Source organism: Bacillus rossius, chromosome 6 (genome assembly GCF_032445375.1).
Source record: "Bacillus rossius redtenbacheri isolate Brsri chromosome 6, Brsri_v3, whole genome shotgun sequence".
Taxonomy (NCBI): Eukaryota; Metazoa; Arthropoda; class Insecta; order Phasmatodea; family Bacillidae; genus Bacillus; species Bacillus rossius.
In genome coordinates, this window is record NC_086334.1 from 28,649,426 (window position 1) to 28,937,783 (window position 288,358).

General features: G+C 38.5%; 11 protein-coding genes and 1 long non-coding RNA gene across 19 annotated transcripts in view; 7 read left to right on the forward strand and 5 right to left on the reverse strand.

Annotated features, from left to right (window-relative positions):
- The window catches only part of LOC134532939 (sodium- and chloride-dependent GABA transporter ine), a 71,572-nt gene extending 21,605 nt beyond the window's left edge, over window positions 1-49,967 (forward strand). Inside the window, exons 3-12 of the mRNA XM_063370012.1 lie at window positions 19,188-19,384; window positions 22,918-23,052; window positions 24,625-24,841; window positions 27,036-27,303; window positions 28,424-28,652; window positions 37,285-37,397; window positions 44,439-44,579; window positions 45,193-45,393; window positions 45,556-45,732; window positions 48,042-49,967. Coding sequence (XP_063226082.1) covers window positions 19,188-19,384; window positions 22,918-23,052; window positions 24,625-24,841; window positions 27,036-27,303; window positions 28,424-28,652; window positions 37,285-37,397; window positions 44,439-44,579; window positions 45,193-45,393; window positions 45,556-45,732; window positions 48,042-48,191 — 1,828 coding nt within the window. The 3' untranslated portion in view covers window positions 48,192-49,967. The remainder of the gene's footprint in view (window positions 1-19,187; window positions 19,385-22,917; window positions 23,053-24,624; window positions 24,842-27,035; window positions 27,304-28,423; window positions 28,653-37,284; window positions 37,398-44,438; window positions 44,580-45,192; window positions 45,394-45,555; window positions 45,733-48,041) is intronic.
- LOC134532941 (uncharacterized) lies at window positions 46,474-61,404 on the reverse strand. Of its 2 annotated transcripts, none has more exons than XR_010075220.1 (2): window positions 60,920-61,404; window positions 46,474-46,856 (listed from the first exon to the last, which is right to left on the reverse strand). It is a non-coding gene; the product is annotated as an uncharacterized LOC134532941 (long non-coding RNA). The 2 variants fall into 2 exon arrangements; XR_010075219.1 differs by lacking the exon at window positions 60,920-61,404 and adding an exon at window positions 58,664-58,887.
- A 17,244-nt stretch (window positions 61,405-78,648) lies between these two features.
- LOC134532942 (RNA-splicing ligase RtcB homolog) lies at window positions 78,649-106,453 on the forward strand. The gene is made up of 9 exons (XM_063370013.1): window positions 78,649-79,032; window positions 80,692-80,887; window positions 81,773-81,903; window positions 90,168-90,294; window positions 91,112-91,378; window positions 91,932-92,107; window positions 96,065-96,199; window positions 96,498-96,662; window positions 105,883-106,453. The coding sequence occupies exons 1-9, from the start codon at window positions 78,937-78,939 to the stop codon at window positions 106,108-106,110; spliced, it is 1,521 nt and encodes a 506-aa protein (XP_063226083.1). The 5' UTR covers window positions 78,649-78,936; the 3' UTR covers window positions 106,111-106,453.
- A 5,372-nt stretch (window positions 106,454-111,825) lies between these two features.
- On the forward strand, window positions 111,826-130,643 carry LOC134533412 (peptidoglycan-recognition protein 2-like). The gene is made up of 4 exons (XM_063370934.1): window positions 111,826-111,910; window positions 115,264-115,477; window positions 121,967-122,085; window positions 124,047-130,643. Exons 1-4 carry the CDS (start codon window positions 111,826-111,828, stop codon window positions 124,244-124,246), a joined length of 618 nt encoding a protein of 205 aa, XP_063227004.1. The 3' UTR covers window positions 124,247-130,643.
- On the reverse strand, window positions 128,393-159,252 carry LOC134533413 (zinc metalloproteinase-disintegrin-like 8). The gene is made up of 16 exons (XM_063370935.1): window positions 158,991-159,252; window positions 156,719-156,825; window positions 156,045-156,124; window positions 154,498-154,573; window positions 152,210-152,289; window positions 150,977-151,125; window positions 150,149-150,207; window positions 148,819-148,986; window positions 148,183-148,352; window positions 145,675-145,885; window positions 142,838-142,987; window positions 142,230-142,370; window positions 139,312-139,442; window positions 136,007-136,205; window positions 134,023-134,206; window positions 128,393-130,604 (listed from the first exon to the last, which is right to left on the reverse strand). Exons 1-16 carry the CDS (start codon window positions 159,250-159,252, stop codon window positions 129,991-129,993), a joined length of 2,781 nt encoding a protein of 926 aa, XP_063227005.1. The 3' UTR covers window positions 128,393-129,990.
- A 9,220-nt stretch (window positions 159,253-168,472) lies between these two features.
- Window positions 168,473-190,411, reverse strand: LOC134533526 (SANT and BTB domain regulator of class switch recombination-like). Its single transcript, XM_063371052.1, has 14 exons — window positions 190,234-190,411; window positions 188,332-188,424; window positions 187,227-187,336; window positions 184,419-184,532; window positions 182,796-182,949; window positions 181,167-181,433; window positions 179,752-180,010; window positions 176,798-176,951; window positions 175,941-176,039; window positions 173,872-173,916; window positions 172,839-172,898; window positions 172,406-172,601; window positions 170,692-170,888; window positions 168,473-169,025 (listed from the first exon to the last, which is right to left on the reverse strand). Exons 2-14 carry the CDS (start codon window positions 188,373-188,375, stop codon window positions 168,940-168,942), a joined length of 1,785 nt encoding a protein of 594 aa, XP_063227122.1. The 5' UTR covers window positions 188,376-188,424; window positions 190,234-190,411; the 3' UTR covers window positions 168,473-168,939.
- Window positions 190,412-191,423: 1,012 nt separating this feature from the next.
- On the forward strand, window positions 191,424-198,199 carry LOC134532943 (alpha-ketoglutarate-dependent dioxygenase alkB homolog 4). Its single transcript, XM_063370014.1, has 4 exons — window positions 191,424-191,566; window positions 194,229-194,351; window positions 196,103-196,195; window positions 197,482-198,199. Exons 1-4 carry the CDS (start codon window positions 191,459-191,461, stop codon window positions 198,112-198,114), a joined length of 957 nt encoding a protein of 318 aa, XP_063226084.1. The 5' UTR covers window positions 191,424-191,458; the 3' UTR covers window positions 198,115-198,199.
- An 8,510-nt stretch (window positions 198,200-206,709) lies between these two features.
- Window positions 206,710-216,310, forward strand: LOC134532945 (osteoclast-stimulating factor 1-like). The gene is made up of 5 exons (XM_063370019.1): window positions 206,710-207,030; window positions 209,206-209,252; window positions 211,678-211,795; window positions 212,313-212,524; window positions 214,544-216,310. The coding sequence occupies exons 1-5, from the start codon at window positions 206,973-206,975 to the stop codon at window positions 214,781-214,783; spliced, it is 675 nt and encodes a 224-aa protein (XP_063226089.1). The 5' UTR covers window positions 206,710-206,972; the 3' UTR covers window positions 214,784-216,310.
- Window positions 216,311-216,783: 473 nt separating this feature from the next.
- LOC134532944 (vesicle transport protein USE1) lies at window positions 216,784-231,266 on the reverse strand. 3 transcript variants are annotated; one of them, XM_063370016.1, is made up of 8 exons: window positions 231,203-231,266; window positions 229,455-229,581; window positions 225,761-225,810; window positions 225,594-225,672; window positions 224,865-225,012; window positions 224,471-224,652; window positions 222,269-222,410; window positions 216,784-218,318 (listed from the first exon to the last, which is right to left on the reverse strand). In XM_063370016.1, the coding sequence occupies exons 2-8, from the start codon at window positions 229,551-229,553 to the stop codon at window positions 218,278-218,280; spliced, it is 741 nt and encodes a 246-aa protein (XP_063226086.1). In that variant the 5' UTR covers window positions 229,554-229,581; window positions 231,203-231,266; the 3' UTR covers window positions 216,784-218,277. The 3 variants fall into 3 exon arrangements, with proteins under 3 accessions (XP_063226086.1, XP_063226087.1, XP_063226088.1); XM_063370017.1 differs by lacking the exon at window positions 231,203-231,266 and adding an exon at window positions 231,053-231,124; XM_063370018.1 differs by lacking the exon at window positions 231,203-231,266 and adding an exon at window positions 229,748-229,767.
- A 19,204-nt stretch (window positions 231,267-250,470) lies between these two features.
- LOC134532946 (acetylcholine receptor subunit alpha-like) lies at window positions 250,471-263,909 on the forward strand. Its single transcript, XM_063370020.1, has 10 exons — window positions 250,471-250,581; window positions 252,724-253,203; window positions 253,681-253,844; window positions 255,155-255,199; window positions 256,804-256,910; window positions 258,186-258,399; window positions 261,012-261,213; window positions 262,815-262,967; window positions 263,061-263,233; window positions 263,594-263,909. The coding sequence occupies exons 1-10, from the start codon at window positions 250,509-250,511 to the stop codon at window positions 263,759-263,761; spliced, it is 1,779 nt and encodes a 592-aa protein (XP_063226090.1). The 5' UTR covers window positions 250,471-250,508; the 3' UTR covers window positions 263,762-263,909.
- Window positions 263,910-278,122: 14,213 nt separating this feature from the next.
- Window positions 278,123-286,086, forward strand: LOC134532954 (protein C1orf43 homolog). Its single transcript, XM_063370035.1, has 4 exons — window positions 278,123-278,511; window positions 281,900-282,062; window positions 283,066-283,285; window positions 284,265-286,086. Exons 1-4 carry the CDS (start codon window positions 278,308-278,310, stop codon window positions 284,482-284,484), a joined length of 807 nt encoding a protein of 268 aa, XP_063226105.1. The 5' UTR covers window positions 278,123-278,307; the 3' UTR covers window positions 284,485-286,086.
- Window positions 286,087-287,605: 1,519 nt separating this feature from the next.
- The window catches only part of LOC134532951 (focadhesin), a 62,342-nt gene continuing 61,589 nt past the window's right edge, over window positions 287,606-288,358 (reverse strand). For all 5 annotated transcript variants that reach the window (XM_063370027.1, XM_063370031.1, XM_063370028.1 and 2 more), the window contains one exon: window positions 287,606-288,358. This exon is cut by the window's right edge and continues 653 nt beyond it. The gene's annotated coding sequence lies outside the window, so the exon portion shown is untranslated.

Sequence of the window (288,358 nt, forward strand, 5' to 3'; positions counted from 1 at the left end):
GGATTACAGGGGTCGTCGCTACCCCCCGTCCCCCCCGTCCCCCCTCCTCTCCCCGCGCTGTTATCTATCGCTGAGCGGCCTTGAGAATTCCGCGGGCCGCCGCGCGGAGCAGCGTGAATTGACGCCGCCCTTCTGGACTGTTAGGGACGAACACCTGTTGAGCCTAGCTCCAGTGAGGAGTGCGGACTGCGGAACTTGGACAGACAGTGAGCGACTTCAGAATAAACATTTTTACGTGCTAGTGACTTGTGATCGGACATTTATAAGTACAATTATTATTAATGAAAATATTAGTTATCAATAAAATTGTAATAAAACTTAATTGGGCTATCCCTTACGAACCCAGTTCTCCCCACATTATAAATCGTAACAATACTCTCGCCTGGGAGGGGAATGTATGGTACGGGATATTCAAAATATCTCTATATTGGTATCAAACAACGGTACAGCTAGGCCAAAGCTCAATGTGCTAATAACTAATTTATTTAAATTCTTTAAAAATAAGTTCTGTTTTCTTGGTGCAAATTACATATAATATAAAAGAAGCAATTAGAAATATTGCTGGGTTTAGTTATGCCTTAAGATAAATTCAGAGTACTGTTTTATTCGCATGTACTGAACTGTTTGTTGAAATGTTTATTACAGAATGGCACATTGGTAAGGCAGAAAAAGCTCGATAATGTTACAAGTGCCATGATAATGGCTCTGTGGAGGTGACGAGTGCGAGTGTAGCTGTCGCCACGTGCCTCGCATGTGCGTCCCGTGATAGCATTGCCCGCTGCCATCTGCTGTCCGTTGTGAACCATCACTGCTGCTCCGATACGAGTACTTCTCGAGCCGCCTGCGCCTCATGCCTGGTGATGCTTAGGACGTACAGTGGCTCAAGAGTACAAGTCACGCTTCGACCTCTGATGATTCCGATATTTAGTACAAAGCCAGAAGCTATTTTTAATTTATTTTTCTCTCGTTTCCTTCAATCCTGCCCTCCTTATTTTACTGTAAATTGAAAAAAGTCTCGCCGCTTGGAGAAAAAAAATAAGGCTCGGTCTCTCTCTCACGCCATGTTTTTTTTTTTCGTTATTCGTCATTACTTTTGTTTAAATAATATTTTTCTTTTAAATTTTAGCTCTTGTTGTTCTGCCACAAATATTTTCAACACACACACATACTTAGCGTAATATTATGGGTATAAATAGACACGCAAATCTTCATAATTATTATCAATTGCGCGACATGTTACTCCCGTTACATAACACAAAATTAATATTTGTTAAAAATATTTGTGGCAGTACAAAAAATGCAAGAAAGGCATCGAGTAAAAAATTAAGAAATGTTCCTTAAAAATCAATGACAAAAAAACTAAGAAAATCAACATGGCATGTGAGACCGAATCTTAATTAGGTTAATTAGAAATAAAATAATAAACATTGGGTCATTATGTTAGGAAACCATAATAGAACACATGCGTGTATGAATTTTTCTCCTTGCCGCATTGTTTAAATGAAAGTTTGAGTAATTTGATCGTAGCGGCCACTTAAACTTTTAACCATAACATTTGTGTTCGAACTCTTTTAATAGGTACTTGATTTTCATATAGACATTACGGAATACCAAACCAGATTGTGGCAGAATAGACCCCTGCGAAGAGTACTAGTAATACCCCTTTCAGACGAGGTACTTGTTGATTTTACTGCTTAACGGACGCTTGTGAAGGAGTGTAGCAATGCAGCAAATGAATAGGAACCACCCGAACCCCTTCACACGCAGTCAACTTATCCTCTCTGACTGGTGGCCAGTAGGCACCTGTACCTTCTCATCCCCGCTAGTAGACTCAACACTTAGACACTATTCGGCATTCGTCCTCTTCGCCAGTCACTTAGTTGAGGCCACCCAGGGTGTTCCACCTGTCGGTTTCAGTGTGGAGCAGTTTATAGAAGATATTCGTAGTAGTCTCGCGATATGGTACATGAAGTGTGAGGAATACAGCGATAAAATCGAAAAGAGTGAAACTTGGCGGGAAGTGGCAAGGAAATGCTATGCCGATTGTAACAGCATGAAGCCTGCCAAACAAACCAAACTAACTTTTTTTGCTTCTCGTCTTGCAGGAGAGCAAGCACAAGAAGTGATCCTGCTTCCTAGGATTCTAACACCTTGCTGACCTTCCGTTGGGAAGAGAAGTTGATCCCAAAAACTGCCTGATGTGAAACCAGCCCAAAAAGAGTCTTCACACGGCAATCAACTAGTTAGGAGTCAACCAGGCAACTTAATTGAATCAACCAAACCGCCTCGTCTGAAAGAGGCCTTACCATCTGGTTTGTTTAAGAAAACTTGAAGATAACGTTCGAAGTTAACAGGAGGGCTTAACGCGTCACGCAGCGTTGACGTGCCGAGATTAACACTTGACGGGAAGAGTGGCGGGTGATGCACTCGTATTGCAGAGGCCAGTGTGCGCGGTCTTATCTTAGACACGTTTGCTACACGGAGCAAGTTCTGGCACCTCCTCTGCCTCATTCGCGCTCGGAACACGACCGAAGTTTGATGAGTAAATCTTGATTTACTGTAGTCCGATGTCCGTCCGTCCGTCCGTCCGTCCGTCACACGTAAGCCCGTTAGCGCCATGCAGCCAGCCAAGCGATTTACAACACGACTACATCCTTCCGTCAAATAATTTTCCAAACACCAGTGCAACCAAAAACCCATGTTATCCCTCGCACAGATTTGTCTCGATGCTATTTGCTATTTGTGTCGCGTTCCCGTGCCTAATGTAGTAGCACATCCTCGGAAGAATTCTGAGTTATAATTTAATTGTTTGAACATGAGTTTTGTCAGGCAAAATTTAAACACCGAACAACTGAACGAATAAAAATAAACTCCACTTGATTTTATTTTGAGGATGATTGATGCAACCAACCATACATACACATATGTTACATCCATTCGTTCGTCAAAAGTATGAGTTTGTCAAACATTTTGATGGATGGCCGGAAGAATGGGTGGAATTTTTCGGGTCATCTGATTGGCTGCAAGTCACGTTATCGACGTTTGACGGATACGATGGGTTATTATAATTCCGGACTTCCCATCCTATCTTGGTCGTGCTGCGAGCGTGAATGAGGTACAGATGATGCCAGTAAAGTGCAGTGTAGCCGGCGAGATGGGAGAGACATGCTAGAAAACTCGTCACTATTTCAGGCCAAGCTCTACAGTGGCCTTGCACACTGAGGCAATTTGTGCCTGCGCTCGTTTGTCTAGTGGGCCGTGACGGGTCACGGCACAAGTGGTTCGAAATGCCTCGAGACTGGCCAGGAAGAATGTTACTCACACACCCACTGGCAAAAGGGGTCGGTACAAAATGTTCCATGCTATTGCATGAAAATTATTAAATGGTTGGTCGCACAATGGAAAATATTTTTGGCCAAAAAACTGATTTCCTAAGACGCCTAAATACGACGTTACATTGCGTTCCATCTAATACGGACACTTCTGAACTCCTATTTGGTGTGTTCTTTCAGTCTGGAAGAAGGGAACTGCGAGTATTATAAATACTCAATATTCGTGACTAATTTAATATTCGATATTCATGAATAATTTTATATTTGATTCATCTCAAATTGAATATTTTTTCTTCAAATTATTTGTTACCAATACATAGGCCTAGAACATATCACTCATCTACAAAAAAAATTGAAAAAAGAAAGAGTTTTAGGAGATATATTGGGAGACAATTGATTCAGGAATAGTTAACTAACAGTTTTATTGCGCTGCAAATGATATGGACTATTGTTTGAGTAAAATAAAGTATCATAGCGCTGGATAAATAGTAGAAATTGTTATTTATATTAAGTATCACATTGATACTTGCTGCATAATAAAATAAATATTCTGAGATAGTTAAAAGTATGGAGACAAATAGCTTTTTACGGGTAAATTACTGTACATTCATGTTAACATTATTTTACCTTCATAACCCATGTGTTCTTCGCCATTTTACAGATTCGCTGAAACGTACACTTTAACCATTTACGTTTTCATTTTAGAACGAGTCCTATATACAAAATACTCGATGTAAATTGCAAGATATTCAACTTGTGGAACAAACATAACCTAGTAGGTGACGTCCTCTAACATCATTTGACCAGCGTCGTTGCGAAGTGTTTTAAGCGGATGCTAGTCAGCGTGGCAGGGTGTTCAGAGATAAGCAGGCGGCAGGCGGCCGACGCGAGACAGACGTGACCGGCGCGCTGATGCCGACGTCAACACGGCCCGTTATCCCGCGAGACAACAGTTCTCGCGCTGGCCACCGGCATTCCTCGGCGCTGGCGGCTGCGTGATGTGCGTTCTGCACCCTCCTCACCGCCAACTCCGCGGGCCTTTCAGATGCTCCACGCTAAAGAAGCGTTTACTGTTTGTCTGTTAGGGAGGGGTACGCCATGGAATAATCCAAAATTTTAAACTTAATTTTTTTTTGTTTGAAGATAGTTGTCAATACAACCATAAAAAATATTTGGTCTGTAAATTTACTAAGTAATGAGGCAAATTCTTGTTTCAACTGGTCAGAAATGTTCTGATGTCACCCTATTATCATGTCAGTCAGTATCTATAAGCTTCTTTTAACTGTTAATTCCACTGCCCTAGCCAGTAGGTATAAATATTTGGATAAGGAAACATATGCCACAGGAAATGTATGTATATAATGTTTCCAGGTTAAAGTTGAAACTTATTTTACTAACAGAGCAAAAATATGAAGAAAAAAAAATAATGTGTTTTATGTAGAAAAATTTTTTTATTTATGACTCATATGAAATATAAAATTGTTACCAATCGTTTTCAAGAGTTATTTCAGAGTCACGAAAGGGAAGAGGTTGATATTGTGGTCTTCCTGAGCTGAAGGCATATCCATCTCAAAATGTGAAAAAAGGAAGGGGGGGGGGGTGGAATTTTTTGGTTCATATGTGGTGCTATTTAATAGTAAATTATTACAATAGGAAGACATGAATCATTATAATTTTTTTGAGCGATATTTTGTGAGGATTTGTTAAAAATTATTGTCTTCAACTACAGCTTCTTGCTCCTTGTTTCATTTATTTTACTCTTCAGAAAAAAAAAAGGGGGGGGGGGGCGATGTTACCCATCCTCCCACTACGCCCACTCCTGGCTACGCCCTTGGCTGAGTTGAATAAATATTTTTCTCGCGGCAACCCAAAAATTTCATTCAAGTGAACTTGGAAAAGTGATGCTGATAAAAGAGTCCCGAGTGAGTGATTATCGGGCGAGGATTATCGATAACACTGAGGTGCGGGTCGGCGACGCTGTGCGCTGACACACGACTGGCGAATTGCCATTGTCTCGCCACGGCCGCGGGTCTCCTGCTTCTCTCTCCCGATCAGCCGCCACGCACCTCTTACCTGAGCCGTGAATAGGGACTGGAAAAATTCGCGGTTTCAATGACCCTTAGGATAGACTCCACGATTCCCTATGTACTCGGGCAACTATCACCTGGTCATTGGCTAACGACTCGGGACACCTGTTTACTGCGATTCTAATGATTCGATACTTCTTTTGTTGAGTGATTGCCATTGGCTCAGAGTCCTTCAGGTAAATTGCGGTCCAATCACTGACGCAGCATTAAGCTAAACGAGTTTGGATTCCAGCCTGTCTCGAAAGGAATCCGCGAATTTTTCCGGTCTCTAGCTGTGAATTATCCTCCGCCAAGTCACTGATCCGTGCCTGATTTTAATGCATTCCAGCTGCGATGAAAGTTTCATCGCACACTTTCCGAACAAATGCTCCATTCTTGTAGCATTCGTTTACACTCCAGCGAAATTCTCGGTACTATTGAAGTAAGTATCCAAGATGCTAGTCTTAAGAAAAACTGCCTGCCTCAAGTTAACAACTAAATGTTATTAAGTGTTTTCATTCATATTACTTAAAATGGCCTTTAAGTGTAATTAGTTCTTTTTTTCTTATTTCTGTGAATAAATTTTAATTTTTTATTTTAATTTACATTTATTGTGATTTTTTAAAACTTATTACTAACCATGAAACTGTTAGTATAATTCCTTAATTTTTTTTATTTAACTAATGCTTATAACCCAAAATTAAATTTAATGCTGACAGAATATAACAACAAATTACTTTCCTTAAAGTCAAAACCCTGGAATCGTTTCCCGGAGAAATCCTGACGAGAATAAAGATCCACCCATCCTGGTTTCAATTTTCCTTATTTCGCAAAAGAAGACATGGTTCCGTACAATAGACCACGACCTATATCTCCCCCGATGTTCCTGATTACTGTTTCCGTGTGTTTCCGTCTCTGGTGATCTGGCCTTCGACTAGACTTGTGGAGCTGGCAAGCGCCGCCCACCATGGAGGAGAGAAACGTCGTGAGACAACGTGCTGTGACTTAGTTGAAGTCACTTCCCACCTAGCCATCATCATATTGCAACACCCAAAACATTGCTGAAATGGAGCTTGACCACGACTGATGATGGTTACTAAATACAAGTTAGAATTGGTGTCTTTAAACACATTGTCTTCCATAAAACACAGTTCTTTAAAACTGTTTCTACTATGCAAACAGGACCCTTAATCCAATGTTTCGGGTGTCCCTCAAACATGCCTCAGATCATCAGCAGTCAGCGGTACACAGAGGCGGATAGCCTACAGGAATTTATTTCGTGAAGAGGATTAAGAAAAAAAACTTTTGTTTTAAAAAAATACCTTTGTAATAACAAGGGCTTTGGAATTTTGCATTATCATTCTCAACATGCATCATTTCCTGTGGGGTTTGTATTCTTAGGTGTTCTAACAGCTCACTTTGCGAGAACTGCATCTGACACTGGCTCTACAAAGCTTACGCTTCGCTGATTTATCACACCTGCTCTCTAATCCTTGAGGGCCGGCATATACTCCCTGGAGTGACCTGAATCCGACGGGAAATGGCGTGGCCCCATATGGCAGTTCCATCGCAGTCCGGAGGGGTCGGAGAAGAGCTGTGTCGACAGGTTGAGGCCTCCCATCCCAGCCCCTAGCACCAATCGCTTCCCTGCGGGCTGGCGCCTCCGGATCTGGTTGTACAAAAAGTGTCTTCACGCCGTATCCATGCAGTAATGCACGCATAGCCACACTCTGCCACAGTTGGGCGCACGAGGTGGAGAATATATTGTGACAATTCTACGCAGTATACAAAGAAAAAAAATCTGTACTTTTACAAAAGATCCCTCTGGAAACCAGTTGCCAAGAAATAGTTTGTAATACTACAAGAAAGTTATTGTAACCTTTTACAAACCATGGCTATGGTTATTTCTGCATATATGAAATACTGTTTTTTCGAGTTAATACTGAGTATTTCTTACGAAAATTGCAGCATAATTTTATATTTGATTGATTTTTTTCATCCTAGCATATGTTTTTAAACAATGGAAAATATAATCGAATATTCATTCATTTCACTTTAGTTCGTTTGTTTCATGATTATTATGTGCACAGTTAATACTGGAAAGCGATTCGAGAAACGGTTTACAAATAACTTTTAACTATTGGCAGTTTTGGGACAACGCAAAGCATAAATGCGTGGTTAAGAATCCGAACCCAGTAATAATGCTAACGCTGTTTTGTAGTGATATATAGTTGTTTTCATGTACATAAATGTACATACTTACACATGTATGTGTAGTTTTACATTGATATTTCTGGTCCATTTCCAAAAAAAAAAAAAATTATCTGTCGAGATAAACTGCTGTTAATACTGCTGGTCACACGGCGACGGCTCGACCGAATGCTGTGCATATAACATGCCACCGACTCCCGCAGATTTGCTGAGCCACCACGTGCGAACATAACATCAAGTGCTTTCGTCACTTCTTCTTCGGGGGTCGATCACTCGCCGTGCACAGGGCGATCTCAGTTCGACTCCACAGACGTGACAAGCGGGGGACTTTGCCGCGATTTCCTCACTCGTGCTCCAGCTCTTAGTTACACATCTCGTCCGTTCCTGATGGCCTTGATGTTCGTGCGTCCAGTCACGCGCCCCAGTATGTAATGTGGCCGACAAGTTTCCACGATGCAGTAACAGGGAAGGCCCATCTGAGGGAGGATCACCGTGACATGGTGCCTCGTCTCGTCCTTGGACTGCATTGTGCGTTCAAACGGGCATTTCCTTTCTCTTTCCAACGCACAATTCCTGCCATTAGCTCTGTCCTTGTTTCGTTGTGCTCTGTTGCCAGGTGTGCGCCATAGAGCGTATCAGACACAACTTAGAAATGTAATGAAAATTGTTTTAATGTCTCGGAAAAATGGCCTTTTGTAAGGTAAAATTCGGATTGATAATTGTGGAAATACATTTTCCTGGTGTTATTTCATCAAGAGCATCATCTGATTATTTCCATTTTTTTTCCCCTTAAGGGTTGTAATTGAAAGACACCATCTTGGTTTCAACCGTTTTTTTAACATTTTACTTATGTCATTTAATTTTAAGAAGTTTGGCTCTTTTCAGCTTTGCACATACTTTCATGGAATGCCTATTTATTAATGGTTACTGACTTACAAATATTTTGTCCTTGTGAAATAATAATTGATGTGTAGCGTTTAATAATTTTTTTTCCTGTCAGAATGACTACAACTGTAATAAAACTCCCAGTAGACACTATTTTATGGTCTTAGAGTAATAAAGAAATAGTATGGTTAGAAAACGTATTAAAACTTATGATTAACGCTGACATGCAAAAATAAGACTTTTAGTTTGAACAACCCGGATAGTATCAATCTGGCAGCAGTGTACGCCATTTACGCTGCGTGAGGCGGACGATGGAGACGACCTCGCCCAACGAGGTGTCGATGGAGTCGCCAATTGGAGCCCTTCTGTCCTCGGGGCGCGGGGCGATCGGGGATTGGTGGGGCACTCCAGATCCAGGCCTAGGTTGCGGCAATTGCGGGGGAGCTGGGCGGGCGCGAAGTGGGTCGCGCTGATTGGTCCGCGGGGAAAGAGGATGTTGAGACATGCTCCGTGAGAACCACGTATGTACTTCGTGCCGGCCACACTGACCGTCCACTCACGGTCAGATTCGCACTTGAGGCGCTCATTGCCGTCGATGACCTCGTGTTCCTGCGTGCGTGTATGGTCCTTTGTCCTGCTTTCATTATCGGATATTCTATCATTTTCAGGTTTTTCCATTTTTATTTTTGAATTCATTAATATTTTTTTAATTCCTGTATGGAAATATATTATATGAAATTGTATTATTATAATATTCCATGTTATAGTTTAGTAATGAAATTAAAAAAATTAAGCTTTAAATTATTGTTTTATTAGGACATAGTTACTAACATCATTTATTAACTAATTTTCTTTACAAACTTAGATGCTAATTACTATAAAGTGGTTTAAGAGACCATTGCTTGCTTTCATTGATTGGATGATTTATTTATTCATTTAATATAATCATTAATAGGAACTCTTTGTACAAAGATAGTCATAAATCCATGAATTATTCCACACATTTCTGAACATTGACCAATGATTACTCCTCTTGTATTTAATATTATGTTTGCTTGATTTAATATTACACCAATTTTTGCACCACTAGACGGTAATGTTCAAGACAAGGGTTGCGGGTTCGATTCCAACGGCCCTGCGTGACTCAAGTTCACGAGCATCGCTTCAGTATCCACTTAAACCGTGGAGGTTCCGTCACTTCAGGCCTCTGTGCGAGATATTACGACGTAAAACCACGCATTTGCCGATGGGTACCTTGAGCCTTTTTTTTATCCGTGACCAAACGTTATTTGCATTGTGGAAACAGTTTTAAACGACTAATTTTATCAAGTTGGCTGCTTTTAATGACGGAGATTCTTAATCCATACTTACTAACCATCATCAGACGTTGTCAAGCACCATCTCCGCAATTTTTTTGGGCGGGACAGCATGGCGACGGCGAGGTTGAAAAGTGACTTCAACCACGTCACAGAATGTCGTCTCCATGATCGTAGGCCACTAAGTATTACGAATTATTCTAAAATAATCTCTCTGTAACCTCGTGTAGCTAAGTTACTGTAATTGTCTTATTCTGTCTTCTGGAAGGGAGGGGTTGGGACCCCGCATACCTCCCCCCTTGCACACACGACTCGCGTATGACGCCTCATGCGCTCAAGGCACTGCCCTGGCGAGCAGCCTTTTCATCGGCAACGCGCTTTCTTCACAGCCAAGGACGTTACTAGACTAGTTTCCACCCGGGGCAAGCAATCACCTTCCTCCCTCCCCCTTTTTTTTAAACCAACCAAATATTTCCCGACAAAACCTCTATCGCAACCACAATTAATTCCACTATTACAAATTTTTTTTTTATTCAACATAGATGGTAAAAAAAACATCGCAAGTTGGATGGTACGCGAAAAATACCGGTATTTAAATATTTTAATATATATATGTAAATTTAGGTATATTTCAATACAAATAATTTAGTTGATCTGCCCTCCCACAATTTTTTTTTGTATTCTAACAAAACCATAGGCTATTCAAGTAAATATCCAGTAAAAATTACTCTGCCAGTTAAGCGTCCTCCTCCCCCAATAGCGGCGCCCGGGGCACAAGCCCCGTCACCCCCCTCTAGTTACGTTCCTGTTCACAGCCTGTGGGCGATGACACATCAGATCGTAGCTCACGAGTGGGGTGATCGATGATTGGATTGAGGGATGGGCCGGGAGGGGGGATATCGAACACAGTATGACTCTGCCGGTAAACATCCAGTGTATACCGCCATCGTGTTCTTACTTGTTTAATATTATCATTCATGTGAATTTATATGTACATATTTTGTTTTTTTCGTTCAAGTGGAATGTTTGAAGTGCGAAGTTTCGCCTCTGACGCACGTGACAATCACGCGCCCATTTTATTTTGGGGACTTAAAAGCGCCGACTCTATTCATTTATGACGTAATAGAGGAAAAGTTATACCCCGTATCCCTGTAAAATGTTGCACATTCTGTACCTGAATATTCATACCTAGAAATGATTTTTAAAACTTATGTAAGCCATTGTCAGAAAACATATTCCGCTTTAGAAATTAAAAGGTAAAACAATACGATTATACGGCTTTAGCAATTTATTTAATACTTGTAACACAATAAGCCCCACTTTCAAGAAATTTCAAGCTGTTTTTTTTAGACTTTATAATGTTCTACTGAAACTGAATGTATTGTTTGGCGGCCATTTGCAAAGCACCTGAAGGGACGATTATATCGATTGACAGATAAGACTCTAGGATCGGGAGTGTCGAAATATCGTGAATGTATTGTGGTTGTTGTAACTTACCGTTGCATACGTTGAAATAACGGAGAGCAAAATTATCTTTGTATTTAAGAAAATTTATTTAAAAAAAAACATAAACGTCTTTAAAAAAAATGGGCTCGTGTCCGGCGCACGCACTGGGATTTAAACTTCACACTGCAATAACTCAGTTGAACGGTAAAACACAATACCCTACTAAATACCATCATTTCTAATAGATGTGCCTCTGGGGGACGTCCTAAGTGTTGTTATCGCAGTGTTTCCCAGCGAGGAACAGCAGTCAGCAGGACGAGTCTGTCTCCGTGTGTCCGCTGCGTAACGAAAAAAAATGGCAGCAGCAACGCTTGCCCCGTGGTTGAGGAGCGCAGCGCAGCGCTCAGTAAATATTCCCCCATCGAATGCCCCACTCCTGAGCGTTGCGCTTTCCGTTACTCTCCGGATGATTCGTGCTCCGCCGGCCGCGAAAGAGTTCCACGTGAGAACTCCCGGGCTGGCTGCGAGTGCTCGCCACCTTGCTGAGGCCTACATCGGCGCGCGGTGACGGCGACGCGGAGTATCGCCTGATCCGGGCCGCCTCGCCGCTGTTTCGCAACACCTGGAAATCGCCCTGGAAGGAGAGTGTTCGTTGCTCATGCCGGGCACGCACCCGACGCGCGCCTCGCCCGGACAAAGGCGCGCGCGCGTCTGGACTGCGCCTGGCGAAGCGAGCACCCACGCTCCAGGAACCAAACTGTGGAAACTACCACGAATCAGTCACGATTTTCTGAAGAGCTCTCTCAGGATTCAGCGTAGCTCACGCAGCAAAACATTTAAAAACTGAGAAAGATAGAAACTCTTGCCATTGTTATACCCGTACATTTTAAACTTCATCGTAATTGAATCATCTCTGACTCTTTAAATTATAACTCTAAAAAGTGTTTCAAGTTTTCTCCGCGCTAAATAGTTACCTATATAATTTCCTGATCAAGTATAACAATCATCTCCTTCGGTCTAAACTAAAATTTTGTATTACCGTGTATAAAATTGGTCTGGTAGATGAACCAGAGTGCAGTCTAGCTAAACCGAACATTATTTAATCCGACTTCTGACAGCTATTCCTGCCAACAGATGCACCTGCACCGATTGACGTGTTGAACCGAGCAGTTTCATAATATTTCAACACGTAATCGACTGACAAAAAAAACACTCAGCAAAGATCCAAAAGTGTTGGGATTATTTGGAAGTTAGTGGAGCTGAATATTTAAGGGCGCACCGACAAATGGAAAGCACTTGAAAGCAAACCAAACAGCGGGAAAAGTTGTTCATCCCGTCCCCCCTTGCCCAGGGAGATGGAATTCCGCGTGCGCTCCTGCTGGAGTGTGCGTGTCAACTGACCGCGCGCGCGACAGCGGGGAAGACAACATGGCGGCCGGCGAACTCGCGTCGCCCACGCCTCGTGCCCTCACGCGACCTCTCGCCGCTCGGTTACGTCATCTAAAACTATAACTACATACTAGTGCGAATATCGCACGGTGTTTTTTTGATTGACTTGAATACGTCTTTAAAATTGCTTCCATAGTGGGACGCAATTAAAAAAAAAAGAATGATAACAAATCGGGGGATACAGTTTGGTGTTGCAGCTAGATATCTATCGTCTCCATCCAAAATTTAATTACACCACTGGATAGCTAAAGGATCAAATAATTCGTTACGCTAAGTGAGCACTGTGACGCATTGCGCGCGGTGTAGGGGAAATCGCCGCCATTTTGAGGTCATTTTTTTGCGTTTCAAGATTTCCATTTACTATAATTTTTTATTCGGAGAAGCTACGACGTTCGTTTAAAGTTTCAATCGTCAGCTTTCGTCAAAATCTATCGATTGCGTACATAAAACATTAGTGTAAAATAGTTACAGTGAATATATATACATAAGTATATATGGTGTTAAAATAATATATATATATATATATATATATATATAGGCTATATATAATGTCGGCCTATACGCGTCAAAAAGTGTATTCACGTACAACACACGGCCGTGTCCATGACACAGCCACGCCCTATTTTTTCTTTAATTATCACATGTAATTAAAACGTCAACATAAATTGTGAAATAGTTATTGATTGTGATAGAATGGATTAATTAGAGTACGTATGTGGAGCATACAGCATAGTAGTACTGGTAAAAGTGGGTGTTAACAGCTAATGTGAACGGCACAACGACGACAGCATGGACGAACGCATCAATTGCGACGTTTCGGGAACTGGCATCTGTTCCCGTCATCATCAGACACAAACTAACATTGCAAGAATAATTCTTCAGAAAAGTAAAAATGTTTTGTACAGTTTACAATGACATGTTTTGCTTATACAACTGAAATCGGTTTGTTACTACTTTTTAGAAACAATCCTTAAAACTTACTGAGCTGATTCAAAATTTAACAGTAAAAATTTAACCACGAAATTAATTTACTGTTTAATGGCGTGGAATATATGTAGGCTAATAATTTGTTGTGTCTTTACAGTATGATGAACGCTTCTATCTCTACATTTCAATGTTAAATAAGAGTTGTCAGAATTGTAATGCTAGGATTACAACTTATTTATTAAGTTGTCATTATAACTATAAATTATAACAGGAATTATTGAAGTATAGCCGTGCTATTTTTAAGTTTAATATTTTTAATACTTATGCGCGGTGTAAATTCTGCGGTGCTCACGGAAGCGATATATACGGATGAGTCACACGTGGGTCCGCCATATTTTCGAGATATCTGAGGCTTCCGCAGATGGCAGCGCCGTGGTTGCAGATTTCCGTTCCAGTCGACTTCCGTGCCGTCCGCGCAGGGCCGGCGCGTCCATATAGGCGAACTAGGCAACCTCCTAGGGCGCCAAGTAGCTGGGGGCGGCGCAGCACGACACATAACAGCTGATATAATATGTTTAACGATTATTGAAACTAGATGAAAATGGATTTTTGTAACAGTTTTGAATGTTTATATTGATATAAGTAATCATTTAAAGTCCACGGTGACCTGTTTATGATTTGTAATAAGTAAAAAAGTAAAAAAAAAAAAACACAAGCCTGCTTACATTTGATTGTTGACAAAATTTTAGGCTTACGTGATGTATTTTGAGGCAAGGAAATTTTTTTTTGGGGTGTCCGGCGGGGAAGGGGGGAGGGTGCATTAAGGTTTTTTCGCTTTAGGGCGCCAATTTACCTTGCACCGGCCCTGCGTCCGCGGAGTGACTGCCGAGAGAGCAGAGACGTTGCACGTGGGGGAGGGGGGAGCGAGGCAGGACGCCGCCGAAGGTAGCCCGAGAGCAGCGCCGGCGCGCACGTCTGTGCGCACGGCGGTGTCGGTTAAGCGCGGTCCGGCCCGACCTCGCGCGTCCCCAAGGTCGACCGACACGATCCATCAGCAGCCGCGCGTCTACCGGGTTAATGGGGCTCGTTGCGCCAGCTCGTTTGCGTGGCCGAGGACACGGCGGGCGGGAGCGAGCGCGCGGCATGACAAGTGCTCGTCCAATTACCTACGCGCGTTAGAGTTCATACTTACGTGCCGTGATAAAAAAAAAAAAAAAAAGTGCGTGGAGTCCCTCCGCGCGGAAAAATTGAAACTTCGTAATGTGGAAATGAAAATACGAAGGGGTAGAAATTGATTTTTAGTGAAATCATATTGTATCAAATCAAACTAAAATAAATCATGAAATCATTCAACGATAAAAGCTGTTTATTTGATTAAGCGGACGGGTTCGCCCCAAGGAGAAAATTGATTCGGCGAGACCTCGTGGACATAGAGAAATGACACACACTCGCTCTGTCTCTTTCTATTCCCCCTCCCCAGGAGCGTTAAACGTTTAAAGCAACCTTGTTGGAAGTCGCATTAGAAGTTTCACTTCAAAAAAACTAACTTTAATTTTGAATGCAAATAATTAATATAAATATAATACCAAAACGCTTGGATTGATATTATAAATACTGTTGGTGAAATATAAATTTAATCAAATAAATAAATACTGCGATTTCATATTTATATAAACACGTGTATAAAATTAATTGTTTAATTTAGTAAAATAATCGCGATTAATTAAAATTAATAATGAAAATTAATAAATATGCTGATTTTTTATTTTTAATTTATTAATTTTAATAATTTAGTAAATAATAATGTAATCAATAACAATTAAAATAAATTATACATACCTCAGTTATTAAAATACACTTGAATACGTTTTTAAACACTAACATTCACAACAAATAAATGTTTATAATTATATGGTATGAATCACTAAAATACATGGTTTAAAAGCACACATATAATTATTCTTTGAATGTAGCTCTTTTTTTTCTTTTTTTTTTATTCTGTGAAATTTTCATTGCATGATGCGCGCGCATCGTAACAATTCACTCTTATCATTTTTTTATAAGGTGCCTAAAGAAGTATAACTTCAATAATAATAATAATAATAATGGATACGAAGGAGAAAACTTAACGTGCCTCTTTACATCTTTGCCGGCGATGAAAATACGAAAGTAAAATTATACTATGAAATGTTTCTCACACTTAAAAAAATTGAGCTGCAACGTAGTGTGTCCCCCACCAGCGCATCTTCCGTGTAGTCGCGCTTCACACTGATACGTGGACACTGCCCATATTTTCGCAAGCATTTTAGGGACCAAGATATTTGCGAACATACTGTAGTTCTATCGCACTCCCCTGGTGGATAGAACAGTCTTCAACACGGGGCGCAGCTATTTCCGATTGAATCTCGACCGTATTTTCTGGGGCCTAGTCACTAGCAGTGTTGCCCTCTCCGATCTTGACATGTCAAGAAACATTGTTGCAAACTGACCACAACATTTTGAAAGATTCCAGACAGTTAAATAGTTCCGCCAATGCGCCCGGGTGAGTAAACGGAACGGCCTCGGTGTCCTGTGAGGAAGAAATCAGGCGAGCGCGACCAAACAGCGTCGCGCGTCTCCGGCTCGTGTGTGAGCGCTAACACGTGCAGTAAGGAGGTGCTACTGAGCCCGCAAGTAGATGCATGTGTGTGTGTGCGGAGCAAACACGAGCGGTCCGTGTGGACAAGACCGCGCCTTTTCCAGCCCTTTATCGCCTTCCATCGCGAAGTGAGGACGTACACACATCCCGTATTGCTCTTCTCCACGCGGGACAGTCGTTGGACCGCTAGTTGTTCATTCATCTTTGGGTCGGGGGGGGGGGGGGAGGGGATGCAAACAGTGACACGTGTGTTTATTTACAAATGGGACAAGTTGGTACATGGTGATGGTGGGAACGGATAGTTTGAGGTTTCCTTCGCGTAGTTTACCTTGTGTAGACCTAAGCACTGCCTTATGTCCTTAGTTTATAAGTTCGTATTAATTATATCATACTTGTTTATAGTTCATACTATATATATTATATTAATTGGAACTACGTCACCAGACTGGAAAATTTCGATTCGGCCCATAGTATAAACACAAATAATTACACGCGTTTCTGACAATTGTAGAGATACGCATAGATTTTCCTGTGATATGATATGTATTGGCGTTGGAAGGAAAGGTATAATAATAACTAATGAAGGTTTGATGTATTTGCGTCGTGGGAATGAGATCATACGGTGACGTCCGCCATGTTTCATGCTTGCGACAATCCGACGAGGATCACCGTGCTGTGAAGCGAGTGGCTCAACCACTAACTACCGACGTCTTGTGGTTATTGTTATTATTATTATTATTCGTTTAAAAAAACTCTTCTTTGGCAGTCTAACCCCAAATGGGCGTGTCCTGTGGTCGAAACAATTTGGCTACTGTACAGATTATATTTTCTTTCGTGCGCCTTGCCCACGAAAGTGCTTTTGCATTGGAACCCCATAACATCTGGTTAAATGAACAGATAGTACAAAGCTGCGTGCGCTACGGCGAACAGAGTGTATGTTTTGTAGACATTCATCTTACGTGTAGAAAAGGACAAAGCTGTTCCCGTTTAAGCTTCTGAGTGACGTAACGAAGTGACAACTCTAATTCCTGTCTGTATCTTGAAGCAGTGTAATTATTGCGAAAGTACTTAACATCTCTCCTGCGTACTGTCTTTTTCGCCTCTTTTTTTTAATTTATTTTATTTTTGAACATGGGCATAAACTGTGCACAATTTGGTGACTCCTCATATGTATGTTGCTATCCTGTAAAACGTTCTGCTATTGGAGAACCATCTCTATAGTTCGGGATTGTGCGTAGAGACCCGTCATCACAATTTATTGCTCGAAATAGATAATTAAAATTTTAATTTAAGTTTTTACACTATTCATAAAATTGTGAGCAATTATTTGATTGCGTGCGGTCATACATTCTTTGCAGAATTTGTTTATTGTGTTGAAATATCAATGTAGGCCTATGTATAGTGCATATAGGACTAATTTTTTTTTTTAATACAACGTGACTATAAATTAAAATCACGCTTCTTCCCTCGTTACTTCACACTGTCAACCATTACTGCTGTGTTCATTACATTGGTTTTCTCTAAATGGCCCTTAACTTTCTCATTTACTACTTAAGGAAAAGTCGGTGTCAATAGACATGACAGTATTTGTCTTTTGATCGATGCGTGGAGGATCCAGAATTCATGTTGGACTGCTGTCGCCTGTTGTACCTGCATTTGGCCATAACGATTCCATGCGAAATTTTTCAGTACCTACTTTCTAATTGTAAGTCTACTCCGTCTTCTGGGTGCTTGGTAAATGGGTAATATGTACCAATGCCTTAAAATGTTGCCACCTTTGTTAATTATGTTGAAGTGGTGAGAGAATGCCTCCCTGCGCTTGGTTGTAGTGAAGGTTACAGCTTAAAACCATTTAAAAAAAAAAAAAAAAAAAAAATTGTTTCGTTCTTATACCTATATAACGACCCGATTAAAAGCAAAAAAAGGTTGTAAAGTATACAGTGTGAAAGCTAATTGTTTCATCATATTGTCAAGTAAGTGGTATATTGTAGTGGTTAATCGCATGGTCTGACAATCTGCCGGCCCGGGTTCGATACCAACTAGGATCAATCTTTTTTTACATTTTCATTTTCTTTTATTCCTCACGATATTAAATAATTAATTACAGAAATTAAATATATTTAAACAGTTTAGTTACCTAATTGGTTGATGTTTTGAACAAAATAAACATTTACCAAAATTTTTCCAATTGCTTTTTATTTATTGTCAGAAGAAACTTTTTTTTCCCCATTTTCACTAAAATATGGTTTTATGACAAATCACTGCAGACACGTGGCCAGACGCTGTTCACAACTGTAGAGACTGTTATAAACTGTGGAGAGAAAAAAAAAAAAAGAATGGTAATGGCCGACTATAGGGGATTTGAAACAGCTGCCAGAGCTATGTGCTCTGAAGGCACGAAATACATTAAAAAAAAAAAAAAAAGAAGTAAGTCACACTCGACGGTAAATACAATTCAAAAATTGTATCTCATTTTAAATATATACATTTAACCAGGGGCGCAACAACTAAATTTCCAAAGGGGGGGCAATATACCTTTTTATAAAGAATAATCGATCCCCCCTATTGAAGCGGGGGGGTTCGGGAGGTCCTCCCCCGGGAAAATTTGTATTTCAAGGTGGAAAATGGTGCTATTTAAGCAGTTTTATTATCTAAAAGTTGATTACACAGCACTTTCTTTGCCCCCGTTTGCCCCCACTTCAAGGTTTCAGAAGGGGGGGGGGGCAAAATACCCTTGCCCCCCCCCCCTTGTTGTTGCGCCCCTGCATTTAACTGTTTAAATATGTGTGATTCCTGTCATTAACGCGCGTCCAAAGGTCAGTGGCCGTTACCTGAAGCTGGCCTGGGAAGGGATGTTGGGGTAAGGGGTTGTTGCGGGGGTGTTCGGCGTGACCCCGGGGGCCGGACCTGCCCGCAGACCCACGGAGCTGGAGCTGAGCTCGGCGAGCAGCGGCAGCACCTACTACGACCCGCTGGACGAGTTCACAGACTACCGCCCGCCGCGCCGCCAGCACTGGGCCAACAAGGCGCAGTTCGTGCTCGCCTGCGTCGGCTACTGCGTGGGGCTCGGCAACGTCTGGCGGTTCCCCTACCTCTGCTACAAGAGCGGCGGAGGCGAGTGTTCCCGCGTCTCACTGGGGCACGCTGCTTACAACTTACCGTTATCTTCGTCGGCTTGCGGGTGTTGAGTTCACTTACTTTGGGCGTGAATCCACAAGAAGTGTCTTGGTATATCAGTAAAACCTCAAAAAACGTGTAAAGACTACTTGCAAGAACACTCTAATGTCTTATACGTGTGTGTTTACCCGGTCTCTAAGGAAAAAAACAGAGCTGAAAAGTTTAAATACGGCGTAGGTTATGTGAAGATCTGGTTATCTTAAATTGCGGAGAACTCTTCGTTTATTTTAGGCGAATTATTCGTTGAAATGTCTGCAAGTTTACTGTAATTTCTGTGTGCAGCTGTAGTCCGACTGGTGTCCCAGTGGCGGGCCCCTGATGTCTTGGAGGATGGCCTTACTGTTGGGCCTCAGGGTGGGGGTATGGAATAGTCCCCAGAGTAAAGGTCGGTTTGTAGACCCTCCCCCAGAATATTTGAAGGATAAAACTCTTTTAAACCACGTTTTTGAGTCAACCTGGAACTGAAATTTCGTCGATGGTTTTGCTAATTTATCTTAATAAATTTTTATATTCTTATAAATATTCGAATGAATTACGTGTGCGTTTTAAAAAAAAATAGGGGCCAGTAGGGGTGTATAGCTAAATAGAAAACATCTTTCGTCTCGTGTGAGTTGGTAATAAAAGGCGCGGTGGCGTCGATCAGCATTCGGGCGAGGTTACTGGGTTCGAGTCCAGCGCGAGAATGCCTGGGCGTCAATTTGTGAAATCTGAAATAGACACAATTCTCACCACAAAATCTCACTCATGAGAAGCTACCGAAGATATGAAAAAAATAATTTATTTTCCCCTTAATGGCTGATGAACCAAATGTTCCGGGTTCGATCTCCGCCTGGCTCGGGGATTTTTCACTTGTGGAAGATTTTCTTCCTCGGTTCAGCCTTGAAGTATGCCCTTGTCACACCGTGGTGATCTCCCAGTGATAGTGTCTGGGGATCCAAACACAGCCTCCCGGCTTATCACACCGGCATCATGGCTGTCGAGAGGAACCAAGGTCCCGGGGGCCAATAATTTTGTGCAGCGTTTCAAAACCCACAGTTTGGAAACTGTTTAAAGACTTTTAAACTGTTAAGGTTACTGTGGCTTTAACCACTGTAAATATAACCTGCGCGTACACTGTTGGAAATTGCAGTAAATTTGCGTACTTTTAAACTCAAATAAACAAAGCTTTCTTTGTAATTTCATATAAATGAATCTTCGTGGAAACTAAGCCGTATTTCGACTTCCGAGTTATATGTTCCTTTCTAAACAAAGGTAAGTGTAAGCACATACTTGAACAAAAGAAGAGTGTTCTTACTGTAGTTTTAACTATTTATGTAATGTTTTGTTAATAAACCGAGAATATTCTTTGGGATTCATGTCCAAAGTAAGTGAACTCGGTGTCCGTAAATTTACGAAGATCCTTGGATAATAATTTTTAACCAGCATTCTTCGTAAATTGAAGGTGAAAAATGTTTGAAGTGTATCGCATCCATTAATTCTGTTATCAATAGACTTGTATGATTAGCAATTGTCGTCTTACCATGAAGATAAAATCACACATTAAAAAATATGAAAACTCAGCCGGATCCCCCTTGTGTTCGGGCCGAGGGGATTTTGAACCCCCCCCCCCCCCCCCAATTCTTCTCAATGGCCCTGCACACCTTCATTTATTTGTGTACATGTCATCTGCTATCCAAACCAAGCTATGCATCACAGAAGTGATGTATGTAATATTGCATACATTACAATTCTGCAGTAAGTTAATCCCACACAACACTCCCTGTATGAGATTAATTAAAGAAGTGTAAAATGATCTTATTGAAAAGTTGTTATTAGCATATCCGAAAATGTTGTTCTGTGTGGGGTGATGGATTCATCAAACGTATTTGCAACATTTTGTGCCATGTGGGGAAACTGTTAAGTGGCAAAGCCCCACTATTTTACGCGCTCATTTGTCCTTGCAACGGCATGGACTACCCACCGTCCAGCCAACATTCGTATCGGTCCGACTGTACACAAACTTTTACTATGTATGTTCACTGAGGGTCGCGTCAAAAAATTTCCTACGGCGGCATATTTCCTGCGTTTCGGATTTTTACCAACTAAGGAGAAGGGGGAAGGCACCCAATAATGACATACAACATGTATGCATTCCGATGTTATGAATATCCGATGTCTTCTTATCGACAAATAAGACCTCGTGAACAAAAAAAAATCCTTAATGTTGCAACTCCCTAGGGTGCGCAGTTTCTGTTGCAAAAGTCTCAGCCGTGAAGATAAAGCGCCTGGGACGTAGGCAACCATTACAAGCACTACTACGACTAAAACGCAGAATTACATTTGGTATTCGCTGGACTTACATGTGTGTTCTGCAGCATGGCGAGCATGTCAGTGTTCATTTGAACTAGTGCATTGTTTGACAGTTCGCCAAGTGTGGGTCCTCAGCAGAGGTACCGCAACCACGCATGTGGGGAGGGAGGGAGGTGCTTGCATTAACACGGTCGGATAATGGATCGATGGAGAAGGTAGTGTGAAGCCAAGAGCGGAGGTCACAGCTGTCTGCGCTATATTCATAACACTTGTATTTTTGTTTTGTTCATAGGAAAGCATTGAGTGGATATATGACCAACATATAGGTGTGACAAAGGTTCGTTTTCTAGTTTTCATTAGCACACACCCCATCTGAACTCATCCAGTATATTTGACCAAAACTGCATGATTCTTCACATACTTAAAAGAGCTAAATGTTGTCTGTTTGTACCTGCCGACAATCAGTCTGTGTGTGATTCCCTGGCAAAGATATTGTAATAGTCCATATGGAGCATATCCTAGTGAAAGTAAAGCCAGACAAATCGAACCATTGCTAGATACCTACAGGCCGGACATTATATCCTCTCAATGCTTTGTGGTAAAACAAAAAAAATGACAATATGGCACAACAGCTTCTTGGCCTCTTGGCTTCACCCCTCCCTTAGTCTAATATCAGGTTTTATGCTGCCTTTGTGTTCCCTGCTGTAACCTCTGCATGCAGGAAGTATTGTCTTTATCCAATACATTGTGTCATTGCTGCTTGGACCTCAGCAACCGTTTTGCCTCGAAACTGAGTCACTTAGGGAGTTGCAACAACAAAGATATTTTGTTCACTAATGGTTAGCCATTTGCCGCATTATATTTCAGGAGTTTTATTGTTTGATAAATTGGTTTGATCATGGTTCAACCACATTTCCCGTTGCACAATTGTGTTTTGAGCGCCTAACAAAGATCATTGGTAACTTTGAGATGAACCAACTGACCTGGCTGTTCATAATGTGATGATTTTTGATTGACATAGCATGAGCAGACATGCCTAGAATCTTTACTGACTTAATGGAGGAATTTGTTATCAGACATGTCTGTTAGATAAAATTTTACAAAATTTCAGGGTGTTTATTTGTAGTATTCATGGAGTATGTCATTCTTGGTTAATTTATATATTTTTTGTTCTTTTATAGGTGTTTTCTTGGTGCCATATTTTCTAATTCTGGTGATATGTGGAATCCCTTTGCTGTATATGGAACTGGCAGTGGGCCAATACACAAGAAGAGGTCCCATTGGTGCTCTGGGTCAGATTTGCCCTTTATTTAAAGGTATGACTGTTCGTTAAGACAGAGAGGCAATGTTAAGTTTTCAGCGAATGGGCTGGTGGTGCTATAGATGTGTCCTGAAGAGGAATGGTGTAGTACACCACTTGTATTTAGAACAAACCACATATTTAAAACCTATCACAGTAGTCTCGGGACATATCTCTCAAGGAAAATTTTATTGGATTTGCACATTGTAAAATTGGTAGGTATTGATCCGTTATACCCCAGTACAATGGCATGCATATTAGTGTGGCTTTTAATAAGGCTCTTAGCAGAAATACTTGTGATGCAATGACTATTTTACTGAACAGACAAAAAACAGGGGCCTTCTGTACATAGTATAATCAACTCTATGCAATTTAGAAAACATATGAATCACTGTGAACTAATGTTCTTAAAGAAACCATTTATTAACAGACAGGTTTACAGAAACAAGTTTTGATGCATAGGGTCTACATTTAAAACCCCCTGGGCGATGTAATTTTACATACTTTCTAACATCACTGATGCCAAAAGAGATACGTAACTACACGCAACATAAAAAAGGGCTCTTGAACGCTGAACTGGGGATAAATTACATCTGCTCACCCATAAATTAATACTCCACATATTTGGTGCTAAGAACAGTTCATGAATTTGCATCCACATTTCCTTTCACCGACACAGACTAAACCATGAAACCACAGGGCATTTTGCAGTTATATGTACAGGTTCTGGGAGTGGGATTCTTTGCATATTGCATATAGTGAAGTAACTTTTTTCCAAATGTAACCACGTTTTAAAAGATTTTTGTTTTAAACTTTTCATAAAAATATTTGCCATAGCAGGCCACAAAAAATATTTTGCAAAATTTTTTTATACTGTTGCGATACAATATTAACTAGTAAGCTCAGGCTTATAACCACCAGAGGAAATTACTGAATATTTTGACTTCTGCAAGTGTCCATAACTATATCCTGTGCTCGGTGGCTCCATAAAAGATAATACAAGCTCTGTACCAACTGCAAGCTGTGGTTAACTATTTGAAAAAATTAAGAAAATTGGGATTTCTTTACCACAAATATGCCATTAAATACACTGGTAAACCATTTTGTTTGAAAACACTTGTTGAGAATTTTTGCATAGGAGTTTTATTGCTTCATGAAGTGAGTTAGCCAAACCTGATGTTGGTTTGCACCAAACATTCACAATGACTAATCATACAAACAGAATTTCCAGTGATTTAGAAATTTAGATCATACTCTAACTATTTTCTGGAAATTTTATCATAAGATCTTCTGTGCACCGAACTATGTGACTAAAAATCTTCATTGTAACTTTTGATCTTTATAGTTACCATAATTTAAAGAATTTTCTTTTAATCTGTGCTGAAGTCAAAGTATTTACTTTTGTGATGTTATAGATCACTCTAGTCCCACATTTGTTTGCTCTATCTCAGCTAGACTAGCTTGTTCACTCTACTTGGTTAACTGACTGACACTCGTGAAGCAGTGCTCTGTAAATATGTGTTATCAAGCTGTAGCTGTTTCTGCTTGGTACATTTTCTTATCCCGGAGGTGATTGAATGTTGTGCAGGTGCTGGCCTTGCAAGTGTCGTCATCTCTTTCCTCATGTCGACGTACTACAACGTGATCATAGCGTACACGCTGTACTACTTCTTCACTGCGTTCCGCTCAGACGCCCCGTGGAGCCGCTGCAACAACATCTGGAACACCGAAAACTGCTGGCAGCCCAAGGTGCTCAACATAACCAAGCCAAACAAGTCCAAGACCCCCAGCGAGGAGTTCTACGAGTATGGCTCCTTTTCGTTTATGGCATTTATATGTGCTCATTACAGTGTTTTGTGAGGTTCCTTGCAGGAAACTCCAAAGTATTCGGACGTCTGATGCAACACCACTTGGAACATCACTTATAAAAGTCTTACGTTACATATTTCACAGCCTCGACTCATAACACAACAGCGGTTGAATGTCGCAGAATAATTTCTCCCTTAGCCTGGGCCTGTGGAATCCACTGATCAGGTGCTGGGTCCACCCCCTGGGGTGCGTGTGCCTGACCACAAACCCCGGGCACTTTGACTCACGCACAGCACTCACCGAAACTGCTCGCTGGCACCAAACATTTAGGCTTTCTTGCAGCATTTCAATAATTATTTTCATTTTAGTGGTACGGTACATTTGTCAAAATTTATATATATCAATCCAGTTACAAGAAATTTTCATACACTTAACATGTACCTACAAAATATTTACATAACTGAATACAAACACATCACTCAGGGAGTTACATCATTTGATAGCATCCCTGTCTTCATTTCGGTACAAATATATTAGTTATTTGTAGTTAATAATATTTACAGGTACACCTAAAATTGGTAATACATATCTGTCTTATATTATTTATCTTTATTAATTACAATGTAATGTGTTGAATTTTAGCATTAATTTTACTAGTTAAATTTTAATCTGGTGCAGCTAAATAACAGCTGTGAAAATTACTACAAAAATCCATTGGTTATTTAAGAAAAACTGTGATTTTTAACAATTTAATCATGGTATTCTTTAACCTGGTAATATCAGACTTTCTAGACATAAAAAGATTAACAAAACAGATTATATAAAAATACACTTTTGTTGATATTTTTCTTGTTCTTCAGGTCACAAATCTGCAAAATAGGTTTGATGTGTCTCTCCATACCTGTCACATCCTACATCCAGTATAATATATTCAATAATTTAAAACAAAAGCTTAGCATTTTTTTCTGAACTGAGGTAGTACTCGTATTTAAACAATTTTTTTTTTGTTTCATGCTTTCAGTTTTGGATAGATAACTAAATTTTCTGGTAAGTATAATTTAAAATGGTCCAAGTACTATGTAGAGAGAGAGAGAGAGAGAGAGAGAGAGAGAGAGAGAGAGAGAGAGAGAGAGAGAGAGAGAGAGAGAGAGAGAGAGAGAGAGTTAAGAGGATACTAAAGGCGAGGCAACGAGGCAGACTGGCCGGTCCAGCACTCAGGCCAGCGCAGTGGGGGTCCAGGGGAGGCCCCACCTCCCGGACAAGTAGCACTTGTCCATTTGCGGTAATCCGATTAGTTGCAGCACTCTTCTCCCTGTCTCTCGAATGTTCAGCATGTTCCCAGAACCCCATCTGCATAAAATTGGCGTAACTAGAACGCCATTTTTCTTGGAGCTTTGAGTGTTGTCAGAAATTCTGATGATGCAACAGTGCAGAGGGCCACGAGACGTTTCCAGTTCAGGACTTGGCAAGTGTTTAAGATGGAGGCCAGCCTGTGGTAAGCTGAGTGAGAGTGAAGTGACATCAGTCTTAATTAATAGAATGCTGTTACAAAGCAGTTTACAAAAATATACACAATACCATCAATGACAAATTAAGCATCATTGAAACAGTCTTTCGCCTGGCCACAAGCTATTAGCTTGCAGTAAATTTTCTTTGCAATTATCCAAACACTGTAAAACTGGAAATCTCAATGCCATTATGAGATAAAAATTACCTTTAAGTCAAAAATTAATAGGAAGGGAGGATAAAACACAATTTAGAAACAAGTTAAATTTCACAAACTTAATTTTCTCATACTTACATAAATGCGCGGCCTATTTTCACAAGAACCCTGATGGTTTGTCAACAGATGAGTTCTCAGATTACATGCTAACAATTAAAAAGCTACCTGAAGAAGAAGGACAAAGCAAGCTGGCAGCCAGTAGTAAAACAAATCAAGTTTACCTGCGCATGCATGGAGGGGAATTCATCGTTAGGCAACACAAGGAGGAGAAAGTACACAAATACCAAGGGAAGAGGAAAGTCTCGAATTGTCTAGGCCCAGCGGACGATTCAAAATTTCACAGACCACCCATTACTGCCAGCTCATAACAGATAGTACCTGTACATGCAGGTATAATCTGATGGCTCTGAAATGTTTTGGAAGTATTTCCTAGTTCAGTGTTCTGCAGATTTACTGTTGAATTCCAGGCGTAAGGTTCTGCACATCAGCGACGGTATCGACAACTTTGGTGTGATCCGGTGGGAGCTGGCGGCATGTCTGATAGTGGCGTGGGTCCTCGTCTACTTCTCCATGTGGAAGAGCGTGAAGTCGTCTGGCAAAGTCCTCTACTTCACAGCCACGTTCCCCTACGTGCTCATTGTGGCGTTTCTCATACGCGCGCTCACGCTTGAAGGTGCTCAGAGAGGTCTGCAGTACTTCTTCCAGCCCAAGTGGTCTCTTCTTGGCGACTCTAAAGTAAGTTCAGTATTGGTACTTGGTGTTCAACTGTTCAACATCTACTTTACTTTTAAATGATTGTTTTCTTGTTTATTTGAGCAATTATTGGCATACTGTTTCTAATACTTACCGTTCCAATTTAGAAAACAACTTTTAAGCTCAGAAAATTGATTTTTTTTTTTGTAATGCTTCAATTACTTGCTTAAAATGTGTCTGGCATAGCTGGCTACAACAAAAATTAATGATGTTAAACATACCAATCAATAAATTGCAAAGGAAATAAGAAATATTCAAGGAAATAAGAAATATTGTATAACACAATTTTGTAAAATTTTGTCTGCTACATGTTTCATTTAGTTTTTTGTTGCTAATTTTTTAGCTATACTGTAAATTATATTCGGTCCATTTAAGTTTATTTAGCCATGGTTTTGGAAGTGCCTTTAAATTTAGATATATATTAAATAAGTTTGTATAAGTATTTGTGGTTTAAACAATGAATTATAACCGTTATTTTCAATTACCAGTCACCATTATGAAATTAAACATAACAATGACAAAAACATGATTACTCGAGGGACATAAGACCGTTTGTACTGACTCCCGAGTTACGACGTTGCTGCTAGTGTACAATTGACTCAAGCGTGATGTTTAGCCCAGCCTTGCCGTGGGAGGGAAAGGCTATTGATGTACAGATTGGAATCCGAGAAGGTTATTTTGCTTTGTGTTGCGTTATAAGTTATGTATTACTGATATTTACAAGAAGTTATTATATTTGAAGTATATTGATGTGCAGGAGGGTACACAGAATGTAATTTTGGTTAAGGGGGAAGGTTATAAAACCACTTTGACTGCTGTTTGCTTTCAAATTTTTTCCATTTATTGGTAGGAATAATAGATTTTTTAGGATTTTGGTTTAGGGGGGGAAGACATCCCCGTAATATCCCCTCCTGGTTAGAACCAATTCTGTTAGCTCATAAATGAGACAGCTTGGCAGCAAATTTGCTGAATTTAGAAACAGAAATTTAAATTATGATAGATTTGTTCAGACAGAAGCCACCATGTTTCTGAATTTGTATCTGAATTTCCTTGCCACCATTTTCTCAATGAATGATTATTCTTAGTGATGTCCATGTTTCAGGTATGGGTGCATGCAACAGCTCAGAACTTTAATTCCATTGGCATTGCATTTGGTTCTGTAATCTCATTCGCGAGTTACAACCGTTTTGACAACCAGATACTCATAGATACGCTGGCCGTATCATCAATAAATGCAGTGACCAGCCTGCTGGTGGGGATATTTGCTTTTGCAGTTATCGGCAACATAGCAACAGAACAGGGAACATCCATCGAAGATGTTATCTCAGATGGTAAGCACACACTACTATTTTTTTCTTCATGATAATACATATATGTCTTATTTAATCACAAATAAACAGAGACATTTCACACCAGTGGACACAGGTGCATGTGACATCCCTATTAAAATTTAATATACTACAGGCAAAAAAAATCTTCAAAAAATGTTTTTTCTTAATTTTTTTTGTAAAATAACCTATTATGCAAAAATGAATTTTCTTAGAAGTGATTTTTACATAAAGTTTACTACTAGTCAAAACTTACTATTTGAGTTGGTAATGTAGGTTCTTTTCAAGGAGAATGATATCTAATGACTGTGCAGTTTGAATGTAGTCAAAAACGAGAGTGTGTCCAAATTGTGGGAGGAAACAGAAGATAGAAGGACAACACTGTGATGACAGGATTGAACAGGAGAAAATAATCAATGTTTGCTAAAACATTTTTATTTAACAAAAACAAACAAATTATGCTACCAAACATAACTTATCCCCAGAGATGGAGAGGGATTTTTTTGAAATGGGTATGGCCAATTCATAAAATTGGGTCTCCATTAAACCAGAGGTTTCTTTACCAGAAAATTTTTTGAAAACAGTACGCTGTAAATCTTAAAAAACTAATAATTATTCACATACTGTTCCTGTGCTTATGGTTTATACGTACCATTTTATCTACTTCATGATTTACCATGAAGAGACTTTTCATTTTACAAAAAATGTTTTGCAAGTCTCTTTATACATGAAATTTTGATTTTCCTGTTGCTGATTACTGCTTATGTTTAATGCTGGAGGATCAACTAGGGGACAGCTCATGTTAATCATATTGTTATCAGGTAACTGTGACAGAAGAGTTTTACACTGCTTCTCTCTCTTGGCACAGAGATCGCATTTATCTAAAGCCTTATTTTGTAATAAATTTGTAATTTCATAATTTTGGATTTGTCAAGTTTGTTTGGTCACAATATGCTTTCTTTTGTTTATCTATATATTCACTAGAAATATATTCATAAATTAAAACAATATCAACTGTTACAAATTGGTATTAAATTATTATAAATATGCCTTAATTACATTTAAAGTTATCAGTTATCCAGTATTAATCCAGTACGTAACTTACCAATTTAAAATGATAAAATTACATTATTTGTATAAAATATTTCAGTCTATTACAGCTTAAAATTTTTATCCCAGTAACCACATATACTGTTTTTATTTTGTATACATAATAACATTTTTTCCTTGAAAATATAGTCCTTATTGTACAAAAAATAGTCATGGTAGGTACCGTTTTATCAACCAATCTGGTAAATTTAATCATTACCGGACTACCAACCAAGCTGATGTCAATAACTTGAATATTTTAGAGCGGTCAATAAAACACTACCAATTTGTGAGAAAGATAGAGAGATAGCTCTCCAAGGGCTGAAGTAATAAAGTGTTTTTCCTTTTAAACTCCTTGGTGTAACATCTGTAACATCAGATGCTCATCAGAACACCACGAAGAAAACAGCAGTTTGTGCACCAAACCATACGCCTGCTGAGGCTGGCAAATGGCACGGTGTATGCTGGGGCAAGAATAACAGAACAACAAGCGAATAAACTCTCGGTTGCCAGCTTAAGTTGTGCGCTTGATTGATTGATTTTACAAGACAACACCAGTGCACCTAATTATGTTTTACATAAAATGAAGGATAATAAGTGATATTTATGTGGGAATACACACATGCAAAACTTGTGGAGGATGTTCAAATAGTCACTTAACCATTATGAATGCATCATACATGTTCATATGTAATACTGAGGCCTTACTTAAGGCGCTCGAGTTTAAAGTCGGGAGCCGCAGAAGGGTGTACCAACTAAATGCAGTGAGAAGTACAGTCCCTAGGCAAAAAAGAATGACCTGGATAATAATTGAAAACATCACTGCCTGTTTACTATTTAATATTCCTGCTTGGCATCGGCTTGGTACATTAAAATACAGAACCATTTACACAAATCTACAGAAGATCTAGATCTCGCATTAAAGAAAAGGACATCTAATGTAATCACATATTATAAACACTATATTACGGGTAATTTTACAAACATTTAGAAAGGTTAAGTTTTTCCCTAACAGGTCCGTTGATTACACTGCTGGATGACGTAATTGTCTATAAATGTTATTTAGGCACAATTCCCAATATTTTGGTCTAACCGGACTCTCGTTTCGACGTAATTTTGCGAGTCTCACATCCCGCACCACAGCAACGTGATAAGTCTGGCTTGCAGTTTACGTAAATTCTCACGTAGCGTAAAAAGGAGAAGTCGAGTTTATTTCGCCACATTACGATTCAAGAAACTAGCAAGATAATGAATTTGAGTTTATGATCAGTCAAGTCTCTCTGCTCATAGCTTTTCCTTAAAAAACCAACCCGGTGCCCGGTTGTTAATAGCGGTTGCGTCGAGGCTTACTTGTAGTTGCGCAGCATGGTGGACGATAACCCGGGCTGGGCACTGGTCGATGCGTAGGTGAATGGAACAGCCTTTCCATTTTAGCAGCGGCGCAACACGCCTGCACCCGACGAGCCGAAGTCGACTCCACCAGCCGCCAGCACCGTCTCCCAGCTCGCCAGCCGCAGACCGTCGCAGGTTAACGCGTCACCATGACGTCATAAGGCTTCGCGCGCCGCGCGGTGTTGGCTCGCGGAAACACACACAAGCGCAGCGCCGTGAATGTCCGTAATGCTTATGTTTTAATCAATCTTCAGGACGAAAATGAACCAAGTGCCAAACAATCTATCATAACATATGATATAATTAATAACCAAATTAAAAGGATGCGTGGCAAACGCCTCAATATCCCCCCCTTAAAAAAAATTCTAAATTAACACCAAAAACCAAAGAAATTTAGGTAGCTTCGAGCCACTATAAGGCGAGAAAACGGGGAAGCACTCAAAACACGCCATTCAAACAAACGACCTCAAAGAAAAGCAAGAAGAAAAAAGCACACAGTGAGAAAAAACACGCGAAGAAAAACACATGAGAGAGAGAAAAAAAAAACAATGATTAAGACCAAACAATGCTTTGTGCCACTTTCCCGTTTACTCGTTAACAAACAGCAACATAATTCAAAAAAAATCTCTATTCACATGACTAAAAAGGGCAAAAACAATCATTTACTTTGATCGGGTGTGAACCTCTTAAGATGACTAATATGCGCCTTACGTGTCTCAAAACTTTTGTCCACACGCTGCAAAAGAACGGTTACTCCCCCTAAATGCCTTATCACCTTGTAAGGCCCCTGGTAAGAAAACTCTAATTTAGCGGTTTTGTGCAGCGCTTTGTTACTGATGGGAAAACTTTTGCAGAGCACCCAGTCTCCCACCTTAAAAGGATTTTCCAAGCGCCCCTTATTATATTGTTTCGCAACCTTATTCTGAGCGTTCTGGAGATTTTTTATAGCTTCTACCCATTTACCTTCTAATAAACGTGGACTACTGATCGCCCATAATTCCTCTCCTATACCCCAAACATTTAAAAGAGGGTGTGGTATTTTCCGCCCCAGAAATAATTCGGCGGGAGTGAAATGAGTGGCGTCATGTTTAGCCATGTTAAATCCTAAACTCAGCATATCCAAATTTTCATCCCACTGGCGATGGTCTTGATGATGATAAATAGTAAGTGCAATCTTGATATTTTTATTCACTCTTTCTACCAGGTTTGGGCAAGGATAATGCGGGCTGGTGTTGATGTGGCAAATTCCCCAACGAAAACACATGTTCCCAAATATTTGACTATTGAAATAGGCCGCATTGTCAGAAACCACATTCTCAGGTGCTCCAAAAATTTGCCATATTCTTTGCGTAAGAGCCTTGACAATTCTCGCCGCTTTCATGTCAGATAAAGGTAAAAAAAAATTAAATTTAGTGAAACCATCCACAATAATCAAAAGACAATTATTTCCCTCTCGAGATCGAGGCAAAGGACCAAAAATATCTATGAAAACCTTCTCCCAGGGACGCGTGGGCAGAGAAACGGAGTATTTACCCAATTTCGAATTTACGGTTTGTTTACTTAACAGGCAACTTTCACACGTGTTAACATGATTTTGCACATCTCTTTTCATATCCGCCCAATAGACTTCATCTCTCAATTTATGATATGTCTTGTCCACTCCTCCATGACCCCCAAACGCACTATCGTGATAATATTTTAGCACCATAGGCCGTAAGAGCTTAGGAATATAAAGTCTTTTCTCTTTCCCACTTTGTTGATAATATAATCTATGCTTCACTAACACGAAATTCTTATTTTTGCCCTGCAGTAAATCCCGCATTATATTTTGCCCTTCCAAATCTTGTTCTAACACCTCCTCTACTTTGTTGAATAGTTCTGGCTCCACAGTAAAACGCCCACACCTGATTACTTCACTCTCGTCTTCCAAATCCTGTTCACCGCCTTCCTCCTCAAACATCCGCGAAAGGGCATCCGCGACCACATTGTCCTTTCCCTTTACATGAATTATTTTGAACCTAAACCTAGTGAGCCTCATTACCCACCGCCCTATTTTCCCTAGTTGTCTCGGATGCGAAAACAACCAGGTCAAAGCCTGATTATCCGTGTAAAGGTCAAATTCGTCATGCTCTAGATAAGTGTCAAAACGTTCCAAAGCATACACGCAAGCAAGGGCTTCCTTTTCATATGTGCTATAACCTTTTTCATGTCTATTAAGTGTTCTTCCAGCAAACATAATGGGTTGTAGACCCTTGCCAAAATCTTGCAAGAGAACCGCGCCTAACGCGACACTCGAAGCGTCAACCTGCACTACAAATCGCCTCTGGAAATCTGGTAACGCTAACACCGGTGGGTGGGAAATGGCTTTTTTCAAACCGAGAAAAGCGGCCTCCTCTACCTCACCCCAATTAAAAATGACCCCTTTTTTTCTTAAATTATTTAAAGGGTAGCACAAATCCGCATAGTTCTCAATAAAGCGGCTAAAATAGCCCATCATGCCCAAAAATCTCATGATGCCTTTTACATTACGAGGTCTCGCGAAATTTACAATGGCCTCAATTTTGTCAGGGTCCATTACAATTTTTCCTTCCCCAACAATGAAACCCAGGAACCGAATTTTCTTTCTGGCCCAACAAACTTTTTCAGGATTGACTGTTAACCCTGCACCTCGTAATTTTTGCAAAACCCCTTCCACATGTTCCAAGTGTTCCTCGAAAGAATTAGAAAATATACAAATGTCATCCAGAAAACTAATGACATTTTTAAATTGATATTCTTTCAGAATGTAAGATAAGATACGCGATAAGCATTGTGAGCCAAAATTTACCCCGAAAGGCACTCTTTTCCATTGGTACTGTCCCCACGGGGTAACAAAAGCCGTGAACTTCTTGCTACTCTCCTCCAACATGCATTGGTGAAAAGCAGCATTAAGGTCTAACACCGTAAAATATTTCGCTTGCCCCAAATATTGCAGCACCGTTTCCACCTTGGGCAGCGGGAAACCATCTAGTTTTATGCGATCATTCAAGATTCGGTAGTCCAAGACTAAGCGATACTTCCCCGGTGTTTTTTTTTTTACTAAAAAGGCGGGTGAAGCGTACTCTGAACTCGCTTCTTCTATAACATTTTGCTTAAGTAAATCATCTATGATTTCCCGAAAAACTAGCATTTTGGGAGGAGCACATTGATAGGGCACACACCTCACCGGACGTTGATCCATTAATTCAATCCGGTACGGCATCAATTCACATTTTCCCACCTTTTCCGTAATTACATCGGGATAACGAAAACAAATATCCCTGATTTCGTCCTTCTGTTTTTCTGTTAAGTGTTCCTCCACCCCCTTTAAACCTCCGCAACAAACTTCAAATTTATTCTTAGGTGCCTCAAGACTAATTTTGACTTTTTTATCAAACGCGAAGCATAACCTCCTATTCTTACAATCCACTATAGCTCCCGTGCCCTTTAAGAAATCCCATCCTAAAATCAATTCTTCGAGCAGTCCAGGCATTACCCAAAAATCACGTGTCCAGGCAAAATTTCCTATTTTAAAGTGCAAACGTACTTTCAAGGAGATTTTCCGGCTTTTCCCGTCAGCCAAATGTACCTCAAACCCTGGCTCCGTTTTTAAATTTTTTTTTAGTTCAGGATGTCTCGTTATTAACCTACTCAAAAACGCCTGCTGTACAAATGAATTGCTAGCCCCGGTATCAATTAAACCCGAGACTATCTCCTCATAAAAACTTACCCTGACACACATATTACTTCTAGCTTTCAATACCGCCAGACGATGCTTATTTTCAAAACGAAACCAGCTAACCCTTTTTTTTTGTAAACAATTGCGAGACAAATGCCCCCACTTGCCACAAAACCCACACACTCGTCTAACGTTATTCCCCTGACCTTTACTCTGCTTCTTCTCTGCGCATTTAGCGATGAGATGGCTCTCACTGCCACATGCATAGCACTTCTTTCTAATTTTATATTTATTACTTTGATCATATGCTGAAATTTCGGACTTTACACCCACCTTATCAACTTCACTGCACCTATCCACTCTCGTGACATTCAAGTCCGCTTCCCCATTTATCCCCACGCTACTTTCACCCTCTTTTAAAATGTTTGATTTTTCCTCCTCTTCGCATAAATCGGAAACCCAACACACATTATCCACCTCCACCGCCCAATTACTAATATCGAACAAGTTGGTGGGCCTCTCCACAAAGCTACACTCCCTCCTAATGTGGGGATGCAAGTTTTCTAAGACTAACCGTATCCACTCCATTTCCCTCATTTGGACATTAAGGGCCGAACCATGGTCCAAAATGTCATGTACATAACTCAAAGTTTTTTCCCCTTTTCTTTGAAAACGACGGGTTTTCTCTATTATAAGTTCCTCTCTAACTCTACAAGGACATAAATTTTCCCATAACGCCTCCTTGCAATCAACCCAGGACATATGACTCTTATAACGCGCAATGAGTATATCGTAAGCTAAGCCTGTGCAACGCGAAGCAACAGCTAAAATTAAATCGCTCTCCTTGGAAAAATAATTTGCGTTAGCTAGCTTGTCTACGGCCATGCAAAACTCTAATATATCCTCTACATTTGCTGACTGCAGTTTCGGAACGTTTTCTAGTGATCGCAAAGCAAACTTATTTTTTAGAAAATTTGTACTAAGCGAGCCACACCCACTCGCTTCTGCCTGTTCCGTTTGCCACGAAACTCTTTCTCCTTTCAAATGCGCCACAAACTTTTGTCTTAAAACATCTATGCTTTCGTCCGCACTGTGCTCGACTGACGCAGCTTTTAAATTAGTCATTATCTCCTCTTTATGTAATTTATATATCCAAGCCAATGCCATACTGGTGATATAAAAAATCAATAAGTATCTTAAACACCGAAAACTACCGCGTCTGCGACTCTGACTAGCAGAGTGGCGCAGTTTTGAGGCCTTACTTAAGGCGCTCGAGTTTAAAGTCGGGAGCCGCAGAAGGGTGTACCAACTAAATGCAGTGAGAAGTACGGTCCCTAGGCAAAAAAGAATGACCTGGATAATAATTGAAAACATCACTGCCTGTTTACTATTTAATATTCCTGCTTGGCATCGGCTTGGTACATTAAAATACAGAACCATTTACACAAATCTACAGAAGATCTAGATCTCGCATTAAAGAAAAGGACATCTAATGTAATCACATATTATAAACACTATATTACGGGTAATTTTACAAACATTTAGAAAGGTTAAGTTTTTCCCTAACAGGTCCGTTGATTACACTGCTGGATGACGTAATTGTCTATAAATGTTATTTAGGCACAATTCCCAATATTTTGGTCTAACCGGACTCTCGTTTCGACGTAATTTTGCGAGTCTCACATCCCGCACCACAGCAACGTGATAAGTCTGGCTTGCAGTTTACGTAAATTCTCACGTAGCGTAAAAAGGAGAAGTCGAGTTTATTTCGCCACATTACGATTCAAGAAACTAGCAAGATAATGAATTTGAGTTTATGATCAGTCAAGTCTCTCTGCTCATAGCTTTTCCTTAAAAAACCAACCCGGTGCCCGGTTGTTAATAGCGGTTGCGTCGAGGCTTACTTGTAGTTGCGCAGCATGGTGGACGATAACCCGGGCTGGGCACTGGTCGATGCGTAGGTGAATGGAACAGCCTTTCCATTTTAGCAGCGGCGCAACACGCCTGCACCCGACGAGCCGAAGTCGACTCCACCAGCCGCCAGCACCGTCTCCCAGCTCGCCAGCCGCAGACCGTCGCAGGTTAACGCGTCACCATGACGTCATAAGGCTTCGCGCGCCGCGCGGTGTTGGCTCGCGGAAACACACACAAGCGCAGCGCCGTGAATGTCCGTAATGCTTATGTTTTAATCAATCTTCAGGACGAAAATGAACCAAGTGCCAAACAATCTATCATAACATATGATATAATTAATAACCAAATTAAAAGGAGGCGTGGCAAACGCCTCAATACACGCACTGTATTTTCATGCTAGCTCATACATTTCTCAACCTCGCTTGAGCAAAGTTAGCTGCTCTTCATTACATTACTATGTGTTTTTAAATACAATGCTGATATTTAATAAATACTTACTGACTTGTCTTCATAATAAGTGTGTTTGAATTGTTTACTGTGCAGGACCAGGTTTGGTGTTTGTGGTCTACCCACAAGCGATGGCTAAGATGCCAGCATCTCAACTGTGGAGCGTCCTTTTCTTCTTCATGTTGTTGTGTCTGGGAATGAACAGCCAGGCAAGTACTCGCTGATAATCAACTTGTTGCAATTCACACACAGGAAAGTAACTAGACTAGTTTCCACTCAGGAAAAAACTCATTCTGGTGCCCCTTTTCTCTTTTTTTTTTTCAAACCGAACCGAAACCTTTTCTGACAATACCTCATATCACCACCCTATATTAATTTCTTTTTCCAAATATTTTTGATTCAAATTAGATGGTGAAAAAATATATTTGCAGTCTTTTCAGTTTTAATACATCGCAAGTTGGATACTACGCGAAATTCACCAGGTTTTAAGTAGGTACCCTCCATTAAAAAAAAGTTTTTTTTTTATGTATCATGTACTGTATTTCAGTTAAAATATTAATTTGTGGTCATTTTGCACCTCTTCCACTTGGCACCCACTGCATGGCCACTGACCATGCTACCCAGCATCCGAAATAGAGCTGTATTCTCTATCCCCAGCAGGACTGTTGCAACACTCCTGTTCAATGCTCTCTGGCCAAACCTTTGTCCCAAAGATGCCCTCATTTATGATATGGTGCACAACCAAAATACCTGATTTGTACCTTCTGGTAAGTTTGCCTAGTATTTCATCTCATATCTTGGCATTCTCCTGTTCTAGATGACATGACCCCATTATACCTGCTAACATTGTGTCAGTAGCTATTGAGAATTTCATTTACTTGAACTGTATTTATAAATCTTGTTATGTCTGTTCATTGTGCTTCGCCCGATGGGCTGCGATTCGGTTTGCCCGTCCTAACACACATCGTCCATTCAGTCCTGCACCAACAACAACAACCTAATCTATATCACTTCCGGCCTCCACACTTCTTGGCATGGCTGCCAACCTAGAACTATTGCACACATACACTACACTCCTTCCCTCCAAGAATCATTCACCCTACTACATTAACATTTCGGTTCCTTCTGTAGACACAGAGCATAGTCATTGAATTTCTTTGGCTTTCTGACACGGGATGACCTCTGCTTCGCTGCCACTGGTGCCGTTCCCAGCCCCGGGTTCTGTTCCCTTGAGACAGGAACATCCTGTAGGGTGAACTGCAGACTCCTGTGCAGTTCGTCTGCTGGAGGCCCCCACCGCCCCTGGTCCTGTTCACGGGGTGTAGAAGCCCCCTGTATGACGGCTTGGGAATGGCTCTGCCGCTCCCTTGCCCACGGCCTGCTGGGAAAAACTCCCTCTCTTGAATGCTTTTGATCATCCAATGCAAAACCCAAAAAAGGCTCCGCACTGTCTCCTTGCGAGACCAGCTGGGCTTCTTGTTGTAAGGACGGCATTATCGCCAACCCTAGGGTTCCTTCTTGGCCAGGCCTGCTACCTCTGCTACTTCTGGATGCACCCCTGACTGAAGTGCGCCGCAGTAACTGGTCAATATGTCGTCTGGTGATCAGCCCTCTGTCCTCTTGAACCTGGTAAGTCACTGGGCCTTCCCTCCGCAACACAACCCCTGGGACCCACTTAGGGCCGGTAACATAGCTGCGAATTAGTACTGAGTCACCTTCTCGGAAGTAGCGTCCAACGTTAACCCACTTCTCCCTGGCTCCCCCATCCATCTCTTGACCTAATGAATGGGGAGACAACTTGTCGAAACATGTACGCAGTGTACGGCCCATTAAGAGCTCTGCTGGTGTTTTCCCTGTCACTGTACTGGGAGTTGTGCGCACCGCAAATAACATTCTCTGTAGTCTAGTACTCCAATCCCCTGACTTTATATTCCTCAGCTTATCCTTGACCGTCTGGACCCTCCGTTCTGCTAGCCCATTACTTGCTGGATGATATGGAGGTGCGTAACGGAAGGTGATGCCGTTCCTTTGCAAGAATGCCTTCATTTCACCCGATGTAAAGGCAGTTCCATTATCTGACACCACCATGTCCAGGATTCCATGGGTGCTAAAGATGCCTCGCAGCTCCCGTACCACAGCTGCTGATGATACTGTTGGCACCAGCTTCACCTCCGGCCATTTCGAAAACGCGTCCATCAAAATAAGGAATGTTTTCCCTTGAAACGGGCCAGCAAAATCCACGTGCAGACGAGACCGTGATTTCTGAGGGACACTCCAAGCTGCATGTGTCTTTGCCGGGGCTCTACGTTCTGACTGACAGATCTGGCAGATACTGACAACATGCTCTATTTCACTGTCAATTTTCGGCCACCAGAAGTAACTCCGTGCTACAGCCTTAGATCGCACTACACCATCATGTGATGCATGTAACCTTAGTAGCAGATCTGCTCATAATTTGTGTGGAATCACCACCCGTCTTCCCCACAGCAAACAGTCTCGATAAACTGTGATTTCCACCCTTCTATTCCAATACGGTCGAAACTGCTCCTGTGGTAACTCCTGAGGCCAGTCCTGTAACACAAACTGTTTGACCTGTTTGAGGACTGGATCTTCCATTGTGGCCTGTGCGACTGCATGAGCGTCTAAGGGTGCTTCTGGCATTTCCTCCAACATAAGTACTTCTGCCACTCTTGGAATGGGCCGGTGTTGTCGAGATTGAGTAACCGTACTTAAGGCATCTGCATGTCCAATCTGCCCCCCGGCCGGTATGTGATTGTATAGTCGTACATGCCTAACAGCAAGCTCCAGCATAGCATATGCGGTGACAAAATATCTGGAGTCGGGCGCCGTGGATCTAACAATCGCAGTAATGGTTTGTGGTCTGTTATAACTGTAAATGACCTGCCTGCCAAATACTGCTGAAATTTCGTCACCCCAAATATCACGGCCAAAGCTTCTTTATCGATTTGAGCATAGTTACGTTCACATTTCTGTAATGTGCGAGACCCAAATGCTACTGGCCGTTCCTCTCCATTGTCCATGACATGTGCCAAAACCGCACCAACTCCATATTGTGATGCATCGCAGGTTAGCACCAAGGCCGTGAAGGATCGTAATGCACCAATACACTGTCTGCCTGTAAGAGCTCCTTGGCCTTGGTAAATGCACTAACATGTTGTTCTCCCCACTCCCACGCAGCATTCTTTTCGAGGAGCCGGTGTAGTGGCTCCAGTACATTTGCCTTGTTTCCCAAAAATCTCTCATAAAAATTCAGTAACCCTAAAAATGCCTTTTACATTACAGGGCTCTGGCACATTGGAAATAGCTTTCACTTTGTCTTGCGTAGGGTGAATACCATCAGCATCTATCTTGTATCCCAAAAAGTTTACTACTGTTGATGCAATGCCTTGTTTCCCAAAAATCTCTCATAAAAATTCAGTAACCCTAAGTAGTTCTTTTACATTACAGGGCTCTGGCACATTGGAAATAGCTTTCACTTTGTCTTGCGTAGGGTGAATACCATCAGCATCTATCTTGTATCCCAAAAAGTTTACTACTGTTGATGCAAACACACATTTAGCTTTCTTTAATCGCAATCAAGCTTTTTCAATTCGAGAGACCACCTCTGTTACTCTAGCCCAATGTTTCTCTTCATTTGGACCCGCTATCAACACATCATCCAGTAGTACCACAACACCACTTACCCCGGCTAATAGGGTTTCCATCAATCTTTGAAATACTGCTGGGCCACTACTCACTCCAAACTACAACCTATGAACCCTAAACAGGCCCTTAATCGTGTTGACCGTTAGCAAATCCGCTGTTGAGTCGTCAACTCATACCTGAAGATAGGCCTCCTCCAAATCTAATTTTCTGAAGTATTTTCCTCCTGCCAATGATGCCAGTGCTTCGTTGATAGTCGGTATGGGATAACTCTCTGTCCTGCATACAGTGTTTACTGTACCCTTGTAGTATGCAGAGTAAGGGACAGGCTCATAAACTCCTCTTGTCACGAGTTTGTCAATTGACACTCCTACCTTTTCTCTGATCGCAAATGGCACTGATCGACTTTTCCTAAAAATAGGCTTGGCTTCGTCTTGAAGGGTGATAGTTACTGGTGGACCATTGTACTGTCCCAGATCACCATTGTCGAACACACTAGGATATCGTAATAGTAGTTCCCGGACCCATCTGTTTTCACCTTGCACTGACTTTGACCCATTTACATCGACCTCATTCATGTTCCCTCTGCCCTCTGCCACTGTGAATATACCTTCAACTGAAATACCCAAGGGCAGAAACCAATTTCTCCCCAATAAACTGGGCCCATTACCTGCAGCTACCAACAAGGGAAGCGTCACATTTCTGTCACTGCTCACTCTCACCTCAACATTCTTAGTCCCTTTTACCGTCAACTGTTCTTGTGACCACATGCGCAAAGCAATGTTACATCTTTCCAAGACTGGCCGATCCGGCCACACCAACTTGTATGTTTCCCAGCTGATGACTGAAAAACTGGCCCCCATATCAACTTCCAGGCTGTGATTATGGCCATCAAGCCACAGGTTTACAACCATTGGTGCTCTAGTCTTCAACTCCTGGAGGTTGTACAAACTATACATTGCCAACATGCCATCTTGCTCTTGCTCCTGTAGGCCCATTGCCGTATCAGAAAGCACATGCGTCGTACTATTGTGAACTGTTCCTCGTGTCTTTTTTTGTATGTTCCTGTCTGTGTTTATCTTCTTTTTCTTTATGCATGCTCTTTCTAAGTGACCCCGTCGTGAACAGTAACGGCATACTGTTGTTACATGCCTACACGATTCTGCTGAATGGGGCCCTGAACATCGCCAACATGGCTGCTTCAGGGGAAATTCTGGAAATTGTGTCTTTGGCACTACATGCTCCATGCGCTTACTCCGGTCTGTACCTCTTTCCCCTGCCACGACATGCACCGCATTGTGGTCACCATCAAGTGGACTTACCTCTGTGCTTGCATCACTTCTTACTTGCGAGACATTCCTCCCTGCTGCCTCTGCCGCCATGGCAATGTCGACTGCCTCCTTGAAACTGAGCTTATCCTTCGCCAACAAAGTATGCTGTACCGCCCTGTCACGCACCCCACACACCAGCCGGTCCCGTAAATTTCTTTCCAAATTCGGGAAGTTACAATGTGCACTGAAACGTCTCAACTCTGTTACATACACTGCTATACTTTCCCCCTCATTTTGATCTCGTTTGAGAAACTTGTAGGTCTCCACGATCTCACTGGGCTTCGGCTCAAAGTGCGCAGTGAGCTTCGTAAACACTTCACTCAGTTGCACCGCATCAGTTCCGTTAGGCGCGATTAAACACGTGACCAAGACATAAAGCTCCGAACCACAAACTGTAAAAAACACCGCACGCTTTGCGTCGTCAGTCTCAATTTTATTTGCAATGAAATAAAACTGAATTTGTTCTCGATATGAGCTCCACGTGTCCCGACCCGCCACGAATTCCCCAATCGCTCCGATGGTAGCCATACTTGCTACAGCGCCAGTATTATTATTCTCACCCGCACACCTACAAAATATCCTCGTCGCCACTGTTATGTCTGTTCATTGTGCTTCGCCTGATGGGCTGCGATTCGGTTTGCCCGTCCTAACACACATCGGCCATTCGGTCCTGCACCAACAACAACCTAATTTATATCACTTCCGGCCTCCACACTTCTTGGCATGGCTGCCAACCTAGAACTATTGCACACATACACTACAAATCTATAATAGCTTTAACTTAAAAATGTATCTTGTTTTTTTCCCTCACTGCAAATTATCGCTCTACAATATTAAACTAAAGGCCTGTGCAAATACTAGTTTATTGATGCAAAGCGAATTTCAAATAAAATGTTTAAAATATTTTCTTAGTCATTTAAATTGTGGATTTTGTTCTATGTATTACACATATTTTACAAACTACAGGATTGAATTAAAAAATAATTATCATTTAACATTTTTAATGTTTGAACTGATTAAGTAAATAACCAATTGGGCCTTATATATAAAATAATTTAATAAAAAATTATAAAATAACCATAATATAGTATTACTATTGAGCATTCATAAAAGCAAACAGAGTGCCTTTTTTTTTAAGTAACCAACTTTATTCAAGCAAACCATATACAACATAAAAAATATATATATTTTCATGAGCGAATCATAGGCTTGCAATATTTTAAAGCTTTGCAACAAACGCGAAGCTTCACATCAGACACGAAGCTTTGCATCACAACCGAAGCTTCAAATAAAATGATTAGGAAATTTCCTGGTAAAGTCAAATAAAATATTTTAAGAGCTTTGATTAATTCGCTTATTTGAAGCTTGGCACAGGCCTAGGAATCTATAATTCGATGTGTGAGCAAAAAATACTACTTGTTTTCTGCTTTGTGCATCAAAAATACTACTTGTTTTCTGCTTTGTGCATCTTCCCTTCCACAGGCTTATCAGCAAGATGGAGGGCAGAGTCCAGATGGGAACTGTCCACATTTATACATGAATTCAAAACAATGTGAAAATACTCACGAGTTCTGCCAGCCTAGCATAACAATGTTCACTCTTTATTAAGCCAGAAATACTTTTTTTTTAAAGTGTCACGCTTCTGTTTTTGATGCAAACTTTTGTCATTTTCCCAGATTATTTTAAATATTTGTTTGTATGTAAACTGTTTTAAGTTGAACCCAAGTTAGCATATATATTTTGTTAAGTCTTTTTTATTTTTGTGTGGTTTAAATTCTTCATGTTTGTAAGATCTAACATCCTTTACATTTTGAAGCCTGCCTTACCTTCTGCCAAAACTTAAGCGACGATTTGGAAACATCCTTAATACTTTGGCCTAGTACTTTAGCAACAGGACAACATTTTTAACATAGGGTAGAATTAGAACTTTTTTTATGGCTACTTACAAGTCGCCTTTTTTCTTCAAAAATATTAAACATACTCCATACCCCCAGGTTGGGTTTCTCCCCCTCCCCCCCCCCCCCCAATTCTCTTTACAAAACTATCATTTGGCGCCCTTACTTGACCCGTGACCGAAACAGACCAGTTATTTTTTATTGCATGTCATATCATACTCTTTTCATCCAAGTGAGTTATGTAAAGGGAGATTGCAATATGATATCTATTTCCTATGTATGAAAATTTAACTCTGTTTATAATTGGGTCTATTACTTGTATAAAAGTACCTACTGATTGTGGTATTAATGTGTTTTCTAGTTTGCAATTGTGGAGGTGGTTGTCACATCCATTCAAGATGGCTTCCCAAACTGGATAAAGAAGAAGCTAATGTGTCACGAGATGCTGGTGTTAATTGTATGTGTTGTATCATTTCTGTTTGGACTTCCGCATATTACAGAGGTGAGATGGTAATGGAAAAAGTATTTAACAATAATAGGTTAATTATGGTGATAATTTATCAAGTTATTTGCAGCAAATATCCTTCATGAAAATATAAAGTTGATGCTTAGTAGAGTATGACTTTATGAATTTAAGTTAAACTTTTACTTTAGCAAGCATAGAAATGAGAATTTAATTTTTAGCTCTTTCTTCTGCATTGATTGTAGAAGAATCATAATTATCTCATATAGTTTCATGCATACGTAACACCACAAAAATTTTTGAGTTTTATAAGTTTAGATACAATCATTATTGTTGTTAGATAGGTAGCTTACAAACAGTTGAGTAATATGTTATTGCATTGGGTTAGGAGTTAATGACCTCAAAATTACCAAATCCTTCAGGTATAAACTGTAGAATATAGGGGGATGGAAACACAAAGTGTCAATTATCCAAAAATTAAATTAAATTAAAAAATTTTTTACAATCTAAATATTTTTTTTTTGTTTTAGCATGCAACATAAAATATTATATCCAGCATTTCATGAAAGGAAGAGTTTTATGATAAAATAGTTTTATGAACACCACAATTAATTACATACTAAATTCACAGACTTGTTTTCCACAAATATAGGGAGGAATATACTTCTTTCAACTGGTAGACCATTTTGCAGCATCAATTTCCATCATGTACCTTGCATTTTTTGAAATAATTGCCATCTCCTGGTTTTACGGAGTGCACCGCCTTGCGAAAAACGTGCAAGAGATGACGGGACGTCAACCATCCTTGTACTTCCGATTCTGTTGGTGGTTTGCAGCACCCGTTTTGATCATGGTGAGTTTTTTCAAATTGGCCAGTAGCAATATGCTTGTTATTAATGCCACATGTTGTACAATATTTGTTTGTTACTGCAGATTATTTAAATTCTCAGTACAGGTGACATGAAGTGGTTCTGATAGCAAGTGCCCTTGTAACTGTGGGTGGTTCCTACTGCAGGCTGTGTGGGTGTTCAGCCTCATCGACTACGAGCCTCCGCAGTACGACAATGGAGTCTACAAGTACCCTCTCTGGGCTGAGGCGCTTGGCTGGTTCATCGCATCATTGTCTCTGATGTGCATTCCAGCGTTTGCAGTCATTGTTTTTGTCAGGAGCGAAGGAAACACATTCATGGAGGTACATAATTACTATAAAATAATTAGACAAGATTTTATGGTTTGAATTTTGGTCCAACCAAAATAGTGATAAAATTTATATGCTGAATTTTTACAATATAATAATTTGTAATAAATTGGTCTAAAACAGAACAATAAAAAAAATTATTTGAGCATGTGTGGTTTAAACGTGATTCAATAAGAGATGCACAATAAAATAAATAAAATAATTCTGATCCATGCACTTTGGTACAATCTTTTGTCCAGAAATGTAATTCCTTGAGTTTCAAACATTCAAAGATTGCTTTTTTTTAAGATTTGAATTAGATTTTGGTTAAATTCTTCTTAACTTCATGATATAATTTTTTTCAGTACTATACTTGCGTTTCAGTGTTACGCACTGTTTTGACATGCTTTTCTGTGTTTTTTATTTTATTTTATTGCAAATCATTATATAATCTTGTGTCTAAATATTACATTGATACGGGGCCATGGCCTCCGATCTTTAATAAAGCGGGGGTTTTCGTTGAATGCTCGGAATTTAAGGGCGCCACCGTACAACGGGCACGGACCTATGAGAGACTCTTCGCCAGGGTCGTGACGTTGCCCAAGTGGGACGTGATTTTAACCCCCCTGAAGCCAGCCTAGTATTAATATCTGCCCTCTCTCTGCGTCGGGCATGCTATTTCCCTACGCCGTGGGCTCTTAGGCGTCCCACACGCCGTCACACTCGAAATGGTCACACACATTTAAAAATAGTATATACATTTAAATTTACACGCCCTTATTTATTTAGCCAACTTTGATTACACACGCACACAATTTAAACTGTAACAAACGCCCGCAGCACGAATCGGTTTAGGTGAAGTGACCAACCACGTGGTCACACATCGACTTACGTAGAATACTTAGGAAAAAAGACCAGTAATGGTCGCAACGTAATTATTAATGCAGTCCCCCGACCGAGAGGAGCTCCAAGGACTAAACGAAAAAAGATTTAAACAGAATTAACGACGAACAGAATTACTATGCAGAGATGAACAAGCAGTGAGGTCCCCGGAGTGCTGAAGCGTCTACTCTCGGTCGGTGATGGCGGAAGACTGGTGCGAGCTCTCAGCTACAAAGATCCACAATGGTGTCCTCCCGCTGAAACAAATGCAGTTAATGGTATTTGCGATTCCGTGCCACGGGGAACTAAAGTAACATGAAAAACACTCTTAAAAAATTACGTGACATTTACTGAATACTAAAAAAGGATAGTAAAAATTACAATTATTAAGGGATATATTTAAATAGTGTCTGGCTTCGGTTTCCTTCGGTGTGCTTCGTGAATGTCCGGAAGCGTTCTTATAATTAAATACACAACTCTAAATAAAAGTACATAAAAACCCTCCCAGCCGATCTGCCGTCACGTCACCCTCGGGAAAAATAAAAACTATTTACAATGATGCATTTAATTATATTTAGGGGTGCGGCGCACTGGCTCTACAGCGCCCTCTTGCCGGGCGACCAATTCACACACACACGCACGCATTCGTTAGCGGGAGGTTTGAATAGAGGGTGGTGGTTTTTGGGCCGTGGCATATCGGACTCAAAAGGGGCCACAGGCCCGAACGATGTCAACATATAAACTTATTTCACTAGAACTTTAAATTTATTTTATAAACATGTGCTTTTTTTTTGCTGTGTGACATACATCATGATACATCATGATCATTTTGCATACAGATGCAAAAACCCTGGTGCTGGTAAGGAATTGAACATAGACTATCCCACGAGATTGACATTTGGGGTGGTTGGCACTGACTAACTCTTCATCAAGTATTTATTTTATGTAAAGCATAGCTCTGCTAGTTGGATTTTAAATTTGCAGAAGTTTAATGAATTCAAAAAATATTATTTTGCTTAAGTTTTCATATTAAAAATTAGCTGTAATTTTCTTTTATAGTATGTACCTAACAGAACTTTATGGATTACAGAATTTAAACTCAAAGGTTAAAAATCAATGCTGTTGGATCTATCATATAAATATTTTTTCCAAGATAGATTCATATGCCTTTATTTTCATGTTGACCGGTAAAAGAGCCTAATTCCTAGAACTTTTCTCTGAATTTTCTTACGGAGTTCAAAAATTTTATTTTGAGTATGCAAAAATTTGTATATTATGGTGTGCAGTAAAGTCAAGTTATTATTATTATTAGCATATTTTAAGTTTATGTCCAAGCAAAAAAGTACAATTTTTTTTTTTCCAACAGCCTTGTAACAACTTTATAATTGGCTAGAGTTGCCAGGAAGGCGAGTTGTAAGGGGAGCGGGTGCCCTGTGTTGCAGAAGCTGTACAATTCAGTGAGGTCGCAGATCTTTGAGTGCGAGCAGTGCGAGACGGACAAGTGCATCCACACGGGCGCACACCCCGAGGAACTGAGGGACATGCTGGAGACGAAGCTGCCAGCATCGGTGCTGCCCTCCGGCCTGCCTTGACCCTTGACCCCTGGCGCGACCGCCCGGCATGCACGGCCGTCAACCAACCCCTTTGTGCAAGCTGCGCACCACGCATCAGACATTCATTCTTTAAACGATTTGTGCAATGGGGAATTTTGATTTAATACAATTTCTTGGACATATGCCATTGCAGTTTCGCACTCTTCGTCATGGGAAAAATTCGTAAAAGCTAAATGATATATAAAAATTTCAAACATAAACCCACAGAAAACAAGCCTAAATCAGCTTATGTCAAACAAATAAACCCGAAAGTATCATGTACAACACAATGACAACAGCACAAACGAACACATTTAAACTAAAATGTCAGACAACTTAAATATTTGTGGAAAAAAAAAATGTAGTCAATAAATAAATAATAACAGCACAGACAAGCACAGTGGGCTAACAATGATCAGACAGTGTCAACAATAATAGTAAATGCAGACAGACAGCAAAAACCTGGACAACGCAGCAAATACGAACACAACAATTGAGATGAACAAATATTATAGAATACATGACAATGACACAGTTGGTTTCCTATGACAAAACACTTGCGACATTTCAGGAACTGGCATCTGTTCCCGTCGTCAGGTACAAACAGACTGATGTTTCTTATTTTGCATCTATGAATTTTTACCATGACAAACAACACAAAACTGCAATGGCGTATGTCAAAAAAATTGTATTAAATCACATCAGAGACCCGTTCTGTTACCTCTCTCTCGCTCAGGGTCTCGGCTCAAGCTTTAGTGCCAACTTGACGGTACCGTATTAGTTTCGTGTTGGATTTCATGCCAACCAACTGGCAGTATGTGATCTGTATGTATTGCAAGTAGAAGTTATTGTATTAAGAAAGAAGATGAGTATTCAAAGTCCTGTGTGGGAAAATTTCTTAGCCACATACTTCTGTTTGAAAGCATCGTATGTAGAAAGTTTCTTCGTTGGCTACTAGAGCAGACTGTTATCTGGATGCTGCCTGTTATTGGCACATGCCTGTCTGTAGATAATGCTATTTTGTGTACCTATCTTCACCACATTCCTTTAAGGTTGAAAAAGAAATTGTCAACCAGTTTATTTTATCACGTAAGTTTTAGTCACATTTTCCCTACAAACTTTGGCAAACTTTTGTTACAGTAATGCTGGAATTGGAATCACAATACCCCGACAATCACAACATAACAGCCCAACACAATGGCCAGTTAGAAGCAGGTAACCGTGATGTCAGCCTGACGAAAACTCAACCCAACAGAAATAAGTTCAAATAAATTATCAAAAAAATAAATGTTTTTAACCCAGCCATTGTGTAACACACAAAACTAGCAATAATTACATGTTAAACATGTAGGTATGTTATTTTATAGTATATGTACTATAAAATTTGAATGAAATTATTCCTCAGGAAACTTACATTTCTTATAATAGGCCATTAATTGACCCATGTATATTTCATGTCCATCGGTAGATACAGAAGCTCATGAAGGAAGGAACCATGTGGTTCAGAAACCAACAACTTTTTCTTTTTCTATTTTTTGAACAAAACTTAATTTTATCAGTGTCACAATCAGCCCATCAAGGTTCAACACTTTGTGCAGTGAAGAGGAAAGTTTCTGAATGTATCAATTTATTTAATTTTAATAACTGTACACACAATAAAATAAATTATTTTACATCAGCTCAAGAGTGTCTTCAAGAATCTATAAATGAAAAACAATGTGATTACGTCATAAATGTTAATTCATAAGAAAATGTGAATAAAGCAATAATACCTTATGTGTTAATTTCACTTTTGACACATTTTTTTAAGTAATCTTTTTTATTTCAATTTTTTTCATAGGTTTCCTCACCTTTTGTGTATTCTGAGAGCCCAATAAATAGTTTCATGACAATTATTATATTCAATTTTGGGTGAAACATGACAGGCTTTATAGTGTATAAAGTTATAAGAGTAGTGTACAATCAGTGGCATGATAACTGGTGAGTACAGGTAACCCCTTAATGTTTTGGTGAGGGGTACAACATATAATTTGTACCACACCAAAACTGTTTTGTCACAATAATAAAAACCACATTAAATTCAACTCCAGTGGGGTTATTGATCTCGTAAATGGAAACATTTCTAATAATGATGATTGAAAAACTTGATTTGTAAACTTTTGAATATAACAATATAAGAAATAATACAGTAAGTTTTCACTTCACTTAAATCAATCCCTCATAGTTAAACTTTATAATTTTACCCTTCAGCATAGATACTGCCTGTTAAGGGGATTGGTGCAGGACAAAAAACAGTCATTCGTCAGAATTTGTTGGAAATGAGCTTAAGTGTTTCATAAATGCTTGTTTATTACTACTGTATGGCCAGCCAGCACGTATATAAGCTAGCGGGTGAGATTTGGCAAGTTAGTGGCGAGAGAGCTTCTGTGAGGGGAGGTTGTCGAATATTGCAGCTCTGAGGCCTGCCATCTAGCGGGAATCTTTCGAAGGTCTTCCACAATATCGCCTTTCTCTCTTTCTCTCTCTCTCTCTCTCTCTCTCCAACACGGACACCCAACCAGCTCTTATCTTCGCTTCCCATCTCGCCCTATCCTTCATTCTCGGATCAGGTAGCCGCCCTTCCCCGCGTAGACTTTCATGTTACTCCAGGAAACCACGACAACCTGTGAAAAATTTGTCCAAAGCTGAATTTTTGTACTGTGGTAGAGTTGACTATGCTTAATAACATACCGAAAGTTTACCGCTGTAGACCTTGTGCGTTATCACCGAAAATTTGCATTTAAGTCCTAGGTGACAGCAACTTGCATCAGTCCATTAAAATGCTACCCATTTATACAGTTTTTAATTTAGACTGTCCATAAACTTACCAAAATAATCTAGAAACTTTAATACACCCATTAATGTTAGAAAAAATTTAAATTTTTAATATATATGATATAAAGCGATTAATTCAAGACATATTTTTTTTTTATCTTTGCCACCCAGATAAAAATACGATTTACACCGATTTGAAGAGCCCAATGCGAAAAAATGTCTAAATAAATGTTTTTAATTATACTTTTAGCTTTAATATAGTATATTTATAAAGAGTCTAGCATAATTAGTTGCCTCATTAAAGCTGCCCGAGCGTTGCAGTGTACTGCGGCCGTACTGATCTTTCACGGCCGGCGGGCTTTGAAACACGCTGCGTACTGCGACACTCAATAAACTTGGTCTTATTTATGGATTACTTAAAATATATTTAATGAATATGATAGGGTGTATTCATGTTACATCTATTGAGATATACATATTATTTTTTTATATATGAATCATTTTTGATACAATAAAATTAACAATAAACAATTTCTGCTTGGAACTTGTAAATCAAAATTCTAGAGGACCTCTGGTTTTATATATGTGTGTTCGTATTTTGTTACAAAAATTTTATTATTAAAAATTATTTTAATACCAAAAAATATAATTATTTTTTATTTCTAATACATTATATTATTTTAGATCAGAACTGTGCAAAATTTTAATGTAGCCTATATTATAAAATATATATATATATTTAATTGTATGAAATTATTTTACTATATAACAATTGAAGAAAACGATACACCGTTAATGTGCTTATTGAGTTTTGTCACTTTTATAACATAATTCGGATGATAATATTATTTTTTTCCAGAAAATAAATAATACATAAGTTGTGTTGTAAAATGTATTGATAGAATTAAATATTTAGTAATTTTTTTTCTAAGTTAATTCATTGGAGTGCTGCGCCTAGCTTACTTCGTTGAATTGCTAGTGGCAAAGAGCGGTGGTGGATGTTTTTGCAAGAGTTTGACCGTATTTTATGACCCCAGCTGTGAGAGGGTGTTCGTCCCAGAAATCCTAACGGTCAAGGAAAATAGCCTCTCTCTGTAGTCACGTACGGGTCTGCTACTCGCGCAATATCGTCAGTTTATCACAACTTTCCGGGAAGTTCTATTGTTATTTATTTATAATTTAGAAATTAAAGAGTCGATCATACTAACATTTTTATCTATGCAAATTGCATCCTGGAAGATTTTTATCTACGTTTGCAGCAAAAATCACTTGCAGTTAGGAAACTTTTATTCTTTCAGAGTAAAATTCAGTCTGGAATTACCATACATTAAAAACCTTAGTTTTCTGGAGCAAAAAACGTCCCAGCACGAGCGACTTTAACACTGCTGCACACACACTACGCAGCTTGAAATACATCAGTGGTCAGACTATTGTACCAGACACTCAAAATATACACATTTAAACCTTAAAAAAAAAAAGAAACACAGACAATATTTATGAAGTGATTTTGACGTTACGCTCAAAATATTTATGTAACATGTAGTCAAATTTCTATAAAAAAATATTTTTTTTTCTTACCTTTTATGATTAAAATTACCAATTTAATAATAGGACGTTTTAACTTTGAGGTGTTTATCACAGTTACCATGTAGGACATTATTTTATATTACTTTGGTGCCATAATGAGAACCGACTTAAAAAAGTATTAAAGTTATTAAATTTACGAAACATTTTTGTGGATCATTGTAGAAATTATCATTAAGGACTCAACTGCTCATTTATTGGTGTGATCACAAAGTTTCATCGGTAAACTTCTGACGTGTTACTAAGAAATGTTCATTCTACTACTGTACAAAATTTTTCCTTTGGGATAATTTTCCATGTATTAAAAATGTTTGTTTCTTAACAGCGAAATTCGTCTCGATCCGAACCTACTTCGACAACCTCGCAGTAGTATACACTACGCGGCTCGGATCGCTTTAGTAGTCAGACTAATTGTATGAGACACTTAAAAAATATACCAATTGAAAGATGAATAAATATGCAACAACGATTACTTTAAGCGATTTCCACGTTGGGCTCTTTAAGTTTATGTAAGATGTATTTATATTTCCTTAAAATTGAATGAAAGTGAATTCGTTAACTTTAATGATTTAAAAGGTCTATTTTATAGAAACATGTTAAACTTTGTGCTTTTTATCACTATCCTCAGATAGGGCAATGTTTCTAGATTATTTTGGGTTCCATACTGAGGTCTACTCCATAAACTGCATTTGCAATATCCATTATTGTGGATCGTTGCAAAAAAATTTAATTTTGGACTTAACTACTCGTTTTCGGTGTGACACACAAGGTTTGCGGCAGTACTTACACTTTTGACGTGTTACTAATAAATGTTCATTCTACTACTGTACAAATTTCGGCTTTGGGATAATTTTCTATGTATTAAAAACCTTTGTTTCTTCACAGCGAAATTCGTCCCGACCCGAGCCTACTTCTGCAACCTCGCAGTAGTATACACTACGCGGCTCGGATCGCTTTAGTGGTCAGATACATTGTACCAGGCTCTCAACAAATAAACTAATTTAAAATTTAAGAACTAAATCGTGATCGTAAATTGGCCGCCATGGTGATTTGCGAATTTATGGAGAAATAAAAGCAGTTAAAATCTTATGTAGTTTCCAAGAGACATTATTACATCACCAATCATCTTAAGTAACAGGTTTACAAAATTTCAACATATTCATTAACTAGTCAGTTTTTTTTCAAATGTGTTAGTATTAACAATCTGGACCATATCTAGTCGGTGAGGTCTGTATTGTTACAGACTATATGTATTCTGGTATTTGGATTTTGAAGCTACTTAATGATTCGCTTTCAATGTCTATTAAAATATACCTAATGCTAATTGCAGAAATATTTCTACTCGATTTCAAAATTATAATTCCTGAACATTTGTAGCGGACACATTTCAATGTAACACTCACTGATTTTCGAGTTGTGTTGAGGTTTCGCATGCCACTTCGTGTACACGAGATGGCCCCTGCTCTGGTAACAATGAGTAGGGACACCTGTATTTCGCGAATACATTTCGTGTCAAGGTATTTCACAAAATACTGTAGCTTTTTATAAGAGGAAAGGCAAATTGTGAGGGTGCAGCAGTACTGTGACCACATTCTCATTGGCCTCGTCAAGAGCGGGACGACACCTCTCACCGCTCTCAGCCAATAACCACAGGAGAAAAACTACAGCATTTTGTGAAATACCTTGACACGAAATGTATTCTCGAAATACAGGTGTCCCTAACAATGAATCATCACAACCGGTGCCGTCTGTACGAGCGTCTTCACAAGTTATCCTGAAATATGTTCTTAAATATTAATTCAAGTGAATTCTTAAAATCCTACACACCTTATCTTAAGTGTCGTAAATGAATCGTTATATTTTGTAAATCCATATAATATAGGAACCACCATGGCGCGAAGCGATGGACGCGATACGAATAATATTTTTTTTTACCAACCACTACATCAGTAAATATTTGTGGTTTCCATTCGCTATGAATTCAAGCATGTAACATTTGTACTGCTTCTTCAATTCGGCCACAGTTAAATGGGAGGCTCTGAATCCCTGAAAACTCCTTAACAAAATCAACGATGAATCACAGGCATTATAACAAACAGTTGTCACAAGTCAAGTAGCCAATGAGCAGGTGACATTTTTCGAGTCCGTAAAGGATTGACTATCGTACAGGTCATTGGCAACACGCCCTTACGCGCATGGTTAATACCCGCATGAGTAGAGTGTAAAGGCGTAAGCATGAGACACATCTTCCTCATCTAACCGCGCACACTTAGATTTAACTCAGGATAGGGTGAAAAATGTTTACTAATTTTGCAGTCCTAACAGTCACCAACGAAACGCCAGCAAAATAAATAAATAAGGCCACGAATATTGTTCGTGAATGAAGGCGAAGCTGATACTTTGGAAACGTTACCAGCATATATTAAATAATGTTTAACTATTATTTACGTAGCTTACTTCTTAAAACTGCATTCATGTAAACTGATTTTGTGTGAGACTATGTTGAGTGTTTTCTGCTACACTTATTTTTCTGAAAAAAAGTATATTGTGGCTTAATAAACTTGTTAACATTGATGCCTGTCATAAAAAAAATTCAAACGTAATCATACGGATACATGTTGAGTATAGTTTATGAATGGTTCACGCATTGCTGGAAAAAAAAAAGCATGTTTACAATTTTACACATCTTTATGTTGTCGCATCGCGTCCATCGCGTTGTACATACGCAACTCTGAAAAATAAATGTATGGTAAAAAAGCTATAATAAAATAATCTCTTATCTTTCTTTATTCTTTTTTCTAAGCGCTCTAATGGCTTTCGATAGTTTTGTTCTTTTGTGTACTATGCTTGGTGGAGGTTTCTTCGGCATTTTATTCCTGAATAAATCTCACGCTTACAACAAAAAACATCTAGCTAAATCACTGTGTTAAATAATAACAGAGAATAACCATTCAATTATACGCCGAGCTAGACCAAACACGTTCTCTTATCTACTGAAAATGAGTACGTTGACCTTCATATCAGTTTCGCGCGAAATCCCGTCTCCCCTTCGTAAACAGCAGACAGCTGAGGCAGGGTGGGAACGAGAGAAAACACTGGCTGCAAACAGTTCGGGAAACTGTCGCAAGGTGTCACTACTGTCCAGCGCGCTCCATAATTTCTCGTATCCGAGCTTGCACGCTGCTCAAACTTCTACAGCTACGTTTTTACTTTAGGTCCGACTGCAATAAGCTAAAGACTAAAATAAAGTCAATCATTCAGCCGACAGATATATTGGCGTTTGAATTACAAATGAAAACGCGAATGTTATTAAATTCGCAAATGAATATCACGCAATTTCGTAGCAGCTCATTTATTAAAATTCAAATTGTAAATACGTTAAATTAATAATGATTACAGATAAAATAATGGTCACAGTCATATCTCCCGTGTCTGAAAATTTATCTGCGAAAGTTTTACCACTGAATTCTTTATAGTTTATTAATAAAGCTTGAATTTAAAAAATTCCCGAAAATCAGCAATAACTTAATTAAAATAAAAAAATTAAAAAAATAATTTTACACCAGAATGGTTCAAATCTTCTCTAGTAGCTGAATCATTAACAAATATATTGTTTTTTTTTAATACGATGCTGGTGCACCAATCCCCTTAAGTGATTCACGCAATGAAACTTGTTTTGTTTAATACGGGCCACAGTTTCGCGAACTCTTAGAGTTCTTTCTCACGGGCAACTGAGTTGCGATCGCTCACAAGTTGCCAAGACCTGGCAACTGCAGTTGCTGTGCTCGAAAATCTTCAATGATAGTCGCTCGATTGCCGAGGAGATCCCAGTCAATATTATCCAGTGTCCACCTGTTGTAATAATATGACCACCATGCTCTTGTGATATGGATGTTGAATCCATTTGAATTGCATTGATAGTGGGTGAATGTATCTGTAGGAAGAAAAATAAATATAAAAAAAGGGAACTTTGGATGTATCCTATCAATGTTGCCAGACTGAAGGAAAGAGCCTCCTCTTTCTTATTTCCTCAACTTTTAACTGACGATTAAATTTTTGAACTACTGTAAAATGGCATTAGCAATGTTCTATGAACTGTGCCAGATTTTGAAGACTGATATTGAAGTGAAAGATATGTGTTGATGTACAAGGAACAAGTTGCAGTTACAATCTGGTATTAATTGTATAAATGGCATGAGACAATAAAATGATTCGACAAATGTGCAAAATTGAATGAGAAATAGTTAAGAAAAATATATTATCATGAGCTAAAAATATCAAGCATAATTTATGATTATTATAGCTCTATAATAACTATTTAATAGTAAATTGTTAAATTTTGTACCTCCCTTTTTTTACAAGTTTATTAGCGAAACCTACATTAGAGATTTCCCACATAGCACACATGTTTTATAGTAAAAAATTAAAAAGTTGATAAGATGCAGTTGCCCATGTCAACACACTCACTTAACTGAATTGGTTACTAGTTGATGGCAGTGGCAGGCGATTTCTGGGTGACTCAAGGGGAGAGCAACTGCAAGCAGCTATTGCTTGAGAGTTCTCCGACAGTTGCCCGTGTGAACACTCACTAAAAATTCTTATCAGGATAATGATTTAGCAATTGATAGGGACTCGCACGCAGGGGCGTAGCCAGGGGGGGTGTTTAGGGGTTCAAACACCCCCCCCCCCCCTTATCACCAAATTTTTTAATTAATTGCTTATTCATCACTCAAACAAATTTCATATTAAAATTAATAACATTTTTACCATTACAATATTTAAATTTAAGCACCGAAAACTGCTAAAATAGCACTATTTTACACCTTAAAATCCTCATTTTCCCGGGGGAGGACCCCCGAATCCCCCACTTTAATATGGGGGGCCCATGTTTCTTAACACCCCCCCATACACAAATCCTGGCTACGCCACTGCTCGCACGACACCCAGTTACCGCGATTGAGTTGCCTGGGTGAAAGGGCTTTTACGATCCTTTCAGTGTAACTTTGCATAGTGTGATAAATGGCATGCATAATGGTGTGCTCCATCTGTGTGTAGACCATGTCACCAATAAATAAACTCTTACTAGGAACCACTGTGCCTATTTCAATAGTGTTAGTAGCATCTTGGGAGTAGGGCCATCAAGATTTTATTTTACTGCATGAATTTACTTTTATAGGACAAATTACAAGTCTCTTGCTAATACAATTGATTGGATACCTTAAAAGTTATGCACAGATTATGCTTACAGTAATGGTAACATCATTTACAACCTTTATTTTTTTTTTAATGTAGGGCTTGAAATGGTAATAGGAAGGAGGCCTATCAAAATTATTTGCCTCTGGGTCCTTGGTTTCTCTCGACGGCCGTGTCTGTAGGGCTTACAACCCCGGGATACCTTTACTGCTGCATCCAAGAGAACTTACGTCATGAAGACCTAAGGTCATAAGTGTCTCGTAGCCTGTGAGTGAAGCCTGAAAGTAAACAATAAGTACCAAGAATAAAACAGATTCGTTTACTTGCATAGGCACCTGCAAACTCCATTTACATTTACTTCCAGGGACATTTTCACACTTAATTTCATACTCCAAGTGAATTTGTACTCTATAAAAATCATGGAGTTAAGAATTTTGTGAGTGGGTGTATATAATCCGGAGCCTGTTAACATGTGAAGTCAAAACGAGAATGACCACGCACCTGATGTGTTGCAAAACATTATCGAATACAATTTAGGTAAATGCAGAATGCTCAAATTTTTTGACTGGTATTCGCTGGAAAGAATTCATTTGAGCAAGTTTATCCTGCTAATGGACAGTTGCACCATTCTGCTCTTCAATCAAGGATCTAATTATATCCGCCAACAAATGAAATACAGACCATTCCTCCAAATGTTGCGCCAACACATACTAGAGCTACACAACATTCGCTCTTGTGAACTGAACACATTTTGATTTTATTTTTTTTTGCTTGCGGTTAACGGCTTTCGCCCACAACTAGAACTATATATTTATTCGAAGCTTTCTTTATCACGTTGTATCAATCAAATCTCTGCATGTAAATTAACACCCATGCCTTACCCGGGACTCGAACCCCGCAAGCCGGTGTGCATCCGACTGTGCTACGGAGGTAGGCTGATACATTTTTAATCTGCAACAATATTTTTGTTGAAATGTTAGGTACAGTTTGTTTTATTAACCTCTTGAGGCCCAACAACATTTGTCATCAAAATTACTCTAACAGTAAAGTTTGCACGAAAGAGACAACTTTTTAGTAGCAGGGAAAAATAGTGCAAAAATTCTCAACCCTACCAATATTGTAGAAAACATTTTCCTGATGTCCTCAAATGTGGACATTAGGTCATAGATGATAAAAAAACTAGATGTAAACATTGTATTTAATAATTCACATGGTTATGCTATTTCAACAAATTATGAATGCTTACAATACAAATTTATACTAAACATTGTAGAGAATGACTAAAAAATATATAGTTTACTCTGCAGCATTTCATAAATATCCGTGAAATTCTGCGAAGCAGTTTTTGTCCTTAGTGAGACACAAGAAAATTTTGCATTTCAAGCATCTTGTCCTGCTCTTTCCTTTGCAGCCTTCTCGCCTACAACGGTTTGAATTGTTTGTACCAACAACTTCGGAAAGGTGCAAAGCACCTTTTCGCCTTGATTTTTTACAGGCTAGTCCAACTACTTTCCTGCTGGCGGTTGTCTGTTCTTCTTAATCAGATTCTAAAGAGCTCTCTTCACGCTCTAAAAACTTTCCACTTATTAACTCCTCAGCCAAGAGCATTCTCAAGTCCAGAAATTGCAGGATCTTCTTTCTGCTGACACCTCGAAGCATCATGTCTTGGCGGTACAGTAGCTATGCATTGACACTAGCTAGATCAAAAAAATGAACCATTACCTTGAGAGTCCACCTTTTTGTGCGGTAGTTGTTGTGGTAATACGCTATCATTCGATTATGTAAATTGACCCCTCTCATGAAATCATTGTAACATTTTACCACATTGGGTCGACTGATTTCAATTCTCGCATGCTGTTTTTTGTCCCACCTTTTGCAGGTACCCAGAGGCTCAGCACCATGCACAGAAGACTACATCAAAATCGCTTTGCTGTCATACCACTTGGTGATTGCAATTTTGCCATCTTCTCTGGCAAAGCTGTCACAGCTCCCTCTAGGCATTTTTGCCATTTCCTTGTCAGGGATAAATGGCACTTTCGGAATTCGGTTAGTCATTATGGTTCCAGTAACAAACATTAACTTATCTAATAAATAATCCACGAGCTTGTGGGTGGTAAAAAAAAAGTCGGTATAAATGCACGATTTTGGCGGCACAGCTTGAACTAGTTGTACCACTGCACATTCACCAATGCTGAAATAACTTTCATTTGGCAAGTCCGTGAATGTGTGTCCTTTGCCCTGGTACATGCTAAAATCCAACACGAATCCTGATGGAGATGCCAATACAAAATTCTTAAAACCAACAAGATGTGGTTTTCCTTTCACAAACTGTTTCAACTGAGTCCAGCCTGTGAATTGAATCATCTGCACATCCACAGCCATGTGGACATGTCTGGGCATTTTCAAACCACTCTTTACTGAATCTAAAAGTGGTCGTACTTTCCAGTATCTGTCTTTCTTCCGGGCATCTTCTGTTAATCTGTTGTCATCAATGCATTTGATGTTCTTTCGGAACTGAAAAAATCTCTTACGTGCCATATTGTCAGCAATCATTGGTACCCTAGTACTTCTTTTCCAGAACATCTCGGCCTGTGGATATCCAAGGCATGCCATCGGGATTCCCACTCCAATTAATTTTTTAACTTCTGCACCATTAGCATTCATACTTTTTCCTGTTGCCTCAACTGAACGGATGTTTGAACATTCAGCCATTTGTGTACAAAAAATCAGCATCTATGTACTGGCTAAAACAATCACTTGGTTTCCCGTTTTGTCTGTCAGTCCCACACTTATCTTTAGAGCTCTACTGCTGAGCGAGGCCCAACTACATCCTGAGTCTGCTGTACTTCATCTTCTATTTGCATGCTAACATCTGATTCATTTTCTGAGTTCTCTGCTTCCTCCATTTACACCACTCATCCTCATCGCCAAAATAAGATATGTTTCCATTATCGATCAAGTTGAATATCTGCTCTGAAGTAAGGGGCTGTGATGCCATGATGAAAAAACACAAAATATAAAATATTAAAAAAAGTCACCATACTAAAATAACAAATATCCACTGTTTAGGCTACAAAAGCAAATACTACAACGAAACCCAATGTCCTTATATGAGGACATTTTAAAAATGAGCTTACCTTTTGTTCCAGAGTGTTGTTACAGTTAATAATCGATCTATAAAGAACAAATCACCATAGAGAATAAGTTTTGTAACAGAAAACTGCAAAATATTCAGTAAAGTTCAATAATAAAAGCGATTGAGATATCTGTTCGTAACAGAAAAAGACCACTTTTACCGGGGAAACCATCTTTTCACAGACGAGAGAGCCAAACTCCCGATCGTGCATCTTCGGGGTGTTTTTTTTTTTTTTTTTTTGGTTCATTGTAAATGTGTTGATAAAATGATACTAATGTTCAATTAGGTTAGGTTAGCTACATTATAAATACTTTAAAACATTGTGGACGGTTGATTTGGTTAGGACGTAGGCTACGGTTAGGATAACTACATTAAAATAAGGATAAGGGGGGGGGGAGAAAAAAGCGAGCATGAACTTCGGGCAACTTCATGTTTTTGGCTCTCTCGTCTGTGAAATTAAGGCTTCCTACTTGTACCGGGAACCATAGAAATTTTACATAAATATAGGTCAACCTTTTACTACCAAAATATTTTCCATAGTCTTCAATCGAGGAAACTACTTCGGAAAGCAGAAAGATAAAATTTTATTTTTTTTTGGTGGCTAAAAACAAATATCATACGAGGACAAAAATGACTTTGGGCCTCAAGAGGTTAATGAGCTGGAACAATATAAAGTCACAACCAATTGTGACACAGCAAGAAAATGGTTGCTGAACTTGCCACAAGATAGCTCATGCAGTTGCTGCCTCATCTGTGTTGATTTGTCGCGGCCTCGTCTCTGGTGAAGCTGTGGAGACGGGGTGGACGTCGCTCGGTCGTTCAGTTGTGTTGTTTGCCCGGCGCCAGCTCTTGGGTAGAGCAGCCTCACACTCTGAGGCGGGAGTGGACCGTTCGGCCCAGTGCAGCTGACCGAGGACGTGCGGACAAGGAGTAGCTAGCAGGAGGATTGGGTGTAGAAGAGAGGATGCCCGCGGTCTCACAAAGAGTCGCTAGCGGAAAGGATGGAAGTTGGAGAGAGGGATGCCCGCGGTCTCACTAAGAGTCGCTAACAGAAGATTGCCCGCGGTCTCACGAAGAGTCGCTAGCGGATGGGTGGGCAGAGAGAGGTAGAATGAGAGAGAGAGAGAAGGAAGCCCGCGGTCTCACTAAGAGTCGCTAGCAGAGGATTGCCCGCGGTCTCACAAGGAGTCGCTAGCGGATAGGTGCGAGAGAATGAGAGAGAGAAGGAAAGAGAGAAGGAAAGAGAGAAGGAAAGCCCGCGGTCTCACGAAGAGTCGCTAGCTGAGGAAAGGAAGATGAGGAATTCAAGCTAATGATACCACTTTTGACTGAGGTAATATTTATTCTCCCAGATTGGCTGGGAGAGAGGAAAGCTCACAATGATAACTATTCTCCCAGATTAGCTGGGAGATTACGCTGTCTAGGCTTGTTAGCCCGCACAATTTATACAAGTTTCTTCTAGAACCATCTGTGTTAAAGTTTTACATATTTCTATCTCTTTTGCCTGATGATGATCTTTTGCATTTTACAATATTATTTCCACATCTACTAAACATACTTCCAGCATACACTTAATAATCTACCTAAATATTTACAATAATAACATCTATAAAATAACTATGATACATTGTCTCTTTATATTTACACTGCCATCTGGTGGCGAGTGGTGGCACTACCAGGGCCATGGCTTCAGTGTTGCGCCGCGGACAGGACTGTGACCCGGGTTTTTTATTTAATAAAGAGGAGGTACGACGTCAGACGCCCCCCCCTGGAAAAGCCCGGGTCTAGGCCGTCCGCGCGCCCTCCAGCAGGCGCATGATGCCTTCTCTCCTCGTAGTTGCGAGCGTCAGGGCGGGCCCGCCGGTTCCGGACTCCCTGGGTCGCCATTCACCAGTGTGGCCAGTTCGCAGCCGGTGACATAATCTGCCAGGAACAGTGGGGGCCGGCGGCGTCGTCGGCGGTGTCTCTGGTTGTCCTCAGCTGGTTCCTCCACGTTGACCCGGAATTCGGCATCGGCTAGGGAGGCTCCATGCCCCCACCCACCTCGGGTAGGGGAGGGTGGTTCTGTTGTCTCAATGTCTTCCGGTTCTGTCACCAGGGGCTGCTCCTCTGTGGTGTTTACGCCCGCCTCTGGTGTCCCCGTGACATCAAGGATCTGAATTCGTGCTGGGTGCCTCCGGTGCTGTCGCCTCGGGGTCGTGGCAGGGGCTTCTGCAGGCCTCTCCATTCTTGTCCTTGGGCTCGGTGTTCCCTGGAACAGATGCTGCATTCCTTGGGGTGAGACAGATTGGTGGTTGTCCGGCATTGTTCCTGCCACATCTGGCGTAGGATCCCCCACGGCATTGCCCCCTTCTGGGAGTGCTGTTTTCCGGATGTGGTCCCGGTGTACTTTTCGCCTTTGCCTACCCCGGCGCACCAAATACGTACTTTGGCTTAGCTGCTTCATGATGCGGTGTGGCCCCGACCACTTGGGGCTCAGTCCAGCACAGTAGTTCCTAATTGCATTGGACAGGGGATGTGTGCGGACATACACGTGGTCACCGGGCTGTAGCTCCGGTGGTTGTCGTGTGGTCTGCGGGGTTATCTGCTGAGTGTAGGCCCTCTGGGGTTCTCGCGCTGTTGTCAGCTCAATCGCTTGCCGCCAACAGTGATCCTCGGGGTCTTCCACTTCATCTGTCACTCCGTGGGCCGTCCATTCGCCGGGCATGGTCCGTATCTCATCCAGTCCTTCTGCTTGCTTTGCTCGTCGATGCTCAGCATCTGAGGAGGTACGTTGGGCGTCGAGAACTCGTTGTTTGAGTTCGATCAGGTCCGCTGGGGGTGGGTCATCATCTTCCACAGTGAGCAGGCGACAGGTCATGTCTCTTGGCCTGTGGTCGTGTGCTCTGTGAGAAGGTGGTATGCTTCCTAGTGTATATACTGCCAGGCACTCACATTTACCTAAATTTACCAGGCCTGATGCTGGTGAAATCAAGGCCCCCTGCTCTACCAACCATGGCTGTCCGAGTACCAAATCTTCTCTGAGTCCTTCTACCACGACTGCTGAAGTTTGGGTCACCATCTCCCGTATACCCACAGTGATGATGGCATCTCCAATGGCTGTTCCGGTTCCAGTGTTCGTAGCAAGGCGCAGGGCAGAGCGTCTGGGTGTGATACCTGTGGGTGGTACACAGTGCTGGGCGACGAATACATGGCTCGCCCCTGTGTCTATAAGTGCGGCAGTCTGTCTCCCGTTCAGGGTAATGGGGATCCGCATCAGTCGGTTTTCTATCGTGGTGAGCTGCCCCAGTTGTTCAATGTTGTTCTCTGTGGCTTGCGGCAGGGGATTGGCTGGTACGGGGGTTAAGTCTGTAGGTCCTACACCCCCTACTGCCCATTTTCCCGCTGGTTGTTGTTGCTGTTGGTGTCTCTGGCAGTCCTGATGCCAGTGATACGTGCCCTGTGGGCATCCAAGACGGCACTGTGGTGGTCGGCCTCCATCGCGCCGATTGCCTGCATTTCGCCATTCTGGAGATATGTTCTGGCTTGTCCCACCAGGTGGGCCCTCGATCGCCTGTGTTGCTGTCCGCCATGGGCGTTCCTGCGGTATGGCCCTGCTTGTCCCTTCAGGTGCTCCAACCTGATGTCTGGGTCCTCGTTCGGGGATAGTTGTCCCGGTCCGACGTCCCAGGAGGTGTCGTAGGTTGCCTTCTGTAGCTGTTGCCTGTCGTACGTAGTCCTCTACCGTCCCATTGCAGTATGGCCTGAGGAATGGTTGCAATTCTTCTCGTATTAATGCAGTAACTTCTGGCAAAGCTTGCTCGGGGTCTTCTCCTGGGGCTATGCGCCGGTACAGCCGCAGCTTGTTTGCCACGAACTGCTCCACTGACTCTGAGTCCTTTTGGGTCTCGCTGTAGAAGCGAGCCTTACAGCTCATGACTGCCATGCGGTCGTCAAAGTGCCGTGTTAAGCGGGTAGCGAACTCCTGCCACTGCATGTCATAGCGTCCCCACAGGTTCCACCACTCACGAGCTTGCCCGCGCAATTGTTCACTTGTGCGTTGTGTCCATTCTTCTATCTGCACCCCGCATTGTGTCAACCGTCCCTGACACCACTGCACAAACTCGCATGGGTCCTCATGTGCTAGCCCACTGAACTCCGGTAGCACTACGCGTCCTGTTGCGGTAGCTGTCCGCCCCATATGCACATTTGGTTGCACTGCTGGTCTTGCAAGTACCTCCCAGTCTATGAGGTTTGCCCCTGCCTTCTGTGTTGGTGCCTGTGTGGGCCTTGGTGTTGCTATTGAATCCCAAACCAATGTACCAGTTGGTAACTCTGATCTCACTAGTTTGCCCTCAGATGTGTTGTGCCACGGTCCCTCTCCTGTCATTAGGTCAAAGTCCCTTGGTGGTTGACCTGTTTCGCGTGTGGTAGCATTGTTTACGAATTTCTACACTGTCTGTCCTGCACCCATTCTTCTACACTTGTTTAGTAAATATACAGTTCGAGTCGCCGAATGCTGCTGGCTGTTCGTGAACTCTGGTAGTCTCGATGATGAAGTGCCCCACGTTGGGCGCCAAATGTCGCGGCCTCGTCTCTGGTGAAGCTGTGGAGACGGGGTGGACGTCGCTCGGTCGTCCAGTTGTGTTGTTTGCTCGGCGCCAGCTCTTGGGTAGAGCAGCCTCACACTCTGAGGCGGGAGTGGACCGTTCGGCCCAGTGCAGCTGACCGAGGACGTGCGGACAAGGAGTAGCTAGCAGGAGGATTGGGTGTAGAAGAGAGGATGCCCGCGGTCTCACTAAGAGTCGCTAGCAGAGGATTGCCCGCGGGCTCACGAAGAGTCGCTAGCGGATGGGTGGGCAGAGAGAGGTAGAATGAGAGAGAGAGAGAAGGAAGCCCACGGTCTCACTAAGAGTTAGAGGTGGGTCGAAAAGTATCAATCTGATACTTTGTCACTGATACGCGCCTGTATCAGGATCGGCAAACGAGTACACTTGAAAAGTATCAGAGACTTTAGTATCAGTTCAGAATTCACCTGGAACAACACCACGGCCAATGTGCGCGTGCGCAGAACCCGATCGCAGAATATGACGGTCACTTGGGCGGAGCTTGTGAAAGGGGAGGGAGCAGGAACGACGAATAAGGGATAAAGAAGGGAAAGAATGTAGGGGAGGAAGCGCAGGGGAAGGCGTTGAAGGAGAGGCGCAAAGCGAAATTGTTACGAGTCGTTTGATTATTTTCCCACATCAAAGTACGCTCAGTGCGCAGTGCGTGCACAGTCTCGTTCAATAATAAAACTAATGAAATTTTAATGTTAAAAAGTACATTAATACAAGATATAATATTTATATTTGTGCACCTAACAGCTATGAAAATGCAAATAAATTCTCAGTTGACACTAATAACAGATGTAATCAACATATGGACTTTTTTTTCCGAAAACAATTATTAACTAGTGTTTTCATACATTAAAAGATTACGATTTTATAAAAAATTAAAAATTAAAATAAAAAACAGATACGTACATTAGTGAGCATACTATATCAATGTTTACGTTTCAAATGTTTCTTCAGATTAGTCGATGATTTAATACTCAGTTTTTGTTTACACAAATTACAATTAGCAAACTCATTATTTTCCGTGAAAAAATTCCACACAAATGAAGTCTTTTTCGTGCACTTATCCATTCCTTATTTCACTGTAAAGATACTAACTAAAAAGCATGACAGCCCGCAACATGGTGGGTGATACACGGCCAGGACGAACTGCAGTGAATGTTGAACTGATTGATACTGGCTGTATCAGGCGGGCATGAGAGTAACAGAGGTAGAGAATTACCGGGCGTGATAAATAATGTATCAGATTCTCCTTCCGGTCGCACGGTCTGCGTACGCGGAGCTTTGTTGCCTCCTGGGACCGTCTGATACAGAAGTATCAGAGACTTGTACCTAGGTACATTACTGTATCAGTATCAGGTTGGGACTGATACCGAAAATTGCTGTCCCAACCCACCTCTACTAAGAGTCGCCAGCAGAGGATTGCCCGCGGTCTCACAAGGAGTCGCTAGCGGATAGGTGCGAGAGAATGAGAGAGAGAAGGAAAGCCCGCGGTCTCACGAAGAGTCGCTAGCTGAGGAAAGGAAGATGAGGATTTCAAGCCAATGATACCACTTTTGACTGAGGTAATATTTATTCTCCCAGATTGGCTGGGAGAGAGGAAAGCTCACAATGATAACTATTCTCCCAGATTAGCTGGGAGATGAGAGCTGTCTAGGCTTGTTAGCCCGCACAATTTATAAAAGTTTCTTCTAGAACCATCTGTGTTAAAGTTTTACATATTTCTATCTCTTTTGCCTGATGATGATCTTTTGCATTTTACAATATTATTTCCACATTTACAAAACATACTTCCAGCATACACTTAATAATCTACCTAAATATTTACAATAATAACATCTATAAAATAACTATGATACATTGTCTCTTTATATTTACACTGCCATCTGGTGGGGAGTGGTGGCACTACCAGGGCCATGGCTGCAGTGTTGCGCCGCGGACAGGACTGTGACCCGGGTTTTTTATTTAATAAAGAGGAGGTACGACGTCAGATTTCTAAAGATGACTGGATATACAAGCTGGTATTTCAAAGTTATTTTATTATGAAGCAGTCTGAAATATGATTATATTTTGTTAAAGTAAGCCTATCTTTTATACGGAAAATAATTTTGATAAAATAAAAATACTAATTAAAGAATTAAAATGAAGAACATTACAGCTGGTATTCCAAGACAAAAAAAAACTGTTAAATTTTGAATATGCTACACCTGTACCCTAGGTAATCTAAACATATTTCTAGTGCACAATAGGATACATCCGGTCCCGTATTTTAAGGCAACGAATTTTGGTGTCCTATCCGCTGCCGTTCTGCCACTCAAATTACGCACATGCATAAAGCTCTATTCTTTCGTTGAGTTCATCCAGATGGCTGAACAATACCTGTCGCCATAAACTCGTATATAGTCTTTTTTGTAATAATCGGGGGGATGTATCAAACATGTTGGTGTCCAAATGTATAATCACAAAAATATCCTGGAATACATTGTATACACTGTAATGGAAACAAAAACAATTAATTGCAACTTTAAAAGTAATACGTGATAAAATTAAAATACACCATTTAATTCGCGCGATAGTTTTGCTATCTGTAGGATTTTTGGCGTAGAAAATGTATCGATGGTTGCCAAACGTCCACTAGAATTCATTAAAACAGTTTCTAACCTCGTGCAGGACACAGTTCATTACCTAACAGGGAGGTTTTGGACACATTATGGAATATAGTCTGCTAGTTAGTTTAAGGTTGTATTCCAACAACGTAGTGCTTATTCGCTACCTTACCAGAATGTCTTGGAATACCGTCCTTAAAATGTAACCATAGGTTAAAAACAAACACTAGACTCATTTAAACCCCATAGAAAAATGTTTCAGTCCTTTGTACTGTCTTTATGTAAGTTTAAAAATACGAGGTTTACGGGAATCAGCCATTTTCTACACTGTGATCTGAACAACAATTTTCTCGAGACATGTCTCTAGCTCTCTTGGCGAAAATGATATTCGCTGTCTTAAGTAAGGTCTCAGCAAATATCATACAAGTTTACATGATAGTGTTCTCAAACAACGTCTATGAAACAAGAAAACGACCTCTCAGAAATAAGAAATATGAGACTATCATAATGACGCCACTCCTGCTGCCTGTTTAAGTTTTTAATTAAGTATTAGCGTTGGAAAGGATCTCAGGGGTTTTAACGGGGGTTCGGCCTCCTGGCTGCAGGCAGGAGCGCGTCGTGGTTCGAAACCTAACTGGGCTGTTCAGGCCACCCAGGACGCCTTGTAAATGATTAGTAAACGAGTTACAGGACACTGCACTTTATTCAGTATTGATACACTGACGTCGACCCAAGTGTCTCCTCGGCTCCTTCAGGCCGTTATGCCTCGTCAACGTCCTCCCTTGTTTCCCCAGTGCATCATCAGTGTAGTGCATCGGCCAGGGACGCACCCGCGTGCGCCCTAGCATGCCAGTGGGCTCTGTTAGTGTGTAAATAATGTAACTGTAATGTATTAACTGTTGTATAAATAATTTGGTAACTTTTTCTGAAGGGTTTCGCCATGTTAATATGTAACCACAGCCTGGCGCGCCGCGGGACGGGACCTCTCCCACGCCGGCCGATTTCCCCTCCCCTCCCCGCGGCCCGCGGGCGGTCGGGGAGAGTCAGTGGTGTCCTGGTTTCGAGCAAAGACCGACGTGTACGCCGCTCCGCGAGGCGCGTACCTTGCGCTCGTGGCTAGTCGTTCGTTCAGTTCACAGATTGCCGCGGCAGCAGAGCTGCCTCCGCGAACCATCAACGTGCTTGATTTACGAGTTTTCGGGAGACGTGTCCAGCTGAGAGTTTCTGGAGCGCGAACGTGTTAATAAAGGTCTCCGAACCTTCGCCGCCTTAAGGGACATTACGTAACGGGCCGCGTACGTACAGCACTTCGTCACTGTGTCATCTCTAACGGGGTCAGTTTTACATTGAGAACTTTTCGATTCGTGTTGAAACGCATTCGCGAACAGTAGGGTCTTCAGGGAGTCCGGGTCGCCGCGGATGGGGCGCTTGTTCCGCGACTGTTCCACCAGGCTGCGGCAGGCTTGAAGACGTTAATAAAAATAGGTTCGTGAATTCGTCAATGCCGTGTTCTCCTTGCGACAGCACACCAACATTCCTCTCCACCTCACACTCCCTCCAGGTCCCGCATTTCCCGGTCCCGGCCACGTCGGCCTGGACCCACACCTCTCCGACGAGAGCAGTACGGGCATAACTGGACAATTACATGAACGGGAAATCGGGGGCATAAAGCTGAGGGACGTCAACACTTATTGGTACCTGTACTGGCCGCGTCCGTTGTCGGACCACTGTGACACGCGTATCTCTGAACGTAAATGACACGCGCGACCAGGATAGGTTGCAAAGTAATATCGACAAGCTGAAACGGTGGGTACACGTCCCTATGAAGGATTTGGCGGATAGTCGCGGAACTTATGTTGCTACGACTTAGGCTGACACGGAAACACGAAGAGAAATCCCTATGTTCAGGATTGTTTGCAATCTAGCCTGCGACGAAATATTAATGTCTCTAAAATTACTTAGATACGCCAGCTGGAGACGTACACGTTAACGTCTCTTGAAGTTGAAAGTTATTCAGTGAAATCACACATTACAAATTACACATTAATATAGTGAAATTTAAAAGGCGAAAGTTAGTCAGTAGCATTCAACACTCGTTACAAAGAGCCTACGGTAATAACAATTAACTGGCTGTGAAGCCGAAACTGCGTACCACTATACGCTGTCCTTAAACTGGACATGGAATTACGTAAAAAATGAGAAAACTCCCTGTCGGGATAAAAATTAATAAGTTACAAGTCGCACGAAATATCGTGCGACTGGGGTGGGGTCGGCGCCGAGCTAGTTAAAGGATTTAAAAGACTTACACTATTGCTGATATGGAGATGAAGCGCGAAAGTTGATGGCCCGACGTTCGCGGAGCGCCCGACCCCTTCGATCTCCCGACGGTAACTGAGTTCGAGACCGCCCTGCGGCCTCGCGCCTAAACGCGTGGAGCGCGGGAAAACCGACCCGGCCAGTTTTGGACTTAAAGACAAGTTACACAATATATGCTTATAAGACAATTAGACATAATTTCCCTTACATGAATCCTCTTTTAAATTGTTATTAATTTAGTTGTTTTAATTTAACAGAATAATTATATAATTAGTTAGGCGTATTGCCACACCCGGCCGGGCGCTGACGTCGTTTTGGTGTTCGTCGCGGCGCACTTTCACACACTCCGCGGTCATCACGCTCGGGCATGTTCGATGCACTTAGTAGCAAGTGTTGTTGTGGCATAACGACCTTTGCGGACCAGAGGGAGCACCGGCGGTTGGCGTCAATAAGATAGTATTCTATAAGAACACCTTGTTTGCGATTACTTGGGACAATCTCAAACAATGTCTACGAAACTCAAACATTTAATAAGAATGCAAATAAGAGTTTAATGAAGTAGTTTATGTTCAGAAGATAATTATGAACACCACCCAAAAGAAAGCAGAAAAATATGACAAAGTACTGTTTTTTTAAAGGCTAGCTTGTTTGAGAGCTTTAGTAGCAGGAATTTGTAATTTTTTTGGTGCCAAAAAAATTTAATTAAACATAGCATAGATGACTGGTAAATAAAAAAATTATAATGTTAATCTTTGTGTAACCTACCTGTGGATAATCAGTATGGTATTTACAGACATACGGGTAAGATAACGAATAAACACTACCTTGTTGGGATATAAGCATATGCCGTCGCCCGGGTTCTCGCGTTCGAGACTCGACGGTGTTCCTAGCGGAAAGGCTGTTCTGTTGCGGGGAAACGTGTCCGGGAGGGCGCCAGGCTAACGCGGTGGTTAGCCACGAGGTGGGGCGTGAGGTTCGAAAGCCCCTGCGTGGCCCGCTAGGAACGGCGGCGGTTGTGATGATGCTAGGGATCCCTAATGCCTGTTGCCCCACTGGCCCTACTCAGCATAGGACGCTGATCCCTAACTGGATTGATGAGGGTTAGAAATAATGTACACGGTTTGCACCGTCATTCACACGTCGCGCACGGAGTGTGCGGAGTGGATTTTTAATTATGTTGGCAAATTACACGGCACTTACAATCACACGAATTCCCTAACATGAAGTACATTGTCAATTACACACGAGGCGCTCTGACGCGCCGTCACTAACATTATGCCCTCACACCAGTTGCAGTTGAGGGAGAGTGTTTGATTAGAGTCGGCTAATCCCGTAATTGGTAATCGGTGACGCGCGGGCCCACCTGTGTGGACCGCAGGTCGCTATTAATTTAAGAACACGTCTACTATTGGATGTAGCCAGTGCCTGTGCACTTGGTGTTTAAGCAAAAGTCTGTGGTGGCGGGAGTCGGCCCGTGCCGTATATTGCACGGCCCCATGTAATGCGTTGTGTGGGGCGTGTTAAATTGACGCGGGTGGGTTAGGCTAGAGGTGGGTAGAAAAGTATCAACCTGATACTTTGTCAATGATACGCGCCAGTATCAGGTATGGCAAACGAGTATACTTGAAAAAAATCAAGTACTTTAGTATCAGTTCAGAATTCGCCTGGAACAACACCACGGCCAATGTGCGCAGAACCCGATCGCAGATGATGGTCACTTGGGCGGAGCTTGTGAAAGGGGAGGGAGCAGGAACGACGAATAAGGGATAAAGAAGGGAAATAATGTAGGGGAGGAAGCGTAGGGGAAGGCGTTGAAGGAGAGGCGCAAAGCGAAATTGTTACGAGTCGTTTGGTTATTGTCCCACATCAAAATACGCTCAGTGCGCAGTGCGTGCACAGTCTCGTTCAATAATAAAACTAATGAAATTTTAATATTAAAAAGTACATTAATACAAGATATAATATTTATATTTGTGCACCTAACAGCTATGAAAATGCAAATAAATTCTCAGTTGACACTAATAACAGATGTAATCAACATTGCCGTCGTCCGGGGTCTCGGGCTCGAGTCCCGGTGTGGCTCCTAGTGGGAAAAGGCGGTTCTTGATCTGTGTTGTCCGGGTGGGCGCCAGACTAGCTCGTTTCTAGTCGTGAATTTGGGGTCGTGGATGTATGTGCCCCTGCGTGGCCCACTAGGGCCGGCGGCGGTGTTGCGTGAGATGATTTTAAATAAGAGGCGTGGAGTTGAGGTGGTGGTGTCGTACCTTTTATTCATAGGAACGAGTCGTACACAATGCAACACTCTACAAAGGTCCCCGGGGGGGGGGGGGTGTTTATTCGTTATTCCGTGGCACCGTATTGTTTGCGTTCCGCGTTACGTGGCCTCGGACGCTGTTACGTCTCAGACGTCTCACTGGGTACGCAGGTAACGTAATTTCGTAACACAAGGGCGGGACACAAAATACACTGAATTAAGGGGGCGCGCACAGGTTACGTGGCACTCGTTACTCGGGTAACGTAAGTTAGCAATACAAAATACGGGATACACGTTGCGGGAGACGGCCCGTGCCGTATGCTGAAGAGCAGCCCCGCTGACCAAGTGTGGTGCGGGGTGTCTTTAAATTGATGCGGCCGGATTAGGTCCTGGACCGAAAAAATGGACCGGGTACTCACGGAGAGGTTAAGTAATAAAAGGGGTTTGGTTAATTAGTGACTATATTTACCGGACGTTACTTTCAATGTAGACAAAGGATGTTGCCTCTCCGTGGGACGTAGGTCCGCCCCGGTCCATGAGCTGCGCTGAACTGCCGAACTGGCATGGCGTCCGAGGGAGGCTCGGCCTCTCTCGCGCCAGGCGTGACCTCATTACGCTAGACTCCAAACGGGTGTGTCTGGAAGAGATTTTATTGTCGCTAAAATCCTAATTTAATGTTTCAGGAGGAATGGGTACGGTTCTTCTCTTGTCTACTCAGGTTTCCGCGGCTTTGTCTTTAATTGCTGTTCGGGTCGCCTGACTCGGGCGGGCCATGGCCAGGGGTGTGTTCCGTTAGCGGGAGCGTATACTGGCGGGTGCAGGTCGGGCTCTGGGGTGGTCGTCGGCCAGACGACGTCAAAATATAGACTTTTTTTTCCGAAAACAATTAGTAACTAGTGTTTTCATACATTAAAAGATTACGATTTTATCAAAAATTAAAAATTAAAAAAAAAACAGATACGTACATTAGTGAGCATACTATATCAATGTTTACATTTCAAATGTTTCTTCAGATTAGTCGATGATGATTATAACTCAGTTTTTGTTTACACAAATTACAATTAGCAAACTCATTATTTTCCGTAAAAAAATTCCACACAAATGAAGTCTTTTTTTTGCACTTATCCATTCCTTATTTCACTATAAAGTTACTAACTTCAAAGCATGACAGCCCGCAACAATGTACATGGTGGTAATTAATACACGGCCAGGACGAACTGCAGTGAATGTTGAACTGATTGATACTGGCTGTATCAGGAGGGCATGAGAGTAACAGAGGTAGAGAATTACCGGGCGTGATAAATAATGTATCAGAGACACCGATACCTTTTTACGCTGGTGATGACGGCACGGAGGATGTGTACCCTAAAACGAGAATGCTGATACCTTGTCGCTTCCTGGGACCGCTAATGCTCTGATACAAAAATATCAGATACTTGTAACTAGGTACATTACTGTATCAGTATCAGGTTGGAACAGAAACCGAAAATTGCTGTAACAACCCACCTCTAGGTTAGGCCCTACACCGGAAAAGGACCGGGCGCACACTGGGAGTATTTAAAAAAGGTTTCGGTTGTGACTATAATTACCAGATTGAAGTTCGATGAATACAAAGAGATGATGGCTCCCCGTGGGACGTGCGTCCGTCCCGGTCCGCGAGTCGCGCTGTACTGGTGTCTGGCCCTGGCGCGAGGGGAGGGGTGAGCTCCCTGTCGCGCCAGAGTTTCTAAAGTTACGTTATTCGTAAAAAATTACATTAATAATAAAAAGCAAGTGGCTTTAAATTCATACAATAAAACTTAATGATTAACTTAATATCTATATATGTTTTAGAAATGACATTTAATAAGTTTGTCTAAAATAAGTTTGAATATTAGTGTCATACTGGAGACTGTCTGTTTCTTGATAACTAGGTACTCCAGTGGCGAATGATAATGCTAATTTGGGGCTGTTTGAGTTACGTCACATATTTCACTATTGAATTTAGCCTGAAGGCCGCAAGGGTTGCACTCACAGCTGTTTTAGTAGAAAGCTACAGGTGGGTGACCCGGGCACTCCTACGTCGCACTTGTGTTGCACGGTGTTATTAATTCAATGTGGCGGGTTCTTTAAAGTTTAGTGAATTTACTGTGTACATGCCTTGGTTTGTCTTGCCAATTAATGAAGGGCGTTGAAATACCTAAGTTCCGCGGCGCTCGCCTGACTCGGGTGGGCCATGGCTAGGGGCGCGTTACGTTAGCGGGGTCGGATACTGGCGGTTGCAGGTCGGGCTTTAGGGTGGCCTTCGGTCGGACGACGTCACATATGCAGACTGTTTTCCAGAATGTGTCCAAACTCAGTTCCTGTTAGGTAACGAAAAAGCAACCGTTTTAATAAACTGTGCCCTGTACGAGGCTAGAAACCGATTTCACTGCATTCTAGCGGACGTTTGGCAACCATCGATACATTTGTAATGCAAAAAATCCTACAGATAACAAAACAATCGTGCGAATTAAATGGTGTAATTTTAATTTTCTCAATTAGTACTTTTAAAGTTCCGATTATTTATTTTTATGACCGTTAAAGTGTTCATAATGTTTTCCAGATATTTTCGCTTCCATAAGGTTTCATTTGGTAAACCAACATTCTTGGTACAGTTAATGGCATCAGATGTGGTTCAGCCATCTGGACGAAATCAACAAAAAATTGAGCTTTGCGCATGCCCGGAATTGGGACAACAGAACAGCAATGGATAGGACACGAAGGCTGGTATTCCAAGACACAAAAATAAGGATTTATGTGTTGTATATGCTACGCCTGTACCCTACCAGTATTCCGAGTGCAATACTTTTCAGGGTACGGATTTTGATTTCCTGTCCATTGCCAATCTGCTGCCCGAATTCAATGCATGTGCAGAGCTCGCTTTTTCATTGGTTTGGTTCAGATGGCATACCCACATCTGGCTTCATTAACTCGTAGGTATATATTCAATTTCATAAATATCGAGGGATGTACCGAATGTACTGATATACCAAATAAAACTTTATGGTAGCGAAACTATTCTGGAATACATCTAGTACACTTTAGTGGTCATAACAATAAATAATAACAACTTAAAAAGTATTTGAGAAAATAAGAATAACACCTTTTAATTCGAGTGACGATGCTGCCTCCAGAATTTTTGCCATAACAAGTGTATCTTTCGATAGTTGTCAAACATTTCTAGCCTCGCACAAGTCACCATTTGTCAAAACAGTTGATTTTCTGTTCCCTTACTGGGATTATGTTTGGACACATTCTGGAATATAGTCTGCAAGATCGGTTATGGTTGTATCCCAACAAGGCATTGCTTGTTCACTATCTTACCTCGATGTCTTGAAATACCACCCCAATATACATTGCCTGGCCATGTCATATTGTGGACTAGGAATTTAGATATGGTACAGGTGTAGCATATTCAACACATAAACCCTTATTTTTGTTACTTGGAATACTGTCCCCAATTTCTTATTTGTCCATTGCACTTCCACGAAGGCGAGTACTGATAGAGGTTGCGTTATGTGTCAACGAGCTGGATTTGTGTGTATTATCATCGCGTTCAATAAATTTTTAGTACTCCTATTTGCCTTATATCTATTTGGTGGATAATAATCCTAAAGGCCCTGTCACACTGTCAAATTTTAGCTTCCAACACCTTCCAATATGTTGGATCCAATATCTTTGAGGGTTGTGACGTCACGTTAAACGTCACTATCGCAGCCATGTTTATTTGAGAGATTGAATGTCTAGAGTTTCCTTCAAATATTTTACGTATAGGACTGGTTCTAAAATATGTTGGATGTTGGATGGGATCAGCCAATCAGAGTTATCTAAAATAAAGCGGCCGCGTTTGTTTCCGTTTCCGAAGTGTAATAGTTTAAATATCAGCAATGGCGAATACTACTTGGGAAAGAAATGCAGTAATTGAACTAATACTATTTTATTTCCTGCTGTAATATGTAATTGTTATTGTATATTATCCTCCAATTGAATCTGTATGTACGGAAGTGCAGGTTAATATATTTGACTAAAATAAGTTACTGTAGTTTTGGAATATTATGGTCCTTAAACCAGAAAACATCTTCTATTCAACTTACGATCATTATTTGACTGCTATACCAGTTTTGCTTATGTTCAGGTATTGTTGATACACTAAATTAAAACAGCAAGCATTGCGTACAAAATGTGCCATCAGGAATGAGGTATCAAAACTAGGATATGCATTTCGGAACTTTTACCTACAAATCCAAATTAATAACACCTAAAATAAATTTTAAAATATTTCAATTCAGAGACTTAATGTAACTAAAATTATTTTGGCTTACCCAATCAATCTTTCTTATAAGTCATTGTTCTCCTTATTTCACAATAGCTGCTACTCTGTAAGTATTGTCTGGAATTTTCTGGAATATAGACTCAATTTCCTGACAATAGATGGTACTGACTTATGTTAAAGCAGCATCTCTGAGTAAGCAAGTAGCTCTGGTGATTTGCAAGAAAGGCCTAGAAATATTAAAATTCTGCCTACGTGTTCAATTATTATTATTTAAGTTTTGAAAGTAATACCATTTTTCATGAATGTAAATATTTGTGTAGCAGATCCTTGTCAGTAAGCCTATACTTTCCAGGCTGTACGAAACAAGCATACCTGGTCAAATATCTCGTTAAAAAATTATTTTAAAGAGATAATGTGACTGAGGTGAAGTTAGCTTAAAGGCTCAGGTTGAGGTTTGTAACAGTAAATACACTTAATTCAAAATAAAACAAAATTGCCAATTTCTAAACACAGCAAAAATTAACACATTCACTTTAAAGTATAGGAACAATTTTGATGAAATACAAGTGAAAGTGTCCATACAACAGCAGCTAGTTGGGTGAGAAAATAAGCGGGAATGAGAAGGGATATGCCTACTTGCAGATTTACATTTAATTATATGTTTTATTCTTACTAAACATACCTTTAAATATTGTTTTTGAAGAGCACTATAAATTGCACTACAAATTTCAGGTAAAAATTTTGAGATGGTGTTGTGTGGAATACTTGTAGAGAACATAAGGGACTTAAATGATTCCCCTGTCGCCAAAAATCTTAATGTAACTGCCAGCCTCTGCTTTGCTGGTATAGACTGGCACAAATGAGTATCCTTCTTTGCAATGCGAGACTCCACAATTGAAAGAAGAAGATCAAAACTTTCAGAATCCATTATTACATAGTTCGGAAATGAATCGGCATCTTCGTATCGAAGTTCATGACAAAAAGGGGTAATACACCATTTGTTTTCCGGGAAAGTATCCACTGTCTCGTCCACCATCTGCGTTTCCTTTTCTTAGATTTCTCTTCTAGTTTACTGAGACTTGCTACAATTGCAATTACAGCTACAGCTTTTGAAACACTTTGATGCTCTTAATGCAGGCATTGCAAACACCTGGAAAACATAAATTTTAAACTGTGTATGATCACAATATACCTAAATTGGAATATAACCTACTTAAAAAAGCCCGCGTTCCTTGACCCAAAATTTGTTTTTGATTCTAAATACTGTCATTTACAGTTCTCTACAGAATGTTTGGTAAAACGAGCTCACTCAAAGAAAATTGATAGTGTGAAATGACTTCAAATATATTTTACATTGCTCGTCAAATAATATTGAATACAATATATTTGAAGACGTATTTCATCCAAAATCACCCTTCAAATTTTGTTGTCCAATTTATTGGATACAATATATTTGACAGTGTGACAGGGCCTTAACACACTCCTAAACTTCTTAAATCATTGAAAAAATATTGTCTCTGAGAAGTTAGATGATAATAACTAAAAGATTGAAATTTACTATCGTTAAAATCACTCTTTACAATGTTGGGACCCAGTTTTGACACCCTTAAAATTTGGGTGCATTTTATGGTTTGCTATGTTTCCTCTAATAAATTATTTTTCGTTCTATAATATTGTATTTTGATCGTGTGTAAGTTTCTGTAAATGGTAGTCTACGTTATATCGTGTGAATCTTTCTTTTACTATCACCAATTTTGCGATTTGTTGGGCAAGTAGTTTGTGGCCGGCACTTTGCATTACATGAAAATGCGAAAACTGATTTCTTACTCATCTACATTTTTATGAGTTTGTAGCATTGTGTGATTGACCGTCAGTGTTGTCTAAAACATTCGTAGAGGAATAATATTCGTATTTTTCCCGTTTTCGTTCATTGAAGAATACAGTATCTGAAAAATGGTTGTACGTCAGTTCAACGATGAAATGAAGTATTTGGAGAAAATAAATCCATATAGCTGGCGGATAAAAATTGGATTTCAGCCAAATATGAACGTAAGCATTTTTGGGTGATTTATTGATTATGTGGTACCCGTAAAAATTACTACAACTATAAAAAAGATATTTTTTTAAGCTTAGCATAGTAGGATCCATGCTACTGTAAAACTGCATTCAAGAAATGGAAGCAGTTCATTTCCGAATTTATAGTAGGTAGTTTGTACCTAAGTGTTTTATTTTTTTAATATCTAATATTGCTTTCTATTTATTTTGTAACACACAATTTTTAGGAGAGCCTTGTATGTAAAAAAAATAAAATTTAATTTTTTTTTTTTTAAATTTTTATTTCCTGGCAGGTTTTACGAATGTTTCTAAAAGGGTGTTTGGAAAAATCTTTTGAGTCTCGGCTTTTTTGGAAATAAATAATATAATTCCAAAAATACTTATTTTGAACACTAAAGACACTTCTGTATTTACCCTGAAAAAGCATTGATAAATTCGTACTGGTTTCTTAGAAATCACTGTTTATAGCTTACATTACGATACATTTGTATTGATGGAGCCTTTACCATTTTATTGCTTTCCAGTGTGGGTCTGTCTGTTTTATGTTTTGGAGAACTTTATTTAAATCGTGAAAATGGTCCATAGGTTATGTTTTCTATCTTCAAATATACTTCAAAACATTGTGGACAGTTGTTTAGGTTAGTATAGCTACATTAAAAATGCTGTAAAATATTTATGTTATTTAAATCTAAACACTTGATAAGACTGTAAACTAATGGTACACTTCAAGTATCACCAGCTCTCTTAAAGAGTTATTGAAAAACAAGCCAGGAAGAAAAAAAAAATTCAGGTTTCTTATCTTTCATAGATACCTATTTTGTTTCTTCTAAAAAATATAGGAAATTATAACTAAACTAAGGGTTGTTTGAGTACACGTAAGAGAGATTTAAAATATGGCAGAATCGTTACACTTTATAGAAAGCATAATTCTGAAGTTAATGTTTGTTAGTACATGGACCATGTGCCTTCTGCATCTCTTGTGTTGTCAATATTAATAGGCTATTTTGTGGTGCAATTGTTTTAAATATACAAGGCAATCATCACTTAGAAAATAAGTCAGCATATTTTTATGTTTTCCGGCCTGTCAATCATGAGTCGTGAACAGTGCCCAATTTCAGGCAACTAGCGCTCCGGGCAAATAATCTATAGCCACTCCTTCCTGTTCTAGTTCCGCCAAACATAACATTTTACAAATTCAAGCTTATTTACTATCAGTTTTAAAACAGCAAATTAAGCATTGTTCGTCTTTTTTCTTTTTTAAATTTAATAAATGGTCATTGCAGTTTTATACAACTGTTTTTTTGTTTGTATTCTGTAAATTCAAGGAATTTACTGGAGAAGTCCTGGAAATTTTTGTGTAGTAATGTGTGAGGAAAATGTCATGTTTCAGTCTGCTATTACCCAGACAAACTGTTTATTTTCAGCCATTTATTTTCAGATTGTGTTTTAGGGCATAGTCATACACATCATAAAATGTTTTGGTTGAATAGTCTAGCTATGGGAATTGTGGAGGCTAGGTTTTCTTTATTTCTTTCAGAAGATCACAATAAAGATATATTATTTGAAATTTTAGTCATTGAAAGACGTGTAAATTTTATAGGTAACAGATTTGTGTGGACACCCTGAAATGTTTAAATTATTGTAATGTTGCAGGTTGAAGGTGTCTTCTATGTGAACAACCAACTGGAGAAGCTGATGTTGGACGAGCTGCGCAATGCCTGTCGCCCGGGAATGGTGGGGGGCTTCCTGCCCGGGGTAAAGCAAATAGCCAATGTTGCAGCCTTGCCTGGTATTGTGGGTCGGTCTGTTGGCCTTCCTGACGTCCACTCTGGCTACGGATTTGCAATTGGTAAAAACACTTGACCTTGTTTGTTATAAGTTTCATGCTGTACGTTCTCTCGGTGCATTTTCAGAAAATTTGCTGCTTCTATTAAAGTTCTTGTTAGTAGAATAATTGTTCTCTAGTAATGAATTTGGATATGTTCTAATCCACTATTGCTTCTTGGCTGAGTTTTTTTTCCAATTAGTGGGGTGAAACAATATATTTGGCATTTACAGTCTCTTTAGGAAACTGTCCAAATGTCACTGTAGTTAAAAGTTTTATTTCATTACAATTGAATGCACAAAGTTTTTGATTCCATAGTGATTCAGGCATAGTCTAAACAGTAAGCAACTTAATTTTATACATTCATAGGAAATTCCTTAGAGGGGGAATCAGCATTACGTGTATAAAATCCTTCTTTGGACAAGAGAGGTCTGTGCTTGTGCAAGAACTCCGGAAGACCCCGAGGAAAAGTGGTAACAGTTTATTAGTTACATCCAATGCTTCATGTTGATCTCAAGGACTTACAGAGGTTTATATATGTATGCATGCATGCTTGCAAACAAGCAAGCACATGCATTTGTAATTGTTATCACTTGTGCAACGTTTTAGAGATATTATATTACTTAGAAAATATATCTTGAAAATATTAGTGACAGAACAACAAATGCAAATAGTGTTAAATTTAGAGAAATAACTTTTAACTAATAGTAATGACGGGGAAAGGAAAAAAAATCCTGGCATGTGACAAATATAAATAAATGTGCAAATTAACTTTTTGTCATTTCATGTAAGTTAAGTCACTTAGAAATTTTATACTTTAAACAGTGTGTGTTGTTAATATCTAATAAAAATGTAACAGGTAATATACACTGTTAACATAACGTTTGAGAAATTTATTTTTCTGTGCAGGTAACATGGCTGCTTTTGACATGGGTAATCCCAAGTCTGTGGTATCTCCAGGAGGAGTAGGATTTGACATAAATTGTGGAGTTAGACTTCTGAGGACAAATCTGCACGAGAAGGATGTTCTGCCAGTTAAAGTAAGAATAAACATGGTTTAGCAATGAAAGAATATAAGCACTACATTTGGTTAAGTTATATTAGTTATGAATTACAACTACAGTTGACTCAACGATAATGTGATGTTTGACAATCTGACACGCTCTGTAGTACGACGCCGCGTTGAATGAAGTTACTGCTGCAGACACACATGCACACACTTGTTGGATAGAGAGGCACCTCCCGCTTTTTCCATGACTCACGATAGTTTCAATAATATTGAGTATTAGTGATGGGTCGAATCCCATTTTTCCCGAATCCGAATCTCGAATTTGAATCCCAAACAGTACCTCGAATCCACCCCTCGAATCCGAATCCAGATCTCAAGGGTTAATTATAAAATAATTTATAAGTTAAGAGAAAAAATTAAACATTATGCAAAATTATTTAACCCTTTAAATTTTTATTTGAAAAAAAAAAAAACAAGGATTTTGACACGGTCTGGATCAAGACTATTCCGTTTTTGGTCACATATGTTTCCTGCAGTGCTGAACAAACGTTCAGAGAACACTGTTGCAGGTGGTGAACACAAATCTTTTTGGGACAGTTTATGTAGCCTGGGTGAACATGCAAACTGGGTTAATTGTAGGATCACGTAAGAATCTGGTCACTTCATCAATTGCTGTAGAATCCGACTTGGTGGATTTAAGGCATTCAGGCATTACCTGTGAGTACAGTGATTCATGTATCCACGGAAATCGGAAAACGAAATTCAACATCCGATGGAACAATATTTTGTAGTTACCAACTTGACATTTGTTTAAAGTCCCAAATCAAGATAAACGCTTTCCTGAAATATTTAATGGAAACTGAAAGGCGCCATCTTGGCTTCAATGGTTTTAAGCCATAAGAAATATTGTTGTGCGTCTTTTAAATTTAAGCCTCACTAAAGCATAGTGATTAATATGCCCGAAGTTAAAAGTGACGGGGTGTTTTCTCTAGTTTACCCATTAAAATTCTTTATACTAATATTAGTTATTTTTTGTGTTGCTCAAAATGATTGGCTAACAAATTCATTGGTTGGCCATCGTGGAATTCTCATTTAATACATATTATAACGTTGGTACTCTACACAAACCAAACTTAGTCCTAAAAAAATTCTTAAATAGAACGTGTATCAGAATATTTAAAATTGAATCGCGATTAAAATAATAATTGTATAATGTATTAATTTTTGTCATTCATTATTTCATTGTTATTACTACATGTGTGACCGTAACTTGTGATGAAAGTTGGCATTATTGCTGATTACTAAGTAACAGATTTCTCGGTAAAGTTATTAAAAAAAACAAGATTCATATTACTAGTCTATATCCTAAATGTGCTTTATTTTATTTTTTAGCATATTCTGAGAATACATCTGTGATTTATGCCTTATTTAATGCCAATGTAGCGACAATGCATCCATGTTCATGAATATAAAGTAAGTTTCCCAATCAGTACATGCTTCATAATTTTTTAATATATAAACGAATTAAAAGCACAGTACAGTAGAACCTCGTTAATCCGTGACGTGCTAATTCGGGAATCGGATAATCCGGGACGATTTAAAAGAGCAGAAAAAAAAGAGAAGTAAAAATTGTCAGCCCTTAAAATTAACGTCACGCGGTGGCCGGCAAACACTGCAAGCCATCTGGGCCCCAAACTCTGCCGCTGTTTGTACCGACCCTTTGTGTCGCCCCCCTTTCAGCTGTCAAATTTGTCACTCTTTAAACTTAAGGGGGATGTCCTGACTTCTGCTTCCCGTCTCCCTTTGTTTGTTTCCACCCGCCAACGCACTGCAGGCGCCTGGCGAGTGACGTGTCTGTCTGGCATTCGGGTGTACGAAGGGGACGGGGGAGGGGGGGTGTGTGTGCAAGGTCAGCACGATCTTATCTTTCTCTCTTCGGCTGTTGTAAATGACCGTGAACTAATGGCTAGGCAGTGCTGTATTTTTTTTAAGCCGAGACACTAATTCGAAGACGGCCAGCCCTTACCGTGAACGGATTATCCGTTTTTTTTTTTCTTTACAGGATTTCAATTGTCCGGGCATCGGCGGGTCCAAATTAACACGAATAATGGGGAGTTTACTATTTTTTATCCATCTGCTGCCAAGGCGCAGTAAGCCTCGGGAGATGATACGTCACATGACCTTGGCCTTAAGAGGCCGTGTCACAAATTTGCGCTCCTATCTATATCAATGTTATTTTAAAAGGCAGTTTTTCTCAAAGTCTATAAGAGGTAGGGGCCGGAAATTTTGCCTACTGAAAGTATACAATACATTTAACATAACCGCTTTTTTCAAATTTATTTATCATATCATATATTATTTCTGTGATGAAAATAATATTATCAATATTTTGATTTGTCCAGATACATTGAAATTTTGCTTATATTTATAATTATTTAGCAAAAACTGAAAACGCCATTGAAATGTATTGCATATTACCTTCCGATCAGTGTCTTCATGATCATGATGGGTTTATAAACCTGGGTGTAATCAAGTCTTTAACTATTACATGACAACATTTATACTTAATAATTTGGAGATATGCCTTTTCTATCCTCAGCCCCTGAGCTTTTACTATCTGGTCTGGCGACCGACCTGACACTCTTCAACCACCCCAGGGGTCTCCGATTACACATCTTATCAAAAAAAAAAAGCTGTTCGTTCATTTGTTTTTGTGTTCGAGCGAAGGTTTACTTCTCCATTAGTGCCACAGAATTCACACATTTATGCCAAGGGAATATTCCGCTGATGTGACGCCATACGAATGTATTATTCGCGACCATACAACTTTTTTGTTTGTCATCGGGAAAATGACGCCGCAGTTTGATTTTTTGTGGTGATATAAAATAAATTTTCTTGGAATGTTCATTTTAAATTGAGCATTTTTAAATGTCAGCGTAGAATATGCTTATCTGCCCATTTTGTTTCTTTCCATAATAATGAGTAAAGTTAACATTGTCATAGACATTTTATTATATTCGTTTGCCGTCCAAGTACAAATGTCACACTATATCACACGTAATTAGATTTTTTTTACTAATTTGTTAGTTGTCATTTTATTTAAGTTATAAATAACATTAATAAAAATTATTACTTAATAGTCCAGAATAGAGATTGAGTTATTATTCATTTAATAGGGGTTTAAAATATGGGACTACATACATATTTATATTATCTTGTTGTCTTCTTTGTAACTTTACTGGAAGAATGGCATTTGGTATGTATGTTAACTCACAATGAAAATACTTCAGAAGTACTCAATTAACAGTGAACAACCTAGGGCCTATACTAATTTCATTATGTTCATGAAATATAATTGATATTACTAATAATGAACTGTATGTGTTTTGCGTAGAGATATCGTACGAACTGTATGTGGTACAGACCAACATTAGCTAAGACTCTGTAAATAAGTAATTTCAGTTAATGTGTAGAGAATATTAAAAGTTAGAAATAATGATATATATAAAACAATGCAGAGTTATCAGCATAAAAATAGAAGTTGTTTTTACGTAGCGCCTACTGGAATGTATATTTTGTGTTGAATTATGTGGTATGATTAGTATTCTCTTATTGTAAGTGTGTTTTGTTAAAATCTTATAAAACATCACTTACTGTTGAAGGATTTTCATTTTTTTTTGTGATGATCTTACTTAAACAAGTTTTAATTATATTACACATGCATATTTTAAAAGCATTTTAATGTATACTTATAGAATTGTAATAGGCTTTATACGGACTCTCACGATGCATGTGAGCATCTATAATTAATAGAGACCGGAAAAATTCGCGGATTCATTCGGCGATAGGCTAGAAGTCAAATACATATACCTTTTAGATGATTTTGCTATTGGCTTACTGTTCATCTGGACGAATCTCAACCAATTATAAAACACCAACCAAAGAAGGATCGAATCACAGACAAACAAGCTGAGACGACTAACAAGTCAGCAGCAAATGAACTGCCGTTATTTGCCCGAGTGTACAGGGGAATGTGCAGTCTATCCTGAAGGCCGTCGAAACCGCGAATTTTTCCGGTCCCTAATCTACATCAATATTATGGCTGTTTCACAAGATCAAATATTTATTGAATTCAATCTGTTGCATTCATTGTACATGATTTTCGATATGTACATTGAATTCAATACAAATTGAAGATGTTACTCAACTAAGCTTATTCTTATTAACTTATAAGTATTTTGTTTGTTCAGTACATAAAAGTAAAAGATTCGTTATTATTTAAATAATGAGCATCTTTAAGCAATAACGTTTTCAAAATATTTACATAAACATAATGGAATATATTTTTTAAATACTTTATATCTACGATCACATCAACGGCAGTATTATGTAATGAATGAGGTAATGAAATATCTTGAAAGGATATTTTCTTCTCTGTAAAGTAAATTTGTAATGCAGCCCTCTTAATGTTAGTCTTGTGAGTTATTTCGTCTTCTAATATGCTACAGCAATGTATAAAATTAAGTTTTGTTAGTGTTTTAGTCTTGTGTAAATGTTAAAGTGTAATGTGATAAATTCAATAATTTTTTTGTAAGTTCGTATTCATAAAGGTAGGCTACATATCGTATTAAGATAAATAGTATAATATTTGTAAATTTAAATTCTTTGAAACAACGTCGATAAGAGGTTCACCTACCTCTGTTAAACTGTATGATGGTGCATTGTAAAAAATTAGGTAGTCTGACTTAAGTGAGATTGTATTTAGATTGTGTGTGATGCATATGCAATATCTAAGCATATGCATTTATGTTATTATCCTTTTAAAACGTTACATGATGAATTTCGTATACTTTTTAATGTCAACTAACATTATTTATCACGGACTATTACATCCATATAAAGAATAATTACCACATGTTTGAAGATTAATTGTATTCCGATACGTTTAAAGTATTAAAATTTTTAGATTCGACTCATACCATAGTTGTATAAGTGAGGTTTCTTGATTCTGAATCCCTGCATCCGCAATTTCCTAGTGAGCCGCCGGTCAGATTGTCATCCTCTCAGATTGTCGAGGAACGAGATACATTTTTCGTCGAGTAAACTCGAGCTGTCAACCTTCCCACTAATCCTGTGATAAGGGTATAGTAGCTTTATCACGCGCTGCGGCTACAGTTCCTTCGGTTGAAAAAGCCACTAAATCTCACTGTTAAAAGAGAGAACTTCTAGAGCAGAATATTGGAAATAAAATTTTACTGACACGGCCTCTTAACCCAGCTGCACGCCGGTGTCTGAGAAGCTTGACAAGACCTTCCGGGCTTTTAATCGCTAGTCCGTGAAATTCGGTAATCCTTGATTATCTCTGTCCCGACCATCACGTATTAACGAGGTTCTACTGTACCTCAATAGGATGTGTTCCAAGGAAAACTTGAACAGGCCAAGTAAATTGTAAGCATTTAAGTTTTTAAATATTTTTCCTCGAATCCCGAATCTTTTCCCTCGAATTTCGAATCTTTCGAATACTGAGATTCGGTGGGATTCGAGGATTCGAGGATTCGACCGGCCCATCCCTATTGAGTATGCTTAGTGTTGTTATGTATTTGAATGAGGCTACTTTAATTGTTCAGTTTTATTTTTTGTGTTGTAAAGTGTTGTGTGATGGCGTGCACAAGTAAGCATAAAAGTTTAACTCGTACTGATAAATGCAAAATTACTAAAAGGTATTACCGTGGTGATACTCCAACTGCCATTTATAAAGTTTTTGACATCAGGCGACCTACCGTTTAGGACATAGTAAAAAGTAGGGGTATAGTAGAACAATTTATATAAACTCTAGAAGACTCTTAAGAGAAAAACAGTTGGCATGAGCGAATACCCTCAAGTTGAGGAAGTTTTGTATGCTTGGTTTAAGCAACAAAGAAGCAGACATGCTCCTATTTCAGAAGATATTTTAAAAAAGAAAGCCCAGTTTTTTTTTATCGTGAAATAACCAACAAAGGTGATTTTAATGCTAGCGATGGTAGGTTCGAAAACTTAAGAAGCGGCATAGCATTTGTGGCATTTGTTTCTTGCAGATGAGCAGAGAAAAACTATTAGCCGACAAGACTAAATTTTCTCAATTTATTCAAGATTTAAATGCCAAATCGCCAACCTAAACCTTGTGCCCGAGCAACTTATAATGCCTATGACACCGGCGACAACTCGCAATAAAAACTTTTGTAACGGAGGAAGGAAAAAAGTTTCAGGAAAGAAACTTCAAAAAGAGTGTATCACGTTAATGGTGTGCGCCAATGCGGCTGGAAGCCATATGTTAAAACTCTTAGCTGCCCCCACGTACATTTAAAAACATAAAAGTCGAATCTCTTTCAGTGATGTACAAAAACCAAAGCAAGCGTGGGTCATTAAAGAAGTTTTTTTTTTTGACTGGTTTTCCAACCATTTTGTACTAGAAGTCAAAGAACACTTGAAGGAAGGAAAAAAAAAAGCCATCAAAAGCCCTTTTGTGTTGTATGCTCCAGGACATCCAGACAAGGAAGAATTGAGTGTGTAGAAGCTTTGTATTTGCCAAAAAAAAGCTGGACTGCACTGATACAGCAGATGGATCAAAATGTTATTAAGATTTTGAAAGCACATTACAAGAAGTGCCTACTGATTGATATTGTCAGCCAACGTGACACAGATATCACATCAGTGTTGAAAAGATTTAACAAGGATGCCATTTGTGTGGCATCAAGCCAAGTCTTTAACTCTGATAAAATCTTGTAAAAAAATTTTTGGCCAGACAACCCACTGCTTCTAAAGAAAGACAACACAAATAAATCTGAAGTAAACAATGATGTTTTCGAGGCTGCGCCTACACTCTTTGATGAAATTAACATTCTGCAAGAATCTGCATAAGACTTGCTTCTGATCTGACAGAAGGAGATAATCCAGGAAGTACGGCTCATGTTGTAGATGACCCTTTTGAGGAAGCCACGAAGGTGAAATTCACAATCACTTGCGATGAAGTTATGTCAGCTGCAAACACTTTGATAGGTTGGTGTGAGGAGATGGAACTTGACTATGAGAACATTTTAATGTTGAAAGATATTCGAGAAAAAGCCATGACAGACTCTACGTAAGAAAAAAGTTACAAATTTTTTTCTAGCTGTAAATATGTCCTGTAGGTACATAGGTAATTGCTGCAATCTGTATTTTTTTATGTTATAAGAATTACTGTACGAATTTCTAAGTACGGTATTTGTATATTTCTGTATATGCAACTAGTAGACATAAATAATAAATTTGTATTATTCTGTTGTGTAAAACTATCCCTAATTTAGCTTTTTTTTTTTAAATATCTTCAATGGCCGTAAAATATGTACTCAATATTGTAACAATATATACCTAACTTAAATTTTCTTGCCTTAGAGAAGTCAAAATTCAGTTTTAAAAAATCAACCTCTTCCAAAATCAACGTTTTTGATAATCCAACACCCCCTAGGTCCCGTAACTATCAGATTATCGCAAGTCAACTGTAGTTTGATTAATTTTAAAATCTACTTTTTCAGTAATAATTTCTTTAACAAAATTCTGTATTTACTTGTCACCTAAACCAAGTAATTGCATAATGTTCACACCCTTATTTTTAAATCTATAACTGGATATTTGGATTCAGTCATTATTCACTGCTTTTGTGCAAAGCTTTTCGAGTGAACAGTAGAACGACAAAGACTCTGTGACTTGCAACTGCAGCAAGAAGTTCCAGGTGCCGAAAGACCTCTTATCCCCCTTACACTATCAAGCTCATTCTTCTTTTTGAGTTATTTTACCTGTCCAGCTGGCTGTAGGCAAGGACAGTGCAGTTAAGTGTACCTCTGTGTTTTGCCTTTAATTTAATGATAAATTAAAAGAAAAATTAAATTCTTGCTTTAAAAGAATCTTTATTTTTATCAATATTAATGTATTGATCACCTATGCATTATTTCCATTACGATTTCTTTACCTTAAGCTCAAATATATTTTTTTTAAACTAATATTTATAACTTAAAAATTCAGTAGTACACTTAAAAAATTTTTATTTTGTATTAATGCTTAGCACATATTGTTGTTTATGAGGTTCGTTGTTAAGTTGTAATTGATCATAGTGAGTAAATTATGGATGTGAAACCATAAATATTAAAAAAAAACTTGCCAGAAAAGTTTTGATTTGTAGTCTTTTCGAATCTAGGTACAGTTTGTGTGTCATAATAGAATATCTTGCATGTTAAAAGCAGCACAGTGTTCCATACATTTCTGTTACTTTTGCCAATGCAGGAGCAGCTGGCTCAGAGTATGTTTGACCACATACCTGTTGGTGTTGGCTCCAAAGGTATCATCCCAATGAATGCCAAAGATTTGGAGGAAGCACTAGAGATGGGAATGGACTGGTCATTACGTGAAGGTACGTTCTTAGTTCATTTATATTTTATTAGAGCTACAGTAAAATATATAATTCTGTGCAGAAAACACACAAAGCTATTAAACATGTAATGAATGACTGTTATGTGGAATGCCATATCAGCAATGTTCACAACTTGCCATTCTAATCTAGTGCGTGGGTGGATGGGCGGGGAGGTAGGTGTTGCATGTGTGTATGTGTGTGTGTGTGTTTTTTTTTAAATTGGTTATTGGGGTAACTTTTACCACATCAGGTTCTCTAATAGATCAGCAAGCTTTTCTAATAGTTGGTTAGGATATATTTGACAGTATCAGTTCCTTTATAGTTGTTGAGGTTGTTTGCAGTCTAAGGTTTTAGTCTAAATAGATTGTCTTAAGTTTTAAGTAGACCTACCATTTTTAGCCAAACAGTTCTTGATTGGGTGCAATCAGTGATGGCTGTGTTCAGAGTTAATTTATGAGAAGTGCTTTGTGTAGGCTTTTGTTTACATGCTATTGACTTGAGCACACTTTGCAAGTATGTATTACATCTACTAGTAATATTGTATGTACGTATATATATATATATATATATATATATATATATATATATATATATATATATAATAATGAATTCTCGTTACTCTGAATACCTTACGTCAACTGAAAACTGTCGGGTTTCACGACTGCACCAAAATCATCTCTTGCATTGTAATAATAATTCATCTCTCATGCTAAATGTAAGTGAACATTAAAGGTCTATATTGAGTGCAGTCAGTCAGTGTGCATTTGTTTGGGGAGATGATGTTAGGTGTGTAAAAGCACACTGATGCTGCTGCCAGGCTACATCTGGGCAGAAGACAAGGAGCACTGTGAAGAGTACGGCCGCATGCTGAATGCAGACCCCTCCAAAGTGAGCATGCGGGCGAAGAAGCGGGGCCTGCCACAGCTCGGGACGCTGGGGGCCGGCAACCACTACGCGGAGATCCAGGTGGTCGACGAGATCTACGACAAGTGGGCAGCAAGCAAGATGGGCATTGAGCATCAAGGGCAGATATGTGTCATGATCCACTCTGGGAGCAGGGGGTTCGGTCACCAAGTTGCTACAGGTAGGCTCTTGCTTCTTAATACCTGATTCCATCATGCACATTTATGACACATTGCACTTTTGTAAATTTTTAAATTTTATGTACAGCTAGTAGGTTGCTTTGGTGAAAGTATACAATTTTTTTCTATGACTGTTCTGAGAAAATATCTTTAGCTCCTAAGATTTCATGTCTACTAATATCTAGTATTTAATTGTAAGGAATTTATAAGAGAATAATTCTGTTGGCTGAGTGGCCCAACCAGAAAATAAACTGGTAAGTGTTGCATTCTGTAGAGGTGTGTGGTGAAATCTGAGAAAATTCACAGTTCAACAATGAAAGGGAAGTACGTATGTATTTAATTAAGACCATTGTTAAGTCTTTTTGTTCTCTATAGTTTGGTAATTACCAGATAACTCACTTTGCGTAAATGAAGGAATTAAAATTATTTCAATTTTTAAAACTTGTCTACTAATCATGTATTCCCAGTCTTTGTAATGTGTTAATCTGAGGCAACATATTAAGCCATTGAGTGAAGCAGCAAAGCTGGTACTGACGAGAGTTGCAATTTGGCCAGATGCTCTGGTGCAGATGGAGAAGGCCATGAAGCGCGACAACATCGAGACCAATGACAGGCAGCTGGCGTGTGCACGCATCAACTCCCCCGAGGGCCAGGACTACCTCAAGTCCATGGCTGCAGCTGCCAACTTTGCCTGGGTCAACCGCAGTTCCATGACATTCCTCAGCCGGCAGGTATGCTAGCCATCGTACCTGTAGTCCGTCCTTATTTCAGAGCTTTGCATATACGAATCTGCAGAAGCCGATTAGGCTGATATTTAGTTGAATCAGCGTTTTTTTCCAATTCACAATATGCTCGTTTTTTTTTTTTTGGCAGATATTACGGAAAAATAAAAGTGTCTGCCGTAACCTAAAAATCTGAGTACTCTTTTCACTTTTTGTAGTACTACATACATACTTGCATCATTTCTTAGCTATGTGTGCCAGCTGTATATATAAAACTGTAACATCCTGTGTTTTAATAACGTTATTGAATTTAATACATAGTAAATAAATATATCAACAACTCAGTAAAGTTAGATAGGAACAAAAATATTATAACTACAAACAATGGGAAATACCAACTGGACTGCAAAGAAATTTTCATAATATTGTAACGCAGACATTTTTACAAGTTTTAAAAATGGTATTTAAATAAAATAACGCAATTGTATAAAGCTTCATATAATGTAAATTACTTTTACTGTTTATCACATGGAACAGATTTCTGTATAAATGTTTGGTACCGTGAATTTTCCCACCCCACGTGTTAAGTTGGTATGGGAATTCCCGTTCTTGAATTGTACACATGTACAAAGTCTCACAATCTTGCACATTTTAAATTCTTTTTATGTAATTACATATTAAATAATTAAATTTTCCAGCCTTTATTAGTAAATTTGTGTTTCATTAAGCAACTAACGGGTCATAAAAGAACAATGAAAACAAGCTAAAAATAAGAGTTTAAAAAATAGGTAATTTTCCATTTACAAACTGAAAATGGAGATGTTTGTTTTGTGACTAGACTAAACACAATTATGCAGTTGATAATTCAGTTTCAGAGAAGTTATTGCAATAAATTTTTTCTGTACAACAGAAACTATGTCTTTCTGCTGCTAAGTACCTGTGTGTACCTGCTTCTAGTGTTCCATCCGATAGATTTTCAAAAATGTGGAATTTTTTATGGCACTAACAGACATTCTTTAAAAAATTAAGAATGTTTTCTTAATCAAAATCTAAGAATGGTTCAAGTTTAAAAAATAAATCCCATTCAATTCATCTTAGGTTATCTTTCATTTTAATTAACTTCTGTTTACTGTAACGAAAATACAGTGTATGATTTTCTAAGAAGACATTTCGAGTAATTGAGTAAATTTATAAAATATGTTTTAACCAAAATGTGTTTTCCCTCGTATCGGTTTGGATCGGTGCATTGGCATAGTGGCAAAATTTTGTGAATCGGTACAGCTCTACCGAGTTTCACTAATTGTTTTGTACTGAAGCTCTCATCTGTGTCTCTGAGGCGAACAGTTATTGTGAAGTGCGTACATCTACCTCAGAAAAAAAGTTTTTATTGAATGTTCCTGAAACTTATTGTTTGTTTTAAAAGTAATATCATAGTCCCAACTGACAAACTTACTTCCCAAGTACCTAGTTACATAATACAATAAGTTATATGTTCTGTGTGTTAAAATGCTTATACAGTCATAGGAAAACTATCAAGTTTATTGTCTGATCTGAAATGCAGCACTGTTCTGTCTGAAAGTGTAGTCTTTATACTATAAATATTTCTACTGCTGTATTTACCAGAAAATAATGCAACTCCATATTTTTTGATTATGAGTTTATGAAAAAGACGTATGGTGGGAATCACAATCCAACGTACATTGATCTTGAAAGTTATTTTAATTTGTAAATTTATTCTGTACATATTTACTAGAGCTTTGATGGTGGCACTTTCCCAGTAACACCAAGCTGCAGTAAAGAAATTTTTTTTTGTGTTTTTTGTGTTTTATGGCTGTAGCTCAAAAGCAATCATTCAGAAAGCAAAGAATGTGAGGATATACTGATATGTCTGGAGGGGGTGGCTTAGCTAGCAGCCACAGTGAAGAGAAGCATAAGGAAATGGAAGGAACTTTAAGACAAAATCCATTTGCACTCTCTCCTACTCCCTAATCCCTCACTCTCCCCTTATCCTTAACCTGCCCAAATTAAGACCTTTCACTCTATTTAAAGTTGGAGAAATTACTACAATTAGCTACTCTTAAGGGCCCGCCCAGTCATGGGTGTATCTGTGTTAGTGAGGCGGGATAAGTGTGATGCTCTCTGAAACTTCTAGCACAGTATCGCCTCTAAGTGCAAGGCTTTTAAACGGCCCAGTCTTCTTGTCGTGCATAAAGCAGCTGTGAAATTTTAGCAGTAACCATAACATTTGATGGAGGAGAAATTATGATAAAGGTGTTATGCAAGATCCTTGGGTGCTTTCAGTAATCCTTACCAGGTGTTTCATGTCTAAAAATTACTCTAAAAACATTTTTTTTTAGCCATTTTCATTCACTCTTCTGAAAATACAGTTGAAAAATTAAATACAGAAACATTACTACTCATCCGCTCTCAGCACATTTTAAAATACTTTTTGTAAACAGACACCACTAGAAAATGATTAAAAGGTTTCAAACTGCATGGTTTCTTCTGAAGCTCTGCACACCATATGTGTATCCAGGTGGGCGGGCCCCTTAAGAAAAAAGTCAAGTCATTTTTTGTTGATTGCTTAGGGTGGAATAGATGTAATTTTTAAAACACTTAATATTACTATTAAACTTTACTATTTTTACACATTGCACTGTCAGTTATATTTTTATTTATTTTGCATTTTCATTTTTTTTTTTAAATACATATCTAATGTGTAATAATATCCATCCCTAAACTCATTTTCAAAGTTTAATCCAACTTGCAGTAAAACATAGGTATTCATCATGCCCTAGATGAGATTTTAGTTTCAGAGAAAATGTTTACATGGTGGACAGAGGAAAAGAGTTTAATGGTACCCTCTTTTATCGCATAATTGTCACAAGCGCGTAATTGTTGCACCTATATTTTTGGCAGTCAAAATTGGGATAAGAAAACTTCTCGCTTAAACGTCAAATGATGTTTTTGGTCCCGCTATTAGATGCCGAGCGGTTTGTGTAGATATATTTTCCGTATAAAACAATGTATTTTAAAGTAGAAATCTAATATTTTTTCGAAAATTACCACTTATTTAATTAACGGAAATACAAAGTTGTCTGCCGTGTAAATTTTCTTTTAAAGACGTTTATAAACGTTATTATCTTTATCTGATCATCTGCGTCGCCGCGGTGTACCGATGTAGATATCTTTTCCGTATAAAACGATGTATTTTAAAGTAGAAATCTAATATTTATTCGGACATTACCACTTACTTATTTGATTAACGGAAATACGAAGTTGTCTGACGTGTAAATTTTCCTTTAAAGACGTTTTTAAACGTTATTTCCTTTATCCGATCGTCAGCGTCGCCGCAGTGTACCGCTTATGAATATGTAGCCAGCGCTAGTTGGCATCATTCATGTTTGGTTATGTTGTTTCCCATATAGAGTGCGCGCGATATCTCGCCGATTGCATGCAGCGCGCGCTCTCTGTCGAGTGCCGAGTTAACTACATTTGATGGCCCACATTTTTTTGTGGTAAATGTGTACTACGGCAATAGTTACGCGTTAGATCACGTCGGAGATTCAAGTGGCCTGCGTTCGCGTTATAGTTTGGGTTTTCTATCTAAAGTTGAAGAAAAGTTTTTGTTTAATGAATTATTAATATAAATTGTTTGGCGTGCTCTTGTATACTCCACCTTTTTTTTTTTTTTTTTTTTTTTTTTTTTTTTTTTTTTAAATAAACATACAATCCATGAACAGTTTTTTTTATGAATAACTTTACCTAACAATTTTTTTTTCCGCATAATCGTCGTACCCCTACTTTTCAAACTTTATTTTAGAATAAAATGTGTGATGATTATGCAGAAAACACTGTATTTTTTTGTAAATTTTGTGTTATTATTTTACATCTTTTTATTTAAAGTGTACTACTTCAAAATATTTGGTGGCAGATATTGAAAAATATGAATGTGTTTGTTACCAGGCGTTTGCAAAGCAGTTCCACCTGACTCCGGATGACTTGGACATGCACGTTATCTACGATGTGTCCCACAACATTGCCAAGGTAGAGGAGCACATTGTCGATGGGAAGCAGAAGACTCTGTTAGTTCACAGGAAGGTGAGTCCAAGTGTTGAGCGCTGTGTGCTGGGTAATGTTAGTATGTGATTTTTATTGTCTTTCGAAATTTTGTGGAAGAGAATGGGAAAATACAGACTTTATCATCCTGATTGATGTTTGTTGTTGTTGTTGTTAAAAAGGATCGGTTGAGAGAACCATGTACGGAGGACTCAATGGCTTCTTAAAATTCTTACATTTGTTTTATGTAACGACAAGGAGAGCAGTTTCAACGCCTAGAATGATGTTTGTTTGAATGCGTGACTTGAGAGGCTGAGTGAAGACGGCCAATCTGTGGCAGGGCTCAACCCGAGCGTTCCCGCCCCACCACCCGCTGATCCCCGTGGACTACCAGCTGACGGGCCAGCCCGTCCTGATCGGGGGGACCATGGGCACCTGCAGCTACGTCCTCACCGGCACCGAGCAGGGCATGCAGGAGACCTTCGGCTCGACGTGCCACGGGGCGGTGAGTCCAGAGCTCGTGTGCGTCTTGGCTGCACAGCGGCAAGGCAGAGAACACAAATTAAGAGATTTTCTTGAGATTATGTTTGAGTATGCACCAATATCAATATGGTTACCTATTGCAAAAATAACCAGTGAAATCAGTTCAATTTCAGCTTAAGACAACATGTTTTCAACAAGTGAATACAAAGCAGGTACCGCAGCAGTAAATGATTTTGACATATTGCGATAATTAATTTCCTAAAAAAATATCAGTTTCAATCCCAACTTCAACTAAATCAGTTTATATATATATATATATATATTAGGGATGGGATTTTCGAATCTTGGATTCGTCGAATATACCGAATCCTATGGATTCGAGGATTCGTAGGATCCGAGGTGGGATTCGAGGTGGGTTTTTAAGTGTTGTGGGTAGTAATTGAAAATTGTAGTTCTGGGCAAAGTTAGAAAATTTCGAACCGAACCGAACCAAACCCTTACGTTCGGTTCGGTTCGAAACCTCTTAAAATATATTCGAAAAACCGAACGTTCGTTTAAAAAAAATTACGTTTTTCTAATTTTCTAACCCCCATTTGAGACCATTCACAACACAACACAACAAAATTCCATTACTTGTAATATTCCGACTTTTATCGCATAATTTCGCCTCAACAGTTTCAAGCGCAGACAAAATAATATAAAAAATTATTAATTGTCGCATAACTCCCATAGCATTTTTTCATATAGGCGCGCTTTGTTTTTTGTTTACTTTAGAGAATTTTGTATGCATTTCTCGTACTACGTAATATAAACTATCGTACAAATGCCAAAGGTATTGTATATTATACCTAGTGTTGGGCCGATTCCTAAAATATACCGATTCCGATTCCATTTTCGATTCTTAAATTAAAGGGTCGATTCTTCGAATCCGATTCCGATTCCTTAATTTTTATCTGACAATGTTCAACAGAGTAATATACTAAGAAAAAAAAGGTTGTTTATGATTTTAAAAATGTAATTATGTTGTGTTTCATTTTCTGTGCAGAAATTAACATTATATACAGCTTATATAATGTTAAAAAGTATGTTCATTACCATCAAGTTACGCTACCTTGTATTTATAGCACAATTTGGCCTTTTAACCTTGCATATAGTTAGACGAAACACGTAAACACTGCCAATAATCAAAGATGTCTAATGACTTAAATTGTAAATAATGTTATAACTTAACAAACTTTAGATACCTTACATTATCAACTCAATTACAGTAGAACCCGTTTATAGTGAACCCGCCTATAATGAATTCCCGTTTATAGTGAATTTCCGTCTCGGTCCCGGCAAAATGATGTGAGGTTATGTATTAATTTATTGGATATAGCGCACAACTTTTGTCAATGTTGATACGTTTTCCCGTGTACCACGAACAAATTTTGCCGACATAATGCACATTTATCTCAAATATTTTCATATAATTACAAGTATTTTCACAAAACGTCTATTCTGGATCACATTAACGTTTTTCTCCCCAATATGCTACTCCATTGTCCACTGTTCATAATATAAACAAGTCGTAATCGAGTGGCCTCGGTAGGCTACGTGTAGCCAGAAATGGTGCTCAGTTTGGTGAAAATAAAAAATAGTTTTCCCTGCATAGTTAAAGAATGGGCGAACGCGTGTACATTTAATAAGTTATCAAAATTAAACATAAATTACAGCCACACAAATACGTATGTACATTATAGCAGCAAATTCAATATTTTTACGTCTCATTTTTATCGTTCACGTTTCGGACATTTTGATCGAGTAAGGTTTTTAAGACTACCACTAGATAGAACTCTGTGGGCTAAATTTTTCCATAGAAAGTAAGAAATTTTCGTTCCAGCTTTAGCAACTGCGATACTAAATAGGGATGGGAAATATAGTTCTTTGGAAAGAACTAGTTCGTTCGGAACTAGTCACTTCAAAGACTAGTTCTTTAGGAACCGTTCTATTGAACTACATCGGTCGCGGACTGTATCGCGGTTTCCAAAATATTCCATACCTACATGACACCAACACAATCGTTACAGACTTTTTGTTTTATGGGCATTTCTTTTTCTATAAATAAAAGAGGCACACAGTAATCCGATGCTTGTAAACAATATCTCCCATTACAAATGAACGACTATCATATTGTTTTTCTTTCACACAATTCTTACATTTTTGAATGTGTATTAATTTATTTTCTGCAAGTAATGTGCTTATTTTCACTTGTGTACAAAACAAAATAATGGTATAGTGTTTTCTCATCTGTGACAACCTAAGCAGATTTTTTTCGTATTGGGTAAGTTTTATTATGTTTCTTTAAATTTTAGTGTAGTTTTTTAATGTGTGGTCTATGTGTAATTAAAGTTTAATTTCAGATTGTATAGGCTATCTGAAATTTTCACGTAATTACACTTATTTACGTGACACGTTTTTTAATGCCAAAATGTAATGTAAATGTCTAAAGAATATTAGATAAAAATTAAGAGTTCACGATCGTCAAACGATACATCATTGCGCAAGAAAGAACGAAACAAAAATAATGACCGACAGCCTAACTACGCAATTAAATAAACTTACTGTGTGAACTATCTATGTCTTTGAACTATCTAGTTCAGTGTGTATATGTACTCCCTTTCTCTTCGGTCTTCGTAGTTCAGATCAGTACTTGGAACTGACGAACGACGAAGCGATGGGGAAATATAGAAAAAGGGGGGGGGGGGGGGAAAGAGACCAAATAAAGAACAAACGTAAGAGAGGGAAGAAAGCAAGAAAGAAAGACGTGGCATATTGTTTGACAATGTTTTTTTTTGGGGGGGGGGGGGGGGGATCTTTCGCGCATGCGCAGTAAGGACCAAGCAGAGTAGGAGACGAGAAACACGCAAAGAACGAAAGAACGATTGTTTTTGGTAATAGCGAACTAGTCACCTAGGGATCTTTCGCGCATGCGCAGTAAGGACCAAACAGAGTAGAAGAGGAGAAACACGCAAAGAACGAAAGAACGATTGTTTTTGGTAACAGCGAACTAGTCACCTAGTTCGCTCGTCAGAACAGTTCAAAATGAACTGGTAGTTCGCGAACTACCCATCCCTAATACTAAATGATATGTAGTGATCTTTGATGCGCCAGACTCGTTATTTTTCGTTTATTTACTTTTGACGGTAAAAAGAATTTCGTGTTATTAAGCTGCAAATGTGCTTCAATAAGAAATACGAACATAAAAAAGGGTGAAAAACGCGTTAAAAAACGTAAGGCATTATCTGTGCGAGATAAAGTGGACATTATTAAAAAGGTAGACTCCAACCCCACTGTCCCGCACGTGTTAATATCAAAGGAACTGGGAATTGCAACATCTACATTAAATACAATATTAAACAAGCTGAACAATCTTCTTTCTCAAGCTGCGAATACGTCACAGAGTATTAAACCCCTGAAAAAAGGAAAATACGCCGATGTCGAAGAACCATTAATAGAAAGTTTGTACATGTGTAGTGTATTAAAAATAATATCTGCATTTGCTCATAAAACTGTTGCTTTGAGTATTTTCATTCGTTCTTTTCTTGGCTTAGGCCTATGTGTAGTTAAGATTATGCTTTTGAGTATGTATTGCCAATATAAAAGTTTTCCCAGATATAAAGTTTCCCCTCTATAGTGAACATATAAACTAGTCCCTTCAGATTCATTATAACAGGGTTCTACTGTAATTAATTGTAAAAAAAGAGGGTTTGTACGGTTAGGTTAAGAATTTTATTTTCAAGCACAACTAAATAATGATCCAAATAAAATGTCAATATAACCTCGTTTATACATATTTCAAGGGACCATGGCGAAAAAAAATAAAAAAGGGAAATGTAAAAATAAAACTTTATTATCTCATTATGATGGAAATGACAAACAAATATGCACCACACTAAAATAAAATGTCAGAGATGCTTACGTTTTAATATATTACCTAGAACTTAATTATCTCACTTGGTGAAAAGAATAAATCCATCCAGTCTTGCAGTTCCTCACAATCGTAAAGAGAAAATAAATTTTCGGTTCTTGAGTAAGAAAGTTCTGTGCAATTTTTAGCATCTCAAAATTTTCACATTTTATGGTGAGATTTTCTTACACAAAATATTTAAACTCTTCAAATAATCGCGTGTTAACATTTAATTCATTTCAGAAATTTATCGGAAACAATTCTGTTAAACTAACACAACTACTTTCAAAAGATTGTTTATGTTTGCCGTTTGGTAATAAAAATTTACGAACGTTTCCGCAGCAATGTTTGGAAATTCAGACTTGCCAACTGCCTTTCCAAAATATATCTAACGTAAAACGAGCATCGCTGAACACGCACAAGAACGCCGATTTAAAGCAATTTGGTTATGTTGCTTTTAAACTTATTTTAATATGGTTGCAATAATCCACTGTGAATTTGGGTAAAATTTCATTCAAAAATTATTTCATTTTAATTCTTTAAAGTTTAATGTGTAGAGATGTTCACGTTCACGTCACCAAAGATTTTGTTCATGGCCGTATGGTTTACCATGGCAGGTAGCACAAAAAAAAATTAGGTTGTTTACAATGGCAAATGTAGCTGCCATGATCAAATAGTTAACGTTTACATTATTTGCCGTTTACATTTACATAATTTTCTTTAAACATTTATGGTTTTGTCTAATTATTTTTGAAGGTTTGCTATTAAATGCAGTGCTGCTGCAACGTAATTTCCTAAAAATGCTTTCGCTTAAAGTGGGAAAGTAGATACTGCATTTGTACAGTAGGGAAAATGGCGGTGCAAGTAAATAAATACGTTAATCACCGTAATTCGTAAATCAGTTCCGTAAAAAAAGATTGTATTATGTAGTTTTAAAAATTATATTTGCATGCATTTTAATATTTTCTTACGTTGCGTAGATTATGTATTTTGCAAACTTAAAAACAATGCAGGAATCGGTCATGGTCGATTCCAAAACCATTGTATTCTGAATCCCACGATTCCAGTGGAATCGGTGGAACCGACCGATTCCGGAATCAGAATCGACCCATCACTAATTATACCTTTAACTATAGTGCGTGTACGAGAAGTGTTGTAAAATCACCAAAGATTGCGTACCCAATACGTTAAACTAAAGCGCATGTACGAGAACTCTCGTATTTCGGTAAAACTAACGTGATCAAGTTAATACAAGACAAATGCGGTAGGAAATGATTACGTAAATTACGTATTTTAAATTACTGGGATATATTTATTTTCTTTGGCCTTTTTAGTTATAACAGTCAGGTACTGAAAATATTAATTTAATCTTGTGTATTAAAAGTACTGGTCCAGTAAATTTTACAGTACGGTACTAAGTTGAGTAGCGTAGTCGCGGCAGCCATCATTATTTCTTGTGTTTTCTTTTTTCGTATGCAAATTTCTATAACCACAATTCTACGTTACGTTTACAATATTATTGTTCTTGAGGTGATTTGCGATGAGCAGGCTTACGCCGTTTAAGTTTCCAAATGGAGAAAAGATAATGATGACCCAAAACCACCCCAAAAAAATGTCTAAAGTTTCTTCTGACGAGCAGCATTCTTCCAAGAAAACAGCAACTGCAGTCAGCGGGTTTTGTAATGTAGATAGGTAACTTAATTCACATTCGACTTTTTTTTAAATGTCCTATTAAAAAGTTTTACTTATTAAAAATGTTAGGTTATGTCTACCACAAAAATATGTTATGTGGCCTTATGCTGAATGTTCATCATCTTTATAATATTATATTTTTTAAAATGGTTTGTGTACATTGAAAAAGGAAGATAGTCTTTTTGAAATTTAGATGGAACTTCTTCATGAATTAAAAGTATATACCTTATGTACCTATATAAAGAAATTAAATGCAAAATGATTTTCTCTCAACTGTTTTCTTTCCTTCATTATTTATTGCATAAACTTTACTTATAAAATGTTTAGCAATGTTTTAATAAAGCTAAGCTATATAATGTTTTAATTTTACATATGGCTGGAGAACCTTTCTTTCTCACCATTCAGTTAAAGACCAAAATGCTGGTGGTCAGTTCATTTTAATTCAAAACAATTATTTCTGTATGAGGTTCGGTTCGGATGGTTTCGAAATTTTTTTGCTATGGTTCGATACCAGAGAACTGAGGTTCGTCCAGCTCTAGAAAATTGTATACCTTAACTATATTATAAAGGTAACGGAAATAGCACAAACATAAGATAAACTACACTGCATTTTGTCAATTAGTATAACTACTCTATCATTTGCAACTAGGGATGGGGCGACCGAATCCAATATTCGCCGAATCCGCCGAATCCTAGGGATTCGAAGGTTCGGCGGGTCTGATATAGGATTCGTCAAAGGATTCGGTTTTTACTATTTACGGGAAAAAAATACAGTAAAAAATACAGTAAAACTCGCTTACGAGGTCCCGCATGGTAGGTTTTTCCGTATAAAGCGTTTAATTTGCCCGAGGTCTCGTCATTTACGCCATTAAATGTGTGATATAATGTCCGTTAAAATGTTTTCTGAAACTTCTTGTCTCAAATAATGGCACACGTAAATATGAAGAAAAGACAAATGAACAACAACATACGAAGAAATATGGATGATGTACCATAACTACAGTACAAACCCAATAGTTATTTTAAGATAATTACCATAAAAAGAACTAAAGATTCTTTGTAGAATACCATAATTACTACAGAAGCATGATAGCTACCATATTTGCACTATAGTTACCGCAACAACTGAGATGTATATTTACCGTGATAGTAATGTATTATTTATTTATGACATATTAAATTAAAGAACATTGTTTAAAAAAAAGATGATGTTAAACTTTGATATGTACGGTTGGCACATGTTGCTAAGAAATAATGCGATCTGAAAGAATGCAGTACTACTACGAAAAGTGAAAATGGTACTCGTGGATTTTTAGGTTATGGCAGTCTCTTTCATTTTTCAGTAATATCGGCCGAAAATTAACGAGCGTACTGTATCGGAAGTCGGCAGAAATGCCGATTCAACTAAATATTGGCAAAATCGGCTTCTTCAATACAGCTCTACATTAAATGACATGAGTAAACATACTTCAGACTTCAGGATATTGAAAAAGACTTTAATTTCCATGTAGGTTTATTGTGTGTATGTTTTTTTTGCAAGTGTAAATTGAATGAAGTAAAATGTTTTTATTTTTATTACTTTCAATTGATTAAACTTTAATGACCAGTTACAGATATGTATTTATGACACTAATTTTGAGGTTAAGCAATTTTACTAAAGCATTCCAGCCACGCAGGTTGCCAGCGAGAGACGCTTCTCTTCTGCTGGAAACACTATCTCCAATCGTAGAGCTAATTTAACTCATGAACGTGCAGAACAAATTATTGTTCTGAATGATAGATTAAAGAACAGAATTTAATACTGTGTGACAATCTCTCTCAGAATTATTGTGCTGAAAAGTGGAAATGTTGAAACAATGTGAATGTACTTTTCAAACAACATGATTTTTGGTGCTAAGTTTGTTGAAGCTCAGTAAGGACTCCAGAAAAATTGACAAGGGTGAAATTTTTCCAAAGATATGTTACATTTACACAAACATATACTTGGTTATGTTAGTTGGATGATATCAGTTACTAATGAACCAATGGAAACAGGTAAGATTCAATGAAAAAAAATGTTATTTTTTTTCTAGCAGTGCAAAATGTAAACACACTCTGTAAATAGTTACCCAAAATTAATAAGCCCACTTCATTTTAATACTTTATTCAAACATGATATTAAGTTTAAGATAAAAATAATTTCCCAAAAGTGTAACTGTACCACAAAAGCTCGAGCTCGGCTCGAAGTAAAATTCTTAGGCTCGCAGACCTCTAGCTTATTTATAGAAAAAATCCTAACCGCTAATCTGTACTAAAACTGAAATTTCTCAAGAAAAAATTGTTGTCTTTATATACACTTATACCAGAAATGTACCAATCTACATGTGATAAAGTCAAGGGACTTTTAGTGCAATCAGAATACATCTCACTTACATTAGATATGTGGACATCATCTATTAAAAGATTCGGGTTTGGGTTCGAGATTCGGCAATTCCAGTCGAGGATTCGAGTTAGGATTCGGATTCGAGGAAATCAGGATTTGCCCCATCCCTATTTGCAACCTTCAATAATATAACATTGTAGAAAAAAACGTAACTTTTTTTAAATGGTGTCTGTTACACAAACATATTTTATTGAAAACATAGGAAGGATTAATTTAACAGAGAATTAGACAGATGAAAACTTACGTGTGTGGTTTTTGAGGTTATTTGTCTCTATTTTATATCAGGTGTATACACTATGCACTTATTTTATAATTTTATAAATACACATGTGATTTTTTTAATACATAGGCCTATGTAATTTATTAAAATAAATGTGTGATTATTTTAATAACATGTGGTGAAGTTTAGTGTGGGACTGGGATTCGAGATTCGATGACAAACACTGAGGATTCGAACAAGGATTCGGATTCGACCAAAATGTGGATTCGTCCCATCCCTAATATATATATATATATATATATATATATATATATATACACTAGTGTAGATATTTTACTTTTTTTAGTAATAGTAAATAGCATTATTGGTATGTTGTAATGAGATTTCACTGTACCATTTGATGGTAACAATTTTATCTCTAGTGTGGCCTCAAAACCAGGATAAAAGGAAATGTGTTTTTTATGGAATTAAAAACTTGACATTGTGCATAAAATAGATTCCACTCTGGAATAGTTGTTAGTTTTTTGACTAAAAAATATTCTTGTCAAGTGTGTTAAAAATTAATTTCAAATATATACTGAAACCAGGAATTTTTTTTACTGATTTGCAAGTTTCTTGGCTAAAACATTCTTGGTAAAAAAATTACTCTATTCAAGTGACTTCAGTATTTAACTGGTCCTAAACTAATATTTTTTTAAAAAGAAAATGATTAAGATGAGATTTACATGAGCGGTAAATATACCCTAATAAAAATGATAGGCCTGGGTAGGAAATATTTTAAAAGGGTTTCTTCTATTTTGTGTCAAAAGATCAAGTGCAAAATTATTTACCCTATTGTTATTATAAAGCAAAACTTCTGGAATACGAGCAATGTTCATGGAGCTTTGCTGTAGTCTCTAATAAATGATTAATTTCATTTCAGATGTGTTAAGAATTTTATTTCCACTTTTTTTTTATAGGGTAGGGCTCTGTCTAGAGCAAAATCTCGCAGAAATCTGGACTACCAAGATGTGTTGAACAAGCTGGAGGAAATGGGTATTTCTATAAGGGTAGCGTCACCGAAACTTGTGATGGAGGAAGCTCCAGAGTCGTACAAGAATGTCACTGATGTGGTTGACACTTGCCATGCTGCAGGCATAAGCAAGAAGTGCATCAAACTGAGACCTATCGCTGTCATTAAAGGTTGAAGTCACTGCAAAGTCATGATGAAGTGGACAGTATTGGAGGTAGCTACAGTAAATGTGGTTCTCTCTCCCAACAAGCTACGTAAATTCTGAAGCGTCAAATGTAAATTTCTATACCGTACTACTGTGAATGAACTTTACATAATGATTTTTTTAAGCTTAACTTATAGATGAAAATTATGTACTTTTGTTATGAGTATTCATAATATCATATGATAATTATATTATCATGATCTTAAATTATAACGAAAATTTCCATGTTAATTTATCTAATTATTCTGTATTTTCTTGATTTTTTTAGTGTTCATTCATGTTTAATTATAATAAATTGTCCTAATATCCTGAATGCATTTATTTTCTATTTGTTTGATTGTTTGGTGATTTATTCATGTTGAAAATTTTTTAGGTTAGTTTAATTAATGTTAAATGTCGATTCAATGAAAAGACTAAATAAATAATCCTGCATGTATTAATGGTGTAATGTATATCGTTAAGTGTATTAAGTAATTGTCTCTTGTCTGCCCTGGTGGACATTACTGTGGTCAGTGTTTGCACTGTCAGTACAGGTGAGTGAGATTTTAAATTCCATTCTACAACCCCATTATGACACTATTTCAGATTATAGTACAACTAGGATATCATGGAGTGCATTTATGTACGTACTACTTTATTGGAAAGAGTTTCTTACTGACAGCAGCTGAGTTTGCTGACAAGCATTCCATTATGTCCCAAGGCTGCAGAGGGGCAGCTGCCTTGATTGATGCTTTGGTTGTCTATATTGGAGGTTATTCTTCCTCATGAAGCTACTGACCTCAGCAGTACCAGAAGATGGTATAAAATGACATGTTAACATTAACTAAATATATAAAATATATAATTCTAATTATTTTAAAAATGAAATTTTTGTAAGTGCAATTTAAATATTTGCTTAATTTAAAAACTGTCCATTTTTGGAATGATAAACAATTTAAACAACTTCTGTCAGTCAGAGCAAATACTTTTATACTGCTGTAGTGTGTTCTACAACCAAGGTTGCCAACTGGCTAATGGCATTCCCAAATGATTTTCTGCTGACAAGTAACCTCAGTGCAGCCAGTGAGAATAGGAAAAAGTAGCCTTTGACATGGCCAATTAAAAGTATAGATGATATAAGTTACAAGCAGTTTACTAATGACCTGGCATGTTTAGGGCTGGGTTTGGCAGATGATACGTAAAGTATTGGGGTGTGCTATGGATTGCATGCACTCCAGAAGTTAAACTTCTTGCTTTTTAGGTATAGATAGAGATAAATTATTTTCAATTTTTGATCAAACTGTCCACGTAAAAATGAATTATATAAATGCAATTGCACAAATAACTCTTATCCACACGAATAAATAAATTGTAGATTTTTAAAAATAAAATAAATATGGCAGCATCAATTGTCAACCATTACGAAAACTGAGGAGTAGAGAAACACAAGTAGCGTTATGAGAATTCTTGAGCATCGCTGCTGCATCATTTCTACCTCTCCCCTGCCATCTCCCCTTCTGGCCGTTACAACTAGCATATAGCATGCTCCGCTACTTACCTATCCCCCCCCCTTTATGCCATCTTCCCATTTCACCGCTTGCGCATGCGTCTGCTCTCAGTGTGTACTAAAATGTTTTTCATAAACAAAACACCACTATGATATTGTGAGTAGTTTTCAAATAATGTTGTTTTATCTGAATCTCTGCAGACTGGATGTTACCCAGGTAGACTTAGGTAATTGAGCATTTTAAGGAACATGCTTATGATCTACTTTTGGTGTCCTTGCACCACATGTTGAAACTGCATTGCAATGACCCTAGTGACATAAGCATTCTCAGAGCAATTGAGAAAAACTTTCAGAGGCTATAAATTAAAAATACATATATTAATTTAATAAATTATATTACTTACTCAAATTTAAGACTAGCAATTCTAAATAAACTCATTTAAACCTTGAGAAACCTCAATTCAAGCAATATATGATGCAAATTTCTTATGCGTTTGTTCTCTTAAATAGTTTATAAACTCCACAAATTTGCATAGCAGGAACAATTTTGTATTGATAACAATGAATTTACCTTTTCATCAGCCAAAACCTTAAAAGAGAGTAAGTTGTATTTGACATGTTAAGTCATGATACTTTATTTTAATGTAATCTTTATCTTAGTGTTCTTTATAAAACACTGAACCACCCCATCCTAAATAACTTGATGAGTTATTTCTATTTTTGCTGAAGATTCATCTGAACGTGTAAGATGTAACTGATTTTCTTAACCCCAATTTCAGAGCTTCAAAATCACAAATGTTCATTTTATATTGAACTAGCTGCCTGACCCGGCTTCGCACGGCTATACTAATGGAAAAAAATTAAGCCACATCTCCCATTTACAGTAATGGTAAATAAAAAAAATTCAGTGAAAATTTATTATAATGCTGTATAATGTACCGGAGAGGAAATGAATAGCACCGATGGTTTCCCGACTCGTGCACGCAACGTACAACTGATGTACCCGTACTTTGCTACGGCAGTCTACAGGCAGATCACTCTTGCGCCGCTCATTATACATGCCCCTCCTTGTGGGTACGCCACTGCCGCGCGATGCCCGTTGCCATGGAGACGCAGAAGGCATGAACAATGCAAAATCATGTTCTCATGCAGACAAAGTACCCACTGTTGCCTGGTTTTAACCACCCACGGGATCTAAATTTCGGAAAATGTCATCCTGCGTAACATAAGGAACATTACTGTGAAGTTTCAAGTCTGTAAAATATATATACTTGAAAAAAAAGGGCAATGAAAAAACAAATTAAACACAGAGAGAGGAAAAAAACAATAGTTTAGGTTTGCGATTTAAAGTGATAAAAAGTATTTAAATACTAATTGAACTCTTATAAGGGTACTGATTGCTTCTTTGTTAATATCACACGGGTGTTTTTTACTTGTATGGGAAAATTAAGAATGATAAGGCATCTAGTGCTTGGCAACAATGTTAATAGGCAATAGGAAATAAACTTCTAGCGCCTGCTGCATTGTCAACACACACTTCGTACGTGTACTGCATGTTGTATCTAACCCCCTCCAACGCATTTGATTCTAAATTGGACTCTTAGTAAGGATCCCTAATGTTATTGATAATATAATATAGCCTATAGCCTTCCTCGATAAATGTACTATCCAACACTGAAAGAATTTTTCAAATCGGACCAGTGGTTCCTGAGATTAGCGTGTTCAAACAAACAAACAAACTCTTCAGCTTTATAATATTAGTATAGAGTATAGATAAATTGGTCAAATGGATTATGCCATCAATTTTAAGTTGCACCCTATTTTGCGACTACAGTATGTCAAAAAAACGTTTTCGCTATAACAGAGTAAATTTTTTCCCCCTCATCTGTTGCCATGCTGAGTATATTAGACAAAGAATGTGCTTGTTTATTCTCAGTTGATGGGCAGTGATTCTTTTGGCACCATTAATGTATTCCAGAAGTGATGTGACATAGAAAGAATGAATTAATTAATGAATGAATGTTAAGCACAGGGGGTGAATTTAATTAGAATGTTTAAATACGTAAAATTTAATTTCTGGATTTATTTTAACATTGGAGATTTTTCAAGATGATTTCCATCAGTTGGCGAATGACTAAATAAAAAATAAGTTTTTTCAATTGTCATTGCCAAGAATATGGCTTAAAAGGTCAAGATCAATAATTAATTATCTTTTTCCTATTTATTTATGGATTTAGATTAATCTTACAACCAGAATTGTTATGGAATTTGTTTATACCTTTGGTTTAGTTGCCTTGATGTCCATTTCGAGCCCCAAATATTAGCCCCCCCCCCCCCTTTTTTTTTTTTGACAAGGCAGAGGGGAAAACAGCTCCCCGGCGCACAGAGGGCGGACGTTTACGATTTTTTTTCCTAACCTAACCAAAAACTAAGTGTATCTGGGAGGGGTCAAAACTAGATAAGTTTGGCCCGGGTAAAACCTTCATAGACATGGGAAACCCTAAGCACTTACATGCGGGATGCAAAAATTCATGCATTAATTACAAATATATTGGTTACGGGAAACCGTGGGATGGTTCAGGAAGAAGAGTTGCGACAAAATAGAAAGAATCTACTATGCAGGGGTTGGGTGCTTGGGCTTTATATCCGCCTTCTTGGGTTTGGGGGACGCTTGTTTTATCGAAGGCCTTTTTGTGTCGTTTCCCGCCAGGCTGCCAGCCAGCCTATACTAAATTAGAAGGGGGACGTTTACTGCGGCGTGCCCGGGAGTTTACAGAGAAAATCGAGCAAACCGGGACTCGCGGAAGTGCGTGAACGATTGGTTGTTCGTAAACACGTCCGCGGAGGCGGACGAGCCACGCCGGAAGAACGTTTACACTTAAGCCCACCGCACACGGTACAATATTTTCTACTAGTTTGCTTACTAGAATGCTTACTGGTTTCTGTACTGTGTAGGCTACAAGCTGAAACAGTAGGTGCGCTACAAGTTTCTGCTGCACACGATTCTAGCTGCCTTACTATTTTTGTTAAGATAATATTTTCCACAGCAAATTTTTATTATGATAATTCACATTTTTTACTACATACAAACAAGGCTCTTCTTTGTATGCATTTATTAAAACGAGGAGTTGGTCACTATTCCACTTCTTTCCGTCCATGTTTATCACGACATGCGCGTTTAAAAGTGTAAACAACCCCTCATGCTGTTTTCGTGAGTTCTGATTGGCCACTCCTTAAATATTGGAACACACCAAGCAACGAAAATAGGACGCAGTCTATTACGCAAAACCAGTAGCCCAGCTAGTACAGCTACTAGTATCCAGTTTGAATTCGAGTGAAGAAACTAGTAGTAGAGCCAGTACAACTCCTAGCTTATAATATTGTAAGGAATATTGTACCGTGTGTGGCGGGCTTTAGTTTCGGATGTTCGGAGTTTTTACTTAATTATTTTTGCATATAATTAACTCATGATTAAGTTGTGAGTCCGAAATGTTGAATAATAACAGTCCCCTTTAAAATACTATTTTAACGCATATCTGACTTCTGCAAGTCCGGTTCTACAATGGCACGGTAACGGAGACGGATTTCCCGGAACATTTTACTATTGCGTCTGCTGCTTCCACAATGCAAGGAACCTAACAAATGTCAACATACGAGATTACATTTCAGGTATACGAAGTATTAATTTAATTTAAAAACAAAAAAATTATGCTTCTAGATCACAGCACGGGCAGACTTCACATATATAACAAAACTAAACGACAAAGCAAACACGAAATTTTCTGATCTTTCAAAGGGAATAATGCTTTATTACAAAAGTGTTGTGATATATGTTATGGTGATGCATCTTAATTGTAATAACCAATACAATAATAACTTTGCATTAGTATGACAAGCAGAAAGGAAACATCCATGACTGAGATACTCTGACGTCATAGTTTCCCGCTGACCCGCAAAGAGCGACCAGTATCGGTCGTTTCATGTCAAGGTCGAGAGCAGTATCTTCCATAGCTAAACCGCTACCAACTGAACTGCGCGGTTACATTGACTGTCAGTGCTGGTTTTAAATCAGGTCATATGAGTCTGGGCTGTTTGTTCTGCAGCTCGGTACAGTTCAATCCTAAACATGATCTGGAAAAGTATAATTTTTCTCATCTGGACGTGTCGGATGGCTGAAAGCAATGTTGGTGAGTTATGAGATGTTTATTTTCTGTACACCGTCCACAGTTACACTGAACAGTTATCTGTGCACCGTGCCGTGCAGTTTGGCAGTGGACGTTAACCGTAAGTGAATAAATAATAGGTATTTGTGTAGAGTGCGCACATTAGCTGCGAAGTAAAATTTTAGTGGATTCAAAATCAAATAGTATATTTACCAATAAAACTATATAACACAGTTATTGAAGTGAAATGTCTTAGCACGTGTAGTCATAGCTCTTTATATGGTCCTGACACTATTGTTTGAGGTTAAAATTTAACATCTGAGAGTATCATTTCTTCTTGAATTTTTTCAGTAGATCTATTGAGATATGATTAAAAATTGTGTTTTCAATTGCAGAAAAATGCCAAACATCAAAATTTAACTGTATGTTATGGCTCCAAGAAAACGATTTATAAAGCTGTTTGAGGTACTTCAATAAATGTTTTTCTGTGCTCTTGTTCGTAAATAAATTCCGTTGAAGAAATATTAGTCATTTGAACATATATTTTACTAGGAAGATGTTTAACCTATTTTACTGTTGGTTTTTAAGTACTGTGTTAAAAACTAGTGAACATATGTTAGTATAAAAATTATTTATTCTTGTTCCGTGGATTCCACACGGAGTCGAACACTCCTATACATATAATTGTCTAAAATGACACAACGTAGGCCTACGTAAACACACGTACATTACTTTTTACTAATTGATTAAACTTTTTTTGTTTTTGTTTCGCAGCATAGAGCATACACTACTAAACATTAGTAGCAAACGCCGATGATTTAATGTATAGGTGTACATATAAAAATAATAGGTACTGTGTGAATTCAGCATATACGATTCTTTAACATATAAATAACATTGTCACTTCGTTTTGGTCTTTATCGTTGTGTTAATTTTTTTTGCTATTATCCACTTCAATAAATAGGTATCCTTTTTCAGTTCTGGTAACTACTTTTTTTTCTCACCAAACTGAATTATTTCTATGCTAATGAATGTTAATATTTTGTACGTTTGTTATAAACATAATTTAGTTTAATTTCATATGTACGTTTTCTGTTAATTAACGATTAAGTTACTTAATTACGTATTCTGACTCACTATGGATAAGAAAACCCTTCTGTGTCACAGAGAAGGTTTGTATGCATGTAGGTGTTCTTATTAACGCAATTTTGTCGAATAAATTGATACACGAAACAAAATATAGGAAAATTATTCATGTGATATTAGAATATATAGAGTGAGTCTGAAAACGTCCGACAAACTCCGGCTCTGGTTTATCACGTAAAAATAAGTTGAAAACATGTATACATGTGGTATAAAGTGTTTCCCAAGACTGGTATGCCTTTGAAGTTGCAACTGAACCGGTAGTTTTTTCTTTAATAAACTATTACGATGAAACGCCAAGATTAACAAAGTTATACAAAGACTGCAAATCTTGTCGCTGAAGTAAAATGATTTTAATGGAAATAATTTAGGTTAACACACTTATTTTCCATAAATGTTGGTGACGCAAAGGAATAAAGGCTGATTATTTATTCACATGACAAAAGTAAAGAAAAGAGTCGCCTTGTTGTACTACCCTACATTTTAACGTTTTCGTGAGAAGTTAAAATAAAATTTAGAACGAAATACTTTGATGTCTGGCGGATGTGCAACACTCACATCACTCAGTTTGTAACAATTTCCTTAAATCAGGGGCACTGATTGTTAAGTATGTACACGCAAATGAAGGTATTTCGAAGAAAACATTGAACTAATTAAACTAAAATATCTGCAGACGTAACTTAAAGCACATAAACGTGAATGCTGTACAAGCCATAATGTCATCAAACACCAAAAGAGGAAAAAAAAGTGGTAATAAAATATAACGGTTACCATTATTTAAAGGTTGTTTTACCTTAGGTACAAAAAATTTTAGCTCTTAAAATCTGACGATTGAGTTTTAAATATGGAAGTGTTAAATAACTGCCTGCATTTACATCAACATAAACATAACTACTTAGTGCTAGATGCGTTAGTGCGTTGATGCTATGAAACATATAAAAATTCCGGCGGTAAATAGGACATCCTGGTTCCAGCGATGGTTTTTTGAGGCTAGTGACGTTCAGAATTGGAATACATTCATCACATACTGCATATTCAAACCTACAAGTTTCAAGACACCTCAAATGTAGCTAGAAAAAAATTGCCTTAATATGAAGATCGTAGTTTTATTGGTTATATGATTGTCTTAAAATAATCGTGGTTTTCTACATTTTTACATTCAAAAGTTCCGGGTTCCTTCGCATGCACAAGCACAACATATGAAGCTTAGGTCTACCCTACGCTGACTGGGTAATGTTAGAAAAACCAAATGATTGAATACCTAACCAAATGATTGAATACTTCAGTTTAATTTAATGAATTTAACGACCGTCAAAACATTGATACCTTAACTAAACATACCTATTTAAAGTATTTCGAATGAGAAAATTCTTAAGGAAATGTAATCAAAATTATAATTATGACAATAGTTCACAAAATGGCACTTTCACAAAATAGTACTTACGTTATTAATAACAAAGGAATTGTTATTTATTTGAGTAAGACAAACTGCCGTGACAGTTCGAATTGCCAAATTTGCCTTGCATTTACAATTTACACTTATTTTATAGCCTTGACCTCCTGAACGCGATTGTTAGTTTGCAGGTTGTCGTAGGTTTTTTTTTGTGCGATACATTTTCAATATTAATCAGTTTATCCTGACACATAGAAATCTGGTTCCTTGAGAACATGTTCTCGATAGTTCCATGTTCGTTAATGTTAATTGCAAATACTGTTCGTTGTTAAAGCAAAAACAATTTGATCCCTTCATAGATATTAACTCTTGAAACGATCACGGAACCTCGTAAGTGCATTTTTTTCGGCTGCCATTCTGTCACTGAGCGGCGTGGGGATGTCGGCGTCCTCACGTTTTGTGCCACGTGCCCACGTGCTTAAATATGAAGCAACACTTAACATTACTCGGTCAGCGTTAGGTAGACCTAGGTGTACACGGCTAAATGCCGAATTCAAATTTATTTAAGTGATTATTCGGACTTTACAAAAAAATATAAACTTGGATAATGTTAAGCCAACCCAGGTAAACCTAGGTTTACTTCCTCTAGCATTACCCGTAAACACAAACACACATACACACGCACAAAAAAATTTCCATCGAAAACGCCTACACCGAATTTCATGAGTTGAATTGACTTCAGTTACAATTTTCTGTTAAACACGCTATATGTACCTATTATTAATATTAGCTATATTTTGAAACATACTTTGTGCCGATTTAAAGTGGGAAAAGTTTCCATTTAAAACAGCTAAGCCAAGTTTGGCTGGCACGGAGAGTATCGCGATTGCATGCAGCTAAGATGACCCTGTAATGTAAGACCACGGCGTGGTTGACAGGCGAGGAAGAGAGCTGCCCACGCATCATCAGCCGCGACGGTTGGGCGGCCCGGGCGCCCCTGTCGGTGGAGTACATGATCGTCCCAGTCAAGAACGTCATAGTGCAGCACTCGTTCACCCTCAAGTGCACGTCGCTCACTCTGTGTTCCCAGAGGGTGTCGCTCATACAGGATTTCTACATGGACGAACGGCACGAGGATGATATTGCTGAATCGTGAGTAGCCTACCTCGCCGTCAGGGCCGATGAGAGAATATAAGACCTGAGCATCCTCCCTATTACCCAAAGAACAATTTTGTAAACACCACAATGCATATCTCATAACTTGTAAGGCTATCTATGAATTCTAATAACAGACTTTTTTTTTTGTTTAGTGATGGTTAACCCAAGTATTAAATTTAAATAAATTTTGAAAATAAACCGGGCCCACCTCCTAGTGCCCGGGCGCCGGGAATTTTGTCCGTTTTGAAATAAGGAAATGGCTATAGATTAGTCGGTAGTCCAAATTCAATATGTAGCTTAGTGCAAAGACCATATCTGTTGAAAAGGAGTTATAAGTGTTTTTGTCATTCAAGCACTTTTTTTTTACTTGAAATATACCTTAAAGTTATCTTGTACTTTTAGTCCATTGAAATGTTACATTTTTTAGGCCTTACCTTGCGTTTTTTAGAGGACGCAATTTTATTTTTTTGATGTGTAGGGGGGGTCAGTGTAAAGCTAAAACCAAGTTTGTGGGGTCGCCACCCTTGTCCCACGGCCGCCATCTTGAAAATAGGGGTTGAAATGGTTTTTACGATATATCTCAAACTATTTATTTGATAAAACAAATTTGTTAACATTTTTTGTTGCAAATTAAATTCTCTACAACTTTGGTCCAGTAACGTTTTGTCGTAGAACTATAAATAAAAAAGTTATAAGCGAAAATCTTCAGAAATTCGAGAAAAAAATTAATATTTTACGATATAACTTTTTTTTTATCATTTTACGAAAAAATGATATCTGACCATTTTTGTAGATCGTTTTTTGAGGAACAACTTTTATTAGCATCATTTTTTCATTAAGTCAATAGCTAAGGTTTTACAGCGCTCCGAAGTGAGTACTATTTTTCAGTACTCTTAACTATACCTATATTATACGTGTATACTAATAATATGTCATCAGTTATTGTTTTTTTATTTTGTTATTATGACTTTTTTAATTACAAATTTTGCAATATTATTAATAATTTATTATTGACTCTTTTTTACTCCATAACAGGATTTAACAATTACTGATTTTTAAAATAATTTTAAATCTGATGGCCGTTACCGAGAATACTGTTCAAGAGAAACAGTCGGTGATGTCAAAGAATACTTAAGGTATGAATTAGCACCTTTCCCATTGTCATTATTCGCGGAGGATGGCATGAGAAAAGGTACTAAGTCAACTTTGTTTAATGCTTTTACACCGGTGGAACGATCCTCTAACATCAGCGCCAGGAGTCATTTTGTTATTGACGGTGGTTTTCTTTTACATAAAGTAATTTGGGATCGAAATTCATCGTTCAAGGATATAACTACAAAATAAGTCAAATATGTACAAGAACACTTCGGGCTCTCTGCAAGCATTGTGTTTGACGGTTACTCAGACGACCCTGATGTCGCAGGAACAAAGTCTTGGGAACGTTTGCGCCGCACGAAAGACAGAAGTAAAATTTGACAAGAACACCATACCGACATTATCACAAGAGAAATTTCTTGGTAATGAGAAGAACAAATCTAACTTTATTATACTTCTTAAAACTGTATTCTCGGAAATGGGTTTCACTGTTGACCAAGCAGAATCAGACGCAGACGCTCTTATCGTTCGCACTGCTCTTGCTGCATCTCCACTATTTAATACCGTTACTATTGTAGCTGAAGATATTGACATACTGATATTGCTCACAGAACTTGGCAGAGAAGAAGCAAATGTATTTTTTTTAAAACCATCAAAAGGACGAACAGCAGAACAATTATATTGTGCGTCAGGTTTTATGTACGGAAATGTCATTGCGGATAACTTGCTGTTTCTTCATGCTTTTTCCGGATGTGACACAACTTCAGCTCCTTACACTATCGGTAAAATGAAATTTGTGAAAAACCTGGAAAAACATTTAGAGTTTGCAAGTGGAACGGCTTTGTTTCTCAACAAGAGAGTTGACCCTGCTTTGCTCACTGTAATTGGTGAACGTTTTTTTATCTCTTTATATGGTGGTAATAAAGATGATAATTCTCTTGACAGGCTAAGATACAAACAATTCGCCAAGGCAGTGACAAAAAGTACATTTAACTTATCTTCACTTCCTCCAACACAAGACACAGCTCGCTTTCATACTTTCCGAGTCTACCATCAGGTCCAGTCGTGGCTTGGTAATTATAATGATCCTGAAGACTGGGGCTGGAAAAAATGTGGAAAATTATTGATGCCAGTGCAGAACTCTAAACCTCCAGCACCCCCTGAGCTTCTAAAATTGATCTTTTGCAAATGCAAAGGAAACTGTGGAGCGATGTGTGTATGTCGAAAAGCAGGGCTGAAATGTTATGCAGTGTGCTTCCATTGTTCTGGAGAGACTTGCAGCAATTAATGGAACTCTCAGAATTAATAAATGAAAATGACTTTGATGATGAACCGCCGACATTAACACCCTTTCCTTCTCCAGTTCTCCCACTGGTATTTAATTCAGAAAGCTGATCAGATGCTGAGCCGCAGCCTGGTCCATCGAAACGACTGAGGACGGAGTAGTTCTAATTTAGAAAATCACCGTGGATTATGCCTATTGGGGATACCACGTAAAAAAAACGCCCCTCTAGACTCTACCTCGTGGGTGGTGGGGAAAAGAGTCAATAAATAATGATTAATAATATTGCAAAATTTGTAATTAAAAAAGTTATAACAACAAAATAAAAAAAACAATAACTGATGACATATTATTAGTACACACGTATAATATAGGTATAGTTAAGAGTACTGAAAAATATTACTCACTTCGGAGCGCTGTAAAACCTTAGCTATTGACTTAATGAAAAAATGATGCTAATAAAAGTTGTTCCTCAAAAAACGATCTACAAAAATTGTCAGATATCATTTTTTAGTAAAATGATAAAAAAAAAGTTAAATCGAAAAATATAATTTTTTTTCTCGAATTTCTGAAGATTTTCGCTTATAACTTTTTTATTTATAGTTCTACGACAAAAAGTTAGTGGACCAAAGTTGTAGAGAATTTAATTTGCAACAAAAAATAATAATAATGTTTTTTTATCAAATTAATAGTTTAAGAGATATATCGTAAAAACCATTTCAACCCCTATTTTCAAGATGGCGGCCGTGGGACAAGGGTGGCGACCCCACAAACTTGGTTTTAGCTTTACACTGACCCCCCCTCCTACACATCAAAAAAATAAAATTGCGTCCTCTAAAAACGCAACCCCAAAAGTAACTTTTCAATGGACTATTTACGCAGCAAATAACAACTACAAAAAAAAAGTTTTAGCTAGGTGTATTCCCAAAACAATAAGTTGTCTGTAAAGTCGGTTTACGGACTATAGTTTAACGTGACGTCAGAACAAAACATTGATGAAATGATTGCAAACTTTTATGAATAAAATTGAATCATTTTTATTGAATTATCACTATTTTGTATGGATACAAAGAAGGAGTGAATTGAAATCTACCATTTAATTGATAAATTTACTTTTATTTGCACTCATTAATTCAAATATGTTTATTACTTTAACGAAGAGATTATTTTAACTTTAACTTTTATACATGATTGCTATTTAACTTCAAGATCGTCGAGAATGTTTTACGCATCTCCAACCCAGATGCTCGTGGTGCGCTGAGGAAGAGATTAAAATTCGTCGAGAATATTTTACGTTGTTATGTCTTCCAGTGCTCAAAATTATATGCAATTGTGGCCCCGGGCACAAAATTTTATTTATAATTCATTAATAATAACGCCCCTCGCGATAAACAAAGGAAAATATGTATTAACGGGTTCCTGGTTGCCACGGAAGCGGATAGATAAGCGCGATTCTTTCGGTTCGCGCCCGTCACCGTAGATTACAGCACCTTAGGGGAATAATATTATTTCGTTTTTATAATACGATTTTATAACAAATGCACATCCCAAATACACCAAACTTATTTATAATGTGTTACAATATTTTATAAAACATTTTGCAAAATATCCCGGGTGTAATTTGAATTATTATGTGTAACTGTAAAACACCATTGTTCGTACAAAAACGTATTTGAAAATTCAACATTACTTTTAAATAACCGTACCGATTGTGCAGAAAATCGGTGGACTATCGTTAAATGACATAATATTAATAATTCAAACGACAAAAACATGATTGAAAAGTCAAATCGATGGTTGTTCCCAGGGCCGCAACTAGAGTCTCTGGCACCTGGGGCATTAATGGATTCATGTGCCCCCCCCCCCCCTTCTGTTTTTGCACATACCACACCAATAAAGTGGGGGGTCCGGGAGCCCTCCCACGGAAAAATGGTTTATGTTGAGACGTTATATTGTAAATCAGATTAGAAATTCCTGGCATGCAAGTTAAAAAACTTTTTATCAGTTACCAGTTGTAGTAGGAAGGAATACAATGCAAGCGATTTCAGCGCCCCCACAGCTTTGCGCCCGGGGCGTATGCCCCGCTTGCCCCCCCCTAGTTGCGGCCCTGGTTGTTCCAATCGAGTGGAAGAGAGATAGATGCGGCGCAAGCGTACAATGAGCGTAACGGGACACATCGTAGTGGGACAATGTGTGTTACGGGACACTTTTTCGTGCGTGCAGCCAGCGTTCATCGATTTATTAGACGTCACGTAAAAAAAAATCAAGGTTTCCAACATTTACTTTTGAAACATTAACGACTTTTAGGTTGTAGATTGCCTGTAAATACCGCACAGTAAGTTGATTTTCAAAAATATAAGAGTGTTAGTTATAACATTAAGTTGCGACTCTTTATCTTCCTTGCTTTGTTGGTGAATAGAAATGGGTAAGAGGAGGGGGGGAGGACATTACTCCTGCTGTCGAAAACCTGAAAAGGTGTCAGGCTCGTTAAAATGAATCAACAATTCCCACAGTCCGAGTATTTCAGGACTTTTAGGACTTTCAGTGGCATAACACTTCCTCTGGAATATGAAAGTCAAAAACCAAAGTCACCCACGCCGACAGAATAAATGTGATAGACATAAAACGTTTATTTCTCGTAGCTGATACACCATACAAAAACCACTGAACTTCTACTCGCTAAGATTAGGGTTAGAATCTTGGCCTGGTGCTATATTATGGTTTTTCGTGGTTTATTTAATTTATTCCAGCAAATACTTGGACAGTAACTTAAACTAAACCATAGCAGATTATTTTTTCAGTATTCCTCAGTTGTGTTGTGTGTTACAATCTTTAACGACTTCATTGCATGTTATGTCTTAAACGACCTCATTGTGCTTTACAGTAGTCTTTAACGAACTCATTGTGTCTTGCCGTCTTAAACGACCTCGTCATTGTCACAGTTTTTAACGATTCTGTTGTTGGCAGACTTGTACTGTGAAGCTGTTTCATAATTACATTTAGTAACCGGGTCTGAGAAACACGTTAACTGAACACAGACCTGTGTGTGCAGTAGCGATTACATGATGGAGCTCGGCAATGCCCACTGTTTCACCTAGAGATGACCGCCCGCTACCCCTCGCTATCACAATAATAGTGAGGGTGGCTCTCTGCTCCACTAGTGGGCTGAGCAGAAAAAACTTCCCCTCCTGCTGCCATGACTTAGAAGCCCTACCAACGGGGTTACCTTCTGATTAGTACTCATCATCATGATGGTGGAATTGAAAACCGGACGTTTAAGGGCCCCGCCTAGTCAGGGATGTGTCTGTGTTCATGACGCGGAATGATAAGCATGACGCTTGCTGGTGTTTTTAGCACGGTATGTTTCTAAGCGCAAGGCTCTGACTTCGCAGACTTCGCTCAGTCTTCTCGTCGTGCATAGGACAACTATAAAATCCGAGCGGTGACCGTAACATTATATGGCAAATAAATGAAAATAAAGGTGCACAGCAAGTCCCTCAAGTGCTTTCAAGAATCTGTACCAGTTGTTATATGATTAAAAATTACTCTGATAAACACCCGTTTTAGTCATTTTAACTCTTTTAAAAATACAGTTTAAAATCTTAATCCAGAAACTAAACTACTTATATGCCCTCAATGAATTCTTAAATGTGTTTTGTAAACCGATCCCATTAGAATATCTTGAGTTTTGAAATAGCGTTGTTTTATCTGAAGCTCTGCACTCCGTAAGTGTGCCCAGGTAACACCGAAAATGGCAAAATTCTATGAACTTTTATACAATGTTCTTTTGGAAGCATGGGGGAGTTAGGGATGGCCCAACTGTTTTGTATACTGCCTGTTGCCTCCAATTTGAGGGAAGTCACCCATCGCTTAATTTAAGACTACTGAGTAATTGACCCCGGCATAGAGGTTTGGACCTGCAGTCCAAATTCTGTGTGAGGCAACTACTCCACAGTTGCTTTGTTTGCTCATAGAAATTTCCAGTCCACTTCAACTTTAGTTTAGTTTCTCCTCGCTCTGCACATTTCACTTCTCCATTGCTGCATGTTTTAAAAGCGCAATAACTATGTACATTTTAGTTCAGTACAATTTTTGCGTGCTGATAGGTTTCTTATTGGTGGAGATGGCAACGTATACGAGGGCACAGGATGGCACAGAGTCGGCAACCACACCGAAGGCTACAACTCGAAAGCAATTGGCATCTCCATGATCGGTGACTTCAGGGGTGAGTACCGTGCAACAGTAGTGATTACCTTTTGTTTCATATGTCATAAGTTGAATTGTTTAAACGAAGAACTACATCCATACATGAAAAACATATTTTTTTCTTATGTTTATCAGTTCTGATAATCAACATGGTTATTTAATAGAACAGAAAAAAATTTAAATAAAGATGTAGATACATTTTTGATTCTGGTACTATTATTTCAAGATCTTAACTTTCCTATCTATAGTAAAACTTGAAAATCAATTTATTATTGCTTTCACCCACGTTATTTAATCAGAAATCATAATAGAAGAAAAATGAGATGTCAGGATAAGAGATTCAGGAATGAAGGCCAGGCATGAAGTTCAAGGCCTTGGTTGCTAGCAGAGTATTTTCTTAAGAATAAAAATTTCTGTGGAGCCATGCTAACATAATTTTAAAGCCATGATGATTAAGACAGATGGTAGCAAATTTGTCTGCCGTAATTGCCATTTCACACACACATGTATATATATGTATAAGGTTTCTTGGGTGCTATTTAAAGCCAGAACCTAAACCATATAATTATTTTCCTAGATTAGATGGATTCATTTAGCCCTGCACACTGCTCAGTAAATACCCAGGCTGCTGGCTACACTGCAGCATCATTCTATATTTCCCACCCGCGGCTCGACTGGTATCCACCATGGCCCTGTAACACCATGACTTCACATTGGCTGGCCATGCAGTTAAAGCTATGGAAATTAAATAGTGGGCCTTCTGTTTATGGACTTAACTAGCTGCGCCCTACAGTTTCACCCACTGTTTCAACAGTTAAAATTAACTTAAACGTAAAGTGCGAGTCGTGCCACCACACTATGCAACGCTTAGCTTGAGTCCGACTCGCACTTGGCCAAATTTTATCATTTGTTATACTTTAGAGTTTTAGACTATAATTACTACGTTTGACTATTGCATGTAATACCGTTTTTAAGATAGATTGAAAACAAAAAAAAAAGTAATAGTTTCATGGTGTTTTAAGAGCCAAATATTTACTGCAATACATCTCTGTAAACAATTTTTGAAGACTTACATTGTTTTCTGCATATGTATATGTAAAGATTTTTGGCTCTCGATACGCGTGCACCCATCATACAGCTATCCGTGCGAAAAACATGGGGTGCCCTAATGTATTCCTGCCACTTATAATGTTTCTCCATGACTTTTTGTTAACAGTAAATGAAAATGCCACTTTCAAAGGTAACTGTAAGTGTTTGAACTGGAAAGGTAAATTTGTAGGGCTAATGGGAATTGGTGGTACCAATACCGTTACTTCTTTGGCTCCTCTGGTGATAATAGTGGCTCGCACAATATGCATTTTCAGCTCTCTGAAGCATAACCTAGTGCTGTTACACAACCTTAGTGCATCAAGGTTATGCATCTGTATGACAGGCACACGGACCAGCTCCAACTTACAGGTCAGCACCCCTGATAACTCTAAATCAGTTTAAAAACTCAACAGGGTATGTAGTTGCATTATCATTTGTGTCAATAGATGTGTAGATGGTCACCTCACCAGTTAGCCTACTTAATCAATAATTTATTGATCGATACTTCAAACCGACTCATTCTTAGTCGCCATGATTGTTCTTTCACACTGCCAGAACTCGTTGCTTTTGTTGTAAGCTCGGGAAAACCCTTAGCAATTTGTTTACCTTCCGAGCTTACAAACTTTGCAGAAATTGTCTTCAAAATCAATCATGCCTACTAAATCCATTGTCATGCGACCTTCGCTGATTTCAAGAAGTTTCTGAGCGAAAAGTATAGACTCCTGGTCGTTGTAGAGATGGACGCTCATGTTCATTGTGAGATGCAACCTTTCCACCCTAGCCCACTATGGCGAAGCCTTAAGACACGCGCTAATCTAAATGTTCCTCGGTTCATATGAAGATGCACATTAAAATATGGTCAGCACACAATGATGGGAATGACTGTTGCAGACATGCTGCCCCCTGCGCGTCAACTGGAGGCACTGAGACACCTGCTGCGGTGCGGCGTGGCCTCGGGAGAGCTGGACCCGGACTACAAGCTGTTGGCACGGCGCCAGCTGTCCCGGGGCGAGGCCCGCGGTGTGGGCGTGGCCTTATTCCTCGAGCTGCAGACGTGGCCGCAGTGGGCCGGTCAGCCGTCCCTCGGCTGAGACCCACCTCCCCCCGCCCTCTAGTGCATGGCTTTCCCGTGGGCTAGCACTCACAAGCTGCTCTAACTCCAAACAGGACTGTGAATCATGCAGCTTGTCGAGGTTACTAAATACACATCAGTTGCCTGTTCAGCAATATAACACAACACATACTACATGCATTTTGAGAGTAGTTCAACTTGCCATCTAGGTAAATTTTAAATAATCAGTTAATGTTACTAACACAGTGAATTGAGAATGATTTAAATACAGACATGCCAACAGTCATTGATCAGCCATTATAGCTAAGAAATTTCCTTCAAATTACACTTTGGTACTTCAGTAATTACGACTTAAGATTAGATCTGGCAAATCAGAAATGAGGTTTATTTATTTACTATTTTATTTACCAAATTTTGAAGATCACATCAGGAAGATGGTGGCCATCAGCAGCGATACATTGATGAAGGTGGTTTCGGATATTTTCGACAACTTTTTGCCACATTCCTGAATTCGCTTCTTCGGTTCTTCCAAGGTGTGAGGGCTATGTTTGAAAACCTTTTCTGCGAGGTAACCCCAAAGGAAAAAATCACAAATACTAAAATCCTGTCATAATGGGCCCCAGATTTAAGCCTTTGTAACTTCTTCCCGTGTAGTTATCTAAAGGAAAAAGTTTTCAAACATCATCCTGAAGAACTGAAGATACAAATTTGGGAGTAAATCACCGCTGTACCCCTCAAAATGTGCCAAAAAGCGGTCAAAGAGTTCTGAAATCGCCTTCATCAATGCAATGCTGCTAATAGCCACCATCTTCCTGATTTAATCTTCAGAACTTAATAAAAAAAAATGGGAATGTATTGTTACAATTTACCGCGGGTTCGTAAAGGATAGCACAATTAAAGATTTTTATCACACACACAGTTTTATTTATTACCACTACTTATGTCACTTACAAATATCTTCTAAAATGGCAAATAATTAATTACACTTAAAGAAAGGTCTATTCCCCAGTCACTCGTTCCAAACAAACCGCTGGGCCGCACCTCTGGCACAACTCTCGCCGCAGCACCCCTCGAAGGTCTCCGCCGCGGGACTCCGTCGCCGCACTCCGCCGCCGCTGTCACACCCTTTGCCGAGATACCACTCGACTCCTCGCTCGCAACTTCGTTCGGGACTCCGTCGTGCCCGGAAACTCCGCCGCGGGAAAACTCCCGACTCCACTGAACTCACTCACTCCCTGCCCTGGAACCTTCGTCCAAGGACTTCGCCACTCTGCTGCACCCGCGGCACTATCGCCTGGATCTCCGCCGCGGGAGAACTCCCGACTGAACACTCCGAACTCACTCAGCCTCCACTGACTCGAAGGTCGGCCCCACCTCTTTATATAGCCCTTGGGTTCCTGTCCAGAACAATCGGGAATGTCTCAGAGATATTGCGCGACCTTCGCCGTCGAAATGCCCAGAAACGCGTCTTGAGTCCTGTCGAAGGACGCGGCGGCTGCTCAAAGAACGCCGATAAATGCAACACGCATCGGGTTCCCACAAAACGCGCCGATAAACATGTCCGAGTCCTTTTATGCCGCAGTGCGGCCTCTTATAAGTAACTCGATCTGAGGCAGGTGCGCGCTGCGAAGGCCAGGATGTCGCGAGATACCAGGGAGAGGATGCGGGTGGAAGGGAACGCAGACAGGCCGAACAAGCACTGTAGCCAAGCGCAATCGTAACATTGCCCCCTCCTTAAACCTGTTCGTCCCGAATAGGTAATGCATCTCCTCCTGGAGGTCCCCATGCTACTCGAAGTTTAGGCTTCCTGCCTTTCCTCCATCGCGGGTTGTACAGTCTCACCAGATAACCCTCTCTCGCAGTAGATGTAGCTTCTCGTCACCCGGCGACACTTCTGCGTCGCAGATGCCCCATGTTGTTCAGCCAGCTGCTCAAGAAGGGCCAACCGTGCCCTTGGACGGACCCAATACTCTTGAGTGCATTGCTTATTGCCTTCCAACAGTTTCCTTGTTTCTTCCCTTTTTCTCTCCATTTCTTCTCTCGCAGCTACTTGTTCGTACAGCATTTCTTCCCGGCACTTTTTCGTCTCTTCTCGGTTACTCATGCCCTCTTGGTTCTTCTTAGTCTTGCCTGGACTGCACTTAGTTTCTCCATGTACCCTCTTCATGACTCCTTGTGTTCTCATTTTCTCTTCTTGGTCTTTCTTCCCCTGTTCTTGGTCCTTCTTCACCTTTTCTTGGTCTTCCTGTGTCTCTTCTTGGTCTTTATTCGTTTCTTTGCGCTTCTCTATCTCTTCTTGACCCATCTCTTCTAGGCTTTTCTTCAGCTCTTCTTGGCATTTTCCCCTCTCTCTTTGGTTTATCTTCATTTCTTCTTGTTCAATATTCCTTAGTTTGTAACTCATCTTCAATACTTCTGTGCTTTTCTTCAGCTCTTCTTTCATCTTCATTTCCTGGCTGTTCTCCTCTCCTTGGCTAATGTCCTCTTCGCTGTGTTCTTCGCTGTGCTCTTCAATGTTCTCTTCAATGTTCTCTTGACTGTTTTCCTCTTCGCTGTTCTTCGCTGTTCTCTTCACTGTTCTCTTGACTGTTTTCTTTTTCGCTGGTCTTCTCTTTGCTGTTCTTCTCTTCGCTGTTATTCTCTTGGCTGGTCTTCATTTCGCTGGTCTTCATTTCGCTGTTCTTCTCTTCTAGGCTTATCTTCACTTCGGTCTTCATTTCATTCTTCATTTCATTCTTCATTTCCTCTAGGCTATTATTTGACCCGCTCTTCGTTTTTTCATGATGGTCCTTACTCTCATTATTTTCACTCTTCACTTCTTTCACACAGTTCTTCATACTGGTTCTCCATGCCCTCATGTCATTCACCATTTCTTCCAGGAGAACCCTTATCTTCCCGATATCTTCTACACTTAACTCTTCAGCAGCCATCTCTTTCTAAAGCATTTACTAATTAATCAACGTAAATAATTTTTTTTTTCTAATACTGTTCTTAATTTTAATTGGTCTAGCCAAACCTTCTAATTAAACTAACAATAACTCTATTACATTCAAAACTAACACTGACTACAGTATACTCAAACTAACTCTAATAAATTCCAAATTCACTAAAGTTCTAAACACTAACTTTATTCTCGAAAAACTAAATCCTATTTCTTAACTTTTATTCTAATAATAAAACTGAATCCTATATCTATTAATTAGGTCTATCCCACTTCTGACACCAAAATGTTACGATTTACCGCGGGTTCATAAAGGATAGCCCAATTAAAGATTTTTATCACACACACAGTTTTATTTATTACCACTACTTATGTCACTTACAAAAATCTTCTAAAATGGCAATTAATTACACTTAAAGAAAGGTCTATTCCCCAGTCGCTCGTTCCACACACCTCGCTGGGCCGCACCTCTGGCGCAACTCTCGCCGCAGCACCCCTCGTGGGTCTCCGCCGCGGGGCTCCGTCGCCGCACTCCGCCGCCGCTGTCACACCCTTCGCCGAGATCCCACTCAACTCCTCGCTCGCAACTTCGTTCGGGACTCCGCCGCGCCCGCGACTCCATCGCCCGGAAACTCCGCCGCGGAAAAACTCCCGACTCCACTGAACTCACTCACTCCCTGCCCTGGAACCTTCGTCCAAGGACTTCGCCACTCTGCCGCACCCGCGGCACTATCGCCCGGATCTCCGCCGCGGGAGAACTCCCGACTGAACACTCCGAACTCACTCAGCCTCCACTGACTCGAAGGTCGGCCCCACCGCTTTATATAGCCCTTGGGTTCCCGTCCAGAACAATCGGCAATGTCTCCGAGATATTGCGCGACCTTCGCCGTCGAAATGCCCAGAAACGTGTCTTGAGTCCTGTCGAAGGACGCGGCGGCTGCTCAAAGGACGCCGATAAATGCAACACGCATCGGGTTCCCACAAAACGCGCCGATAAACATGTCCGAGTCCTTTTATGCCGCAGTGCGGCCTCTTTTAAGTAACTCGATCTGAGGCAGGTGCGCGCTGCGAAGGCCAGGATGTCGCGAGATAGTATGACACGAGATACCAGTGAGAGGATGCGGGTGGAATGGGGCGCAGACATGCCGAACGAGCGCGGCGACGCCAAGCACTGTAGCCAAGCGCGATCGTAACAGTATATTGAGTACAATAAAATAAACATAATTTCTGTAAGTAGATCTGATTTTTTTAATAGCCCTTCAAAACCAATACACATATTTTGCCCTATCCTGTATTATCTTCAATGGACTATAGTAGCTTGGGGTTTGGAGAGAGTGGAGATATAGTGTCCCAAATTATGATAAATAAATGAAATTATTACAAATTATTCAAAAATGACATATTATTGAAAAATAAATTATGGCGGAGCCAAATACTCATTAATCAGGATGGCTAGCAAACCTGTGATAAAAATTTTCTGACTTTTCCAGGCTTGCAAAAAATATTCCCTGACCAATAAATTAGCACGGTAGAGCATCCCCCCAACCGGAATCATTGGGGGGAGGTTTATTCCGGTTATGGGAAAATTCCAGGTAAGGGGAGTTGCAGTAGGGCCGGCCTCCAGGCCGGTTGAATGACCTTCATTCAAGCAAGCTGGCAGGCACGTGTTTCTTATCTCTATTGGTGGGTGCATGCGTGAGCGAAGAGGACAAGAAGAAGGTTCGGGGGAGGTAGTAGGGCTACAGCTGCAGTGTTGTGTTACTTCTGTGTTGACATGCTAGTGATTCACACTTCCTGGAGAGTGTATAGTCACTGCCACGCACAGTTTACATTTCACATACACAAGAATAACACTTCAAGCATCTCGTTTAAAAACACAGAGATCGAGAAATACAGGTAACTGTAGACTGTTTAACCATATATTAAATATGTACATAATAAATATTTGTACACTAAATTATTGTCTACAAACTGAAAGCATCACACGTTGTAAGTAAATGTTACTCGCTATCACTTGTGTCAGCGTGTGTAGTGGGAGTTGGTGTACATACTCTCGGGCCGGCAAGAATTTTCAGTTTACTTGACGTAGTGAAACAATAAAACTACTTATAGCATAAACATCTATATAGTAATTCACGTCCGATGCGAAAACCAGCGGTGTATTTACGCAATGCGAGGGAAAGACTGGCTATAATTAGCTCTCTGACAGACGTGTGCGCGCACGCCTACAAGACATGTACAGTCAGGCAAAAGCAAAAACTCCTCGTTCCAGTCCGGAAATGTTTTGGAGATGTTTTGCAATGTTTTAATATTGTTTGGAAAATTAGTTCTGGATATCGGGAGTTCCGTTTGTGGGAATTACGGTTGAGGGGTGCTCTACTGTATTTAGAAAATAAACATCAAACATTCAAATTCATAATCGCTACTATAGAAACAGGCGAGCATAAATTATTTTATTCTCTACTTCGAAACACTGAAGTCAATGCATGTAGTCAAAGTGCTGATATATTTATAACAAAAAAGGAATGTGAAGAAATCTTTTTTAACATTTAGTTACAGGTTTGAAAGGAAGAATAATTTATGTGTACATGGAACCGGTACATAACCAAATAAATCTCTGCTATAACTTACAACTTTTCAATTACCTCATAATTAATTACAAACATTACCGGACTACCTTCGAAATTCACGGAACTTTTCCTGCAGCTGTACAATCCCCTGCTCTTCCTGATTTTCCTGTTATTCCCTGTTGCTAGCCATCCTATTAATGTGCTGAGATCAAATGGCATGCACGCCAGTTAGAGGAGTCTCTGTGACAGTTTCTACACCTGCGGGAGCCGAGGCTTTCTAGACTGTGAGGGGGGTCGTGGTCGCATGGTTGGGGTCTTCACCACCGCATCTTCGTCGTCATGAAACCTGGCGACCAGTCGGGCCACAGACAGCCCGCCGGGCTCGGCAGGTCTCAGCACTGGCGGTGTGTCCGGGGTGGATGCACCTGATGAGTCGGAGGGCTCCAGCAGGCCACGCATCGGTGCCAGCCGGAGGGCCCGCCCTTTGGACAGCGACAACTTGCGGATCCTCACAGAGAATCTGGAGCCACGGGTGAGAGGAGGCTGTGGAGAGTTCTCATCTCTGTCCTTTCGTAGCACAGCCATGACTGCTGGGTTCGTAGTGGACACAAGCTCTTGCTTGGTTATGTCTGGCCTCTGGGAAGAGTCCTGCCGCCCACACGACTTCACACCTCCCGATTTAGCTCCCGCCCGCAGTCTGAAGAATGATGGCTTGTACATTGGTCGACCTGACTCCTCCGTGGTTGCTATTCTCCCACCGCTGACTCGCTTGTGGCGATAGAAGTGTACTGCCCCTGCCACCAGCACCATTAGAGGGACCACGCCCAGGAAGATTGAATACAGCGAGATGGCGAGCTGTATGTTACCTGAAATTAAAGCCATTAGCACTTCGCTGTGTATCTAAACTCTTTACTTTTGTTTAAAGCAACTAATTTTAACTGAAATTCAACATCATTTTCTTGATTTAAGAAGCCTTGTTTCAAGGCTTAACTGTTGAATCTGATATACATCAATTACATTTTTTTGTGTAGTCAGTCTTTACACTGTAACTGTAGAAAGTGTTCTAAGAATTCAATTTATGTACTTTAAATTGTTTCTATTTAAATATTTTATTTCTATTTTATAGAGATGGACGAGTTGAGGTTTTTTGGCTTCGAGTCGAGTCGAGCCGAGTTTAGCAATTCATATTTCGAGTCGAGTCGAGTTCGAGTCACAACATTTTTGAAGAGGTCGAGTCAGTTCGAGTTTCATAATTTTATAATTTTTTGCGTCGAATATGATAAATAAAATATTACTACACCCATTGATATAAAAATTGTGTATCCAAGATGCATCTGCATTATTTAAATATTTTAAATGATTAATTAGCAAATCATTATGTTATTTTTATTTAAATATTTTAAATGATTAATTCAAATTATTATGTTATTTAAATATAAAAAACTAAGCTTTATTTCAACATGATTTCACAGTATCTTTAATGTAGCTATCCTAACCAAATCAACCGTCCACAATGTTTTAAAGTATTTTTAATGTAGCTAACCTAACCTAATTGACCATAGTTATCATGAGTTGTCCAAAATAAACATTCACGGACACACTGCAAACGAAAAATATGGCGGCGTACAAATAAATACTGTTGCCTTGTTTATAGTATTTCCTTTTATCAACACCGCCATATTTATTTACATTGAACAAAAAAAAAACGAAGATGTACGATCGGGAGTTTGGCTCTTTCGTCTGTGAAAAGAAGGCTTCCCGAGTTACGTAACTTTTTTTTTTCCGATCCACCGGCAGATCCCCACATGAACATACAGCTCAAGGAATATAGGCCTTGTCACATTGTCACATTCTCAATGTAAATACACTTTCCGCGGCAAGATTATTCGCCCGGAACTTGTTACAACTACAAGAATATGAATATGTTTTTAAATAAATATTTCATGCATTTTATTTGGCAATCAGTTACTGATTGCCAAATAAAATGCATGAGCGTTGTTATTATTATATTTTATTCAAACAAAAAGAAAGTAATTTTATCCTAAACGTTATTGACACGCAGCGCTGCGTAGCGGATCACAGCTAAATTTAGTTCCAAAATGCAAGGCTGGTTGGCCTAACACGCAGCCATTTTCACGCATCACGGCTTGGTGTTATTTACTAAATATTACAATATAATTATTTTATGTTTTTATGTTTAGGTTACGGAAATCTCTTGTTTATACGAGTTATTATAAACGGGGCACGATAAACGTGATGATTATTAATATATGTGCGTTTTGCAACAAATTTTTCTTCAGTGAAAATCCATTGACGTATTTTGTAAACAAATGCGGTACCGTATTTGAAGTAAGCACAGGATGAAAAACAAAATGAAAACAGTGCACGCTGTTTTCCAAGTATTTTCTTTATATAAAATGGTCATGTGACATAATTTTGTCCTATAAACTGTCGCCACTATCGACAAAATCACGTTACGACGTCACGTTCATAAATGAAGGTAGGCCTAGGTTTGGTTGCACTTGTACCTATTATAGCGCCGTAGCACGGTAGCGGGCAAGGTTAGGTTTGCACGGGATTTGTTTTTTTAAAGGTCATTATCATTTCTTGCTGTATTAATGATTTGGCGAAAACGTTAAGACAACCTATAATAAAGTGCTATAATGTCACGATGCTGGTACTTAACTCGAAACGTGTTTCGAGTCTCGAACTTGATAAAATATGTGACTCGGTTTTCGAGTCGAGTCAATCTGACCCAACTCGGCTCGGCTCGACTCGATAAACCAAGACTCGACCCATCTCTACTATTTTATATTTTCTTTTCTTAACTCTTCTCCCTGCCAAGCCTTTTTCTTCCGTTCCTGATTTTATTGTAGAGTTTCTATCAAATATTTTCAGTTGTACACTATTATTACTTATAGCTAGAGATGGTGATTTATAGCATTTAAAATAATAACATTTAGCATTTTTAATTTGAAATTTAGCATTTTGTAGCATTTTTAAAAACAAGATTTAGCCAATTCTCTTATTTTACATTACTGAAGAAAAGTATATTTTTAAAAAGCATTAAATAATACACATATTAATTACTAACAACCACAGAAATAAAGATCTAGCACAACTACAACGATAGCCTATCTTGGCAGGTTTCCAAACAACTTTTTAGCACTTATGAGTGCAATAAATTGAATACTTAAAATTACAATAAATATTTTTTAGCCGTGTTCATGGCCATAGTTGATGTAGAGTGCACAAATAATGTTATCGGAACTCGTTTATTCAATTTTTTCTCTTTCGTTTTTTTCAATTTTCGTCTTCTTTTGGTTTTAGGTCATGCCAGAAACCGTTGCTTGCCATTCTACCGACTTTTTTTCTTCATCCAATTTCTTGGTGAATCTTTTTTTTGCAGCCTGACATCCCTCAGATTTAATGTGCTTTTCAAGTACATCTTTTTTTTTCCACTCCAGACGGTGATTACATAAATTGCACATTAAAATATTGGTATCACTTTCGTAGAACTGTTCACTTTTGTATTCATTTATGTGATCGCGAATGGAAATTACGTTTCGTCCCATTTTTACCACGAGAAATAACAGTATACAACACATTCACAAGTATGCACGTATTTGTAAAAACACCACCTTCCACAGACAACACAAGAACGCGGCTTTCGCGTGAAACACAGCCAGAAAATGGGACTTACAATTGTTAGCACGGCGAAGCAGAGATGTCGCAATATGTCGCCTGAAAACTTGTACTCTGCAAGATGACAGACACTCTTCCAACTAGTTGTGCTTTGCTTTGTTTACAATCGCGAGGCACAGATGGCCATTCTTCATTCAATATTTACGAACAATAGTGTTGTGAATAACGTGACGATAAGATACTTGTGCTGAATACGCCATAAAATGATGGTTTCTTTTGATACTGAACTGAAACGAAATACAATCAGTAAATAAATTGTGTAGAGTGAAGACGAATCTACGTTTTTTACCTTGATTTCACATTTATCTCAGAATAGTCTAGATTTCGCATTTTATAGCGGAAAAAATATAATTTAGCATATTTTCGCATCTATTTCGCGAAAACGAAAAATCACCATCCCTACTTATAGCCAATCGGAAATTGGACGCAGATTTGTTTTAAGAAACTTATCAGAGACTAAAATGAATAGTCAAGACTCCAACATTAGCTTTAATAAAGAAAAAAATTCATCCTATCCTCATTTGGTACTAGAGATGCCAATATGTAGGTAAAGGTATCTATGATATAGGTACTATTTACCTTCAGGATGTGTAGCAGGTCCACTATCCAGACTACCTCCAGGACCAATAATGTCACATTCTGGAGGATTAAATCCAAGTGCGCAGTGGCAGTGGCCCAAGTTGTTGCAGACTCCGTTACCAGAGCAGTTGGAAGCGCAGTGCCTGACACGGTACACAGGCGTGCACGTCTGGTTCACACACATCTGAAACACATTCAGCTAGAAAACCATCTTCAGGCAGGATGCATGCTTACTTTAATTTGAGTCTGTAAACACGCAATTTGTGTTTATTCATTATATGTAGGTATATGTATTTTTATTTTTACTTTTTTTCATTAAACAAAGACATCATTGGAATATGTGAAAAAATTGATTATGGAGTTTGGTAACAAATCATCTCTATTGTCTTGGTGATTTTAAAAATCATAGAAAGCACATTACAAAATGGTTAGACCACGATTCTTACTCATATCCTCTGAAACCCAGAGTCCAGCTTCTTGCCACTGTGCTATGCTAACTTGCACTATCATGTTTGTTAAAAAAAAATTAACCTAAAGAATAAAATCAAATTATACAGAATTCCTGGAAAAATAAATAAATACTATCTAATTATGTTCCACACATTAATATTTTTTATTTCACTCTAAATTATGACAAATTTATCCTTCCCCCTCTCCACAATATCTTCAACTAGTGAGGCACTGATCATATATAAAATAGCAACTGAAGTGTTTTTGAAGATAACCTAGCCATAGTCGAGTGAGTATGTTATGCTGTGTGTGCACAACTATTGAAATTACGGCATTGACTGTTGGTTTGTAGAAGTCTCTTATTTAATGTTAAGCTGTAGCTTCTGTAATTTGTCTACTAAATATTTTCTAATATGTTTCAATATGCAAGGTTTGTGTTTTTTGGCAATGACACAGCATGCCACATTCGTCATCATCGGACTTGTTGGTCCGTGTGACGTAATAAGGGCAGATGCACATTCCCCCTGTGGTCAACTGGAGCTACGGGAGCTAAAGAAATGAGGCATCCTAATTTTAACTTCAGGGTGAGCTTGCCGAGCGAATTGGCGAGTGTCGGCCGTGAGCACGAGGCAGCACCAAAATGGAACTCGGGATAGGGTGATAGCATGCTGGAATGGCGGCAAGATGATCAATTCGGGCCGTATGTGGACAGAAGTGGGTTGATTCCTTGGCTAAGCAAGTAAGTTATGAAAAGGAATTATAGTAGTCAAGGAGTCACTGGCCCATTTGCTGAGTACTCAGTAAAGTCAAGTCCTCCCATCTAAACACACCTAATTAAGTCTTAATTTATGCGTAGTAAATTCTAAGACTTGTGCACATACTGCTAAATTTATAAGTTCATACACAGAAGAATAAAAAAATGGGTGCGCGTACGAAGTTATACTTCTTTGGCATCATTAAAAAATAGTTTTTAATTGCATGCAAATAATTCTCCATGGTAGCGTTATTCTCCATGGTGGCATTAAATGTTTAACGCAACCTTGTTGGAAGTCACATTAGAAGTACGTATAACTTCAATAAAATATGAAGTGACTTTTAAAACTCAGTTTGAAACTGTTAAATGTGTCATCGCCCAGACCATGACCTAGTTTTCCATTATTTACAAATTTAGAAGAGAACTGATTGATAAAAGCTTTGCCCCCCTCCCTAAAGAGTTATGTAAAAATATTTCATCACATCATTTAATTATGTTGATAATTGGTAAGTAAAATGTGCATTATAGTAATTAATTTTATTCATTATAATTTATCCTCAACCCATCACAACTCATTTTCATATAAATCATGAAACCAGTGTACACTAAGCCTCCTTACAGGGTCGGAGGAGGGGGAAAGTGGGGTAGCATGACTGGGTGCTGTCTTCTCCTCCAGGAGCAGGTAGCGAATACAGCGTCTCAAAGTAATTGCTGAGCAGGCTCAGAACCCGTGATAATAAATAACTTGAAGAGCAAGAGATGAGAGTCGCCATAGCTGACCTGTCCTTCTCCACACTTGGCGCCGTTAGGAACTTCACCAGCGTCCTTTTCCCCCTCAGTCACTTGCGTGACATGCACACAGGAGACAGACTTATGTCCGACCGCTATGTCTTGCTTTGTTGTGATGGCTCTGTGAATGTTGCCAAACTGCAGGCCACCTTCTGCGTGCGTGCATTGCAGAAGTCCACAGGTAGCATCCCTGCATGTAACACACGTTCAAACATGAAGCTTTCATTTAAGAACATATTATCGATAAGTAGGGCCTGGAATTTTTCGCGATCGCGAATTTTGCGAAAATTCGTGCGAATTTCGCATGAAAACACGAAAAGTAAGTACATTCGCGAAAACCACAACATTTCTACATTACACTGCGAATATATCCCCGAAAAGTACCATTACAGTAGAATCCCGCCGATGCGAGCCTCCTCTGATGCGTCCATTCCGTTTATATGACCGTTTTTTGAGAAAACAGGAAAAATTTAAGCAGAGAAAGTCGAAAATTTGAGTAAAATCGCCTGAAAAACAAGTCTGTTACACTTTGTTGGGCTCTATGCGTTCACGTTTATCTTGGCGAGAGCTGTACTGTAAGCAGCCAGGCATACAAAAGACGTCTAAAAATAGATACCACCCCTCTAGACTGGCCACGCGGCAGTGTCTAGACGAGCTCGGCGCCTCCACTATCGCACGAAAAGCCGTCTCAGCTGTCATGTTATCTTACCCGCCCGACGGCTTGACGTCATACGTGATGTGACGCGACTCTTACCTCTCCCATCCCCTGCTAATTCTTCAAGGCTCATCCCTCCCAGAGCCACAAACCATGTAAAAACAAAAAACAATTCCCCCCCCCCCCTATCCAACTAACATTTCAACACATTCCCTCCCTTATTTCAACCTTCTGCGTGAGAAACTGTCAGCGTGTTTTTTTTCCTCTTTTTTTTTACGCTGCGAAGGGACGTGGAAACGATAATTGCTTGAGCTGTCAAAATAAACATCGCTGACGGCAAGGGCGGGAGCGCATCCTGTCGGTCTGTCGCTGTGATTATCTACTCCAAAAACATGTCACAGCATTTCAGGATAGCATTGTTCTTATTTCTTTCGTTTATAGCCGAATGTTTTCTACTTGATCCACACAAGGTTAAAGTATCCTTTAACCCAAGTCTTGTGTTTCAGCATAATTACCTTATTTTTACATAAGCCGTGTTCGTGTATGGTTTTGATGCTCAAAATTGATCTGGGGTATAGTTCACACTAAGTTTCTTCTCATTTGTGTGCTGGGGTTTGTTCAAGTGGCAACCCCGTGTTCCTCCACTCCATTAAATACGAGCATATCAGTATCAGAAACATGGGTTTTATTGTACTGACAATAGCACAGTGATGTGCAAATTTTGCAACTGTAAAGTTTCATGGGATAGAAAATATTTCATTGACAAACACCTAAAGTCAGCTAAGCATGTGGCATTGGCAGCAAAAAAAAAAAAAAAAAAAAAAAAAAAAAAAAAGTAGTTGCAAACATCTATAGCAACGTGTCTGTTTTGTGTAACTGTTTTGGATTTAATTGGCTGTTATTATGCATATTAGCCTATTCCTAGTATACATGGATTGTTTATTAAATATGTAAACTATTATATTCAATAACTGCACAATTTAGTCAACATTTAAAATACCGGTAAAATTTCCATTGCATAACGAAAATACTGACTTTAAACCACCGCTTTTCTAATTTGAAAGTACCGCTTTTTGCATATTGAAAACACCGAAATTTTCCAGGCCCTATCGATAAGGTCAACAACACAGTAATGTTAGATGGTGAGTGCTTTCTTTAGATATAATGTGAGAAAACAAATTTACTTGTTGTAGGCCTTTAGAATTTCCAAAGAAAAAAAAAGAAAAGAAAAACCCACAAATTTTACTGAGATATCCCATTCTTGTTTTCTCAGGAAAAAAAAGAAAAATATGCCCCAAAGGTTATACTATGAAATAGAAATCAAGCGAGCTGTCTTAACTCTGTTGCAAATGAAAATAAATGTGTTTTTAAAACCCATTGCAACAAATCAATTGTTGCGTAAGAGCTGTAAGTCTGTTTCCTGAACCACAGAGATTAGTGAAAGTGTATGTGGGTGCTAGTGATTTCATTTATATTCTGTTTATAAATTCGGACTGAAATTTCTACTCAGACTTGTGCCAGTTATAATTAAAATAAATTCTGCTTTTAACACTATCAAAAGGAAAACCAAAGATGCAATTATGAAAGTGTCATTGTTTGCTGCTGATATTCTAAAAGTACAAGATAAATAATGATGAAGAATACGTAATAATCAGAGAAACATTTGGCTAAGATGGAAGTTTGGAAGTAGAATACATTATTGTTGGATGTTAATTTTTTAAGAGCAAATTTTATTTTAAACTACATACGACATAAATCGAGAATACAGTAAGTCCTCAATCAACATATACTTGTTTAAAGGACAAATGTTATAACCACACTATATTTTGTTGCTTTTAATTTTGCTAATGGATGCCAAACTCGTTACTACATTTCCAAGTCACAATTTAATAAACGGGGGCTGGGTGAAGGGTACTTCTTGAATAGGCTGAATATAAACTTATATTTAAGCCCTTCACTGCTTATACAAGTGAATAATTCTTGAATGTATGCATAATGGTTATTGAAGGATGACACAACTGTTCTAAAAGCGCCTCTGCTTATCTTTTTCCCCACACCTGTAAAAAAAGGAAAAGGGGAAGATAAGACGAGACACTAAAATTTATGGTGCGTGTAGGGAAAGGAAACAACAGCCTACTCACCCCTTCCACCAGCCCATGTGTCCCGGGAACGTAACCTGTCTGTTAATAGAGGACTTACTGTAATTTGGTTTAGAGTTTGGAAAACCGACAACATTTATTTATGTTGTTATCAATATGTATTAATTTTTTTAATACACGAGTCAGACTTGAAGAGCTTATTTGAACCTGCTTAAAAAAAAAAAACTCAGAGCACATGTGCTCACTCCATTATCACTCCTCGGTGACTTCATTTACAATCCTCACAAGACCAAATCGTTACTCTAAAACTAATATATTATTTTTTTCTACTGGAACAAAAACAAGAATACTGAACTATTATGCACAATATGTAAGCATGGGTCAAAAAATTCCAAAGAAAAATTGAATATTAAACTGAGTTACCCAGGAGAGTCCAGGTAACAAACATTGTTTATCTATAAACAGCTTTCGAACCTCTACTTCAGGGTCTAGAGCCAGCTAACATATTTGCACCAGGTTAACAGATGTATATGAAATCATACCTTTCTCTGCACTTTTTCGAATGTGTACAGTTTGCCAAGTAGCATATTTCAGGTCCATTTCTGCCAGATGGGCCCCACAGCAGCTGGCACTGAGTATTGTGAGTGCGACATAATCCCTGATAGCAGAAAGCCTGCACACACATGCATCATGTTACTAAGTGTCGTTTCCACCTCGTTTGTTGTGCTTGTTTTGACGTTACAAATGGGATTAATTCTGGTAGCTCTCCGGATGTGTGGGCATGGATATTAATATTTATTCAGTCAACAAAGCCGTCAGAGAAGGATACATAAGCCTGCAAAAACATAAATCAGGGAAGTTTTGGAAAAGAGATTCAGCAATGGCCTAGGTAAGGAAACATCCTGGCTTTTGCCTGAAGTGATAACAGGAAAACACGCGCATTCAAAATAAGGATGGCTGAATTGAGACTTGAACCTAAATTCTTATGAATATACCTAAGTCCAATGTTTTGCCACTAACACCTTACCCAGTTTCTGCTGAGTGATGCTAGTTAATGATAAGTAGGGACAAGATTATATGGTGAAATGCAATGACCCGAAATATCATCAAGAAGCATGTCAATACACCATATAACACCGAAATGCAAGTTATATCATGGTTAAAGGTGTATGAAAAGAGCATTAAAAAATTTAATTTATAGCATCTATTATGTGATTTTTAGCATTTTATAGCATTTTCCAATTTGTGATTTTTAGCACTTTGTAGAATTTAAAAAAATTGTTTACTCGCATTTATTTTTGTTGATTATGTTGTTGTTAATAATTAAAGCATATGTACAACGCACATAGGTATTAAGTAATGACAGAGTGAATTTTAAAATGGAGTTCGCGGTTTTTGGGGATTTCAGTTGCATGTTTTGAAATTACATATTTAATAAATGTTGAAGTATCGCAAATAATTGCGGTAATTTAAAAATTTTGCATCTATTTAGCATTTATCGCAATTGCGAATTTCATACACCTCTAATCATGGTATTAAGCAGCATTTAACCAAAAATTAATTAAAATCGCAATAAAAGTATCTTTTAATGTTTGAGATTAACGGAAGAATAATTATTTCCCAACAAAAATTATATGAATGTGCATAGATAAGACAAAAAAATTTTATTTTGCATCTTTTATTGAATCACTTTTTTAAAGCACAAATGATCAAACACATTTTTATTGTCCTGAATGTATCTGGTTTAGACCCATTTGTTACAAAACATTTATCGCAAAAATTCAGCATACAAATTCAATATTTTGGTGGAGTATTACAATATCATGACGCAGTGCGGGCACTGCTTAGCGTTCCTTCCCCTCTCCCCTCCCCTCTTCTCCTTTCCCCTTCCTCTCCAACTTCCCCTTCCTACCCCCCCTCTTCCTCCCTTCCCCGCCGCGCCACCAGCGCACTCTGCCGTGTATTGTTCCCGGCCTATATAACCTCGGCATCCGGGCTATTTGCCGCAGTCTTCCGGTCATTTGACACAAGGACTGTCACTTGGGGTGGCGTCGTTTTGGTATGTACTCGGCTGTGAAACTTAACGTCTGTAATTGTCAGTACTTAGTATTATTTCTTGTTCTTGCTTGCGCGTCGTGGCCGCACCTTCATTTTTTCGTTTTTGCCATGTTTAGTAATGTTTGTAATTTATTTTGGACCCTTCAGGTCAGTGCTTAATTGGATTCTTTGCCTTAGTTTCTCTTGCTCACGCCGAGTACTACCGGTAGCTTATGTAACAGTGTTTTACTGCGGCTGTATATGGGCACGCCATGATGGCTTTGGACACTTCTTGTCAAGCTGCGTCGTAACGGTAATCGTAACTGTAATTGTATGTCTCTTTCTTTCTTTCTTTCTTGTTGCTGCCTAGCGGCCCATATAATTGTGTTACGTTAAACGCGTCGTCAGCTTGCTCCATTTATTGCACCATTGTTTTACCCTGTATTCCCGCGGGAATCGAATTGTTATATGCATATTATATGCATTGTATGCATTGTGATTAATAAATTGGATTGCTTGTTATTTCGTATTTTTGGACTTTATTTATTGCAGCACGAGCGCACCACTGCTGTGGTCGTACGGCAATGACCCCTTGTTTGTGTTGATTTCCCTTTTTAGTTGTAGGTGCGAGTGCAACAGTATTATTAAAAATAAATACATAATTCTGAAAACTTATGATGTTTAAAAAATTAAAATTGGACTAAAAATAAAACCATTAAAATCTTGTCTCTAATGATTTGTGAATGAATGAATGAAGCGAGGCATAACGTTCCTTCAACATCAAAGCCATTGGATATGATGAGGGACGAAGTGATGTATATGGAGCAGGGAAAGATGCATGGGTAAGAGGAATGAGGACCCTGAGAAAACCCACGCTTTCCACTGCGACAAATCCGGGTAGACCCAGTCAGGAATCAAACTTACATTACCTTGTTGGGGCAAGTGATCTGACTCAACCACCTTGGCCCTTAGCTACAAATTTCATTAACTAAAAATTAATATAGATTCTAAGGTGAATTTAATAATTCCTCATTGAGAAGAAAAATTACTCAATTTAAAAATAACTTGATGACCAGTTTTCTATCCATATTATTGGTACACACTGATTTATATATCATGTGTGTGTGTTGTTTTTTTTTTTTTTTGCAACTAGACCCGCAAAGGCATGGTCCCATACATTACTCAATATTATTGCCTTTGAAAAAACAAATCCACGACTGCTTGATCTGCCCTGTCAGAAAAACAACCTTGCTATAGTAATAATTGCTTATAATTTAACTTTTTAAGGGATACTGATATGATTGGCTTTGAACTGCCAAAGTTTTATGCCAATAGTTAAACATTCACTAAGTTACGGTAGGGACAGACTAATAACAGTGCAAGGGAGGTTACACGTGAGTTAATGTAAACACTTTTTGCTAACCTGCCCACTGCGACATGCTTCACCATCGACCTTGAACACGTTGTTCGGACAGTACTCTGTCTTCCCTGTGCAGAACTCTGGGAGGTCGCACTCACGATCAGCAGCTCGACACGGTGTACCTGCCGGCTTCACTCTGCATCGCTGTCAACACAAGTGAGTTGCATAGGGGCTTAAAGGAATCTCGTAGATCAGAGTTAGTGAGGGTGAGGTCAAGAGCAAACAGGTTTAATTGATGTAGATGTTTACCAGTGTTCAATTTAAGAAAAAATAACAAAGTGAAAAATTAATTAACTCTACTTATGTTGATTTACTTTCACGTTTTACAATCATACACTACACAATATCAACAAAATTTGAATAAACAATATAATTTGATCCAAATTTGATTTTCTTTATGACTCCTTAATTATTTCCACTGAAATTAAAATTTCCAGCTGAACAAATGATACATATATTCAAAGCTTAAGTAAGTAAATTTTGTAACAGCTACACAATGCGCTATTTACTCTGAATTGACTACGAAAATGTGCTGTGAGCTTCACAGTTACCGCAAACAAAAAGGAAAGAGAAAGAGTTAAATAGAGAGAGCGGAAAGAAGCGCCTCCCACCTGCAGGTCGCAGCAGTGTCCCGTCGCACACTCGGCCCCGGGTCGCAGCCGGCAGGTGGAGCTGTTGCAGCAAGGGTTGTCGCACGCCGCCTCCAGCCCGCAATCACACTGCTCGCCATTCTCCACGAACCCATTGCCGCACACTGGCCCCTGGAACAGCCTGGCGGCACGTGCAGCACTTAAATCGCCCTTTTCGCTGAACTTGCACTTCCCGCGGGCCGCCCTAATCCCCCAAAGGTACGTTCGCGACACGTCAAGTGGCCGTGTGGGGCCGCCAGGTCAGACTACCGCCGGGAAGCCCGCTCAGGTACCTGGCAGCATCGTGGCCTTGCCTCCCTAGTGCGCACGTTAACACTGTTTCGTGAGTGACTGGGTAGGCTTTCTGGAGCTTCCTACTTTTGACTTAATTAACATTGACGGTTTACATACCAAGTGTGTGCCAAAGGTTCTAAGCAACTGTGCAAATGTCGTTAATTTTAAAATAACATCCTTTACTGTTATTATAAATTATGTTTTTTTATTATTTAATCTTTATTGGCCTATTGACTTGATAAAATTTATCAAGCCAAATGTAATATTCCAATGTTGGAAAGAATTTACTTTTTTTTTTTTTAGATTATAATTTTTGGCATTTTGTACTCTTTGCCAGGTTTTGTGCTGGCTAATCCTCCCCCCCAAAAAAAAAAAGGCAGAAGTAATGCATCACTATATCTGCAACCTTTTAAGGCCTTAAGAAAGCTGGTGAATCAACCAGCTCTAAACTTTAAAACTACATTTAATACTGTTTAAAATAAATACCCCATATAAATGCTCATATGTGTTAGATAAACATGGTATTGTTTAAAAATCTTACTTTTATTTCAGTGTAGCACGTGATGCAAACAGAGGCTGGCAATTAGTACTCAAAATATCAAAACAAAGAAATTATTGCACAATCACTAAATATAAAGGTATATGTATTCTTATTTTACATAGGCATGTAAAAAACCAAATACATTGATAACTTAAACTGATGCTTATCATTGCACATCAGGTTACTGTATTGCATAGTCAGGGGTGCCCACAAGGGGGAGTAACGACGCAGACTGCGTCATTAAAATTTCAGGGGGGGGGGGGGGGGGGGTGGTTAAAAGACGAGAAAAATGTATATATTATTTACATAATTATAGCTTCTAATGTGAAACTACGTTTCTGGTGCTTTGATAATTGAAAGGGATTTTGTAAATCAAATTGGCAACCCCGCACTTTCCTCAACAAAAGCAGTTTGGCATCTGTCGGTTCAGGATGGAAATATTACCTGATATGACCAAAATTATTATTAGAAAATCAGTTTTAATTAATGCAAAATGTGATAAAATATAATACTAAAAAAGTATAATATTATAAAATAATTGAGTAAATCATTGAGAAAATGGCATAAAAAATTTCGGGGTGGTAGGGGGGGAGGGGTGGCGCATCATTAGGTTAGGGGGGTGAGTCATAGTGTTTGGGGGGGGGGAGGGGGGGCACCTCTGGCATAGTCATACATGGGTGGGGTTGTGTTATTAACCAGGTTATAAACAAAACCCAATACTTTGTAAACAATAAGAACTGTTTAATGGTCTGTACCTTTTAGGCTTATTGCGGAGACAATAGTCTAGTCCTTGCTCGTACGAAACTGCAATATATTCGAGACTGCAAATGCTCCATGAGAAAGATACATCAGAACTGTAACAAGAAACATTGAAATAAAAGTCAGCAGCTCTTTGAGGCTTGTTCTACAATGGCATGAAAACGGTGACTGATCATGTAAACGGAGACGGATCTCTCACATTTCACTATGGCATCTGTTGCACCCACAATGCAAGGAAACTTAACCAATGACATTGCATTTCATGTTTACTAAAAATTAATTTAATTAAAAATATATACATTATGCTTCAAAACCATAGCACAGGCAGAAATTATATAAATAAAATTGAAAGACAGAGTAATGTTATAACGATTGATATTCTTGTACTTGAAACAATTTTTAATGTATTTAGAACAAATACAAACATGGCTACCATCGCAGCCAAGTACTTGGCTTCTATTGGTCGCACAGAGCAACGCAAATGGAAGAGCCCAGCATTGCCAAGTTAATCCGTACTGGTCCATCTCCATCTGCGAGCTACTGTAGAAACTCTGTTCCATGAGATCATCTCCATTTATGTAATCTATCTCAATTTACATGTCATTGTAGAATGGGCCTAAGAAATATCTTATATGGCTACATGGCACATTGTGTACAAGTGCAATATACAGTTCACTTTGCTTTGCACAAATTTTAATGCTGGGTTTCTATGTGCAAGGAATGTAAGGACACAACATACAACTAAGGCAAGAAATTCACCATCATTTACAAAGCGCAAATGACTCAAGCCATCATTAACGCTACAAGTTTAAATTGCAAAATAGTAAAAAAACTCTATTCTTTGTCAAGCATTTTACGATAGTAAATGTTTATTTTTCATGAAAAATGAGTAATATTGTGAAAAAGTTTAATTCTAAAAAGTCATTTCAGTATTTCACTGTGTGATAGTTTAATAAGTGAAAACGTGATGTGTCATAAAAGAAAAATTGCAGCCTTCCATGCACTTGACGTATACTTCTTTAAAAGCTTCTGAACCCTTCACTTAAAATATGGAAGGCGAAAACACTAGCCAAAACCCAAGAAATTAAACATTGGCCGATACTTGCATTGAATTTTTGTATCTTGTGTGTTTTATGAACAGGTGTTAGGATTTTGTTTTACTTTTTTTATTGTGCATAGTTTATAATCTTACATAATCGGGTTATGGGGGTCGTTTGTACCTCACCGAGGGTGCCATGATGCAGAACTTGCCGTCGCAACGGCAGTCACCTTCATCGTGCTCCATGCCGAAGTTGTGCCCCATCTCGTGGGCCAGCGTGTGCGCTACCATGCCCACAGAGCGGCTGTGGTCCATGATGACCCCGCCGGAGTTGTCAGAGGAGCACATTGACCCCTTCATGGCCTTGCCCACTATGCCCGAGTTGAACGTCTTTCCCCTGCAACACGGCCACACCCTTCTCAGCCAGCTGCATCCTAGAATATGATGTGCCTGGACCGATTTAGGGAAGTCACAGAAGACCAAACTCAGAATGGCTAAGCTGGGATTCCAACCCAGGATTTTCCAAAAGCATTTCCAATCATTTCCCACTTTACTACCTCACAATGGGCACAAAATAAGACTATCACAATGACTCAAACATACCTCTACCTTGCAATGATTTTTATCATACTATCAACCTTAGTGTTGCAAGATGTCACCACTCTGCTATTTACTTTGTAATTCAAACTTTAAGTAAAATGCAATAAAATAATGTAATATGAATGATTATGACTATGAGTCAAACTTTTAAGGCTCTAAAATATATTTACATCCTAGAAGATTTTCTCCTTTTAATTTTGGTGTTGAGAACTGAAAAACTCTGGAAGGGCAAATTTCTTAAAATAGACTGTCAGAGTGCATACCTTACAGTAAACTTATTTGTAAGGACATTAACATTAGTTGAAATCAAAAATATTTTATATGGAGAGAATATAAATTTTTCACATTAATTTTCATATAATTCCTGCAAGAAAACACGGTATAAACTAGTTTGAAACACAAAATAAAACTTGCAGATTTGTATATGTTCCACTGCAATATAATTAGAGTTACACCCTTTTGACCATAAACATTATTATGCAAGGTAATTCTTGGATAATATAAGATTTTCTCCCACTACTTTACTGAATATTGACTCTGATACTATCATGTAGCAGCAGAACCTCAAGTATTCATAATACAAAAAATAATTAAAAAAAAGAAGATTCAAACTAAAGTAAATAATTTGAAATTTTCTTAGTTAAAAAAACATCAGTTTTTAAAAATGTATTTATTTTGTATGATTTTTGAAGGACATCTGTAATCAGTTTATAACATTAATAACATTAGTATGTATACTTAGTTTCATATTTTAATTGAGTCTCTAATTCAGTTATTTAGAATTCATAGAAGTTTGCACACTTAAATTTCATGAGAGGGTTTGGTGTTTGAAAAACCTCGCACCCTCTCACACATGCAGATTGAGAAAAATCAAAATTTCTGCATTTGCTTCAGAATTGGCCAAATAATGATAAAAATAAATTCTATAACATCCTACCCTTCTACAGCAAACCTGACTGTCCCAGTTGTCTACAAAAATATGTTGGTCCATTTCATAAAAACCAGAGTCCAGCCAATAATTTATTACTCTTTAATATTTTGAGGACTAATATTTAGCTGAGCAACTGAAAAACCATTATTTAAGGTCAAACCATATACTACGTATGATATTTAGAGATGGGCAGTGATTGATTTGTCCCTTTGATAGTTTGAACCTTCTCAATGAACATATATCATTACCTCGTTTTGTTGCCTTCCTTTGAAATATTTCTCTTAAACTTATTGCTGCATATTGTCTTATGGAAGTGTCTCTATCTTCTAGTGTCTTTGCTTCCAAGTGCAATATGGCTATCATACACTTCTGCTCTGTTTTGCTCTATTTATCCTGAGAATAATTGAACTGTTGGCTTGGTTAAATCTAAACAAAAATATTAATATTATTGTAAATATTCTGTTTGTAACTGGAGCTATAGTTTTTTGTAAAGAATTTTTCTTTAAATTTTATCATTTCAAATTACTCAGTATTAAGTCAATTTTCCTGATTAGTTAGTGATCAGACCTATATATTATATAAACTTATTTGAAATAAATTTACAGTGTAGCAGCAATGTTTACACTTCTGAACAATTATCAATTAACATTTCGCTACTGACTTGGTGATAAACTGTGGCAGAATTTATAGCTTGCAAATAAACAAGTTTGACCCTGCGCTAAATTGTAGTGTGTCACCATGTTGAAAATATAATATGCTTAATTTCCAGGGTATCTCTTGGATTATATATTTATTTATCCTTGACCTTTAAGAAGTATTAAACGAAAATGCTGCATTTCTTAATGCCAGAGTGTCAGTGACATCATTTTTACTATTTGTGGTAAGCCAACTAGCATTCGCAATGTAATTCATCCTAATTATTTTACGATTATTAATTGCAAAAATAAAGACAAGTGTTCGTAATAATACTCTCATGCAATCTTCTTCCTTTAACAACACAATTATATGGTATGATTCAGTGTAATTTTGTTTACTACTGGATCCAGTAGATATGTTTATGTGAATAATGCTGTACAAAGACATTCAATAAGTTACAGGACTGAGGCTTACGGCACATATGCTCACAAAAAAAATTTTATAGTCAAAATAAGCTGGACACTCACGTAAGCAAATAGGCGTTGTCATTTGGATGATCCCTGAGCAACATGTTTTTCCGGTATTGCAGAAAGCTTGTCAGCGTGTCATCACTCGAAGATGTCACACTGATCTCATCCCTCAGGTTCCACGCCACAACCCCCACGAGGGCAATGTATATGTTCAGAGGAGAATACATCTGACGCAGAAAAATAACCATTACCATATTTTGTCTTGGTGTGTGATGTAAAAAGTACATCAATAAGCAAAATAAATAATGTATGGCGAAATTTTTAGTAACTTTTCTTGGGTACAAACCATCTCTCATATTGGCATCATGTGTGTTGCACAAGCTAGAGGCAGATCTCAATAAGTACAAGTTCCTTCATTAAATACTTCAGAAAATATACACATGAAGCAATTTGGCGAGATAGAAACCATAAAATTATGTAAAAAAAAAAAAAAAAAAAAAAAAATCATAAAATTTCTTGGTAATAGTTGCTTTTTACAAGAAACAAAGATAGGCTGTGCTAGTAACTTTAGTTTACATATTCTATTTAAAAAGTGTAACAAAAGCTTCCTAGAGTATATTTTTGGCTGTAAAGTGAAGCCTTAATTTCTTAGCAATAGTAAACGTGAAGTTACTTAGGCACTGCTAGACTTACCCTGTTGACAATATTAACTACTTGCTTGCAGAAACTGAACACTTCATTCCCTCGATTCTCATTTACTTCTCTGTCCACAACAAGTACCAGTTCCACGTAGCGAGACTGTTCGTTGGAGCTGTACGGACCGTGGACGAAGGACCAGGTAAGTTCAATATCTCTTTTAAACTGAAAAAGTCAGGTAACACAAACACTTTAATAACGGTCAGAATAGCCAATCATATTATGTATTACATTAGCTAGGGTCCTGCAAATCCCAGAACTAATGAATTAGGGTTTAACTCTTCACTGACACAGGAGTTGTAAGAAAAGAATAGGTGAAATTGTGAGCTGAATCACATACTAAATTTATTGGCGGGAAAAATGGGAGCACTCTGAGAAAACCACTGGCACACGGCAATGTTCACCAAATTTTCCTTTTGCAGAAAACCTGGTAAACAAACCTTGGTCCCTTGGTAGGAAAAGAGTGATCTCACCACTTAATCACAGTGGTCTACTACTAACCATAAAAATTGTACAAATTTATGAAATATGAGCAATCATATGTAAAACACAGTTTGCAAAATTAACCTACAGTATGTTATTAAATTATTTTACAAAATGTTCTAATCATTTTTTCATCCAAAATATTTATTATGGACATTCTATATATCCCACTAGAAAGTTAGGCGTTCTTAGTAGCCGTGGTCGCAGAGACTTAACAATACACTTATAGAGGTAAGGTACAATTCAATCCCGACCCCTTGTATGGTTCAGTTCACAAGCACCAAATCGGCACCCAAGTGGTAAAATACATCGTTTTAAGTCTAGTGGTTATGCTCAGAGCATTAGAATTTCAAAATTATAGCAGGCTTCAAACTACTCTGGACTACAGTAAACTACAACTCTCCGAATCTAATTAAAAAAAAAAAAAAAAAAAAAAACGCACATGATTACTGATCCAGTGGTATAGAGTGTGAAAAAGACATTGGCGGTTTTGTACCTTTCACTGTAATAACCAAATGAATTTCAAAAGTTCCTGTTTGGTTAAGTTTGCTAAGTCACAGTCAAATTTTACAGAGTTAAGGCATTTTTAGCTATTACAATTTAAGAAAGTCTAAGGACGTAATAAAAAAAGCTGACAAAGTAATTCAAATTCTTTGTTGAAATGTAACATAAAGTTTTAAAGTTTTAGACCAGTTGCAAAGTTAGTTATGTAAAATCTAAGAAAAATCTCTGCATGTTAATTAAATGGAAGAATATTTTCCTTTGCCTCAAATCATGCCTGTGCAGAGCAGCCTCAATGTCTAGCACAAAATTAATTTACATGGACTTAATACTTTTTTCTTACCCTTTGTGCATTCAGTGATCTTTGGTTCAGAAATAAGTCATCAATTTTACTTGGTACACCTGAAATACATACAAAATTTGAGTTTTAACTACATTTTATGTAATAAACTTCGAAGATCAATAAATAAAAACACCCCTTAGCTTTATTCCAGCATATCTCTTACGTTACAAATATAATAAATTCACAAAACTTAAATAGAATCAACTACAGCTCTGGACCATGTCCAAATCTACAAATTTACTATCTATAATCATTCTGCTCGCCAATTTCACTGAATAATATAACTGCAGACTGCAAAGCACCTTTCATATTATATTTTTAGTCACTGTGGTGTAAAAAAAACTAAGTGTTTGCTGGAATAAAGCAATAGTTTAATAATAATTCCTTGGTCAGTTTAAAGTAACCATTGATGTGTCTGAACCCTAAAGTTAGTACACCAGGTCCATTTATTTAATGAAAACGTTGGCCATATGTCTGTGGTGTACATGTTTTGCTCTATATAATGGTATAGAGCACTATGTTTAGTTGCTATTAATAGTGAAAATAGGCAATTCCAGTATCATTGGCAGGTAAAGAATACTATGAAGATGTGACTCAAAAAATTTCTGTCATGTAAAATTACAAAATTATGTGACATGATGTCCTTTACCTCCAAAGTATAGATTTAATATTCAGAATTAAATGTCAAATTTTATTTGTGGTTATATTTTTCTTTATTTTCAAAATACTACATAAATGAAACATTATGAAATGGGCCAGGAACGGCACTGTGTGTCATGAATTACGAATGCACGCACGCTGGATGCAGAAGGGCATCTAGCAACTCACCGCAGCTGAGGTTGGCTCGCAGAGCAGCACTGCTGTACAAGAAGTGACGTCTGCCGCTCTGCAAATCCACTTCTTCGGCCACCCGGTACGGGCTGCTTTCCAAGTAGTGCATTTCATTGCCGTCAAATATGGCACCACTAAAATAATCACTGGAAGCAAAGCATCCAATCATAGCTGAAACCATGGGCATAGATCCCTGGGTTGCCGGCCCAGTCCATTTCGCCCCAAATCCCCAGGTATTAAAAGACCCTCACATAAGGTTTTTGAAAATGTGCAAATCCTTGAGCCACATATTCTGCAGCATTATCCTGTGAATCATATAAGTCAACTTTTTGTTTAAGTTTTGTTTACTGGTATGCTCAGTTTATTCTTATACTTAATACGTGAAACATGCTAAGTTTGTGTGAGTGTGTGGATGTTTTATAAAATCTTCAATATTTCTAAACTATGATTAAGTAGGGTACATAAAAACTTAACATTTATTTAATAACATTGAAATCTCCCTTCTTATTAGCTTGGAGTGACATAATAAAATACGGGGTTGGAATAATGGGATCTTGTTAATTGTTAGAAAATTCTGAACAATTAAAAAATCAGAACAGTTGAGTGGTAACACTCAGTGAAGGTCTTACTTTGCAGGGCCCTAAGCCATTTGCGGGGCCCTGATATATTAGAGTGTGGCTAACTTATGGGGAAAGGGGAGTTGATGCCTTGGGGGTTAGAACATCCACAAGGTTTAAACTATTTAAATGCACGTTTTTAAGTCAAACAAGAACTTAAATTTTGACAATGTTAATTACAAAATATTAATCATAATAAATATAAATTTTGCATTATTAAAATACAATAAAAATTGTTTACTTAATATAAAGAAAAGGACTCTATAAATGACTGACAAACATTATACTTTACAGGTAAGTCGGTATATAGTAAAAGAGCCAGTGCAAGGCCCTGCTAGGTCCTTTTGTTGGTGGAAATAATAGTTTAGAATCCCCCTTTTCAATCTTCCTTCCTACTTACGCCACTGTATGTCACGTAACATTCACAACTTTTTATTGAAATATTAACAGTATTAAGCAAACTCTGCTTAATACTAACACTTAAAATGTGTACAAGCTCGTCACAATTTCACAATAAACAATTGTAGCTAGTGATATTAACTAATGTAAAGTAAAATGTTATGTATAATATATATTTTTTCTAATGAAATATTAATGAGAGATGAGTTCTTACCTGGTGCCATTGCACGTTGAAATAGCCGCCCATGAACGAGGGATGCCTCGAATGTGCCCATGGTAATGACACATCACTTCCTAGGAAAGAAAAGACAGTTAAAAGTATAATTTATGTAATTAAAAGCTGGAAGAACAGTTTCGGAAAAAAAACTGCATCTTGAAATCAACATGAATTTTGTTTATTAGATGAACAAAAAAACACTGTTAAGCATAAATTCGGGTTTGCTCGCATTACACGTTTCCGCAAGTTCTCCTTTCACACGTGTTTGCCAAGACTATTGACAGCTTTGGTGGGGGTGGTTTTTCCAATGCAGTTGTACCAACTACCATGAGTACAAATCTGTAGGATTTGCAAGAAAGGCGGAAATTCTTTGGGTGGGGCCCTTACGGTCATGTACTCAGTCATGTTGGTTAGGGTGCTTGCATTTTGTATATTCTCCATATCGGGCCTATATGTATGCAATAACCAGAAAACCTTAAACTCTGTGCCTTAAATATACAGAAAGTTTGCCATAAAACATAGTTTTTATGGTTGTACGCCCATGCTAACTTCAGTCGCTTCTATGTTGTCTGTCTTCAAAGACCTCATTATCTCGTTAATAAAACGTTCAACGTCAAAGTCACAAATGCAGTATCGTCTTACTTCTCAGAACAACAGTACAAGTTCATACCAAACAAGTAACTGAAACTGTGACAGTGAACATACAGTAAGTGAGAGGGTTGGCAACACTGCAAGTACAATACATCACAACGCTTTGAATAAAATGTTCCTACCTACTATACAACACAGATGTCAAACTCTGCGCGTTGTAACTAAACTACGGGGGTTTCAGTTTACAAACGCAGCGTATGGAAACATTTTCCACCAAGATTAAAAAGTATGATTTGAATTCGTTTAGTTAGACTAAGTTGCGTTCGCCTGAACGCTTATAACAAGAGTAAATATAGCGCAGGCGATGCCAACAAATACCGTACCCACGCTTTGACCGTGTCTAGAGCAAAATTACCAATCAGAATCAAGCTTATACTTAGAAAAAGTAAATGGCGGTAAACGAATTTTTTTAATGTATACCTACCATAGCAACACAATTTAATTTGAACGTCAAAACTGCCTTAAAATATGTTTCATCTTAGTCACTTTTCAACAAACGTAAAGCTATTTACAAATACCAAACATCAATAAAAAAAATAAACAACCCTGAGAAATACCTTAATTTGTCATATTTTGGGTCTATAAAAACCGTTAATTTTCTTACACAGTGACGTATCTTAGCACGGTGAAAAGTAGCTTTATCGCTTTTATATATATATTCACTCCACTTGCATTTTTGACGTAGCGCGCAGATTCATATCTGGGTGCAAGGTAAATTGGCGCCCTAGGCGAAAAACCTTAATGTCTCCCCCCCCCCCCCCCCCACGACCGACTCCCCAAAAAAATTTTCCTTGCCTCAAAATACATCACGTAAGCCTAAGATTTTGTCAACAATAAAATGTAAGCAGGCTTGTGTTTTTTTTTTACTTTTTTACTTTTTTACTTATTACAAATCATAAACAGGTCACCGTGGACTTTAAATAATTACTTACCTATATCAATATAAACATTCCAAACTGTTACAAAAATCCATTTTCATCTAGTTTCAATAATCGTTAAACATATTATATCAGATGGTATGTGTCGTGCTGCGCCGCCCCCAGCTAACTTGGCGCCCTAAGCGGTTGCCTAGTTCGCCTAATGGACGCGCCGGCCCTGCGAATAACATACTACCAATGAAAATCCCAAACCATTAAATTAAGTCTTTGAGTAGTCCTTTTCGTTAACCTTTATTTAATTTGGTCACATTAAATCCGCGTTTACTCGATTTATTTAGGAAATTAAAATGTGAACAATAAAATGTAGATGCCTACCTATTTCACGTGTTTGTTTCTAGAGAAAATCGTTCTACTAATGAGCCATATTTAAATTTGCCAAATATATTCATAATGTTTCTGAAAAACACAGTGGTAAATCCTTACTAAATTAAGACGACAATATTATTTACTTCCCCCCCCCCCCCCCTCTTTATTTAAAGTGACTAAATATTAGAGGCATTATTTGCTTTTAAACACCAAATTTTACCAAATGATTTTAAATAAATACCTGTATATATCTTAAACTACTTGCACCTAGGTAAATCTAAAATAATGTTTGTAATAATGTAGATTTTTAGAAGTGTGATATGATTAGTGAACATTTCAATTTATTTTTCCACAAACATTTAACATGTATCGGTTTGTTGTTATACTTACCAGATGTTCATACTTCCTTATTTCGTAGTCGTCTTTGCGTTGGTATTTTTCAAAATAGGATTTCGGTATCAGATCTCTAATAACATAAAAAAAAGGACCACACTGATAAGTAAAAAGATCAGATAGTTTATCATGCTTGCATTGCATTTCCATAACATTCATGAAATTCCAAGCACTTAGAGAAATAGCCAGGTCACGAGCAGAATTTCTTTCAGGATGTTATCTAATGAACAGAGAAGGGGCAAGGGATCGGGTCTTGTGGATATGCACTATTTGTCACCAACGTTTTGTCGAATCGTTTACTCCAGCCAGCCGCGTCGCAATGTTAGCTAACCTAGACGTATTCCTATTGCTTGCTGATGACGTGAAAGTGTGACGCTGTTAGAGAAACCAAAATGCAATATTTACGTAAAATTTTATAAAATCATTTAATAATATGACATTGTTAATTTCAGTGACAGCAAATTCAAACGTATTTTAATAGAGCAAAATGTGTGTGTCTGTGTGTTTGTGCGTGTGTGTGTGTCTATATTAATAAGCAACAGGTTTATTTTTCAATCAAACTACTGGGAATACTGATTTGCCCGCATCCTATTATTTTGTGCACTTATGTATAGCGTATCCTCATCTGCGGAACATTTTCAAGGTTTTTTTTTTTTTTTTTTTGCGGGCTTTCAAACTAGGGTTGCATTTGTATATATTCTCTTGCAGTCTTCCTCCCCCATTGACATTCCAGTCCTAGGGTTTTTAAGCCAATGCTTAGCGACTGGCATGGACCTGCGGTTTCTACACACAGCAACAAATGAACACAGGCCCTTTCTACAATGGCCCGGAAACGGATACGGATCTCCCGGAAGAGAGTTTCTACAATGGCACGCAGACGGCGAGTATTTGACTGCGGTAGTAGCCATGATTATTAATGTTCCCAATAATACGTTAAAAATTGTCTTAAGGACAGGAATATCTAGTTTTCTATTATTACCATGGATTTCTTTTCATCATATATGCAAATTCTGCCCGGACTATGATCTCGATGCATAACATATTATTATAACTAATTAATATTTCGTAACCTTGAAATGTAATCTGATATGATCTCGAAGCATATTATATTTATTATGATGAAATAAATATTACGTTACCTTGAAATGCAATGGGATCGAATTTCAAGGATACGAAATATTGATCTAATCATAAAAAAAATATATTATGATTCGAGATCATAGAACGGGCAGAATTTTTAATAGCCATTTGTTACGTTTCCGTGCAATGTGGCCGCAGCAGACACGGCAAGGAAATGTTCCGGGAGATCCGTCTCCGTTTACGTAATCGGTCTCTTTTTCCGTAGAACGTGCCTTAGGGCCTAACTTAAAAAGCTTATGGTTATGGCAATGGCTGGCAAAGAATGCACACTGAGAATAAGCAGGTCTCATGATGGTGCTCTGTGGCAACGGAGCAGTGTTTGTGAAGCTACGTGATGCTTGGAGTACGATTGCAATGACACACGTAGATGGGCTGTTAGTGAAGTCACCCGGTGTCATACTAACATGTTGAGAAAGAGGTCCAGCACGTATTCACGCTTGTGAAGCTCGTACTTGACAGCTAACAGCTTCACATGTCTCCCATTCTGAAACACGCATAAAATATATTTTATTTTTAAACTTAATGCAACTATGAAGGTAAGACTTCCTCTATGAATGCCACACATTTACTGTTTTTTTTTTTAATATAAGGATTTCTGCGAGGGATAAATTATTGATATTCTGACCCAAAAAAGTATGCTTTGACATGTAGTCTTATAAAAACGCCATAATAATTGTAAACTCTCCAAAAAGTGTTTATAAAATATTTGTTATCTTTTTTTATATCAAGATTTTCAGGCACTGAGCTAAACCCATATCAGGTTCTCTCAGCCCAAACAACAGTTTCGTTGTTCGGAACAGGCTTTTATTCGGCTCCGACACGGCTTCTACACGCCAGTAGTTCGAGACCCATTAAATATTGAAAGTCCTGTCAATTCAACCCTATGTACTCAACAATGCGACGTAACGACACACGTTAGATAACCCTACTTCCTCCACTTACACCATTCTCATTTTTAACTTTGAAATGAAATATTTATTCGTGTAACTGAAATGTTCATGAAAATGTCTGGCAAAATTTCAACTACATTTGAAAACCTCATAAAAATGCATTTTTTCATAACATTGGCATACTGTACCTGTTCTAGAGTGGATGGTATCTCGTTGTGTGTTTCGCCGTGAATCAGCTGAAGCGTGACGAGATTGTGTCTAGCGAACTCACTAAGCCGGTCTCTTGGTACACTGCCTGGACAAACACGAATACACGTTAGAAAATGGCACATAATATCATTAATATCAGTTTAAGATACTTGAGACACGTTAACTTCTAGACGGATAGTATTAAAAAAATTACCATGTGAGTTCAGTAATGGTTACAAAATTTGCGTGATAAATTGTAGTGACAAGTGAATTACACATGAGTAATGTAACGGCTGACACTTAATGTGCCTACACATGAAGTATTATTTTGTGATTTGTCGGGGGGAAGGGGGGGAAGGCGATCCAGGTTAATTTCCCGTCGAGCACAGAGCCTAATTCTTTTGAAAAATGGAACACCTGAGCGGACGTTGCCTTGAGTCAGTGGGTTATCTAGTAATATATTCCGTCAATGCTATATCCAACCGCCTCATCCCTCAGTACAAAAACAGCGTGGAATCCGCCGCAAAGTACTTTGAAAGTATTTACACTAACAAATACATATTTAGTAGAAAAAAAATATTTTTTAAGGAACCGTGAAACCAGGGGCTGGCGTATGGAATAGATAGAGGGAGGGAAGGAGGGTTGTACAGTGTATGCAAAAGTCTCAAAGGCAATCGTACAAAGTAGGCGATACTTCATGCACGCAGAGGTAAACACGTGGTCAGCAACCAACATTCGCTTGACTACACCCAACAGCTACAGTCAAATCGTAACAGGGCAGTTGTTACCTTTTACGCGTGTGTTCTGCAGCAGTGGAGAAAGCATCTAGATGTTTGTTGGGGAGGAATTGGCCAACATTCAGCAGGCGGCGCTACACCTGAGATCTCGTCGCGGGTAACAGCAAAGATACCGAAACCGAGTGACTCGCGATATCCATAGATTAACTAGCTACAAGAATAACGGGTGCGATTCCCCGACATAAACACCGTGTTTACCTCTGCGTGGATGAAGTATTGCCTAGTACCTGGCGTTACGTCATTGCTGGTCTAACCTTTGCAAGCGTTGCACACCGAAAATGTTCTTCCTAAGCACTTACAAGAGGGGTGATTTTATTTACAAATCCATATATATACATATATATAACATGACTTCTAAACATCTACCAAATAGGAAAACGCAAACAGGGTGCCATTTCTTATTTTAATAAAAGAAAAATATTATTTAAAAGTTTGTTGATGGAGACAAGAACTCCATTGTTTTAAACACTATTCTCATCATTGTAGTTTATTTTTCAAAAAAGGGTTGAAATTTTGCACACTTGCCATTTCTAAAAATGATTTTCAAGGATTTAATTCCCCCTTAGGAATTGAGATAGGTAGCAAGGGGTTTAAATTTAGTTTACTTAAATTTACATACGGAATCGCCTACCTAAATATTTTGGTTGAGTTCTCGAACCAGTGTTATCTGTTTACGGACTACACATACAAGCAACGCCCTAGTGATACAGAAATTGCATCGCCCCTCTAAGACAGTCAGTACGTGTGATTGTGCCCTGATGTCCGGCCAAGTATCACCAAGGAACTTATACAAATTATGTAGCTAAACTATGCGTTAAAACCCGTGGTTACATACGAAAATGACCTGTAGATGAAGCAGAGATGTGAGTAGGATAGCTCCGGAAATGCTTCAGATTATCCCAGCGTACAATTAGATACACTGGATGCCTGTCATGTGGAATGCCATATCGGTAAAGTGCACCGTATGGAAACTTGTAACATGCGAGCAGTCCACACGATCGCCGATGTAACATTCCACATGACAGTGATCCAATGTATCTCATCGTGCACGGGGAAGGGTCTGGTGACAAAAGTATCTCCGGACTTTCGTTCATCGTCATTTGTGCCTCCCATACGTTGCCCTCAGCCAGGGGCGAAGCCGGGGGGGGGGGGGGGGGTTAGGGGTTCAAACCCCCCCCCTTAGTGCCAAATCTTTAATTAATTTCTTATTCATCAATCAAACAAATTTCATATTAAAATTAATAAAAATTTTACCATTACAATATTTAAATTTAAGTACCAAAAACCGCTAAAATAGCACTATTTTACACCTTAAAATCCAAATTTTTCCTGGGGAGGACCCCCGGACCCCCGCTTTAATACGGGGGGGAGGGGGTTTGGCATGCTTCTTAACACCCCCCCATACACAAATCCTGGCTACGCCACTGCCCTCAGCTCTGGCGTGCATACTGCGTGCACGGACACGTGTTCGAACCTGCGACGCGCAGGGCGGCGAGCAGCAGCCAGCACCAGGGCCCGCGCGCCTCCCTCATCGCGGCCTGCCCTCGGAGCCACTGGCCGCCATCCTGCCCGCAGCCCCGGCCGCCGCCGGGACTCCGCCGGAACCGGCCCGCCGCTTCCGGCGAGGCGCCGTTATCTCTGCTGGCCGGCGCGAGTGGGCCGCAGCGCCCTGGCGTGGACCCGCAGTGGCGCGATCGCGCTTCCGAGAACTCTTCGGTTTCCGCCAGAGTCGTCATCGTCGTCGTCGTCGTCGTCGTCGTATTAATCATCAACAAAAAAAAAAATTGGTTGTCTGTAAAGTCGGTTTACGTACGATAGTTTTACGTGACAACGTCATAACAAAACATTGATGAAATGATTGGATACTTTTATGAATAAAATTGAATCATTTTTATTGAAATATCACTATTTTGTATGGATACAAAGAAGGAGTGAAATGAAATCTAAAATTTAATTGATAAATTTACTTTTATTTGCACTCATTTATTCAAATATGTTTATTACTTTAACGAAGAGATTATTATAACTATAACTTTTATACATGTTTGCTATTTAACTTCTTCCAATCTGTGGTTAAGGATAGGACGATGATAGGAAAATTAGGAAACGAATGGAAGTGTTTCAAGTTTAATGTGCCTCGGAAAAGTCAAATCGATGGTTGTTCCAATCGAGTGGAAGAGAGATAGATGCGGCGCAAGCGTACAATGAGCGTAACGGGACACAGCGTAACGGGACAATGTGCGAAACGGGACACTTTTTCGTGCGTGCAGCCGGCGTTCATCGATTTATTAGACGTTGTCACGTCAAAAAGATTTCTTCCACCCTGAGGCCGGGTCAGCACAGTAAAATGCCTACATCTTCCTCTGTCCCTCCACCATTTATCATCCTTCACTCTGTTCCATTCTTCTCCTCTCTCCTGCACTCATTTAACTATCTGCTCTTCCCATCTCCTCCTTGGTCATTTCTAGGGGGCCTTCTTCCCGTGTACTTCAACTACATCTTTTTCATAGGCAGCTTCTCTTTTTCCCCATTCTCTGCACATGACCGTGCCATCTCATTCTTGCTTTTCCTGTACTCATGCTCTTGTTTGCACCATCTCATTCTTGATCACGTCTTGCTTCATAACTGACATCAAACCTTCTCCTCGTAAACTCCATTCCTTTTTCTCTCAGGTTCACAGCACCTCTCCTGTTTACAGTCCAGGTCGCTGCTCCATAAGTGGCTATGGGCGTATCAATGGTACCACAGTGATAAACTAAAATAATAGATTATGTATGCAAAAAAATATCTGGCCATCGATGTTTACAATTTTTCTTTGAACAAAATGTTTGAGAAAAATATATTTAATCCAAATTTAACGTTCGTTCGGAAAGATCACTCTGCGAGAACACATTTCAAAGATTTCACATATTAATTTAATAAACAAACCATTACTAAAATTCGAATAGTAATAATACCAATGCACCAGTCTAACCATCATTCGAAAATCAAACGTAGCGCCTGCGTAGCGATGGAAATAGAAAATATTTTTTATTCGGAAAGTCTGTCGCGACCGCGAATTTTGTTGCGCCGGCCTCCCAGATGTGTCGGACGTGATTAGCCAGGAAATTGTTTTATTCGCGTTGCACCCGTTGCGCTTTTGTGATTCCAGCATTAACCGTCGACCAACAGGGCGGGGCCGCGCAATGGTGAAGGGTCGGTTATACTAGCCCAGCTAGTGAGGTTCCAGAAGGCGACTAAAACTCACACGCTCACTAGACTTTTGAATGAAGATATATTTTCTTTCTTAAATTATATTGCTTTATAGTTATTACTACCTCAGTTTAAATTCAAATGAAAATTTTATCACATTCGGCTTGGCTTACAGACGCAGGTAGATTTAGAAGTTCATTTTTATTTTGTAATATTCTGGAAACTTCTGAAACACCCTAGAAAATTTTAAAACAAATATATATATAAATATATAATATATATTATATATTATATTATATATATAGAGAGAGAGTGAGTGAGAGAGAGAGAGGCTGCTTTGTTTTAAAATTTTCTAGGGTGTTTCTGTGCCGTGTCGCTGGTGAAAACTCTTCTATGAAAACCATGTGTCTATTAACTCACATTATCTAAGGATTAAACAAATTTACTAAATCTGCCAATAGTGTTTATTTCTACATAATTTAGTTCAACTGTTTGTAGAGACTTAAGCGTCCAAACAAAACACATTAATGGCAGATGAGTAGCGATAAAATATGAGTAGACTTCGGCTTAGCTAGACCAAAGCGAGTGGCGAGTTGTCGAGTGAGTTTTTTTTCTCTCGCAAAGAGTGGATTTGAATGCGAGCAACTTACATATTTTCTCTATTTAATCTACGCTTTAAAGAGCGGACTCGCCATGAGGAGGGCCCGGGTTCGAAACCCGGTTTAGCCATTTATTTTTAATTGTTCGCCAGAAGTGGCGCCAGGGAAATGCTGATGACCGATCGTGTGTCGTGGAAACATTCTAGAAAACCCGTCGATACTAAACTGTTTGAGCACATATATGATCTCTGAACATTTCCGCGAAAAATACATGCCCCTGTTCATGAGCGTAAAGTCGGAATACCCCAGTGTTTCGGGACCCGCTTCAATCGCTTTGAACCGTAAGGTATAACCGTAGGACGTAAAATTAACTTTTATCGTACTACTTGCTTCCCCTCCCTCCAACTCCCCACAAATATTTTTTTTGTCTGAATTCCCACCGCAGTTTGTTAAGATCCGGAGTAAGTTGTGTTTATGTACGTAAAAATGTACTACTGTTCTTTGGTTGTAAGACCTTTTCATCTTATACCATTACGTATACTGATATTGGCATGGTGTCTTATTTTGTATCATTTACTCTGATCGTGGTCGCGATGTTCCACCCAGAGTGAGGGGGAAGTTCACGTGTGACGTAAGAGGCAGCCTGCACATGTGTTTGACACGCAGCTGTACTGGCTGCTTGCAGATTACTGGGGAACGCTATCAAGTTCTTCGAAGAAAGGAAGCGGAAGTGGTAGGAGAATTAGGACGTGGCAGGAAGGGAAGGGAAGGGAAGTATCTTATCTTCGCTGGAGGCCATGCAATAGTTTCTGAGAACCAACGATTAAAAAAAATATTGGCATTAAGCTGAGGAACGACGAAATCCAATCTTGATGTAGCTCTTCATACAAACACAAATGATTATTGTCTTCAGTCGTTCGGTGACAGGCAATGTGATATCCTATTACATTTGGGTATTGCGATGGATGAGTGGTACCGACCTCCACAGCGCAATTGGACGCACGTAGCTTGCGTTGTTTGGTGTTTGGGTTCGAGTCCCGGGTGAGACTTGGCTGTGAATTTGTATTTGTCTAAATAAGTCTCAAACTTTGCCACCGTTACTAAAATTGTCAAAATGAAATTATTCATGTTAAAAAAATAATGAAAAAATTACCAACGAGCCAATAATAAAAAAGTTTTCATATTACTCGTCACCCACCAAAGCTATCTTGGTTCGATTCCCGGCTGGGGCAAATTTGAATTTTTCACACATAGGAAACGTGACTGACGTTGCTGTGAGACGATTGGCTTTCTCGGGGTACATACTTTCATTTACCCCACAATTTCATTACATCACTGCTATGTCACACCGTTTCTCCCTTCATGAGAATTTCCAATTATCAGTCTCAAATGACCATGATGCTGACAAGAGGTTAATACCCGAGCGTATTCATTCTATCGCCTTTTAGATGCGCTTTACACGGGGGCGCGGAAGACTACCATAATGAGAGTATTCCGCCTGGCCTCTTAGAAAAAGGCGGAAAAGTACCATAACGGCAATCTGCCATAAGTTCAAAGGACGAGGCGGAATTCTACCATTTTTCCTTATACACTCCATGGAATGAGTACAGCTGCTTTGCTCTCGAAGTAGTGTATAGAATACGTCGCTAGGTAGCACTGTTTCTTAGGTTAACTTAAAAGGCTACAGATAGCGCTTCTGACGTTTACTTTCTGTAGTTCCAGTCATAAATAAACTTAACAGATCGCACACTAATAGAAACAAATGTTTACAAAAATGGGTTATAGGAAGCAGCACTGTATACTTATAACCGCGATCTGTAAAAATAAAAATATGGTAGTTTTCAATTATGGCACTTTTCCTCCTGTTTTGACGGGGGGCGATGGAAGACTGCCATACTGGAAGACTACCATAATGGTATGATTCCGCCTGGGTGCGACGGAAAACTACCATAAGTTAAAACGTGACCATACAGTCCTAATACTCGAACAACATGAGTAAATTATGTATATTATCTTAGAAAGAATTCGTATAAATAAGCAGCATACAAAGTCTTGTGATTCTAATTAATGTTTTAATTCCAAGCCACTAGATGAAATGAAATGCAATCTAGTGACCGAAAATCACAATTCCCTGAAAACCGGCGGTTAAGTAAGTAAAATATTGCATTATTTATATCATTTGTTAAAAATACCACGACAGATTATCACCATCAGGTGTATAATCATCTATACTACTGAGGTGGCAAATCAATTGAGTTTATTTTATGTAATTTCTATCAAAAGAACAGTAAAATAAAACTAAGCATTAATGATTTCACAAAACAAATATATTTTTACGTTACTACATCATTAATAATATCCACATTATGTTTCTGATGGGCTATTGGGGTTCACTTTTCGTGGGCTGACTTCACTACTACCTTACTTCTTAATGGCTGTGGTGGTGTTTTTGTCATGTTGGGGATGTTACAGGGTATTGTGATTCCAGTTTTTAGCATGTGCTGTTAAAACCATTAAAAGAGTATTTTAACATATAGATGTACCGAAAAAAATAATTGCCTTTAAGAATAGATAAAAACAATCACAGCATTTCCAACCTGTGAACTGTGAATACAGAATATTTGTTATACGTTACTTGAGAACGATTTACGTTTGCTGTTTAAGTTTTACTGATTAAGTAGTTGTGAAATTAGACCTATATTTCAGAATATTAATTTATGAAAGCCTTAAAATCATTTTTATGTATGTTTACCAGGGGAATAGCCTATTTCCGATATTATTTTTCTTCTTATTCTGAAATGCTTGCTTGTCCGTAAACATATTAATAGCGAGGTCAATGCAGACGGCAAAACACAACGCCACAGTAAAGCGACAATGTGAAAGGAATTAGCCATGACCTACAGTACGGAACCATCCTACCAATTTTCTAGAAAAAATCGGTGGGGCTGTATTGAGACTCACGGCCGTTGGTTTCACATGAAACTTCTATGTCAGCGAGTCGCTTTTAGTGCAATAGTTTAAATTTAAAACGAGAAATTGACTACGTACTAAAAATTTTAATTAAAAACAGACACTAAATGGTAGCTTTCTATTCATTTAAATTAATATTCGACGAAAATTCTGTTTAACATTGGCCTGTGATATGATAAATGAGATACCGAAGGCATAATATAAAAATTAATGTTTTTTGGTGAACGTACAATCTGTATCCCTTCTCCGGAAACTCTTTTACAATGATAATGCTTGAAAATACATTTTTAGGTTAGTTGACGATCCCTGAAGTACTTTTTGAAATTTCTGCCATTGTAATTTTTGTAAAATAAAATTCTTTGTCTAAATAAATCTGGCAACCATACTTCTACCCCCACCCCCTCCCCACATTTTTGTTACTACGCTCTTGACACTTATTGTTACAGAAACAGGTTCCTATTTTGAATAAGCTTCTCTGCACTAATACCTGTGCATTTTAACAAAAGTGTAAACAAATATACACATAAAACAAACAAAACACAAATCTGTTTAAAGAAAGTCAGTAGCTATGTGAATATCAAATAAAACTGAGTGTAGTTCATTAAATAAAATTTCCACTGACAAACATTTTAAATAATAGGTAAAATAATTCAAGATGTACAGCGGGACTGTCAGTTTGTTTGCAGGAAATCAACTAAAAAATTGCCAGACTAGTTATAGAAATTATATTTCACTGTTATGAAATTACATAATTTATGCTGAAGAACAACATAAGAACACATAAATTTGTTCGTTACCGAGGTTAGATGTTACTGCACGTACTGCACGTGTTAATGAAACACGAAACTACAGTAAACTTGTGGAATAACATCATGTCAGTGTTAAGAAGACTGCAAGTATTCGCTCTACCACTCTGGTTCTGGGGTAGAGCGCCTGCCTTGTGACTTGTAGGACCCGGGTTCGCGCCCCGGCTCCTCCAAGGCGGATTGCCCAGACGAAATGGTGGCATTTTCTCTGGTAGGAATACAATCCCTTGTAACAAGTCAGGCTACCAAAGAAACGGTGGGTGGAACAGAAAAAAATCTTCCAGGTGGCTTCCAAATGGGGAGCCCGTTTCTTTTCTTGGGCTCCCCATGCGGTGGCCATTCCGGGGGTTTCTCCGGGGGAACGGAGTTTTGTAATAATATTTTTTTTTTAGTTTTAAGCGTTTTAATTTTTAGTAACTGTAGTATTATCATTCCACCATGTTATAAATAAAGCTCAAACAAAAATTTAAAACATTAAAACAATTTTTGCTTGCGTACATAAATTATCAGTCAGTGAGTGTATGTATACCGATATTGTGTGTTCAACCATTTATCGGTATATATTTTCTTCAAGTATTATTGAAGGTTAAATTTTAGTCAGATAACTATGTTTTGTAGTATTTTAGAAGTTTTTGACGAAAACATATCTATTTATAGGCACATGAATTTTATTCCTAAAAATATTATTTATGTGAAACCACATAGTTTTCAATCATGAATAACGTCTTTAACACACGCTTTTTTATATATATGTGTGTGTATACTAGTATTAAATCCATACTTTCCAAAATAATCTTATGATTAAAAAATTATCAATTTTAGGTCTCGTCAAGCAATGCGTGGTACATAAATGTTTTAATTATCTTACAAATAGACGCTTCTCAGTCAGATTTGCAAATGCAATTTCATGGTATTAGGTGTTCCGCAAAGCAGTAGTTTATCTCAACTACTCTTTAATATTTAATAAATGATAATCCAACTGTAATCAGAATTGATCAAGAAAATATGCTAATGAAAAAATATATAATTGGGAAATATGTTTGTGAAACTATTCAGCAAGATATTTCAGCTGTCCGGATCTGATTTTCAAGTTAACAAATGTCTCTGAATTACGATAGCAATTATTGTATAGCCTTTAGTCAAAAAACTAATTTAACTAATTAGAATTATCACATAGTAAGTAATGACATTAAACGTGGTGTCCTCTTTTAAGACCTTCGAGTTATATTGGATGCCAAGCTTTATTTTCACCATCATGTAGATAATACTACATATTAGCAACAATTTAATTAGAAAATTATGCAGAAAAAGTTCTTAAATTAATATTTAAAAATTTGAGGCATTTAAATTATTTTGAATATGATACATTCCTATGTAACCTATATAGACGTCATTTTTGTTGGTTCCGACATAATGACTCAGTTTGTATTAAGAATTCCAACTTGCAATTACAGAATTAGTGACACTTTTAAAACCATTAGTAACTATAAAATGTGTAAAAAATTAAAACTGCTTTTGAATAATCGACAAATATTCATTGTTAAAACTATTGTAATCTAGTAGTAATTTATTACAGTTTAAGATTTTCGTGAAAACCAAAGTAACCAATTGGTTAACATGAACTTTATCGATCTTTATCTATCTGTGTGTTGTGTTGTTTCGTGTTTTGTCACATTGATGTATGTGTATTTCTTGTGTTTTTGTTGTTATTTTATGTCATAATTCGTTTATAGGTCCTGTAAGGCCCAAAAAACTGAATTTCAATTTGATCTGACAGTTTTAATGAAGCAGGATAATATGCTACGCATAGTAATATTTTTTATTTTATAATATTAAAATAATTTTTGAAAGACTCCAAGCCTGTGCAAAGCTCATCAACATTCGATGTACGAGCCTATGTCTCCTCTATAGCGCCTGTGCTGCTTGCCCTGTGCCAACAAACTACACATTTTGTAGACTTTAAATAATTTATTATAGACATAAAAAAACCTTAATATCTGAGGTTTTTGTGTTCAGTCACCATAATAATGAAAACATTACATAAGAAAATCCTTGAATATTTGCGTTGGATTTGCACTCATTAAATAATGATCTACAATTACTTCAATTATTCCAGTATACAAAAATGTAAATTCTATGAAGCTGGTAATTTTAGAATTTTACGCGTAAAGCCGTTTTCTTCATTCCGTAGAATGTATACAAATAATTGGCAGAATGGAATACTAGGTATCACATGTATATATGTTTTTAAATCGTTGTAATATGAATACATTTTTGGAAACATTTCTTTTATTTCGTCCGCGATCTGGAAGTGATTTGTTATTGCAACTATCACCGTCGAGAAGCGCTATCCGTAATCTTTAAAGTTAACCTGAAAAACAGCCAGAGGGTTAACAGTGCTACCTAGTGACGTTATTCTATACACTACTTCGAGAGAAAAGCAGCTGTACTCATTCCATGGAGTGTATAAGGAAATATGGTAGAATTCCGCCTTTTTCGAAGAGGCCAGGCGGAATAATTTCATTATGGTATTCTTCTGATATGGCAGTCTTCCGTCGCCCTGCTTTACACTTAAGGAATGGCATTTTTCGTGGAGATAAAGGGTTATTTTGTCATCAGGGATGCCATTCAGTGATTGGCCGTGTTTGCAGTTGGCTCAGGGTTTTCTTCGGTCCAATGGCGCAAGAGAAGCTTACGATTAAGATTTTAGAGTTCTGCTTTTCACCAAGAGAATTCGCGAAATTTTCCTATTCCTGTCAGTCCCCTGCTTGTAAGAATGGTGTTTTATTGCAACATTATTTTGTGGCAAGATAGTTTACAACTTATCTTTCCTCTTCCACGCGAATCACAGACTTCTGTAACACAACTGTTAAGGTACAGCCAAGAGCGAGACAAGCTTGTTTCGTCCATCGGAGCCAGTGAGAAAAGAAAATGAAATGTTTCAGACGTAAATTATGTGTTAATAGTTAAATTTTCTCGCGGATAAGTAGGATTAAGCCATCTTGCAATTTTTTTGTTGCTGTTTTAGATGGCATAAGACTTAGTTTTGGCTTCTTGAAGTCAACACTTATAATATGTGATTATCATATTATATGTAGTCACCCGCGTGAAAAATATAAGTTATGTTCTTGCGGTGCATATAGATTAGTAAATATATCGTTGCAACAAGTTATAGAAGGTCTAGAAGATTTTATTTACTCCATGACATGCCAAAACTTGGGAAAAATAGTTAAAATTAGAATTATAGCAAAAATATGGATGAATTCAAGATTTCGGGACCTATTACTGCTTGTCATGTAGAGAGCAGATCTTATTGAGAAAATGGCCTTATGCATATTGTATTAATACATAAAAACCAATTTAAAACTTTGGAATAATATACAATTATATTTTGTCTCAGGGCTATATTTGAGACATAACATATTTAATAAGGAAAATTCTGCTATATATGATAAGAAGAAATATAGTATTTTAAATAACTTGGATCATGTATATTATGTGGATTTTGGTTTTGTTTGTAACATTATTTAAGGAAATTTCAAACTAAAGTCCATGAAGAGCAAGATACAAACATCCAGTACGCCTTGCTACCTTCTTTCTGCAGCAGCAACAGTTTTTATGGTAAAAGTAAAATATAAATTGTGTTCCATTTCATGGTGACCATCGCCACTTCAGTCATTAATTAAATCTAAAATCTGAATAGTCTTTGCAAGTATACTGAGAAATCATTTTCAGTAAGAGAACAAGTCGTAAAATTAATTACGGTGTAATTAACTGTATGTTTCACACAATGGTACCTAACGTAACAGGAAACTCCATGAAACATTAACAAAACTGTTTAAATATTCTTACAAACTTAGCGACGTGAGCTTGTTTCATTTTTTGCTGTCTCTGGTGGGTTTTGTGCGAGCCATTCACTCTCCAGGCGAACAAATATGCCACCTAAATGAAAACAAAAGATTAAACAATATTTAGTATTAAATATTTTCTGGTCAGCAAACATATTTTTTGAACATGTGTTACACAATAATAAAGGAATTATTTCCTTATTTATAACTTGCCCAGATATTAGTAAGTGAGATATATTGAGAATACACAGATGCAAATTTTTTGTTAATGTCAACCAAATATACGTGGTTTTCTGTGACATAGAACAAGCTAATACTTTGCAGTTATAAACACTGTTCCCGGATCTAGGAAACTATTCTACTGATATATCATTTGTCCTAAATGTCACATAATGTTAGTATTCTCGTACAATAAGTAAAATATGTATGTCAATTTATTTTACAAAAGAATAAAAAATTACGTTTCAAGGTTGAGTTATGATTTTACATCACACAGTTATGCTGAGAGGCTTAAGACGATGGGTTTCCGAGATTATAATGGGCTCTGAACCTCTTGGTTATCGACTCGGTGCTCATCATTTACTGTGAATCATGCCGAGAGTTGAGTTCGAAACGTCACTCCGTACCACTTCAACCCCCCTCCTCCTACCTGCACAAACACATTCATTTTGTGTCTTAGTGACTACTCATGCCGACATTAACCCCCCCCCCACTTTTTAAAGCAAAATTCAAAAGTGTTCGTGAATGTAATATAACTTCCATATCGTTTCCATGCTAAAACCCCACCGTGGTATCCATTTTGATTTCATTGCCTACCACCTACTAACCAACACGTTTACAGATATAACATTACTCTATGCTAGCAACAATTACTTCTTATCTTCTGGGTTGTAACGACGTCCGTATAAATAATGGCGTGCTCGATGTTTCGCCGCGCCACGTCGTAGCCATCTTCAGGGGATATTAACGAAGTCACCATGGGCGTGGTCTCATCCCAGAAGCCAAGAAGTGGTTGGTGTATCTAGGTACGATCTGTGCTGGCATATGTGACTAAGCATTGTTCTCGCTTGAGGTAAAACATTTTAGAAGTCGTAAGGAGAGCCAAGATTTTATAGTGTTTTAAAAAAAGTAGATTTCGTCATTAAAAATATCCTATTTCATCTTTATCGCCATTAAAAACACATGTAATAATAGGTACATATCATGCACAGTTAATTTAGTCAACTGCTTTAACAATTTGTGGTAAGACACTTAAGAAGTGTACATAAAACAATACTACATATATTGATGAGAGTAAGTTATGCAATCAAATGCAACTGAAACATTCAATATTTTGTTTTCTGTAAAGTTTTTCAGTTCACGATAAAGTTATAAATACGAAAATAAAAAGTACAGGTAAATATTTTTAATGCAGTGTCAAGAGCCAAGAGTTTATGGTTTTATATTTAGACAAGTTTCAATGTTATTTTGCAAGTGTCGTGCCTTCATAGGTATACAAAATTACTCAAACATTTAAACAAGTTATTGAAACTACCAACCCTATGTAACTTACTTTTTTGTTTACTTTACTTTGTGAAAAATTCGCAAACATCAATTAGTTTGATTATGTTTTTTAGGGTTTTGAATAAAAGCCCAAAATAAAGGTTTATTTAATACGCAAAAATTTAGTAATCCAGGTAAATTTCGCTACGTTTTGTGTTTTGCCTCGCATGTTCCCAGTGTCGAGTCATTCACAATATAGTGTATGGCTGTGGCAGAACCTTTGGGGACGACGTGCGAGGTCCACTTGGAGCGCCTGGCGCGGGGCTCCTCGGCACGGCCCGCCAGCTGGTGCGTGGCCAGTCTCTCCAGGTAGCCGGCCGTGCGCGCCAGGCACCTGCGCTCGTGCTCGTGCAGGGAGTGCGTGTTCACGTGCCCGGGCAGCAGCGGCGACCACAGCAGGCTCCCGGTGCACGACCTGCACTCCGATAAACTACCGCGTTTAACTGAACATGCGGTCGAAAGTTATTAGTTCTGTTTACCTCTAAATAATACAAACATTAATGAAATGGCTTCATTTTTTTCTCTCCTGTAAATTACAATTTATTACTCATTAACCACATCAGCCTGGGGATTTTTTCTGATTGTATTTGCCGTTTAATAATTAAAATATTATTTTATAGATTTATAAACGTCGTAACACTGCTAAAAATAACTTAGATAAAATTAAAAAAACAAACAAAAGTAATTTAGTTATATGTTTTAAAACTACTCAATTTTTTTTAATCCACATCAAAATAACTATGTTTTTTTTCCCCTTCAGGAAATTTAAAACTCACGAAAAGAAAATTATGTGTGAATGCTACTAGTATATTTATGCTACATGTGGTATTTTAACTGTGTGAACTAAATTATGATAATTAAATATTACAAAAAATTACACAATATTTGAAAATTAAAACAATACATTAACTATTTTAAATGCTAATTTTATTAAAACAGTAAATGTTTGTTAAGTAAGATGAAGTATATTATTTATTAAATATATAAGATGTATAATGGTTTCCGAAATGCTATAAGTGTCCCCCAGCCTCGTCACATGCCGTTACGACCTCTCTATCATGACGCCGCGGACTCCCGCATGCCTGGTAACCTGACTCGTAGGCAGCACGCAGCTCACGCGCGCATCGTGGGCAACCTACCGGCCAGGCGTAAAGGACTGTTTTATGACAAGCTTGGCGTCTTCGACAATATCAGTTCGGTCTCACGATGGCGGACGGACCCTAGACGTTTGAAAACGACGTCCGTAACTTGCCTGTCTGCTGTATTTATTTAATTTGGTTTCACGTTTCGTCACCAGGGAGTTCACTAAGTCACGAACATGCTTCGAACAAGCCAGGAAATAGTTTTAGAAGTAATCGTCCATAGCCAACATACATCAGTGCTCATCAAACCTCTTTTTAAGTCGGAGTCCATTAAAAACCCTTTAAATAATTTAAGTGGCTTTTGCTTTGAGAACCACCGGCCTACAGTTTGAGAGTCGAAACGCCTAACCGTTTCACCACCTTTGTTCACTACTTTCAATAGATAAAAATACATATTATTTAAGCACCCCTCTGTGTAAAACTTGCAAATAAAACACTTTATTAAACATTTTTTTTTTAAATATCATACATTTGTGGTCTTTTAAGACAGAGTTAAAACGGTGAAATTCGCTAAATGTTTTGTTATGCAGTTACTTGGGAAGCTAGATTATACTATTTTATTTAAAATAATTACACGGAAATACACCACTGCAGAAATGGCGTATGTCCATGAAATATTTTAAATAAATATACCCCATTAAAAATAATAATTCAAAGAACGTAAAAATATGTTTCCATGAAGTGAGAATAATACGCAAATCATTACTTTTACTATCACAACACTGCGTTAAATACACACGGGTACCCATGTAACAAGAGCGATAAGTGATGAGAACTTATCGAAGCCCACCTCTGCACAGTGATCCTCTGTTTCTCGACGATGCGCCGCCGATACACTTCCCCCTCAGACGACGAGTCTGAACTCTTCTCTTCCTTATCGCTAGATTCGCTTTCGCTCGCGTGCACGTAATCGTAGAAGAAGTTCTCTTCCGCGAAACCGTCTCGTACCTTGTTTTGATTCGAGATCCCAGTTTTGGGAGTCTTTTCTGAAACATATATAATGCAGGCTACCTAGCTAAATGTTAGGTTACAAACACATCATACAACTTTAAGAAGTAAGATATGAGAAATGTGGTTCTATAAATTCCTTTAACTTACCGCAGTATGTATGCGATATGAATAGGATTAACAATGAGAAGCACTTACGAATAGTCATCAACGATGTGAATACAATAATTCTTTACTCCGTTAAAATCTCTCACTTCATAATGTGCACCACGTACCAAAGCCACTTTCACACTCATGTCTCGGCATCAGGTCTTCTTCCACGATGCGTACTCGTTCTGTAAAGATAAGAAAAGAACAACTAATAATCCAAGAAACAACCGTCTGGTCTAGAGTTCAAATATACCTGGCAGATTCCCAAGCAAAGCACTCGATGCTAGCCACCTGTTCTTACACGGTAAGGGCGTAGGTCCCGTTCCAAGTTATTATTTTATTTTAAAAAATTGAATTTTTAAGATTTTTCTCAATGTGGATAAAACGAATGAAATGGAATATAAAACTGGAGCCATTTTAGGTTTAATGTCAATTTTACTGGTAATGTTTAGCAACTGAGCCAACCACACGTCGGAATAATATTACAAATAAAAAATAAAATGCATTTCGCTCCAAAATAAAAGCCACTGTTGTACACTAAAAATATCACAAAATTATTCTTTCAAGGATACAGTTGTTACAGTAAATAAAAGTATGTCAAACGATTTTATTTTTCAACGAAAATGTTTTTTTTAATGGCACTCAAATTCGTTGTTAACAGTGTGACTTAGAATGCTACCTCAGTTTTAAGTCACCGAGCAACACATCTAGACTGTAGCTCATTAACTAGAATCTCTGTTTTTTTTGTCTCCAAATAAATAGAAAAAAGCTTATTAATTGCTTATTGAAATTTTTATTTCTAGAAAATAACCTGGATTAAAACCTAATACATGCATTGGTTTACGTTTTAAAATCCGTCTGGAAGTTTTATGTCCTCATTAACTAGCAATACCCTCAATGCCTAAATCCAAATGGCAACAAGTAACGACTTGAACGTCATTATGACGCTGATTAAGAACTCAATAACCCCTTGAAGTTTCTTTTGAAATGTCAATAAAATGTTTTATTGGTAAGCGATGTTAAACGTAAAAAATATTGTCACAAACATATTAATTTTGCAGTGATTTTAAGTGGGACAGAACTTATTTTAATAAAAAATAATTAAAAATTATATATTTATTAATGCAAATATTAGTAACAAGTGTAGGCCCTACTCACCATATATTATCTTTACTCCTTTCTTGTTCTTCTTGGAATTAAATACTGGAACAAAAATTAAAACTAAAAACACAAACTTTTACACACCTTTTAAAACAAGTTTTTTTTTACTTCTTAGAATTTTTTATTTTGCAGTTTTCAAAAATCACAATAAATTTGAACCTGCACCCAAAAATACGTAAGTTGCTTACTGTGTATTTTATTTGCTCTGTATAAACTTAAATATGCGGTAAAGCGATGATTCAACTGCTTTTAAAACACTCATACACAGAGCTAGATGAAATAATAATACGGATTGTAAGAGCCTTAAAAAAATTAACATTTTGATAAAACAACTGACTGTTAGCTAACTTTTAAAATTTTCTATAAGTTGGAATTATTTCACTTTTATGAACAAGGTGTTTTTATATTTATTATTTTGGTTTTTATATTGTTTGTAGTCTTAATACAAAATATTTGAAAACAATATTTGGTAACTTTCTATGACGAAGCTAAACGACTGCAAATAAAGGAAATACAATGAAAAAAATAAAACTTTTGTTCACTTTTAAGGTCCCCTTAAACGCGACTACATTGTTAGCTGGACCTGTGTTACATTTGTACATTGAAGATGGTATTAAAGACCTACCCGCCTCATCCCGGGAGGCTTAGTGAGGTATGGCTTAAGGCTTTGTCACACTTTCAAATATTTATCTCCAAAATCTTTGACAATAGACTTGGAGGGGTAGTATTGGACGGAAAGTAGCTTCCAATTTTCTCCATCTAATGAATTTTGACAGATGAACTCAAATAAGTTTTAATTCTTGTCACACTATCAAAGTTTACTTTTGACCTGAGCTATGTCAGTTTTTTTAATCGAAATCTCAATTTTTAAACTAACTAATGCATCAAGTGTTGGATGAAATTTTTGTACATTAAACTTTTTGAACATTTATAACTTTAATTCACAATAATAGTTATTACATAATTAACTAAATGTCCAATTTTATAGCAACATAATTTCATTTTTACAGATAAAATGTTTTCGCATACGAATTTCATATACACATTATTTTAGTTATTTCACTTTTATAATCCTTATAGTCGCCCGTGTATTCTTCACCATTGTAAAAATTGTCATGACGGAAACGGATGTCATTTACGTTTTCTAAAGGCACGATTTTGATTGGCCTATCACATCCAACAACCAGAATATTTTTTAACCCGTCCTACACACAAAATATTTGATGGAAACTCAAGTCATCCAAATTGTCAAACAAACATTGCTGCGCTAGTGACATTTTCAACGTAAAAACCCTCCAACTTTATCTGTTATTTGACACAACATATTAGAAGATGTCCAAAGAGAAAATTTGGCAATGTTACAAGGCCTTTACGAAATAATTATGAAAACGCCCATGCCCGAGATGGGACTCGAACCCATTGCGCTGGGGTTTTAAGTAATGAACGCTGATCCCTACATTACTATTTTTACTGTCTGTGTATATTAAGAAGAGTGTCTTTGTGTATTTTTATAGAAACCTAAAGTTTTACACTGAGCTTGTACCTGAGAAACCCCTAACGTTCAAAATAAGAAGAAAACTGCTGTCCGCACCTCCGGCCTTTTGGACCGTCCGCTCAAGCTTCGCAAAAAAAAAAAAAATGTTCTAAATATATATAAAAAATAATGTTTTGTTTCGCGGTATTTACATCTAAATGAAATCTACAGTATTATTTGAACTTGTTGAAATCTTGCACAGTTGCACAATAGAGGATAATCACTGTATACCTGAGATTTTGACAAAACTACCCTCATTCCTCACTCTGCGTGAAAGCTCGAGCGAAGAGACGAAGAAGAGTTGTTACTGATACATGTTGATGCCCACTAATCAAGTAGCGACCTGCTAGTGCGTCGGAAACAATTGACGTTAGCAACAGTCACACAAAAACAGCCACAATGACCTTAAACAAACGTACAAGGAAAAAAAAACAGCGAAAGGATGCAAGAATTAATTCACAAGTAGCTTAGCTTCGTGTAGTGAAATTACGGACAAATTTTGGCATAACTCAGAGGAAACCAAAATACTTACGCACTGATTCGTTGTTGGGATAAATTTCCCAAATATTTGGCACAAAATAATTCTCATTAGCAGGTGATTCTTTCAGCACAGTCCACCACAGATATTTATCTGCAAATAAAAATGTATTGCAGTGAAAATACTTTATGTGCATTATCTTAAATACTAAACGAACGACAACATGATACCTTTTGACACAGCATATTAGGCGCTACCATTTGAAGAGAGAATAGTTAGTGATCTGAATGAACAAAAGCTTACGTAATCACTTCACCAGCACCACGTAATTTCAGCTTTAATGTAATTGTTCGGCCTAAGGACTAGTATCCTTCGGAAAGCAAAGTGGCTTGCAAGATGGTCTCTGGACTTTCATGTGAGATGCTTGGGCGGATTAGGCCTTGCCATCTTGCAATTCCAAATATTTTGATCCTGTTTGCATTTTTTTTTGCGTTTGACATGGCATAGCTACTTGTTGAAGTACAAATTCGTGAACTGGGGTGATTATCGTGTGAAATAATAAGTTATTTCCTCGCGTTGCTTACAGACTCGAGCCTGTTGGTAAACATGTGGTTTCAACAATGTATAGTAGGTCTGGGAGATATGATTTATGCCTTGAAATGCCAATAATTGGGATAAATATTTAAAAATTAGAATATTTACCAAAAATAGAAAAATCCTATAAGGCAGGACCTAATCCACCTTAAGTAGTATGGACCATTCTCCGGCAGCTTGGATATTACAGTAAGTGTTACTCTTATACTGTTCTATCAGCGTATCTCCCGTTCATAGGTTTCAAAATTACGTCAAAAACACACCTCAGAGTAACTCATGTTTATAGGTTTTTAAAACTATCCATGTCATAAACACACCTTTATCGATAAAATTTCTTTGCAAGTTTTGTTTGTAAGATTGTTTATATTCGTCTGGCAGAGCAATCAGTTCTTTGTGTTTGGAATATATTCGGAAAATTTCGTGGTCCATCCTTGTTTCCAGCCTCGGGCAGTGCTCTCTGAAGTGACACCCCTGAAATTAGCAAAGCATAAAAAAATAGATCAGGTAAATTCAGGTTTTACGCTGTCGTTGTCACGGTAGTCTTACAAAACATTAAAAAAAAAAAAACAGGGGAAATTTTTGTATTACTAATGCACCAGGTTCAGCGATATTCAGAACAAAATTCTGAGGTTTGTCACAATAACCTCGCGCCCGCGACGCGATGTAATGGAAATAATTTCTGATCGGAAAGTATTATGTCACGTCCATAAATTTTGTCAAACGTGATTGTTTATATGTATGTATATATAAGTATAATATTCCCGTGGCGTGATCTCAGCATCAGTGGTCATGGAGAGAACAGACTTAGTGATGGCTTAATGAATGGTAATCGTAAACCACAATGATGAGTTTGGTCTAGTTTCATAATATTGTCAAGCTTTCTGGCACATTGTTAGAAATTACAGTATTCACAGACTTTTCAACGAAGAATGCACCTCAAATAAACGAAAAGTTCTTCATTTATTGACCCAGATAACTTGATCTGTAAAAAGAAACTAGTTGATTTTCCGTTAGCATTGGAAGAAAATAATTTTTTGCGACCACTACAAAATAATTTTGTCAATATGGACTCTACTAAATATTTTGTATTGACAAAAAAATAATTTCGTAGGTATCTATAACATGTTTATTGTAACAGAACAATTTTTTAGTGATTAACACATAGTTTTGTTGAGGCTACCAAATAATTTGTCATTATATAATATTTCATAGACACGCTATTTTTTTTTCTGAGCGAGTTGGATATTACTTTGCAAACCGAGTAAACAGACACTCGGAAGGAAGAAGATAGTTAATTCTGCAGTCCTTACGAGTTTTAACAGTCGTTTTAAACTACTCTATGTTTAATACTAATCAATCATTATCAAAGTAAAAACTCAGTACTCATAAATTTACAAAGATCTCAGCAAATTTATGAGCCCCTATATAGTTTGTAACCAGTGATTTTCTCTAATTTAATGCTAAAATTATTAATAGTGTGTATCCTTGAAGAACTGTGTGATTGACATCATTATGCTTACGGAAATTTTTTAGAGATATTACGTAAAGTCGTTATATTTACTGGCATGTCCTTGAGAGATTTCTTAGTGCCGTTATTGTTACTACCATATCCTTGAAAGATTGCGTAGTATCGTCATGGTTAAAATTATGCCTTTGAGAGAATATAGTATCTTTAAGGTCACTGGCATGTCCTTGAAGTAATGCGTAGTACCGTTATTGTTACTAGAATGTCAACGAGGGATTACGTAGTGTCGTTATGGTTACTGGCTTTTTTCTTTTATATAGATATTGCAAAATATCATTATGGCAAATGACATGTCCGTGAGAGATTATGCAATGTCATTATGATTCCGAACATGGCATCGATAATGCCGTTATGGTTAATGAAATGTCCTTAAAAAAATTGCATAGTATCACCATGGTGTCGATCGTGCCTTTGAGAGATTGAGTAGTTACTTTATTGTTAACTAGCTGCCCGACCCGTGCGAGTGAATGGCTTCGCACGGCTATACTAATGGAAAAAAATTAAGCCACATCTCCCATTTACAGTAATGGTAAATAAAAAAATTTAGTGATAATTTATTACAATTCTGTATAATGTACCGGAGAGAAAATGAATATGGTTTCCCGACTCGTGCACGCAACGTACAACTGATGTACCCGTACTTCGCTACGGCAGTCTACAGGCAGATCACTCTTGCGCCGCTCATTATACATGCCCCTCCTTGTGGTTACGCCACTGCCGCGCGATGCCCGTTGCCATGGAGACGCAGAAGGCATGAACAATGCAAAATCATGTTCTCATGCAGACAAAGTACCCACTGTTGCCTGATTTTAACCACCCATGGGATCTAATTTTCGGAAAATGTCATCCTGCGTAACATAAGGAACATTACTGTGAAGTTTCAAGTCTGTAAAATATATATACTTGAAAAAAAGGGCAATAAAAAAAACAAATTAAACACAGAGAGAGGAAAAAAAAACAATAGTTTAGGTTTGAGATTTAAAGTGATAAAAAGTATTTAAATACTAATTGAACTCTTATGAGGGAACTGATTGCTTCGTTGATAATATCACACGGGTGTTTTTTACTTGTATGGGAAAATTAAGAATGATAAGGCATCTAGTGTGTGGCACCAATGTTAATAGGCAATAGGAAATAACTTCTAGCGCCTGCGGCATTGTCAACACACACTTCGTACGTGTACTGCATGTTGTATCTAACCCCCTCCAATGCATTTGATTCTAAATTGGACTTTTAGTAAGGATCCCTAATGTTATTGTAATATAATATAGCATATAGCCTTCCTCGATAAATGTACTATCCAACACTGAAATAATTTTTCAAATCGGACCAGTGGTTCCTGAGATTAGCGCGTTCAAAAAAACAAACAAACTCTTCAGCTTTATAATATTAGTATAGATGGAATGTCCGTGGGAGATTACGTTGTTATGTTATTGTTACTTAAATGTTCTCCGGGGATCGGGTAGTGTCGTTTTGGTTACTGGTATGTTTTTGAGAGGTATTCGAAGTGTAATTAATTATGGTAAATGGCATTTTCTTGACAGATTATGCGATGCCAATATGGTTAAGAACATGGCCTCGAGAGTGTGTGTAATATCGTTATAGTTACTGACATGTCCTTAAAAAAATTTAATAGTATCGTCGTGGTTACAGTCGCACCTTTGAGAGATTGCGCAGTATATATGTTTGTAGTTACTGAAATGTGTTCGGGAGATGGTGACTAGTGTATCATGTAGAGAGGCCTACGGTGATGCCGTGGAGCGGGTCGCGAGGGACGGCGGGCGCCTGGCAGCACGGGTAGGTCCAGCGGGAGTCGTCGCCGGCGCGCGGCTCGTCCGGGTGTCGCAGGCACCAGCCCATCTGGCCCGCGGGGAAGTAGGCGCGGCAGGCGGTGCACAGCAGCATGTGGCACTGCCCCCACAGCCGCCAGTACGTGGTCCGCGGACAGTGGTCCAGCCTCTTGGCCAGCCGGCGGGCGTGGTCCCGCGCGTCCCACGAGTCCTCCCTGGGGCCACACACACGGGGCACTGGCATGCTGAACAGCCCAAACAGCTCACCTTTACCACAAGATGAACCCTTTAAAAAATCACTTTCTTTTTTTTTTTAAGCCAATCAGAATCTGACATTTAGACTATGGTTTTGTTAATTTATCACAATAAATTTGGAATTTTTCTTCCGATAAATTATCCTCGGGTTAGATTTATAATTTATTATGATAAAATTCCCATCATCTAAATGCACTCTTGCTTTTCAGGTTTTGTTTTTTCAAAGCCGTCAACTTTGATGAAGTTCAGTTTGGACTAACGCTGTCACCTTGTTTGCATAAAATTGCAGGTCATCTTCTAGCCTGATACAAAACTGTCAGATTTACTTGAATATTGACTTATATTACTATATGCATATGTTACTGATTGTGTGCTCTGGTAATGCTCATAAAAAGTGAATTTAATATAGATTGCAATAAAACAGCATATTTTTTTAGAGCATTTGTGTTAAAGCATGGTTTATTTAGTTTAGAAATATACTACGTGTAATGTGAAATAACATTTTTACATTAGAAAGTGCAATAACATTGGATTTCTCTTTGCATGTTTAGAATTTAGCATAGCCCGCGACGCTGAATCAAGGTTGTATCGGCGAGCTGACTGTATACGTTAATTAATGACACCAAACTTACGTCTCTAAGACCAATAGGGATTTATTAAGGCAAGTCAATACAGACCTTTTCGTTACGGTACAAATTTCTGTTCTGGCACACGTATGTTTCGGTGTGATGTCAGGGCCGGTGCAAGGTAAATTGGCGCCCTAGGCGAAAAACCTTAATGCCCCCCTCCCTTCCCGGGCCGGATACCCCAAAAAAAATTTTCCTTGCCTCAAAATACATCACGTTAGCCTAAGATTTTGTCAACAATCAAATGTAAGCAAAATAATTACTTATATCAATATAAACATTCCAAACTGTTACAAAAATCCATTTTCATCTAGTTTCAATAATCGTTAAACATATTATATGAGCTGTTATGTGTCGTGCTGCGCCGCCCCCAGCTACTTGGCGCCCTAGGCGGTTGCCTAGTTCGCCTGTATGGACGCGCCGGCCCTGTAGTGATGCTACAAGACGTTTTCACGTCGAAGCGGAACAATGTTGATGGCGCGCGTGTTACCTTCTATGCAGATTGATGATGCCCTTGGACGGACTGAGCACGATGTTCTCCGGAGTGCACCACATGCTGAAGGAGACGCCCGCGCGAACCAGCTGGCCGCACGCCGAGCACCTGGACAGGCTCCTGAGGCCGCAGAGGTGACCGAGCCGGGGGTCGGCGCCCTCGCGCAGCAGCGCCTCCGTCAGCTGCGTGTAGAGGCGTCCCTTCAGCGCGTCCTTCCCCTCGCCCACGGCCTCCACCTCGCAGTTCGCGAACTGGTCGCACAGCCTGGAACAATCCGCGCCTCGCACCACCAGGTCTGCCATCCTAGGCAGGGGCGCAACAAATAAATTTCCAAAAGGGGGGGGGGGGGGGGGCAATATACCTTTTTATAAATAATCATCAATCCCCGGGGGTCCTCCTCCGGGAAAATTTGTATTTCAAGGTGGAAAATGGTGCTATTTAAGCAGTTTTATTATCTAAAAATTGATTACACAGCACTTTCTTTGCCCCGTTTTCCCCCACTTCCAGGTTTCAGAGGGGGTGGGGGGGGGGCAAAATACCCTTGCCCCCCCCCCTTGTTGTTGCGCCCCTGATTCTAGGCACAAGTCACATTGGCCGCCCCTTCCGTAAATAAGGTGACCAACTTTGCGAATTCAAATTACCGGACACTGTAGATAAAAAAAAAGTCACAGGTTCTCTTACATTCACACCCCAACTTTCGATAAAAATGCTACCACAAGTATCAATTTTAAAAAAGTGTAACTATAATAGATTGTGTAGCAAAAACAATGAACATATGAAATCAATTTATAAGAAAATAAAATTCAACCTAAAAATAACTATATATAGCTTAATAATAAATAACTTTCTTACTTATTACACACTTAACAAATAATTAATGCATTGATAAATTTTCTAGAAATTATCAAATCTGCCACTTCATCTCGAGTTTAATAAAGCAAGAGACGAGTCGAATAATGAGACATTAATGTGAAAGGATGAATGTTGGACAGTTAGACTAAAGGAGTTAAACTACGTGCCAAATGCACAGATTCCACTAGAAATCTAGTAGCCTCTACCATGGAGGTTTCAAACACCAATAGATTTTGTATGTTTAAATATTCTAGTGACAGCCCGGCTGGGATTAATGTAGCGTGGAAAGCCACTAGATACGATAACAGCCGAGTCTAACCGAATGATACCCGAATTTAACGACGTCAATATGTGGTGTCACAATCTTGGCCAATAGGAAATGATTAAAGCCATGTCGCTTTATTTGAAACGTTAACAACAAACACAGAATTTTGCAAATATCAAATCAATTTAAAATGTTCATAAAATTAAAACATATATGGCCGTATGGTTAGTTAAAATGTTAAGTGTATATGTACATGCCATATAGCGCTGTTCCGGAAAGAGTGCAGCCTCGTGTGAAGACGCCATTTTAATTGAAACGTCATACCATAGACATATCAGGTTACTGGAGTAGTAATACTTTGTTAATTTTTATTCAACTTAACCCCAGGTCAACACATGAGTGTTTTCTAATATGAATATTATCTTGTTCCTCTGGCAGTGTTCTTCATTAGTATGTGCCTAATATAAATTTGACATATGAATTAAAGCACGGTTAACATCGAAACATACCTTGAAATAGTGTCCTCACCAAGGATTTGAAGAACATTTGGAGTTAAGTTTATCCTTTTGATGTTTTCGTGTATGAACTGGAGACATCGCGAAATAAGAGCTTTCATCACAAGAAACTCTGCTGAGACCAGCACAGGAAATACATTTCCTATATCTGCTCAAGGGGAGAAAAAAAAATACAATTATAGATTACCATATTTATGAGTTTATAAACAATTAAAATATGACAGTTTACTTCAAGTATTAAAATTTAATGTTTAATTTGTTACAATAGTAGTTCCCAAATACTGGGCTGCAACAAAAGTAAGGGTTAGTCATAAGTGTTACGGTCTGACTAGGAATCAATATACAGAATGAGTCTTAATTCAACCGACAAAATTCAACTGTAAGTTCATTCTGACAAAATACTTCAGATGAAAACATCTATCGTTGATTACCTACTATTAACACCTCTTAAGTCTGTATTTTGAGACTTTGGTGTTTTTTATGACTTTGGTTCATAAATTACTAACACATAGGCCTGTAAAACCTTCAAAGTCGAATTATGAATGCAAAGACGGCTATCAGATTTAATTGAAACATCCTATATATCTGAACTCTCGTATTACGAAATCAACACCTCCTATGTCTGTTAACCTTAAAACATGGCATGCACACTGTGCTTCAATGCTTGTGTTCACCATAGTTTTTTTAAAAACTATTCTAATATTATGAATGCTCAAAGAAAAAAATATTGAGAAAATACTACTAATAAAATTAATGTTCAATCACACTTTGAAGTAGAAGTAGATTTACTTAGGTATATTCATGCAACTGAAAATGTAAAATATGGATAACGTATATGAAATACCATTATCGAAACGGTTGGCACGATTATGAGGTTTATTTTGCCTCAAGATTACAAGAAAATAATGCATAGTACATCTATTTTTTATTTTACGCTACAAAATCTTCAGCAACAACGTTGCTTATTATTCTGAAGTTAAAAAGAAAATATTTGAATTCTTAGAAGCTCTCTGGGAAGTTAGTAAATAGTTCAGCTCTTTCATGATAACAAAGCTATTACTACATTTATCGTTATGGGTAAATGTTTATTTTGTGGCACTACACAGCGGTCATTTTTATTTCATAGAGTAGGTATACTGTTAGAAATTACAGTAAATTAAAAAAAATTTCAACGGAGAATGGACCTCCAGTAAATGTAGAGTTATTCGTTATTTAAGGCAAATGAATCTTCGTAGGAATGTCTCCGGATTCCCAATTCCGAACTTTATCCTTCGTAGTAAACAAAGTAAACACACGGGTGTAAGAAACACGATTGCTCTTGCTGTAGTCTACTTCCCCCTTTTTTTAATGATTCATTAATATATCAATATAATTCTTGTGGATTCATGTTCAAAGTAAGAAATCACAATACTCGTTAATTTACGAAGATACGTGGATAATTTGCAACCACCAATCTTCATAAATTTAAGGTGAACATTTTTAACAGTGTACTAATGTTATTTACACAAAAGAAAGCTTACTTTGATGAGCTTGACTTCAAGTTGAACTATAAAATAATACTCTACAAGTAACTTAATAAAATGTGTACTCTACGAAATAATATTCTGTATAACTCACCTAGTACTGGCAGCTGATCAGGGGAGGAATCTACCTTTCTTATCCACTGTATTAACCAGTTAAATGTATTGATGTTACAATGGATTGAAACTTCTGTGATTTCAAGTTTTGATACTGTGGAAATTAAAAAAAAAAGAACAAACAAACAAATTAAAGTACATTGAACTCGAGGTAGCTGACGGTAAATGCATTCCTATTATTTTTAGTACTACTGATCTACCCATGTATGGACTGGCGCGTGTGACAATTTGCGGTATCTTTATGGGTTTTTTCAACCACTTTTGATATTTTCATCCCTCCTAATAACAAACGTTTTGCATCTCGGATAGTGTATTAGGAAGTACGGTCTGGGAAATAAAATAAGTATAAAAAACTGTGATGGTACAAAAAATTTCGTTACGTTAAGGTTTGTCCGTTCCAGATATCTAAAGGCAATTATGATAGCAGGGGGAAGTGTGGGTATTTATTCAATGAAATCAATTGAAGCGGACCAAAAAAAAAAAAACAAAAAAAAAACAGAAAATCCACGCCCATATTGAGCCAGTATTCAGTATACATAGGCAAGTAAGTTCCATAAGTAGTCTATGCAAGAAAAAATAGATCTATATTGACCCGAATTACCTTTATTTTAGGGTAACCTTCTGCTTCTTTAAAAGTTAAATTTAATAGATCCTAACCAATCTATTTTTTTTTCTGATTGCAAGAAATTTTAATGGTTTGAACATAAGTTGAAGTTTGACAAATGACTATACTGTTATAAATTGAGTTTGTAATTTAAAACCGAAGAATGTTTATGAATGTACCTAAAATACACGAAAAGTTCTTCGCAGTTACAGATAACTGGCTCTTTGGTGGAAAGTGATCAGGGTTCCTAAACTGGGCAGCAGAAGTACGGAGAGCGTGTTTTCTGTGGTATCAATAAGTTTTTTTTATGGTTTTGTAAACCTTCTTGTAAGAAATTTTGCTAAATAATGTTTGAAATAAGTAAGTTCAATACAAGTATGTAAATTGCCTAATAAATCTGGATAATTTGTCACAGATAATAATAATATATATTGTTTTTTTTAAATTGAAACACGGCCAGAGTTTTTGCTGCGGAATTTCCAACACAATTATCTGCATGCACGGACCTCGGAGGAGGAGGTGGGGGCTAACTTCAGGGGCCCAAACACCAACCTGGACGATTGAGTTCTGATTATATATATAACTTCATAGTATAAAACAAAGTCGCTTCCCGCTGTCTGTCTGTCCCTATGTATGTTTATATCTTTAAAACTACGCAACGGATTTTGATGCGGCTTTTTTTAATAGATAGTGATATTCAAGAGGAAGGTTTATATGTATAATGCATGCATAATATAGTAGAGAAACACTGATAATTTTAGAGGTTTCCAATGTGATGTCGTAAATAAACACTTTTTTTTTGCGCTTACATTGCAAACGCTGGCTGAACCCTACGAGATAGATCATGTTGTTGATAATTGTTGATTATCTTTTGTTTTTACGAATAGTAAGTAAAATATTTTTTATTTAATTATCAAAAATCGTAGTTTAAGGTAAGGTGTTTAAGTACAAAATAGAACTGAATAGAATAGGTATCTATTGCTGATATTTGTTGATTATCTTTTCTTTTTGGTCTATATTTATAATTAGTATATTTAGTATCAGCATTGCACCCGTGCGAATCCGGGGCGGGTCGCTAGTATATATATATATATATATATATATATATATATATATATATATAATGCTTGTGCTTACCCTGAGAGCCGGCCAAAAATTACAATCCTATTTTTAATAAAATCCATAGGAAATCTTACAAGTTAGGCAATTTTTTTCCAAATCGCGTTCACAGACGGTCCTGGTCTGGCTGTATGTGATAAGTCACGTGGTGGAATGTGGGTCTGACTGCTTTAAAAGTAAAGTTGGTGGATAATTAATTTATTTCTGGCGAGCGCCCTTATCTCGCAGGGATACCGCTAGACCCTTCGCAATCACGTAAGCTCTCAGGCGCGCAGGCTGGTTCTCGCCCTGCCACCAGCCAACTACTACACCACTGCTACTGCCGAGTAGCCATCTCAGTCCGCCAATCGTCAGCATTGTAGCCAGCACTGCAAACTTATATGATTACGTAACTCATATTATACATAAATTTCCAATTTTGTAAAATGCTCTACTCTCAATGGGTTTCGTTATACCTATTTATGAGATAATATATTACAAGTTTTATATCCATACCAATTGATAATCATTTTCTGATGAATATTGGCAACAATGAAAGGGATTTACAAAGAGGAACGAAAATAAATAATAATTAATTACTGGAATAATTATTGTTTTAAAATTTGTTAATAATACACACTCTGATTTGTATAAAAATGTAACGTGAAACATGTATTCACATTATGAAGCTGGAGTTTTGACATAAATGTCATAAATTAATGAAAACATTTCTTTAACGTATGGTAAAATGTGCGTGAGTCTTGTGGAAACCAAGTTTTTTGTCCTTCATACCGGGCACTGAAGAATTAATTTTCAAACTTATGTGATACTATCAGCTAAGTAATGACGAAGTGATGATTTCTTAAATTTACCTTTCTGAAGTGGCGAATTTTTCATGTGAGATGTTATAAGTACAGTTATTGCCGAATTAAATATTTTAAAAATTGAAAAATGAATTAAATTCGCTTGGCTTTAATTCTTTTGGCAGCATTCTTTAAAGAATCAATTAACCACCTTACAACATGTAAATATGTAGGGCCTACCTACTGGTATTTAGTGTCCATTGTTATATTCATTGATGCTTACCTTTAAATTGTTCTGCTAAATATCCCACATGTTTAGCCAGAAGTTCTCTGGAACACAAATATGATTTTTTCAATTCTTTTTCATCATCTATCACACAGACTGTCACATATCTGTAAGGAGAAAAAATGTTGACAGCATGTGTAAGGGAAGACAGTTTATTGCAGAAATTAATAGAATAGTTGGATGTGCAGGATTTAACAGCAGCTTATATTTAAAATAGGCCTGTGGAACTAACCAAGCAGATCTGGTAAAGTTCGTTTTGATCACGGATACGTCCCGCAGTCATAGTTTCCAGCGGTAGGTACTTTGCAAAGATAAATCTTCATATAAGGTTTGTATTTTGGTTTTCCTCTCGTTGACAGCGAGGTGACCAGAGATAGTAAGGCCCGTTCTACAATGGCACGGAAACGTAGACGGATCACGTAAACGGAGATGGATCTCCCGGAACATTTCACTATCGCGTCTGCTGCTTCCACAATGCACGGAAACGTAACAAATGGCGACAAATGAGATTGCATTTCAAGGTTACAAATATAAGGTTTCCTTATTTACGAGCCATTATGAAGTGGTTTTTAATGTCTATGTTGGAAAATATTCTCGCAGTTTTTGAGCAATTAAATAGCTTTTTACAGTATTTTAATTTTTATTTGTTCATTGCTCCTTACGCTATTCTTATATTTTTGCGATCTCTGCTATGTGTTTGAAATTTAAGGTTGATTTTACCTGCATCCTTTTCCGGGAAAGTAGAGTCAAGTTAGAGCGGGTGATGCACAAAAATAATTTATCTTTTAAATTATATTCATGTGTTTTGCGTTAGACCAGGATCGTGGAAGGGTGCGGAAGTTGACGGTTTTCGCCTGCATTAAGGAGAAAGACGACGACTATATATACACACACATACACACACACACTATCGACCGTGTTATTTTTATTTAATATTTAATTATTTCTTCATGGTCTCTGCATTGATTAAAAGCCAGCGCGAGTGTGCGATCAAATCTGTGTACCTATCGCGTAGCACATAATGAAGAATAATTCGTTTTCCTAATCTTACTTAAGGTAAATTTTAAAATTTTAAGGACATGACAATTATACACTTACTTACCCAGGTGGTATTTTGTCTCCTTTCTGGGATGTGCCTTTTGACATATTTTCAAAATACTATTTTCGGTGTAAATTAAATCGGTTTTGCTGATAACTGAAACAAAAGTGTAACTATCACACATAAATTTACCCCATAGCCCTATATCTCCAAATTTAAGAAACGTTTATCAAGAATTTCTAGATTCTATGTTCACATTTTTCTTGAGAAGTTTCGCTGACATATATTTAGTTATGTTGGCAGATTGACAAAAAATAATGCCCGGAATAAAAAAAATGTTTTAAATCGAAGGCTGCAAATTGGTTTGTATTTTTTAATTTGCGTTAGATTATGTTTTAGTATGACAAAGACATTTTCATTTTTCAAATAAAAAATTTTTTGCCTTGCAATACAAATTTTTACATGTCACTTGGCTCAAGAAAATTATATTTATGAATATGGCGGAAGGATAATAAAAACAGAGATGACGATGCTTATTTAAGTGTGAATAAACTCTGGGGAGCCAGAGTTAAAAAGTTGCATTGCTTGGATTGTCCGTAATGGTTTAATTTTGTGACGTTGAGACTGTCAAGACCACAGAGGTGCCCCCCCCCCCCCCAAACACTATGACTCACCCCCCTAACCTAATGATGCGCCACCCCTCCCCCCCTACCACCCCGAAATTTTTTATGCCATTTTCTCAATGATTTACTCAATTATTTTATAATATTATACTTTTTTAGTATTATATTTTATCACATTTTGCATTAATAAAAACTGATTTTCTAATAATAATTTTGGTCATATCAGGTAATATTTCCATCCTGAACCGACAGATGCCAAACTGCTTTTGTTGAGGAAAGTGCGGGGTTGCCAATTTGATTTACAAGATCCCTTTCAATTATCAAAGCACCAGAAACGTATTTTCACATTAGAAGCTATAATTATGTAAATAATATATAGATTTTTCTCGTCTTTTAACCCCCCCCCCCCGAAATTTTAATGACGCAGTCTGCGTCGCTACCCCCCCTTGTGGGCACCCCTGAAGACCATGACAAAGGTAATGGCCATGGGTTTACATGCGTAAATAATACCGACAGCAGCAGCCATCAAACAGCAGCTGGCAGGCATGAGCCTCTTCTCCCAGTCATTACTTGCAGAAGAACACTTCACCCACCACCAGTTCTATCACCTGTCACTGGGCCGTTCATAAGAAGATGGTGGGGATTCCCTTCCCCCCTGAAATGAAGTTCTGTTTACGCTCCAGCCCTACCAAAGCCACAAAAAAATAACCATTGGCATTTCACCGCACCCAATGCCAACACACTCCTGCTGAGCTTCACTCCTTTTGGCATCTCGAAAATCCGCTTTGCACCAATGTTTTTCCCGACTAGTCTGCACTCATCACTACCTACTGAACCATGACCTCCATCAATGCCACCCGATTTCTTGGAATCGTAGTAAATATGTAGTAGAAGTGCATGCATTCGTGTCGGTTAGTGTTGACACAAGTAAACCTGACATCACATGCTACAAATAAATTATTTCCAATTAAAATCTCCAAACTACAATTGAGAAACTAAAAAAAGAAGAGATTCATTTCCCTGATTTGTTGAAAATTTTTAAAATAATGGCAATTATTCAATGAGAGGTTTTCGAAGAATATCTTAACCCATGTATAATATAGAGTTTGGATGCATACTATATTAGTAAATAATGCTCTAATCCATCTACAAAATCAATTATTTCCTACTATTTTAATGACATCAATTTCGAACCTTTTATGTGCTAAGCAAATTGCATTTAGAAGTTCTACCCAAATTTCCTTCAAAACTTATTGAGGAAAACTATAGTTAATGTTAACCACTCTCTAAATCTAGGTTCCAAAAGCTTATGTTCATAAATCAACAACGTATTTATACTCACAGTTTTGTAGATCCAATTGACAATACATTTATCAAGAATAATATATCTTGAATTTAATTTTAATATACTTTTTTTAAATTTTAAGCTACTTTTGAACTTCATAGATAAAGAAGGTAAATGACCATATCACAGAATAAACAGTACCAATTGTTTATTCTGTGACCATATTGGATTCAAACCAAAGAGCATATATCCAGTCTAGGTCGTTGGTCACATACGAGTAATAAATAGTGTTTGCGCCAGCTCCTACAGGCTGTTTAACAAAGATTGTGTTTGGGGACGGACGTTTTGTTCCATGGGTGCAACTACTTTGCTTTACTAATGCTCCAATCTAGTACTTTTACTGCAAATATGTTCAGTAAGAAAAATACATGAATGTGTACCACGTGTGGTTGAATCAACGAGCCACTGGCCGCTAGTATCAATGTAGACTGCATTACGTACCTCAATTTCTAGTGAATAGGATGCAGCAGTGTAGCAGGCCACTTCTTGGCTTAGATTTAAGAGAAATGTATTAACTTGCTGGTATGCCTTCGGTTTTAGCAGATTAGTTAGATTAAAAATTATTCTGATGCCTCCAGAAGAAAAATTTCATCTTAATTCGCCCAGTAAAATCACTAGTTTTCGTCCCAGGTATCGGATCTGAGACCGCGAGTGACGGCATTATATATAGCTTCCGGTCTGGGTGGTGGAGTGAATATAGAGGTAAAATTCGGGTGATGTTGCGAAGTAGGTACCTACTGAAATATTGTGGTCAACATTTACCACACTTAGAAACATGTGATATAATTGCGTGGCACTGTCAGGTTATATGGTAAGTAATATATCAAACATCTGAACCCTGTAGTAGTATTACAATTTATTATGTTCATGCCGGAAAAACTTTACATTTTTATTTTTGTGCAGTTAATTTTTTCTCCTCAGTATTATTAAACGCTTTTCAGAACTTTCCCTGCCTTGAAAAGGTTTAAAAGCTTTAAAATAAATCAGAATGAATTATTCATTAGTTTTTAGATTTAGTACGTTCAGATTTCCCGCTATGATTTCAAAAGTTCCGCTGGGCCATAGTTGGTGCAGCTAGTTTGACTGAAAGCCATTATAATGCGCTAGAGATTGTTTGGGCTTCCAGCAGATGGCAGTACCATTGTGTGTTTCAAGCTGGCTACACGAAAAAAGCATTGACTTTCCAGTTTTTGGTCTTCATTATCTATGGTGTGTGATTAAAATGGTTGACAGGTTAATAAGAGATTGCGGCTGTAAAGGTGTGAGGACTTGTTTGGTTTGCGAGAAAGAATATAATCTTCCGAAAAAAGAGTATACCTCTTTGAAAGAAGTATGATATTTCATATATTTTAGTAATATGGCGCATTAAGTTTTTGGCCAGTCATTGTTAAAAGTTTTTGTTTTATGAGGTTATGTCATTAGTGATTGTATGTACAACTGGTTAGACTGTTGGCATATAAGTGCATTCCTGCTGGTTTCTGAGTAATCACCTTTTATTGCTTTCATTACGAATACATGTACATTAATGCGGCCAGCGAAGTTTTTTTACCGTATATATGTTGTGTATTAGGTATCCTGTACAGCAGAGTTTTTCAATCTGTGGGTCGCGACCCCGAGGGGGGTCGCCGGCTGAAAGAAAAAGGAAACACTATTTTATTACCTGAATCATAGTATTTTGCTGCTGACTAAGAGCTTTCAACTTTTGTTCAAAGAAATCCAACGGCTTATCAGCTTCTTTTTTATGCTTGGTTGTGAGATGCCGCATAAGCTTTGACGGTTTCATACTCTCACGTGATAAAACATCGCCGCAAATTACACATTGAGGTTTATTATTTATGACTGTGAACCCGTATTTCAAATAACTGCCATCATAATGTCTATTTTTTTTTGGGTTTGTTTCACCACCACCGTTATTGACACTCATACCAGATGTTGAAGGCTGCGATCTTTTGAGAAACTTATCCATTTTACAAACGCGCCGAGCAAGTGAAAAACAAAAGAATGACGTCCGTACTCATCGGTGACTACGCTTAACTGGGTGAGATGAGAGTTGAAACAAAAGAACATTGCGGGCGGCGGCGGGTGGCACGCGCGGGTCGCTTCCTATCACCGCAACGACAATGCGGCGTGGCAATGTGGCCGTCACCGACGCAGTTTGGCCCGTGCGAGTTGGCGTCCAAGTTAAGTAGCACGTAGCCTTACCAACTTACCTCGTACTTACTTTCAAAACTCTCGCGGCTTCCTGCAGAGTGTAGATCCGAATAATAGATAATTGTACCAAAATAGAAAATACCATTAACGTAGTCTTTTAATTAAATAATTTCTTTGTCATTCTGTGACACAAGGGGGTCGCCGGAATTTTTCAACTTGTGAAGGGGTCGCGAAATCAAAAAGATTGAAAAACACTGCTGTACAGTGATGTGGCCACCGCCGTAGTGCTTTATTGCAGCAACTTTATTCTTTGGCCTTTGATATATAAGTACGTGGATATTTTGTATTTGCATTTTGCCACGCAGTGGAAGGTAAATAGAAATTTAAAGAAAAAAGTATGCGAGTCCCTACTGTGAAAACAAACCCAAGCGCCAACCCTTGACAGGGATTTTTATATCAGTAGAAAACCACACAACAAAATGCATTATAGGCCTAAACTAACAAAAATCACACTAAAAACACGAAAACTAATTTTTTAAATAGTTAGCATGAATGGCGTATACATTTATTTTCCACAGGAAAAAAATGGGAAGCACCCTGAACTTAGTGAAATATTCAAATAATTGTACAATATTACACAGTTTGAGAACACGAATTTTTTAATCATTATAAACTGCATCAGTATATATTCTTCATTCACATAAAACTAACATAACATTTTACGTAAATATACATTGCTAGCTTCTTTATAATGACAATACAAAAATAAACTCAGCCAGGTATTTTTTGAATATTATATTTATATAATCTGAACTTTTTTATTGTACCATTTTTTCAGTCCAAGGTTTAGTACCTAGATGATTTGATAATCTTACTACAAAGACTAGCATAAACCTTGGAATGAAAAAATGGTACAATAAAAAAGTTCAGGTTATATAAATTTTAAAATATCTCAAATCAACTCGCAGGAAGGTTTAGGTCTTTGCAAGCAGACACTCGCCTCTGCTTTTGGTCGTCTGTCAAAACCTTTGAGACGAGTTTCGTACAGATTTTTCTCATCACCTAATTTTCAATGATAATGGTGTGCACTGTCATCTTACCAGTGCCAATTTCATCTGCGACCATGCACACACTTAACAAACGGTCTGATTTCTGCACTTCACGCACACGTTGTACGTTGTCTTGGTTCATGATGTCGTCCAGCTCCGGGCTCGTCCTTATACTCTCTCGCCCATCTGTGAAGAGCTCGTGCCACTTAAAAACTGCAGTTTGTGACATGCTTCCATCCTTGAACACTTGGCGAATTATGACTAACGTCTCCATACCCTATTTCCCCAGTCCAACACAAAATTTGATAAAGTACTCTGTTCAATCATTCACTGCATTTTGCACTTGCACAGAGTCACTTGACAGGGTTTCACTAAAATCACAATCTAGCTTGAATGTTGAACGCTCGCATGCAACTGGCGCTTGCTGCATGTTGAAGGTCATATCCCCCCCACCATCGAGCCTGTGCATTGCAAGCGCTCTGCGACGTACAGTCACGTCAGGGAAAAATTGTTCCCGGTACTTTTTATACACAGCCTGTATATTTCAGTAGCTCATGAGATAAATAGAAATGTACATTAAGGCTCACAAGCTTTCGCGGCCATTGTCTGAAATTGCTTGGCGTCTGGGTTCTAGCCGCATCAAAACGAAGATTGTCTTCAACGTGGCTAGAACACAGAAGCTAAGCAACTTCAGGTATGTATAAATTGCAGTTTGTCTTCTGCTGTAAGAATGTTTGTACATACTTGATCCAAAAATTAAAATGTAAAGTTTTGGTTTTGTTGTGTTTGCAGCATAAGAAGACATATGTATACTGTCCATCTTGCAATAAGGCTTGGCCTGGTTGGGATGTGAATGCCACCAATCACCCAATTCATACGGGCGAACCTTTAGATTTCCAGGGAATATTCATACAGGTACCTATATTCAAGTTTCTCAACTGAACAAGAAAATAATACAACCTATACACAATACTTTCTCCCCTTCCTTATATTAAGACCGAAAAAGTGTTAAGAAATGTTTGGGTACAGTTAATTAGTCTTACTCCATCTAATGACCAGGTTTATTCTACCATTGAAGGTTTATGTGGTTGTTTAAAATGCTTGCATACATTTCAAATTCTTAATATAAGTTAGATGTATTTCAAAATTGAAAGCCTGAACATTGGAATGCTCATTAATTTTGTTGGCAGATGGTTTTCATGACTGCTCTAAAGCATCTGAAAATAAAATAACTTATTTTTGCAAAATGGTGGTAATTTGTCTGCACATTTCATATTCCTGTGCGGTTTGCTAAGCCTCATTGGTCATTGGTGTTCAAATCCCACCAGATTTTTATTTATTTAAGTGTTCTGAAAAATCAGGCTACTAGTCCAGGTTCTGGAAAAAATTAATTAGTTTAAAAATGGTTTCTGATATGCCTGTTCAAATGTAGGGCAATATGTATTTAACACAATTTAATTTTTTTTAAAATCTGCATCAATCTTAAGTTAGTTTTTACGTATCTATATGTACAGACCTATGTTCTTCCATCATATCAACTTCAAATATGTCTCCAATTTTCTCGTTTAAAAACTTCATGTTCCATTGTATAAAAGCTATTAAAGCACTGTTTGCTCTCATTATTTGCTACTATGTTGCATTGCATCAGCAGTGATTATTTATTTTGCCTATTTTCACATGCATTTGTCTGCTGCAGACAACTTAATACCCTGCTACTGTCATACAAGGTTAGCCTAGAGTTGATCTAGTAAAGAATAAAATGAATCCAGTATACGTTCCGAACACTAGTTATCGCTGTTATATCAGTTTTCTAACCAGTAGAGTAGAAGTTTCACTCTAAGCCAACTAACCCACTTACTCTTTGTAAATGCGTAAGGAAGTGAAGTATTTGCGATAATCACTCTGTACATACCTGGTTGAAACTTGATCATATGCGCAGCAAGTGTGAACAATTAGTTTCAACTTGACATGGTATTAGAAGTGTCATATTTTAAATGGGTAGGTAGTTACTAAAATCTGTTTTAAGTATTGGCACATTTGAATAGGGTTTTATGTAACTTGAATAAATTTCACATGATTTGTCTATACATATGAGTTATCAAACTCAAGCCCTTGGCATTGTTAATCATAACATTTGACAAAATTGTGTTGAAAGTAGAGTTTGTGCTAGAATTCCAGAAGTTAAAACAAAATTTTGTGATGCCAACGTAAAGACTCAGAATAAATAATATTTCTGTTTTAAAAACATTTATTATATTTTTAATAAAAATATATAATTTAATTAATTTAAATTGTTAGTACCTAACTTTGAAGATGTGGCTCACATTTAAAGTCACTTAAAAAAAGTGTTCGAAAAATTAAGTTTAGGTGATATTTAGTTCTCAAAAATTCACGTACAAGTTTTAGGCTATTAAAAGTGAATTGTTTTAATGTAAAATGTAAATTACATCTGTCACAGTCTGACACAAAATATAGAATTATAACTTATTCCTGCCGGGCTCGAGATATTTTCGGGCTGACATTACGGTGACCTAACTTTTCACTGGCTGTTCATATTTCATTTGGGGGCTGTTGTGGTTGTGGGGTGATTGTGATTCCAGTGTAAGTATTCAGTTGCAGTTTTTAAATAGAATAGTGAATTGAAATTTTTTTAATTTTTTTTGTAGGAGAATTTTATTACTCCAGCTGAAGAAAGCTTACTAATTGAAGGAATTGATAATATTCAATGGGAGAAGTCTCAGAGTGGCAGGAGAAAGCAGGTATGTGTTTTGATTACAATTTTTTATTTATATTTTTTAATTAAATTGCATGTTACAAGCTTCATCACGTGACACTGATTATAGTAACATAGAAACTGCAAAGGTTGCCAAGATTGGATGCTTTATAAGTGTTATTTTATCTAAATGTATGTAAACTCTAATCTTATTTTTTTTGCATCTTAAAGCAACAACAGAGGTACATTATGGTGTATTTGAGGATGTGAATTATGCTACGATGGATGAATTGTTTATTAGGATTTAAGTGTGGTTTTCTAATGTTACATTATGTTAGATGTATAGCTTAACAATACAAATTAGGTTACTTGCTTAAACATAGTGTTTTGAAATAATACAGTTGTGGTGGATTTGAGTCATGTTTATTTTTTCTCCATGGGGCATTTCCGACATTTTAAGAAAAGAATTTAAATTTTGCAACAATTTTTTCTTAATTATTTATTCAGTTGCTGTACATTTTGTTGCATTGGGGTGAAAATTTAATGTGCTTTGCAATCTAACTTAAAAATGATGTGCTGCAGTCACTGCCTAACATTTTCACATCTACTGCTAGTAGTTAGATAATGCACCAATGGATAAGTAACTGCTAAACTTGCAGGATTTATGAATCAGTCATTCAAGATATTTTTCTCTCGTCTTGCTCTTAGGAATCAACAGCATTCTGCTATGAGAAGAAAAAGTAATTTAAATTTAGACAATTTGGAGAAATAGTTGAGCAAGTGCCAACAGGGGCGTAGCCAGGGGGGGGTTTTAGGGGTTCGAACCCCCCCCTTAGCTCCAAATCTTTAATTAATTTCTTATTCATCACTCAAACAAATTTCATATTAAAATTAATAAAATTTTTACCATTACAATATTTAAATTTAAGTACCGAAAACTGCTAAAATAGCACTATTATACACCTTAAAATCCAAATTTTCCCGGGGGAGGACCCCCGGACCCCCCGCTTTAATACGGGGGGGGGGGGGGGGCCATGCTTCTTAACACCCCCCATACGCAAATCCTGGCTACGCCACTGAGTGCCAACCCATCTTGTTAATTGTGTTGTTAAACCAGTTAAAATTTGGCTCTTTGATTCTAGGTTGGAAAAATTTTCATTGTGCTGTAGTTTTGTGCAAAAGGAATGTAATATAAAGTTGCTTTCATTATTGTTTATATTACTGATGAAGATGACTCATGCTGTGAATAAAGCATTACTTAAGTTTTCATTATACATATTTACTAAAGAAAATTAAATAAAAATAATTTTATAATGTGTTTTATAATTTCAGAATTATGGCCCTAAGTGCAACTTTAAGAAGAAAAACCTGAAGGTGGGTGATTTTAATGGATTTCCTGAATTTTCAAAATTTGTTCAGGATAAATTTAAAAATGTTGATATGTTAAAGAACTACCAGACGATTGAGCAGTGCTCCCTCGAGTATGATGCAGATAAAGGTGCTTCTATAGACCCTCACATTGATGACTGCTGGGTTTGGGGTGAGCGTATCGTCACTGTCAACTTGCTGGAAGATTCAGTCCTCACATTGACTCCATATCATGGAGAACTCTCCCGGTACAACTTATCAGATGTTGAGTCTTATCCCCCAGTGCTTGATAGAAATGGTCAAGTCATAGAAGATGAAGTTGAAAACTGTAGTTTGAACATGTATAACCTTCAAAATCAACATGACGTAGTAATAAGGGTTCCAATGCCAAGATATTCTTTGTTGGTTATGTTTGGGTTTGCCAGGTATGTTTGGGAACACTGTGTGTTACGTGAGGACATCATCAAACGAAGAGTATGTCTGGCATACAGAGAATTCACTCCGTTGTATCTTAAAGGTGGTCACTATGAGAAGATAGGTCAAGAAATAATTACTAAGGCTCAGCAGTTTTGGAACCATAAAAAGAAAACATCTTAACATTTTGGTTTTGGTTAAAGATAATTTTTTTTTCAGAACTATAAATTATTGTGAAAATTAAGTTAACTGGTTCAAGCCGTACAACGAGGGATGCTTAGTTGTGCGCTATTGAGGATCCCGGCATGATCTACCACCAACCACCATTTCATCATTATTCAGAGCTGTACCAACCACCAGATGCTGTGTCGTGTGTTTTAGGGGGGGGGGGTTGCGGTATCTCTACGGTAACCACCAGACCAACGTGGTGGGAACCAATTGCCACAACCGATGACGACACCTGCGCTGGCTCCAAAATGTGACTACAGACAAAGAACCCTTTGCTGATGAAGACCATCTCATGGGTGGGAGGGGGCGTCTGGCCGGGCTGTGGGAGTACCACCAGTGGATGGCGAAACCACAGCCGGGTCGGTCTCTCTGCAATGAATGGGGCAACACCACCGATGGCACCATCACTATCCAGCATGTATGGGTAAGCCAGATAGTACAGCGATGAAGGTGTGATGGTATGATGCCCAGGAGGGAGAAGGCTGAGGATGCTAGACAGGGCATTGCACTACCCCACTCTTAAGCTGGAACCCTGGCCCCCAGGAGTTCGGAGAAGGAAAGAAAGTCGTGGCCAAACGCCGGAGAATTGGTCAGGAAGTGGGTGGTGACCTTTAGAAAAAATGATTGTACAGGAGGCCGCCCCGACTTGCTAACCGAGCGAGATTTCACATTCCTGCCCACGAAAATGCTCCTTTGGAGATCCCCACGAAGAGTGTGCCCACCACAAACAGCTTTCTTGGGATCAGCGGCAGAGGACAATCCCTGAAGTATGTTTGTTTTTCCACGTTCCACCTGCCTTGGGCCGATCCAAGTGGATGTCAGTCCCTATGCTCCAAATCTTTAACAACCCAGATTACAGCCTTCCCCATGCCATTCAGCAATAATAATTTGCTATAAATTTTTTGTCATATTTCAGGTTAGATTTAAAGTTTTTCCTTTTTCAAAGTTATTGTGAAAATAATCCTCCGGGTTTATTGTTTTTATTTTTAAAATTCATAAGTTTATTTTTCTCATAATTTTTTGCTGGCCTCTTTGTGTGGGAAGGCATGCTGACGTAATTCTCCTTCGTTTTTTCCACGACAGAGGGTTTGTTTCCCACGCTAGGCTTCTGAGTCACGGTCACGGGAGTGTGAGAAAGAGACAAAATCGCTGCGTCATGGGAACAGAAGAAAGCATTTCGTGGAAGCTTCTGTTATTATGCGCCGTGATTGGCTGAAAATTACGTCAGCGAGCCCAGGACACTGCCCGCACAAAGAAGGAAGGCTGTAAAAATCAGTCATTGTCCGAGCACCAGGCCCAGCGGTCGTTGTTCGGGCGCCCCACGTTGGGCGCCAAATGTTACCACTCACCATCTCCGGCTAGCTCAAATATGGTGATGAGTGGAACATACAGGTTAGAAGGTCACGAAGAAAGAAGAAATTTATAAACAATGTTCTATGTATTACCTGTTTTATTTATTTATTTAAAAATCACCCTATATTTCGTATAACAGAGCATGAAATACAAACTAACTGTACATAAAAAAAAATAATACATGGAGCCATCGTCCAGCCACGGCCTGCTCGGCCCGCCGCCCGAACAACGACCGCTCGGCCTGATGCTCGGACAATGACTCAATTTACAGCCTTCCTTCTTTGAGCGCGCAGTGTCCTGGGCTCGCTGACGTAATTTTAAGCCAATCACGGCGCATGGTAACAGAGGCTTCCACGAAATGCTTACTTCTGTTCCCATGATGCAGTGATTTTGTCTCTTTCTCACACTCCCGTGACCGTGACTCACACGCATAGTGTGTGAAACAAAGCCTCGGCCGTGGAAAAACGAAGGAAAATTACGTCAGCACGCCTTTCCACACAAAGAGGCCAGCAAAAAATATTACTTCAAAAATAAAAACAATAGACCCGGAGAACTACGTTTACAATAACTTTAAACAAGAAACAACTTTACATAATTTGAAAAACTAACCTGAAATTTGACAAAAAAATTTATAACAAATGATTATTACTGGATTGCATGAGGAAGGCTGTAATCTGGTTTGTTACAAATAGAGTAGGGCAGTGGCTTTGAGAGGCGGAATGACTACTGCTACTTCATACAATCTTTTATTACAAATATGTAAAAGCAAATTATTATGGTTAAGATGTATTTTTCTAGCATAAAGAAAAAATCATTTCTATTTATTGTTTAATAAATTATTTCTGCAAAATTAGTGATTGATTGCAGTTGCACACAATATATTACCTACTCTGAATAAATTGTCAACCTGTAAGTTTGTCATGTTTTGCCAAATACTTGTACATGGTATCTCATGTTCATGGTAATAAATACTTATATCAAATTCTACTATGAAATAAATATGGTTGTTGTTTTATTAAGTTACCTTATTTTATAACTTGCCAAAAAAATTTCCAGATACAGATGGTCCCTCAGTCTAAAATTTAACAGGTATGTTGTTAACTGTGGACATTTATATAAGTGTTACTAGTAGTTGTATCATATCCATATTAAAACTGGGTCATTACACATTTTTTGTATTGAACAACAGTACTCTTGACTTCAATTTTGATTTTGCTCAAGTTCATGAGCAACATCGTTACTACAATTATTTTAACCATTCTTTATTTTGATGTATTTGAAATTGAAGATACAAATAAACAATTATTAATTTTGTTTTCTGACATGTCCAATAGCCATCACACTGCAATGGAGAACCTAAGCATTTTTTACTATGTATGTAAACTGTTAATGACATTGACTAATCATTAAAGAAAATTATGGTTATCAATCTGGCAGTGTTCTTTTAACCAGGTGTTTATTAACCAAATGAGCTTACGTGCAATTTTGATTGATAAACTAATCGTGATGACCATGTTATAAGATAAACTGTTTTCAAGCTGTGGGACCCAGCAATAACGTGTCATCCTTAGCTTTCAGTGTGCATGTAAATGGGCATTGTCAGATTGTTTTGTTGCAAGATACACTCCAGAGAACTCAAAAGTTTAGTGTATGAAAAGTATGTAAATGATTTATAATGAGTATTGTGAGTATAAGGTTTTTCTTTAATTCATCAAAGAAACATTTTGATAATGTTAATCATTTTATCTAAGGATATAATTTTTTTAAATCGCCATCTTGGTTTCAACTTTTGTTAAATTGATTTGGTTCTTTTGCATATAGCACATACCTTAGTGGAATGTCTTGTTATTAATGGTAACTGACTGCTACAAATAATTTCTCATGTGAAATAGTAATTACAGTTTAGCACTTTTTTTTTGTCCGATTGACTACAATATAAATAATACTATCACTCGACACTGTTTTATAATCTTGGAAACAAATTTAAACAGTTGACGTACCGACCGGAGGCATTTAAACCCGGCCTCGACCTGCTGGTGGAACGCACCCCTCGCAAACTCAACCCGGGTCAAACGCGGAGTAGATACACAAGTACTCCCAGTGTTTAATTTTTGTCACTGAACTGCACCTGATGCAAACAACCGATAATTGACGGAGTAAGCTCATCAGGCCATCCCCTTAAATTAACACGTGATAAGAAATGTGCATCGTAGAGCACGAGTGTTGGCTCCCTCCGGTCACAGTGTTTTGACGCCACTCCCGCTGCCTGTATCTAAGTTTTTAAATTGATTATTAGTGTTGAAAGTGATCTCAGGGGTTTTAACGGGGGTTCAGCCTCGTGGCTGCAGGCAGGAGCGCGTCTCTGTTCGAAACCTACCCGGGCTTTTCAGGCTGCTGCCACCCGTCCCTATGGAATAGTTACGGGTAATGCCTAGCGGGCTAAGGGCGTAGCTTTAGATTCGTTGTCCGGTGGGCGCCAGGCTAGCTTGGAAGAACTAGACCGTGAGGAGGTTCGTGGGTTCGCTGCCCCAGCATGTCCCGCTAGGTACGTCGGCTTACAGTGGTGATTGGATTACTGAGTGGATACAGGATGCGCCCTAGGCAGTGTAGGAGACTGCATACCTATACATGTGACACTGAAATAACACACGAGTTTGACTGAATTATGTTAATAATGCGCCGTTATGCACGATTGACACACAGCACTGGTACACGTTTATGACATAGCACTACATGATTACGTTACGCAAACTACTCTAATCTCCGCGGCAGTCTCGCGGGTCGGTATGGTTACCGGAGGCGGCCAGTACTGTGAGTTAACCCGTGACGCGGTTGCGCGGGGTGTTTGTTAAGGCGGTCGGGATAGGCCCGGCTCTGCCGAAAATGGTCCGGGGACACGTGAGCAGCGGTAAAGCGAGGTTGTGATATATTTACTTACTGAACATAAAGATTTATCGGTGCACTTAAAATGTAAGCTACTCATGGGACAAACGTCCGCCCAGACCGACTCGTCCACCCCCCCCCCCCCCCCCCGTGCCACGTGCCAACACCTTTATTTTATCTTAAAGTTATAATTTTATATAATACATCCTTCCAGGTACTTAATTAAAAATTAGTACCCGGAAACTGTTTGCTGAGGGCTTAATATTTCTATCACTAATAATTAACTGTTTGAAAATATAGTCACATGGAACACTGTTGTTTACAAGCATTAACACTGATGAGATCCTGGATTTCATTTAATGGCACTGAAAAATATCCTGGTAATTAGCATCTTATGTTTTAATTGTTACGTAGGTCAGGTAGCGAATCCCTCACTTGACTCGTTCCGGATGTGGCTGGGGCGCGCTCCGAACGGGAGGGTCACTGATCGGGTGAGAACCGGCTGAAGGTAGCATCGGTACGACGTCAAGGCTACCCAGGACGCCTTATAAATAATTGGTAAACGATTTGACACGACACTGCATTTATTCAGAACCGATACACTTGTTGGTCCAGGTACTGGCCGCTTCTGTTGTCTGACCGCTGCGACACGCGTATTTCTCTACGTAAACGGTACGTGCGACCAGGATAGGTTGCCAAGTGGTGTACACGTACTTCTACAGTGGTCGATTATAAATGTGAATGGCGCGGCAGATAGCCACAGATCTCCTGTGCTGCAAGAACTTCTACAGGCAGTTACGTTAACATGGAAAATAGCACATACAAACGGACGTTCCAAAGTTATTTGCAATCTAACCTGTGGCGAAATATGAAGGTCCCGAAAAGTACGTAACCCGGTACACTGGAATCATACACGTTACAGTCACTTATTAATCAGAAATTACTCGGTTAGATTGCATGTTACAAGTTACACATTTACAGACGAAAGTTAAGAGACGTAAATTAACGAGTAAGAACTCGACACACGTTGCTAAGAGTCTTTGACGATAACAATTAATTGGCTTTGAAGCCGAAAAGCTGCGTACCTCAATTACGCTGTCCATAAACTGGACATGGAATTACTTAAAGTATGTAAAACTCCCTGTTGGGATAAAATTAATTAGTTACGAGTCGCACGAAATATCGTGCGACTGGGTGGGGTCGGCGCAGAGCTGGTAAAAGGATTTTGAAACTTACACTATTGCTATTATGTGGATGTAGCGCGAAAGTTGATGGCTCTGTGTTCGCGGAGTGTCCGACCCCTGCGAGCTCCCGACGGTAACTACGTTCTAGACCGCCCTGCGGCCTCGCGCCTAAACGCGTGGAGTGCGGGAAAACAGATCCGGCCAGTTTTGGGCTTAAAAGACATGTTACACAATATATGATTAGTAAAATAATTAGACATGATTTCCCTTAAATTAATTATGTTTTAAATTGTTATTAAATTGGTTGTTTTTGATTTGAACAGAATAATTACGTATTTAATTCAGCGCATTGCCACACCCGGCCGGGCGCTGTCGTCGCTTTGGTGTTCGTCACGGCGCACTTTTACACACTCGGCGGAAATCACACTCGGGCGTGTTCGACCCACTTAAGAGGTGTTGTTGTGACATAACGGCCTGTGCGAACCAGAGGGAGCACCGGCGGTCGGCGTCAGTTTAATGAACGTCCTTAATTATAATCGCGGCCTAGAGCCTTAATTTAAGTAAGAAACAAGGTTCTGAAGCAATATCCAGAACAAACCCACAAACATAAAAATAACCAGTTGTTTTTACCAACTAGTTAGTAGCCTTTAAGGGTGGTATTCCAAGACGTTTGAGTAAGGTAGTGAATTAGCACTGCCTTGTTGGGTAACTTCTGTACCTTAACTCTCGGGTCATATTCCAAAATGTGTCCTAACTGAACCCTTGTAAGGTATCAGATCGGCAGCCGTTTTAATAAACGAGGACTTGTGAGAGGCTATAAACAGTTGTACTTCGTGGAATCCATCGTAATTTTAGCTTATTATTTTAAAACTATGTAATTATAATGTGAAATAAAATATTTAATTTTGGTTGTGCCGTCCGCCGCAGTCTCGTGTTCGAGGTCTGGTGCAGGTCCTAGCGGGGCGGCTGACTTTCTTAGAGATATCTGTTCCAGGAGGGCGCCAGGCTAGCTCGGTGTCTAACGGTGTGATGGTCGTGGGTTCGTTGCCCCAGCGTGGCCCGCTAGAACCATCGGCAGTGATGGAATTTGTTTCCTGATTAGGTTGGGTTGTTTAGGTTAATTTACATACACTGTTCTGGTTGTTCTACGGGTCGCACGTCGCGCACGGGAGGTGCGGGATGGACGTTTTATTGTTCACGATTTACACTGGTTCATTACATTGGGCGCGAGGTCTACTCGGCGGTACATAACTGCCAATGAGGCGTCGGAACACGTAGAAGTTTTGATTACACTATTATTACAATTACACTTGACAAAACGGCACCCTGTGGTGCTCTTACGTACACGATTACACTCCACACGTTATCTGAGAGGGACACCTGTGTGCCTCTATGTGTGTTTACTTATTAAGCCCTCACGCCAGTCGCAGTTGAGGGAGAGCGTTCGATTAGCGTCGGCTAATCTCGTAATCGGTAAATTGCGACGCGCGGGCCCACCTGCGTGGACCACGGTTCGCTACTAAATTAAAAACACGTTTAAGCTTGGATGTAGCCTGTGCCTGTGCACTGGGGGATTGACTAAAGTTCTGGGGTGGCGGGAGACGGCCCGTACCGTATACTGCACGGCCCCACGTAATGCTTTGTTGGGGCGTGTTAAATTGACGCGGCTGAGTTAGGCCCTACACCGGAAAAGGACCGGGCGCACACGGGGAGTATTTAAAAAAAGGTTTTGGTTGTGACTATAATTACCAGATGGACGTTCGGTGAAACAAAGAAATGCTGGCTCCCCGTGGGACATGCGTCCGTCCCGGTCCGCGAGTCGCGCTGTACTGGCGTGATGTCATGGCGTCCGGCCGAGGCTCGGTGCCCCTCGCGCCAGGGTTGACCTCATTACGTTATTTTCTAATGTGACACGTTAATAAGAGATTTTAAGGGCGCTAAATTCCTACATTAATTATTAAGGCTAAATAACATTACTCAATCTTCTACAATTTAGAGTTAGTATGTTTACAAATTATGTCCTTTAAATTATACGTCACACCAGAGACTGTCCGTTTCTCGCCGGACTGCTCCAGTGGGGGGTAATAACGAAACACAAGGGGTTAATAATTATGTCACATGGGTTAATTAACTAATCTAGGCAGAAGGCCGCCAGGGGAACACTCACACACATATCGACACATTTACACACGTGAGTGCCCGGGCACTCCTACGTCGCACTTTCGTTAATCAACTTTTAATTTATACGTAATATTGTTTATATTCTGTGTGTGTTTTATCAACGTGGTCGCCTGTAATGTCGGTCTGTTTATTATGGGGCCGGATTCTACCTTGTCTGCTGGTGGCTCGCCTGACTCGGGTGGGCCATGGCTAGGGGCGCGTTCCGTTAGCGTAAAAAATATATATGTAGAGTTATGAATCAAATCGGCAACAGATAAGACACCAAAAATTAATGCCCTAAAAATAAGGGACTGACCATTTCCTATCGTGCACTTGGAATATGGTTAGGGTATAGGTATCGCGTATTCAATACCTAAACCCTTATTTTTGTGTCTTGGAATACGGCCCTAAATCCAACTACCCTTTTTTTTTGTAAAAAAAATAAGAAATAGAAAGCATTTATGCGTTATGATTGCCAGGAGAAGTCACACTGTGACGATTTTGAAGTTCCTTTTTTACCTCGCCCTCGCCATATTGTCCTACCCATAACATTGTTGTAATGTTGCTTCATAAGTCTAATGATAGTCAGTAGTATGTATTAGAAATTTGACGTTAAAAAAAGCCATGTTTATAAATTAAAGGATTTTAATTTGTACCTACAATGCAAACACTACTTTTATGCAACGTTTGTTTTCTGCCAGCAAAAATTTCAATATAAAATTAAACATTTAAATGCGCATTCATTAAAAAATAATTCTTAAATATTCGTTACATTAAGTTGAATCTACAGTAGTAATTAGAGACAGAACATATTACTACTCAAGTTCAATGAAAAAATAAATAGTGAATTGAAATTTGAACAAATGTGATTCAAGATTTTAACAGAAACAGCAAACCCACAATACTGGTAAAGTCTAGCCATACCGATTCTATGTAGATTCATGCTGTTGAAGGGGTTTTTGTTGAAAATGTTGTCATTCTATCTATATAGTCTTTGGTTGTCATGTTTGTTTACATGAAGTGAGGAATTGTCGGTGTTTAAAGGGTTTTATCAGAAACAATCTAAATTGGTTTGGTAAATTTTACAATCAAAAGCAATAAAGGAAATATAATAAAGCCCTTGATCTGTTAGACAATAAAATACAAATCTATTCTGAAACTGCGATAACCTAAACGATAAGATTTTTTAAAAAAACTCCCGTTGTATATAAATGGCAATTTAATTTAATTATAATGACGAGCACCTTGTCTACTGAAATTCGAACGCCTCCGAAAATAGCACCGAAACCAGGTAAATAATCTTACAATACTACATGTTTTTTTTTTTAATATGTGTACTTAATTCTGAATAAACATTTATTTAATTGTTCTCACTAACCTTGGAGGTTTCTGCTCATTGGGAGGGAAAAAATGTAAGTAGTTATTAAAGAATAGTCGGAAAAAAAAAGAAGGAAAATAGTAACAGGAAATATTAAAAAGAGTCACATTAATAATTGTTTGTGATGCTGCATGTAGGTGGGTGTGCCACCAACCTCGCTCACCTGTGATCCTAATGGTTAAATGGTTTAGATTTTTGTTATGACATCATCTAGGGCTACGCCTACTTATACCTGGTTTGCCACCACCTCCCTCTTTACACACAACCTCCCTTGCTATGGTTATTTGCACAGCGTAACATTTGCTGTGCGTGCTTCTTTAATTGAATAGTTCGCCACCAGCTTGTAAGAAAGGGCGTGGTAAATATGTAGTTGGGCGGTATTTGCGAAAAAAAATGTTAAAAATCTGAAAATACCTTTTGTTATATGCTCTTCAACTTCCTCTTTTCATTAAAAGTGGCGGAGGTAAGAAATTGCAAATACTTTAGGAGATATCGAATTTTTAAATTTCTTCATATGTAGTTGAGCGGTATTTGCGAAAAAAAATGTTAAAAATCCGAAAATACCTTTATTATATGCTCTTCAACTTCCTCTTTTCATTAAAAGCGGCGGAGATTTGAAATTCCAAATACTTTAGGAGATATCAAATTTTTAAATTTCATCACAATACCAGCGCATTCCTGTGGCGTGCGTGCACCATTGTTTCTTGTTTACGTACGAGTATCTATTTTTTTATTGGATAATGATGTCACGTGATTGTTCGTGATAGGCCAGAATTCAAATGAACTAATACGTGATTATTTAGTTCAATTATTTTTTAAAATGGTGTTTAATTACCGCCTCCAACTTAGGTGAGTTTTTAACGTTTCTAATTTTAAAGTCTTATTTGTTATTTTGATATTGTTGCGCAAGTAATAAGTAACAAAAAAAATTACGTGAGTTGTTACTGTGCATCCTTTGTTACAGGTTTGTTAGGTAAGGTCAGTTACATTATAAATCATTTAAAACTAAAGAATAATTAAAATTAATTCACATTATTTTTAATATCACCTTAGTTTGAAAGTATTTATAATGTAACTGACCTGACCTAATCAACCATTTTTACCTTTATTATTTTACATATTTACCTTTATTCCCTCAAATTTTATTGTGTCCAGCTGCATTAATTAACCTTTTCATTAAATAATTTTTAAAATTTCAGTGGTCTTCAGGCAGACTAAAATTCCAGAAACCTCCCCTAAGCATCAATTCAGTTTTAAAATATTATAACTATAAACACAATTTCAAATGTTTTGTGAATCGGTGTTGATATGTTTTAATTATGTGAAGCATTTTATGACTTATTTATTTAACCTATGTGGCATGATTTAATTATAACATAATGGTCATCAGCAAGGTGGTTAGTGTCCTGGTAGTGGCCATTTTGTTACATCTGGCCCAGTCTGAATCTACCACCGCTCGAGATAGGACATGAAAACACCCCGAGGCCTCGAGGACTTCATCGCCTGCCATCACTCACTAGTCTTTCTGTTTTCATAGTTGAAATTAGGTACCTTAATAGCTTTCTTTATATCCTCTGGGCCTGCCTTGGGAGGCAGACTCCTTAAATAAATAGGTATTCTTTCAGTCTTTACAGAGACTTTGTCATTAACATGAAAATCATTGGTCATGAGTGTGACTGACCTCAAACCATAACTATTCGTGACTTGTGGCATTTTTAGCTGTTAATTAACTAAAGTACAAAGGGCATCTAAGTTATTCACATGAATAAATCAAATTAGTCACAAGTTATTTTAATTCTTTACAACATCTAGATGAATACTGGTACCAGGCGTGTGGGATGCCTGTAAGAGCCCACAGGGTATGTCTGCAAGTAAGCGTGCCAGTTCAGAAGGATTGAGGTAGCTTTTAAGCAGCAATTTGAGTCAAGACTCTTCACTGATCACTTCACGACTTGAGAGGGTGTTTTCCCACCACTGGGTCCATTGGCCCATTAACATATGGTGGTGCCCATGCAATTAATCTGTGTAGTAAATATATTTCTTTGTAAAAGTTTAATTCTGAGACTGAAATAAATTGTTAAATTTCAGGTCGAGTAAGAGTTGTTAGAGCACTATTCAAGTACACTGCACAGCATGTAAGTACATATGACATATTAAATATCTGTGATGCATTCCAGCTAAACTGAACACTGTTATATAATTTCCAAGTATTTTATTTCAGTTAAGAATGTATGAAAATATGAAACTGCATGTTTCAATTTTGTACCTACAGTTGACAAGTGTGACCATTATGAGTCTATTCCAAAATGTTCTGATTTGCTGGAAAGCTCTAGTCAGTAATTTTTAGGAGTTACGTTTGGCCCTTGATTTGTTTAAAATTGTTTATGTCAATTGGGCTCGCTCAAGTAACATGTCAAAATGTTTCAGTTAACAAAGCTATGTTTTATCATGTGATAACTGGTGCATGCTTAACATTAATATTCTCATAAAAAAAAGATTTATTTTCCAATTTAGAGATCACATTTTTGCATCCAAAAGCAATGTTTTATAGACAAAAAAAAATTAATAGTAGTACTAACATTATTAAGTACCCCATACAATTAAATAACTTTTTTGTTGCATCTTGGTAGTAAATAATTAATGTGTATTGGGGTGTATGCCCGTTACATTATACCCTTCCCTGAGGGTCGTTTAGATGAAAATATTACATAAATTTTAGCAAAAATCTTTAAAAAGCTGGGCTATTGTAAGCGGAAACTCAGTGTAAGTTGCCTAAAATAGCTGCAGTCAGCAGGGGTGGACAGACACCTAGTCGCAACAAGCACATGACATTGTCAGTCCTGGAGGGTATAAATATTCGTCCAGCTCGGGGCCAGTACAACAGTCTTCAGAGGGGACCAAATGAGAGCTGGCCGACGATGACGACAATAGAAGGCTGCTGGGAATCTCGACGATACTTCAGCAAGTGAGTTGACTTCACTCAGCCCAGCACTCACGCCACAAAACCCTCCAAGCTACCATAAGGGATACCCTAGCTACTAGCTCAGCAAGTAAGGACTCGCTCTGCAAAATACAGTCCATTCAAGCATGGTTGGCCGCTTATCAACTAAAGAAGGGGCTAGTTAACTGCTCAGCCACTAGGGAGTCTCCTAGTGAGCACTATTACAAAAGGAGGGAGAAACAAGACCTGGACTCACCCAGTGAGAGCGAGCTATGGGGTACACCAACAGAAGAAAATGATGGTTATTAGATGCCACAACTAACCGAGGGAGATGGGAAAACGAGTCTGTGTAGGAAGATGAATGTTGGGAAAGGTGCCAACCTGGGACAACTGCAACTCATTCAGCGAGGCGGTAGAGTGCACAGCTACGGGCCTACTCGCCTTGACAACCGGAGGAGCCCGTGGAACGAGAGAAAGAGACCTAAAACCAAAAACTAAGGCTAGTAATCAATATGGTTTACTCCTTTACTCCACACAGTCGGCGGGGGTTTAATAGATTAGTAACATCCTTTTGCATTGAGGCTAATTCAAGGTAAAACCGAAAGCGGAAAGACTAGTCTTGCAAAGAGCTAAGGAGGCTCTTTTTAATAAGTGTAAGTAAGCTTTAATGCTCACTAGGACCAAGAGCTGAAGATCCAGTTGCATAAACACTTAAACAATAATCTAAACTGTTTTGAGAAGGCAACTACCACCCTAGGAAAGTAGAGTACAACTTTAATTCAATATTTTGACTTACAATAGATTTAAGTTGCATTTTGAACTGGCAGGGTTAATGTTATGTTTATGCTCAGGTGTATGTAACCAAACCATATTTGTATAGGTTTTGTACCTGCCAGGAATGTGGTAACAAATAGCGGCGCTTGGAAACCCAGTTCACAAGATATTTTAGCTTATAAAACTATAAAGAATCTTGCTCTTAACTTGCATTGCAGTAGGAATTTGCTGTTACTTTCCAATACACAATTTTTGCTGTAAATGCTGTTGTTTCAACATGTGTAGTTTTAAAATTCTGAAAATAAAATTTTGAAGTTAATTTTTTGTAACATTTACCTTAGCTGAAGTGGAAGTCTCTTTTTCTAAGAGTATTAAATACCTAGTGTTCTTAAAAAATAGCATACTACTCACCATTACTGTGGGTGCTCTAGTTCTATGGGTTGTTTTTATTGATTCTTTTCAAACATTATTACTATTACAGTGTATCAAGAACATTATCTGAGTCTGTGATTGCCGAGATACCACACTCATTTTTCATGGGTTGGTGGTTCGATTTCAGCATGAACAACACTGAGTTGGTACTCTGAGTGATTTTAAGTCCTTTTTAATTGTATAAGTTTCACTGCGTTAAGCCTCTGTGCTTAACCATGTGAAAAAAACCTAAAACACTTCAAGCACTGTCAAAAACTAGCTGACTGATGTTCACAGCCGATTTGAGGAAGATATCTTGACACTTCCACTCTCAAGCAAACTGTGCTATTGCAGTCAAACTGTAATTTTTCTTTAACAACTATCTTGTTCCTGTTGTCTTTGCTTTTGTGTTGATTTAAGTGTTTTTGTTGCAGCCAGATGAATTATCATTCCAAGAAGGTGATCTCCTGTATGTGTTTGATGAAGCGACTGATCCTAATTGGTGGAAAGCTCGTTGTGGAAACCAGACTGGCCTTATACCAAGCAATTATGGTAATGATTTTTTTTTCTTATAAATTTTATGTCTTTTAGGCTAGCAAGAAATGTAAAGGTTATTTTTTTTACAAGTCATCGAAACAGTGGAACCTTAATAGGATGACATGAGATCAATAATTTATGGTACAGGATAGTGAAAATACAACTTACAACCAAAATATAAAAAACAAAAGCGTGAAACATTGAGTGAGATGTGGGTTTGGATATCCACTTAGACAGATCTGGATCATCAAAGAAGCTGAGCAGTTACCACCAGCTGCCTCCCGCCCTTCCTTCCTTACCAACCTTCCCATGTGTTGCCGCTGGAGCACCATTTGCATGGGCAGGCTAGGCTTCAGCTTTTAACTGCATCAGTTGAGTTTGAGTAAGTGTCAATTTCTATTTAGCAATCATCCCATCCAATCTTAAGTTGGCGCAAGGAATGGTGCATCTTAGCCGTATTCAAGGTAAAAATGCTTTAAGGCCCCTCCCTTTCCAAATCCACAATCTCATTTTCGTGCCGTGCGTGTTTCAGTGGAGAACCACGGAGAGGAGATCAATTTTCCCCTCCACGAAGCAGCTCGCAGGGGCAACCTAAGTTTCCTGCAAGAGTGCTTGCAGCAAGGTGTGTCCGCCACGGGGCTGGACCAGATGGGCAACACTGCACTGTACTGGGCCAGCCACGGAGGACATTTAGACTGTGTCTCCCAGCTGCTGGCTCAGTCCAACACCATGGTTAATGCCCAGGTATCATTCTTCATTCTTAGCTAATCATCTCAATTGGGTAAATTACCTATATGTAGGAGATATCTTGGTTGATCTTTGCTTCTGTGATGTTTTTTTTTTTTTTTTTCAGTATATTTGAATTTTCTCTCATTTCAAGTTACATAATTTTTTTAAACATTTTGCAGGATTAAATTTTATACTTTTTTTATTATTTGATAAATTATTCTGTATTAAGTTGTATGAATTAACATTTATATTAGCTAAGAGAACATGAAAAGGTTCTCATTTTAAGAAGACATGTTATGTATTATTGAATTCAATGAACCAAACACATTTTATTTGTGTTTCTGTAAATTAGGCTTTTCATTGAGGGGTGCAATTTCTTTAGTATTAAGATAATAAGTAATTTTATCTTCCATTTTAGTTTTTTATGTTATTTCTCATCTTAGGCAGTGAAATTTACTAGTTTGGTGGCAGTTTTCTTTTAATGAGCTACTACTCTTGAATGTAGTAACACCAGTATTGTGGATTAATGATGGGCATTTTTGAGCATAGTTTTGAAAATGAGAGTTGATAACATACTATGTTTTAATTTAATTAAGAATAGCAATAATACATAATCATTAACCTAGCCAGGCCAGAAAACTAGATGCAGATGTAAACAATTGACTGCCATGTTTATTTGTGAAATAACAGAAAAAGTTGGCCAAAAAAGCGGCTTTACTTCTGACTGTCAATGCTCGTGCTTTCATTATCAAAGTAACCATCAAAATTTGTTTTTGTTCTTCTAATAATGATGGCCTGGGCTACATAAAGTACTAAACATATAATAATAAAGTTTTAGCTATATTAGGAAGTATCGGGTCATCTATACCCGTTAACTGGATATGTAAAATAGTGCATAGTGATAGTGCAGGGCAGTATTTAAAGAAATATTGTCCATAGAGGTAAATTAATTTTTAAGTAAATTTTCACGGTTTGTGCACGTCTATGCTAGGACATATTCCCAGTTTTCTTTTAGCACATATTGACTTTTAAGGCAACAGAAGCATTTGTAAACACCTAAAATTGAGCTAACTAACGTGCTAGTCTAGTTTCGTCCACATTCAAAATAATTTGTTTTGTTTATTTTGCAGTAGAGCCTCCAGTCCTTAACATGACAAATCAAAAGTACAGTAAACTCCTGATCACCCCTTTTTGGAACCTACCGATGCCCGGATAATTGAAATCGTATAAAAAAAAAAACTCAGTTAATCTGTTTCACGTTTAAGGGCCGCCTTTGAATTTGGGTCGCACCATATTTATCTTTAGTAGAATTCTGAGCAAAAGTGAAGTCTTTGTGTACTGTCTCTTGGCTTATTGGGACGCAAACCATATGGCACTGTGATGCCATGCAGTGTTTCTCTGTTTGCTGGAGAGTGTGGCAGTCTCCCACTCCTTGCTTTCCCCCTCTCTGTCTCTCCTGTAAATTAAAAGTGATTATTTTACCCCTTGGTGGCTATGTGCTAAGTGTGGGATTGGTGTAGTCATAATATACATACATAGTAGCACAAGTCCACGAAGACTGTATTATTTTATATGATTATTAAAGTACACCAGAGTTCCTTCAACACAAACACTGCTTAACATTTCATTGGCATCTGGCTCATTAGAGACTGTACGAGATATGAGAATGAAACAGTGAAGGACTGCAAGAGTAGGGGGGGGGGGGGGGTCACTTCCCTCCCCTGCATACATCCTTTTAAGAGGAAGTAAACAAATAGATTACACTATCAGCACATGGTGACCAAGCAAGGAAACTTGCATCCTGTTTCGGGTGTGGTTGATTCTTCCTTCCGAATCCAGATATCACTTTCCTTCTTAGTTACTGTGGTTATCTGCCAACATCATGCCTCAATAACTGCCTACTAAAGTGCCACTTTTACTTATATTAATATTCAGGGTTATTTGGCCCAGAGGGAACTGACTTGTTATATTCATTATATTGGTAATTATTGGGTCAGAGATGATGTTTGAAGGAGCGCCTGACTGATGTTTCAGAACAAGCTCGGGGACACGGCGCTCCACGCGGCCGCGGCGCGCGGCCACTACGAAGCGGTCGAGCTGCTGCTGCGGCACGGGGCCGACTCGTGGGTGCAGAACAAGGATGGTCACACCGCCCTGGAGCTGGCCATGAGCTCTGCCGTGACCAACGCCATCCAGATGAGCAGGTCGGCGTCCCTCGGCAACACCAGCTCCGCTTCCTACGCTGCCGACGACTATGGCGACGATTCAGACTGAGCTCCGTTGCTCAAACAGCACCGTGTGTGTTGCCTTAATTGCCTTCGAGAAGTTGGAAAGCATGTAAAGTGATCATTGATGTGTGGACTCGGGTGTCAAACTGAAACCTCCAATATAACCCAAGTAATCATTTAAATTACTTGCTGAGTTTTTTTTATCAACACATGTTCAATTAGTATTGGGTTGAGTTAATTTCATTTGTCATAACAGATTATTTCATGAAGATTTCAAAATGAATTACAATTCTAATTTAGCTATTTATACTGAAGACAACTTATAAGTATAACACACAAATGTTTTCATGTAAATAAAATAGGTTAAGTTTTTACACTGTATTTTAGATATTAGTATAGTCATAACATAAAATATCTGCTTAATTATTTATATTGATAACATCAAATGCTTTAAGCTCCATTCAAAAATTTACATCCTATTAGTTAACCTATTATAAGGTTTCTTTTAATAATTAAACAAAAACGAACAACGAAACAATAGACTGTTTATATGCATTGTATTGTGGTGATGTTAGAAGATATGAACATGGACAATGGCAAGGAAGATACAGTAGTCTCTTGAAGAAACAATCTCATAGTAGCATGGCCAGTACACTGTGGTGATGCATTCTTTGGTGTAAAACTGAAAACTGTAAAGTATTAATAAGGCAATATCTATTATATTTAGTAGATTAATGATTAATTTTTGAGATAAAGTTATTCAAATTGCATAAGTATTGCGACATAATATTTTTAATAACAATAAAAAAAGGAGGGGGGTGTTTGCTTTTGGCTGAGAAATCTTTAAAGCTTGCTCAGTTAAATGGAAGGTGCTCAACATAATGTTAAGTGAAATAATTGTTATTATGTATTGCATTAATAGGGTTAATTCCTAGAAAATAAATTTTGTTATAGCCAATGTCATTTAAATGATTACAGTGTTTAATACAAACACACAACATTTTATTTCTGTACATTATTTAGTTTCTAATGTGTTTCAAATGAAAGTGTTAAGTTTTCGAAAGCTGCCAAAAAAATAGATAATGACTCATTATTTGTTGCAAGTTCATGACAACATATTAATTTTGGCTGGATACTGATGTTTAATAAAGCATGAGCCTTAAGAATATGTGGACATATGTTTTGTAGTTAAGTGATAAGTAGTAAACATTGATTAACCTATTAAAAGGTGTTGTTGAAGCAGTTATATTTTTTAAATGACAGATAAATAATTTTTAGAATTTGAGCTACATCAAACTAATATTAATGATTTACACGCCTCTAGTTTTTGTGGTATTAGGTATTAGGCATGTACCAAAAATAAGGCTGTGTAAAGAAAGACACTCCATTTTTACATTGTGATATAGTATTCTAAGTTAGTGAATAAGTGTTTTACTTTTAATATTTATCATATTTGTGACAATTTTTTTAAGATTATGTGATGATGGCTTTTGCTGTTGTATTTATCAAACGGGACCACAACTGAATGTTTTGATGTATATAATATATTCAATAAAGTATAATATCCTTTCAAGCATATGTATTGGTCATGTGTAATAAATGCATCATTTTACAGGGAAAAGCATTCAGAAGAACAATTAAAAAATATAGTGACAAGCTCTGAACTGACTACAGGATTTATTTTTCATTGCACCAAAGACAAAATATATAGTTACAGCTAAAATCATTAAAAGAACCAATGCCGACCTTCATGCTTTAAAAATGGGCTTAAAATTTTTATAATTTAACCTGCTATAAACACAAGTTCCTATGGGAAACAGTTGAAATCCAATTGTGATTCAAATTATTAATAAAAAATTCAAAGTTGCATATTATTTACTCTGAATACCTGACACCGTCTCCACTACCTCCATTGATTTTTACGTGATTTTTATATGGTTTGTGATCTCAGGGTAGGTTCGGCCTTGTGGCTAGAGGTAGGGGTTAACGCAGTAGGGCCCCCCGAGCTGTTATGGCCACTCGGGACGCCTGAAGAAGAACACAAAATTACTGATTGATGCCTGATGAATTTATTACGGCACAGCCCTATACATAGTGCTGCCCGTCCTGGTCGTAACGGTTGTCCCGAATTGAATAGTCACACGATTTTACTACGCGTGAAGGACCTTCTTGCACATGATGCAGCGGTTACAGAATAAACCCTAACATGACATTACACCCTGACGAATAAAACACTTCACTATTACACTTTACGTATTACACTGGGCTAATGACACGTAGGCCCGTAACTCCGGCGACTCTACCTGACACTTGTCCCAGATATCGACTCGTTAGTAAGTTTGGTGGCACGATACCGAGCGGCGGTTACAAAATAAACCCTAATATGACATATTATACCCTGACGAATAAAACTTCACTATTACACCTTACGTATTACACTGGGCTAATGACTCGTAGGCCCGTAACTCCGGCGACTCTACCTGACTCTTAGACTTGTCTCAGATACTGACTCGTTAATAAGTTTGATGGCACGTGTCGCCTACTGGCTGCCCCGTGCGGGCTGAAACTATGTAGCCGGTCGGCTAGGTTGTTGCGTGAAGCGCCGACGTAACTTCTCGTAGACTCCCCACAGTACTTACGTATTATGCTGAACACTCGTCTTGGAGCACTGATTAATTTAAGTGAAATACCACATGATAAATTGAGGCCGACCACGGAACTGTACGAAAAAGATTGAGAAAGATTACGACTATTGAAACTACATGTCGGTGAAAACAAAAGTTGCTGGTTCTGTGTTGCGCGGAGCTGCCGGCCTCTCCGAGCTCCTGGACACTGCCGCTCTCACAGCGCGTGACCCCCCTCCCCCGCCAGCCCTCCCGTGGAAACGTGTGATTTTCGCAGGAAACTGAACCGGCCAGGTTTGGGACAAGGCGCACAGTGAAACATAATTTTGAAGGAATTAAAATATTAATTGATGAAAATAATGTCTAATAAAATCCTGTGGAAAAAATACATATATTACATTTGTTGTAGTTCGGCGGAGGGATATGCCACATCCAGCCGGATCCTTCCACCGACGTAGCACTTGTTGCCTGGCGTTCGCCTCGTTGCACGCTCTATGGTGCGCGCACGAGCGCGTTCTTTGCACACGCCTTTGTGAGACGTTGATGAGGCATAGCGGTCTATGCGACATAGAGGAGCATTAGCGGTCGGCGTCATACCTATCAAATATATTTACTTTCAAGTTTAGTAAATTAAAATTGTGCATATAACTTTTGCACAATATAGCCTGTAAAATCTGTTTTTGATACTCAATTATCACATTTAGTGGCACAAACATTTTAAAATCTTTTCTTCCTTAGGTCAATGACTTAGTGTTTTTTTCAAAAGCAGTACCAGAACTTGCAAAATAAATGCAATTAAACACAAATAAACTTAAGTCACAGTAACACAATAATATATGTATTAATCTTTTAAAAATTATAATAAAATTTCACAGAAAACAAACGGAAAAATTGTTGAACTCCAAGTTAATGTTCATCACTTACTTTTCTTGAAAAGTTTCATGAAAAGAACCGTATCTGGAAGAGAAAAAAAAATGTGTTATTCATTTATGGTTGTTACAAATTAAGTTATTGTCATAACTAATATACGGCAGATACTTTTCAGTAATGTAAATACAAAATAAACTTGCACCTTTGTGTAAGACCAAAGACCCCTGTATAAATTCTTTTGGGTCACATTTTGTAAGGAAAATTTCTAAATAAGTGTGTGTACACATGTATAAAAAAAATGATCGTTTAGCTTACACTCTTAAAAATCTATGGTATGGCTGCCGTAATCAAGAATGAAAATAAACAAGAATACATATTAATTTAAATTTGCAATATTACGTACATGTGTTTATAGTTTGATCTGTGCTCTGCAATACATTATTTACACATTCCAGATGACCCTGTTGTGCACATGGTTTGGATAGTCCATTTTATAACTAAGAATTTTTTTATGTTCCTGTAGTTTATGTTAATGTACTATTAGCATTATATATATATAGTTCATATGTCTTCAACGAGAAATTTGTGTTGTCAAGTGAATAAGTTAAATAAAACTATTAATCACACCTAGTTATCATGTCTTCTATAATATAGTATTTTATTCCCAATGAATTCTGGAAAAACTCTGTGGGTGTGAAGGCCTTTGACCTAACATCAGCTTGCTAAAACCATCCACAGAGCTGGCTAAAGACCCTCTCTGCACAAAACTACTGTGTTTTCTCGCATAATCGTCGCACATTTTATTCTAAAATCAAGTTTGAAAAGTAGGGGTGCAACGATTATGCGTAAAAATTTTTTTTTTGTTAGGTAAAGTTATTCATAAAAGCAAAACCTGTTCATGGAAAGTATGTTTATTTTTAAAAAAAAGGTGGAGTATACAATAGCACGCCAAATAATTTATATTAATAAGTCATTAAACAAAAACCTTTCTTCAATTTTAAATAGAAAAACAAAATCTGTGACGCGAACACAAGTCACTTGAATATGTGACTTGAACTAACGTGCAACTGTCGTAGTACACGCCACGAAAGAGTGCGGGCCATCAAATGTAGTTAACTCGGCACCTGACAGAGAGCGCGCGTTGCATGCATCGGCGAGATATTGATATTAGACTACGTGCGCGCGCTCTATACGGGAAGCAACATAACCAAACATGAATGATGCCAACTAGCGCTGGCTATATGTTTATAAGCGGTACACCGCGGCAACGTAGACGATCATATAAAGGAAATAACGTTGAAAAAGTCTTCAAAAGAAAATTTACACTTCAAACAACTTAGTATTTCCGTTAATTAAATAAGTGGTCATGTCCGAATAAATATTAGATTCTACTTTAAAATACATAGTTTTATACGGAAAATATACCTACACTGGTACACCGCGGCGATGCAGACGATCAGATAAAGGAAATAATGTTTAAAAACGTCTTTAAAAGAAAATTTACACGACGGACAACTTGGTATTTCCGTTAATTAAATAAGTGGTCATGTCCGAATAAATATTAGATTCTACTTTAAAATACACCGTTTTATACGGAAAAGATACCTACACAAACCGCTCGGGATATAATAGCGGGACCAAAAACAACATGTGATGTTTACGCGAGAAGTTTTTTTATCACAATTTTGACGGCCTAAAATATAGGTGCGACGATTACGCTATAAAAGAGGGTACTTGTTCACATGGCACAAGACAATCTATTTGCAAGGCAGCATTCTCTATGACAGTAGAGAATGGGGAGGGGGGGACAGTAACTTGGGTGCTGCGTCAACAATTTCACTCTGAACGCCTTCAGAGACGTAATGTGAAATAAATCCACCAAGCTCTGACATTGAATTTTTTTGAGTCTAAATCATTGTCAGAAGCTTCACTAAAACACATGATTACCCAAATTAAAATTACATAAGGATATAGAATTGAAAACAAATGAGTTGATAAAGACCTCTTAATGAACCACCACATGTCCCTAGCGAGGCCAACACTCAACTGACAGAAGGATGTCTCTGCGACGAGGGAGAAGTGACGTGACAACACTGATGACTCAAGTCAGGTTACTGCTACCCCCTAGTTACAACCAGTGTTGGTTGTATTTACATAATTACTAGATAGCACTATTTCCAGGATAGTTGTAACTACCTAGTTTTAGCTTCTGTTTAAACACACCGTTTTGAGTTGATGCTAAAATAACCAAGAAGTAATACTAATTGTGTAACACTTTCGTGCTTGTGCCAAACAGCGATACTATCAATTGCCGCTGTAAAACAAATAAACATAAATTTGAGACATTAAAATATTTAATTTTCATAGATCGTCTGCTGTGTTACAAATCTTTGACATTCAACCTGCTATTCCAAAATGGTGTCTTTTCCAGCATTTTGAATTGTAAATGGCTGAAGAAAATGTTTTATGTTTTTTGGACAGTGTAATTATGTATAATTAACAGTACTTTAAGTAAACTGCGCAAAAGTAAATATGAAACTACGTAGTGAATTAATTGCAAAATAATAGTACATGAGTAGAGAGGGTGAAAAATAGCATTTATTCTGGTCATTTATAGCATTCAAATATTTACTTGTAGCATTTTTATAGCATTTATTACCAATATTATAGAATTTTATAAGCGCTTCTCCAACCACAGGGACATAATTTTTCCTCAGTGTAGATGCTTGGGGTATGTCCCCAGAACCAGGAATGTACTTGATGTATTTCCTTACAACTGGATCATCAATTTTTCTAAGAGGGATATTAGCCTTGAGAAACATTTTCACAGTCTCTTCAATAAATTCCTTTTTCTCAATTTTTGCTCTTTTTTTGGTTATGCAGTATTGTTGGTAATGTTGCATGTTGTTTCCTGTCATCTTGCTCAGAAAATTGCTTGAGTCTGTCAATGTGCCCCGATGTTTTAATATGTTTTTCCGACGTATCCTTTTTCTCCCAGTTGATGCGAAGGTTGCACGGCTTGCACATCAAAATATTCGTATCGCTAACATAAAAATGATGGCCCTTATAATCCGATGCGCGCGAATGTACAGAAACGGACACCTAAAAACAATTACTGTATGGTAAAATGTGAGCACTTTATCAAAAATCCGCACAAACTACACTTTGTTGACAAACAGCGTAAAAACCAACGGTAAAAACAAAGCAAAGGTTTACTGCACCGCATAGATAAGCTGCACCGTATGTGTACTGTAGAAAATGGCGCTACAGAAATACATAGAGATCGTCAATCGATATATCGAACGACGTAGTACCGTTGCCTACGAGATTCAACGACACTACTCGTACGCAGTAACTTCGATAATTTCATAGAGAGAATGTACCGCGGCCATATTTTATTTCTCTCCAATTGTTTGTAAAGTTGTTGACAATGCCGAAAAAAGTGTTGGCAGCAATTCTTTGGCAACATGGTGGCGTGGTTTGTTTCTAGAGTAAATATTAGGGTTTGATTACATGTACGTGAAAAATTAACATTAAAAATGTCAAATTTTCCATGAGAAATTATTGTAAAATGTATTTTTTATGTTAGTTTTGCCCGGCAAAGTGTTTACGAGAAGTTTTTAGTGTCAATTCGCAGGAATATGGGATTTTCGCATTTAATCGCAAGTAATTAACGAGTCGCATTAATTCGCGGCTATATCGTTTTTACGATTTTTCACCCTCTCTATACATGAGTTTACCCTCATTGCACATGTCAAACATGAATCTATTTTAGTGAGGATTCCTTGATAGGTTCCTTCTAGTACAATATCTCGTCATCACTGGTATAAACCCAATTATTGGTGGTATAATCCTCTAATTGTTTGAGACAAGTCGAACTTTAGCTACTCACTCGACTCGGCTCAAGTTTTTGAGCCTTGATCCATCCCTTCTTTTTCTACTTTAAAAACATATCCAAGAAAAACCATGCTCATTTAATAACCAGCCGAATGCTTAACAAACACAGCTCAGGAAACAAACGTGAAGGCCCGACTCACATATGAAGATTACGACCACAGCTGCTATCATGACCCAGAGCCAGCACTTCCAGGCTCGCCGACTGTGCTCTCCCAGGCGATCAGACGCCACCTTCAGCTTGTCCAGGTTATTGTCCGCCTGCTGTGACGACTTCTGGACAGTCTGCAAGCAGTCGCCACTTAGCAGCGGGTCCCCACGAACACTTGTCATCTTGCGTCACAACACTTTTACATCAGCCCATTACAAAATTATAGTTACCTTAGTTTTTAACACTACCATTACGACTTGAGTACAGTTTATCTTTATAATACAAAAAGAGGTGATTTGTTACTAATTTAAGGGCTGCTGCGAAAAGAGAAAATGTTTGAAAATGGTATATTTCAGCTTATGTTCTATGGTTATTCCAAAAATGGCATTTATGATTTATATGATGCTAACGTAATCAATCCTGTATGCCATTTTATAGTATTTTAAACATAGAGAACTTATCTAACCAACCATTCAAAATGTAAAATAACAGAAAATTACTTAAAATTCTGTAAGGCTGTTTGATAGAACTATCAATAGGGGCATGTATTTTTCACTAAATTTTCAGACCACTCGAACTGCAGAATGCCCATGCTTGCGATTGTTTCCTTGAAGTTGGCAGCCATCTGTAAGAGAAGCCATTGCCCTAATTGGCTGGGCCATTCTTAACAAGTTTGCTTTTACAATGAATAGCTTTGATTGGTGTGCTGAAATTAACCCACCCAACCATGATACAGAGGCAATACTACAAATTTTTAACACACAGCGGTCTGGAAAACATTTTGCAAAAATCGCATCTCTAACTATAAAAGATAAAAAAGGAAACTTGAAAAATCATCAGAATTTGTTTTTAGATATCACCCACGCTTAATATCTTAAATATTTACTGTGTTTTATCACATAATAGTCAAAATTTGGAGAAAACAAATTTTGACATAAAAGTTGATTATTTTTGTCTTGTTGTTAGATTCCCAACACTTTGTATAGGTAGTTTTCCCGCATAAAACAATGTATATTAAAGTTGAAATCTAATATTCAATCTGATTTTACAGCTCACTTATTTAATTAACAGAAATACGAAGTTGTCTAATGTGTACATGTTCTTTTAAAGACATTTTCAAACATTATAACCTTTATCTGTTCTTCGCCGCTGTGTACTGCTTATGAAAATGTAGCCAGCGCTAGTTAGCATCATTCATGTTTGGTTATATTGCTGTCCATATAGAGTGTGCGCACAATGTCAAATATCGATATTGATAGCTCACCAATTGCATGCAGCATGCTTGCTGTCTAGTGCCAAGTTAACTACATTTGATAACCCACACTCGGGTCACGGTTTTCTTTTTTCTATTTACAGTTGAAAAAAATGTTTGTTGCATTATTTATTCATTTAAATTGTTTGGCATGCTTTTGTAGATTCTACTTTATAAATAAATGTACTTTCCATGAATAGGTTTTGTTTTTATGAATAACTTTACCTAACAGAAAAATGCTTTTTTTGCATAAGAATTGAAACCCTCCGAATTGAAACCCTCCTTTTTCAACTTGATTTTAGTATAAAATGTGAGACGATTATGAAATAAAACACAGTACTGTTCGTTAAAATATCTAATTGGATAAGCATATGTAATGATCCAATGTTAAACTTTGTCCAGTAAAGCTTCAACACAGATGTATGGTATATACACGGCTTGACAGTCGAGATGAAGACAGTGTCTGTGATCTTCGAAATATACACGCCTTTACAGTAATTTTTAATAAATGTAAAAGAGTATGCACATAAAACAAGAGGGAAATTAGTTACATAGCTTTTAACAGACACACCAGTGCACCTGATCCATCAGCGTACAGGTTAATCTTTATTTACTTAAAGGAACACACTTAGGTATTTCATTAATGAACATTCTCTTTTGAACAGTAAAGCATTTTTCTGTTGAGCATGGCTTGTTCAACAAATTCATTGTCACATTTTTGCTCTTATATCTAAACTTATAATATACTGGTATCATTTAAACTGAGATAACCCAATAAAAAAATAAAATTTGGTTTTACTTCAACTTCAAAACATTTATTAACAAAAAATAACTAAAACTGTTACCTTTTCTACGTACGCCAGTAAATCTAGGCTATCGACTATATTTTTACTTCAAATTCATGGCAATGTCCTAGCGAAATGCTAAAGATAAAGAGAATACCTCAGTGTCCTTCTTGATGATGGTGTTTGCGAGCTGCGACTGCTCCTTCAAGTTGCGAGCCAGCAGTAGCATGTCCTCCGCTATCTTCTCCTGCATGGAGTGGTGGTACTTGAGCAGCACATCCAGATCCTCGGTGGAGGCCTTCCCTTTTCTCTGCCGGACATTATCCTCCGACTCTTGGGCTGTGCGAGAACACGATACTGCTACCTCCAATTCGTTACTACTTCAGCTTCACTCGGCGCTCACACAGAACAAGTACTTACCATATGTCCATGGGCTGACACAATTATTATAACCATCAAAAATGAATTTACAAATTACAACAATAACTGAAAAATCACTACTGGCTGCCTAATGAACTTCCAAAGTGTTTCCTGAGAAAAACGCAGCTCACCCTTTCCACTGTTGAACAACTGGCCTCTGAGTTCTCTGCTGTACTTGGCAGTAGTTTTCTGGTGTATCTCTTTAGAGGCGGTGTCCGTGCTGGTGGCCGGACCGTGCGACAACATCTGGGCCGCCACCACCTTCTCTGCCAGCGACGGCTGGTTCAAGACCACACGCAATACCCATCACATCACCAGTCTCCGCACTCCACGCACTCCTGCCAGTGCAGTACGCACCACCATTGCCTTTTCAAAGTTAAGAAATTAGTTACAAGTATTGCATATGAATACCACCATCTTTCCTCCCAGATAAAATAAATTGCACAGTTAGATAAATCAATGGATAAAATGCTCAATTTATATTAATATTTCATCCAATCTCACCACAAATGAAAAAAAAAAACAAGAGAGTATTTTGATGTTTATTTATTACACATGATGCATGTATCGTTCCAACTGTTAACAAATGTTAACAAATTGAATGCAAGATGATCTTGACTACATGGTGATCTTGCATTGTTCTATTTCACGAGTTCACGGCTATCACGGAAAACTAAAAGTTTGCTGCCAACCCCATTGAAAAAAAAAATGCAAAGGAAAGATGAAAACACTGTTTATGTAGGCATACTGAAATTGTCTTAGTCCACTTAGTAGGTACAAGAGAAAAATATACCTTACCCAAAATGGGCTTCTATTTAAGTACATTGGCTAAATATCCTCCAGAAGCATAAATAACTTACAAGTTTATTTGTTTCAATTAGCCTTTTAAGGAAGGTCACTCTCCTGACGTACTCTGACATTGTATCCTTTTCTGGTTTGCTGCAAAACACAAACTAGTTTATAACACTTTGGTTATATTAAATTACAAATATAGTTAGCATTGTATTAATATCTAGATACTACATACCTTGGAAGTTTCTGAAGATCTGCCACCATTTCATCCAGTGAACCAACATACTAAAAAAAAAACAAATTGAATTGATTCATTTAGCATGCAGTTCTTAGAGAGAAACTACTCATGCAGTGGTTCATTTCAACAACAAACCAAACAATCACGTAACAAGAACAAGTAAATCTATACTAATAATGAAACTGTTCTAGTCAAGAAGTCTATACATTGGACGAAATGAAGAAAAATCTATTGGAAATGCCTATTTACAATACGTACTGAGAATTCAAAAATAAAGTTTTTAAAATTTTTGTCTGTTTGTTTGAGCATCAATTGAAAACCTTGATGAATTTTGATGAACTATTTTTTATTAGGAAGGTCTTTGGCTAACTTAAAAACTAGGCTATTAATTAATAATTACAGAATTCCAGCCCTAGGGGGTAAAAAAGGGGTGAACATGGTTTTAAGATAGTTAATTATAACTCTGAAACTAATCAAGCTAAAGAAAAGATATTGGGTACGGCACCAATAATTAACATTCAAAATCATCCAAAAAAAATTTTAATTTTTGGAAAAACAACTCTTAAGGGGTAAAAAAGGAGTAAGAATGTCTTAAAGCTAAATAATATTTTTGAACATAAATGATATTGGGTACCAATAATAAAAATACATATACAAGCAACCACAATTTATTTTTAATTTTAGAAATTCAACCCCTAAGGGGTGAAAAAAGGTAGGTATGTTTTTAAGATTAATAATTATGCATGCAAATATAATTAAGGGCAGTAAATTATTTTGGGTACGAATAATAAATATATAATAACTACCAACCACAATTTTTAATTTTTCTGAAATTATAAACGTAAGGGGTGAAAAAGGGGTAAGTTTTTAAGATTGTTAATTATATTTCTGAATTATAATAAAAGTAATAAATTAAATGGGGTGCCTATAATAAACATACAAAAATTATCAACCACAATTAATAAATTTTGCGAAATGCAACCATAAGGGGTGATCAAAATAAATATGGTTTTAAGATTAATAACATCTCCAAATAAAATTAAGCATTATAAATTTTTTTGGTACCAATAATAAACATAAGAAAACTACCAACCACAAGTTTAATATTTTGTGAAATTCAACATCTAAAGGGTGAAAAAGAGGTAAATATTGATTGAAGATAATTAATTATATCTCCTAGGCTAACTCAGAATAACAAAAGATACAAGGGATAAATAATAAAAATTAGAAATCTACCAACCATAATTTTACTATTTTGCAAAATGCAACCCCTAAGAGTTGAAAAAAGGTAAGTAAGAATTTAAAATTAATAATTATATTTCTGAATTAAATAATTAAATTAAGCCTAATAAATTATTTTGGGTATCAATAATAAAAATACGAAAATTACCAACCACAAATTTACCAGTTGCGAAATTCAAACCCTAAGGTTTTTTAAAGGGGTAGGTGTGTTTTTAAAATAAAAACCAGCACTTCAAATTCAGTTAGAAAAAAAAACACACACACACACACAACACTTGTATTTCGAGTTATGTATTGCTTATTTTTGCATTTATTAAAATTTGGCTTTTAGGGGAGTGAAAATGGGGTGTCTTCGTTTATTTTTAAAAAAAATTCTCTAAAACTAATTAAATAAGATGTAAAATGATGGTAAAAATAATAAAATATTAAATTATTAATTTACTTGTTTGCAAGATTTCGCCCCTAAGGGCTGTAAAGAGGTTAAGTTTGGCTCAAAGAAGAAAATGCATGTTTCCGAATCTACTAGTTCTAATGGTTAGAAATAAAGAATGAACTCTAAGCATATAAAGTTAAAAATTTTATCTTTTAGGTTTTCTGGACTTCTTCTTTTAAGGTTTGTGAAAAGAGAGTAAGTTATGTTTTATCATAAAAAAATTCAAAAATCCATAGAAAACAAAGCTAGAATAAAGAATTTTAGCATAAATAACGTAAATAATTAATTAAGTAATTTTAATTTTTTTTTATATTCTACCCTAAAAGCAGTGAAACAGGCTCATGTTAGTTCTTATAGTAATAAATCATATATCTAAGATAAAGGTAAGAAACTGAGCAAGAATAACATACAATATTATTATTTAACATCATGTTTTAAAGTTTACCATTTTTCTGTATCCGAGACCACATAAGGTTTTTTTACTATAAAAGTTCTTGAAGACAATCAAGAAGGCTCCAAGTTATGTTGTATGATTTATAAACATGCAAAATCTACCCACATATTTTTACAACATGCTGAAGTTATACATTTTAAAAGGTGAAATATTGTAAATATAGATTTAACATTAAAAAATATCTTCTTATCAAGTAAACTTTATTTACTTAAGTTGTTGGAAATGATAAATAAATATACCCTCAGCTAACTTCTTTTATTCAACTTTTTTTAGTAATATTTCCTCATTTAAAACTGGGGTTAGTATTATTTTTAAAAATTAAATAAATAAATAAATATATATATATATATATATATATATATATATATATATATATATATATATATATATATATATGAAATCCATTAAATCAGTATTGGCTGGATAAATTAAAACATAATATAAATATAAGTTTATTATAATTATTTTAGAATTCAATCAGCAGTAAAAAAAAAAAAAAAAAAAAACAGGGTGAGTTTGGTCTTTGTTTGGTTAACAGATATTGCCATATTTATTTACTTCTGAACTTTTACATTAGCATCCCTGTGAGAAAAGAGAAGAGGGGTGAAATTTTTTTTTGGATTTTATTCAAGTAATATTAAGCAAACTGAGAATCAACTAATACTTTGTATAATAAATTTAATATTATACTCTTTAATTCAAATAATGATGTGATTGTATCTTATATCCTTAAATAATGCGAGGTATTTGTAATAAGGTGAAATTATATATTCTAAGCATAGCTTTAACCATAGTAATTGAAAGTGTTAGTGTAAAACTATGGTACAACCATAGTTAAAATGAAATAAGTGATTATTTAACAATTCTTTAAAATTGTTTACCTCATGAAATCAAAAGGAGGTAAGTGTGATTTCATCAAGGTAAAATCAGATACTTGATCTATACTAAAAATTCACAAGGCCTACGCGTACCAATTTAAAAAGAATCATTCTTAAATAGTTTTGTTACGAAATAAATCTTTTATGCACCTGACAGTTGTATTATATTTTTATTTAGTAAAAATTTTTGAAATTAATCACATACTTTTCTTTGAATGGTAAGATTTTAGAAATAGGCCTACTCTGAAATAACGCGAGCGAAGCCACGATTTTTAAGCTTAGACATTCTATAAAACAAGTTTGAAGAATAGGTACATTAAAGTCTGGCAGTGCCTATGCTATACAACAACACACTGCAGTAAATGTTTCCCACTGCAAGCTAAAAGCTAAAGAATATTCTTAACCTTTGCAACGTGGTAGTTGAACAATTTAATACATTTGCACCCAATTGTAATGTTACATGCACACACCCATACGCAACCACATGCACCCATGCGCACACAAACACACATATTCTAAGGTGACCAGAAATTAATTTTTATATATATATATATATATATATATATATATATATATATATATAAATTGCTCAACAAAAATATACAAGAGACTAACATGAGTAGCAAGCATTAGCGTCCCATATTTTTTTTATACAAACATTGTTAAATACATATTCAAACAGACCTTCTCTAATCTCCAGTTGTTTTGTTGATCATCTTTGGCAAGTTGTTCACACTGGGACAGTAATCGTCGAAAATTTATTTCTAGTCTTGACATCCCCATGGCTTCCGAGTATAACGGAGCCGTTCACCTGACGAGATGAAAATGAAAATTTGCATAACAGCTTGTATTTTAATCATTTACTACTTAAGTACTTCACTTACAAAATAAATTCAAAAGTCTGAGTTTATAATTCACCTACTGTGTGAACTTTGGTATTAAGATTACAAAAAAAAAAAAATTCAATGACTACATACCATGATATAACATACGTAGAGTACATCTCAGCTAATCTGAGAATTTTGGAATTAACTTCTTACTGTAATTTGTGTCAAATATAGTAAAAAATAATAATAATAATAATTGAGTGTCTTGCACTTGATTCACATAACAAAAATTAAAAATTATACTTAAAACTTGCTTGAACTAAAAGAATACACTTCAAAAAGAATTTAAATGTGTTCAGAATGGCTAGAATTCATTAAATGTTGCTAATACAGCTTATTTGTAAAATTTTACCGGCTAAACATTCACACACTTTTCTAATGAACACATACACAAAATAAAAATACTTCTTAACTCAAAACTAGTTTCTAGTTAAAATATAAGTAGTTAAATCAACCCAGCAGAGGTGCTAATTAATGTTTAATTTTATGACTCAGAAACAATCCTCCATTATAAAGAAATTAATTGAGATTTTTTTTGTTCGGATACCCTATACACACCATATTCATTTTCTTGAGATTAAAAGTATACACGATATGTAGACAAATGAACAGTCAGAAAAAAGATTTACAGCATTTTTTTTATATAGAATTTCTGTAAATAAAATCAGTGAGAAAACTTTAATTTTATCCATACCATTTTTTCTGCCATAAACAAAGTGATATTTATTACATCACACTCAGATTTCAACCTCATGTGACAAAAAATAATTGCAAATTCTGCACACCAGCATTGCAGCAAACTAACACTAAACCCAAATGCTATAAACATTGTGAACAGTTATTGGGTCAGCAATAGAGGAAAATTTTTTGTATAACCATTTCATTTATTGCCCTCGTACCTAGACCACCTGTTTAAGTTATAAGCCACAATTATTATTTCAAATGCATACTATACTAGTGAGATAATTAAGTGTAAGACACTAGAAAGCAATGACTGAAAAAAAATTAAAAATTAAGGGGTTTTGGGTGATGCTAGCTTGATGAACTATCCTTTAAAAGTGCATGTTTAAGTTCAATTTTGCATCCCATTTTTATTTTAAAACTGTGCAATTATGCTTCCTGAAATACAAATAGCATTTTCATGGGGGGCACATCCATCTTTCTGCAGGATTTTCTCCGTTCCTACTGTTTAGTTATTTAAATGAGGAATATATTACAAAAGATACACGGGTGGACCTTCACAATCTCTTAATTTACGCTCCAAATAGCCAAATGGTACCCTAAATTACAATAATTAGAATTTTTTTTAAGCACCTACACTTTCGTGTACAACTAATAAATAAATAAGTACGCATTTGTAGAAAAATGGGGCAGTCATATACACAACAGGTTAACCTTTAAAAATTGAAAACGTTTTCGAGCACCAGACTACTTCTTTCCAGTCAAAGTTAAAGAAGAGTACAGTATAAATTGCTCATACATTTATATTATAATGTGAAAATTAATTGTGTAAAATGTTTATTACAGTTAATACATAACCTATACCATAAATGAAGCAACCAGCGCCAGAGATACGAAACCCATGTTATGATTTTAAAATATCTTAGACATAGTGAATACTAATCTAAAACAACAAAACAGAATGCGTGGTCCCAATATAAATGAATCTACAGAATTTTTCTTAAAAAATTGTAAATTTTAGATTAGGTTTATTTAACAAATTTTAAGCATAAAAGATAATAAATAATAAATAATACGTAAACAAGTGTTTACAGGCAGATAGGTAGTATAAAGTCTAAAGTTAGATTATAAGAATATAGTGAGAGAGGGAATTTGACTTGACAAGCATAATGGAAATAGAAATTGCCTGTGAACGGTATTTTTTTTTTGTTATTCTCACTTTCACTTGCACAGACTCTATTTGAACTCTTCCAATAACTTTGGTTAATCTTAGCTACAGTCTGATATAGGTATTAGGTTTATTCATTTTGCTTCTCCTTTTGTTGCTCGGAGTTGCCAAGGTCAAAGGTAAACCTGTTTGATGCTAAACACGCTTTGAAAAAAATGCCGTTATTATTAGCAGGGTGCTTTAGAATTACATTATACTATAAATTTTTAATTTTCACTTAACTTATGTGTTTACATTTAAAAATTCATAATTAAAAAAAATTTTTTAATGCTTGATTAAAATCGGGACCTAAATGCCTCCAGAATATTTTTTATCTCAGAAATAAATAACATCTGCATGCCATACTGATTCTGGTTAATCGAATGTGAAAGATATTAGACTATAAAGAAACCCTCCCAACCGATCCATCATTCTGTCATTCGGGGCATTTAGTGTAGGTAAGACCAGAATCTGCTAATTTCGCCCCCTTCGTTTAAGAGTTTAAATAGAACATAATAACACTGACGCGAACCCCGCTACCTCTATGAAAATTTACGTGATTTTAGTATTGTTCGGGATCTCAGGGTAGGTTCGACCTTGTGGTTAGAGGTAGTGGTTCGACGCAGTAGGGCCCCCCGAGCTGTTTAGGCCACTCGGGACGCCTGATAAGAACAAGAAAATACCGGCTGATGTCTGATTAATTTATTACGGCACTGCCCTAAACATAGTGCTGCCCGTCCTGGCTGTAACGGTTGTCCCGAATTGAATCGTCACACGCGCGACCACTCACTCAGTGGCGGCTCACGATTTTATTACCTGGTAAGGTTGACGTCCCTCGGCTTGAGGCCCCCGGTTCCCTGCTTGCGTGAATGTCCAGTTATGCCCGTACTGCTCTGCGGAGAGTGGGTCCAGGCCAACGTGGCCGAGACCGGGAACTGCGGGACCTGGAGGGAGGAGTTAGGTGGAGAGGAATATTGGTAAATTGTTCCAATAACGATTCGGTGTTGACGGTTTTCACGAGCCCCTTTTATTAACGGTTTATGACCCTGCCGCAGCCTGGCGAAATCACAGCGGAACCAGCTCCCCTCCAACGGCGACCCAGACTCACGTAACACCGTAAGGTCCGCTATGACGTCACGGCACAGATGCTGCTTACACGTAATATTAGTCCCGTTAAGTTACACCACGAAGAAGCGCTGTGCGCGTGCGCCCTGTTACGTAACGTATGGTCCAGAAGTCTCTGCGATTAACGTCTCTCGGAGACTCGTAAACTCAGTAACGCGGCGAATGACTCGCGGAGGCAGCTTGACTGCCGTACTCGGCTGGTAACATCACTAGACGACTCGTAAACTCCGTAACGCGGCGAATGACTCGCGGAGGCAGCTTGACTGCCGTACTCGTGAACTGAAGACGAGAAGTGGCCACGAGCTCCGGGTACGCGCCTCGCGAGCAGCGCGGAGCGGCGTACTCGACCGTCCTCGTTCGAGCCCTGAACACGACTGACTCTCCCCGCTAGCCCGCGGGCCGGCGCCGGCGGGTTGCGGGGAGGGGAGGGGAAAATCGGCCGGCGTGGGAGAGAGCCCCGTCTCGCGGCGCGCCAGGCTGCAATTACATACTACATCCTTGCAGAAACACAGAATAATCACAGCTAAACGAAACATTAATTACAACCAGTTTACAGAGTTAATAAATTATACACAATATTTACATACGCGTTGAGGCCCGCGACCATTTGAAAAATATACACAAAAAATATACAAAAACACAAAATCAACTCTTGCACAATTGGCTCATTAGCCCGCTAGGGCGCACGCGGGTGCGTCCCTGGCCGTCGCACTTCACTGGGGGAAAACACACTGCCTCAGGTCCCCGTCGGTGGCCAGGTACGGCCTCTGCACCTGAGAGGGTACGACGACTGTCGTCAAGGTCATACACTTGAACACGATGGGGTGATTACAAAAACAAACCCTAACATGACACACTAAAATCCTGATCAAAAATACATTCCACAATTACAATTACGTATCACAAAAAATGCTCGTCTTGGAGCACTGAATAATTAAGTTAAATACCACTCGGTAAGTCGAGGCCAACCACGGAACTGAAAGAAAAGGTTTGCGGAAAAATACAACTATTGAAACTACATATCAGTGAAAATAAGAATTGCTGGTCCCGTGTTGCGCGGAGGCTGCCGCCCTCTATGAGCTCCGGAAGGATACTGCCGCTCTCACCGCGCGCGACCCCCCTCCCGCGGAAACGTGTGATTTTCGCGGGAAACTGAACCAGCCAGGTTCGGGACAAATCGCACGGTGAAACATAATTTTGGAGAAAATAAAGTGTTAAATAATGAAAATAATGTCTAATAATATCCTGTGGAAAAAAAATACATACCTACATTATATTTGTTGTAGTTCAGCGGAGGGATATGCCACACCCGGCCGGATCCTTCCGCCGACGTAGCACTTGTTACCTGGCGTTCGCCCCATTGTACTTTTTACACTCCGGTGCGCGCACGAGTGCGTTCGGTGCACACGCATTCGTGAGATGTTGATGAGGCATAGCGGTCTATGCGACATAGAGGATCATTGGTGGTCGGCGTCAATACTTAAGTGAAGTTTAATAATGAAATGCATTTTGCAAAATATTTATTAAGATAGATAACAATTGCTTGGCTTTAAACATCTGATTTCAGGCTTTTAACTTCCTAACAGTTGCTTAGCACACTCCATAATGGCTGCACAATAGTGTCCGCTGATTCTTGAAGACGAAAACAAGAAACATAAATTATCTTACATTTTTAAGTTGAACATGATGGTGATGATAAATATTATGCATGTTTTTAACTAAATAAAAAATGAAATAAAGGAAAATGAGCTACTGCTTGTGTCACATATATTTTTTTATGAAGAAATATTTTCAAATATAATTTTATGTGATAGTTTTAAAATAAATGTTTTCATATCTTCTTGTCTCGTGTATTGCACAATCCAGGACTCCTCTATCTTCTTCCTGGGAGTGGTCTTCATCTGCTTTGCTGCACAGGTCACAGGTGGTAGAGGCGGTGGTGTCCTCGGAAGGGGGAAGAGGTGTAGGTGGTTGGTGGGCAAAGCAAAACTGATTCCTTTCTCTGCGGCGAGAACTGTAAATTGTGTAGCAATACTCAACCCGCCGTTGGGATGGCTCCCTGTGTTTCTTGCTCCTTGGTTGCTATATATGACTGTGGTAGGGGGTGAGGCAGTCTGAGTACTGAGGTTTTTCCCTGCTGTCGATGTGGCTGCAAATGTCGTGACTGCCTTACAAACCAATTTTCAGATATATACAGGTAAATAACTATACACCACTGGCAGAACGTCTGTCGGGTCTCAAAGTGATATAAATTATTTTGCACACTTGACATTCAAATTAAGAAGACAATTACTAACTACATCTGATTTCGAAAAAGGACCCCTTCTCCCTGTGTTCAGCCTTGGCAATGCCATGTACTGCAGCTAGTGTGTGTGTGTGTGTATATATATATATATATATACATACACACACACATATATATATCAGGAGTGCCCACAAGGATGGGGGGGGGGGGGTAAAGATGCAGACTGAGTCATTAATTTTTCAGGGGGGGGGGGTGGTTAAAAGACGAGAAAAAATATATTATTTACATAATTATAGCTTCTAATGCGAAAATACGTTTCTGGTGCTTTGATAATTGAAAGGGATCTTGTAAATCAAATTGGCAACCCCGCACTTTCCTCAACAAAAGCAGTTATCTGTCGGTTCAGGATGGAAATATTACCTGATATGACCAAAATTATTATTAAAAAATCAGTTTAAATTAATGCAAAATGTGATAAAATATAATACTAAAAAGTATAATATTATAAAAAAATTGAGTAAATCATTGAGAAAATAGCATAAAAAATTGGGGGGGGGGGGGGCATCATTAGGTTAGGGGGGTGATTCATAGTGTTTGGAGGGGGTGAGCACCTCTGTATATATACCTACATATAACACACATACATACACACATATATACACATATATATTTACATATTGTTACGAACGTGACATTGGCCGGGACACGTGCAGGTGCAGAGCTGGCTGGCGACTGTCGCAATATGATATGCGCCGCGCGCGCCTGGAAGATAACAAGGATTGTCGCTTTCCCCCCTCCTTCCCACCACTCCCCGTGCGGCGCCCTGCCTTTGACACGTAACTGACACCGGACAGCTGGGAGTTACGCGAGCCGCTGACACGTGTTTCGAGAGATTTCTACCGTCGTGTCGGTGAGGAATGACGCGACTGGCCCCGGCCGCTCTTGTGAGTTCTGGAATTGCGCCGGGGCCTATATATATGCCCGAGGACGCCGGCCAGGGAGTCAGTGGAGTTCAGAGAGTTCAGGCGGCTGCCTTCCCGCGGCAAAGCTTCCAGGGCGATAGTGCCGCGGGTGCGGCAGAGTGGCGAAGGTTCCAGGACAGGGAGTGAGTGAGTGAGTGAGTGGAGTCTGGAGTTTTCCCGCGGCGAAGTTTCTGGGCGATAGTGCCGCGGGTGCGGCTGAGTCCCGAGCGAAGTTCCGAGTGAGGAGTCGAGTGGGATCACGGCGAAGGGAAAGTGCGTCGGCGGCGGCGGAGTGCGGAGATGGAGTCCTGCGACGGAGGACCACGAGGGGTGCTGCGGCGAGAGTTGCGCCAGAGGTGCGGCCCAGCGAGGCGTGTGGATTGTGAGAAACGAGTGACTGGAGGAAGCAACATTTTTAAGTACAATTGATTAATTGCCTTTTTAGATTATTTGTAAGTGACATAAGTAGTGGCAATAATTAAAACTGTGTGTGATAAAAATCTTTAATTGGGCTATCCTTTACGAACCCGCGGTAAATCGTAACAATATATATTTTGTCCACACAAGTTTTAGAGAGGAGGTACATAGCTGAAAATTATAAAAGTTATGAATTGGAATTGGTTGAATTTGATGCAAAGAAAACTTTCTTATTTTTAAACTGCAAAACAAAATATAAAATTGGTATAACAAGGTATTGTCACCTCTCACTAGTAATAAAGTACTTGTTTTAAATCATGTCGACAGGTATTTCGACACCTAGGTGATATATATTCAAACTAACCCAATAACATATGCTTTTTAAGTAAATGTTTGACTATCACCACTACCAACTACCCTTTTAAGAAGCAATGTCAGCCAAGTGGAAACAATATGAATAAGTAAGCCTGCTCACGAGTTGTTTTCGCTATTGTTTTGATGTCAGTCTTCAAACCTCCGAGATCAGTGACGGTTCTTATTTTTTCTCACGAATATTTAAATTAATCATCAATAAAATATATTCACAACTGTACAACTTAATGGTTTAATTAAATAACATACTAAGTCTGCAGAATAATATACTGCAAAACGTTCTTTTCACCAATAAAAATTAAAGTATGAAGTCACTTTAATGTATGAAGATATTAACCGTGTTCACAAAAAGCATATCAGGGCGGATGAAAATTCAAATGGTACCTAGCCTATACTTCCGATCAACAGATGTTGCGGTGTAGTCTGCGATACTTTGCTTAGAACACTCTTTTCTACCACAACGACTGATGCCTATAGTGATTATTCAGGGAGCTCAAATTTCCAAAAGAATGTGTCCTTCGCTTTTACAAATTAACTTTAAAGGCAACTACTGTCTCATACATGGCGAAATTATACGACTACGATGGTGTGTGCAATTTAAGCCATTGCGTGTCCGCATATTGTGGTTACCTAAATATATATAATTATATATAAATTAATATATATATAGTAACGAGGCTGCTAGAGACGTGGCTGGCCGCTCAGCGCGCCACCCTGCAAGATACATAGGGACAACCCCCCCCCCCCTCGATATTTTCCCTTAAACAGAGGCCCGGGCGGAGCGCAGGTTCAACGACCCTCCATTGGCGCGGCCACTTTCTGACAACCAACCTCGCCTCACCCCTTCATCAAACCAAGTGCCTTCTCAAGAAGTATTAGCGCCTCTCCGTCTCTCTCGAAGATTCGGCAAGTCCCCAGCGCCCCGTGGCGAGAATTGGCGTAATGACGTGATGGTGTAACTAGCATGCCAACGTTCTAGTTCTCGCCACGACGCGACACTTCGAAAGTCTACGAGACCTTTCCAGATACTGTATAGGAATATGAAAGGGGAAGCCAACCTGAGAGCGAGCAGTAAAGTGAAGAAGGTGAGTGACCCCTTGGCGAGCGATAGCGGGCGACGAGAGAACGACTTCGTGTGCGTAGATCGGAGCATCGGGGACAGAAGCATTTGGGACGGCGTTGTGTGCGCGGCAGACGAATGAGCAGTGCGAAGCAGTGTGTTGGGACCGAGGAGAGTAAATATTGGACTTATGAAAGTGCGATTAACTTATGGACAGTCATTTGACCCTTTCAGTACAATCATCCACTGAAGTGGACACTTAAAATATCAATGATACAAAGAGTTTATTAAACATTGAATATGTGGGTCAGGGTTTACATACATTCGAGACGACATTATAATTAATAGCATTGAAATAAATAAAATACATATTTTAATTGTATAAATTAAACTTTAATTATACAATATTACCTTAATTATAGCTTACGATTATTACAACATATAATATTCATTAATTAGTTTGGTAAATAAAAAATATTATATCCTAGGAATTGACAAAAGAGAGACTGAAAGCGTTAAATATGTAATTTAAAAACATCGCGTGCCAAGTAGTTGATAAATAAATATCTAAATAATTAATCGGGCTATCCTTTCGGACCTGTTTACGCACACACGTAACAACATATACTTATGTGCATACATGTCTAAATATATGTTAATAATCAATGCATTCAGGGTAAAATGTCTGCATATAGAATGGAACAATAAAAAAAATGTAGAAAATGGCTATTTACATTATTTGAAACTTAAATCAATAGTTTTAAAATGTTTGTCTCCCTTGGTGCTCAATCACCTTAGCACACAATTTGTAGCGTGTGTTGCCTATTTGTCAGGCAATTAAAATTTATCATTTGGCATATATGTGTATACTTTACGTTTATGAATTATTTTGTTTCTTTTGAATTACTGGTTAATTGTATTTCATGAAAAATAATTTACAGATTAATGTTATGAAATTTCATGTAAAAAAAAAGTGGCAACCTTATCTTAGTAGTATAGGATAGCCGGAACTGGGACAGGGTTCTGGGTGAGGAGCCTGAGGAGACGGTCCGCCATCTTGGATTGTGACGTCACGGCGGCCATCTTGGATGAGTGTAACGGGACACAGCGTAACGGGACAAGTTTTACCTTGACCTTTGACCCTCAAAATCCGCCAAAATTTGGCAAAATTTGCCCAAAATTCCTCAAAAATCGCCAAAATTTCCATTTCTGTGGAAAAAAGTTCCGCCAAAAATTCGCAAAAAATTCCTCAATTCGAAAATCAGGATTTCGAAAATCCTCAAAAGTCGTTTTGCCCTAGAAAGAACCCTAATTCCTAAAACTGGCTTAAAACTCCTAAGAGATAGCCGCTTATAAGCCATTTCTAGGAATAAGGATACCATGACCACCATCTTGGATTATGTCGTCACCGATGCATTTTTCGTTACGGCCGCCATCTTTAACTTTTTTATTTATTATCCGATTTTAATAAAATATTTTTTAAAAATTATAAAAAAAATTAAATAATAAAATTTTAATAAAACATTTATAAAAAACAAACATTAACGACACGGAGTTCGGAGTCCTCGGTTCGAACCCGGTGAGGGCAAAAAAAATTAAAAATGGCGACAGGCTCCTTCCTTAATGGTGGCTGCAGGCAGACTGACTCCCACCACTTTTCTTAAAGCAGATATATCGTCACCTAGTATGACGTCATGTCCGCCATCTTGTCTTCGTTGCTGGAGACCACCATCTTGTTTTCGGCCGCTAGAGTGCACCGACGCCATGTTAGTTTAGTTCTTATCCGCTAGAGTGCAGTAATCATTTATTACTAAGGTGCCCGCCATCTTGAAATTTGGACGCCATATTGAAAATCCGTAATTATTTAGCTAGAAATTCGGGAAAAATTTCTAAATTCGTTAAATAAATCACTCATTAATTTACATATTGATTCGATCCGCTCCTGTCCTTGGTTCGATACTTGATCGATGCAATAATGTTTAATTTTATGTAAAAAATAATAATTTCAATAAACCATATTCAACATTCGTAAAGAGACTCTAAATCCTCTACGACCACCATCCTATCAGACATCAAGACCACCATATTGGAAATGCGTAATTTTAATGCTAGAGATCCGGGAAAAAGTTCAGAAATCATTAAATAAATTTCCGATCAATAAACTGATTAATTAGATCGACTAAGGTCCTTGGTACGATCCCAGGCCGATACAAAACAACTTTAATATTTTAAAAAAGCACCACTAAAGTGTAAGGTTCGAGGAATTAAACACCGCAAGTTCTTTTACAAACATAATATTTATTACATAATTTCTATTCTACTACAGGATCACTTACGAAAGCCAGCAATCTTATAATCATTTAGTTCCGCAGCGGTGTGAAATGACTAATTCTTAGCTCCAATCGGTTTATACTAGACAGAGTCCAGCCAGAACCTTTACAGACATAGTCCACCTCTTCTTGACAGAGTTTCTGGATACCGTTTTTAACAGTTTGCTTCACATCGTTAGAACTGTAAATTACTGCAGCCGATGTCTTGAATGCACACTTCTTCACTTTGTCATCGAACGGATATGGCTTTCCATATATACAGTCCAACCACAAGTTATATTTCAAAGGTCCGTTTGTTGCTACATCATCAGTAAGCTGATTGATTATCTTCTGTCTGATATCGTCAAGAAAATTACAAATGTCCTTCGACTCACCGAACGTATTTAGATAATAGTAGTCTTTCAAAGTTCCACGAAATGCAGACTGCGCCAAGTAGAAGCCATTATCGTTCACTTGTAATGCTCCGAACACAGTCTTAGGTTTAGTTCCATGTTCAGACGTCATAACAATCGGTTGCTGGGCATCTGTTTTTTTGGTTGTACGCTTTCGTGTCTCCAATCTAAAGCGAGGAGCCGAAATGTCGGCAGGTAGTTCAGCAGTAGGAGCACAGACTCCACCTTTACATTTTTTCGCATGATGTCGCAAACTGTCAATTCGAGTAAACCATTTAAGGCACTCATCACATCGAAACTTCATGCGAGAAGGATTCTTCGTGCATTTGCTCCGCTCATGTCTTCGTGCATCATGGGAAAATGCGAACGACGTATCACAGTAGCTGCAAGGATACCGTGGTGATGAAGACGATCCTTTCAGACCCGATCCAGATACAGACGTTGCAACAGTAGTACCATTTCCAGGCATTCTCTTATGCACATCGATGCATCGTTGTTGCGCCGAAACCTTTACTTTCTGCCACACAGCAGGACCTTTGCATGCCTTCATGTGCGTTTTCATATTATCTTTTCTGGCAAACTGCTTATGACATTTCTCACAAACAAACATTTTACGATATAGGTTCTTGGCACATTCGCTCCTCTCGTGTCGCCGGGCATTGCTGTTGTTTGAGAAAATCTTGTCGCAGTAACAGCACCGATGTTCGCTAGTTGTCAAATCAGCATCCATTGAAGTCTCCATCGAGGTCGTATCGTCGATCGTCGTGGTTTCCTGCACATCCAGCTCAGTAGTCATTAAGCTATCTTCTGCTGGTGGTATCACATCTGTTGAAATCTCCTCCAATGTCGACGTCGTCGTCGTTGCCAACGGGATCTGCTCCACCATTGTCGTCGCTGACGTCAAGGTTCCCGTAGACGATGGTACAACGTCCATCGAGTTCGGCGTTAAAGTCGGTAAAGATGCCATCGAGTTCTCAAGAACAGGTAATTACACGACTTATGCACCAGATGAAATAATCTAGGTGATCCTTACACCGTCGACGACAGTAACAAACTGAGCGACCTGCTGTCTAGGACTCGCTTATATACATGCACCGGATGGAATAATACGCAAGTCAAATCAAGAACCATTTACTATAATACTAGAGTCAAAACAACATTAAAAATAGAAGGACCATCAACGAAAAGGCAGCACATTTGGAAGCACCGACAACGAAAAGGCAGCACATTTGGAAGCACCGACTACGAAAAGGCAGCACATTTGGAAGCACCGACTACGAAAAGGCAGCACATTTGGAAGCACCGACTACGAAAAGGCAGCACATTTGGAAGCACCGACAACGAAAAGGCAGCACATTTGGAAGCACCGACAACGAAAAGGCAGCACATTTGGAAGCACCGACAACGAAAAGGCAGCACATTTGGAAGCACCGACAACGAAAAGGCAGCACATTTGGAAGCACCGACAACGAAAAGGCAGCACATTTGGAAGCTCCATCAACAAAAAAAGGCAAAAAGGAAGCACAAGTTACGAGATCTATGTCTTAGTTAGAAATCAGAATACAAGAAATAAAAACATTAAATTCTTATAATAAAAATTATTTATTTTATTGCTTTACACTATACAAATGCAAGTAAAACAAGCCATTATTGTATGTAGCCAGCATTCCTCAGTTCCTTGAGTATGAAGGATATTTCTTTGATGCAAGAATAGTTTCCTGCACAAAGCGAACCATGTAGAAGTCTTAGCCGGTCAACCAATATGTTTGGATCTTTCCATGATGTGTAATCATTCTCTTCTACCACCATCTTCCTTGCACCTTTATAATTATTATGATCTCTGGTGTCTTCCGTTTTACCACCAACCGCAGGGTAACTTTCATGTTTGAGACGGTGATCATCACAAGCTTGATCAGATTTATTTAATATATCACGTCGTTTCCATCGTTTCGGTCTCAGGACACCGCCACATTCTTCAATCTTGGCAGCTTTAGGTGCTTCATCATAGTCTATGTCTTTGTAAACAGCCTCAGAGTCACTGTAACAATCACCGTAGAAGGAATCGTCTTCACCCAATTTACCGTAATAATTCGATGTTGATGATGTTGAAGTGTCTTCATCGTCTTCATGCTTCCTTTTTAGGAGTCCATCATTTTTACAAAGTAGGAAAGATCTACTTGAATTCGGCTGGAATATATTCTCACTTTTCACGTTAAGGATTCTTCCTTTGTCTTCATTCTTCCGTAAATCATCAACCTCCTTCAATTTAAGTTCGTTGTCGAGATCGGAAGAGCCAAGAAAATTATTGGCGTAATGCAGATCACTCTTCCTTAGGCTAGTAGATTCATCGTTGTCCTCTAGCCTGTACGCAGGCTTGGCGCTACAAGTTCTGCCATGTCTTTTTAGGCTCTCTCTCCGCGTAAACGACTTGCTACATCTAACACAACTTATCATATTGCGCAGTGGATTTTTAACACAGTCATTCTTCTCGTGTTGTCTTTTATTCTTTCTCAAGATAAACTCTTTACTGCAAAACTTACACCTATGTTCTTTCGATACAGCGTCAGATCCCAAATCGGAATTCATATTAGTTACTGAGACTAACGTCAGATACCAATTGAGTGTTTTAAATTAGATCCAATACTTAAATAGAAATATTTTCATATTTCATCAGCGAGAATTAATATATCTCATGCAAAAGTACTTTATGCATGTAGTTCTGCTTTTCAACAACAGATGTCGCCACATGTTGCTTGCAGGTAAATAATATTTAGTTCTTTTATGCGGGATGCGGGATGCTCACTAACGATCGCAAAAGAAGGATGGCTTCGCTAGACTCCAAGGAAAAGGAAGTTCGTCTTGCATGTTGGTGCTCCACAGATGTCTCATGGCGTAATATTAATTTGACTGAGTAATGATATTTTTTAATTCCACCTGATAAAAATATTGCAAGTTTTGATTTAGTAGCAGAAATTATCGAATTAAATGTAACTCCAAATAAAATGACATGTCTCATTAGTCAAAAAAAAAAATCCATGCAGACAGCGGTTTCTCAGAATAGTCAGAAACACTTGAAGAAATCACAGGAATGATTGCAAGAACACGGGAAAAACCATCAAAATACTGACAAGAATAATCAGGAGCACACGGGAAAAACCATCAAAATACTGACAAGAATAATCAGGAGCACACGGAGAAAACCATCATAATATTAACAAGAATAATCAGGAGCACACGGAGAAAACCATCATAATATTGACCAGATTAATCAGAAGTACTCGGAGAAAACCACCACATGTTTTCTTTGATATCATAAAATTACAGGAAAAAATATTTAAAAATAAAAATAAATTAATAAAAAAATACATAAATTTCTGGCTTGTACAAGAACTCTATCTTTGCTCAACAATGATAAGTTTACAAGCTAGCAGAAACTGTTTATGCATTTTTTTATTAATTTATTTTTATTTTTAAATATTTTTTCCTGTAATTTTATGATATCAAAGAAAACATGTGGTGGTTTTCTCCGAGTACTTCTGATTAATCTGGTCAATATTATGATGGTTTTCTCCGTGTGCTCCTGATTATTCTTGTTAATATTATGATGGTTTTCTCCGTGTGCTCCTGATTATTCTTGTCAGTATTTTGATGGTTTTTCCCGTGTGCTCCTGATTATTCTTGTCAGTATTTTGATGGTTTTTCCCGTGTTCTTGCAATCATTCCTGTGATTTCTTCAAGTGTTTCTGACTATTCTGAGAAACCGCTGTCTGCATGGATTTTTTTTTTGACTAATGAGACATGTCATTTTATTTGGAGTTACATTTAATTCGATAATTTCTGCTACTAAATCAAAACTTGCAATATTTTTATCAGGTGGAATTAAAAAATATCATTACTCAGTCAAATTAATATTACGCCATGAGACATCTGTGGAGCACCAACATGCAAGACGAACTTCCTTTTCCTTGGAGTCTAGCGAAGCCATCCTTCTTTTGCGATCGTTAGTGAGCATCCCGCATCCCGCATAAAAGAACTAAATATTATTTACCTGCAAGCAACATGTGGCGACATCTGTTGTTGAAAAGCAGAACTACATGCATAAAGTACTTTTGCATGAGATATATTAATTCTCGCTGATGAAATATGAAAATATTTCTATTTAAGTATTGGATCTAATTTAAAACACTCAATTGGTATCTGACGTTAGTCTCAGTAACTAATATGAATTCCGATTTGGGATCTGACGCTGTATCGAAAGAACATAGGTGTAAGTTTTGCAGTAAAGAGTTTATCTTGAGAAAGAATAAAAGACAACACGAGAAGAATGACTGTGTTAAAAATCCACTGCGCAATATGATAAGTTGTGTTAGATGTAGCAAGTCGTTTACGCGGAGAGAGAGCCTAAAAAGACATGGCAGAACTTGTAGCGCCAAGCCTGCGTACAGGCTAGAGGACAACGATGAATCTACTAGCCTAAGGAAGAGTGATCTGCATTACGCCAATAATTTTCTTGGCTCTTCCGATCTCGACAACGAACTTAAATTGAAGGAGGTTGATGATTTACGGAAGAATGAAGACAAAGGAAGAATCCTTAACATGAAAAGTGAGAATATATTCCAGCCGAATTCAAGTAGATCTTTCCTACTTTGTAAAAATGATGGACTCCTAAAAAGGAAGCATGAAGACGATGAAGACACTTCAACATCATCAACATCGAATTATTACGGTAAATTGGGTGAAGACGATTCCTTCTACGGTGATTGTTACAGTGACTCTGAGGCTGTTTACAAAGACATAGACTATGATGAAGCACCTAAAGCTGCCAAGATTGAAGAATGTGGCGGTGTCCTGAGACCGAAACGATGGAAACGACGTGATATATTAAATAAATCTGATCAAGCTTGTGATGATCACCGTCTCAAACATGAAAGTTACCCTGCGGTTGGTGGTAAAACGGAAGACACCAGAGATCATAATAATTATAAAGGTGCAAGGAAGATGGTGGTAGAAGAGAATGATTACACATCATGGAAAGATCCAAACATATTGGTTGACCGGCTAAGACTTCTACATGGTTCGCTTTGTGCAGGAAACTATTCTTGCATCAAAGAAATATCCTTCATACTCAAGGAACTGAGGAATGCTGGCTACATACAATAATGGCTTGTTTTACTTGCATTTGTATAGTGTAAAGCAATAAAATAAATAATTTTTATTATAAGAATTTAATGTTTTTATTTCTTGTATTCTGATTTCTAACTAAGACATAGATCTCGTAACTTGTGCTTCCTTTTTGCCTTTTTTTGTTGATGGAGCTTCCAAATGTGCTGCCTTTTCGTTGTCGGTGCTTCCAAATGTGCTGCCTTTTCGTTGTCGGTGCTTCCAAATGTGCTGCCTTTTCGTTGTCGGTGCTTCCAAATGTGCTGCCTTTTCGTTGTCGGTGCTTCCAAATGTGCTGCCTTTTCGTTGTCGGTGCTTCCAAATGTGCTGCCTTTTCGTAGTCGGTGCTTCCAAATGTGCTGCCTTTTCGTAGTCGGTGCTTCCAAATGTGCTGCCTTTTCGTAGTCGGTGCTTCCAAATGTGCTGCCTTTTCGTTGTCGGTGCTTCCAAATGTGCTGCCTTTTCGTTGATGGTCCTTCTATTTTTAATGTTGTTTTGACTCTAGTATTATAGTAAATGGTTCTTGATTTGACTTGCGTATTATTCCATCCGGTGCATGTATATAAGCGAGTCCTAGACAGCAGGTCGCTCAGTTTGTTACTGTCGTCGACGGTGTAAGGATCACCTAGATTATTTCATCTGGTGCATAAGTCGTGTAATTACCTGTTCTTGAGAACTCGATGGCATCTTTACCGACTTTAACGCCGAACTCGATGGACGTTGTACCATCGTCTACGGGAACCTTGACGTCAGCGACGACAATGGTGGAGCAGATCCCGTTGGCAACGACGACGACGTCGACATTGGAGGAGATTTCAACAGATGTGATACCACCAGCAGAAGATAGCTTAATGACTACTGAGCTGGATGTGCAGGAAACCATGACGATCGACGATACGACCTCGATGGAGACTTCAATGGATGCTGATTTGACAACTAGCGAACATCGGTGCTGTTACTGCGACAAGATTTTCTCAAACAACAGCAATGCCCGGCGACACGAGAGGAGCGAATGTGCCAAGAACCTATATCGTAAAATGTTTGTTTGTGAGAAATGTCATAAGCAGTTTGCCAGAAAAGATAATATGAAAACGCACATGAAGGCATGCAAAGGTCCTGCTGTGTGGCAGAAAGTAAAGGTTTCGGCGCAACAACGATGCATCGATGTGCATAAGAGAATGCCTGGAAATGGTACTACTGTTGCAACGTCTGTATCTGGATCGGGTCTGAAAGGATCGTCTTCATCACCACGGTATCCTTGCAGCTACTGTGATACGTCGTTCGCATTTTCCCATGATGCACGAAGACATGAGCGGAGCAAATGCACGAAGAATCCTTCTCGCATGAAGTTTCGATGTGATGAGTGCCTTAAATGGTTTACTCGAATTGACAGTTTGCGACATCATGCGAAAAAATGTAAAGGTGGAGTCTGTGCTCCTACTGCTGAACTACCTGCCGACATTTCGGCTCCTCGCTTTAGATTGGAGACACGAAAGCGTACAACCAAAAAAACAGATGCCCAGCAACCGATTGTTATGACGTCTGAACATGGAACTAAACCTAAGACTGTGTTCGGAGCATTACAAGTGAACGATAATGGCTTCTACTTGGCGCAGTCTGCATTTCGTGGAACTTTGAAAGACTACTATTATCTAAATACGTTCGGTGAGTCGAAGGACATTTGTAATTTTCTTGACGATATCAGACAGAAGATAATCAATCAGCTTACTGATGATGTAGCAACAAACGGACCTTTGAAATATAACTTGTGGTTGGACTGTATATATGGAAAGCCATATCCGTTCGATGACAAAGTGAAGAAGTGTGCATTCAAGACATCGGCTGCAGTAATTTACAGTTCTAACGATGTGAAGCAAACTGTTAAAAACGGTATCCAGAAACTCTGTCAAGAAGAGGTGGACTATGTCTGTAAAGGTTCTGGCTGGACTCTGTCTAGTATAAACCGATTGGAGCTAAGAATTAGTCATTTCACACCGCTGCGGAACTAAATGATTATAAGATTGCTGGCTTTCGTAAGTGATCCTGTAGTAGAATAGAAATTATGTAATAAATATTATGTTTGTAAAAGAACTTGCGGTGTTTAATTCCTCGAACCTTACACTTTAGTGGTGCTTTTTTAAAATATTAAAGTTGTTTTGTATCGGCCTGGGATCGTACCAAGGACCTTAGTCGATCTAATTAATCAGTTTATTGATCGGAAATTTATTTAATGATTTCTGAACTTTTTCCCGGATCTCTAGCATTAAAATTACGCATTTACAATATGGTGGTCTTGATGTCTGATAGGATGGTGGTCGTAGAGGATTTAGAGTCTCTTTACGAATGTTGAATATGGTTTATTGAAATTATTATTTTTTACATAAAATTAAACATTATTGCATCGATCAAGTATCGAACCAAGGACAGGAGTGGATCGAATCAATATGTAAATTAATGAGTGATTTATTTAACGAATTTAGAAATTTTTCCCGAATTTCTAGCTAAATAATTACGGATTTTCAATATGGCGTCCAAATTTCAAGATGGCGGGCACCTTAGTAATAAATGATTACTGCACTCTAGCGGATAAGAACTAAACTAACATGGCGTCGGTGCACTCTAGCGGCCGAAAACAAGGTGGTGGTCTCCAGCAACGAAGACAAGATGGCGGACATGACGTCATACTAGGTGACGATATATCTGCTTTAAGAAAAGTGGTGGGAGTCAGTCTGCCTGCAGCCACCATTAAGGAAGGAGCCTGTCGCCATTTTTAATTTTTTTTGCCCTCACCGGGTTCGAACCGAGGACTCCGAACTCCGTGTCGTTAATGTTTGTTTTTTATAAATGTTTTATTAAAATTTTATTATTTAATTTTTTTTATAATTTTTAAAAAATATTTTATTAAAATCGAATAATAAATAAAAAAGTTAAAGATGGCGGCCGTAACGAAAAATTAATCGGTGACGACATACTCCAAGATGGTGGTCATGGTATCCTTATTCCTAGAAATGGCTTATAAGCGGCTATCTCTTAGGAGTTTTAAGCCAGTTTTAGGAATTAGGGTTCTTTCTAGGGCAAAACGACTTTTGAGGATTTTCGAAATCCTGATTTTCGAATTGAGGAATTTTTTGCGAATTTTTGGCGGAACTTTTTTCCACAGAAATGGAAATTTTGGCGATTTTTGAGGAATTTTGGGCAAATTTTGCCCAATTTTGGCGGATTTTGAGGGTCAAAGGTCAAGGTAAAACTTGTCCCGTTACGCTGTGTCCCGTTACACTCATCCAAGATGGCCGCCGTGACGTCACAATCCAAGATGGCGGACCGTCTCCTCAGGCTCCTCACCCAGAACCCTGTCCCAGTTCCGGCTATCCTATACTACTTATCTTATTCAAGATTTAGTTAATGATTTTCCAACCCAGTATTCAATTGTGTAAAATGTCTGTTGTCTGAAACATTATTTATTGTTTTGACACTTAGGTTTAAGTAGTTTGATGGTATTTATTTAAAAAAAAATTTCTTTTAGTTTTTAAAGGGCACATTGCTCCCCTATATAAAAATTTAGAGAAAAAGTGATAATGCGTTTTCGAATAAGTATTTTCAGGGGTTGAAGTGTAATATGCGTTGTTCGGAAACATTCTGTAGATAGATGCATTATTCACAATCGAACAATAAATAATTTTGACAAGTTAAATACTTACAATGTTTTTACTACAAAGCGACTAAATAGACATACAGTACAGATAGTAACGTACAGTTTAAGCAGTTAAATGAGAGGGGGGAATATCAAACTAGCCCTACATGATGATAATAATTAAAAAAAACTGCTCGGTTCTCAAGAATTTACAGGAAAGCCAGTTATCAATAACTTGGAAAATAACTTTTAAAAAGTTATTCATTTAGAACATTCATGTAGCAACGTGATTTAAAATTAATAAATGTATATGTTATACAAACTATACGAAAGGCATCAATCGCATAAATTAGAGGTATATATTTACTACAACCTCATTTTATAACACTGTTTAAGATGGATTCATAAAGCCACGACGAACATGGCACAACAAATCCTATTATACGTCGTACATCGTTCCAGCACGACAGAGTTAACAACGTAGGTTTACAATACCACGACAACATTAACACATCAAACTCTAATATGACCGTCGGCGAATCTTCTCATGCCAAATGGAGTATTAGAATACGCTGAAAACAGTTTAGGCCCTAGACGAATCTTTGACTTCCCGATGATAATTGAAGTTCATGATAATATAACATTTAGTATTTTCTGGCACGAAGTGATTTAAGTTTATTTTAGATACAAAGAAGCCCGATATTTATGTGTTAATAAAGGACAGAAAAAAATAATTCCGATATTAGCAATGCAAATAATTAAAAATAAACGTAATGAACAGTTGAAGGCACACTACAAATGTGAAAGTGGACCCAAACGTAAAAGAAAATTTCCTTTTTCAGCAGAAATATTTTAGGTAAATATTTTTCAGTTTATTTTTTCTAATGTTTCCGTTATTCTTTCCGTTGTGCGGCACGACACGACGAATTTAGAAATAGAATCTCCTTCTTGAGGATTGTCGGAGTACGTACAGGTATTTTGTAGTGTTGACGCCACGGCGACATTGTATTTCATTGGCTACAGAGCGAATCGGGCATGTTGTGGCACTGTGACTCCAACTTTATCAGTCTACCAGCAACGCATGTAATTATGCTGCCCAGAACGTTATACATTACTATATTCTAGGAAACAGGCTTGCTGGAGTCTGTAACACGGAAGTAATTGTGTGGCCGGGAAGGAAGCTACTGGAGTAATCTAATCGTGACAATTTCCTGCAGAGGAGATCTGTGTTCGATGTTTCAGTCTTCACTGCCACAGTGAGCTACAGAGATGCATCAGGCGGTGACAGTTATACTCTCGTTAATTTTTACAACTGTGCGAGGACAGAAACCTGGCTCCATACGTAAGTTGCCACGCCGAATTATCATTGTAGTATTTTCTGAAATAGTGCAATAATACGGAAATGATTTAAAAAATACATATGTAATATTTTAATTAAAATAATTGCGTCATTTCACTCTAGTGAATTCCAAATGATCTGAACATTTTTTTTTCAATTATTGCTTACAGTTTTCTTTCAGTCAAAAAAACAAGCGTCACAATATGAAAACACGTGTACGATTATATCGACGGCTGGACATGATGTACCAAAGTCAGGGTTTAATTGAATTTTGTGTTCGTTGGCAGAAATGACTGCAAGAAGTAGATTTAAACATGTTTAAATTAGCTGTAATGCGTTATAGTACTGTAGAGACCGGTCCACACGCAACGTTTTGAGGAACGATCTACCTGCGCAGTTAAAACTACGACCACACACTCTCAGCACTTAGCACGAAACAGTCATGGAGGAATTGTGACTTTGGTCAAGTTTTTTATTCTGAAATATGTCAGAAAACGACGTTCGATGTGGTGCAGGCACTGGCTGCTTAAGAGAAAACAATTTCCTCATGTAAGGTTACTTCATGAATTGTAAGGCGAAACTGAAGATTGGCACAATGTCTTACGTATGTACGTCCGTACATAAACTTATTTACTAAAGTAAGTGGATCCATACGTCGAACGGCAAAGTTACCGGTATAAGAAAATCAATTTCTGCCAATGACAGTCTGACTGCAACGTCAAGGTTCCTTGCAAACTGGCAGGAGCTACAAGGATTTGGAATTTCTGCTATTATGTCTAAACAATCTCCAAGAACACTAATTCCTGAAACGTGTTCAACCTCCTATAGAGTTATACGCAAGGATTACTTTAAAGTGTTTGCCACGTGATCTACCTCCTCGTATTTCTCTACCAATATTTAGTATGCCTGCCCTTTATTATCACTATCATCACTGTTCTCTTTACTTTTAACTATCGACAAACAAGGGTAACTTTTACATTATTCATTAAACTCTATAAAATTAACTTTAGTGTACTGACGAAGGTTAGCTATTTTAACTATCTTTAAAAACAATACAATAAGAATGTTGTTTAGTTGAGCCACCCTGAACGAAAGCTGCTGTCTAAATAGAACGGAAGACGGAGCGACTGTCCACGCACACATCAGACTTACCTGGGCAATTATCTGAGGTTTGAGCTAGTTTGCTCGTTCTTTTGTCTCCGTGATCCGTCTTTGCTCAAGACTGCGGCACAGTTCGTAAAACTACGCAGTTTTCCTGTCCACACGCTACGTCTCGCCCGCAACTTTAACTGCGCAGGTAGATCGTTGCCCAAAACGTTGCGTGTGGACCGGTCTTGGTGCGTGTACACTGTAATTGTTATTTTGAAAATGAAAAAAAAATATATTTATGTCAGATTACAGATATTTGAACATTTGTACACTGACATAAAAAAAACCGTATCACTACAAAATAGTGTTCGCAGTAATACTGGGTTCGGATTCTTGCCCGGGAATTTATGCTTTGTGTTGGCCCAATACCTACATACAATAGTTATAGTTATCTGTAAACGGTTCACTGAATATATTTCCAGTATTAACTGCGCACATTAATAAGCACAATAAAACAGGGGAGTCCCATTATTAAATACTCGATTAACTTTTCATGGTTAAAAAAAAATTTGATTGAATGAAACATAAATTAAAATATAAAATTATGCGGCAATTTTCGTAATAAATACTATGCAAACACAACCATAGTCATGTGATGTACAAAGTTGAAATATCTTTCTTGACTCCAGGGGCGCAACAACAGGGGGGGGGGAAGGGTATTTTGCCCACCCCCCCCTTCTGAAACCTTGAAGTGGGGGTAAACGGCGGCAAAGAAAATGCTGTGTAATCAATTTTTATATAATAAAACTGCTTAAATAGCACCATTTTCTACCTTGAAATGCAAATTTTCTCGGAGGAGGACCACCCCCCGCTACAATAGGGGGGGATCGAAGATTCTTTATAAAAAGGTATATTGCCCCCCATTTGGAAATTAAGTTGTTGCGCCCCTGCTTGTAGTGTCACAAACTATTTCTTGGTAACTTGTTTCCAAAGGAAACTTTTGTAAAAGTACACACACACACATAATTTGTTTCTGTGTGCGCTCGTCCTTCCCAGAGGCAGCGCCGGCATGTCGCAAGGAAGTGCGCACCTACAGCTACGCCTACAACGACTTCTACCGCATCGACGAGGCGGGCGGGCTCGACGGGCCCGGGAACGTCTCCCTGCAGGTGTACGTGCAGGCGGTCAGCGACGCGCACGTGCTGCTCTCTACAGTCCCCTTCCCGAAGCCCGCCGAGCCGGTGTACGAGATCGTGCTGGGCGGCGGCCGCAACACCTTCTCCGAGGTGCGGCGCTCGCGGCGCACCAGCACCGCGGCCGCGGTGGCCACCTCCGACCTGCTGTCGGCCGCCGAGCTCAGGGGCTTCTGGGTGCGGCTGCGCCCCTCAGGCATGCTGGAGGTGGGCGAGCGGGGCAGCGACCTGCCCTTCCTCTTCTGGAAGGACCCGCACCCGCTCAGGATACGCTACTTCAGCTTCAGCACGTGGACCGGCGTCGCGGGCAAGTTCCTCTTCGACTGCCCGGCGCCGGGGGACCGTGAGTTCCGCTCTTTGCACTCCGTTTGGTGGTTCCTGCGACGGGGAACGTTGATTTCAATTGACGCCATGGTGTACCTATGGCACTGCTTATTTACACTGTTCGCCGTAGAAACCTAAGAACAGACAACATAGATTAAAACACAAGCACACTTAGAACAAGCCCAAATAAGCTGCTGTCAAATATTACATGTCTTCGCTGTAATATATTTTCTGAATTAATTCCCTGCGCTGTAGGGGCTTACTCAGGATGGATGTGAGAGCAAACAATGGGCAAAGAGTTTGTTTCCCCACTCAACTCACTCCCCAAATGAAATTCTGTGTACGCTCCTGTTGAACTGTTTAAGGGACAAGTCCAAACATAACAAAAGAAAGCACAAAACTAGACAGAAAAAGATTCTATTTAAATTAATGCAAATACAGTCCTACACCGTCATTGCCAAACTTGATTCGCTGTTTACTTACACGAGTTTTGCAGCTGATGGAGCAGAAACGTCCGAGCCCGTACCAACTAAGCAAACAACGTTGGAAAGACTGCGCAGCGACTTGCTGACCAACTACGACCCCTACTCTCGACCAGTGCTGCACGAGGACCACTACACCACTGTCTACGTGCGCTTCGCTTCCCGCCACATACAACTGGTGAGAGCACAGTGGCTGCCCAGTTCCACCGTAGGTTTCCTGCTACAGCTATCTTGATCCACTTTCTTTCTTGATCTATACTACAATGAACGACTGGACACCGAGGGACGGATAGTGATCACTTGCGGCACCATTAGAGTTCAAGCGTGGTCTACCACCAGAAACCGGTTTGATCGTGTTTCGACCACATTTTCTGTTGCACTATGGTGTTTTGAGCGCTGAACAAAGATCTTTGGGAACTTCGAAAAGAATCGCCACGCGCGGCGGTTAATGGACAATTATCTCGGATCGACAATGCGTGAGCAGACATGTCCGAAATTTTTACGGACATTATGCATGTTAATTTAATCAGACATTAAAATTAGAGCCCTTTTTTAAATTTAAGATCATTCGTAAGACAGGTATCAAAACTGCTTACTTATTCTAATGTTACAGCCACTTCTCACGTGAAATACCTTATTTTAAGTGTTTGTTTAATGCTTTCATAAGGTTTTTAAATTTTGTGATAATTACTTTCTAAATTAAATAGAGGATTTTTTAGTCAAAACCTTTTAAAATTTCAGACTATTTTGATTTATATTAACGTTTAGACAACGAAATGTATTTTCAGTCGTTATTCAAATTGAGTCAGCGCCCGCGCGTGTTGCTATCTTGTGTGATTAGCATTAATCATTGGCTAGCCGTGTCGCAATCAATTGTAGCGACTTCATATCGTTCCTTCCGCCAATATAAATGCACATAACATTTCTTCTTCACTGCTGCTACCTGGAAATTTATGAACTCCAGTTCACGCGAGAGACTATGGCATAGTCTCAGTGTATATGCTGGCGCAACTTTTAGAGGAACGATTCACAGATCATTTTTGGGCTAAGATCATTGGATAGCCGACTGAAGAGCAGAATGGTGTAACTGTCCATAAGATGTGAAACAATGAGATGAAGCTGTTATGGAACACGTGGGTGTGGGCACGGGAGTACCCAGAGAAAACCCACCGACGCGTCGGTACGTAACGAACATCCGCAGGAAACTCAGAAATCGGCCAGGAGTGAACGAGGTCTACCTTACAATAGTGATTGTTTTACAGATCAACTGTAAGTAAAGTTAATAATTTTTTTTAACTAACTAATGCAACGAATTTAATATTTAGTTGTGCTAAATGCAAATACACCCCACAAAAGGTGTAAATTACTAAGGGGTGTATTGCTAGTAGTGTGGCAACTACACGAAAATTGAAATTTGGTTTTTAGTGCAATGTCAAAATGTACACATAATTTAGTTAAGTGGATAACTGTGGCAACTGATCATTGCAGGATGAGAAGAGAGGTTTACTATCCACTCACGGAAGAATGTCAATGGTAAGCTATCATATACGTTCTTTGAATGATTCTTGCAATGGGAAAGATTGTTTTAAAACACGGTGTTGGACATACACCATTGCTAAGTTACACATTGTGACAGAATATTTGTTTAATTTCATCGTTGGGTTCGCATGTTTATTGTCGCTGTGTCGTCCAGGGTATTTTGTTTGTCTGTATTTACTGTTCTGTTCGCAACTGTCTCGTCGACAGTCTACTGGGTTCGTCTGTGTTATGATATTGTTCTGATTAGTTCCTTCCACGGAGATCTCTGCGTTGTCTATGCGTTTGATATTTGACAACGGCTGATTTCGTCTGGTTTTATGTGTGTGTGTGTGTTCGTGTATTCATATTTTGTTTATTACGTTCTTCATATTTTCTCTATGACACACAGTGTAAACTAGCAATGGCGTATGTTTGGCTCCTGGTGAAACTACAATCTCTCAAGTGTCGCAAACGTTATTTCATCTTAATACATTAAATAATAATTCATTTGACGGTCCTCGACTTTTATTTGTGAAATTTTTGACATAGGTCTACATCATTTATCAATAGTGGACGAGATTGAGAAAATGCTTTACGGATAACATAAAACTAAGGTTCCGTGCGGCAGTCTAAGCATTCATCCACTCACGACTGAAGCGGAATATAATCCGAATATTTGCATGCATGGTGAGCGTAGAGTTGATGGCAGCTGGACTTGCTCAAGGCAAGTTTCTTCGACGACATGGACATTAGAGGCAAGCCTACACAGAGCAGGTAAATTGGGGAAGAACTCGACCATGACATGTAGTGAGGAACCATTCCAGCAATTGCTTGTAGTGGCTGTGGGAAACCAAGGTAAACCTAATTTAGGATGGCTGTACTGGAATTATAAACCTGATTCTCCCAAATGCAGAAAAATCTACAAAACACCCAAACTCAATAAAAACAAAGTTATAGCCTACAAACTTGGGAATTGCTTTAACTGTTCATATTTGGGCTGAGAATTCGCCGCCACGAGTAAAAGACGAAAAATAGGTATTTTACTAAACATTATTATGGGTACGGTGCGCAGTAATCTAACTCGTTCTATATTTGTACTGACTACGTTTTAACCACTGTGCTACCTTGCTTATTGACGTGTAAACATCTTAGCTCTCGGCATACAGCATTGTAGGAATAATTTCGTGAACGGAATGGTAGGGTGGTTGGAACGGAAATTAAATAAAAAATTCTATATTAAAATTCGTGTCTGAGTTTCGTATTATAAGTTTATTTGCAACATGAGAACACACAAATTGTCTCGTTACCGAGGTCAGATTTTACTCATCACTGGCGGGTACTGAAAGACTAGCTCACATTTTTTTTTCTTACCTGGAGAGAAATTGTCGGGAATTGCGATCATTTACCTAACACTATAGAATGTGATAATGATTTGTGGCGAGAGAGCGGGGTTAACAATAGTAAAGTACAGCATACGCCCTTTCTAAATTATTTAGTTGTTCAGAACAAAGATATGATCCACTGTCGGCATAATGTAAGAACGACCAACATTTTTTTTATGCATAGTGTTGGTAATGATTTTAAACAATATTTGCGTTAGCTTTATGCTTTCCTTGCAGAACTGGATCGATGAGAAGATTGTATGGGATCCTGAGAATTACGACAACATTTCCGTACTCAACCTTGCAAGTCATGAAGTGTGGCTTCCTGAAATTGTGCTTTATAAGTAAGTATTGAAAATAATATAATCGTATGTTCAAACTACGCTGGAATTTAAGCTGCATATTTAAAAGATAGGACCATTAGGATCTTCGGAGGGCACACTTGCTAAATCACCACGGTCAAGTGACGAGAGAACAGTTTTGGTTCGCGCTCAACCTTCGGCATTGCTCGTGATATATGAGCACCGAGTTGACATCTACGACCTGATAATGACGAGCAGCGTGCGAGGGCTACTTCACAAAAAATATTTTTGTATACGGTTCACCGGCAAGCAACGTATTTTTTTTTAACTTACTAAACGAACTTAATTTGTAAGTGCGTTAAACACCACAGAAGTTGTGAATTACTTAGACTGTTACTAATAGCGTTTCAATCCACTATTGCATTGTTCAATGCATAAATGTATGACCCTAAATTTTATTTTATAAGACCAGTGCCACAGTCGCTCTATATGATGTTTTACTCGGAGTATTGTCTTTAGGTGTCCACCTGGCTAAAAAAAAAATGCTCTCAATAGTTTGAAAAACATGGTTATTTCATTCAGAAAAATTTAGTGAACATGTATTCAATCCATTTTCGCTCTTAAAAAAAAAATTCAGACTACTTGGAATGCTTCTTTGAACTAGAAGCAGCATGGACAAATTGTGATCTATATATACCACGTGTACAACCTACGCACTTTTGGTTCCCCAACATTAGAGAGATTATTTTCCAACCGACATTAAAACATATTATTTATGTGGATTTCGCCCGTGCTATAGTTTCGAAGGGAAAAAAAAATTACCATTAGTATCCTTTTATCAACACATAAGGCATCTAGTGCGTGGCAACAATGTTAATAGGCAATAGGAAATAAACTTCTAGCGCCTGCGGCATTGTCAACACACACTTCGTACGTGTACTGCACGTTGTATCTAACCCCCTCCAACGCATTTGATTCTAAATTGGACTTTTAGTAAGGATCCATTAATGTTTTTGATAATGTAATTTAGCCTATAGCCTTCCTCGATAAATGTACTATCCAACACTGAAATATTTTTTTTCAAATCGGACCAGTGGTTCCTAAGATTAGCGCGTTCAAACAAACAAACAAACAAACAAACAAACAAACTCTTCAGCTTTATAATATTAGTATAGATTTACAATGAACCAAAAAAAAAACCGAAGATGCACGATCGGAGGTTTGGCTCTCTCGTCTGTGAGAAGAATGTTTCCCGGCAGCGGACGCGCCGGCAGTGACGGGATGTCACGCAGGGGTTGGCGGGGCCGCGTGTTGCAGCGCCGCGGGCCACGGCGCCGACGTGCTGGGAGAGGCAGGGCTGGCGGTGGGCGCGGACGGGCGGGCGCGCTGGGCGCCCCAGGCGCGCCTGCGCTCCTGGTGCCGGCTGGACCTGCGGCGCTGGCCGCGCGACGAGCACAGCTGCGACCTGCGGCTCGGCTTCTGGGCGCAGCAGCAGCCGCGGCTGCTGCTGCAGCTGGACAACACCACCGAGGTGCGGCCACGCCACGACCCACTAACAACAACAACATTACACCGACGTGGCTTCACAACATGGATCACACACACAAGCAGGGGCGTAGCCGGAGGGGGGGGGGGTTAGGGGTTCAACCCCCCCTCCTTAGCACAAATCTTTAATTAATTTCTCATTCATCACTCAAACAAATTTCATATTAAAATTAATAAAATTTTACCATTAAAATATTTAAATTTTTAGTACCGAAAACTGCTAAAATAGCACTATTTTACACCTTAAAATCCACAATTTCCCGGGGGAGGACCACCGAACCCCCCGCTTTAATACGGGGGGGGGGGGGGGTCATGGTTCCTTAACACCCCCCATACACAAATCCTGGCTACGCCACTGCACACAAGCGGCAGGAATTGTGTTTACAAGTATGTAGTCTGTGTTTAATGCCCGTTTGCGCACATGTTTCTGCAAGCAAGTCTTACATTCAAATTTGACATGTGTGTTTAATGTATTTAATAGTATTTACAATATAGGGATGGATAACAAAGATGAATTCATAAATACACGGTTGAACAAACCAATTTCAGTTGATGTCAAATGTTACTTACTTGGTAAATGCAGATAATTCCGTGGAAGGAATGTAGACAGAAAAAAAAATTTGAGCGGAACTTTTAGTACTCGCCTGTGATGTGTAAACATTTAACCTTCGTAACGAGCTAATTCATGTGTTCTCAAGTGGTTTATGCTACAAATAAACTTATATTATTACACTCGGACACGAAATTTAAAATATAATAAAATAGCTTGATGAATGTACTGATCAACAAAATATTCCCTGAAGTACATACCAAAATTTCTAGACACGAATCACACGCTAACTTTCTGCGCCCACTGCGAGAATGCGCTATCTGAATCGTAAACATTACTCGCCACCATCGTCCGCAGATAGCAGCACGATACAATCGGAAATTTTAAGCTATTAGAAACGGTTCCAGTTCCTAAACCCCTGCTATGGACCTGATTTCCGATAAGTTAAGGGATTTTACTTAAATACTTTCTATGTAGTTAAAATACATTAAACGGTTAATCATATAAATTTATCGTACACGTTAGAAGTTATAATAATATGGTATTACTAAAATATGAACCTGTAACATTTTAAAGCACATATTATAACACTAAGTTTATGTTTATATATTTGTTTTTGCTTAAAAGACTGAAACGAGTCTGTAAATAATTGCTACAAACAACATCCTTATTGAGCTGATACAACATTATTATTATATAATATTATATCAAATGTTATTAAAAAGTAATAAAATATATTGCAAGTGACGATATTAGAGCCATATTCCTTGCTTGGGATCAATAAACGCGCGCTCTACCACTGTGCTACCGATTCTGTTAACATATTGTAAGGAGAATATGTATTATAATCACTGCAATGCCAGATCTATTAGATATTTTAAAACTTGAGATTACTTTTTACCATGAATATTTCGGTTTACCAAATATATTCCGGGGTAGTTTTTCCATCATAAAGTTTAATTTTGCATACTAATACGTAATACGTACCCTAATGTTTACGAAAGTGACTATGTACGGATTTATGATTCTACACGTGGTTCTGCCATCTTTGTGTCTCATTACCATTCATCAACTTCCGTTCCATTTTCATGAAATTACTCCTACCAAATGCCGTATACCGAGAGTTAAGATGTTAACACATCAGAAATGACAACACGGACAAGCACATTAGGATGAAAGCGACGGGACAGTTGCAACAATGACAATAAATACAGCAGAGGTGCCCCCCCCCCCCCCAAACACTATGACTCACCCCCCCTAACCTAATGATGCGCACTCCCCCCCCCCCCCCCGAAATTTTTTATTCCATTTTCTCAATGATTTACTCAATTATTTTATAATATTATACTTTTTTAGTATTATATTTTATCACATTTTGCATTAATTAAAACTGAATTTCTAATAATAATTTTGGTCATATCAGGTAATATTTCCATCCTGAACCGACAGATGCCAAACTGCTTTTGTTGAAGAAAGTGCGGGGTTGCCAATTTGATTTACAAGATCACTTTCAATTATCAAAGCACCAGAAACGAATTTTCACATTAGAAGCTATAATTATGTAAATAATATATACATTTTTCTCGTCTTTTAACCCCCCCCCCTGAAATTTTAATGACGCAGTCTGCGTCGTTACCCCCCCCCCCCCCTTGTGGGCACCCCTGAATACAGGAAAACAACTTCGGGCAACACAGCGACGCACAGAAGAACCCAGTGACGAAACTAAACTGACAATCTGTACGACACGAAAACGACAGCACGGTGAACTCAATATACTTTCTTTAACGAATTTTTTTCTTTACTTTGTGTATATTTGTATATAGTAAATTTATAGAATCTTTTCCTTACATTTTACGTTTTTTGGCTCTGCAGTTTTTTTCCGGATTAAATTCCTTTGACGAAATTCTCATTTTTCTTCAAAAATTTTATATTTTATATCAGCTGATATATATTCTTGTTTCCCCCTCCCCCTTAGCTAATTCCTGGAGTTTTTCTGTGACAACCAGAAGCAATTGATTATGTTCAAGAGGACACGTTTGTCGTTTCAGGTATCTGAGCAGAGAACTGGCTCCCAGTGGGAAGTAGTGGACCTCAATTCGCACATTGTGTGGGGCACGGAGATTTGGGCTGATGGACAGTCCGAGTACGAGACGGAGTTGAATCAGGAGCCAACCCCCAATCTCATCATACAGATACGACTACGGAGACGTGAAGAGTCATACACTGTCATTCTTACAGCACCTTTCATTGGTAAGATAGTAAGAAATAAATTTTTACAGACTTCGTCGGAACGAGAAATATTGGCACAATTTTTTTATATTGTAAGAGTTTGTTCTAACTGGTTTTGGTACAATGTTCGAAAATTATTTAAGTGACCATAATGTATTTTAAACTACCTATGCTAATTCATACTTTTTTTTTTCAAATATTTATTCATAACCTTATCAAAATATGGAGCTTGCTGAAATCATTTACAGTATTATGTCATGATTGCTAGCGCAGTTGACCTGAGTGATTTAGATTATTTAGGCATTTACGATGCACCACGTGGTACGGGGTCCTATCTTCACGATCGTGAAATATTAAGCCGGGTTTATTCATGGCTCACTTGGTCATGTATCACTGTCCAAAGGTCTTGTCGATTTTTATCCTGTTAGCTGTCCGTCACGTTCAAACGAGAAGCCAGCTGGTGATGAGACCTGGTGATAGAGCGGTGTCGGAATGCACATGGTTGGATAAACGGAGTCACCCCGAGAAAAGGTAACGCCGGCAGCGTACTTCTGCGTTTTCCACGATATAAAGGGTTTTTTTTTTTTTTTTTTCCATGGCAGGAGACAGCGAGTGGTTTTGCCGGCTGACCGCCAGCACCTCTAGTGGCAGATATTCTTAAGAGAACAGTTATTTAAAATTATCCTTGACAAGCGCGTCTTAAAGTACGTCAACCATATTTATTGACATAGTTGTAATAATACGTACCACGGTCGTAGCCAGAATGTGTGGGATAGGGGGGCCAAATAATGAAGCTATAACAAGAATACATTTTTGATAGGTCTGTTTTTGGGGTTTTAAGATAGATAGGGGTATGAAATAATCCCCATAGCCCCTCCCCGTTCACAGAAAAACGGCTGGTCCGGTGTTTCATCCTCTGAAAAGTTTTCAAAAGATGATGCTTTAATACGGATTTTTGGCTATTTGATGACCTTTTTTTCAAAACGCGACACTTACAAACGGTAAGTCCTTACACTATGTACTACTGCTTTTGATCGTGTCCTAATATGTTGACGACACTCGTTAGGCCGCACAGGCCGTTATGTCCGGTCGTCGCCTCGCAAGAGCGTGAGCGCGGCCATGAACACGCTCGGTGCCGGGCGAGCACAACGTGGTGCTGCCGTATAATTATTGTAACAGTTGTCTCTTTCATTCATACTATTTCTGCTCTTAATTAGTTATTTATCGTTCTAATTTACATCTGGTCAACTACACCGGATGCAAAAGCTATTTTCATTCCAGCACTCAGCGATCTGCGCGGCCTTCAACATTACCAATCCATTCATTCATTCTCTCTCTCTCTCTCTCTCTCTCTCTCTCTCTCTCTCTCTCTGTATGTGTGCGTGCGTGTATGTGTTATTGTGGTGAGCGCTATAAATCTCGGTCATTACAAGATTAAGTTTAGTTAAGTGCGTAAATTACCATTAAGTAAACGAAATATGTAAATATGGAAGTGTAAAAAAACGCTTAAGGTCAAAAAGGTATAGGTAGAGTTACATTCAATTAAGTGAATGTTTTAATGCACTTCATTTGATTTTTTTTTATTATTGTGAAATGTAGTAATATGAAAAACTTTGTTTCAGTCATCAATGCGATCACGTTTCTGTCGTTCTGGATGTCTCCAAATAATTTTGCCAAGACCATATTTGTGTGCTTGGCATTGGTGATTTCCTCCATGGTCGCAGCAATTTTAACAGACGTTATTCCAACGCATCCTTCGCACACGCCATTCATCGGTAAGAAACTGTCGGTACTTTAAATAAATGTAAATATGGTTGGAAGTTTAGTGAAGCTGTTAACTAAAATCGCAATATTTTTTTTCGTTTCAGTTTTAGTGTATAGTAGGAGCATGATCGCGGCGCTCGTCTCGCTCCTGTTAACAGTGACAACAATTTGTCTGAGTCGATACAACCATGTCCGACCACTGCCCGGCATACTATACAAGCACATCACTTCTGAATACGTCTGCACAATTCTCTTCCTACCGAGGACCACGAGTGAGGTAGGTAGTTAACTGCGTGTCATGTTCACTTAGTAACTACTGTATTTCAAGAGATCACACTGTAGTTATGTAATATAATAGGTTTTTTTAACTTCTAAAATTAGTTTTATTGAATCCCACGAGGTGGAATTACGGAACTCAAACATTTATATGATATAATTTACATATTATTATTTTTTATTGTCTATTTTAAGGGCAAAATTGGTGTTTATATGGTAGTCAGTTTGGTGGAACCATTATAGTGGATCCAAAATCACGACCAAGATTCCTTAAGCCTTAAGCCTGTTTCAGTACCTAAGTACTTAATTATTCTACCCCTGTTTAAACATGATATTAATGATGAATTCTAATTATTTTCAGATCAATACAAAGTACAGTCAGCTGGATGAGACTCGTCAAAATAATCAAGCTGCTAGAATAACACGCGACGATATTCAGCTTCAGTGGAGACTTCTCGCGGTTTACTTAGATCGCATCTGCAGCATCTTGTTTTGTGTCTTTATTGGAATTGTTTTCGCCACTTGTTAAACATTTTATATTTATTCACTAGAAATAGTTTACCATCGGCAATTTGAACAAAATCACTAAACATAAATTTAAAAAAATTATATGTTTTGATGATTTTAGTCTTATTTATAGCAAAATTTATAGTAGTAAATAAATAAGAAAAAGTGAATTTGTCTCATTGATGTCAATATTTTTAATATATATATATAATTCAAAGATATGGAAAAAAAACTGACAAGAGCCATCACAGAATCGAGGTATTGATCTGCCTTTTGTACAGAATGTTTGGAAATTGCTGGGCATAAATTTATTGTATGGTAGGGGATGCCAAAGAAGCTATTTTTGTTAAGGAACATATGTCCGTATACCAAACCCTGCAAAGTTACAGGTGCGAATAGTAACGCGCCAAGTTTAACTTGGCGCCAATTCCGCTGGCTGAGAGGGCGTGCGATCGCAGCATCGCGGCGTGGCGTCCAAGCGCCCCGCGGGAGGCAGGGTGCACTCAGCACCATTCGTTTTTGGAAAATTAGAAACCAGTGCTAGATATTTCAATGGCACGATTGCACTAAGGTAGAAACATACAGCACCTGGCCAGTGCACACCGACTGCAGACCAGTGCAGTTGCTGGAATTTTTCACAAAACCATAGACTAAAGATATATAGACAGATTATTTTATTGTGTGTAAATGGTTAACACTGGCTTACAATTTACCATCAATACTAGCAAAATCATATTGGTATATTTTGATGCATGCAATTTTTTTTAATTATTGAATACAAAGTATTTAGTATGAAGAAAAAACTTAAATACACTTGTAATATATTATCAAACACTAACTGCATTAAAACTTGGACAAACAAAGTAATAAGGAAACTTTTTTAACCTCAACAAGGAAGCATGTGATTGCAAGTAATTGGGGGTAACCCTACAAAACAATCTGGGATGAGAGAAGCAGGTACAGCAGGGGGCTGGAGTTTATTGGCAGTAGGTTGAAATGAACAGGAAGGAAGGTGTAGGCAAATCAAATGGGTGTTCCGAGTCCGAGTTGGTGAGGCCGATGGAGTATGTGACAGTGATTTGGGATCCATATCTGGCGATGGAAATAAAACAGCTGAAGACACTATAGCACAGGTAAACGATATGAGTGATGGGAATGTGATGCAGAAGGGAAAGAGAAAAAAGACCATCGGTGATGATCATGGAGCTGGGGTAGGAAACATTACCAGAAGAAGGAGAGTAGAAAGGCTGGCATGGCTGTTCAATGAGAGAAAAAAATGGTGAGAGGCTAGGGGGAATCTGGGAGTTAGTTTGCACAGAAGTAGGTACAGCGAGAGAAGGGAGACCACCAGTGAAAGATACAAAATATGAAGCGAACAGAAAAAAAAAACCTCATTCCTGGTAAGGATAGAGACTTGTAATGGACTAGAGGGGAAGGTAATGGAAGTGAAGGTTGGGAAGGACATACGAAAAAAGCAAAAGAATGAGAGAGTGAAGTAAGCGGAGGACTCCTTGCCACCGGGTTTAAGCCCTGTTGTCTATCCCGACAACTAGGTGAGTTAGCTGGAAACTTGAAAGTAAAAAGCAGGTGCATAGAACCAAATACACATATTTATTCACTAGCTGCAAGTACCCACTTCGCTGTTTTTTTGTTATTTAGTTATAATACTATTTTTGTATAAATTACATGTGTAACAATGCTTCCCCTTTAAACTTAGCTTCATTCTCGGGAAAGGAAAAAGTCGCACAGGGCTAGATCTGGCAAATACGGAGGGTGGGGAACGACCGACCACTCCTGCGAGGCCAAATAGTGGTTCACTCGTAAGACTGTGTGTGTGGTGAATTGTGATGAAAGAACTAGTGACCTGATCACCAAAGTTCTTCCGCACATCTTCTCGCAAATGTCTTGCCGTCGCTCGGGGTCTCGTGCTCGAGACTGGGCGTGTGTCCTAGCAGATATGTGGCTTTTAGGTGTTTCTCCGGGTGGGCGCCAGGCTAGCTGCTCTAACCATGATGTGGGTGTGAGTGTTTCACCCCTTGCGTAGTCTACTAGGATCGTCGGCGGTACTTACTACAAATAATGTACACAGGTTTTCTGAGACGTCTTTTAATTGCGCAGCATGCGCTGATTGGGCATAGCCCTGCACTGTACGAATGTTTGCAATTACATACGAAGTTACACGATACCTTAAACAGGAAGTTACACGACACATTACACTGTAAAACTACGTAGGTTGAAAGGCACTGCTTCTTATGTGATACCCTAACGCCAGTCTCGGTTGGGGCGGCGATTGGAGGCGGCCAATCCCGTAAATTACAAGCCGAGCGGAGGCCGGGCTCACCTGTGTAAGCGCGGTCCGAATTAAATTTAGCGAACAAGTCTGTTACGCGGTTCATATCGGCACTCGTGTACCTGACACATTAAATAAAGTTCTGAGTCCTCGGGAGTCGGCCCGTGCCGTGAAGTGACTACACTGTGGGTCTAAGTCACACGTGAGCGAGACATTAAGTAGCCGGGTTAAGCCCTGCACCGTAAAAGTATGCAGGGGGTAGTTAGGAAAAAGGGTTAGGATGATGAGTTAATAATTACCAGAATGCACAGTTCAGTGAAGACAAAACTGTAGCTCCCCGTGGAACACTAGGTCCGCCCCGGTTAGCGAGTCGCGTGGTACTGGCGTCAGGCCCTGGCGCGAGGGAGGGGGTGAGCACCTTCTCGCGCCAAGGTTCCTAAAGTGCCGTTATTCGAAAAATATGAAACATGAGTAAGTTATGATTGTACACAAATTCTATTAATAATTAGTTATAGGCAAATTAGGCTAGTGAAATTTACGTAAAATTTTGTTTGAAAATCCAAAGTCACGCTAGAGACTGTTTGTCACTTATTGACTACTCTAGTGATTGCTTATGTGTAAGAACTTGGAGGCCTAATTTGGTAGACATAACACTACACTTGATTAAGGCGGAAGGCCATAAGGGGGACACTCACGCTCATAGATTAACACGTTCCCGCTGGAGTGACCCGGGCACTCCTGCGTCGCACTTTCCCCAGACGGGGTTGGGAAATTATATAAAAATCACTGGTGAGTGGCGTCTAATAATTAGGTGTGGGGGTCAAGTGGTATGGTGGTTAAGTACTGTGGCAACAGTTTTACCTTAGAGTTGGGAGGCTTGCCTGACTCGGGTTGGTTCGGCTAGGGGTGCATTCCGTCAGTGGGGTTAGATGCTGGCGGTTGCAGGTCGGGCTTAAGGCGGCCTTCGGCCGGACGACGTCAGTCTTAAAACTTCCAAATAAAAGGGCTGGTTAACAGTCTGATCAGGGAGAACAAATTCCTGGTGCACAATTCCACGAACATCAAAAAAGACTATAATCGTCATCTTAACATTCGACGTCACTTGTTTTTCTTTTTTTTTTTTGGTATGGGGCAGTTGGGAGTATTCCACTGGCTTGACATTTGCTTGGTTTCTGGTCATACCCATAACACCAACTCTCATCACCTGTAATGACTTTGGTCAAAATGTTTGGATCACTTTCAGTATATTTTTTCCAGTCCTGGCTCAAATACCGTAGAATGTTTTTTTGATTCTATTTGAGAAGGCAATGAACAAATTTAACGGAAACTCATCACATTTGTAAATCATTAGTTAAAATGTGCTGGCATGAGTTCCAATTCATTCCTGTCTCTTCTGAAATTTCGTCAGTCGTGAAACGATGATCCTCGTTGATTTTTAGCGAATTTTTTAAACATTTTCATTGTTTCGAGATGTTGAAGCCGTGCCCACAACTAGCATGGTATTCAACACTCATCTCATCACATTTAAAGCACCCAAACCACTCGAAAACTTGAACACCCGTTTAAGCCATTAGTAAACTCCCGTTGCCAATTTTTCAAGCAGAAAACAAAATTTCAAACACACTTTTTGTTCTTTTAAATTTTCCATAACGACTTCTGAGGCGGATCAGGAGAACAGTAGTAAGAGGAAAACAATACTACGATAAAATGTTAACCTACAAAATGATGCCATCTGAGCAGCTGTTTCGTGAATGTATCTACTAATCCCATCTAGCGGGAGAGCTCTCTACTACATCTAGAATGGCGGCACACTCTCAGTCCAGTTATTTTTGGGTACCTCCTCGTACAAAAACTCTAGATATAAAAAAACAACCATATTGAAAACTTAGCATAGTGAAGTTGCCTTCAATATTTGTAGCTGACAAATATTCACAAAAGCCAAAAACTTAAAATCCTATACTCTTGATAAGGGTATAAGTAATGTCAGGGTTTGATCCTTGTATCCATTCTGTTTCGTTGTACATCAACTTAACATACCGACGTAACCAAATGTAAACACGAGTTCTGTAAATTCGCAAATCACAAAACTGCTGTTATTTTCTTAAACCCCCTGATGTGTTCATTCCAAAACAGCATAGTCATTTTCACAATATGTTAGCATAACTGCACTCAGTGGCGTAGCCAGGATTTGTGTATGGGGGGTGTTAAGAAGCATGCGCCCCCCCCCCCCTCCTGTAATAAAGCGGGGGTCCGGTGGTCCTCCCTCGGGAAAATTTGTATTTTAAGGTGTAAAATAGTGCTATTTTAGCAGTTTTCGGTACTTAAATTTAAATATTGTAATGGTAAAAATTTTATTAATTTTTAATATGAAATTTGTTTGAGTGATGAATAAGAAATTTAATTAAAGATGACGTCCCTCGGCCTATGGTCCCTAATTTCCTGTTTGCGAAAATGTCCTGTTTTTCCCATGTAGCTCTCATCGGTGAGGAAGTGAGTTCAGGCCAAAGTGGCCGGGACCGGAAAATACGGGACCTGGAGGGAATGTTACGTGGGTAGGAGGAACAGTAGGTAGTTCAAAGGATAAGGCGACGATGTCCGTTTTCACGAGCCCCGTTTTATTTCCATATAGAAATCCTGCCGCAGCCTGGCCGGCATGTCGCGGAACGAGCGTCCTCCCCGCCACGACCCGGACTCCCGGAAATAAGTCTCGTCCTTAGGATGCGACCCGAAACGAACAGAGAAGGTAGTCCCGTAGCTAATCGTACCGGTTACGAAAGTTCCATATAGATACACAGCGCGTACGCGACCCGTCAGGTGAGCGGAAGGTCCAGTAATTACTCGTACTGACTGAGAGGTTCGGCGGTTCGAAGAGGCACTTACACGGCCTGTGACGTATGCAGCTAAAGTCCCGAAAGACCCGTAAAACTGAGAAAGTTCAGCGGTATAACGAATGCTAAAGAAGAGCAGCTCGGCTGCAGAGACAGTCCCGTGACGTTTCACTGACTGCGAACTCAGAGTTAAGAAAACGTGTCTCTCGAGCGGAGCGGAGCGGAGCGGAGCACAAGACTGCTCGCTCTCGCGTCTGGTTCACCACTGCACTCCTCCGCCCGCTGGCAGGCCGAGGCCCACGGGCCACGGAGGAGGGGAGGGGAAATCGGCCGGTGTGAGAGAGGCCCGCCTCGCGGTGCGCCAGGCTGCAGTTACATGGCTGACATAACACTTAAACGAATTACAGAATTACTATAACGATATAAAAAATAATCAGTTAATAAAATACAAACACAAATGGCTCAGTTAATAAATTACAGAATAAAGACGAAGTATTTACATAACATTCATATACACTAATCCAGACGTAAGTTATATATTTGCGGAGGCTCGTGGTTATTTAAATGTATTAATAGAACATAATTATTTAAAACACTCCTGATGTATCAGGGCGCACGCGGGTGCGTCCCTGCTCGCCGCACTTCACAGTTGGTGCACTGGGGGGGAAACATGTCTCCCTTAGGTCCACGTCGATGGACAGGTACGGCCTCTGCATCTGGGAGGGTACGACGACTGTCGTCAAAGAATTATGGCTAGGGGGGGGGGGGGTTGAACCCCTAAACCCACCCCCCTCTGGCTCCGCCCCTGACTGCACTTACATAACTAATGTAGCTCTGCATAAGCCACTCTAGGCTAAAATCGTGTCAAGGGATGCCTCCACTACCTTCTGCCAACCACCGACAAGCTCAAACGACATCAACCGCTATCAAAAGTCAGTTATGCCCTGTATGCCCTACGTCCGATCATATGCATTAAGTTGTCATGTCGTATACTCTGTGATGACAGAATAGTTAAGTCCCACTCCGAATTAGAATTTCTCTAATAGTTGCTGTAGTGATTCACTTCTATATATTTCTACCATTCGCATCATATTGAAATTAATTCTATCACCAAAGATGATGTAGACACTCGGCGTCATACAAATGATAGGTGTTCCAACGGCGATCGGGCAGCATAACGAGCGAGTCGGAACGTCGGTGAGGCGTAACGACGTTCTTCTTCATTGGGCGATTGCGCTTCAGCAGACGAAACAGGGGTTTTATATACTTGTCTGGGCGGTCATTGAGGCAACCTAGAAGTTTCTTTCAAAATATTCTACAGCCTCACTACAATGGCCGCCTTCCGCTGATGTCACATCTCGTGTTGACACTGGAGCCATTTTTTCTCGCAGGGAAAGCTTTTTTTCCAGCTACTTCGCCAGTTGTCTATTCCACAGGCTTTCTGAATTATGTGCTAAGACTAGTTCTAGTAACATGGTAAAAGACACTTCCAAGGAAAAAAGTGGCGAATGGTCACTTAAGGCCATAACAGCCCAATTACCGGTGAATTTTAATCAGTGACTTTTGCTATTATAATACACACGAGCAGTGGTGTGGTTCCAAATTTTACAGTGCTGGAGCTCTTTGTATTTAAGACTCTTTGGTTCACCCATCCTGCTAATAAAAGCGGGGGGGTCCTCCCACGGGAAATTTTGAATTTCCAGGTGCTAATTGAAGCTATATTAGCAATTTTACTCGCAGAAATAACAAAACGATTTTGTTAACATACACTTATATGGAGGTATTAATTTAACAAATATCGGCGAGTTTCATGACTATTAATTTCACTTTTTGGAAAATACAAATAATACCCTTACATGTTTTTACAATACATAGACACAAAAAGGACACAATTGGTACATTAAGAGATATTGCCATACATTATATTACAAAACTGTAACCTTGCTACATGGCATTGTACAAAATGTCTGCAATTCAAGTTAAGTATTCAACACTTTACAATAAATCAACAAAAACATTTTTTTCAGTATCTTGGTGTTGCCCTTTTGCTACGTGGGTTCTCGTATCATCTGCTGAACGGTGCGATCTTAGCCACGTTGAAATGTAAGGCTCAGGGTTCCAGTCTTTGAGGGAGGGTCCATGCAGTTTGATGAACATTAGTGATGATACAAGTGGTATTAAAAGTCTGTTTCTGGTAGGAGATACAATGATGTTCATCAAACTGAACCCCCTTTCGCACTCAGCTGAACTACACACAATCAGTTTTGTGCAGTTCATTAACACATTTAGTTCTCTGGGAATACAGCTACTATTGTCAAGATAATCCCGGTAAACATTTTTTTATCTTGGCTGAATTAAGTTGGAATCGTGTACAAAGATTCTGTATATCCTCTTCGCCATACCCTACAGGCAAATCGGCTGGCTATTGATCACATTCAAGAACTTTTATTTGATTCAACAGAATTTCATATTGAACATTCTTTGTAACAGTCTCGGATGACACTGACGTTGACTCATGGCTAGACATGGTTGTAAACAGCCTCTTTTTCAGGTTATTTTCTACACTAGACAATAGTTGTTTGTTGCCGTCCCCACTACCTCCATTGAATTTTACGTGATTTTTATATGGTTCGTGATCTCAGGGAGGGTTAGCCTTGTGGCTAGAGGTAGGGGTTAACGCAGTAGGGCCCCCCGAGCTGTTATGGCCACTCGGGATGCCTGAAGAAGAACACAAAGTTACTGGTTGATGCCTGATGAATTTATTACGGCACAGCCCTATACATAGTGCTGCCCATTCTGGCCGTAACGGTTGTCCCGAATCGAATAGTCACACGCGCAGCCCACTTCCTCAGTGGTGGCTCACGATTTTACTACGCGCGAAGGACGTACTCTTGCACATGATGCGGCGGTTACAGAATGAACCCTAACGTGACATAATATTCCCTAACTGACAAAACACTTCACTATTACACATTACATATTACACTGGGCTAATGACACGTAGGCCCGTAACTCCGGCGACTCTACCTGACTCTTAGACTTGTCCCAGATACTGAATAGTTAATAAGTTTGGTGGCACGTGTCACCTACTGGCTGCCCCATGCGGGCTGAAACTATTTAGCCGGTAAGCTAGTTTGTTGCGTGAAGCGCCGACGTAACGTCTCGTAGATTCCCCACAGTACTTACGTAATATGCTGAACACTCATTTTGGAGCACTGAATTATTTAAGTGAAATACCTCATGGTAAATTAAGGCCAACCACGGAACTGTACGTAAAGGATTAAGAAAGGTAATAACTATTGAAACTACATGTCGGTGAAAGCAAAAGTTGATGGTTCCGCGTTGCGCGAAGGCTGCCGGCCTCTCCGAGCTCCAGACGGATACTACCTGCTCTCACCGCGCGCGAACCCCCCCCCCCCCACGAAACCACCCGTGGAAACATGTGATTTTCGCGGGTAAATGAACCGGCCAGGTTCGGGACAAGGCGCACTGTGAAACATGATTTTGAAAGGACTGAAATATTAAATGATGAAAATAATGTCTAATAAAAACCTGTGGAAAAATATACATAATTGCATTTGTTGTAGTTCGGCGGAGGGATATGCAACACCCGGCCGGATCCTTCCGCCGATGTAGCACTCGTTGCCTGGCGTTCGCCTCGTTGCACGAACTACACTTTGTTGCGCGCACGAGCGCGTTCGGTGCACACGCCTTTGCGAGACATTGATGAGGCTTAGCGGTCTATGTGACATAGAGGATCATTGGCGGTCGGCGTCAAATGCCCCCCCCCCCCCCTTCTCTGAGACCACTATGTGCATCAATGCCTCGCTTCACATGCTGAGAACTTCACTGACGTCCGCCGCACTGCGAGCCCTACACTAAGCATTGGAGTGGTGGTGTGTTGTGAGGTAATGATTCTGCCCGGAATGCCTCTCCCACTCAATGAATGACAAGGGGGTACGTCCTGACCCATGTCCGTTACCTCCCTGGGAATGGGCGGCGACGTGCGCCTCTCCTAGCACAATATGGTGACATGTGGGTGGGGGGTGTCAGTGTGGTCGGGGTGTGGCGTGGTGGTGGAATGGACAACGTGGATGGGGGGGATGATATGGGTCAGGCCACGTGTGTTGGCGCCACTGGAACGCCCCCTACGGGCCGCGCCTGGGTGGAGTAGCTCGACCGGGACCTGGACAACTCGTACTCCGCCAGGTAGGCCGGGGGTCGGCGGGCCCTCTGTGGTCGTGTGGAGGGGACTGCGTTGGTGTGTGTCTCTACTGGGCAAAGTGTGGTAGGCTCACTCATGTCCAGTTGGGTGCTCGGGAAACTTGTCTCCACTGCGGTGACAGGGGTGAACTCTACTGGCTCGCTGTCGTCCGTGCAGCACGTCCTGACCGGGGCCCGACGTCTACGTGTGGGGCGCTTACCCCTCCCGTCCAGTTCCTCCTCCCCGTCCTCGGGCTCGTCCATGGACACCCAGAACGTGGCGTCCGCCAGGCTCAGGTCCAGCGACCACAGTGACTCTTCGTCGTCCTCCTCAGAAACCTCTCCCCCCTCCTCGTCAGGGAACAAGACTAACGGACTCCCTACCTCTGCGGGGACATGCGGAACTGTGACCAGCCGCACTGGGTACCCGATCGGGGTGTCCCGGAGGTCGGGTTCGGTGCATTCGGGTGCCTGATCGTGGTTACCTCCATCTGGGTCGCCCGTGTGCGTGTCCCCCCCGGTTGGCGAGTTCGGGTGCTGCTCCTTCCCGCGGTGTCTCTGTGGCATCCTGGAGTGTGGGGGGTGGGGAAGAAGGGGTCGTTGGGCCAACTCTGACCCCATGCGCGACTAATCACAGGTCGTCCCGATGTACTTTATCTGGTCGCCCCCTTGGCGTCCGGACCGCATTGGATGAGGGGCACGTCCTCTACAGGACCTCTCGCTGCTCCGACCATCGGGGCGCTAGCCCCGCACAAAAGTTCTGTGCACCAGATGACAAGTGGTGCTGCCTGACGTACACCAGCTGACCTGGCTGGATCGGGGGTGGGGGGTGACTACTCAGGGGCGTGTAGGCCACCAGGAATTGGGCCTGTTGTTGTCTGGCGTGCTCCCTCCCCTCCTCACGATCGGGGCGCACCGCCGTGCCCATGGCAACGTCGGCCACCCTGCTCTCCCCGGGCAACGCCAAGTTTTTCCCGTACAGGAGCTCGGCAGGGGAATGACCGCTGACGGCGTTGGTGCAGCGCCAGAGACAATAGAGCAGCTTTGGCAGGTGGACGTCCCACTTGGAGTGGTCGTCCCCCAACCTTAGCAGCAGCTGTGCCTTGACATCCTGGTTTCTCCTATCAGTGGGGTTGGCCTGGGGATGGTAAATGGGGGTGGTGTGGTGGTCGAGGCCCCATCGGCAACAGTTAGCTCGCCAGCGCCTCCCGCTAAACTGACAGCCATTGTCCGTCAACAGCACACGCGCAAAATCATACCGCGGGAAGATTTCATGGTCCAGCAGGGCGACTATGGTTCCGGCGCGCACGTTGGACACTGGGAAGGCCTCGACCCACCGGGTGAAAATGTCAGTTATGACGACCAAGAATCTCTTTCCCGGGGTGGTCCGCGGGTAGGGCCCCATTATGTCCAGGACCAGGGTGTGAAATGGGTCGAGGGGCCGGCAGGGTCGCTGCTGTTCTACTCCGTCAGACTGCCTCGTCTTCCTCTGCTGGCACTGCTGGCAGCGCCGCACCAGGTCACGCATGTCCCGCATCACCCCTGGCCAAGAAGGTCTTACGGATATCTAGTTGTGTCTGGCATGCACCTGGGTGGCCCAGCAGCTCGTGCGTGTGGTGGAAGCCCATGACCTGCTCACGGGCACCGAGCAGCACATGAAGGCACCAGGCGTTCATGTCCCCCGGTACCCGGGTCTCCAACACCCCGTCTATGCACCTGTGGTAGAGGTGAGCCTGCTCCCCACATGACCGCACCTCTGCCTGTGTGGGGTCGTCTGTCTGCTGGGCCTGTTTCACGAACTCGACTAAGTCGCTCAGGGTCCCCACAGGCAAGACGGCGGTAATGTCGGGTGCCCTTGGGATGTGAAACAAGTCAACAAATCTATAGAGATATTCAGTAAAGAGCACAGTAAATTATGGGACAAGAAATAAAAAAAGGACACGCGCGCACATCAACAATCATTTGTTTAGAATGTTTATCGCATATATATAATTATATATATATATAATTATTTTCCCCCCACCAAAACAGTGGCGGAGCTTCCGCTCCTGCCTCAAGAGCAGTGGCGGAGCGTCGCTCCGCTCCGCCACCACTACAACCCTGTACACGAGTCCGGCATATTTGTTGGCAAATAAGCCAGTCAATGATAGACCCAATACATTTTGACTGCTCATCCTTGGCTCTCCGCCCTATATCCCTAGTCATTGTGTCAATCTTACGTTTTCGACACCACTCAACTAAGGGCGGTATTCCAAGACGTTTCAGTAAGGTAGCGAATATGCACTGCCTTGTTGGGCAACTGCCGTACCCTAACTCTCGGGTCATATTCCAAAACGTGTCCTAACTGAACCTCTGTAAGGTATCAGATCGGCAGCCGTTTTAATAAACGAGGACTTGTGCGAGGCTATAAACAGTTGTACTTCATGGAATCCATCGTAATTTTAGCTTATTTTTTAAAACTATGGAATTATAATGTAAAATAAAATATTTAATTTTGGTTGTACAAGAATAAACGATGAATTTTTGGCCGTATTTATGTAGGCTGTTTTTTAAGATATTAGGAGGGGAAATTGTAATCGTAAAAGTTCTGTTAAAGTTCATTAAAAAGATATATATATATATATATATATATATATATATATATATATATATATATATATATATATATATATATATATATATATATATACACAGTTATGGATCAAATCGGCAACAGATAGGACACCAAAAATCAGTGCCCTGAAAATAAGGGACTGGCCGTGTCCTTTCGTGCACTTGGAATATGGTTAGGGTACAGGTATTGCATATTCAACACCTAAAACCTTATTTTTGTATCTTGGAATTAAAGTTGGAGGGTTATGATTTTGACTTGTATCGAATTACTAGCTGCCCGACCCGGCTTCGCACGGCTATACTAATGGAAAAAAATTAAGCCACATATCCCATTTACAGTAATGGTAAATAAAAAAATTTCAGTGAAAATTTATTACAATGCTATATAATGTACCGGAGAGAAAATGAATAGCACCGATGGATTCCCGACTCGTGCACGCAACGTACAACCGATGTACCCGTACTTCGCTACGGCAGTCTACAGGCAGATCACTCTTGCGCCGCTCATTATACATGCCCCTCATAGGCGTGCGCACGGTAGGTGCCACAGGTGCCTTGGCACCACCATTAGGGTTAACGTTATTTTGTTTTTTACAAGCAGAAATAATACATACTTACAAAAAACCGTATTATTTCCAAAAAAATATGTTTTCCAATCTTGTCGAGTTACAGATATGTGCTCATAACACTATCAGAATATCAGTTATCAATCAAACCAACTATACACGCGGAAACAAGCCAGGTGCAATTACGTGTGTTGTACACGCGGGCCGCGGCTACGAAACTTCTGAAATGTAAATACTTCTCCTAGTTCTCCTCGAATTACACAGAATGCGCGCTCGGTGTCCACTGTTCACTCCACTCGGCAGGCGCACGGAATAGCCGCCGTCCGCCAGGTAGCACTACTGTGTAGTGTTTACTCTTACTGTTTACTCATCAGTTAACTGTTCTAATGAGTACACGAGTACAGCCTGTGTTTCTTACGTGGATCACTCATTAATTAATTATCATTTTATTTTCACTAGTTGACAGTTGTTATGGTTCGTAAATTGCTGTATATATCTTTCTGTATGATGTATAAATGGGTGATTAAAATTAAAAAGCCGGATCCCGAAAAGGATTACTCGATGACTTATATGCAGTCGCCAACAAAACATTTTTGTTGTATTCCAAAAGTTAAAACTTTTGCCCACTCTTATTTGTGTATTTTTATTATTTTAATATTTTACATATTTGAGGTATGTTACAAAAACTCCCTTGATTTGTTGATTTTAAAATTTAACATTTGAGAATGTTTTTTCTATAATTTATTTGGCGTCTTCAGAAAACATGTAAGTACGGTTTTTCAAAGCCACCAGCATGAATTCCGTGCAAACAATTTGTGCAATTTACTTTATGGCTCAACAAAGCTTAAAACTGTAAATAGTTTAGTAGCTTTCCTGGCGATTTAAACGTTCAAAGCCATAGTTTGTCATAAAAAAATTTTAAATTTTTATATCTGTGGATTTAATGTTTTTGTTCGGAAACACCTTAAATAGCACCATTTTGCGCTTTCAAATCCAAATTTTTCTGGGGGAGGACCCCCGGACCCCCCGCTTTAGGCTCAGGTCCGTGAATGATAGGGCTGTTGTGTAATCTGGCACCACCAATACTGAAATCCTGCGCACGCCTATGATGCCCCTCCTTGTGGGTACGCCACTGCCGCGCGATGCCTGTTGCCATGGAGATGCAGAAGGCATGAACAATGCAAAATCATGTTCTCATGCAGACAAAGTACCCACTGTTGCCTGGTTTTAACATCCCATGGGATCTAATTTTCGGAAAAGGTCATCCTGCGTAACATAAGGTACATTACTGTGAAGTTTCAAGTCTGTAAAATCTATATACTTGAAAAAAAGGGCAATTTTTGATATTTAAAGTACCCGCCAAAATTTCATCGGTGATGAGGACTGCACTAACAATGAAATAGTCGTTGCCATAGAGACGAATTAAGCATCAACAAAGCAACAGCCGTTGCCATGGTGATTTCCTACCAAAAACTGGAAATTTTGATATATTACGCCCCCGAAACTCCCCTTGGGATCGGATTTCCGCAAAATCCGTTCTTAGTGAGCGTCTACATCACAAAATGAGTAACTATGCTAAATTTCAAATCAATCGGGTGTATAGTTTTAGATATCTCGTGATGAGTGAGTCAGTGAGTGGTATTTTATCCCCTTGGGGGTAGAATTAATCAAAATCCTTTCTTAGCGGATGCCTACGTCATAACATCTACCTGCATGCCAAATTTTATCCCGATCCGTCCAGTGGTTTGGGCTGTGCGTTGATAGATCACTATGTCAGTCAGTCAGTCACCCTTAAGTTTATATATATATATATATATATATATATATATATATATATATATATGTGTGTTCTTTTTTTATTCATCGTGAATATTTATTTACTCTATGACTATTGTCTGTATACTATATCTTGTTTCTATAGCGGAAGGGATTGTAACCTTGTTTACTTTTTGTAGAGGGTGGTAATAATTTTTATTTGAATTCACTGGAATATATTCCCAGTAAAAATGATAAACAAAAATTTTTGAAACAAATTCTTCTAGGGACAGGGGGAAAATAATAAAGTGGTATGTCTAAGCTTGAAATAAAGTATCACGTTAGAAAGCTAAAAGACATGGCAGAACGCTTGTCTGGTGTGACAGTTGTGATCTTCATAGCTTTCGGTGTTCTGACATTTATTCTGTTGTTTATATTCGCTAAAAGACAGATAATGAGGTTTGCTCTCCGCTCAAGACGTGGACCCCATGCACCTATTGGACACGAAGCTAAAAAGGTTAGTGATACTTTATTTACTTTTGCGAACGTTTTGTATTCCATGCTCGGAGACGGATCTCCCGGGACATTTCACTATCGCGTTTGGTGCTTCCACAATTGCAAAGAACCTGCATACATAGTAACCGATGATGAATTTCAGGGCGGTAAATATGTAGTTGGGCGGTATTTGCGGAAAAAAATGCTAAAAATCCGAAAATACTTTTATTCTATGCTCTTTCACTTACTCTTTTCAAAACAACCGGTGGAGATAAGAAATTCCAAATACTTTAGGAGATATCAAATTTTTTAATTTTGCAATACAAGACCTGTGTAACCATTTGACCGTCGCGAATTTTGTTATTTTGCTGTGTGTTCGTGAATGCGTAATTAATAAAACGGTTGATTAGGTCAGGTCAGTTACATTATTAATACTTTCAAACTAAGCCGACATTAAAAATAATGTGAATTAATTTTAATGGCTGTTTAGTTTTAAAATATTTATAATGTAACTGACCTGACCAAACAAACCGGGACAGAGGATGAACAGTTAACTAAAATGGTCAATTAGGTCAGGTCAGTTACATTATAAATACTTTAAAACTAAGGTGATATTAAAAATAATGTGAATTAATTTTAATTATTCTTTAGTTTTAAATTATTTATAATGTAACTGACCTGACCTAACCAACCGGGACAAAGGATGGTCAATAGGAACTCACGTAATTTTTTTTTTTACTTATTACTTGCGAAACAATATTCAAATAACAAATAAGACTTTAAAATTAGAAACGTTAAAAACTCACCTAAGTTGGAGGCGGTAATTAAACCGTTTTAAACATTAAATGAACTAAATAATCATGTATTGGTTCATTTGAATTCTGGCCTATCACAAACAATCATGTGACATTATCGAATAAAAAAATAGATACTCGTAAACAAGAAACAATGGTGAACACCACAGTCATGAATGCACTGGTATTGTGATGAAATTTAAAAATTTGATATCTCCTAAAGTATTTGGAATTTCTTATCTCCGTCACTTTTAATGAAAAGAGGAAGTTGAAGAGCATATAATAAAAGTATTTTCGGATTTTTAAAAATTTTTTCGCAAATACCGCTGAACTACATATGATGAAATTTAAAAATTTGATATCTCCTAAAGTATTTGTAATTTCTTACCTCCGCCACTTTTAATGAAAAGAGGAAGTTCAAGAGCATATAATAAAGGTATTTTCGGATTTTTAACATTTGTTTTGCAAATACCGCTCAACTACAAATTTACCCAACGTATTAATAGAACAGCAGATATTCTTGTACTTGAAATATTTTTTTAAGTATTTAGAACATTAATGAACATGACTAACACCGTGGCTAAATACTCAACCTCTGTTGGTTTAACAGTCACATAAACGAAAGAGCTCAGCATTGCTGAGGTGAGTCGAGCCCTAGCTGCGGACAGAGGCAGACGGTTTTTTCAACACGCAAATCTTGAGTTAAGTCGAAGCTGGTTTTCAAGATATCAACACCTAATGACAGCTTCGTCATGAACCCAGTCTTTTCCTTCAGCATGGAGCGCTCTGTCATGGAACAGACAACTGAGCCGTGGCATGGCAGAATGATTGTCTGGAGCTGGGTTTGTGCACTAGTATAAGCCCTTTATATCGGCCGGCATGAGAACACCAGTGTTAGTCGCCGAGGTGGTGTGGAGGGGCACCTCCAGAAACAATTTGCGAAAGCTGCTAGAGAGTAGCAGCCGCTAAAAGGCCCCTGAATTGGGGTCCTTCCCTGACAATTCTTGCAGCAGTAGTATGCTGGTCTACATGTGGAGTGCGGGCACCATGTGGATCCTAAAACAAATCATTGCTAGCCATCCCAGTTGGAGGATCCACAGCCAAGCAGTACGATTGGCCACAGAACCCGTCCAGTACATCACGTAGATGATCTAAAAGCTGTCCTGGTGTGTGAGGTGGCCACTTCTCCTCCAAGCACAGGTAGCCATCCTGACGTAGGGCCGTAGAAGGGCTGCCCAAAGTGTAGTTACAACTTCAAAGAAAGTTATCAATGTTGCCCTGCTCAGCACCCCCATATGTCCATCACTGCCGCCCCCATCAGTGGTTGCAGAAGAGGTGGGAGCCCTGGCACTTTTTCATCCATCGGAGTGGCAGGGGCGCTGTGCTTATTGCCAGTGAGGTGGCTGCGGCCTGCAGGAAGCCAGAAAACCCTCAGTGAAATGCTGGTGCATCACCAGCTGGGCTACAGGGCACCCTATCGGCCTCTACCGAGTGACCTACAAGTTTCTCAAGAAACTCGGGTGCTCAAGACCGGGATTGTCATCAAGGGCGCCTACTTTGCAATGGAGGCATCACACAGCAAGTCACAACAACCAGCAAGCAGGTGGCAAAGCCCCGAGCTGCACTACATGTTGGGCAAGGGACTGCTGAAATTGGCAGCAATGCTAGTTCAGTGCTGCCCCGCCTAGGTACACAAACTAGCCGTGGGTCGAGGGGAAGTGGCTTGCGGTATTAGGAATCTCCCACCATAAACAACGCCTAGTTCACAAACTCTCAAACCAATAATAATAAATGCCATATATTGACAAAATAACTAAAAATCTACACACTGCATAGCTGCCACCCAGCACAGATAACTAAAAATAAATGCTTGTGAATTAAATAATCGTAACATATAAAATTTAAACTGCCCAAAACGTTTACGCTTCAAATCATAAATTGTTAATTTAAAAATATCCCCCCTTCGTTTTACTATACTATAGGCTCATGCCACGGCCGAGACCTTAAAAATAAATTGAAATATGCTACTTAGCAGTCTTACTATCCTTTAGGACAAAACCTAGGTTTAATAAATTCAAATCTAACACTGGAGGTTAAGGGCGACGGAATGTCACCTGGTACTCCCGGTAGGCTCCACAGTTCGATGTCCCTGTCTGGTACTCGGCCACAGGGTCCGCGGTAGCTGTGATGATAGCCTGATGGCAGCCAGCTGTGCCTGCTCTGGACTGCTTCATTAAGCAACTATTCTGAGAGAATTTCTGAGCTATTCCGTACTGGTCTGTGTCCGCATGATGCCAATGTAGATACTCTTTTCCGTGAGATCCGTCTTAATTTCTGTGTCATTGTAGAATGGCCCTTAGCATTTTTCTAAATGCAATAGATGAAAATTAAAAAAAAGTGTCTTAGCAATATTATCAAGCAACAAAATTTACATTTAAAAAAATCTAAAAAGAAGGTAATATTTATCACAGTGTTAGCGCTGCTTCATGTGGGTGGGTCTGGCTGTGAAAGACAGGCGAAAACTGCCACCATGATCTTTCTGGTTGTGCTTTGAGAGGGGACATGACACATTCTCACATTTTTTCCATTAAAAATATTGGTTTGTGTCTGTTCTAGCATTTAAAGAGAGAATTGGAGAGAATGATTGATGTAATACCACGTATTGTTTATGAGCCACCACTTTGGTCTGAAGAGGATTCTCGCTATATTCTCCAGCCTGGGACGCAACTTCCTCCACACTACTTCAGAATGAAAGCAGTTGATGATGTGAAAATGTTAGGTAACTATATATATTTTAGTTGTTATGATCTTTTCCATGCTACCTGTTAATTTAACAAAAGCCCATGCTGGTCAATCGTTAGCATGCAACAATGTAGATAAAATTATTTTGTGAGCCTGTGTATGTTGAGATTTTTTTGGAAACTGAGATTTCTGTAAAAAAAACATTTTCAGAAGAACGTATGGATATTTTTGTGAGAACCGCATGGGTAATCAATTATTATTAATGTCTGAAATATTTTTAATCCTCCCTTCCATCCTACTTTGAAAGTTTAGAAACCAATTAAAGCATACCTATTAGCACGTACTATAATCACACCTGTCATCTGATGTATTGATTATTTACCTTCCTGGCAAGATTAAAAATGGATAAATTACTAGGTAATTAAAAATAAGTTTCATGCCAAAGCTGTTGATATTCTGGTTTTGGCTCACCTGAAGTTTGAGTCATCAATGTTTATCAGCAGTAACAGAACAGTCGTAAGATACTGACATTCCAGAGGGCCCAGGTTCAAATCCTGACCTGGACATCCAGATTTTTGTTTATCGTGGCTTCCTGAAATCACTTTGTGCTAATGCTGGAATGTTTCTGCACCATGGCTGCTTTATTTACCAATACCCTGTATCAGTAAGGCACATGGGGGGGGGGGGGGAGGTCCGTGGGGTCAGGACCCTTCCTTTCCAGGATAATATAAAAAGAAGACAGGATAATAAAATACAAGCAACTAAGCTACATAAGGTTAAATGTGATTATTTTGGAAGAATTATTGAATTCCTTAGTGTTTTCACAAAAAAAAATTATGCTCATTCCAAATTACCTCATTTTTTTTAATAATAAATGCATTGTAAATTTTCAATTTGTGTGTGTATTTGTAAGTATTTGCAGAGTACTATGTATATTTTTTCTAAAGTTTATTTGTTGCAACAGGGATGCTCACATAGGTTAACGTCAAAAATTTTTTGGTTTAAATGAACTGAATCAGTAAAGAATGTATGTTTTGCAGAACAGGAAATCGCAAAGCAAGACAGTTGTTTGGTTCGCCACCCTTCAGAGAATCTCAGGTCGTACCTGCTGACGATGCTCGCAGTGCCGCTTAATGGTTTGGGTCAGAAGCTGGTGCATCAGTTTTGTGACCTATACGAACATGCCCGGCACGACCCCAGCGACTTTGGGGATGAAGAGTACCAGATGTATTCAAAGCTCTTACTGAAGTTGTTAGATGCGTAAGTACTCTCTTTGTTTTAACTCATTGGGGATAAAGAGTACCAGATGTAGTCAAAGCTCTTACTGAAGTTGTTAGATGCGTAAGTACTCTCTTTGTTTTAACTCATTGGGGATAAAGAGTACCAGATGTAGTCAAAGCTCTTACTGAAGTTGTTAGATGCGTAAGTACTTTCTTTGTTTTAACTCATGATCTATTAGAACCGGCCTCTACTAAATCTATGATAGTTTAGGAGCCAGTGATAAAAGAAAAACTTTATGCTTTTGTCAATGAGCAATTCTACTTTAAGATTTTATTTTAACACTAGCTGAGGACACCCTACTTTGCTGGGTTTCTTTTTGGTGGTAAATAGTGGGTGTTTCGTGGCTTTTTTATTCTAGTGCATTTGAGAAAATCTAATACATTAAGTGACGGGTGGTTGGTAGTAACTGTTCGATGGCTAGTGGTCAATGTCGCAGGCCCACACAGCACTGGAGAAATCCCGAACATTTTGTAGAACACTTTAGTCAAAAATGTTTAAGGTCGACCACTTTCAACCACATTTCCCTTACCGCCACAGCTACCAACACGCGACCACCATAGTGGAGGTTACTACCACACACAAACACGTGCTCTCCGGTGTGTAGTTGTGGCTGTAATGTGAAATATACTTACAGACACATAGATCATACATACACACAAATATCAATGTAGCAACACAAGATTAGTGGAATATGAGAAATGTGTGGTGAAATGAAAACCTTTTAAGCTAGGTTTATAATCATGAGGTAACTTTAAGCGATGCTTAGTTACCTAACGTTTAACTAGTTGCGAGGAAATTGTTGCTTAGAAAGGCTGAAGGTTGGTTCTTGTAGGTTAGTTAAAACTTCCGCTTTGATTTAAGGAGCCTTACAGAAAAAGGGATATCTCTGCATTTGGCTCCAGTCTTTACTGAAATTTTTCATAAATTCATGTGAATTATTTGTAATCTGTTGATACAGGTCGAGGATGATAAAGTCGTATCCCAACAGCCGCAAATCCAGCCCTGTTCGCACACCACAGAAAAGGAGTCAAGACAAGTACAGAGCTGTGCTGGAATCAAAACTAAAGCCAGCCGACAAGAAGTGCAGCGATGAGGAGATGATGCCGGCTGGCGACAAAGACAGACCGTCTTCTTTGACGGTGGCAGAGTCGACTAAGAACAGCGAGACTTCAGTCTGACAAAAGCTGCATTCTCTGAACAGCTCAGAACAAGTGCAGGATAAAGCTATGACAGGACTGTGAAGAGAAACGGACAATACTGTTTATGTGTGTGTACTGTGCGTCCTGTAGCACATGCAGATTTTGACAGTGTAGTCTGTCATTTTGAGATATTATGCTGTTACCTTTTACATTCACTCATTAGTTTATTACCTTCAAATGAATAAAAGACAAATTTATCATGTTCTATTTAAAGTACTTGTTACTGTGGTTCATTACACTAGAACACATTCAACACAAGGACAATTAATTACTAGTTGATGTTCAGCTGATTATGTGACTATGTATTATGTGACTGAAGTGAATCTAGTCTGCCTTTTGTTTTCATTAGTGATGTTTGTGTGTTAGAAGTTAATGTGTACATAAATGATGTAAGGTAGTTGTTAACTGGACTTGGATAATGAAGGTCACAAGTATTTTAAAAGGGTGCCTAAATAATTAATTGATGTGTAGAATGTAGCTTTAACTGTGAAGATATTTTATAGCATAATTATAAACTATGAAAAAAGTATATTAGTGATGTTGGCCTGAAAAAAGTTACAGCTTTTTTTTGTTTCAAAATGCTACAAACATGTTCTCATATGGTATTGAACAATTGAAGTCAACATTTAATTGCTGAAATAATTAACGAGTAAGCATGGAAGAAACAAAAGCAGACTGTTGTACATACAGGCAGCCGGCAGTCGCCTCCCGTCTTCTCCCTCCTCTCTATGACCTATTATTAATGACAACTCACCCTGCCACTTCTGCAAGAGACTAGTATTCAGTTACCTCCCTTAACCACCACTCCTGCTAGTTCTGCCAGCCCGTAAACCTTACCGTAGTTCTCCGCAAATGGTCGTGAAAACTTAGAAAGGAAAAAGAATTGCTGTACTATATTGTGCATAACATGGTTTCTGGTTTTCTATTCCAGTTTGTTGTGTGTCCAAGTACACATTTTTACTAAACTGCAATGTGCTGCACCATGGGTAATCAGCAGCTTCTTTGTTTTCATTTCTCCTCGTGCATTGCATTAAGTTATAATGGCAGTAACCTCTAGCACAAAACAGTTATGTCTTCCATTTATGGTCAGTGGTTGGAAAGGGCTAAGTGAATAATTTTTTTTTCTTTTTTTAGGCAGAGAGTGCATTTTTTTCACGTAAGCCCTAAAAGGTTTGTGCAGAAATATTTACATGTGTATGCAAGTTGATGTGATATCAATCTTTTTTTTGTATCATACTCACTCCGCTTTATGATTTCTCGATGCCAAGTCAAGATCTTTTTTTTTTTTTTAGATTAAAAATGTTTGCTACTTTTTTTTTAGCCATAAAAAAAGTATCATTTCAGGTATTCCCCCCCCCCCCTTCCCCCCAAATGCTGGTTACCCACCAGCAATGAAACTATTGTCAATAAATTTGAATGTTGCAGTGTTTTATTATTTAAATAAATGCTAAATTCCGTTGTCTCTCAGCATACATATTATGTTTTTACAGAGAATGTACCTAATTGTTGTTTAAAATACTGATTTCTGTTGTTAATTTATGTAACATATCACAAGCAGAAAATACATTTTCCAGTATTTTATTTTACTGAAATTTTTTTTACAGTATTTAAATATAAAATATAATCAAGATCATAAGGCTTGTTATTTTTAATTTACAAAAAACGAAAGAAAAAAATTCTTGTAGTTGCTGTTTTGTCATTTTTAAAATAATATTAAAATAAATGGCAGGTGTGTTAATAGCTCTTCAAAAGCTTGATCAGGTTTTGGCACCTGCTTTTCTCATAACACTGTTTCCCAACCTAACGTAGCTTTCAAATGTGAAAATTATAAAGTATGATGCATAGAGGCACTGGAAAATCGTAAAAATGATATAGGCGCGAATAAAAGCGACAAAATGGTTTACCGACGAATAAACGCTACAATCCCGTTTTTAGAAGTAATTATTAAAATTTCCAGTAAATTTAGGTTTACCTAATATTTTTAAATAAACCATTTCTTATTATTAACGGCCTAACCTCATACAATAAAGAACATTATTTTATGCATCTTCTTACAGTGTTTGAAGATTACTTAATAAACGGTGACAATGGCGAGCCATGTAAACAATCAACACGATCTATGAATCTCGTAAATAACACGAAACACAATTTAAATACGCATAGGCTCGCGCGGAAACTTGGTTAACGGCAAACGTAACGTACGACCCAAACAAATGTAAACGATTAAAGAGAGACGTTTATTTACGTGCATGAATATTTTCACGGGAAAGAAAGTGAAAACTTTGAAGCGGCCATGTTTGCCAACGTGTGCGTGCGTGTGTGTGTGTGATATTAACACAAGCAATCAAATTATTTACTGTTAAATGACAACTAAAATATAAAAATGCATTAATTTAAGTTTACAACACACGCAGCTTATATTTGGCAACTACAAAAAAAAATTACGAAAATCTACTTCAGCAATGTAACTCTATGCTTTTGTCGCTCATTTGTTGAACGTACCTAGTTTTTTCCTAATTTTCAACCCGAAAAAAAAACGGTAATCTGTGAAACTAAAATATTGCACTGCTATTCACAATAAAATTAAGGTTATTAAAGTCGCTTTTCTGTATCGCGTTCAATGCAGTTAGAACTATAAAAATTATATATACAGTATATGTATATATTTTTTTTTACCATTATGGGACGGACAAAATCTGTTACCATGCTTTCACGTGCAGAGCAATACAAGTCGCACCATTTCTATGTTAGTGACACGAACATACTTATGTGCAAAGCTTGCAAGATCCGCATAAACTGGGAGGAGAATTAAAATTAAAGCTATATAAATGCTACGAACAGCCATTATAATCGCTATTTTCCAGTGCCTCTAATGATGCATACCCTCTGTTTAAAAATCATACTAAAAATTCAAGGCCTGTTTCCACAAACATTCTATAGCATGATTGCTCCTGCAGCAAAAATCAAGATGTAGCAGCAGAATGTATCGCATCAAATGTTTGATGGTGAGATTCTTAAGAATTACATTTTCATGAAAATGGTGTTATGTTTTTACAGAGGTTTTTTGGGATATACAAGGATAGCTATTCAGAAGTGAAAATTTGAAATTAAAGTTGCACCTTCATTTAAAACGTGTGGTCACTCGGACGTAGCACAAACTTGCTTATCCACTTGCAATCAAAAAATCAAAAAAAATTGTTACCTGACATGTTACGAGGGTAGAAAAGTTACAAAATAAAATACTGTTTACATCTTATTCACTCACAAGAATCTACTAGGAGGGAGAAAAGCAAGAGCACTCGCAGAAAGATGAGAGGAAGGGTTACATGGATGTTGACAACTGCTAGTCATTTAAACAGAAAAATACCTTTCTTTAAATTCTGCAGCATAGATAGAGACCCTATCACACAGTAAAGTGTGACACACAGAACATTCTCACACGGAGGTTGTGAGTGTAGATACAAAGGTTTTTTTAAAAAAAAAAAAACTCCAGCTAGACATTCGTAACATTACACACACACAGGTAATTACTTAAATTTTAATTTAATTTGTTTAATATTACTTAGTGCTCAGATGGTGTATTTTCTATTAGAAAACATTTAAATATGGGGTGGTTCAAGCAGTGTATAAGTTACATAACTTGTGCACTGAAAGTTTTTTTTTCCTATTTCTATTGACAGTGAAGTATTCTACAAATCATTGGTAATATTGCAGAGGATAGCACTTGTGCACCTTTAGTCATATATAAAATGTAAGATAATTTAAACGGGTAATATTTATCTATGGATATTAATGGTATTAGATTATTCAGTTTAATTTTCTAAATCCATGTATTGATATCTAAAAATTGTTC

Bases quoted from the DNA above. Each gene is read 5' to 3' on its own strand.
- LOC134532942 (XM_063370013.1), top strand. From the start codon at position 78,937: ATGGTTGTACGTCAGTTCAACGATGAAATGAAGTATTTGGAGAAAATA. The intron at 91,379-91,931 runs GTAGGCTCTTGC...CAATTTGGCCAG, and splicing joins CGGTCACCAAGTTGCTACAG to ATGCTCTGGTGCAGATGGAG. The intron at 96,200-96,497 runs GTGAGTCCAAGT...AATCTGTGGCAG, and splicing joins CTCTGTTAGTTCACAGGAAG to GGCTCAACCCGAGCGTTCCC.
- LOC134533412 (XM_063370934.1), top strand. From the start codon at position 111,826: ATGTTTATTTTCTGTACACCGTCCACAGTTACACTGAACAGTTATCTG. The intron at 111,911-115,263 runs GTAAGTGAATAA...CGTGGTTGACAG, and splicing joins TTTGGCAGTGGACGTTAACC to GCGAGGAAGAGAGCTGCCCA. The intron at 122,086-124,046 runs GTGAGTACCGTG...TGACTGTTGCAG, and splicing joins CATGATCGGTGACTTCAGGG to ACATGCTGCCCCCTGCGCGT.
- LOC134533413 (XM_063370935.1), bottom strand. From the start codon at position 159,252: ATGACGACTCTGGCGGAAACCGAAGAGTTCTCGGAAGCGCGATCGCGC. The intron at 154,574-156,044 runs GTTAGTATGACA...TTATGTTATTAG, and splicing joins CTGGACCTCTTTCTCAACAT to AGATCTGATACCGAAATCCT. The intron at 151,126-152,209 runs GTAAGAACTCAT...CTTTGCTTCCAG, and splicing joins TCAACGTGCAATGGCACCAG to TGATTATTTTAGTGGTGCCA.
- LOC134533526 (XM_063371052.1), bottom strand. From the start codon at position 188,375: ATGTCAAAAGGCACATCCCAGAAAGGAGACAAAATACCACCTGG. The intron at 170,889-172,405 runs GTGGGCTTCGAT...ATCGGAGTGCAG, and splicing joins CAGAGGATCACTGTGCAGAG to GTCGTGCACCGGGAGCCTGC. The intron at 169,026-170,691 runs GTTCTGCCACAG...GTTTTCATTTAG, and splicing joins CTCGCACGTCGTCCCCAAAG to GTGGCATATTTGTTCGCCTG.
- LOC134532943 (XM_063370014.1), top strand. From the start codon at position 191,459: ATGGTTGACAGGTTAATAAGAGATTGCGGCTGTAAAGGTGTGAGGACT. The intron at 191,567-194,228 runs GTATGATATTTC...TTGTGTTTGCAG, and splicing joins AGTATACCTCTTTGAAAGAA to CATAAGAAGACATATGTATA. The intron at 194,352-196,102 runs GTACCTATATTC...TTTTTTTTGTAG, and splicing joins TCCAGGGAATATTCATACAG to GAGAATTTTATTACTCCAGC.
- LOC134532945 (XM_063370019.1), top strand. From the start codon at position 206,973: ATGACGAGCACCTTGTCTACTGAAATTCGAACGCCTCCGAAAATAGCA. The intron at 209,253-211,677 runs GTAAGTACATAT...TTTTTGTTGCAG, and splicing joins TCAAGTACACTGCACAGCAT to CCAGATGAATTATCATTCCA. The intron at 211,796-212,312 runs GTAATGATTTTT...TGCGTGTTTCAG, and splicing joins CCTTATACCAAGCAATTATG to TGGAGAACCACGGAGAGGAG.
- LOC134532944 (XM_063370016.1), bottom strand. From the start codon at position 229,553: ATGGGGATGTCAAGACTAGAAATAAATTTTCGACGATTACTGTCCCAG. The intron at 225,811-229,454 runs GTCTGTTTGAAT...TTTTTTTTTTAG, and splicing joins ACAACTGGAGATTAGAGAAG to TATGTTGGTTCACTGGATGA. The intron at 225,013-225,593 runs GTAAGTTATTTA...GTCTTGAACCAG, and splicing joins TAATTGAAACAAATAAACTT to CCGTCGCTGGCAGAGAAGGT.
- LOC134532946 (XM_063370020.1), top strand. From the start codon at position 250,509: ATGCATCAGGCGGTGACAGTTATACTCTCGTTAATTTTTACAACTGTG. The intron at 253,845-255,154 runs GTGAGAGCACAG...TGATCATTGCAG, and splicing joins CTTCCCGCCACATACAACTG to GATGAGAAGAGAGGTTTACT. The intron at 261,214-262,814 runs GTAAGATAGTAA...ACTTTGTTTCAG, and splicing joins TCTTACAGCACCTTTCATTG to TCATCAATGCGATCACGTTT.
- LOC134532954 (XM_063370035.1), top strand. From the start codon at position 278,308: ATGTCTAAGCTTGAAATAAAGTATCACGTTAGAAAGCTAAAAGACATG. The intron at 278,512-281,899 runs GTTAGTGATACT...TGTCTGTTCTAG, and splicing joins TTGGACACGAAGCTAAAAAG to CATTTAAAGAGAGAATTGGA. The intron at 283,286-284,264 runs GTAAGTACTCTC...CTGTTGATACAG, and splicing joins TTACTGAAGTTGTTAGATGC to GTCGAGGATGATAAAGTCGT.